The sequence below is a fragment of the Pipra filicauda genome, unplaced genomic scaffold (genome assembly GCF_003945595.2).
Source record: "Pipra filicauda isolate LSUMZ 115617 unplaced genomic scaffold, ASM394559v2 scaffold84_size4826128_pilon, whole genome shotgun sequence".
NCBI lineage: Eukaryota > Metazoa > Chordata > Aves > Passeriformes > Pipridae > Pipra > Pipra filicauda.
In genome coordinates this window covers 3,323,395-3,569,783 of record NW_024105031.1, presented here as the reverse complement: position 1 = coordinate 3,569,783, position 246,389 = coordinate 3,323,395, and the positions used below count along the sequence as shown (strand labels likewise).

Genomic DNA, 246,389 nt, shown 5'->3' with positions numbered 1-246,389 from the left:
TATCTAGTGAATTGTCCATGTTTCACTTGGCTAACTGATCACCTGACATCCAGCGTCCTCAGGGGCATATTGAGCATGGAGGTAAAAGGCCCCTGTCCCCTCCACACCTCAGTAGTGCCACCTGGTGCTGTGCCTGCTTCATCTCTTATGTCAGACCTACGGTGGCCATCACTGCTGCACCTGGGGCTGAGCTGCACCGCTGAGATTGGATCATTGCTGTTCCAGATTCACCATTCGAGGAAGTAAAAACACAGCAGACTTTCCTCTGCAAAACTGACTGCTAAGGCAGTAGGAAAATTCGTATTTACCTTTAATGGAAACCAATACTCTAATACACAGAAAAAAAAAATGGGTTTCAGCAGATTACACCAAATCCTTCCCTTCCCTTCAAAGGATTAAACAAGAGCACGATGGCTTATCTCACATGAGGCACTATTAGAGAGTAGTAAGACTCATTTGGAAGATGCTTCATGAGGCTGTGTTTGAGCTGATGTAACTTCCCTGCTGAGTCATTTCATCTTGAGTGGAACACAGTTCTGCACCTCTGGAAGCAGGTGAGATACCAGTGTCTGCCTGCAGCCAGGTGTTCAGCAGAAACCTTGTTCCGCTCCAGCTGTTGGAGAAGGCCTTTGATGAAGCAGCAGTCCCCTCCTGCAGCCATCCACTCCCAATTCCCATATGCCATTCAGCTAGCCCCATCTTCTGGTGTAATGGGTGCCACTCTGTGCCCCCTCACAGCTGCTGGGGTGAGACAACTTGCCTTCCATAAACCACCCACAATCAGTAAAACGTTAAATCAAGTCATGTTAATGGATTGTAAGGTGATAGCTTTCCAAAGTGCTGTGGAACAGTTACTGAGGAAGGAGAAGAACTTGAAGGGAAAAAAAGAGAAACAAAGTGTATATAAAAACTTTTTTTTAAAAAAATGAAGTTACAGAGGAGACAGAGCTTTGTGCTCAACTCTCCTCTCTGTGTCAGTTTAAGCTACAGAATGGTTTGAACAGAGCACAAAGCAGGGTGAATTGGTACCACATCCATTTTATTTCTAAAGAAGAGGTAAGACTACACTTTCCTCCACACTTAGCATTCTCAAAGCTCACACAACGTTTGAGCTTGATGGGGACAGTGCTGCAGCAGCACTTGGCCTAAGACTCTGGGAAGGAAGGTATCAGGTTTGGGATCTCTTTTGAAACAAGGTTTTTGAAAGGCCTAAGCTGTGTATTACTGTCAAATTCAGTACACAGGAAGGAGGAGCAATGGCGGGTGTGATATTAGGCTAAACTCTGGTCTTAGTGAGAGCTTGGAGAGGTGCCAGGAATGCCTGGGGTAATAATAGCTGGGCTTGAACCACAGAATCACAGAATCATAGAGTAGTTTGGGTTGGAAGATTATCTATTCCAACCTCCCTGCAATGATGAGGGACATCTTCAACTAGGTCAGGTTGCTCAGAGCCCTGTCCAACCTGACCTTGAACATTTCCAGGGATGGGGAGGCTTAAATCCCATTGTGAAGAGGCAAAAGTGAACATAGGTACTGAGAGTGGTTTGCAGAGCACGTGGAGCAACTGTGTCATTTATGATAAGCTCAAACACTGCACAGGACAGATCTGTGCAAATGATACACTGTGAAATGATTAACTGTGTTTGCACAAGGCCCTGCCCGGACTCACATGTCTGAAGGGAGAGCATTTTCCTAACCCAGCTAGGCTGCTGCTCTCTCCCCCTTCTTCCCACATGGAGATGTAGACAGTGACGACCTCTTCAGCTGCTGCCAGTATCATGCTCCCTCACACAGAGTACTGATCAGAGCCTGATCAGTGTTGGGCCTAGTTCTGTGTAATATCTTTATCGATGATTTAGATGAGGGGATTGAGTGTACCATTAACAAATTTGCAGATGACACTAAGTTGGGGGGGAGTGTTGATCTCCTGGAAGGCAGGAGGGCTCTGCAGAGGGAGCTGGACAGGCTGGAGAGTTGGGCTGATTCCAACGGGATAAGGTTCAACAAGGCCAAGTGCTGGGTCCTGCACTTTGGCCACAACAACCCCCTGCAGCGCTACAGGCTGTGAACAGAGTGGCTGGAGAGCAGCCAGGCAGAGAGGGGCCTCGGAGTTTGGATTGACAGGAAGCTGAACATGAGCCAGCAGTGTGCCCAGGTGGTCAAGAAGGCCAATGGCATCCTGGCCTGTATCAGGAACAGCCTGGCCAACAGGTCCAGGGAAGTGATTCTTTCCCTGTACTCAGCACTGGTGAGGCCACACCTGCAGTACTGTGTCCAGTTCTGGGCCCCTCAGTTCAGGAAGGACATTGAGCTGCTAGAGCACTTCCAGAGAAGAGCAACGAGGCTGGTGAAGGGACTCGAACACAAGTGCTATGAGGAGAGGCTGAGGGAGCTGGGGTTGTTCAGCTTGAAGAAGAGGAGGCTCAGGGGAAACCTCATCACTCACTACAACTCCCTGAAAGGAGGTCGTAGCCAGGTGGGGGTTGGTCTCTTCTCCCAGGCAGCTATCAGTAAGACAAGAGGGCATGGTCTTAAGCTGTGCCAGGGGAGGCTTAGGTTAGATATTAGGAAGAAATTCTTTACAGAGAGGGTATTAAGGCATTGGAATGGGCTGCCCAGGGAAGTGGTGGATTCTCCGTCCCTGGAGGTTTTTAAGATGAGACTGGATGTGGCACTTAGTGCCATGGTCTAGTAACCACGGTGGTAGTGGATCAAGGGTTGGACTTGATGATCTCAGAGGTCCCTTCCAACCCGGCTGATTCTATGATTCTATGAAGAGGCTGGAGAGGGCAGAAAAAGAGATGGGGCTGGGAGGAAGGGTCCACAAGTGGGCACTTCTCTAGCTGTTCAAGTTCCTCAAACTGGCAGAAGCTGGAGAGACTATGACATTTTGCCTCAATGCTGCACTATCCCCAAACCTTGCTCAAAGGCACAAACTGCAGGAGCCTGTCTGGACACCTTCTTATTTCTTTATTGACTAGTAGAGAGTCAAAGTCTACAGTGAAGGGAGGAAGAAGATTCCAGTGCCAACAGACCCCCTGCCCATACCAGGGACCAAAACCAGGAAAACTCAGAGTAGGAAGGTAATTCACAAACACACAAGAATGCCATCTAACTGGATCTTCAAAGGAGAATTATATTGCTATGTCCCCTACAGCTATCTAAAGGGAATGGAGAGACTCTAGGGCTCATGGAGATAAGAGTGAGAGCATAAAGACCCTTCATATTCTTTAGCTGTAGTGATTAATTCCTTGATTAAAGATAATGGTTCAGACTCAGAAATCTGAACCTTAGGGAACTATGATTATTGCTGAATGCTCTAGGGCTTGCAGATTCAGGACATCAATGGGGGCCATACTTTACATTATCTTTCTCTGAAGGCATGGTATTCCTGATATAATTATGCTGATGCTACAGCTAGAGCCAGGACTGGGAGTTCAAAGCCTGAAGGACATAGATTATTGCAGGATGTTGTAAGGACTGCAGTTAGGAAGGCGGCTTGTATCAGTCAGAGGAAGCGTTTTGTAAGCTACAGTAGAAGTGAACAGCTTATTATAAGTAGAGAAACTGTCAGGGTTCAGTTTGCAGTGGACCTAGGGATGGCACAAACCAAGCTTGCCACTGGAAGCTGCCTTCATTGCAGGGCTCTGCAGGGCCTGACAAAGCGGAGGAGTCAAAGTATTCTCTTTTCTTGAAAGTGTGAGCCATTTATTACCACTAAAATGAAGGCTAGAATGAGGAGTAGGGTTAGCCATATGGTTTGGAACTGTAGATCTTGAAGAACATGAATTGCTGCCAGCCATATTTGAAGATACTTTATTTTCTGTTCTACTATAGGGCACATATGGGTTCCATATTATTCACCACATGCTGCTGCCCAAGAACTTTAGGAGTCTGGAGTCCATAAGTATTCATAATAAGGTAACACTTAGGGCTGAGTTAGGAATCCAAATGTCGAGGAACTGGTACTGTTACTGCTTGCTGCACAGCCCTCAGTATTAGGAATAGGGAGGATGTCAATAAGAGACTGTTATTCATGGTAGGGTTTTTTAATATACATGAGTCTCAGAGTTGCAATTGAAGTAGGAATTAGGGACAGACTTTGGAAATCCAAAGCCTGAACAAGTGAGTTGTTACTGAAGTTGCAAAAACTGGAGCATGTTGTGTCAACCAACTCTGTCTTTCTATTGACTGTTTGGATTTTCTGGTTAAGAATAGGGATATTGGATGAACAGATTTTTTTGCAATGCCTGCAGAGCTAGGAAGGGTACTGGTGCCAAGAGTCACAAATATCTGTATTTTTATGTTCTGACATAGGAACAGGACCTTGGTTTTATCTCCAGGTACCCAGTTGATTCAAGCATGGTGTTAATAATGACAAGGCTGTGGGTTCGATCCTGTATGGGCCATTCATTTAACAGCTGGACTTGATGATCCTTGTGGTCCCTTCCAGCTCAGAATATTGTGTGATTCCACGATTCTGTGAAGACAAGTTTTAGAGTTTGGGATTCAAAGAATCAGACTGAGTTTGCTGCTGGATATACTAACGTAAGGAAAGGACTGGTGTCAGAGGTCCATACTCTTCTGTTTGCTTCTGTTGTGGGGACTAATTCATGGGATAAAAGGAAGGGCTGGCAGCTGGCTGGGAACTGAAAGTTTGAGGAGCTGTGTTTACAGTCTGTTTTGATAAAGTTTTGGGCCTTCCTTATAGTTATGGAGTTTTTAGGTAAAGTTTCAGAATCTGTTGTGTTCTGAGACAGATTTATTCGTGCAGCTGAACTTCCCACTGAATGAGGATGAGCACTAGCACTACAGGAATGCAATGTCTTGCATTCCACTACAGGACTAGTTTCCTTCATAGATCTACTGTTAGGGCTCATGTAAGTAAGGATATTGCCTGCACTAGTGATGGAGGTAAGATCTGAAAATTTAAGACTACATCTCTGTCAGTCAGTAACATGGAGTCAAGGCAGCCTTGCCCTGCCCATGTTACATTGTACTTAACTGAGGTCCTCTTAGAGGCCCACCTGTGACCTTTGGGAGTAATTATTTTTTTCCTAGAGGCACTGATTCAAAAATTCTGCAAGGGCTGTGTTTCAGCCCATCCAACTGGTGTTTTCATACTCAGAGGCTGAGATGGGGCAATGCATGACTGTTATATGAGGAGTGGTTGTGTACTGAAGTGTTTGAGAGTGCAAAGCCTGTTGCAATAAAGCTGGACAACTATGGAGAAGAACAAACTTGTGTAGTTTCATCCATTCTGCCCAAGGGAAATAATCCTTTGCTCTCGCTGCCTTGAAACCATGCCTGACCAGTGAACATGCACTGACAGCGGCCAAAATTCAAAATTGTGCCAGTGAGTCACCACTAATAGGCTAAATTCACCAAGTGCAGGGTTCAAACTTATGTCCTGGCTTGGTTGGTTTTGGGGTTTTTTTGGCAGGACAGACACAGCCTGGGAATGGATACTGCAGTTCGACAGTCTTAAGCAGCAGCCTGGTATCAACAGGAAAAATGTTCTTCCCCATTATAAAATGGTTGGAGTCCTTCCTGTGGTTATTCAAGTAAAAGCTAAGATTTGAGATGCTGCTACTACTTGAAAATCTAAATCTAGAAGAACTGATGTTACTGCTGGTTTCTTCTGAGTAGACAGCCTGATGCAGATGGGAACCAATTCTTTGTTTGGTCTTTTCCTGTACACAGAGGTCCCTTGGTTTAAACTGACATGACATTTAGGCTCTGAGCTCTAAGAGTTCCAAGACCTCCTGAATGCTAAAGGGCCAACTTGTGGCAGCAGGTAGCAGTGTTGCAATTTTCTATGAGCCAATTGCTTAGTTTTATGTCAGGGCAGGGTTAAGAGTTTAAGAATTGAATCTTGAAGAGCCAAACGTTGAATATTGCTGGGAATATGGACGTAAGCAGAGGTTTGTTCCTTATAGGTGCCAGTGCAATATGCTCTTTTCTATATTTGGCTTGAACTTGTCCTTGACATTTGAGAAGCCCAAGTTTCAAACACCCAGTGTACTAGTTGGGTGGTCTGGGGTTTGAGGGTAAATAAGTGATCTGAGAGCAATATTCATTAGCACACTTGATGCTTCAGAGGGCACCATTGGGGTTCCTCGGTATAATTATAACTGCATTTAGTATCAGAGTTTTGGAAACCAAAAGGTTCCACAGCGTTGGGAAGGCTGATGCCTGAAGTGGACAGTGCCTCTCTTCTCCTGCAAGTAGAGATGGGTCCCCTCAACACAGTTAGGTAAGAGTGTGGTTTGGCAATCTAATTCCAGAGCCCAGTTTCAACTAGAGCACAGTAGGGTCTGCAAAGTTTGGAAAAAGGACAGTGGGAACTGCAATAAGCACTATTTTTTTTCTTTCACTGCAGTAATAATTAGGGTTGTAAGTAAGATTAGTTTGAGAGCTGGCATTAAAGTTAGTCTTTGAGAATCTAAATCTTGAAAATACCAGGGTATTTCTGAATGGTCCAATTGTACACAAAAGAATCATGTTACAATATGGAGGAAAGGCCCTACAGTTTTATTTTGCAGTGTACTGGGTCATCTTCCAGAATCCTGGACATCCATCCTATCTGGGACTACAAAACTCTACTACTTTTTATCCCAGCCTCCTGCAAAGACAGGCAGAATTATTAAATAAATATACTGTCTAACTTCCATGCATTGAAAGAGGCAATAGGGTATTTTACTTTTCCTTTTAAATCAATGTTGTAAATATAAGCATACTGAAGGAATGCAACAAGTACTGTTGCAGCAAGAAAGGGAGAGCGCATACATTTTCACTTTCAGAATTGTTTTTATATAAACATGAACCTTAGTGACAATCTGGTGGAACAGCATGTTGTGGCTTTCAAAAGCAGAGCAGGTTTTGCTGTCCTCCTGCACCACCACATACACATACAGGCATCACCCTCCCACTCACACATCTCTTACAAAGCTTTCCAACCTGCCTCTCTCTTTTCAGTAGACCCTGCTTTCAGCACAGTGTCAAAAAGGGCAAAACTCTTCCTTCGGATGATTCTTTGAAATGGGTTTAACTGAAAAAAACACACTGATTTGAAGTAAGTTTGGCATTTTGTGAGCCCTTTTGTGAAAAGGGCTTTTACAAATAAAAACTATCTTTATTTCAACATAAATTCCCTTTTTCCCAGGCACTTCCCTGGGACACAAGATGAGCAGACATGCTGGTGTTCTCTTTCCCTACAAGTGAGTAGCAAAGCAGTAAGTCATATTCACATGGAGAAACTTTACTCTGTGGTCTGTTGCTGTCCTTGGCCCAAAAAAGCCTGATGCCCTGGTGCTATGCATCTCAGAAAATGTTAGTTGCTTACTTGTTAGGAGGGAATGTAAAGGCCATATTTTGTTACTGTTTTATTCCATAGGAGAAAGGTTTTGCTGCTGATAGTAGTTAGTATGATAGACAGTTTGGAGTACTTCAAGTGTGTGCACATATGCTTTCCTATCCAAAAGCCTTTGGATTTGTAGATCCCAATCTACAGAGTAAAGTGCATGCCCTAGGCTCCTCTCCCTCAGTAACCTGCATTGACCAATTTCCATACTTATCTTTATGGGTTTTTCAGGGAAGCTTCAAGTAGTAGAAGTTGATCTGCAAGAGAAGATGAAGCTGAAATATGATGCTTTCATGAACTCCTCCACACCATCACAGTCAACTTTGAGTAACCGTGTAGCCGATGGGAAGAGTACTATGGATCAAATGCATATTACATGGCATAGTTCTCCAAAGAACAAATCACTACTTTTAACACATGGTGTGGCACAAGCAAATCTTTTTTCTCCTTTCTGGATGAATAAAAACAGGTAAAGCTGTATGGCCATATATCCATTATCACAAAGAAATTCAGAGTCCCGATACTAAACCAGTTCAAATACAAATATCAGACTGCACAGTCTGACCTACAGCTCCGTTCATTTTTAAAGATGGGCAGTTAAATACAATTCTATTTTCTTCAAGGCTATCCACCCACGCACATCCATCACGTGCACAAACAAAAAGTAGTGATATTTTGTTTCAGCCATGCACACTGGCAACACCGCGGCCGTCCACGCTTGGCAGCCCTGGATTTCATTACGCGCTCACAGTGCTGCCTCACCTGCGCTGAGGGGTCCACCTCCTTCTCCTTTTCCTCTTCTCCCCTGACTCTCCACTCCGGCAGGGTACACCGACCTTTCCCCGCCCCACGGAGCCGAGCCCGGCTCCTCCTCGGCGGCCACTCCCCGCCCCGCACGGCGGGAGCCGGGCAGGTGAGCGGGAGCCGCCCCCCGCCCCGCCCACGGGGTCGAGCCGCGGGGCCGGCCGGCACCTGCCGCCGCACCGCACTGTGTACCGCTTCGCTCCTTCCCTCCTCCCCGGCGGCGGCGGCGGCGGCGGCGGTGGAGGCGGCTGCGCTTCCCAGTAGGGCAGGAGAGCGCTCCCGCAGCGGCGGGCGGGCGCCGCAGGTCAGTGTCACCTCCCGCACCTGCTGCGCCGGCAGCCAGCGGGGCGGCGGGAGGAGGGAGGGAGGGAGGGAGCGGCGCCTCATCGCAGGAGCCTCAGGACGCGCCGGGCTCCCGGCCCCCCGGCCCCGTCCCGCGGGGCGGCAGCAGCCCCAAGGTACCGGACTTTGGGTCAACTTCTGGGGACGGGGTTGGCGGGTCCAGGCAGCGGGTCTGGCCGCTCGGCTCCCGTCGCTCTGCCGGCTGCGCACGGGGGCGGGCGGCGCTCCGGAGCCACTCTCCGGGGCGCAGAACGCTCTCTCCGCGCCCGCCCCGCTGCCCCCGCAGGTCCCGTCCGTCCCTCCCCGCGGGGCCGCTCCCGGGGTGCCGGGCGGGCAGCGCTGCTGGAGAAGAGGGGTCCCGGCGCCGCCCGAGCTGGGTGGCAGTGCCCGGCTGCCAACCCGCCCTCGCCTGCTTCCTCCCCGCAGGAGCCCGAGATGGCGGACAGCGCCGCGGCCACCGCCGCTCCCCGCGCCGCCGTGAAGGGCGGCTCGGCGGCGCCCTGGTGGAAATCGCTGACCAGCAAGAAGAAGCACAAGGAAGCGGCGGCAGCCCCGCCGCCCCCCGCCGCCAGCGAGACCTCCGCCGACCCCCCCAGCCCCGACGGCCGGGAGGAGCAGCCTCCCCCCTTCGGCAGCGGCGACGCCGCGGGGACGGGCGGCGGGAGCCGGCGGAGCCTCCGGGTGTCCCACTCGGGCCGCTTCAAGGAGCGGCGGAAGGTGCGCACCTCGCTGCTCGGCGACGGCCCCGAGGTCTTCGACGGCGGCGGCGCCCCAGGCCATGCCGCCCAAGGGGACGAGTAGCCCAGCAGGACCTTGCCGAGGAGCTGCCACTGGACGGGTGGCCGGAGGACTGGCTGGACAGGTAGCCGGAGTCAGTGACTGCCCCACAGCTGGGCATGGTCCCATGAGTGACATGGGGGCGTCTGGCCGCGGCCTCCCCAACCCCGACGAGACGCTGCGGGGAATCCGGCGTCTCCGCCAGATGAGGGAATCGTGTGCTGTGTTACATGAACACCGCCAAGACCAAACCCCTAGATGACGGGACGATGTGATTGTCTTAAAAAAAAATAACACAAATAAATACCCCACTCCCTCTACTGTGGTGAGCGGACTCAAGGTGCTATCCCAGGGCCGACACTGGGGGTTTCTGAACCTTCCCCCAGCCCTTGCCAGGAGCCAACAAGGCCTGACTTCTCAGGCCTATGACCCAGCTCCTTTTGGCTCTCAAGCCGAGGAGGTGCTTTGCTGCTTTCATCTCACACACTGTCTTATCGAAGGAGGGGGGGAACAAAGTGCTCTTATCTAGTTTCAGGGCCAAGGACCTCCGGCAGTGCCGTAAGTGCTCCTGCCCTGTGCTAGCTGACACGCAGTGAACCCACCCTCCTTCCCCTGTGGGGGTCAAAAGAGAGGTATTGCAAAGGGCCGGCTCCTGAATTCGCCCATGCCCCACATCACATCGCATTTAAATATGCAAAAGGCAGGACCATGCTGGTTTTCTCCCTTTTCTTACTGTGTAATGATAAGCAGGTTTTTCACAGGCTGGTCTCTCAGTTCTGTTACAGAGGGAGGCCTGTGTTGTGTAGGAATTTGCACTATTTACCCAGGGGATACATGATTTTTGCATAATTGGTGATAACTGGCATAATGAAGTTCCAATGAAGAAATTGTGTAATGAAATGTAAACACCGTTTTGGGAGATGAGACCAGCCCTGGAGAGCACAAGCAGGGTTGTACTCCTAATGTGGAATAGGCTTGGGCACCGCTGAAAATGTTCTTTGCTATTACCATCTCCAAGGCTTGTGAAGTAAGGTTGTGTCCCAGGATTTCTTCTGATAGCAAGATCATGTGCTTTAACTCAAGAAGCTCCCTCTAACAGTTCCTATATTTTTGGACAAAGTAAATATAAACCAGATTTGTACTGGTGGTGTGCCTTACAGAGCAAATGCAGCTAAAAGTTCTTAGCAATTTCCCATTTCTTGATAGTAGGTGATGTAGCAACAGATGATTTATTTATTTTAAATGCATTCACAATATACTTTATATTGTTAAAATGGTTTTAGACGTTTTCTGAATGTGAGATATTACATAGTGGTAGGGACTGAAAATTATTTCCTAGCAGTCAGATATTACACAGTTATGATTTTGTTTGGTTGTAACTAATCATATAAGGTCAATTAAAAATAAAAAGAGACTGGAAAGGAAACAAGAGCTGAGATCCAAGTGAATATATGGATTAAACCAGTCACTGACAATCACTGAAATGGTATACTAGATGCTGGGCAAGTGCCCCGTGGTTCAATGTGTGTAATAATACTTCGAAAGCTCCTGTGCAATAAACTCAGACAACATAGCTGCAGAGGTGCTCACTGGTGCTTCACTCAACTAGTCCTTCAAACTCTGGAACTCAAGGATGAAGGGACTGTAGCATCAAATCTATTTCCATAAAAGCTTTTTTCCCACCCAATGTTTAGCTATATGCTTTTTTTTATTTCATTTAGTAAAACTACAAGGTTCTGGGTTTGGACTGCCTTTTTATGTTGCTGGCTACATGCTGACCAAGCGGAGAGCCGGGGAGTTGTGGGGCAAGCTCTGAAAAGTTTCTCCTCAAAGTTGCTTTTCTTAAGTGAGGCCTCTTCAGTCAAGGGGCATCTGAAATCCTTCTCTAGAGAAGAAGCAATTGGAGCAAACCTAGCCTTGGAAAAAGGGTGTGAGAGAGAAGGAGGAAAGTTTAAAAGCTGGGAGTGGAGAGAGAGATGAACTGTATTTCAGCTCCAGTTAGCCTGGAGTGGGGGGAAAGGAGGCCGAAAGGGGTGGCTTTTCTGCCAGAGTTGTCATACTACCTTTAGAAGGCAACATGTTCATGTTTATTACAGGCTAAAATAGTTGGTCTGTATATATGTATTCTAGGGTCCAAAGAAACTTTTTTGTATTTGTATGTCCAAAATGGAAGAACGAGTAAGCAGATACTGCAGTGATGAGTTTCTTAACTCCTATGTCTGGTTTAGTCTGAATTCTGTGAGGGTCAGATCCTCAGAACTATCCAGAGGCTGGAGAATGAATGCAGACTAGTGTTTTATACATCTCATGTGGATGCTTTTCTGCATTTTGAATCCTTACACTGTTGCGAAAATACAATTCCCTCCTCTCTTCTTTACCTCGAAGCTGACTTGTTCTGCAGTGAACCTCCATTTGCTCTTTGGAAACATCTCAAGTTTATTAGTTGCAAGTGTTTACCTAGACACAAGAAATCTCCAATTTGGGTTTTATTTGAGAAGTCTGGTATGCTATTCAGATGGCTGCTGCTAAGATTCAATATCAATGCTGGTTAATATGTGACTAAATATTAGCCATGTCTTAATCCATGTGTACGGTACTTTCAGCTTGGAAATTTAGTCAGAATACAAAGTCAATAAATGCACATAAAATGCCTCACAGCCCTCCTCCATCTTTATCCTGACCTTGAGCTGTGGGAAGGAGACGTAATTCTATCTTCCTGCTCAGTCAAATCCTTGCTTCAATGAATTTGATAGCAGCCACTGAAAAACTAGATCCATGAGAAAACAGGGTGACTGCCTCGTCTCACTTTCCCCACCCTCTGCACACGGGCCACACAGCAATATCTTCAGGTTGGTGCTGACCTGTGTACCATAGTGAGGAGGGAGAAGTCCTGTGGCCCTAACCAACCTGTAGCACAGAAATGGTCCTCTTGTTTCTCTGCCTGAGCATCAGATAAAGCTTAAGTAATCTATACGCATGTAAATGAATTAAGCTGATACAGAAAAAAAACCAGCATTTTATGGAGCACCTGAATATTTTTTTTAATCCTTGAAGTGGAGAAAGTTCAGCCTTTCTTATGTATGGGAGAATGCTTGCTCTGTTACAAGGATAGTGTATTTCTGTGCAAGGATAGTGGATTCTGTGCATTCTTAGTATAGGCATTTTTCTCCTTTCTGATCATGCATCAGAAATTAAGTTTAGAAAATAGGGTGACTGAGAAAGTACTTGCTGTTTATTTTTAAAAGCAAACAGTGACATATTGACAAAATAAATGGAAATAAGCAGATGAGGTGAACGACAGCTGAGTCAGTTGTAGTGAAATTTTCTTAATATTATTCCCAGATACTAAGGATGCAGATTTGGGGCCAAAAAATAAATATTTAGCAAATAGAGTGAACTTTTCAAATAACTTTGCAAAGTATATGCTTGTTTATTCCTGCTTTTGCCAAAACTAAAAATAAATCTTGGAGTACTTGCCTGGTGAATCATTCCCTGCTTTTGTAGGCTGGTCAGTCTGGACCTCAACAAAGATTATAGGGAGCACCTGCAGAAAATGATCCTGAATTGGAAACACTGGAATGAATGCCTTGTAAGCCTCAAGACTTCTAACCTTAGATGTTATGTCAGAGTATGACTTTAATTGAACTGAACGAATGGAGAGGGAGCCTTACTGTTTAGGAGAGGAAATGGATCTTCACTGTTAGGTTTTTTGCATTGTGTTTTTTGTTTGTTTTTTTATTATTATTTGGGGGGAGGTTAGTTCTCTCTTCCCTGTAGTGTTACCAATGATAATTTTATATTTGAAATAACATCCACTGGTCAGACTGTGTGACTAACACGTCTGTTCTAGAACAAGCAGCAGTCACAAGTATTGAGGCCATGTTACTGAGAACACAGCTGTGCTGGACAGGGCACATCTCCAGGATGAAGGACCACCGCCTCCCTAAGATCTTGCTTTATGGTGAACTTGCCACCAGCTGCTGCATGAGGGGAGCCCTGAAGAGAAGATACAAGGACTCCCTGAAACAACATCTCAGCCTTGGCCATATTGATCAACATAACTGGTCTACTCTGGCCTCAAATTGGGAGGTCTGGAGACACACCTGCTGATGCTTTTGAGAAAGCACGCAGGGTCACTCTCGAGGAGAAAAGACAACGCAGAAGGATTCATGTCTTGCAAAATATGCCACCTAAGGAGTCTTTCTGTTGTGCCTTTTGCAACCGGACGTGCCTGTCCCGTATTGGCCTTTTTAGCCGCCAACACGCTTGTAACAAACGTGGGTAGAGCCCTTCCCAAATCTTTGTTTGCGAAGCCCAGCCATGATGATTCGAAATATCAAGTCTGTTGTCCGTAGGCAAGATAACCTCGTATGAAGGCTAAAATCTGAAGGATAGAACTCCCAGCCTTGGCCTGGCCAGTGCAGCTGGATGCTCCACTTAAAGCCCATGTTTAATTTGGCTCATTTAAACAGCTGATATCTAGTTGGAAGACAAGCTGTTTCAAGTGCGGGTACAAACTGGAAGCTCATTTTGCTGCCTTTTGGGATCCTATCTGGTATGGCAAAACAACCCCAAACCCGATATTTTTTAAGATGTCTTTTAAAAGCTGGGGCGAGAGACATTTGGTTATAGAATGATATTTGAGACCATATAATTACACCCTTTTGAAAAACAAACCTTTCCCCTTCATCACTAATTTATTGTAAATAAGACAGGAGGCCTGCCGACTGAGATTTTTTATTTCAGAATAAAACAAGAGGTAAAGTTGCTCAATTTTATAGACATCAGAAGTAGTGAAGTAGTTTATCAGTTTTATTCTTAATGACACATCTGAAATTCACAAATAGCTCTAAGAATCAGTACGTGGATGTACTCTTCAACTAAAGCATATTGATTAGCAGCTGCAGCATACAAATTTGATTTACTACCACTTTATCTAGATAAAGCAATATAACATCAGATAATACATGTTTTGAGGATAGCAAATAGCTTTCCTTGATAGCTGTAAGGCATGATTTTAAATGAAAAATTTACTCCGGTGAATAATCCTCATCAGATCTAAACATCATGTTTCATGTGAGTAAAGTGAGTTAGAATGTTTTTTCAGGGTATTAGTTGCCAGATTATCAGATGTTTTGGGATGTGTAAAATAGGCTTGATTCTCAGACATAAGCCTGTGTGTACTGTGAATCTTCTGCTGCCTGTTTGCAATGCCTCAGGTCTTTCCCCTGATCAGAAGTTACTGTTCATCATGTTAGTTCCTTTTACACTAAGGAGGTAAAAAGCATGACTCTTCTTGTTACTGGAAATAAGAACCATACCTTTGTATGCCTGTTGAAGTGAAAATAAGAGGTACTGTGCACTTGAACTTTGGTGACTCACTTGGTTTTTTTCACTGCTGACTTAAGTACATTTTACTTTCCAGGTCTTTGTTTTATCCTCAGTCTGTAAATGTTTGAGCAGAGAAACCATCCGCTGATCTCACAAGAACCTGCCCAGTGACAGGAGTGGGCAGCACTTCAGTGGCCAAAGGAAAATGAAAGATCTGTTGCCGGACTCATTCCCACTCAATTTTATGAACAGGAGCAGAACTGAGCCTTAGTCTAGATGCTGGAACTATGACTACTTGTGAAAGAGAAGGAGATTCATAGTCTGTGCATTCTGGGCTGTGTTTATCTTGGCATGTGCTTTCAGTGACAGAAGTTTCTAAAAATCAGGGTTGGTTTACCAGTCCTGTTTAACATCGTTGGGTTCAGGTCTAGAAGCATGGTGTAAACTTCAGAGAGAAACCCTGCCAACCATGCTACCTCAAAATGCTGTAGCTCAGACCTCTCTGCAAGGAGGAGGAGAAAAAAACCCATATTTTATGACTTCTTTATTCTTGGGTTCTTTTCTTCGTATACTAGTGCTATAACAATCTCCTTGCTGGACCCTGAAACAGCTAGAGAAGTAGAATTTATGAAATAGGCAGATGTACAGAATATACATTTTGCACTGCCATACATTTGAGGTAGAGATGAACCAGCAACTAGATATTACACTGGGTATTTAAAGGTAGTTTATTTCTTCCTGCAAGGCTAGGAAGCTATGGTTTGTTCCTGGCTCAGTTCTCAACTGGCTAACAGTAGATATGAAAATGCCTCCAGGTAATATATTAGCTATCACAGGTGTTAATTAACATCTACTGAATTGCATCTGAAATGGAAAACAGTGGGAAAGTGAGGAATCACATTAGAACAGCAAACATTGCTGACCATGATTGAAATCACATAAGATCTGAAAGCTGAGGCCCCATTTTAAATGACCGGTTGAAGCACATAAAATATTACCTGTTTTTGTTGATCACAGCTATTTTTCCTTAATCCATATGTTTTTATTTTTCCTCTGTAATAATTTGCAGTAAGTTACCTTTTTAATGAGTATTCATATGCACTATACATTACCTCTCTAGTTTTATTTATTGGTTTTCACTCTTTCATGCTGGAACAGAAATTAGGCTGAGCTTGTCCCCTGCAAACCCTTTCCACAAAATTTGAAGATACACCTATGTCTTATGCCTAAACCTAAACTCAAATTCATAACAATACGTTGCAATTGTGGAGAGCTCTGGAGTAGTGAGTTCACCTGAAGAGTGATCCTTTCATCTTCTTAAAAAAAAATGTGCCGTGCCTACTTTATAGAAAGGAAATTCAAGATATAGGACTAAAGTAAAGCTCATAAGTACCTGAACAAAGTTATGCATATAGGTGGAGACCAGAAATCAGGCTATGCCGAAACTACCTAATAAAACTAAGGTATAATAAGAGATGGTAAGAGGTTCAAATGGGCTTTCTAAAGTTTTAGATCCATGAGAGGAACTTTTGGATATGTGGGAGTTTTAGCATGACTTAAACTTTATACATCGTTGTGCAGTGACTTCCAGTACAGTTACTGATACTGTGCATTGTAATCTGCGGCTGGGACTTCAACAAGAACCACAGAAACAGGCAGAAGTGGAGTTGCATTTGTGGCATTGGCATCCCACTTGCACATATAGGAAAAACAATTTAGTTATATCCTAAGGTGTGTATTTAAACCAGTGTGATTGTGTGGCTATGTATCTCTCCTTGTGCAGCTGCAGATTTCCAATGTGGTCAAAGGGTCACATTGACAAAAGCATTGAGGTGTCTGATTCCATTTACCTTAGTGGTGTCTCAGTACCCTCACGGATCTAAGCTTCAGTAAAATCTCACAAGAGAGGGAGTGTAGTTATACAAAACTATCAAAACTGTACTAAGGTGAGAAAGTTAAAAAGGAAAATTTCTGGTTTATTTACCAATGCAAATGGAGTTAACAATGCAAAAGAGCTGCCTGGTAACACATGTATTTTTTATTCTGTATTTTCATCTGTTTGAGCCAAAGGAGTGTAGCTCCTTTCTCCCCTTCTCCCTGGTATATTCTTGCTTTCCAGCTGCTATTTGATCTTTCTCAGTCTTGACTTGAAATTATTCCTCAGGCCCGTGTAGCATTTCGGCAGAGCTATTGTCCTTTTGTCTGGTGCCTGTAGATCAGCTTTTAATGCTAAACAGCTTCTTTATAAACCCCAATGAAACCTTCTCTCTTGCTTTTTGTTTGTGTTGAGAACAATACCAAAGGTTGAAGAGCGTTTTAAGTCCTGAGGTGTGCAGAGCCCCCCCCATCCCGCCCTGTGTTTCAGTGTTAGTTACAGCTTTGGCCTTGACCTGTTTTGCTTTGCCAGCCAGAATAGGGCACACCCTCACACAGCACAATACAAAACCATTTAATTAAGAGCTATTCAAGCTCTTTTTTTAAATATTTGCATCAAAAAATGCCCAAGAAGCAGCCATACGACACCTTTTGAAACTCTGCAATCCAGAGCAGAAACCAGCAGTACAATTTTAACCTGCTTTTGGGTCTGAACCATCAGTGTAAAGAGTCTCAGCTTGTTCCCAAGGCTGGAGAAAGGTCAGTTGCCAAGGCTTTGCTGGTCCTTTATGGCATGTGTATGCTCCGTAACAGTTTTTACAAGTGATACCAAAAAGTGTCTGCTGTTTGGGGAGAGGCAAAAATGGCAGCACAAATATGGCTTTTTGAGATTGGTAACTTCTGCGTGCAAATACCCAGTGTGCATAGCAAGTGGGATATTTTCAGGATGTATGTCACACCTAGCCTTTGGTATTTTCAGATAAGATTCCACCTGTGTACATGTGAAGGATTTGCTTTTAGACGTGGACCTGTGCAAATCAGCATGCAGGAAGCATTTTGAAATTGTTGTCCTTCCTGTCTTGCTTGGGAATTGTAGCATTGGCTGGAGCACCCCTGCACACCCCATGTGACTCTTCAGTGGCACCAAACCTGAGGAGGCTCTGAGTCTTCCACACCTCTCTTAGAGCACCTTTAGTCCCTTTAGTCCCTTTAGAGGAAAGGAGGCTTGCTCAACCAGCAAAATGAAAACTGAAAGCTACTACTGGCAGACTTAATGATACAGAGATCCTGGAGAAGCTCATCTTAATCATCTTTGCCAAATCAAAGCTACTTGTGGGAACTGTGTTGCTGCTGCCTATTGCTCTAACAACTCTATCACCTGCTTTCATCTGCCTTTAAGTATCATGGTAATATCATTTGGATATATTTGACAGATTTGAGAAGCAGCGTGGTTTGCTGAAAGCTTGACTAAGGAAAGAATCTTCAGAAAAGTCATTTTTATGTGGTAAAGCAGCTAATTTTTGGGGGAGGGATGCCCCTGTCTAAGGTCCATATCTGTTGATGAACACAACCATGGAATTCTTACAAATGTGAGTGGCAGGATCTTATCTGAAGATGTAGCTGACTGTGGGGATGGGTCTAGGTGTCCTTACACTCCAGTAGGAAGAGGTGCATGCTCTGAAGCATTTTAAGCCTCAGGCTCGTCATCCTTTCTGATGGATGAGATCCCAACATGTAGAAAATGTGCAGACTTTTCACTCATATAATTGGTTTAAGAAAGGCACACTTACAGTCCTTTTTTTATGCTGATGGCAGTGTATCATCACTGTGCCATTTTAATCAGTCTTACAGCTGCTCTGTTACCCTACACTGTTAATCTTCACTCTGAACCTACCCAGAGGCTATTAAATATATGCCTGAAGATGAAGATGTCTTGAGGTATCAGGTAGTTAGAGAAACCTGCCCATCCAATAGACTGGGAAGATTTGTGGCCCCAAGTCTCTCTCCTGACAGATGTAGGTCTGAGTCCCCTCAGGCATGAGGGAAACAAAATTGTGGGAGCCACCTTCCTTGTAAGTGCTTTAAATGTCAGATTAGGTATCTCAGTGCTCTTGATGGGCCTCAAAAATGATTAAGCAAATTCCAGTGAGAAAAGTCCATGGAGAACTATTACCCAGAAATGGGATTATAACCCCCCAATGGATATTTCTCAGTCGGCATTGATCTCTTGTCACAAGTGGGAGAGCATAGCAGCAGAGTAATCCCATGTTCTTCCTGTTCAGGAGATGAGAAAAAAGCATATTTGCTATTAATTACTGTCACAGAGTGCTGGACTAGATGGATGTTTGGTCTGACCTGCTAAAAACCTGTCTCTTGTTAACAAAAAATAAAAGCAAGCCCTATGTGGCTTTGTGGAAGAAATTATGCTGGCTCTTGAGCTCTGCGAGGTATCCTAGGCTCTGGAGGTGACCTTGATGAAAGCATGTCCCAGCAGAAAGATAGGACACAAAATGCTCAGCACTTTCACCTGAACCCAGTATCTGAGCTTTGAGGAGTCCCAGCCTAGAGTGCAGTCGAAAAACTGAAGCTCCTTAGTGAACCTGGCTTTGCTGTCATGTCAAAAATAATTTGCACCTGAGCAGTGACACTTTACAAAAAAAGTACAGTAAAGACTAAATTTGTCAGTGCTGGTTTCTCTGTGATTCAAACCTAACAGGAACCTTTTGCAATTGCTACAGCAAGCTATAACCGCTATATTTTATCTAATTGTGGCTGTACTTTTGCACACCATGTACTCATTTATAGGCAGATAGTATTCGCTAAATGCTTTTGAATTCCTCTGCATGGGAGCTTCGTGAACAGAAGGGATGGCTTTCTGCTCCTAGGGGTGAATGAGTACTTGGCAGGAGTTCCTGTGCGTGCACTAAAACATGATGTATCTTTAAAATGCCTTGTCATATTCAGCATTAAAAAAAACCCCAAAAACCAACAAACACAAAAGGCAGCTCCAGGCATGTGCAGGATGACACGACATGCTGGGTTTTATAGCAGTTAAACTGTCCAATGTTCAAACAATAAAATATTCACAATTACACAGTAATAGACAATGTCCTTCCTGTTACAGGGAGAGGCTAATCTGAAAAACTTTTCACCCACATCCTTTGCGAGGTACTCACCTCTTTCCCAGTGGAGACACCCAGACCCAACTCTGTCATCTCCAGGAGCTTTCCCTTTGCAGTAGATGACAGCTTTTACACTCACATACTCATTCTGGTGACTCCAGGTTTTAAACTTACCTACCAAGGAAAATATTTTTTAAATTAGTTATGTTGTAACCTTAAGATGACCTGGAGTGCCCTGGTAAAATCTGCAAGAAGAGTGAGAATTTTACCTGTACAACTCCAGCTGTGTGAGGCTGACCCTTTTGTCTGTACGTAAAATTGCTTAACATTGATCATTTCCTGAGCTGGCACATAGTAGCTTCTTACAGTTTATGTTCTTAGATTAGCTCAGTTGGCTCAAGCATGGTGCTAATAATGCCAAAGGTGTGGGTTTGATCCCCATCATATAGGCCATTCACTTAAGAGTTGGACTTAATGACCCTAGTGGGTCCCTTCCAAGCCAGGACATTCTATGATTTTGTGTGATTCCTCAGCAATAGCCTCAGTCTTATAGAGACTGGCTGTCTTTTTACACTGCTGTAGTAAGCCCAAGGAAAAAAAAATCACTAAAAATGTTTCTTTTGTCATAGGTACTTCACAAACTGTTTAAAAAAAAGAAAAAAAAAATCCAAGATTTTTTTCTAAGGGAACTAATTTCCTCTGTAGCAGGGACTGTTGCAAATTGTATCACCAAGTTGAGGCAGGGAAATCAGACATCTAACTTTTAGTAAATACTGAGATTTTAACCTATAGGAATTGTGACTCTCAGGAGCAATCTACTGCTCACACAAGTGTTTTCTCACCCTCCTGTGAGTTTGAAAATATGCGGTTTACAAGCTGTATTTGTTGGGCACTAACAATAGCTGCTGTTATTGCTTCTGATTCTCTGTCAGAAGCAATCCTTTTTGGAGGATTTAAGCTTTCCATAACACTTAAACCTTTTGCCCTTTGATGCATCAGTCTTAGCACTCACTTTTTTCTCTGAAGTCTCAAGAGGCATGCTGAAATTGCAGATTGGTACTTCAAGAGAAAACACAACCATGAGATTCCAAAAGGTTTTAATCAGACTTTTAATTATCCTAAATATATATAATATAATATAAATATCCTAAAGTTTCATTCATTAGGAACGGGGCTATAAATGTTAATTTTTGTGTTTGCAAGCCTTCCCCTAGACACTGATGACCCAGCTAAGAACACACCTTTCACAGGTTTTCTAAAGCTGTCTCCTATCCACAACTAATAACACACTGTAGGAATAGCTTAATTTGGCTTAAATTTAAGATTACTCTGTATAACTAAATCAGCAGTAAGACAGGCCTATAATTTTATTGGATTCCTTGGGGAGGAAGAGTTAATCTGTGTTCTTAACTCTTATGCAAAAGTATGTTTGAGTGCCTCAGGCATTACAAGGAATGAATGGTTCACTCTGCCAGAAGTGGTGGAGAGCTTTAAAAAATAGCACATAGCTCTCTCTCCAGTTCACTGTATCAACACTGTTTTGTCTTCAGCCTGGAGCAATCTCAGTGGGCACCAAAATAGTTTTTAATCTCTTCTCTGTCTCCTTCCTTAGTAACTCCATTCACATGGTGTGGTTGCTGCTGTCCTCAGCTCAGCTGTGTTTAGCTGCTAAGGCATAGGTGACAGGTTCTTCACTCTGAATTCTCTATTTAAGGCTTTTTAACTTCCCATCTGCATGTGCTAAGTAGCTCTGCTTTCTGCTGACTTAGAAAAGCTGATCAATGGATGTCTCCCACACTGCATTCACTCACACTGACAGCTCCACAGAAAGCCATGAGATGCTGCACAAGACCCATACTCGATCAACAATCTGCTTCTGAAAATATCCAAGAGGGAACCTAGAAGTGGGAGCCAGAAATCTACAGGGAAGTCTCTCCCCCACCCAGAGCATGAGGAACATAGTTCATTCTTCATGCTTTTGCCACGAGTGCTATAAATGCTGTTAGGTTTGAACTGTAAATTGTGCAAGGGCTGAAAGGTTAAAGGAGTAGGAAGACTAGCAGCTGAGGAGTAGGACATCATATGCTCTGTGTTGGTTACAGATACAGCAGGGTAACCTGCCAGAAAGGAACAAGGCATGACAGTATGTCTGCAGAAGTGACATCCATCATAGAACAGCTTTGGATGTAAATATTTATGTATGTTGTGTGCTCTTTGATGGGCAAGCACTCTGCTTTGGTACAGTCAGAAAAAGAGCCCACTAACGAACTGGGGACAGGGTTGACATTCATTCTGTCTTTTATTGTTATTTGCATTATGAGCATGACTCAATATCTATTAACAAATCCTATATTGGCATTTTAAGTAGTAATGTACTAAGTCTGATCCTGATCCGTGGCTGCTGGATGAAAGGACATTTAATTTCCCAATTGAGAAAAGCTGCTAAGGACAGAAAAGCTTTCCTATTATCCTGATTCACAGTGGAGTATACTAACAATTCCTGCTGGCCTCAGCCACAAGAGAACAGTTCTGAGTTTTTTCTGCTTTTATTGTCCGAGTTTTATATCTAGAAACATCTTTATTTCCTGCTGCTTTGGAAAACAAATAATTACTGCTGCATACATGGAGAGTTTTACTGGACCATAGGACTAAACAGCCAAATCAATGTTTTAACTTGAATGTGCAGCAACCACCATATGTATTGTAAGATGATACATATTTGACTGCAGGATCCAGAGCTGTTATGTATAAAGAAAGACATTTTCTTTTAATTCTTGAGTGTGAAGACTGAGGCTGTAAATATATAAAGGGCATGGATTTGAAAAGTTGTCTTCCACAACAATCAGCACCGAGTGGAACAATTCCCTTGTTCCTTGGGCAATAAATTATTTAATTGGATAAGAGAAATAGTCCTCTTATTAATCAATATAAGTTTAAAAGAAAAAGAAAAAACATTCAAAGGGTAATAAACATTCAAGTGCAGGAAGTGTCTCTTGGTGAAAAGGCAGTGGAGGGCAAGGGGACAAGACTATTGATTATTCAGAAAAGTCAGAGTTTAAACTACAATCTCAAGGTTTGACAAATAGAATGACAGACAAAAGTCAGTACAGTAATGGGTGCAGGGGAAATTATCCTTACAATGGTAAACTCTCTAGAAGTCATTCCTATTCAGTAAAGAGAGCTTGAAACTGTTGTGTCAGTTATTTCAGCAAGAACACCAGCTCAGTACCCTCTGGTAGTCCAGAAAGGTAGATCAAATGTTAAGATTTGTCAGTAAAGGAACAAACAGCAGACTTGAAAATTGCAAGTTCATGATGTGACCACAGCGTACTTATTTCAATGAAAATATGGTAGGGTTAGAAAAGGTGGAAACAAGGTTCAAGATGAGCTTGGACAGATTTGCTTGGGGAAAACATAGTGTAGTAGAGAAAGACATAACACAGTTATGCAAAATCACAAACAGCAAAGAAAGGTGAGCAGAACACCATTATTTTCTCTCTATGCAAAAGCTTGAGAAAGCTAGTTTAAAGCAATCAGGAAGTATTCTTCACAGCCAATGAATTAAGCTGTGCAACTCCTCGCCATAAGGTGTTGTGGAGACAAAAACTCTAAGTAGGTTGAAGAAAGTGTTATGAATAAATTTGCATATTAAAAAAAGCCATCAAAACTATTAAATACAAAGATATCCCTGTCTCAGGTGGTCCCCATCTAGATTGTTAAGATCTGTGAGGATGTACCAGGAGAAGTGTAATTGTGAACTTGCTTTTTTTCTTGCACTCTTTGCCTAAATATTTGCTACTGGCTGCCACAGAAGTCAGCTACTGGCTAGACAGACCTTTGCTCAGATCCATTGTGACTGAGCTTGGACACCATAAAACTGTTTGTTTGAGAGGCAAGTACTGAAATTAAGTTTATGCATCAAACCATGCTGGAAGATACACACTATCTTATGAGTCCCATAAAAAATATACAAGCCATCTATCATTCTCTTGTAAATATACGGCAGGGAGCTATTATAAAACAGCATGATGTGCTCGTTATCTATGCTCTGTCAGACTATTGGTACTAACTCAGTACTGTTATATTGCCACAGATTATGTTATTTTCATAACAGAGGTCATGGCAGAATCTTGGCGCCAGAACTTATGATAGTTTGAAAGGTTATTTCTCTGTTAAAGTCAAATGGTTGCTTTCAGATCAAGGTCTTGCTACCAATTGGCCTGGTTTAACAAATTCTTATATACAATCTTAAAAATTAGGATATGCCTAAACTGCAGGTCTAAGGTACATTAGAGTTCATAGTGTTAGATGAATCTCTGAAAGTAAAACATCACTTCAAAGAACTAAGAGTTTACCAAATATTGCAAACCTGACTGAATTAACAACCCTAACCCTTGTGTTAGAGAGGGCTGAGAAAAGGATTTTTTTTTCAATGTTAGAGAGAGATCCAGACTAAAGAGTGGTTTATCTTTAATGGAGATCAACCACATTTTCCCATTTATATAGTAACATTCATTAGCTGAGGAACTCAAAGTGCTTTACAAACATGAGTTAGTTAAGGGCTGTGAAGTAGACAGACACCAGAATAACTTCTTTTTTAGAATGAGAAGACTTCCCTGAAGAAAATTCACATGGTTTAAAAAATTTCCCCTGGCAAAAGGCACCAAAAAAGAGAATTTTGTGAGGACAGCTTTCTTTCATATCCATCTCTCTGCTGTGTTGTATTTTCACATTATTTTTATATGTTGCGCTTTGAATTAAGGGAAGACCAAATATTTACTAAAGGCTCAGGTGGCAGCCCAGTAGTTATTAAGAATAAACCACCTTCTGTTGTTGAGTTGAACTGAACTTCACTTTCTATAATCCTGTTCCTGTTGGCAAACTCCACTTCTGCAACTGAATTTCCCATGAGCTCATGACTCACAACAATGCACCTTCTGAAATCCTAAGCTCTGGCTTAGAAATCACTCCTTTCTCTGGCATATTCCCTGTAGGTTAAGTTCACATACTTGCAATAGCAAAGCCATTATTCACTGATCAACTTACATGCCCTTTTTGAAAGGGGAGAGAGAGAACCGGCATTTTGGAGAAGCTGGTAGCTGGCAATTCAGGTGGAGCAAAGCTGGTGTCTGCTGATGCCCTTTGCTATGAGCTACTGGAAATGGATGTTTTGGTTCAGTTGGAGGATCAGTAACTGGAGGTGTTTTAGCAAACAGACTTTGGGGTTGAAGACAATGAATCACTTCACTTTAAACAAATCAAAAAAAACCCACAGAACCAAACAAAATAACCCCATCACCAAACTATCAGTGGAAGCTGTCTGTGCCCCTGTGAAATGGCTTGTGGGTGTGAACAGTGAATGCAAAAGAAAGGCAAGAAGGGAAAGCTGGAGGAGAGCGTGGAGGTAAGGCTGGTCCTGGGCAGCCAGGTAACTTCACTTGTGATCTGCCAGGTTTTGAAAAATGGATGGGAAATGTGGCTTCCTAGTAAATGGATGGGATATTTCCAAGAGAAATTGAAAAGCAGGTAAAAACAATCCTGGAACTTAACATTGCCAAGCTCAGAGCTGGCAGCACTGGCTAAAATGCTAAATTCTGCCTCTCTGTTGTCAGTTCTTGTTTTCAGGAAAAGCCGAGCTCCTCCTTGAAAATCCTTTAAATTACTTTTTCAAGTTGAGTACCCAAACCATGAGTCACTGCTTCATGCACTAGTTAGTGATCAACTCATGTTCATATATCTGCTTAAATGCTATGGTGTTTTCTGTGGAATATTTTCCACAAAGTACCAAGATGTGTTTCAATGTCTTCTATTTTAAATTAAGAACATTTCAATGAAGAAAAGCAAAAGAAAAAGGGCTCTCTCAGAGCAAGACAGTACACAGCATGAAACTATCCCTCTTTAAAATCCTTTTCCTTTCATGGAGTGACTGCTGTATGCTCTCTGTAAAATGAAACATGGAATTACTCATGAAAGTAGGCAAAATGTTTAGAACTGAGTCATAGTATTTTCAGGGAGTTACAAACAGCACCTTTTAGGATTAAAAATCTTTGATTAATAACAATGGACTGTTTAGCTGAAAACCTTTCACATAATCCAGAGGCCAAGGGGTGCTTCACAACTGAACTTTACAGAATTCTTATTTAATTTTTTTTAAATGCCAATAGGTTTTAAACACCCAACTTCTACTGCCTTCTGGTGGGAAAAAAACATGAAGTTCCCCTAGCTGTTCTTGAAATGTCTCTTTTAGGTTCCAGCTGACCTCAGACAAAGCAGCCTGCTGATTTTAAGGAACTGAAGTAAGACAGGGAGGAGGTTAGCCATCATTTTAGAGTGAAATCGCCATCAAGAACCATGGGAATATGGCTGTTGGGAAGAACTTGGCTTTAGTATGGAATTTACCAGGAGAGTAGTGCAAAGACTGCATACAAAGGCAGGCTGTGGTAGCAAGAATAACTAGGGCAGCAAGAATTGCTGCAGCCTGGACGAGCTGCATCACAGAAGTAACTCAAAGAAATGAAGAATGACAGTAATTTACCAAAGAGTCTACATCCTTAATGAGTATAAGATCCCTATAATTTTACTGACAAGGCATTTGATGTACTGTTCTCCAGTTTATTGCAGTAACAGCAGGAAGTCTCTTTGAAAGCAAAACAAGAACATCAACAACAAAAAAACCCTGTAGAAAAGTAATGATTGTGTCATGTATCCAGGCTTCTGAGTCCTTTTCTTCCTGAAGTTGCATTCTGACCCCTGTGACCAGGAATGCCATACTGATACTGGAAGTCCCTTAAACATTGTGACTCATTTTTTACCCACCAGGGTAGCATGGCCTGGGAAGGAATGCTTCAAGTCTGTTCTGTGTTGATGTGATTGCAATTGGAGCATGCATCCAAGTTTGAATCCTTCAGGCATTAAGGAAGAGGGAGGGTAAGCAAAAAGAGTTTACGAGAGGTACTTAATATGCATGAGCAGAAGCCTGGAAAGCATGCTATGTGAGGACAGACAAGAGAAATTAGAGGGTTTTAATCTAGAAAGGAAAAGAAAGAGGAGGAAACATAATGGTTTCGAAACACCTATAAAATTGCTCTAAGAAAGAATAATCTGCTTCCTGTGTCCTTGGTAGCTAACACAAGGAGTAATAGGTCTGACTACAAAGAGTAAGTTTAGATTTGACATTTGAAAAAGCAAAGCTTGGAGGGCTTGCCTTCGCTATGCACAGCTTTAAGATAAGGGCCTCTCTGAAATATAGCTGACATTGCCTTGGGGCATGAGGCTGGAGCCAGAGATCTCTTCAGATTCCTTCCAGCCTTCCAAGCAGTTGGTTGTAAAGGGAGAAATAATGGCTGTCTGTCTCTGTTGTTTGTTTTATGGACATAGGAGGAACATTCTCATTGAGGAGAGAAATTTATACTAAGCCTGATCTTGTGTAAAACATTCGTTTGGTCCTCAGAAACATGCTGAATGATTGCAATTCCTGTATGGACCTAGGATAATTTTGACACCAGCAAAGACCATAACCACCTTCACAATAACTCTCATGTACTATGGGAAGGTAGATTTTAAAGAAAAGCCTCTTACTAGGGATGATGTATGATCTTTCTCAGCAGTAAGATTTGTAAGGGGTTGTAAATGCTAAAACTTGGCCCTTTCCAAAATGACTCAGGATTGCAGCCATCTGGCCTTGGAGAAGATGAAGCCATAAATGACTTCTGCAAAATGCTTGTTAAAAGGAACGACTAGCTCTGATGAAGAAGCAGGAGATAAAATCTCTGCAAGAACCAGTGAGCACAGGTGTTTCCAGGGTCCGGAGCACACCAGTGTGGGAGGATTCCAAGTTTCGTGTCAACGTGTGTGCTTTACTTTCCCAGCACTTCTCACACGGTGCCCACAAACGTTTACCTTTTCTGGCATGAGCTGGAGCCAATCATTTCCTAACCAAGCAAAATGTTGTTTAGGTAGTTTGGTCTGCATCTAAAGAACCCTAAAACAGGCATGAATCAACACAAGGGAATGTTTCATCTCAGCTCCTTGCAGCAGTCCCTGGATATTTCTTTAACACAGTGGGTGACAAAGTGCCCACCCTGGAGCTGCACAAATCCAAGGAGAGAGCAAATATTCACAATCCCATCTGTCAAAAGCAAGCACAGCCTTGGAGCAGTAAATCTGCCAACTTCGATTAGTGATTGGCAATAAAAATCCAGTTATTAAATAGCAGCAAAGGTCTTTGGCTGAGAAGTTTTAGACAATGGAGCAAGAACTGGCATTTGCTGGCCACCCATTCGGTTCAACAGGAGGTTTATCTGTTCACCTAATGTGGATGGGTTTCTTGACAGCAAGAAGAGGACAGGCTCTCACTGCTTCTTTGTAAACAGATTTCACAGACTTCTCAGGTTTTTTGTGGGAGAAGGAGAGCAGGTTAAAAGTTGTCTGGGTAAACCTATGCCAAAACTGTCAAGTGGGAGGTAGACTGCAGAAGAGCATGTCCCTGAAGTAGGGAGATCTGGGTACAGATGGGTGCTCCTTTGGGAGCACAACCTTTGCAAGAAGAGCCTAAACCCAGCTGCCCTCACTGATGCTGACTGGGAGCTGGTCTAGGTTCCTTCTAGGCAGAAGGACTTGGGCACTGTCCTGGTGCTCACTGATCTTATCTCCCTCTACTATTTTACAACTGCCTGAAATGAGGTTGTAGCCATGGGAGGGTCAGCCTCTTCTTCCAGGCAACTAGTGACAGAATGAGAGGACCAGGGGAGATTTAGGTTGGACATTAGGAAAAATTCTTCACAGAAAGGGTGATTAGACATTGGAATGGGCTGCCCAGGGAGGTGGTAGAATCACCATCCCTGGAGTGTTTAAGGAAAAACTGGTTGTGGCACTTAGTGCCATGGTCTAGTTGACATGGAGGTGTTCAGTCAAAGGTTGGACTCGATGATCTCAGAGGTCTTTTCCAACCTGACTGATTCTGTGATTCTGAGCTATACTCCTGCCTCACTTCTCCCTGCCCCTTGACAGGACAATGGAGATGGAAGTAGTCTCTCCCTTTCAAAGTCATTTAGATTTCAGTTTTAAACATGGATGGAGAAACTGCAAGCAAAAAAATATTGATTTTTAAATACCTTGACTATAAAGTATGGCCTGTAAGGTACAGAAACTGTTATGTGCAGAAATATTCATGGAAAGACATTAGTTATTTTATTAAGAGTCAAAAGAACAACAACAACAACAAAATACATAGTTTTAATAGTTGCTACTTGACAGGTCTAAAATCTCACTGTTTGTGGGAAATTATCATGATTGTGTTGCCAGTAAAATCTCACATGAATTGGCTCTTATTTTCATGTCATTTAAAATTTTTCATCAGCGACATGGAAGAAAAGAACAATTCCCAGTCTTAACAATTACTAAAGCTTGATCTGATGCAAAGATTGGAGATAGGGGGGTTAAAATTAAGAAGAGGTGTCATGGACAGAGGCCATAGGGCAATCAGACCATGAAGGGCGAGCTCTCTTTGCAAACTTCCAGTGGCCAAAGTATGTACTATAAACCTTGATGTGTGAGCAGGAGAATGGTGAGAATGAGTGGGGAAGGCATATTGCCTCCTACTGGTGTAGCCACCTAAAGGAACATCTAGTTCATTTATCTAGGAATGATTAGAGAGAAGACTGATCATATAAGATCATACAAGAATGATTAAAGCACTGGAAAATATCCTTCAGTGTTAGACAAGAAGAGTTCAATCTATTTAGCTTAACAAAGGAGCCACAGCATGACAAAACCTTGATCTCAGACTCCTTCATCTAGCAGACAAAGATATAACAAGATCTGGGACAGGATGGCAGCAAACCCAGATTATAAATAAGATGTAATTTTTATAAAATCACAGCAATTTTAAGTGAGTAATAGAATTATTTATAGAAAAGAGGCTTTAGTTCAAGCAAGAAAATGTTCATGAAAACCTCCTAATTCATGGTCTATGTGAAGTCAGATTCAATAACCAAAGTAATCCCTCAAGCCAGATAATCTATGGGTTACTAAGAAAATTTCCCATGACTACTGCATTATTATTTCATTATATGTTACAAGCATGTCAAGAGACTCCCAATAAACTCACATTTCTTTGTAGACAATACTGCACAGCTATGTCTCAGAGAGAAACTCTCTTCCCCAAACAGGTTCTAAAAGAAATTATTTTATACCCTATTTTGCAGATTAACTAATTTGATCAAAATCAGACTGGAAGGTTGTGGCAGAAAATAGATTTCAATCTACATAGTTCTTAGTGCTACCTTAACCAAAATGTCATCCACACCTCACTGGGACATCTGCCAATGTTACATACTTAGAGAGTGAGTGCCCTTCTTAAGGTCTCTTCAGTGCTGGTGAGCACTGTGCCACAAAATGGTGAAGGACAAGTGCAGAAGGAAAGGGCATTTTTACATATTTCATAGGGAAGGCAACTCGACTATCGCTGATGGGGCAATACTGATGGGATTTTTGGATCAGTGTTCCTTCTTTTTATTGGAACCTGCAGAGGACAATAAAGTAAGGCTCACATAATGTGAATTAGCTATTAACCTGTCAATGCCAGACACAGAGAGATAGAGTGCAGTGCATGGGGAATGTAGGCCCATGCTCCTGATGTGCACAAAGCTGAAAACACTTTTGGATTTGTACTGCTCTGAAAGCGTTTGAAATGCAGCCCAGCAGCTACATCTCAGCTCCCTATAACCAAAACTGCACTTTGCTCTTGGGAAGCCATGGCCTCTGACAGACTGTATCTAGGCTTTGGGTGTACATTGCAGGGTGCCTGTGGTCTTAGTCCCATTGTGTCCCCCAGCTCCCTCTGTGTGTTGTGTCCTGTGCACTGACAGCAACATAAGGGCATTTGGGGCAGAGGGGCTTGGTACAGAGGGAAGACTTGCACCAGCTTGCCCCCAGCCCATAACATCCAATACATTCCCAAGGTACAGTATTTGCAAGTGTCTTTAACCCATCCTGAGATTATAACTGCTCTAGGTCTGTCCTGTGTGTGTAGGAGGCCTGGCACTTGTTCACCTGCCTGAACAAGGAAGGCAGCAATACAGCAACAGGAAGAAATTTTTGTGGAAAATTAAGCATTCTTCAAGAGCTGAAGGAACTGGTTTTTGTTGACAGCTATGCCTAAAAATATTGAATGTCTTTAGGTTTGAATTAATTCCCTGTCTTCCTTTTGCTCATTTAGAGAAGAAGAGGTAATTACTCTTCTCTGTTTCTGTTTTAATTTTCTTTTTTCATCCTGCATTTTCAAACTGCATTTCTGAAGCTCAACATTTTGAGAGAAGTGTTTCTGAATAGGGGTGAAAGAAAAAACCCAGGATTTTCATTTGAAAAATGGAGGTCCATTGTCAGAGAGTCCTAGTATTGGAACATAAGTACATCTTTGGGGACATTAGGTCAGTAAGAATCACCCAGGCTCAGTGGCAATTCCTTTGGTGGAGATATCCATATGGTACCTGGCTGTGTGTCATGCAGAGTGGGACAGAGAAACCTTTTCCTGTTCTAGTGCCTCCAGGATGCACATGAACACACATACACATGCAATCAGACACTCTTTGCCTTTCCCTGCATCCAGAAGAGTCGGCTGGTTCTTTCAGGTGTTTATGAAACACTGTCATCAGTAGTTAATGCATTGGAAATGCTGAGCAGCAATTAAATAGCAATTAGTAAGCTGAATGCTTTATTGTGGTCATAATTCCTTTCTATTTTGCTCAATGACAGCAAGAATGTCTTGGCTCCAAGCCAAGTGATTGCTCAGAAGGGTGATTATGCATTTCTGTGGCACCCAGAGAGTTAAATTTTCTGAGGAAATAAAAAAAACATCAATAAAGAAGTAAGTCTGTGAGACACATGGCAGGAGTAATATTGTAATAACATCACATATGTTTAAACATTTTGGAATCAGTTCTTCAGCAGAGGAGCCAGACTCCTCCCATCTTGTAGCTATCCAAAGGGCTTTTTCTTCCCTTCTATGATGCCGCTTTTTTATTGTTTCGTACTTTGAACACTGTCTTACGAACTCCAAAAATTATGACGCTAATTTTCTCAGCTCATTAGGATAAGCAACAGATGAAAGGTTGTGGAGATCCAAAGACCCTTGTCCATTTGGTCCTGTTGATCTCTCCAGCATGCCCTGTGACTGCAAGAAGGCATATCTCAAGCTATTCAGCTGTAACTAAGCTGACTGAATGAAAAACGAGAGCTAAGGGTAGCCGGGTGTGGTGCCAACCTTTGCTCATGTGCTTTTGTTTGCAGTTGGCAGAGTCCAGGCTCAATTTATTTATTTTATTCCCTGAAAACCATATCTCTATATTTAATCATTGTCAAAAGGAAATGGGCATGTCTTGTGGCTCCTGACTGAGTTGGGAAAAGGCAGTGGTCAATTTATATTAAATCTAAATTCTTTGCTGCAGGGCTGCAGTGCTATCTAGCTTATTATCATTCGGTTTTTAAACAGTTGTTAAAAATTTTAACAGAAGTATAGCTATATATAAAAGACTTCTTCAATCATATCTCAACATTAATCAGAATTATCCTTAAACTACAAGTACCTTTTCAAACAGATGCAGTAAAATAATGCATTCATCCAAGAGGTATCACTTTTGTAAACCTTCCCAAACCTGAGAGATTTCTTGTCTGGGAATGCAAGACCAGCTGCTAGTTTTGTATCTAACCTATACCTAATTCTCATTTGGGAAACTTGCTGGCTTAACTAGTAAAAAGAAATTGGAGCATGCAGCAGGGGTTCTATGGAGACCGTGGCATTTTAAGGCTATGTGATAAATTCATTTAGAAATACTGTCTGTGGACAATTCATACCCTCGGTATATTGAAAAAGCTAATTTTTAGCCTCAAAAATGTTTCTCTACTTTTCTTTGTCCTGTTGCTCACATTGCCTCGTCCACTTTCACATCTGAGTGCAGGATAAGGGAATTAGTGTATCTCCAGAACTGCAGTTGGTAAGTAGGTCTTCATTGAAAGTAAAGCCTTCCTGGTGGCTTCCTAATCTGGACAATAATCAAAGACTGAGAAGGAATGTATTTTAAGGAGCTACTCCACTCTGACTGGTGAATGTAGAGAAGAATAATAAAGAACAAGTACAGCAGCATAACATGTACTGAAAGTATAATAAAAACCAGGAGGGCTTTGAATTTAGGCAGCAGCACTGTTTTGCAAGAGAAAACATTCACTCTCATTATTACAACATTTGCAAAACTCCTTAAAAGAAAATACAAATTCAAAGGTAGATTAGCTAATTTAACATTGTATTCCTAAAGAGCTATGTGTGTTTAAACATTTGTTAATTCTTATACTAAATAGGTATACATTTGGGACTTGCTGACATGACAAAGTCCCTTCAGGGTGCAAGCACAAAAGATTTACTTATGTGTAAATGTGTCAGGAACAACCAAATCCCAAACAATGATTGAAAAGCAACTACAATTCACTTTGAAATACAGGTCAGTCAGAGAGGATTTACACCTAAGATATTTCTTCAAAGACATCGCTTTCTACACCTGTAGAAAGCCCTTTGTTTCTTCTGAAAAGTCATAATAAACTCTGCAGCACTTGAATACTTTGGCACAAGGTGACATTTTAAAATGATGGTATTGTTTTCAGCGTAGCCAGATCTGCTTGGACATTTCATAGCTAGAAAGCAGACTTTAGGGTATTGTTTTCCTTTAGATAGACTTTATGACTGCTCTTCTGATATATTAAAGTCTTATTTCTGAGTTTTCCTTTACTTATACCGAAATGAAAAGAACGGGCAAGATACTTTTAACTTCCATAATTTTTAAGAGATCGCCACCAAGTGGTAGAAGGGAATTAATACCATTTTTCAGCTCCCGTAGGCAGCAGGTGTATGCACCATTTAGAAACGACGGTGCAGATCAAAATATCGCCATAATAACACATGCAAAGCAAATATTAAAGATCATGCAATCAAATGAAGTTCTTATTTTAGGGTGGATTAATCAAGGAAGTAAGCCATTTGAAATGTAGATCACATAGCTTTCACTACCATGCCCTACTGTGAAAGAAAGAGGCCTAAATAGGTTACTTTTTATTTGAACCACTGACACTGGTTATTACAAAGACAAGAACCGCCTGAACTGCACAACTCTGACACATCACCATTCAGAAAACTCACTAGAAATTATTGCATTAACACATCTACTTTTTGAGCTGGCTGGGTTTCAAGTAGCTAAGTCTCTTAAAAATTAGCATGTTATTATTAAGTCAGAATTTTTCTGGATTAATAATTGTTAGTTGTAAACTGTATAATTGCAGTGGAAACGGGGTTACTCTTCGGGGGTCCGGGACAATAAGCTGGACATGAGTCAGCAGTGTGCCCTTGTAGCAGGAGTCCAACAGTATCCTAGGCTGGAGCATATGAGAAAACGATGAGAGAGCCGTGACTGTTCAGCCAGGAGAAGAGAAGGCTTAGTGGGTGATTCTCATCAATGTGTAAAAATATCTGAACGAAGGGTATACAGAAGATGGATCTTTTTTCAGTAGTGTTCAGTGACGTGTCAATGGGCATAAACCGAAACACAGGAGGCTGTCTGAACATCAGGAAACACTTTTCATAGTATCATGGAATGGTTTGGATTGGAAGGGACTTTTAAAGTTTATCTAGTCCAGCCATCACTGTGAGAATGACCTGCACTGGCGCAGGTTGCCCAGAGAGGCTTTGGAGTTGCCATTTTTGGAGGCAATGAAAAGTCATCTAGGCATTAGTTCTGTTTCCATTCACCATATCAACTTTACCAAAAAGTATTGCTTAAAAGTGAAGTTCTTGATTCACAAAAGGAAACTGTCGACTTGAAAGTGCTAAAAGAAGGGAGAACAGGAACTTCATGTGCTACATCTATGTGGTGGTCGATGTGTTTAGTCCACTGAATATGACTTTGCAATTACTTTATCTATTCTTATTTGCTTTCCATTTCAAATGTATTTTCTGTATTCTATGACAGAAGTCAGAAAAACACACAAAATTACCATCATTGATTCTTCTGCAGAACTAAGACATTTTTACATCACTTTTAGATTTCCTAAATTCTAAGGACCACAACTAGCATTTTCATTAAAGTAAAGTCATCTTTAAATTGTATTTTCAGACCACTTTCATTCTGCGTTCCACAGTACCATTGGAGAGCTCTGTAATCATAAGGCCTTCTCTAGTCCCACATTATTTACCATTTATAAAATCCATCTGTGCAGAAGGAAAACATGGTCTTCAGGAAATTTGTGTTTAGCTGCAGCTACAGAATCTACCATTAGAGGTGGCCAGCTCCTGGCCCATGGTGTTCCTGGACTTTATGAGAAGTTATTTCATCCAGAATTTCTGTTCTACCACTAACAAAAGCAAGAGCATTTGGCATCCTGCCTTTTGGGAATTTCAGTGCTAACATAATAATTGATCCTCTCCTGTATATCCCAGTTTTTTAAAATGGCACTTACAAGGTAGGGGACAAGTCTTTAGTTTCACGTGATTTATTAAATTAAAAAAAATGCCAAAGAGTAACTTCTTTCTGGGCACTTAAACAAAGAAAGTCTTCTATGTCTCCAGTGATCCATGAACCTTATCATCATGAAATGTTCCTGCTGGTAATTTATTGCATTGTGACCAACCACATTCATCACCTAATGCAACCAGCTCCGAAGACAAATAAACATATGCATACACAAGACAACTTTTCACTTATTCTCTGGAATAAAGAGCCTTCTGCAACTGTATTATACTCTGTTTTGAGGCAGTGATTCAACAGAGACAACCTTGGCCTGGGAACCTTGGCTTGTGTTTCATCAAAGACCATTCTCCAAACCACTAACACCAACAGGTTCCCTGTTGAGCAGCATGAATGAAGTGCCTCTCAGCAGCAGACCCAAAGGCAGTTTTACATAAAGATTGCTGCTTAATCAAATAACTTTATCTTTCAAGACCAATTACACACTGAAGTCCAACTTCTGGCATTGAAAGTCAAACCTGAAAGCAAGCTACAGCTCCAGTCACTCCATGGGTATCAGAGGAGACTGTACTCAGGATGTGGCCACTTCCAGTGTCACAATCACACTGTTATAACATGTACAGTTCATGTCCTGAAAATACTGTGACAAAACTAAAATACCCAATGCTTTATCATGCATGTAGTTATGCAAACATTACTCATAGTTGAAATATGTTCATGAAACCATGTAGCTAGGTATGTGTTTGTTTAAAACATGGGAGGAATGCCAGACCTATGTTTTCCTGCTTCCTGTTGCTTAAAGGAACAAGGTGCAGTTGAAATTTGCTGTGTAGTGGGCAACATGCAGTCCTAAAGAGTGTGGGAAATGAAGGCTCCATCACTCATGAGTGCATACAAACCTGTGAGGATTATACTGGATTATGACAGTGGCCTTGGTGAAAATGAACACTGGTTGGGAATAAATTCTAAATTTAAGGGACTAGATCAGCCTTCTTTTAGAAGGATGATGTTTAGCATGCTAATTGTATTTGGTTTTAAGCTGATAGAGCTTAAACAGTACAAAAAGCAGAGTTTAACTGGGCAGCAGTCGGGAATAAAGATGAAAAACACTTCAATATCATGTATTATCTGTCCTCTATTCACATAGCTGTTGTTGGATTAAACTGCCTCATTTATGCACCGTGCAATAATTATGTCTACAGATTGATCACACAATTGCAATTCCTTGATTAGTATAAAGCTTTACTTGGTGAAGGTACCATTCAAAGTTGATACCCAAGTCTACTGCATGGACGACTTACACATGAAAAGGTGCTGATGCCAGCTGCCTGGGATGTGGTGTTGTCTAATCACATTTGCTAGGCCATCTTCTCAAAGGTCTCACATGCAATTTCTTTGTTGCAATGGAAGCTTATGTGCAGGCTGCTGCCTCGACTGATAGACTGAGGAATGAGCCACGGACCTTGGGGGAAACAAACCTTGAGGATCTACGTGCTGCTACAGTTTGAGCTGAAGAGTCACTGGCATCATGGCTGTGAGCTGTAACATGTCTCTGCGTATCACATACCACGAGGGGTTTGCACTTCAGTTCAGCTGAGTCTGGCTACCTCAAGCAGATGAAATTTGGTCAGGGGGCTAAACAATGAACTGATGTGTTTAAACTTCTACTGGATTAATGAATAAATAGCTACGAACACCACTATCAAAATGGTTTCTTAGGCTCCTTGCCTTTATTCAGTCCTATAGTTATTGCAATAGAAGCAGTGTCAGTTTGTGACTTGTAACCTCAGTGATGTGACAAGGTTATTAATCCTTTTGTCAGCTTAAGCCACATTGAGAGACCAAAGCAGAAAATGAGTATCAGCTTTCTTTACCAGCATCCTCCTGTGTTTGTGTGTGTGTATACTTTGCTACAGCAATGACAATTCTATTTATGTCAAGCCAAACTCTTTTTCTTTTCACATATTGATATTCATGTTTAGAATAGATTTTATTTCTCTGTGTAGGAAAGTTTGATGAAAATAGTCAAAATTTTGGCAACTATCTCAGACTATAGGGATCTGCTCACGGGTCTAAGGCAATGTTTGGTTGTTTCCATTTAATCTGTGAAACTCCCTTGATTATGGTGTCTATACAATTTCATTAACGTTAAAGTAACGAAGTAGTGAAGTAGGCCAACTGTCTTCTCTTCGCAGACACAACACTGCAATGAACGATCTGTCAAAGACATAAAAACTGTTATTAGAAGTAATCATCTGACTGCAGACATTCAGGGCAGATTTTGTAGGTGTCCTATGATTGCCCTAATCTCTTCTGAATATGTGGCAGCCTCCTGGTGACTTGGCAGGATGATTTTGCTGCGCCCAGTTCCATCAGCCAATGACAGGTGGTCTTGTTCTTCATTTTGGAGGAGGCTACTAAATAACTGTTGCATTTCATTACATAATTGATAAGGCAAGAATATTCCTGGAGTTATTAGCTGCAGAAAAGACCCTGAGATGAAAAAATTCAATCCACATTTAGTCTATATTTAGCTCATTTTCAGAAAGAAGGTTGAGCTTGGACACTAGTGAGGCTTGAATGTTGGGATTGCTTTATCATAGAATCATAGAATCAGCTGGGTTGGAAGGGACCGCTGAGATCATCAAGTCCAACCCTTGATCCACTATCGCTCTGGTTACTAGACCATGGCACTAAGTGCCACATCCAGTCTCATCTTAAAAACCTCCAGGGACGGAGAATCCACCACTTCCCTGGGCAGCCCATTCCAATGCCTTAATACCCTCTCTGTAAAGAATTTCTTCCTAATATCTAACCTAAGCCTCCTCTGGCAGAGCTTAAGACCATGCCCTTTTGTCTTACTGATAGCTGCCTGGGAGAAGAGACCAACCCCCACCTGGCTACAACCTCCTTTCAGGGAGTTGTAGAGAGAGGTCTCCCCTGAGCCTCCTCTTCTCCAGGCTAAACAACCCCAGCTCCCTCAGCCTCTCCTCTTTTAGTTCCACTTCTGTGTGTTAGGAGAGTAAGCCAAGGCCCCAAAGGCTGAAAATGTGCATAAGACAACATTTGTTCAAAACCAGTTCTGTTACTTGGTTTCAGACCTGTTATGTTTCATGACATGAGAACAGAGCACTTTCAGCTGAATTCTTCCCACAGATCCAGCCTGGACTGGCTGCTCCCCCAAGGTACACCTCACTCCAGCTCCTGGCTTCCAAGAGTGCAGCTGCTAAGCCACAATTGCCTGCTCCTAAATTGATTTCTAATCCTATTTTTCCCAGGAACGTAATTCACTCACAGCCTTGCTCAGCCACAGAGTTCAAGCTGACACCAGACTTATGACTAGCCTTACTCTATTAAGACAGGATAACAAACAGCAAATCAAGCAGTGGTCAGTTGTCCAGCTTCCCGAATCCCATAACCCTCAAGCTACAAGTGTCTTTTGTATACATTTATTTAGTTTCTTATATCTTGTAGCATACTGTTGGGTATTATCTTTTATCATTCCCTTCCTAAATGGTAACATATTTACCCCAACCCCTAGGGAGGCACACAGCCTCCAAGCCTTAGCAATGATGAGTGCTCACGCCAGATTGTTTCTTTTAATGCTGTAGCTGGGCTTGTCCCAATTTGCAGACACAATACCACAGGTATCATTCGTAGACCATTCTTAGTCCCTGGATGGACTACAGGCATTCTGGTCATTTGTCTGGTATCTGAGCCCTTAGCAGTCACACTCTCCTCTTTACTTCAGTTGCACAAATGTAATAATTAGACTTGCAGTTTTCCAGGCCCTTGCTGCATTGCATTAACCTCTGCCTCGCTGCAGTCTGCATCTCTAGCATTTGCAATACTAATGCACCTGACGAGTGGCCTGCAGTCCTGGCAGTGCCTGCCAGAGTTGCCCCATAACCAAAGAAGGACTGCAACAAGGTCACCCCCAAGCAGCAGATGCAGACCCCAGTCCCACATCTGCCCAGCTGCCTCATGCTCTTGGGTGCACTTTTTCCCTCTTCATCCATCATTTTTAATCAGACCTTTGGATTCTCGTGCATCAGCTGTCAGGTAAGAGGAGAGATCTGTTACAGCAGAATCCCTAGAGAAAGGGATTCTCTGCCTTCATGTGCAGACTTGCTTGCATTCACTCTTGTTCTTTCTCTCCTCCATACTGAAAACTTTCCTCTAACCAGCCTGTAATGTTTAGTGCAGCTTTCATGTAAAAGCAAAGTATGATAAGGTATCTGTAGCAAAAGCCAGTTAAAGTGAAGTAAAAAAGGAAACATTTTCAAGGTTAAATGTATAGCAGGAGGTGATTTAATTATTTGCAGGACAGGGGGATAAAGAGCCCAAACAGACAAATCAGTGCACCTGGAATAATGACACCCAACAGCCTCCCAGGAAAGTACAGAGGAAAGATAAGTCTGTCATGAAAGAGGCTTGAGATAACTCTCATTATATATTGCATTTGCTGTGGGCTAAGCCTGAACACAGGAGAGTTGCCGTGGCTTAGCTGATTGCAGTAACTTCTTAAGCTCTCGTACCTCAGTCACATGTGTGAGCCCTAAGGTTTCAGAAATACACACTAGATCAGATTGGCAGAGTTCCATAAAACACATGGAACTTAAAAAACTACAAAAAGAAAACAGAATTTGATTCAGGAACAGAGAGAAAACCACTTCCTTCTGGATTTTTGTTTTTTTGTAGATTCAGTTCAAATTTATGCAACAACTTGCAACACATAACACACAACTTGCAGTAGTGTGACATATAAGAAGGGAACTGCTACAAGAAGAGTCAATGATGTAAAAACGTTGTTGTTAAAATAATGTAAAACTAAACATAAATTTCAGTTGTGTGCTGAACTGAGTGAAAAGCAGAATGGGGAAATGGGTGTTTTGGTGAGAATTGAGAATAATTCCGTGCTTTGGAAACCAGAAACAACATCCAGGTTTAGTGCCAGAGCCATGGAAACAAGACTTTTTCTCAGAGTCTTATTTACAGTTGGGAGTTGTTCCTTCAAATGTTCTTTGGGTCACAGAGCAAGGAATGGTGCAAATCAAGGCACTTGTGTGTGGCTTCCAGGGCCAGCTCAGATGACCAGAGTTAAAGAAAGTGGACAGTTTGAAGAGCAGAAGTTCAAACACTCTCTGAGTCAATGACCAAGGTACTTTCCTACAATATCAGACCTAAATACAATTTCTTGTTTCAAATCAGGCAAGGAAGGGACCTGAACATTGTCTTATGTACCATAAGTGAAAGCTTAGGTCAACTATAAGAGCAGGGAGGATGACAAGAGTTATGAAGGCAGCAGACATCCATCATCCTGCTTCCCACTTTGTCAAAGCCAGAGCCTGAAAACCTAGTCAGGGCTGTTGGTTAGGGCAGGGAATGAGCCATTTCAGAATAAGCAGTTGTCATCCTCACCCATTCCTCTGGAAGCAACAAATCTGGCTCTTCTAAACTGTCCTCCCCACTTTCATCATAGCTCTGCCTTCCCCTCCCTCTCTTCCTCCCTTCCTGTACTAGAAAGAAAACAGACCTCTTCTCCAGGCAGCAAAATTCATTTTTGCTGATGCTGCTAAGATGTCTTATGCTGAATCTGGTGTAAGAATAACACTTTTGCCTAATAAATCTCCTTTTATTCCAAACTGTATATACTTGTTTAAAAACTCACAAAGAGATGTATCATCTTGCAAAAAGAAGCATTTTGTTTAATTCACAGGATATTTAGGAACTATAAATTAAAAAAGTAAAGTTTTCCAGTCCAATCAAAAGGATTTTTTACTGTCTTTTCCTCAAAAAAAAACAAACTAAAAACTTGAAAATTTTAGAAAGATGTGAAATAAATGAGCAATCTGTTATAAATCAGAATGAAAGAGATATAGATGACCTCAAAGATGAGTAGAGAAAAAAAGATCTGTGAAAGACAGATCACTAAGTACATTAAAAGCAGTAGCTGTGGTAGAAGCCACTTGGTGAGAAACCTCTGATTTCAGCAAATTCTACATCAAAATCCCTCCTTTTTCAGTGCACCCTCCAAAACTGCCAACCCCCCCCAACTGGATAAGAGAGTGGTATTCAATGCAATGGAGAGTACTAGAAAGCAAAGAAAAGGCAGAAATTTGCTCTTAAGACAAAGTGGCTGCCTGCTGGGTAAAAAGAAAATGGCATAACCCATGAAGACATTGTGACCTTGTTGCCTGGAGACATTTGAAGTGTGCTTTGTTAGTGACTTTCCAGTTGGCTGGGATAGCCCAGTACAACCCAGAGGTGTTGGCTGGTTGCTACCAATGTGCCAGCGGTTCGTTTTCTGTGGGGTCATTCTGCCCTTTGTATCAAGACTAATTCAGCTGGTGAAATGTTCTGCATGAGGTTTGCTGCTCCAGAGCACCTGCAGAGTTTGGCACCTGGCCTGCTGCAGAGTTTTCTAGAGGGAAAGGGAACTGTGGGTTACCTGGGCAGCTTTAGGGGAAGGCTTTCCCGTGCCACAGCCCTCTCATGCTTGAACACCAGAATAATCAGCCTGATTAGTGCTGAGCTGCTGCTCCTCTGTACACTTGCTAATCTTGGAAACTCAGAAATTATTTCATCTGGGCTTGTTCTGTTTATGCATTTAGCTTTTTGAGCTGAAGTGCTGCCATGCTTGTGAGATGAGATGATTGGGCACTTCTGGATGCTGCAACACTTTCTAAGTGAACAAATATTCTTATATCTTTTTACTGTTGCAATATCTTGGATCCTCAAACAGCCTGCTCTGATCCTACCATAAACAGCACACTCCAGCCTCAGAATAAAAATATGATCTCATAATTTTATGTCCCAGTATTTTCTAATAATTTGTTCAGCTTTACCTCATGCTAAGGTAAATTTTCTTCATTTATGAGAGTTTAGCTGAGGATGAACATAGTGACTTGATAAATATATGATCAAAACCAAATGACAAAGCACAATAATAGCATTAAATTAAAGGGAATTTGATCGCAAGTTTCTAATAGAGAAAGTGGAAAAAAGATCTTGCCCCAAATTCTGTTCATATGTTTTTCACTTGTGGGACTTCTGCACTTTTATAAATTGCCATCTCCTCTATAAAATATTATTAATCTTATTTTTCCTAAGGAGTGATGAAGTTTGTGGTGTTAATCTTGTTGCCTTCTACTGAGAAGCACCAATGCTTGTGGTTATGTGGGCTAGGTCACCACAGGTGGAGAAATCAGAGAATGAGAGCCGGGTTGGTTACTTTGTGTTTTTTCACCTCAAACCAGATGGTAGCAAATCTTGCAACAGCAGTTTGCGCTTGCCAAAGTGCACATGAATAAGAACTGTAGTGGGTCTCCCACAAAGTCACACAAACTCAAAGCAATCCTACTGCCTCAGTAAACACATTCCATTTGCCCTTTAATCCTTTAACATAATTTACTTCACGAGTGGACGAACCCCACAATTTTATTTTCAACTCACCATCTTGAACAGATGAGTTGGCAATTAAGCCTTTTCTATGCCCTACAGAGGAAGTAGATGAAATCAAGAAGATGAAAAAGAGTGTTTTTGACACACCACGCCTTTTGCAACACTTGCAGGACATTTACTGCAAGGCAATTGAACTATTTTGCTGGAGAGTTTTATTCCAGATACTTACACATCTGCCTTTTAATGCAGTATTCATTAGCACATTAATAGTTATAACTTTCCATAATAATGGAAAGTGCATTGAAATCCTGAAACAATACCAGTTGTTATTACGAAGTATAAACATTGAGTAAAAGAAGCAGCTCCTCAGTAGCACGTAACAGTTACAGCTCTTATTCCACAAATCACTTAAAGCCACTTATAACTACTATTATTAGCTATAAAAGCCCATTTGGGTTTTATGAATGCTGGAGAACTGAGACAAAAAGATTGCTTCAAACAGAACAGTGTCTTCATCATCATAAGTCTGTTGGCCCCTGCACAGACATGGTCATAAGAAAATGGAGATTCTACCAATCCAATTACATAGAAAAAATGCCTGAAGATTTAAATACAATGCATCTACAAAGATTTTATTTTAATTAGAACATAACAGAATAACAGCAGCGACTTGCAGTGATATCATCAAATCAAGGCTGTTTCTATGGGAACACCACCAACTCCCAGAAATTATCGTGTCAGTTTGCCATAAATAGAAAAAAAAAAAGAGAGAAAAGGAAAAAAATAATACAGAACAAAGAGAATGAAGAGGAGAATCCAGCGCTCTCCTTTTGATGCTTAGTGCCAATATGTTGTCAAGTTTTATTTTAAATAAAAGTAGTGAGATAAAACTGTCAGTTGCTCTGCTCCTGCCACACATTTGAGGCCCTGAACATTTTTTCTGAAGACTTTCTGAAGTGTTTCATGCAAAGAAAACACATGCAATGGAGTGCTCTGTACTGATCTCCCTACTTCCTGCATTTTCTACAGCATGAGTGAGCTCAAGGTTGATGTGGGAGAGACAAATGCCTTTGATCATATTTGATCATAGATATTTGCTATATAACCTCATTTCCATTTTTCTGCTAGCTCTGTAATTTGAAAGTCTGGTCTGAAAGGGATACAACTACAGAGAAAGAAAAGTAAGCAATGAACATCACAAACAGAAGTTATTATTTCCCTCCATCTTCTTATCTGATTGTCTCCCTTTCCCAGCAATCTTCTTCCCAATAGCTACCTCCATCCTGATGCCTTCATTAACCACATAAACAAAGGGAAACCACTCAAGTTCCTCCCAGGAATATCTGGAGATGTCCTATCCCTTTGAGACTCCAGTCCAGCAGCATTTCTGCACTCTGAGGCTCAACGGGCTTGTTTCGCCAGCTCTCTGCAACAGATTCCCTTCTGCAGTGGCAGTGCCTTTTTGATGACCTACCCAGGCCAGCTGGAATAGATTCCTGGCACTGTATTTCCAGCTGTGAAATTCTCTTGCTCATGGTTTGTGACTACTATTTTTTTCCACTTACAAGATGTGTGTTATATTCTCAATGATTCTCATTTATTTCTCCCTCTCCAGCCATTCCTCCTGAAATTATCCATTATAATCCTTTTGAGCCCTGCCCTATTGCAGTTAGTAATAGTTCCTGAATGGCACACCATAACCTGTATCATTTGCTTCATACGAGAAGAAATTCTCCACTTAGAAGTAGTCCATGATAATAAATTATTGTTGAATTTTATCTCATTGAATGACTGAAAATAATAATGTCACTTTGGGCAAAAAGAGACAGTGATAGTATCAGTAACTGCTGCTGAGAATATTGACAGTGAATTTGATGATAGTCCTTCAAGTGCATTCTTTCCCTACTAACAACTTGATTAAAACTCCTGTCTGCGTACAGCATAACAGGGCACTCCCTTCTTCAGATCCCTACGATGAGTTTAAAGTACTATAAATCCTCTCATAGACTGGGAGCAGTAGTAACTATATTACAAAGAGAAAAATGCTTTTAAACATACATTAAAAGGTTGATACCAGCACTTGTAAAGAATATGTGTGAACCTACTTGTTCCTACATGTATTATATGAGTATTTTTCATCTGCAGCAGACCGTAAAATTTCAGATTTTGTTGTTAAGTTCTGAAAAGCTAAACAGGCATTTACTAACTGTATACTTAAATCATAGAATCATAGAATGGCTTGGGTTGGAAGGACCCCAAAGATCATCCCTTTCTAACCCCATCATGAGCAGGAACACCTCTCACTAGACCAGGTTGCTCAGAGCCCCATCCAACATGGCCTTGAACACTGCCAGTGATGAGGCATCCACAGCTTCTCTGGGCAACCTGTTCCAGTGCTTTACCAACCTCATAGCAAAGAATTTCTTGGTTTCAAAAGAGAAATCTTAGTTTCAGATGAGGCTATACTTTTCCTTAGACACAAAGGGCCAAATTATTATTTCAAATAAAATCTGAAGGATTTTCAATAATGTATCCACATGCTAAAACTGAAAATTTACTTATGCAAACAATTGAGACCTGCTGTCTGTCTGTCTCCTACTACTCAACAATATAAACTGGCCCCTCTATATGAGCATGATTTTAAGGACTGCAGAGTTGAACAGTATTTCAGGTTTGACTAGATGAGAACTAGACAGAGAAGAGGAGCAGTCTAGAGGCAGAGTACAAGAAAGTACAATAATTTGCTGAGAACAGTCAGTTATGCCTGAGTTACCGTCAGGAGCAGTAGGGACTGCCTGGGCGCTTGTACTCAAGCTGGACAGATACGGACTCTCACCTCACTTTGACTGCATTAATACCTAAGCTCCTACATCCTGTGCCATGTTGTAGGAGAGTTTCATTTGCTGTTTAACATCCTGTTCTAGGTAAACTCTGAGCTAAATCTTGTACTTGACATCAATGCTCAAAAATAGAAGTGTTCAGAATAATAAGCCAGGATGTAGAAAAACACTCATGCTGCGTCTCTGCTACAATGTGACAGCTGAAGCAAAAGGAATTTAAGGTTGGGGGTGGAGGGGGGAATGGCTTGCAAAGATCACAAAGTACCTTTCTATTTCAAGAAAATGGCAAAGGAAACCACCCTCTTTAAACACACTGTTTGTGCCTATTAATTATTATCTTCAAGTACGCTCCCCCTGGTGGGGATGAAAAAAGTATGCTCTGAAAAGCAAGAGCCCAAAATGGTATTCTGATTCTTGCCCTATTTCACTTTTCACCCTAATTGCAGACTAGCACTAGGCATGCTTTCAGTTCATTATTCTCTACAGAGGCCTGCTAATGGTATTTCATCTACTGCCTAATTCTGCAGCTTTAACATGGAAAAATTTCTTTCAAATTCAATACTGATGGAGAAGAAGCAGTAGGTCTTGCCTGTCTGCTTTTTGTTTAGCTGTTCAGTAACTGGATAAACATTAACCAGCTGGATAGTGCAATTATAATTTTTTTTAAGGTACTGTAAATGCTTGCAACAGCATAGTATCTGGCAGCCTCACAAATATTAATGAATGCATTCTTGTTCCACTCACGCTATTAAAAGCGATTAAGTAGTTTCACAGAGGTCATGCAGAAAATGAATGGCAGAACCAAGCACCGAGGAAAATCCAAAGCTTTCTTACTAAGAGATACTTTTTCAGACATCCCACAGCACAAACAGAAATAAGCAGAAGAAATACAATTAGCGGAGGAATTGACATTGGGCACTAATTATTTACTATGAGCCTGAATGTACTTAGACACCATTTCCAATGGACTCAGCAAAGAGCTTGCTCAACAAGATCAGGAGTAAGGGTTTAGGATTTGGATTAAAAACATAAAAAAAAAGTAAACACTAATATCCCCCTCTAGGGAAATCATCTCTACTAATTATTTGTCTACAGCTTTCCTCAGTATTGCAGTCTAAACTGCATTTGCAAACATGGGTCCATTGTTCTGTAACAAACAACTCAGGCACTTTTAGGAATTCCTTGCTAAAATGTATTAGAGCAAATTAAAGTTTTGAGTTATTATTAACTCTCTACAGAAAGAACAGAATTTGTACTGATAATAAGGGAATTGCCAATATTTGGAGACAAATATATGGGAATGTCTCTGTTAACTGTATTAGCTCTAAAGTTAACAAAGTCATCAAACACAATGGCTGAGCCTCTTATTGTAACAGAATTTTCAAATGTTGAAAGCTATTCACAAGTATAATCAAATGGCACCCTGAAAGGAATAAACTTTTTTTTTTGTTATTTTTGCTCTTAAGCTTTTAAATCTCATGCACTTTTATGCAAAAACTATTTTTTACATTATTCACAAACGCGTTGACCTATAGGTATTTTTTTATTTCTTACAAATACATGCATAAATAATGACAAATACAAAACAATTCACAGTTTATGAAGATATAGTTAGCCCTGATCAAAATTTAAAGTATTCTTTTTTCTATTAAAGTTATGTAATTTTTGTTTGTGTACAGTGGTGACTAGAAAGCTTTACATGTGCTTCTTATTCAAAATACAAAGGTACAAACGCTGTAAGAAGATTCTCAGCATTATCTTGTATTGTGTGGAGGGGAAAAAAAGCATAAGTACTTACATAAGTATAAGCACCTTCTTTGGCAAGTATTTATGTTAACACATGCCAGTGAAGTCTCCCAGATTGTTCTACTCAAAATTAGTAACTATGCCAAATTGTTCTTGTTCTTCCTCTGATTGGGATACTTTTTATTTCCTCTTAAATGGTTTCATTTATTTCATAGATTTTTCATTTTCTTTTGTAGGATCTAGAGGAGTCTTAGGGATGACAGTGACATAAATACACTTTTTGTGTAGAGGGATATTTTTAAATAAGAAGTGGTCAATGGTATAGTTGCTAAGAATAATCATCATCTAGTATTGAACAAGTTATGAATAGGAGGAAACTCCTATGAAGAGGGATTTTGTTTTAATTTTCATTTATTTGTAGTAAAAACTGATGAATCAAAATCACATTTCTGTCAGTGCACACCAGATGCTGTGACGGGTCACCGCAGGCCATTCACATCTCTCCTGTCTTTAACAGCCATGGCTTCTTGGTATAGAGGACAGAGATTCTGCTTCCTCCTGTTTTAGGTTAGATTTATCATGCCTTTTTGTTCATACTCTTGTTAGACTACACATTTGTAATGTTTCAGAAATTATAGGCTCATAAGGAATTTGGCTTTCCACAAAAGGTCCAGGACCGGAAACGGAAGGGTGCAAAATTTCTCATTAAGGCTGTCAAGGCTTAAGATGCCTTCAGCTGGGGTTCAGCTGTGGAAGACATGGCAAAGGAAGGAAAGGTAGGAGAAAATGACAGATGTAGCAGTTGTCTGTTCTGGAATAAAAAGATGTCAGACCAGGGTTGTTATGTTTCTCAGCACAGCCACTCAGAAAGTACTCTCCAGATTGACCTGAGAGATATGTTCCCAATCTGTGACAAAACCCAAAAAAAAGCCTTGCAGTTGCTTGCAACTTGGTACCAAGGAACCACAGGGAACCAGCAGTCTGAGTCTAAGACTCATACAGAGATTCTCCTGTTCTGAAGAAAATTATGTATTGTTTGATCCGTGTTAAAATGTATTGGCCAAGAGTAAAAATATAATTGTGGTACACAACGTAAGTTTTAACAGTTATGCTGATGGAATGTATGGGAAATAAAATTACATTTATGGGTATGCATTGTGAAACATAGTTTTAGCTACAAATATGTTTGAGTCAAGTTTTCTGTATTTAAAGCATTTCAAATAATCTTAAATTGGTGTATAATGAAACACCAGAAAAGCACATTCTACATAATGATTTGGAGTCAGTTTTGTCCCTGCTGCATTGCCCTTTCTGCGATCTTGGATGCAGCTGGGAGGAGGAGGAGGATTTCATGTGAGGAACCAGAAGAAATGGGGGTTTCAGTGCACTGGCCTTCACAGAGCCCCTTGCAGTTTGTACAGGAGTCTTTGGCCTCTTCTACCACCATCTCCAGAAGTACCTTCATTCTGATTCAGCATTGGAAAGGGAGCACTTTCCTTTTCCCTTCTCATCTATGTCTCCCACAAACAAAACAGAAAGAGGAGACTTTTATCATTCCTAGGCATGCAATCCAGTAGGATTCTCTTAATGAGATCTAATGCACAACAGGTTTCTGTAACTAGCCAAGAGGCAAGTAATACCTACTGCAGTGTATTAAAACGTATGTGAACTGTGGACCACAGGTAAAGCTATTATTTCAGACTAGACCAGTGTGTAATTTTTGTACTAGGTCAGTTCAGCTCCATAGGTGGAAATGGTCACTACTGCACTGTACAAATTCTCCAGTCATTATGTAGACCTTGCAGGGAAGTGAAAGAAAGTAAGTGAAAGAAAAGTCATAGGGACAGCACATAACCAATTATTTTCTGCACTTTTGCAGCTTGTTCCCCTGAAGTTACTTTTTCAGCTAATCCAAAAGGTGGACAAAGTTCATTTCAGCATTAGCAATCTAAAATCAAATCTCAGCTGAGATTAATTTGCATGAATAATGAAACCTGTTTTCAAGTGTGGTATTATTTATATATATTTTAAAGTAAATGCTTACATTTTTATTTTTCTAGAGCACTACCTCTGACCCTCTTGGCTTTGTTTTGTGCTTTAACGTTCAAACTAGTGACCAGATGGAAATGGTTTTAGAGCTCCCTGACTGCTGTAGAAGCAACTGAGGCAGATACATAGGGCTGAGAATTATATAGTTTGACAAGCAATCAGGAGGATATTTTCAGAATAATAAATCAAACTCACACCCCTGGACAGACAGGACACGGAGATCTAGAGCAATCATCTGATTTTTGTGCCCCTGCCCTGATGAGCAGAGGTGCCACAGCCCATTACTGACTTTCCACCAACCTCAGGCTGACTGCCATCATTTGAATCCAAGTGACATTGATTTGTCTGGACTGCTTTATAATCGAGCAGGGCACTGAAAAACCCAGTTTTACATTTCTACAACAAAAAAGGTTTTCCAGAGAAATCGAGTGAAGATGGGCCTGTCTCTCAGCCACTGCAATAGACCATCAGTCTAGACGGGCAGACCAGAACCCACACTGGGATTTTTAAGTTATTCAGCATCATTCTCATTCCTGAGGCACTTGTGCATGACAAACTGGGGCTGCTCCATTCCTCCAGCTGTCCAGGAGCTCACTTCGCAGCAAGTCCCTCACCCTGACAGAAACATGGAAGGCTCACTAGGGCGAGGCCATAACATTCCCATCTGCAAACAGCATTGAATAAAGCCAGAAGAAAACAAGCTTTTTTTTTTCCCCCGGTTGTTTCTAGTGCACAACCTGGGGCACAAAAAAACAAGGGGACGCAGCCAGCTTCGAGCACAGGCCCTCTCGAGGCTGCTGGCCAGAAGCGGTTCTGCAGGTGGATGGGGTTTGACAAGGGGACAGGGTAGTGGCATCTTTTCTCCGTGCCACGGGGGGAGCATTTTGGTGTCCACGCAGACTTTTAAAAACAGCCTCGGCTCTGCCAAGGTACAAACACGTGGAAGGGTGTGCCAGGCTGCAGCTGGAACTTCACCCTCGCGCCAAAGCCGCCGCGCTCCCAAGGGTGGGGATAGAAGGTGGGGCCCGCGGGTGGGCAGTGTGTGTGTTAAATCACTACTTTTAAAAGAAGATATTTATTGTTATTCCCTCCTGAAGTCAGCGGCGGACTTTTTCCCCTCAAGATCTTAAGATTCCCCCCACCTCCCCCCGCCCCTTCCCCCCGCCCCCCAGCCAGGGGAGGCGGGAGGCCGCCGTACCTGGCGCCCTCTGCCTGGGGAGGAGCCCCGACGGCCGCGGCCGCCGAGCAGGTGGGCACGGGTGGGCAGCGCTGCTGCTGCCGAGGGTGGGAGTCCCCGGTGCCCCCGACTTGCCTCGCTGTCCGAGCGAGCCGGGAGCGCCAGGGTGGGGGCGCGGCGGCCGCCTCCTCTACCCTCCGATAGCGGGGGCCGGGGCTGGAGCTCCCCCCGCGCTGCGGGGGCCGGGAGGACTCAGCGGACAAACTTGGTGCCGCGGCTCGTCCCCGGCCCCGGGCAGCGCCCGGCCGAGGGGGAAGGGAGGGCACAGGGTGCCGGGGACACCCGCGCCCCTGAGATGTGGTTACTCACGGCGGCGGCGGAGGAAGCGAGGCTGCAGGTCAGGCACAGCCTGTGCGTGGTGCTGCTCTTCTGTTTTGTCAAGCAGAGGAAAAATGGGTTGTTTTCAGGCGGCAGTGGATGGGAAGAACTTTTTTTTCGTAGTTCTCGTCCTTGCAGTAGATGTGCTGGAATAGGTCACCTGAGAAAACGGGGCTGAGCGATTGTAAAAGCTACTGTGTATTAAATACTTAAGTACATATTGGAAGGGGAATGCTGGGGAATGCTGGAAAGAAGCTCTTAAAGGTGTAATAATAATTAACATGGATAAAATTGAGACTAAAATCTCGTCACTTTTGCATAAGCCTGTTGGCGCTAACGCAGAGCAGCAGGGAGCATGTTGGAAAAGATGTGAAGAGGGGGGTTTGTTATTACTCTTTAGATATGCTCGGAGTGTGCAAAGGCATAGCAGAAGTGGGTTATGTGACAGCTTCCGTCTCTGCGGTATGGAGGGAGGGTGGGTTTGTATCGCTCAAGAAGTTAATGAATTTCAGAATAGGAAGGACACATTAGACCAGCATGCCTTTGTGGTTTCTTTTGTTCTGAAAGTGGAATATTATTAAGTAAGGTTTCTGAAAGATAGCAAAATAAGTCTGATTTAGGAGATAAGACATTGATATGAGATAGAGGTTGATGATTTCAACACAGAACGGGTTTTTGACAGTCTGAATTGATGGGCTAAAGTCTGCAAGTACTCCTCCTGATTCAGACTGAATTTGTGATAACAGCGATACCTGTTTTTGCGCATGCTGCATGAATCAAATCGTTGAACTGCTTCCCGATACTATCAGTGTTTTCAGTTTCTCCATCTGTATATCCAGCACAAGTTCCTGTTTATTTAACAACGTGCGTTTGTTTCGTCACTTTTAACGTCTTCAGTTCGAGTACTTTGTACTGAAAGACAAGCCACAGGGCAGATGATCACGGAAATGAATATAACTTTATTCTGTGATGGCAGTCAGAGCTGGGACACTTGTTAGGTATGTGTGCGTGGGGATGGTTCCCGTTCAGTGCGCGAACCTGTGACCCAAAACAGTGTCCCGGCTGGAATGTGCAGGCGGTGCAGACGCTGCTGCCACCCACGGCTCGTACGGGACATTGCCCGGAGTGCAGTGGAAAGATTGAGTCTGCTTTTGCCATCAGGTACCGGCTTCCATGTGCAAGATAACATATGAGAGGCTCAGTGTGGGACTTATAAAGCAGATTGTGTAAGTTTGTTTTGCTAAACTGATGGGATACTTTGGCTGTTTTGCTGTAGATGACGGGGACAAAATCTGGGTTAGATTCATAACCAGAAAGAATTCTGTAGGAGTTGATGCTTTTCCTGTCGAAGATATAGGTTAGGGAATGGGGCTTAGCAGCCAACATCAACCACTCTTGATGCTATAGTGACATCATTATTAAACATTCTTAAGTGTTATTTACATCTTATTAATAGTGAGGCTCCAGTTGGCAAAGTGGCATACAAAATTGCACAAAAATGTAGATACCTGTACCAGCTTGTGATAAAGGATGAAACTTATTTTTCTCTATTAATCAAGGATAGATTTTTCTCTAAAGACTGGAGTGTATAAATAGTTTGATCAGCTTTGCATACAGGCTTTGGTTGCTTAGGGGCAGAAGCAATGCTTATTTCATTAGCTGCAGTTCTCAAGTTACTGCTGGTTTGGATCTATTCCTGAAAATGATTGAGAAGCACTTGAAATTCAGATTCTGTGATTGTACTGCATTAAAAAACGCAACATATTACTGTATTTATCAAGTCATGTAGTATAATACAAAGCAACTTGCTCTTTTTTTCTCTCTCTCCATCGGTACTTCCAAGAGGAAATATAATAAAGATACTGTAACATCTCAATTTCAGTTACTCCAGTAAGTAAGGGATACTTACTTCAGTTACTCCATCCCAGTAAGGGATGTACAATCAATGCTTGGACTCTGTAAATAATGACTACTAAGTCTGAATTTGCAGAAAGTTGTTTTTTAACAACAAATCAAAACATAGCAGTGTAACATCTCGGTAATCATACCATAAAAGTCAGCAGTGTTTGCTGAATGTCTTAACAGAACATAGCCAGATCCTCATAGATGCTCTTTATACTTAGTAATTTTGTTGCTTTATGAGATCAGTATTTTGGGAAACTCGTTGTCCTCTAAAAAGAAGACCTTGAATGGAAAACAGTGTCTTAGAAATAACAAATAGAAAAATATTTGCACATTTTAAGAGATAGATGTTAAGAGCTTCAAAGTAAAATAACATAATTTACTATTTTCTGTTATATTGAAAGTATATATTAACTGATGTCAAGTATTAAATAGTTTAATATTAATGTTTTAAAATATTTTACCTCCAAAGAGAAACAAATCAATGAAAAGATTGGTGTGAAATCTCTTTTTATGTTTGTTAGTCATCACTCATCTATAAGAATTACAATGATTTTCAGAAGCATCTGCTTTTGTGGAAGCTTTTCTTCTCTGTGCTCAGTGACTGGGACAAGTTCAGTTCAGTCTTCAAAAGTAGGTGAGACCGGACAGGCTCAGTTAGCTCTCTTACCCTTGATTTCCATAAGTTACTGATCCTGGATATGTGTGAGCATTTGCTGCGCTATTATGTGGGTATTTCATGCAGTTCATGTAAGGTCTAATAAATGAGATCACAGATGAAAAGTTGAAGCTCTGGGAAAAATGATACTAGGTTCTGCTGTGCCAGAATAAAGATTCCAATCTTCTTCAGACGATATGTAAAATTAGTGCCTTAATAAACACAATAATGAAGTATAATATCTAGTGAAGTCTTTTATCTAGAAGTCTTTGGTACTCACATTACACCGAGTTACTAGTGGTTGCAGTGCAGTTTTGAGATGCAGCTTTCTGTAATGCCTTTACCACTGTTCTTATAGATCTTCCTCAATTAGTTTGTGTTCTTACACAAAGTAGTTACTGTCTTTGAAAGGCTGAAGCTTTCTGAAAAATGACTTATAGTAGCAAAACCTTAATGGTACTTCACAGTTGCATTTTCATCTGTGGTCATTTTGCATCAAGTTTGTCCAGTGGCTTTGTAGTCAGGGTGAACAGAGGTATAAACAGTGCAAACAGAAAAAATGTCCTTGGGGCTTCCAGACTGGAGAGAAAGTGGCTGTATTTTTAGACAAAATCGTATTTTTTTTAATATGCCCACCTTAATTTGATTTCTGAGATCATCAAGTGGGTTTATTCAGTATTACATACATGCCAGCTGCCTTTGGATTGCTTCAAAACTATGTGAAACAGCTAAAGGATTTTCATAAGGTGTGAAAAGCGTGTTTTCATGCCATGGTAATTGAGATAACAGCTGAAATGGATTTCACTACCAGAAATGCCTCTCTCTCAAATAAGATCACACATGGAGAGCCTGATTCTTCTTTTCATTGACTCAGTGTCATCTTTCACTGCTGTTACAACCCTCTGTGATTGAATGGTGTCATTTTGTAGCCAGTCCAGGCAGAGGAGAGCAACATAACAGCTATACTATAGATATAGTATATGTGATAAAGTGAAAAGCAGAGGAAAACTGGACCAAAGGTCCCTGAAAGATTAAGTTCACTAAACATAAGAACAGAAAATTCAGCATGAAAGTACTTGCTCAGTCTTGACCCTGCTCTTACAAGTGTCTAAGAAAACTAAAACTGTGTGTCTGCTCTGCAGCTTCTATGTAATGGATATGCTATATACTTCATTTACACTGTTGGCAACTAGAATATCTGCCTTGATAAATGGAAGTGTTGGCTAGAAATTGCATTGCTTCTGCTTGATTCATAAGAGAGGGGTAAAATGAACAAAGTGAATGAACAGGTTGAGAGATAATAACCCCTTTGTGTTGGTCTCTTTCACAAGCTATACACAGGTCTGTAAATGACTGTTGTACCATTGAACTTTTTCCACTGGCTATATCATGTTTTCCTTTCTTCATTATATGTAACCAAAAAGGAAAAAAGAGGAGAGCAGAATATGGTACTGGATCACAAGGGAAGTCTTGGGGTCTTTTGTTTCTCTTTCGTATCCTCTTGTTTGAAAGGTATAATGTTATTGCTTTCCGAACTGTCACAGTTTTGTGCAAGGAAAAATGTATATATGTGAGTGCTACTGACTGTATACAAAATAGTCCTGACAGGTTTTGGGCTTTTGTCCAAGTCAGTTACGCTTTTTTGCTAAAGAAGAAAAGAAATAACACCATATCTGTTTAAAATCTATAGATCTGCTGGGTTTGTTGAATAGACACATAAAGAAAATCAGAAGCTGCATAAAAGGCAAGCCAGGCTTACCTATCAAGAAAATGAACTGGGTTTTTAGCAACTTATTTTCAGAGGAAATGTTTGCTCCTCTTGGGGATGCGTGAATTGCTGCAAAAATATCTGTCAAATTCTGCCCAGGATTTGAACAGAAAATTGATTTAAGGGGTCAGTTGTGTGAGTGTGAACAGCTCGTCACAAGTTAGTAATGTTATTTCTCTTGCTGCAGCTTGTATTTCCTTGAGTATTTTCAGAATTAAACCCTAAAGAATTGACCTCACTTCTACTGAAGATAAAGGAAAATTTAGCATAAAAAAATAATAAGAGATGAATTAGTCCCTAAATTAGTAGATTGGCAGAGAGGGTGGAGAGTATCTCTGTAGTGTACCATGTGAGTGATGGATGTGGGGCCTAACAGGGCATTTAATGCAGAATGAAAGCCTTAATTAGCCTTGAAACTACTAAGTAGCAAGGAAATTATGCAAAAGCAGATTGTACAAAATATTCTTGGATCAAGTGATCATGAGTTTACATTGACTTAACAGTAGGACAAATGATGTAGTGCCATGTGGGGGTACTTGAGCTTGCTCTGAACAAGCTGTACCAGGAGCTGTAAAGGCCTGGTGTAGCTGCAGAATGAGTATGCTGTGGTCGCTTTGCTCCTTTCCTCTGCCCAGACTGTTTTACCTGGTTGTTTTTTCTAATACTTCAGTCTTTTATCCAATCCATCAGGTGGAGCTTTGCATACTGGCCTTAATACTTACCAGCTCTAGTCAGGATATACCTCCTGATACCTCCTAGAATCACATTTCCTGTTGTTTTCAGAGCTGGATCAGCCTAGTTCTGCATTTCTTCTCTTTGTTCTCAGTACTAGCAACCTGTGCTGAGCCTCTACTATCATGCAGAATTAGGTACTTTTGTACCATGTGCCGTGTTTCTTTCACCAGAGCAGATGACTCTACATTTTAAATGAAATGGCTTCTTTTGCCTTGCCTTGCATTGGCAGCAGGTGACATGTGAGGTGAATGGTGAGAAGGACAAAGACGAATGTGGAGAGGAGGAATGAAGAGACTGGTAAACCACTAGAAAAGAGGAGAAATATTCACAGTGAAATATAGAGGAAGGGCCAGATCCAGACTGAGCAAAGTGAAAGCTGGAGTCCAAAACCAGCATAAAACTTGACACCAGAATTAGTGGAAATGAGTGAATCCCTGTCTTTACCCTGCTTGGTCTGATGGTAGCAGATACTGGCTGCACTAGAAGAATCCTTGGGAGTGGATTCTGATCTACCTGTTCAAAGAAGGAAAACTTTGGTCCTTTGTGTCTATGACAGATGCAAATGCAAAAAATACTCCACTGACGTTAATCCCTAGAATTATTTTCCTTCTTCCAAGTTAGTTGAGTATTTTTGGATTTCTGGTGTTCATTGCTTATGCTGTGTGTAAAGGTAGGTATCAATCTCAATTTTCTCTCTGAGTAAAATGACTTTCACAAAGAGTTACAGCTGAAGTCCTTTAATAAGTCAAAGGGATGAATCTTCAATTTGGTAAAACTCGTTGTTTTTTTCTGAGAACTTTGTTTTATTAGCTATTCAGAACTAGGCCTACAAATCAAAACATCTTTCATCAGGGATTTTTTTGTTGTTGCTGCAGTGGCGACTGCAATTTGTTGTTCATTGCACAAAGTGAAATTATTGTCCTGAGTAAACGGATATAAGTCTGGAAGTAGATATTTTGTGCATTGCCTTTAAAAACAGCTAACAATTTTCTGTACAAGAAGGCATATTTACACCTTCATGCACATAGGAAATTGACATTAGCTTTGACATTTAAGGAACTGTGAGAACACTTCGCATTTTATTTTTTTCAGAAGAATGAATTAGTTAAAATACAAAAAAAGCAGTATTATGGTAGTGTAGCAAGCCTTCCTCAATAGCATAGGGGATTATGTACATTTTACTTATAAGTATTGAAGCCTTACCCTGGTGTAAAGAACATCTAAGATGAAGATATCAACTATGTCATTGAAATGGAATAGTGGTTTCAAGAGGATTGACAGATAAGGGCATCTAAGTGAGAATGTATAAGCATGTTCAGAAGTTATAGGTTAATTTCTTAGACCATTAGGGTTAACATTTTTAACACTGGAAATTGATTTTGAAGGGGAATTAAGTAATCACAACTTTGCTGAAAACCAGGTTAAAAGCTTCCCATTCTTTCTTTGAGATGAGGATTTCCCCAGCAACTTATTCCTGCAGGTGACCAGATCTTCATGTTTTACATCTCTTGTGAAAGACAAATTTCCTTATCACATACAGTGACCCTGTGCTGGGGCCTGATATTCATACTGTACTTAAAGGAAGAATGACTCATGTTGAATTTCAAGATTCATTTTCCTTGCATTGCTGGTATTAGACTGTTCCTTAATCTGATAGGTATCAACCTGGCACGGCACACGTACAGGTTTCTACAAATTATTTTTTTCAAGATGGAAAGATGTGAAAACAGGATCTCTGATAAAACATCATATGGTTGAAAGGGAAAATTTTAGAATTATTTCAGACATGGATTTTTAAAGTCCTGTAGTCTTCTAATACCCACGTTTGCAAATTCTTTTCACTTGACTGGCATTTGAAAACAGTTGTTGAATTGTCTACAGCAAATATAGAAAAGCAAGATGCTTAATACTGCCTTGTTTGCATTTTCCATTTTGACACTAGCTACTTAATTGGAAAGCAGAACTTTCTTCTGTTGAGGGAATTGGTTAAAAAACATGAGGATATCTTTTGGTGAAAACCATTCTGTGTGTACAGGTATACTTTTCAAATAATTCTATATTGTACAAATTATAGTGAATTAATTTATGAATACCTATAAAGAAATGTATCATTAATAATTATGTGAAAACATACTATTTACTTGGCAGAGGATGAAAAATTTGCAAGTGTTAACCTGGAACATCACATTGCCCTTACTGAGAGAGCTCAAGTGCTGTGGACACTGAAACTCTTGAGGAGTATAATAATAAACAGTTGCCTTCAGAATGTGGCAGTGACCTTGAACTTCCACTGAGCTTCACTTTCTTTAGCTTAGGCTAATGATTAACTTTGCTAATGACTGTATATCAAATTCACCATTGTTTGTATAACTGGCAGTGAAACAGGCCATGTCTGCTTTTGCATGGATGATACGGTATTAATTTCAAGGAAACCCTTTGTATAAATTGTTTCCTTTGCAAAGTTATGTCTTTGTGCAAGTCCTAATTGCTTCTGATTTACCTCATTTGTCTTTGGACTCTCCAATTTCAGGTTAATGCTACAGTAGGCGCAATATATTTCTTCTTTGTGTGTGCTGTTCTTTTCTCTTACTCCTTATTTAAAGGAGGGTGACGAATTCTCTTATTCTGCTCCCTTACAGCAATCAATCTTCTATGACAGATCCCCATGGAGCAGAGGAAGCTACACCCTGAAATAGTCATTATAGGGATGTGAAGTCATCTGCGCAGCTTTGCCTCTGAAGGGAGGTTTGTCAAGGCACAGCGCTTTAATTTCTGGTCTCAGCACCATAGGGAACCCAGCAGAGATCTGCCCACAGCACACATGGAAGCCAAGTGTCCCCAAATTCCTGTAATCTCTGCTGCGGCAACCCCAGACAGTTTGTTGCAGTGTTATCAGGCTCCTGAGAGAATAAGAGTCATGCTGGGTTTTTTTTAGGCAGAAAGGAGGTGCAGCCCTTAACTACATTAAGCCTGGTGGAAATAGTCCAAGATGAGATGAACTTACAGTCCTTGGCTTAAATTCAGGATACTGCTACGTGCTGTGAGACAATCCTACAGACTCTGTGTAGACAAATGCTGCTTAAGAGTGTTTCATCAGGTATTTAATGGAGGAAGAACCCTCAAGGTTTGTACATTTCTGAAAAAGCCAGATCCTGCCTTTAGTTGCAGTGGCGTAAATGGTGACTGAGAGCAGAAATTTCTCTCAAGTTGTATACAATTCAGGTACTGTCTACTAAGAGATGGTGAAAGGCTGGACTTTTCTTAGTCAGCCATAGGAATAAACATGTGAAAGTTTAAATATATATATAGTAAGATAGGTATGTATATGAGTATTTGCCTTTCTTCTCTAAAAGAAGGTTCTAACAGTTTGACACTTCTGCACTGCTCTTGAATGTCTCAAATACAGCAGAGACTATCGAGGTTTTTGTGAATGGGGTTATCTTTGCAGGGCAGAAAAGAGACAGGATATTCAGAGGTATTGATTCTTCCTTGTTAAGTTCTCTACACACAAAAAGTCGTTCACACTAAAAAGAAGAAATAAATGCAGCATCCAATGCTTAAAAATTAAATGGTTTGATTCTGTTATAATTACAGTCTAAACCAGCTCGTTCCAAACAGAAGCTTTATCCAAGTCATTTCCAGTTGTGTGATATGACAGCAGGATAATTGATCTGTGTAACACACATCTATTGTTCTGGGCTTTTTCTCTTCTCTGTATCAGGTGTTGTACTGTCTTTAAAAGATCTGTGGTGTGCTCATACCAGTGATTTCAACTTTTACTCAGTGACATTTCACAGGAGCAAACAGGGACACAGTCAGGCTAGCTGTCTACTTTTCAAGTCATGAAAGTGAAGCAGATGCTTATTGATGCTGTTTTTTCACATGTAATTTTGAAATTATTTCAGTTTTCTGTTAAAATGCAAGGACTTAAAAGCTATATCTCTGAACAGTACTGTTAATGAGGAAATCATATTTGTTTATATAAAAGCTGGTTAAAAGATAAAGCCAGAGTTTGTGGTCTACTGTTTACCTTCGGTTTTTAATCAAGAAAATAAGACCAATAGATAAGCTTTCCTGCACACCTTTGAAATATCTACACCAGCCTTCACTTTAAAGGGAGAAAGTCTGTACATTTCCCCAAAGCTGTAGTACCTACCTCAGGGTGTGCAGCTGCAGTGATTGCAAATCCAGTAATAATGAATCAATTATTTTACAGTCCTTTCTCTAAATTGATTAAAAGGGTCCCATTTTCAGTTCCAACTGCGTGTTGTTTTGTGCTACTGACTATACCACCTAGAGACCTAAAGACTTTACTAATTTAAAAAATGCTACTAGTTAATTTTGTGTATAAATGCATTTTGGTGTTTAATTTTTGTGTATAATTGGGTTTTAGTTTTTTTCCTCTGTCTTTTCCCCATCTATACATTGTGATAAATTGAAGATACAGCTGTTTCATGCCTTCACTTTCCACGACGGGTAAAGGTATTTTAGAATAGTTTTTGCAGGCAGACCTATGGTGGTTCTGCTGAGTGTCACTGTGGCAGGAGACATGTGAGCTGCTGTCCAAAAACCAGTGTTTCTTAGTGTGGCTCTGTGCTCGCAGCAGGACTTTGTCTTAGTGTGAGCCCAGGTCTGGGGTTGTGGCAGTGATACTTCAGGAGGAGACCTTTGGGAAGTGCTTGGATCAGAGCTTATGTACATCTGGTAGCTGGGTAAAACGAGACCAAATCTACAGAAAAGCTTAGAAAGAGGTTTTGTGTTTCCCACAGGTAAATCCAGCACAAGACTTGAGAGCAGTCCATGAAGAAAGATCTACACCTCCTATGTCTTGTCTGACCCTTCAAAATTATAGTCTGGGTGGAGACTTTATTTGGGCCTATAGAAATCAGGCCCTTGGGTTCTACATTGAGGACTGCGCTGCGTTTCTTAAACCCAGCTGTTATTCAAGCAAGGACTGTGTGAACATGCAAGAAACGATCTGTGATGCCTGAAATTACCAGTTTTAGAATTATCCTTACCAAAAGAAGACCAGCTGTTTTGAGATGAGAGAATAGTAGGAATATTTGCTGACTGATGAGAAGTTCACTGACTTGTGAGAACTAAAACATCTCAAAAACTATAACAAGTCCTTGTAAATGTATTTCTGAATTACAGTTCTTATATTCCACAAAGCTGATGCTGAGGAGTAGGGGAAACCATTTTGCTTAGAACAATGTAGAATCATCTGCAGTGGAGTGCAAATGGGATCAAACTGAGAGAAGAAGAAATTAGGCTGTGTGTCAGGCATTATGAACTAAGAGTTATTTGACTGTGAAAGAGCTTCCCAAGGGAAATAATACAAGCCACATTATTTGGGACACCTAAAATTAGACTTCAGAAAGCACTAAAAAAAAGTGTACAACCTTGCTTTTGTAGGGAGGTGGACTAGAAAAGGCAGGGTTTGGGATTTTCTTCTTTTTTTTTTGCAATAAATTCTGCAATTGTTGGGCCTGATTCTGTTCTATGGTGTTTAAGTCAAGCTAAGATTTACATTGCTTCTTCTCTTAGCAAACTGAGGCTAAACACATAGGTTTCTCCCTTCCACCTATTGCCAACTTTTGAAACTATATCTTTTTATTTCTGTCCCTCAGGGATAGTTCAGATCCTGCTCTTCCAATCATAAATATGTATGTTTAGAGCAGTGGAGAAAGAGCACATTGCCTTAAGGATCTTTTTTGACATTTCCCTCTTGTCTGGCTCTTATCAGACGTTAGAACTGATCAATATGATATTCCTTTATTTTTTTTAATTCAGAATTTATTTAGCTTATAATGTGCAAATCCATAACCTCAGCATGTTCTAAAGTTATTGTGTGAAATTGCCAACAGAATGAGGGGAGAGGCAAATGAAATACGGCCTTTAACCAAGGAACAAAGGCCTCCAAGTAATGTGTGTTGATATACTGAAAGTGTTGCAGTCTTCTCCATAATTTTCTTTCAATACAAACCACTTGAGATAGCTGCAGTAATACAAAAGAGGTTCTCACAACAAATCCTACATATTAAAAATTGTAGATCATGCAGTTATGACTAAATCCTAAGAGCCAGTTGTTTTTTCTTGTAAGTTAGCTTGAAGATGCCTGCCTTTATTGACATACAGTGTCTACTTCTGAGAGTGGCAGCACTCCTTTCAAAGCCCACTTGAACAAAGAGAGCCCTTATGTGGAAAATGGTTCTTCACTGTGTAGGCAATACCCTGTAACAGTTGTGGTATAAAAAGCATGACTTTGCCTGTGTGCACAAAAGCATGCCAAGGTCAGGACATCAAGCCTCTGAATTTGTGGTAAGAGACGAAGGCACATATGCAGAATTTTCTGAAAGATGGTTCATTTGTAGAGGATTTGAAACAGCATGGGAGGAAATCTCTATGGTGTCTAGAGCATTTCATTCGAGGCCTGCTTTTTACTGCTCCCTGAAATGCATTTTTTCTTGCTGTCACTGGACAGGAGGATTCAGGATATGGGAGTGGGATACACGGTGAACACTTCCTCTGCACTGAATAGATGGTCACACAGTTTCTAGTCCTGCAATTTAGGCTGCATGGTTTGGAGGAACGGGTGCTGGGGCAAGGACTGGTGGAGAGGCAGCTAGAAAAGTCACCTGATGGCATTTCAGATTGTGACTTCTAAATACCAAGATCTGATTCCCATTTCCTTTCTCTCACTGCTGCTTGCCTCCAGTGTGCTTTACCTCCTGCTGCCATGCATGTGGTCTGCCACAGAAGCGTGGGTTGTATTTTTTTTTCTAATTTGACTAGGAGCATATTTCCCATTCTAAATCCTTAATGAAGACAAAAGGCCTGTATTGCAGGGTAGGAAGATACTAACCCGAAACATATTATTAGCTGGGAAGACTCATTCTCCTTATGTCTGTTTTTGAATGGCTTAACTGAGGAAAAGAGATATCTTCTGTTAATGGATTTTTGAATAGGGCAACAATGATGGTAGAATGGTGGAGACACTGTGATGCCAGCTTTCTTGGAATGTTTCCTTAAGCAGTTATTAAAGTGATTGTAACCAATTCTGTTAAAGATCAGGGTGCTTTGATATGTTGCTTGCATAGCAATCTCTCAAGGGAGGAAGCGAGTGTTTCATAGACTCCACGTTTCATCTCCCACAAAGTATTTTACAAGATACAGCAGAAGAAAAATACTCAGGTATTATCTGGATATTGTTCACATACACTAAGTAGGAAGTGAACATTTTAGCTTCATTGCCTCTTCCAAACTATCCCTCTAACAAAACTCTCCAAACTATCCCTCTAACATTCTCCTAAAGACTGCAACTTGCCTCATTTCTATGTTGTCTTCTCTGCTGAACTTTTCTTGATTTAACTTTTGTACCTCCTCCTTATACTGGTGATTCTGGATAAGCATGAAGTGCATGCTTTAAAAAATGAAGGGAGAAATGAGGGGAATAGGGCCTGGGAATTGTGGTCCTTTCAACTTAACATCAATTTCTAGTAAAACATCAAAATGAGAAAAATGTTTTGAAATCCTTGGAGAAGACAGGAAAATGAATTCTCATCTACGGAGATGTGTAAAGAGCAAATCTGTCAAACCAATGTAATTTCTTGCTAAAATAAAGCCCTGCAGAAAGGAAAGATATAGCAGATGTCATATTTTGCATTATTGTAGGGCTTTTGACACTGTTTCACATGACATTATGAAGAGTCTCAGAAGATAGTCATGACACAATGGATGTAAAACTATACGTAAAACCATATTCAAAGAGTCCAAGAGTCACTAGCAAAAGAATTTACCAAGTATGGCTTGCAGAAAGCTCTCTTTGGCACTGCCTAGGACTTTCACTTGCAACTTTACTGATGAAATACAGGAGTTGCTTGTTAACTTTACAGATGACTAAGAGGGGATGCAGTCATGCCGAGGGCTGGGTTAGAGATGAAAATCAGTGAGTGATGCGCTGTCATTCTGCAGGAGATTTAAAACAAAAAAAAGCATATAGCTTTTTTATGAATATATGTGTCTGTTTTGTCAGTGTACTAAAGAAATGTGAAAAGTTAGCATCTAAAATGGCAAGAAAAACATGGGTGATTTTAAGATTTGAAATGTCTGGTCCTTACATGCTATAATTTGGTAATGGAAGCTTTCATTTGTAGAATAATTTCTTCATTTATTATTCAATCATTGGGGGGAGTCCCTCTTTTTTTTTTTTTTTTCTTTAAACACTGAGCAAGTCCACTGAACCTTACAAATTTCCTTACTCTGTTGTTAGAGCCACAAACCTCTGGCATAAAAGTCAACAGAGTTTTTGTCCCTGCAGGAGTGTCTACATGTGGTCGGCTGTGATTTGTTCTCTGCGGAATTGCGTTTCAGGGCCATGGGCTAGATTAAGGCAAGACATAATAGTTAAAGTTGGACAGGCTGGCATCTATGTGTTTGGTACTCATGGCACTTGTCCAGATCTATGAGCTTGCTCTTTAGATGAATGTTGTCATCAGATAACTGTAATGAGGCTGTTCGTACTGTATTTTTGGAAGCAGTGCAGTATAAAAGTCTTCAGTCTGCCGAGAGCTAGATATTTGGCCAATCTTCAGCTTGCAGTGTATAAACACATTCCTCTTTGTTTTTTCTTTTTATTCTTCCCACTTTTCTTTCTCCTCCCTTCCTTCTCCTCAAGGACATAGACTTTGGCTATATTTTTCATAGTTGTGTGAAGCTAGAAATCTGAACGGATGCCTGTGCCGCCACCACCACCTCCTCCTCCACCACCTCTACCACCCTCTGGAGGGCCTCCTCCACCACCACCTTCTGGAGGGCCCCCTCCACCACCACCTTCTGGAGGGCCCCCTCCACCACCACCACTGGTAAGATTGACTTTTTATTTCTATTAGGAAAAGCTTAGCTATAGTAGCCAGCTCGGAGCCCACAGGATTTTGGCATGGATATTCACACCAAATACCTGGGGCAGATGCTTGTTTTGCTGCCATTTGTTCTTCTGTTCACTACAGCAGTGGTCTCCAAAGTGATGTGTGTGAGATGACTCATTAATGTGCAGGAAGAAAACACTAGAACTTCTGTCATGCTCGTGTATGATTTAAAAATAAATAAACATATGTATACTGGGGTGCATGCTCAAAATTTCTCTTACTGTTGGGGTGCAGGATCAAAACGTTTGGAAACTATTGCATTATGTGAAAATATGGTGAGAATTTAACATTTATGAATACTTCTCCTGCCACAGGGAATTCATTTTTGTACTGGTAATGTGCAGGGTGGAAAGTATTAATTTCTTCATCCTCTTTCTTACAGTTCCTATTAAGACTCAGAGTGTTCAGCTGTAGGTTTTGCTCTTTCTAGCACATGCTGTCTTCCTGGGGACAGAGCACAATATGCTTTTGTACATGTGCAGGAACAATTACCGCTTGTAACAGATCATTACTGTGTGTGTCATGAAGTAGAACATGTGCCTTGCCAGCATGTTTGCAATAAGACGAGGATTCTCTGGACTTTCAGAGTACATTTTCATACCTTCACAATCAATTATTGTACCTACGGTAAAACACGTTTAAGTACTTTATTTTATTCTGCAATCAATTGGGCATAGCCTGTTTCTGCTTTGAAACTCTCAAGACTGTTTTTGAAACAGTAAAACCTGGCATAGTTGTGTTCAAGTCATAAAATCTTTTCCAACATTTTTCATATATTTTTCTGTCACTGCTGTACTTATTTGCAGGGTATGTTAGTTCCTGTAGTAAAACAGTACATGGTACTTCAGCTGTAATTCTATCTTTTTTTTTTTTTTTTAAAACTTCATTTCTCTGTTGCATTTCCTGGCATCTCTGCCTGTTTTGTTCCCAGGAAGGTCTGTTGATTTTGTTTGATAATGTTCATAATGCTCTCATGTCATCTTTCTTTCCAGAAGGAGGTTTACTTGCATGTTGCTCTCTACTACTTTATAGGCTGAACCATTCTGAAAAACTCTCCATGAGTTGTGGAGATGAAGAAGAGGAATATAAAGACAGCAAATGAAATAAGCAGTGTTTGATTCTTTCTAGCATTCAGTTTTAACTTTGGCACCATGAGCACTGTTTTCAATTAGCAATTCTTCTGGGCTGGTACACAGCCTATAGCTAAATGCTGAAATAAGTGGGCTGCATATTGTGAACAGCTTAATGTTCACAGCTGCAATTAAAGTCAACAGAAGCTGCAAATGTTCTTATCCTAAAAAACTGAACTTCTTAAAGTATCTAGAGACATTTTTAGACTGCTCTAACATATGCCAATTCTGAATGACTTGGGAAAGCTAAGAGGACCACTGTGAACAAGTTTGGGGTTGTTTGTTTCTCCTCCTTTTCTGATGACTAAAACCACTACCATGGTAGGATTTTGGTACAAGAAGGCTTACTTTCATATGTTAGTTAGATCATTCTGTTTCAAGTGGGGTGATCTGTGCATAAAATATAGAGAATTTAGAGTCAGTTTTATCTTGGTGATACGATACAAACTAAACATATTTCTAAATAATGTCTGATATTAAAATAATCTAAATAAATCTAGATAATGTCTGATATTTTAGTAAGTGTTAATACTAAAAAGAGCACATGAGCCAACATAAATAATTAGTAAAGTAATATGGCAGAACATTGTTTTTTCTGTAACAGTAAAATGACCTTTCTCTGTCAAAACTGAATGAGGGACAGGATCTGAAATCTGCCTGGTGAGTTCAGCAAAAGCACAGTGTGTCAGCTCTCCAGCTGGGGCCAAGTTACAGAGTAAAATCTTACAGTTGGGGAGTCCACAAACACTTGCTACAGACCCTATTTTCTTTTACTAGAAAGCTCTTTTCTAGAAATTGGCATCTGTATTTTACAGTTGCTAAGCTGCCCAGCTGTTGTTACAGCTGTTAAATTTACCATTGGGGGATGAAAGAAGGAAAAATTTTAACAGGCATGTAGCTTTAAGGAAAACCTTCAAACCAAGTAAGTATTGTTTAGCCAGCAGCTGGAAAAGTTCCAAAGTAAACAGCACTGTGATTTTTATTATACTGGTATAATTAAAGCAGAGTAACATTTACACGTTAGCAATTAAAAGTTAGGTTTTAATTTCACTTCTGATATGCAGGTGAGCCACTAGTTTAACTTACTTGATTTATGTTAAAAGAAAAATGTCTGTGTGTAGGGTGGAGTTTTAGAATCCTGTCATTTTGCATGGTGCCCTTGCAGGAGTACCATAGACTTGTCTTGCTTTTCTAGTTATGGATAATAACCATACTTTCCTCTTGCTTTCATTATCAAGAGATTTTTAGAAGATGTAGTTCCCACATTATGTTTTTCTCTGCACGTTTTCTTTGTGAATACTGTGTGCCACGATCCCAAATAATTTTGCAGTCTTTGCTTTGTGGAAATTCTAAGCACTGTTGGCACTTAACTTTTTTTTTCTGTTAACTCCTTCTTAAGGCAGAATAAAGTTAGGTTCTTTCCTACTGTTTTCTAAGAGTTTTTGGACTTGCTGATGTTCTGTAAGTACTTGTACTGAATTCTGCTCACAAAAGTTGTTGCAAGGCAATACTAAAGTGAATTGGAGATGGTATTTAAGACATGCTAGGAGCCACCTGTGCCCAACAGCTGAAAAGCTACAGGCTGTTAGAGCAAACTTAGAAGAAAATAAAGTGGATTTCACAGGAGGGAATACTGGGGTATCTGCCATAGCAGATGTAGGTGGCTGAGTCAAAATGTAAATATAGCTAATTGGATTAATTGAGCATGTCTTCAAATGCCTGCCTTCAGGGGGTCATAGATAAAGATGAGAGAGATCAGTAGGCAGAATAAAACTGTGCCCCAGTGTGTTTTCTGGCAGTGGCTTACAGAATTCAGATCTGTTCTTGTTCGCTTTTCCCCTCTCCCTTAATAAAGGAAACTTGGAAATGAGGCATTTATGTGTTTGTTCAAAAGCTGTTTCAATTTATGGGCATGTGTGTGTCATGTAAGGTGAGTTTTTTAATAGAGTTTTTTAGTTGTTCTGGGGGAAGAGGGTGGTGTGGTTAGAGTTTTTTAAAGCTTTCTGCTAATGAAAAACTTCTTTTTATTCCCCCTCTGTTTCTTTTAACACTCTTGTCTTTTAGTTTGGCATATGGCATCCTGGTTAGTTTTGGTTTGTCATACTTTCTGGAGGAGGTGCCACCACTGAGACTGATTAAAAATTTTCTTTGCCTAATTTCCCAAGAAAAGCATCAAGAGAGAATTTTGCTTTGATAAACCATGTTCACTTTTCATGTGCAGTGAAGGCTGTTCACTGCCATGTAGCCTGCATATGTATGAATTCCTAATGCTAAGACCAGTCATCACCTATTAAAATGTTAATGTTGAAGGAAGCGTGGATGTGTAGCAGCCCTGCTGGGTTGTGCCTTATTCAGAGAAGATGTTTGTTTAATGATTCATATGTTTGTGGAGTTTAGGAAAATACTTCTGTTCTCTGTAGAATTGTTATTATTAAAGTCTTAGCATAGAAATTAACCCCCAAAATCACAATGGATCAGATGGTTAAAGCCAATAAAGTGGCACCAGGTGTTTATTTGCTGCCTTATGGCATATTGAAAACTAGTAGAGCAGGAGAAGAAAGGAATATGCTTACTTTGGTGATAGAAATGTGAAACTCGAAATAATGATGAATGCTAGACTGGCATGTAGATTATTCTTAATGATTACCTCATTCTTATTTAGTTAAAATTAAAAAAAAAATTGAATTACTGTTGTCAGTGTTTGCGAAGTTTGTTATTCTGATCTTATTTTCTACTCTTGTAATAAGAAATTCAGAAAAGCAATTCATCATGATATAACACTGTGATAAATGCCTAATTTACACAGAGGAAGGATTTCCAAGGCTCAGAAAAACATCACCAGATAGTGTTCCTTTTGCGGGGGGGGGGGGGGGGTGAGGGTTGTTTTTTTTTCTCCTTCATGCAGCTGTTAGAATGCAAACCTTGCTGAGCTGTTTCCTTCAATCTTCCCAAGAAATTCAGAGAGCTACAGTGTTTTTCTGAAGTTGTGTGGGAGTTGGTTTTGCTCCTATGACATTTAGCACTACTGTTCTGTGGAAAGAGAACAAACAACATATGTAAAACATCCCGGCTGAAGATAATGATGATTTATGGTATTTTGATTTGGTCTTACCAAATATAGTATGAGAGAATGTGTGCATACGCATAAATGTTTGGGCATACTTGCTAATTATTTATTGTAAAAATTAAGGTAATTTCTCAGGTTTTCATTCAGAACCCTAGACATGCAAGTGTAACACTGAAAGAACAGAATCATGCATGGTGCCAATTACAAAATATGTAGAAATGTGTTTACTAAAATTTTATGCAAGCCGTGAGTAAGATGATATTTATTACTTTGTCATGGAGTTCCTAGGCCAGGAGGTACTAAATCATAATGTTTATTGCTGATAGGTAAAACAGACTGGAGTGAGAGGGAGTGCAGCTTAGTAATCTTGTTGATAACTGACGGTCATACAGACTGTGCTAAGTGCTGGGCAAAGCATGGCTGAAATTTTTGAGAGTGTTTTGTTCCAGCCAAAATAAAGGAAACTGATTTATAGTATTTTAATATATCATATCTCACACCAGTCTGCTTTCAGAAAAAGCAAGAGGCAATTATGTAGAAAAAAATGCTTTGTCTTTGTGTAGTTTATTTGACTTAATTTTCAGCAATTGGAAAATGGGGAACTGCATAGCTATGTCATCTCAAAGTGTTGCTGCTGTAACCTTCTACTCCTGTAGTCAACAAACACAGAAAGGGCAAGCAGGAACTGTGAAGATGTAAAGAAAACATAAATACTAGGTTGGCATTGCTCTGTTTCATCTGGAGACAGGTACAGGGGCATGTACTGCTAAATGTCATAGGAGCACATAGGTGCTAATCTTGAATGCTTTACTGAGATCTGTTAGGTCACCACTTTTAATGTATTTAGGTGGTGAGTTCTGTTTTGCAGGTTTCTTCATAATGTCATGTGTTCTATATGTCTGAATGGAATGGAAAGCATTTAAAGAGCATTCTTTCTCTTTATTTTTAATCTGTGTAATTTCACACACACAGGTATGGAAATTGCAGCATGTCGTAGAGTTACCAGCTGTAACTGGTACCTGTAACCAGGCCCAGGTACTAGAAGCAGCCTAGCTGCAGAGAGCTAATAGGTTAATTTACCATTCTAATCACAAGGTAATAATGCCCTAAAAAATCAGTGCCCCATCTGTAGTGTATGCAATGGCTACATATTAAATTCCATCTGTCAATTAATATTATGCTTGTAGCCTTTTAATTAAAAGAGAACTCAGAAGTATAGCAATACTTGAGTAAGACTTCTCTGCGTGGCCGAAAGGTGACAGTGCAAGAAATGCTAGTTTCTTGTTATTCTCCTCTCTGAGGCTGACCATAATTTTGTCTGGATGCTAAAAGGCATTTCAGAATGGTCAGTAGCTTCTGCACATGTAACTGGGTAGGAGAAATGGCCTACTGTTCTTAGAACAGAGAGAGATTAAACTGTGATGTGTGTTAGCAGTCACATGTTGAATTTTTTGTTGTTACTGCTCATGGTATTCCTTATCAGTCTGGGGACCCTTTTATGACAGACAGAGAGAATAAACAGCGGTAGTGTCACCAGCTCCCATGGTGGTGTTTTCAGCCTTGTGCTGTTTGACATTTTCATTGCAATGCCAGGGTCTCAGGATTTCTTGTTCACCTAAGAGTTTTCACTTCTCTTTTCATTGATGCAGAGAAAATCAGAGGAATTTGAATCCCAAAAATTTAGAAATCAAAAGATGAAGTTCAAACTTATTTTTGAAGCCAGCCTTGAGGTATTTCTGGTATTTGACTTGCAATCTTTCTGGACTGGTGTAAAACACTTTTAGAGTAGTTTAAATTTTATACTGCCTCCATTCTAGCAGCTTCTGTTACTGTGTATTTTTTTAAATGAAAAAATAGCCAGAATTTACATTTCAAATGTGGGTGTCAGAAAGTTAAACACCAAAAGAAAAGCTCAATGGCTCAGCAGGTATAAATCATCATACTGATTCTGTTGCATTTTTGTATTCAGGTACAGAAATTTAGCAACCCACATTGGAAAACTTTTAAGTATGCCCTTGTTAATAAGTCCGCTGCTCCATTTGAGGCAGGAGCAAGAGAACATTTCAGTATACAAAATTTTATATTTCTGACAGAACAGTGCTAACATAGAATGCGGAGGGTTTTATTGGGTGCAGTGTCATTGATTACTGGTAGTCTTTGAAATGGGCACTAGGAATATAGATGTGAAAGAAAGTAACTCCTGCTATGCTATTTTTTTATGTTCTGTTCCCTGCCATTGTGTGTGCTGGTAACTTCAAGCAGGTAGATGCAAATTGCAGAGCAGGCACCAGGCTTTGCTAATACTGAAACGCCTCTTTATTTGGGACTAATGCCAGGACTAGGCGGTGGCTGTAACACTGGGAAGAGATCTGTAACAACTTTTGCACAGTACTTCCCTTGCTAGAAGTTGAGCAACAAGGTCTGTGTAGACACAGCCTATCTAAGTACACACATTGCTCGATGACCTTTTCAACCCAGCAGGTTCAGATTGTAGAACTTTGGGCGATGGTGGCCAAGATCATGGTTAATCAGTATTGAGCTGGGTGTAGATGGAATTGTCAAATGCTACTCCTGTCATTCTCTTGAAACAATAATTTCATTAGCTGCCAGGAAGCTATTTGGCAGGTCCCCTCTTGTGGATTCTCTCAGAAAAGTTGGCTGGAGAGTGACCCCTCACCTGGGAAGCATTTGAAGCTCAGCTTGCTAGGAGACTGAGAGATTGCCGTGTTTAACCAGGTAGACCAAGTGCCAAGAATTAATTAGTTTCATCCTATGCTATGCAGCAGAAACACAAGAAGAGGCTCTGATCTTGAGATTGACTGTGCAGGTGGAATCTTGCACTATGGTAAAGTTTTCCATAATTAAAGACCTTTAAGTCACAGGTCAGGGCTCCCTTGTGAATAGAACCAAAACTCGCACGTACCAATCTCACAAGCTTCTTTAGAAACAAACAGTTAAAAACATTTAAAATAAAAGAAGTCATCTGCTTTGTTGTTGAGTCTTGTTGGATTTTCCTTAAGGTGGAAGGGAGGGATTGTTTTGATTATTTTATTTTGCATTTGACAGTGCATGAATGAAACTACACCTGATGCATATGTAACATAAATGCAAGAAGGATGATAATGCTGGAAACTGTTTTATTATTTTATAAGCTACTTGTTTTTGTTGCTATTGCTTTTCTTGGCACATTCCTCGTGGAGACTTTAGCTGCTGGTTTGAGAATTCTTTGTAGAAGTACCACTCTTGCCTACTGGGCAAACTGCTTCTGCTGCAAATATAAAATCATGAATTCTTGGCACAATTCTAAACTAGTAATAGTGGATTGATCTTGGGAAAACAAGTTCTTCTGGGGTTTCAGATTTCATGTTGAGCTAAAAATGCATAGATGACTTTTATGATCCTGTGCTTTGTCAAGGAAGACATGCTGGTCAGCTTCCATGTTTTACTTTGTTCCAAAACAACATCATTCTTTCAATATAAAGTTATGACATTGTAGTTTGTTAGAATGTTCTGGAACCTTACTGTCAATATTATTTTGTTTCTGTTAGTTCTGGTTTTGAGAAGGATGAAGTCTTTTAAAGGCTAAATTTATTTAAATACATTAGTCCTGATGGTTACAGGGGTCTCCTTATGGAACACTTGTGGTCAGCAGCTTCTGGTTAAGTGGAAGGAAGTTATGAACTGAGTCGATCACAAGCAGGTCTTCCTGTTCTAAGTCCATTCTTTTTCATCATCAGTGTTCCCTGAAGGGTATTTTAGCAGATTGTTGCCCCTCGAGGCCCCTTACTCAAGGTCTGTGCCCTTCAAGACTGTTGTGAGCACCAACCCCATGCCTGGCTTTCCTTCAAAGGAATAGGAGCTTTGTGGCTGGGTGGGGGGACCCAGTCATAATCTCTCCCTTTATGTTCTCCTACTTGGAGAATCTTGTGGTGCCATATGGGCAGTGAGAACACTCATCATCTTTCCTCAGATGATTTACCAACTCCAAACAAGTTGTGTTTTCCTCTCAATATTCTCAGCCATCTCTGACATGACGCACATAGCCTTACACAGCTTGCTTCACCTTATTTGTCCTCTTTCCTGAAAATCTGTATTTGTCTACACCAGAATTTCAGTTATTGTTAATATAGGAATAATATTTGGGGGATTTTATTATACTTCCAGTGGCCCATGCTCTTCCTTGATGCTTTGTAGGTCCCTGATTTAAGGTTTAAATGTTTTAGTTGTCTCTTACTATTGATGCACAGTTTCTTTGGCCAGACTTAGCACTCTCACATTACTGACTACATTGCCTATGCAGCTATTGCTGGTTTTGCCCTGTCTGCTGTTTTACATGCTCGTTTTAATTGTCCATTGTCATGTTTGTAGACTTTTTCTTTTGCATTTCTTAGTTTAAGTTGGGTCTCTGAATTGTGTCAGGTTGGATGCCAAAGAAGGCTAGAACTGGCCCAAGAACTCCTGTTTTCGTGAATATGTGCTCTCTGTTACCAAATATTCCTCATCCTAGAGCTTTCTGTTCATCCTTTATCTTGCTGCACTATCTTTGCCTTCCTTAAAAGCCAAACCTGAGGTGTTGCATGCTGCATTGGTGAAGATCACTTGCCTCAGCCCATGCCTGGTTTGGCTGAGGACGGGAGAGAAAAATAAGAAAGCAAAGGTTTGTTAAGGGGTGTCCTCAAACTCTTCTATTACTAAAATATATGCTGCTTATGCCTTCTACCAGTATCTGTGCTTGATCTCTGCACTGAATTTTTTTATTGTTGTTGTCATGTTGGGGAGAAAAATTGGTGACTGGAGAAAGGAAGGGTGATTGCCATGAGATTCATAGAAATAATTAAAATCATCAGCAAAAGAGAGAGCTCTCTTTCTGCCCATAATAAAATACTGATGTCAAATTGATAGGTTTTTAATTTTTTCATTATATATCTCATCAAATAGATAGTTAGGGATAAGCTAAATGTATTTTGACTTATTTTGTTTTAGTTTTTCTTACCTAGTTCAGATAAAAAAATAAGTTATTAGCAGTATAAATATTCAGTATTATTCAGTTCTCTGAGTAAAAGAGTATGTAATGCCTTTGGATGGAATCATGCTTTATTTTCTTATTTATGGTTCCTCCTACGTTAGAGCTAGAGTACTGGATCCTCTTCTCCCATCAGCTTATAGGATTATTCTGAAACAAAGACCCATATTTCCTTGGCTATTGGATTGTCCAGAAGGCTAGAGGTACATTTTTGCTGCAGTTATCATGTTTATGAAGATCTACACTGCCTTAAAGTGTTCTACAAATTCATTAAAGATCATATTTAAAAATCAGAGTAAATAAAACTCATTTATGGGACAGCGTAGGTATCCATTGCAATCTGAACTACCTGCCCAGAGTCCAGAGCATTTCCCCTTTACTGTGTGCAGAGGTACTCTTTAAAATCTGAAGACAATACTTAGTGCTAGTATAAATTTTTCCAAATGGCTGGTGTCTCCTGCATTTACAGCATTTTAGTATCTGAGCACCTATACTTTTTGAATATTTTAAGTATCGTAGAAGCCCAAAGGGTAGGTCAGTGCTCCCATCTGTCTTGCAAGATGCAAAGTGACATTCTGAATGTGACACAAATATCACAGCAGAGTGTACCTAGAAATGGAGCTCATTGCCATGGATTTCAATCAATTTTCTTTAAAAAAGTCTCTCAGTTCTTAATTTGTCTGATACAACCCAATTTAGGGTGTTAAGACTGATTATTCAGGGGCAAACCTTGAGTGGTCCATACAGTGTAAAAATACAGAGTTGTTTTCTTAAACAAAATGATCCATTTTCACAGAACTCCTAACTGGAAGAAGCAGTTACAAACCACTGGCTGGGGTGATTCCCACCCCTCCACCCCCACTGCAGGGTACTGCATGTCAGCAACACCTGTACAGGGCCCAGCGGCTTGTGCTACACAAAAAGCATTTCTGCCAGAGAGGGTCCAGCCTTGATCTGAAAATCGGGAGATCTATATTCTGCTGCCATTTGCAGCTTGTCTGGTTGCATCTTGCATTAATTCACCAAATACCTGCCTCTGCTGACTGAGTCCTCACCACCATCTCCCTGTACAAGTTGTGTTGTGCAGGCGGACCACTCCTCAGATAGACTTCAGGGCTGATAAAATCGGAGCTGCTGCCTCCAGGGTTTTGAATACCGCTTTAGGTCTTTCTTGTGCATCTCCAGGATTTCACAATGTAATTTTAAAGATCTGTAGACCAGAACTGAACTTTTAATTCCATTTTTGCTCACGCTGCTTTTTCTGAAAGGACGAGATATATTGGAGGAGTGCGTTACCCCTCCTTGCCACACTTGCTCAAGCAGGCTCACTGCTGGAGCCTCCTGCCAGGTTCAGGCTTGTGGCACTCCGGATGCAGGCTGTCATTTCAGAGATGTGGCTAGAACCTGTCATCCAGGGGTTTTTCAGTTTTACATTTGACATTTGTATATTGTGTTATTGTGCAACTTCTTTTTTATTTCTTTTCTTCCCCACCTGCCCCGCTCACGCCGTCCCAGCAGTGGAGGAGCATGTTTTGGTTTGTTGTTCCTTTCAAATGGCCTCAAGCTGGAGTGATTTGGATTTCTCTGTATAATCGTCCTGTCCTGATTCATATCTCTGCCAGTCTAAGTTATCTGCTCCAAATTTTGAAATGTGTATTTCCATCATTGGAATGATGGAAAAACCATTGGGATTTACACTCTGAAACATCACTCTAAATATTGTGATTTGATGCTATTTTCCTGTTTGCAGGTACTTTGGAGACCTGACAGATAGCCTAAGCATTGATCCTATACTTTACTGAATGGCATAGCTGAGTGTGTAAGTTAGGCCACTGAAGACAAAATGTAGTGGAGTTGGGTGAGACGAAAAGGAAGTAGTTCTCTTATGTTCAGGCAATTTACATGCGTGGTTTGTTCAGTTCTGTTTCTAAGTACGTATTGAACATGACGTTCTTTATGTCTGAAATAGTAGCAGAATAACCTAGTGGTTGCTAAGGTAATGAGAACCCACCGTTCCCTTACCAATTCATGTAAGTAAAGTATGGAATTTAATTTCAGTCTGTGTTACCTGAGGCAGCTCTGGCATCTGATAAAAAAATGATCTTCACATTCTTATCCTCTTCCTTTCTGAATTTCATTGAAATACTGAGATGTTTCTCTTTTTGTAAATAAATGAGGCTGCCCTGTAGATGGTGGGGTAGAAAGTAGACTAAGAATTACATCTTTTGTCTTACAGCTGTTTTTACTCTCAAAGTATATTTGTCTTCCTGCTGAAACACTTCTATTGCTTGTGATAGGGACTGAAGATTTGACTGCCATAAGAGTTCTTCTTTCTGTTTTTCTCTTGATGAAGAACTTACATGTTTATTGTCTGTTCTGGTGCTGTGGTTTGAAAGCACAGCATGAGCATGAATCCTAGATTTATTTCTTCATCAAAGGAAGGAAGGTTCCTTTCTGATTGTGTATCAAAAAGCAACATGGTAAAAACAGAAATTTGCAAACACAGGCCACGATTAGGTGAATGACTGAGATGCTTACCTGGTGAAATGATTTTTGACAAGGATTGTCACTGCTTTGGGAGTGCAGGCAGCAAACAAGAAATCTGAAGGGGCTCTGACCAGTGTGCAGCCAGGCAATGCTGCACCCCAGGCCACTTTGACTTCGTAATGGAAAAAGAGAATCTGTATTGAGCTACTCAGCAGCTGATCAATCACCTGAGTCCACCAGGCTGGCCTTGCAAGGTTCTATCTCTTACCTTCATGAAGAGCAAGAAGAAACAGCTGAGGCATAGGATGGAGTTACGCTTGGAGTAAGGGGATCTATTGTAAGAGAAAGGCAGCTTGTTATGCTGCATTATGCACCAGCAGAATAGTATTCCTGCTTTTTTATGCTACAAATTGTGAAACAATGAATGTCTTAACCATGTCAAATTGATACCGAGTCATGGGTCACTTGCAAATGTAAGTTGCCACAAGTGGGCTATTTTAGCCTAGTAACTGTTTGGATGTCAAGACTTTATATTCCAATAGTCTGTTTGCTCAGAGAAGTGGATCAGGGAGGTGAAGTGGACAGCTGGCATAATATATGGACACTTGAACCTGGAAACGAAAAGACAGCTGCTGGATCTAATTTTAAACATAGGTCTTGGTCAGATCGCTCTAGACCCTGCGTGTCCTGCTGCAGCAAAGTCGTTAATAGTAGTAGAGAGGCGTGAAGTTGAAGATACTGACAAAGAACTTTAGTGAGGAAGGGAATCACCCTTGTTCCAGTCATGGTATTTCCATTTTTCACAGTAAGTATTGTTAGCTTCCAGAGAATGGGAGTGGAAATGGTTTCTGGCTGGTACATGGTCTAATGCTGCTGACACGGGCAGCTTTTCTGGGGCGTCTTAATGGGCAGTGGGACTCGCTGTCCTGAAAGTACAAGGGCAGCCAGCGCTGTTTCAAACGAGGAAACTATGTAACAGAGTGGGGATTTTCCTAATATTTTAAAATAACACATAGTTACATGTCAGTCAGGTTATAATTCCGAGTTTTTACATCACGGCTCGGGAATGCGGCGGCGTTAGCGGCGGTCTGCAGCCCCATCTAGCGGGGCGCGGCAAATCCTGCTTGCTCGGGTTTGGATTCGGTCGGGGGGGTTTTGGGGTTTTTTTGTTGGTTTGTGTTTTTTTTTAGCAAGTACAAAAAATAACCACGAACAATATCGTACCGATAGAATACTTCATTCGGGATTAGCCAGTTAGACACTTCATTAATTCAGCAGCTGGTTAAGTGTTTTCCAGTTTCTGTTTTGCTTTCAGAATGCCATTACCAAGCTGGGGGGGGGGGTGTTTATTTGTTTGTTTTAAAGTGTGTTAGTATTGTTCTGCTTTATTAGGACTACGATGCTAAAATTAAGGGCTATGGAAACATTTCTGGTATTTGCTCTCTTTAGGAAGTTAGCTAACCTCTGGGAATTTTGGAACCAAGCAGCATATCACTCGTCTGAGGTGAAGATTCCCCTCTGCTAGACCACTCTGTCAACCACAATAGGTTTAGAAGTAACAGCTTTGCTGGTTAATATCTGCTTCAAGAAAGTGAAACGTCCAATTTTTTTAAATATCTGATTTATTTCCTTTTTAGTAACAAGAAACTTGATGAAATAAGAATAAAGAATAAACATAATTTGTGGTTTTATTACAAAACTTTAAACTGCAACTTGAATTTACATCTGTGGAGCTTGGTTAGGGCAGAAAATATAATTATATTTTTCTAAAGGCAGTCTAAGATGGTGTGAATCTCCAATACAGAGAGACAGTCTAAATTAATTAATGATCACATTCAAATAAAAAAGCAGTATGCATTTATCTGTCTTTTTTCCTAAGGCTATCCTAAGTGGATAAAATATATTTATTCTAATGTGGCATATAAAATCTCCATTTAAACCATTGTAAATAGCATGAAAAGAGCTGAGAGCTGGAGTTGTAGGACAGAGGCCATAAATGGCCAAGTAGGAGGTCACATTTCATTTTAAGCGAGGCCCCTAATATCAACAGTATTAGCCCAGCTAGTATTAGATTTGTGTTATATTTAAACCTTCAGCTTTTCTGCCTCCTGCACAAGTGAATGCTGTTCTTGTTGACTGAACTCAAAGGCTTTGAAGTGCCAGCTGCCAAGAGTGGTTTATTTCGAATCTTCTATCCCATGTTTGCCTATGCATCCTTTCTAAGCGTGAATTTTTGTCTGCACCTCCTATTTAATGCTCTTACTGTCAACAGGCTAGTTCAGAAGTACCGAAATTGCGGAAGGAAGATCAGAAAGCACGAAACGCACTCTTGGCTGATATCCAGCAGGGAACTCGCTTAAGAAAAGTGACTCAAATCAATGACCGCAGTGCACCACAGATTGAAAGTAAGTGTGTGCTCCTCAGCAAGGCCTGAGTGAGCTTCACTGAAGCCTCAGGTGTGGGTGGAGATCAGCTGGACAGTTTCACACTGAAGGTTTGAAGTTCAGCACAGGTCTGTATCTTCATATGGCTTTAGGATGCAGAGAGGGGACACTGTCTAAGCTTGCATCCTGCTCTGAGATCAGTAACTATTAACATTTCATGATAAGTCTGTAGCTGGATATCTCCTTAACAGGCATTCCTTGTAAAAAAAAATAAAAAATCATGAATGATTAAATCCTTGAGAGTTTCTCAATAAAAGAATTAAGCAAGAATTGTTGGCTCTTGCAGAAAAATTGTTCTTTACTAGATTAAAAGAACAAAAAATGCCAAAAAATCTTGGAAACATAAATTTAATGTTAGGCCTAACACAACTTCTTCTTCTTCTTGGTGTTATGATTAATGTGAGATTAAAGAGCACCAGAGGGTGCTGTGCTCCAAATTACAGGTCCAAGAGTGATGGCAGTTATGGAATAACAGTAGAGGTAAAAGTCTGGCCTTGGCCGTTTGTTGGTGCCAAGCCTTAGCAGTCTCAGGGCAAGGATGAAATGATTTTCTGATATACCCTGTGTTTTGGTTCTTTTTAACAGAACCCAAAGGAGCTAACAGAGATGGAGTTAATCCAGCTGTCAATAAAGGTGGCTCTCAGCAGCCTCTGGGAGGTTTATTTGCTGGTGGCTTTCCTGTTCTCAGACCAGCAGGCCAGAGGGACATGACAGGTAAGGACTTTATTTGTATGAAAGCATAGCTGAGGGGAGCAGTGATTTTGGATAAAAACACTTTGGGGTTAGCTTTAGTGACTGATTTTTATTGGGGTTTTTTCCTGAATCTTTAGTTCATCATGTGACCATGGAGGGCTCAACTAGTAACATGCTTGAAGCCATCTTTCTAGATCTCAGGTGCCTTATTTGTTAAAGTGTAAATAAAAGGCTTTTTCCACACTGGGTAGGAAAGAGATTGAATAGATGTCTTTAACCGAGCTTTTTACATTATTTTAATGAAAACTTCTAATTGTGCCTCAGAGTGTTGAAATTTGAGCTTATCATTTCAGCACAAATGGCAAAGTCATATTTCCTTCCCTCTATTAGCATATATTTCTGTGGTATTACAGTCTTGGTTGTTACTTTAAAGATTCGTATTAAAGATTTTTGCCCTCTGGACTTTACAAAGTATAGTTTTGATCCAGCAAGGCTATTTATTGACCTGAAAAAGTGTTTTGTTGCTTCACAATGACAGGAGGAAGGCAAATGTGGGAGCCCTACTGTTCCTTTCCCCTCAAGAAGTGCCAGCATCAATGAGGGGTGACTGTTAAGAGTCACAGTGATGACCTCTGGTGCTGTTGGGCAGCTGGTGCCTGATCAGGCAGCACAGAGCAAAGCAGGCTTTTGCAGGGAAAGACTTTGATTCTGCCTGCAGGGTTTTTTCTCTTGGGAGGCAAGCCCAAGATGCACAGCACTGCATGTGATAGGGCTTCCCCACAAAGCTTCAGCTGCAGCAGCTACTTTGAGTTGTTTTTAAAATTGTGGCCATGCCTATCAGACTGTGTGAGTATAGAATGAGATGCCTTTTTTGACATCTTGCTTTGTGATAAATCCTTGACATTTACTCAGGAAAATACATTTTGTAGAGTCGACAGTCTTTGGGCATTTGCTGTTGAAAATATTTGAACCCGTGCCTCCTGGAAAGCCTTTGAGGCATTGCTTTTAAGAGCTTGGCTTTTGTTCATGGGGCTGAGATTTATGTAAAGTTTATGTGAATTTTTTAATCCTAAGCAATTGCTTAATTTCAAGGATGCAATATGATGTGTGTCAAAATACCTTTTCACCAGGACTCAGCGATGCTCAGCTGGCTGTACTAGACAGATGAGGCTGGTGTGAAGGACCCCAGATCTCTGCAGAGAAGCCCCTTTTCCTTAAACTGTTTCATTTTGCAGAAACTGAAGAAGAGGGAGGGGGCTAGGGTGTCTCAGCAGTTCGTCATATAACTAAGCAGAATCCCTTGTGTCTTTGTGCCCATTGGAGTACGTCACATCCTAAGCCCCATTACACCATGAGCAACCTGTTGGATACCAGATGTTTTGGAAGAATTAGTTTAACCCCTTAGAGTATCCACCGGGGAGGGGAAGACGAAGACCTTGCTCTTTGCGCTATTTAGTCTGACGAGTGGGAACGCGGTCCTGCAGGATAACGTGTGACATCCTGTTTTCAGCAGGGAGGCCTGGGCAGGTTTCCGGAATCCGAGCAGCGGCCCCCAAACACTCCACCCCAGCGAACAGCGGCGCTGCCAAGCCGAGCAGTAACCCCTCGCACCCAGCCGAAGGTCCAAGGGCAGCTGTGCCACCAGAGCCTCCCAGCACCTCCCGAGCCGGAGCGGGAGCCGGAGCCGGCCCCGGACGACCCAGCCTGCCCGCCCCCCCTCCACCGCCTCCCGCTTCCAGCAAACCTTCCCTCACTTTCCCTCCTCCTCCCCCTCTCCCTCCTCCGGCCGATCGCCCTCCCAAGGGGGTGACGCCCGGCGCGGCTCCTCCGCCCCCGCTCCCTCCTCCCCAGGCTGACAAACTCGCCAAGTCTCCAGCAGGCGCTCCACACCCGCCCCAACCGCCCCCTCCTCCTCCTCCTCCCCCTCCCCTGCCCCTCGTCCCCCCCTGCGGGCTGCCGGCCAGGACTGCCGATGTCCCTGCGGCTACCGCCCCTCCAGCCGAGGGGAGGGACTGTCCCCCTCCCACGCCGCCTCCCCCCCCTCCGCCGCCGCCCCACGCCCACCCGGTCCCAGCGAACAGGCTCTCCTTTCCCCCCTCCCCAGCCTTTAGCGGTGCTGACGTGCCCCCTCCGCTGCCCCCCAAGTCTCCCCACTTGCTGTCACAGTTCCATAAGCCAAGCAGCATCCAGTCGCTGCCGCTCCCACCCACCCCCGGCCACCCTCAGCCCGCAGCCGGGACAGAGACCAGGAAGAAGAGACCCGGCCGAGGCGCAGGTGAGAGCAGCACGTCGGGAGGAGGGAGGCTTTTTGCTCCCTTTGGCAAAACTGGGAGAAATCATAGAATGGTTCGTGTTGGAAGGGGACCTTGAGGATGATCTAGTTCTTCAAGGTCCCCTTCCAACCCAAACCATTCTATTGCACTGGTGACTGGATGGCTCGGTGGGGTGGGAGTGAAGGGCACTCATGGGAGGAATACCTGTAGGTTACACGGCATGTCATGAACACCCAAAACATCAGGCTTTTTGAGCTGTCAGGTTGTTCTTAGCACGGGGCACACACGTCTTATAATTCAGTCTGCAATTCTTGGAAGCGACATACTGATCCAGAGTTTTAGGACCACTGAGTTGCTTCTTGCTTTTGGTGTGTCTCCAGCTGCACGAGTGGTATCCTGACAAGTTCAGGTAGGGCAGTAGAGTACACACCATGGTGTGTGCCAGGATTGTGGCTGCTTGTGTGTCAGCTAACCCAGGACATTCCTCTACAGCTGTACCCATGCAGGAGCAATATTGGCAACGGCTGGGAAGATTCATAAGAGATAATTAAACAAATATGGGGCAGCTACAGCCATAGATGAGCAAAAGCAAATCAGTATGCAGCCCTGCTGTTCAGCAAACAGGAACAGCCAGTGCCTCTCATGATCAAGGTGAAAGGGCCAAAGGTTTCTCTGACTACTTGGGAACTGGGGTATTAGCCAGTGTTTCCTTGAGCGGATGGTAGAAGGAACTTTTATCGTATTTCTCTGATGTCATGAAGATGATAAAAGAGATGAGCCTAGATCTGTGTGGGTTTGAGAAATGGAGACAGCTACTTAATAAGGAACATTTGAAGAGAATGTTCTGTACCCTCTATTTTAGCAGCCACGTGTCAGAAGAAAGATTACTGGTTCCATTGAGAGCCATGGGAAAGGCCGTGTAAGTAGAGCAGATGAGGTGCTCCGTGATGGTGATTAATGCTGTTCAGAACTGCCTGATGAACTGTTACTTCATCAAGACACCCATTTCTCATGGTGGTTCAACTTTTGCAGTTTCCATAAAATTGTCCTGCCTTTCCCTTGCTTATCTAGAAGGAGAAGCAGTTTTGAGAGGCCTTGGGCTCCCTCCCTCTTACACAATTCTGGTTGTAGGTTGACTCGATGTAAACTTCGACAGCACGTGCAACTCCTCAGTGAAATGCACAAGCCTAATGGTACTTCCACTGCATAAGTGCCAAAGTGTCAGGAAATTATTTTCTTTTAGACATATCATCTAGTTTGGTTGTTTTGTTGATTTTCTTTTCTTAAAGAAACTGCTTGTTCTTGTGTCCTTTCCAGACTGGGACAAAACCACACTTCAGAATGTCACACTTTCCCTAGAACTAGAAATGGAAAGCCCGAGCCAACTCCAATATTGACTTAAATTTAATACTTAATGCTATAAATCCATTTGCAGGCTTGACAAACAGCAGCCATGAAGCTGGGTGTGTTCGTCCCAAATATTGCATTCCTTCTATACTCCCTCCATTTTTTGCAAAGTTTACTGTCAGGTGTAGGTCATGATGATGTTTATGTGCTGGTTTCCTGCTTCTTTTTAAGGAACCGGTGCTGGGAAGCTGGTCACACCTCCACAACCACCAGCAAGATCCCCAACAACTGAACTTACAAGCAAGTCTGGAGTCTCAGCCTGGGCTACAGCTCATGACCCCTACCCACCACTCAAAAATGGAAATATGCACATCATTGGTAATATCATCTAAATTAGATCTCTTAGCCTTAGTTAATAATTTTAGTACAAAGGCCTGTGTGTGTCTCACACCTCAAAAACTCACTTGAGACTTTCTCCTAGCAATAGCAGGGTTGTGTAATAGAAACATTTTTGTACAACCTTATACAATGATAAAAAATTAAGGTTTTTTTCACAAAGGGTTTGAATCAGTCAGTAGAAAAGAAAAGCACATAGCACCTGCAAAATTATTTAAGAATATGAAAAGTTCTCGCAATGTGCTTATATTACCATTCTTAAAACCGGGTCATGGACCTACAGAACAAAGACCAGTAAGAATTATTTTTGTGGTCTAATGAATTGGCCATTCATTCTTGTTTATAGCTAAGTGGCTTAAAACCCACCAAGGAATACCTCTATTGCCACAATACCATCAATGCACAAAACTGGAAGAAGAAGAAGCTTCACTTCAGTCTTAGTAGCAGGCAGTAATTTCAATAAAGGCAGAAAATTTGGATGGCTCACAGAAGTACTCATCAAGATGGTTTGTATGGAATGAACCACTATCAGTTCCAGGAGAAAACAAGTCAGCATTTTTAATTGAAATTACTTGCAGCAACACTGTAGGGTTTTGGTTGGTTTTTTTTTAAAGTTTCTCTCTAACAGCAACTAATGTTTACTTCCCTGAAACTTCCCAGATGACTTTGAATCTAAATTTACTTTCCATTCTGTGGAAGATTTTCCCCCACCTGATGAATTCAAGCCATTTCAGAAAATATATCCCAGCAAGATAGCTAGAGGTAAGTGTGTAAACATGAAAAGATCTGATAATTATCAAGAGGATTAAAAATGGGGAGGGAAAATAAAGAACAGAACTAGCATTAAGGTAACTGGGCTGCTAGCGTAGGCACAGAGAGAAATGGGATTTGTCACAGTGGCAACAGAGACCAAAGATATAATGAAAAGCACTTAATTAATTACTTTAAAGACTTAGCGGCTAAAAATAAAATGTGGCTGGACAGGCAGCCTCTATTTTTTAGACTGCTGAATTTGCAAAGCCTTTGATGTTAAAAACAGTGATGCCGTAAAACAGACTTGGCCATCTACTGAGTTGGGTTTTTTGTTCATTAACTTGTGAAATCACAAAAAGAAAGTGACTCGGTCCATTTCTTCCATCGTGTGTTTTGATTTAAATCCTATGCATGGTAGTAACAAAGGGACTTAGTACCTGAACCTTGTCAGGAAAGTGATAAATGGCTGAACCTTGCTTTTTACTTCTCCCCCTGTAACTTAGAAACATAGCACCAGGTCACTGTTGTAAGAGCAGAAGTTCACCTATCCAGCTTTGACAGTGGGTAGTTGAAGGTGCCAAAAGATCTCATGCCCATATTCTGCTTTTTATAAAACCCATATTCTGTATTATTAGATCAACTATTTATCTCCAACTTTTAATTAACCTGTTTGTTTGTTTCCGTGCTAAGGTATTTTGCATGACTTGACAGCCTCAGTCAGTCTGAATTGTCTGATGTATGATCTGATCTGATCAAAGACTTGTTACTGAAGGGCTACAGAACATGAGCAATATGTTTGTGTCTGTCTGTATATATATATCTATATATCTATATATCTATATATATATATCACATGAGAGGTAGCAGATAAATGCAGCATCCCTGATGTATAACTGCATCCAAAATACCTATAAAAAAAAAAAATATCTCCTCTTATTAAATCTGTCCTATCTATTTACAGATCCTTCTAAAAATCCTCCATTAAGAACACATGTGAGATGAGAAGAGTCTGCTGATGCTCTCTGGAAGAGTATTAAAAAAGAACATCGAGATAATATATAAAATAGAAGTGGTCCCCATTGCAGTGATAGTGATTGTATTTGAGTCACAAGTACTGCAATGTAAACATTTCTATGAACTGGAAAAATGGTGTAAATGATACCTTTTTAGCTGCCTACATACTACAGGAATGTTAGTACAGGCTTTTAAATTATTGTAAATAGGTGGATATTTTTTAAGCAAAGCAGCACAAAATTTAAGTTATTTGTAGTGTTGAAACAATTCTCATTCTTATAATGCTGACAATGTTATCTCAGAATGTTTTGCATTACATGCCTGTATTTCTTTTTTCCCCTTTCATCATAATTTTTAAGTATTTTGGAGATTCTCCAGTTATTATTCAGACATTTTTTCAATGAACTGTCAAACTACTGTACTACCTTTAGTCTGTTTTTATGTTCCTTCGCTTCTATTCTGCCTATCCTCAGATTGCAGCAGGATGCCACTTTCATGAAGGGACAGGTCCACAATCCTTCTCTCATCAAGCATGAAGAGGAGATGACAAGGAGCTGTGGCTGCTGTTGAGCCTGTCTCCTACTGATTACAGATCCTTATAGGATAGTATCTGAAGAAGACCAGCCTGGGTAGGGTGGTCATGGATTTGACAAAGATGACAGAACTTCTCCAAAGTAGAGGAAAAGAAAGTTGCTATATTGTAAGCAAAAAAAAAAGGTGTGTGTGAATACATATACCACAATGTATGTATGTAAGGGCACATGTCCTGTCTTTTCCTGCTGGCAAAGTGGATATTTACTGTCACATATCTGTGAGAGTTTGCCTTTACTCAGCAATTACGAGGCCATTGGATGAGAGGTCCAAACCCCACATTTTAAACAGGCAACTAGAACTACTGTTGTTCACCTGCAATGAGGATTCATTGTCCAAAACACACCACATGGAAGAAGCAGTCCCCAAAGTGGTTGTCTTGGAGAAAGTTGGTCGGGAAAAGTAACAACCTAGCAGCAGACAAAACTGAAGTTCTGCTTTTAATATTCAGCTAGGGGTAAGGTCCTTGGATCACAGATGTTCAGATCTGGTCCTAAGATGTCTATTTCTCACAAGGATTACACTTACTCCTGTGCATTTCCCTGCATTAGGAGGAGTGGTGCCAGATTGAGGGAGGTGATCCTTCCCCTCTACTCAGCACTGGTGAGGCCACACCTGGAGTGTTGTGTCCAGCTTCTGGGCTCCCCAGTGCAAGGGAGACATGGCCATACTAGTGAGAGTCCTACAAAGGTGATGAAAGGACTGGAGCATCTCTCCTATGAGGAAAGGCTCAGAAAACTGGGGCTGTTCAGCCTAGAAAAGAGAAGGCTCAGGGGGGACCTCTTCAATGTGTATAAATACCTGAAGGGATGGTATAAAGATGGAGCCAGTCTCTTTTCAGTGATGCCCAGTGACAGGACCAGAGGCAATGGGCACCAGCTGCAACAGAGGTAGCTCTGGCTGAACATCAGGAAACATTTTTTAATTGTGAAGGTGACTGAGCACTGGCACAGGTTGCCCAGTGACATTGTAGAGCCTCACTCCTAAAGATACTCAAAAACTATCTGCACTTGGTCCTGGGCAACTGGCGCTAGCTGACCTGCTAGAACAAGGAGGCTGGACTAGATGAACTCCAGCCATCCCTTTCAACCTCAAACACTCTGATTCCCCCTTTTACAGCTTTTCTGAGTTCCTACACCTGGGTCACAATAACCCCTGCAGTGCTACAGGCTTGGAGCAGAGTGGCTGGAAAGCTGCCTGGCACAGAAGGACCAGGGGGTGCTCATGGAGAACTGGCTGAACATGAGCCAGCAGTCCAGGTGCCCAAGAAGGCCAAGAGCATCCTGACTTGAGGCTCAGGGAAGACCTTATTGCTATAATCTGAAAGGAGGCTGTAGTGATGTTGGGGGTCAGTCACATCTCTCAAGTAACAAGCCACAGGACAAGAGGAAATGGCCTCAAGCTGTGCCAAGGAAGGTTTAGATTAGATATTAGGAAAAACTTCAAAGGGTGGTCAGGCATTGGAACAGGCTTCCCAAGGAAGTGGTGGAGTCACCACTTAAATATGGGGAGGTATTTAAAAGATGTGTAGAGGTATTTAAAAGATGCACTTGGGGACATGGTTTAGTGGTGGACTTGGTAGTGCTGAGTTAACAGTTGAACTCGATGATCTCAAATTTTTTTTCCAACCTAAATGATTCCATGACTCACCAACTTGAGAAAGGACACTGCTGTTCCAGGGTGAGTCTGGTGCCAACAGCAAGGCTATTTACAGTTACGGCAATAATTTATATAATTGCCACCAATTCCCCTCAGTTACAGCTGTAATAATGTTATAGATCACAGGTGATCTTTCCCTATGGTGTTGCCTTTGAACAAAACTATTTGGAAAAGACAAGTAACTGCAGCTTTATATATCTCTGCTTTTCTTTTGTAGCAGCTCAGTTGTGCTGTAACTTTATTTCCACACATAGTGTGAGATGGTGTTAAGAGTAAAAAGCACTTCACCTGTAGGACTATAAGAAAGCAGCATTAGTCTTTTTCTAGCCTATTATGATACCTTGCTGTATATCATGGGAAAAGAAAAAAAAATTGGTGATGCTTTGACCAATACTCTCACTGTCATTATTGTAGTTACTTGATAAATATGCATGAATACAGTAATAAGCAGGGGTCTGCATATACATTGCTTCTCAAACAACTGGAAAAGTTTAATAGTGCTTTAAAGACTATTTTGTTATAGTACTATTAAAGGTGATGTTTTGTTGGTTCTCACTTGTTCTGAAACTTGTGTACTGCTCTGTAATGAGTAACTTCATAGGGATTTTAAAACTATTTAATGCTAGACTATCTGCCAGAAGTTATTTGAAGAAGAAAAAAATTCATTTTTGTTATGCTTCAGGCATTTTAGAAGCAAGCAACATCTTTCAGGGATTAAATTAGAAATCCTGTGCATATTTGCAAGCATTGGTGAAATGGTATTTCCATATTTGTATCATTCAAGATCCATTGAAGCTTCTGGAGTTGCTGTTACCTGGAGATACAAAGAATCACAACTGACTGTCACCCTACAGCAATTGTCCCACAAGTCCTATTGAGCCACAGCTGTGCTCAAGACCACTGAAATTGTTAAGACCATGGGGTTGCTCTGGTTTCTAATGATTGCACCCAACTATGTTGCTGTAACACAGTATATGTTTTTTAAAAAGCTCTACACTACTGAAGCAAAAGCAACACAGTATTAGAAAATTACTACCTGGATCTCTGTGCTCAAAACAATTTATTAGTTCTGTCATATAAGCACTTCCAAGGACATAAACTCCCACAACAACGTAAGTGCAAATGTCAGTTTCTTCTGTCTTAAAAAAACAGGCAAATAAGATATATTATGTTTTTAGCAGGAACACCTTTCATCTTGCCTCCCTCCCAACTCTCAAACGTCAGAAATCCAAGTTGTGCAAAATAGCTGTGTGAAGTGACCCTCTGACTGGGGCAGTCATTTTATCCCTGTTCTCTCCTTGTTCACAATATCCACCAACAGCTGGATGCAACAACTTACAGAAGCAGAAGCAGCTTTAAAATTCACCATGGTGTGTGTTAAGTGTACTCTGATTAGGAGTATTTTTATTCAAAGTACCCTCTCATTCCAGAAGTGATTCCATGGGAAATCCATTCACTTTACTTACAGGCAGCTGGCAAAAGCACACTTCTCTTTCAGAGGGTTTCATCCAGCACAATACCCTCTGAAATGAAGTGTGCTCCTTGTAGTCAGTCCCTATCCTGGCTATGGTAGAGAGCAGCTAAGTTTCAGGGTTTACTTGTGAATTTTCTCCTTCCCTTGTCTCCACTTTCAGAATACCTAGGCACAGGAGTTGGTCCTGTAAAAGAGAGCATGGGAGGAGTGTATTGTGAAAGAGAGATTAGTAGGTAGGACTTAAGAAAAAATATCTTCATGCTTGTTTTCTGTAAGCAAAAAGGCCCAATGTCTTCTTGTCCAATTGCCAGTTGTCATATAAGGCAATATCAAAGTAATGAGTCTGAATAGAACAATTTCATTTAGAAAATCCTGAGAATGCAGTGCACCAATATGGCAATGACTATTTCCCTGATGCACAACTCTTACAGTTTCAAGTTGAGGTGTTGCTGCCTTCTAAGGAGCTTTTGCTTCCTCAATACAGAAGTCCATGGTTCTTCAGCATCCACTTTCCTGAACAGTGAAGGATTTTAATTCCACGTGCTAACTTCCACTTATTAAAGACATGGACTTGTCTGAACCTCCTGTTTAAACAAAAACCCAAACATCTTCATCAGACACAGGAAGCAGTGTTTACTGGTTTAATTCTCAAAGTGCTTGCCCTATTTCACTTCCACAAGAAGAAAATACATGAAAAGCAGGTCTGCCTGTAGGACTGTCGGGGAAGGGAAGCATGCTGCAGAACTGCACTTAATGTAAGGAAGCATAACACAGCCATTTCTAAGCCTAACCAGTTGGACTGCCACACCCACCAGTAACTCACTGGTACTGAGTGGATTCATCAGCCATGTATCTCACCACAGAGATGACTAGGAACTGTTCAGCAGTACAAAGGGAGAAAGATGGAGAACAGCCAGGTATTGATCAATGTCCATCCAGCATTCCTTCAAAAAATTCCAAATTTGTAGCTTGCATATAAATTCAACACCTCATTAATTGCATCTTAGGAGCCAACAGATTATGTGTAGACGTCTTGGCATCCAGGCTGGCTCTGCATTTCAGTACTTGGTACTAGCACAGCAGCCAGGTGCCCTAAGCTAAGCGAAGGCAAAACTTAACCTGGGAGACTTGGTTCTGATCATTTGTGCAGGCATTATGTCAGGTGCTGAATTGCTGTAATCAGATATGCCCATTTGAGGCCAGCACAAGGTCGAGAACCAGGACTTACCCTCCTGCCTGCCTGCAAAACCGGGATTTGAACTCCACCATTCTCTGTATGAATTAGCAAGAAGAGAAAAATGCAAGTCAGCTTTGCTGCAAGTCCTGAGCAAAGGAGGGAAAACCAGATTGCTTTCAAAAACAATATGGAAGTTAGCCTGATGAAGTTAATCTTTGCTTTAATTGGTTGCCCAACATACACGTTTAAACATTCTGTACTAAATTAGCCAGCATGCACACAGTAATTGGACCAGTCAGTGACTTTCTCCTTTCACTATATACATACACAGAAACACCACAAGATTGGACAAAGGAAAGCAATTTGTTAACCGGATACAGCTAGCAAGTAACATTTTTTCCTCTAGAAATGTTTTTTCCTGCAAATTCACAAGTGTGAAGACTTTCTTTCAAGGCTTGAAGAACATTGCAGTCTTCCAGTGAAAAGGCTAACAATAGCCACCACAGCTGAAATGAGATAAAATTCGTTGAAAATCCATTCCAAGCAAGAGTGAAATTGAAAAAACAGTTGTCTGCAATGCAGCATAGGGAAAAGGGACTTTAGAGATCATTTGAGCAGGTAGAAAGGTGGCTTTGGACCCGATTCTGAACACCCTTAGCTTAACGCAAAAGAGGAGGAGATGCAGAATCGGATCCAATATTTCACTGGTACCAAAAACTCAGTATCTAAAGAATTAAAGTGTTTGCTTACTTTATTTGAAGAACTTTAGTTCTGTGTCAACACAGTCATAGAAAAGATCCACTACTTCAGCAGGATCCAGAATCTCTGTACGAGAAAGGATATCTTCCATTGCTTCTAAACCTTGTTTTTCAAGGTCTAACATAATCCTCATCAGTTTCTGACCTTTATCCTAAAGGCATGAAACAACCAAACTCAATTAACCAGCAAACAGGCTCATTAAAGCATTTTATTGCTCTCTTCTGTTACAGAGATAGTTTCAAATATTTTTAAATATTAGAAAGCCCTTTTAAGTACAAACTATTTCTATTATTGGTTTTTTGGATGCCCAAAGACTAAAAGGAACAGTACTGAACACTTTGTGCATTAAGAAAAATAACAAAGAAGGAGTTGCTAAGTTGAAAGCAAAGGAGGAAGATGGTGAAAGATGGATAGAGGAAAATGGTACAATGCTTGTACATATGACAAAGAGGTAAAGCAAATTCTTAAGCCTGTAAGCCCACAAACAGAACTATATGAGAAGTCTAGAAGCCTTAGGAATTGTACAGATGGTGGTATTTATATGTGTATCCCTGAAATCAACACCTGCACCATGATGAATAGATCTGAAATGATGTGTCATGTAACAGTACCAAGACTCCACATCCTGGGGAAGGCTTTGTGTACCATTCTGATGTACTGCTCTCCATGTTTCTAGAAAATTCATGTTTCAAGAAAATTCACTCCTGGAAGAGGTATCATTTTGTTTTATCCAGATATTATTTAAACTCTACCTTTTTCTCTTTTTTTAATGGAGAAGTGCTGTTTGTTTTGCTTGCAGCTGTCAAAATTGAATTCCAGGAAAAAAAAGTAATTCTAAATGAGTGATAGTTCTGAGCTTTCCAAGATTTATACCAGCACTTTGTCCAGAAAGAGCAGAGCACCTCAGCTAAGGTTTAGACTCTCACGTAGGCAGCTTTTTTAGCATGAAGCCTGACTAAAACTACATTTCCTTCTCTACCACAACTACTGGTGTCATGCTATGGGGACTTTAATAAGTTCACAAGATGCTAAGATGCCTCTTCTAGGTCTTCCCTAAATCAGCATCTTGCCCCAGACAACAAAGCCTCACCCGTACAGGATCTTAACTCCTGAGAAGCTGAGAGTAGATGTTGGCAAGTGACTGGGGAAACTGCCTTCTTTCCCTTTAGATATAGAACAAAAAAGTACCCTGCATTCTTACGAGAGTCAGCTGCACATTGAGTCAGTGTTACCACAGAGGCCATAGATTTTAAATTACACCATTCCAAGAGATTAAAAATGGCATCTCGCCAAAAACGCATTTAAATAAAGTTTGTACTAGCAAAGGTAATCATAGTTTCCTTAATCAATCATGGATAAGTATGAATGCTGTTATTATCTTAGCAAGACTGAGCCATGCAAACACATACAGAGGAAAATTGCAGAAAGCAAGTCCTCTGTGGAAGTTTAACACAACTATATGAGGGTCTTCCACAAATTGCCTGAGATACCAACAAAAGCATGACTGGCATGTCCTGGTGATATCTCCCTCTGTTTCACTTTCTCATAACCACTTATCCAGTTTACTGCTGTAGTTGTAATTCCAAATGTCAAAGAAGTTATTGAACTACCTGCCCAATGACATCAAAAGTGGTATCTCAACCAACTGGAAAAGCTATACAGAACAATCCCCTTCCTGCCTTTATTTATTCCAAAATCTATTTCTGTAAGAGATCTTCAACACTCTAGGCTTTAGAATGGAACGTTTTCAGCCCTCAGGTACTTATTGCATGACATTGGAATGTGTTGTTTCTTCTCACATGGCATTTTCAGTTAATTCTTAAAAATTACAGAAATGCATTAAATTGCAAAATGTGCAAAACTGCAAGACTTGCAAAACTGTCATGTACAAATTATTCCTTCAAGAAAAACATCTTTCTAAACTATGTAGTTCTTAATCCAGCATATAATTTATATTACAACACTTCTGCCATCATCCTAATTTTGATACCATGTTGCACTAGCATCCAGTGTCCTAATCACTAAAAAGACTATACGCACAGTGGGGATTGAACAAGCTAATCAGCTTGTCAGTTTGACTTTTCATTTTGTAAAAATAATGGAGCAGAACAACACTCACTGGATAACAAAAAAAACTATGCAGAATAGTTTGTCCTTCAGAGGGTGTCATTGTTCAAGTTAAACTTGCAGGGATTATAAGAATATTCAGAGAATGTTTTTTAGTGAGTGACTTAGATTTAAATTATGGAGTTAAGAATCTACATTTACTTCAATTCTTTAAGTCCGGGTCCCACAGCTCTTACCTGATCATTCTCCAGGAGAGATCGGGCCCATTCATGTGCCTTGTACAATTCATGCCTACGATCAGGTTTCTCCTGGAATCGAGGTATCTTTTTAGCAGGATCATCATTGCCAAAAGAAGGAGACTGTACTTTTGGTACTAATTTTACATCATCAACAAAAATAAAGGGTTTAAATATGGACCTGAAAGAAATGAGAATTACTGCTTGCAGTAATAAGAGAGATTTCACATATGTTATTGAAATACTTACCAGGCTATTTTAAAACAACACATACAGAACAGCATAGATAATTAATCTACACTAGGCATGGACGAGGTTAGAGAGTTGGTACTGGTGACAAGCAAAATATATCTATGTGCTTTAAAAGAACTAGGTTTGCCAATTATTGTAAAACCTTACCACTTTTTTTTACCTATGGGCTTCCCTAGTGTCCTCCATGCCAGTTCTGCCACTTCTTTAGAAGAGTAGCACTGCTTTTCCTCTCCAACTTTTTTAAAAAAAATCTCAACATTCAGCCTCACATCAGTTATCTGTTCATATTGCCATCTCTCCTTCTCATTCCAGATTTAATTTTTATTAAAATCACAAATACACACTTGTGTGGAGCGGGGAAGATTACATATCTTGCTCAGAGGATTTGGCAGCACTTTGGAATTTTATTTCAAGAGGTGGAGAGAGACATGGAGACCAATATTATGACGCTTCTCAAACAACTTCAACACTGAGTTTGGACCTAAACTCCATATATAGAGAGGGACAGACAACAAAGCCCCACCCATACAGGATCTTAATTCCTGAGAAGCTAAGAGTAGATGTTGGCAAGTGCCTGGAGAAACTGCCTTCCTTCCCTTTAGACATAGAACAAAAAATACCCTGCATTCTGCAGTGAAGAACCTGCCAGAAGTGCAAGACTTCTGCAACACAAGATTAATAACCACTGCCTGCCTACAGTCAGCAGGTTCACTGCTGCTTACCCTTCCATCACTGTCACAAAGCCTTGCTGACTAAGAGTTTATGTGACTCACTAGCTGCATTTAAAATAATGCTTTTTTAATTCATTTAGAGTGTAAAAAAGAGCAAGAAAGGAGTCTAAACAAGACTTTTAAGCTAGGATCTCCACATTTAAAGAGACAGAAATCCCACCAAAACAATTTGAAGCCTTGTTCCTTTTTATCACAAAGGATTTACATCAAGTCAAAGAAAAGTTTCGGTAAGCAAGCTCAAACTTCACGCTTAATCCTCAGTGTTTGAGTTGCACAATGCAAAGTGAGTGAAAAGTCCCTTTGGCATGGATGACTTTAGTTTAATTTCTGTGAATCCCAGGTGAATACTGTTTAAAGCACAAGATAAATAATTATTTCTTTGATGATCTGACCCATGAGTTCCCTTGTCTCCTCTACTGCTTTCAGCTAGAGAGGACACTATGTAAACCATCTGGGAATTGTCCCTCCAATAAAAATGCTTGGGATACCAGGAACTTACAGATGTTTTGCTGTGTTAACATTTTGATGTCATAAGAGGCTACCTAGAATACACAACCCCTCTTTCCTGGTTAAGACACTTTGTTTCAGTCTTGCACCCACCTCTCAAGAGAAGTGACTAAAATGATCCACAATCTCATCATTTTAACAACCTTCCTACTGGAAAGCAACTACACTGAAATAGTATGTAATTCCTGGGTCCTCCCTAAACTGCATTTACCCTAGAAGTTCTGAATTCAGACAAAGTTCTAGATCCAGTCATTCAAGCCAGTGGTATCCATTTAGAATTGCAGCAAGATGCAGTTCAGTAACGCAGGACTGTCAGATTGCACACCAATAACTATTGACTGCATTTCTGGTTAGAACATGCTCTTGAAACATGTTCCCATTTAGGTAGCAGCATTTGTTTATTATCTTTCAACCCATCATCTGCTCTGCACCCCAGGGACCCAAATGCTGTGGCTTACCTTGAAGGGTCTGGCGTGCCAGTGAAGTAATGAATACAGGGAAAACTAGGGTCCTGAGGCAGAACAGACACTATGCTAGCTGTAGTAAGGAAAGATTCAGAGTCCACACAGACACCACTGTCCTTGTCACGCAGGACATCAATCATAGCTTGTGCAGAAACGTCACCTATATGAGGGGGGGAAAAAATTCCTGAGTGTTCAATGGCTTGGACCCCAGGTAAGGATTTCAGCCTGAATGGGCTTTGGCCTCCTATGGCCACTGATGCTTGACATGGGCTTGTCAAAAATCCCAGTTAACAGTTTCTACTTAAACAGTGTACATGCAGAACGGGCTTGCCTAGCTAGTAAAAGACAACAGTAAGAAGAGAACATTAGGCATTACAATTGCTAGGTAGGGAGAAATGTCATTTAAAAAGGTATTTTTTCAGGAAGCAGGCCATCATGTCCAAAATACTGCTTTAGCAGTAACTATGAACAGACTACTTACATAAAACACCCATTTTCCTCTACCCAAGCCCGGGCAGAATGGGAGCACCCTGATCTCCCACTTCTCATCTATTTACACTATTTCTCACTCAAAATTTTGAAATATCATCCTGCATTCACAGAATGTTACAGCAGCAGACCTAGACAACCGAGATTTTTCTCCAAACCACTATCTACAAGAATCCCCTGTTCTCATTCTATTACCCCTTTGGCAGGTAGGGCTTCCTCCCCAGTAACTCCTCAAACCCTGCACTGACTCAGATGCACAGGTGCCTCAATGCACTAGAAGACATGGAATGAATCAGCAGCCTGCAAGATCTGCAGCCATAGCCATCTGCCTGTAGGAACCCTAAAGGGTTTTAATGCTATAATTCAGGTTTAGTAATATCTTTTACCTATAGTCCTTCAGAGTTACTGTGTCTGCCTTAGACACAAAACATGCTACCTGTAATTCTACAGCCTTAGCAGGAATTCTGCATTACAATAAATATCTCACCTCTGCGCTCTTCTTGATGTTTGCCAACATGCAAAGATGCCAACAATCTAGTAAATTCACATCTGTAGTAAAGGGTTTTTTAGAAAATGATAATTTGTGCTATTTTTCACACATGAAAGAACAGATATATGTCAGCCATGCACTGCAGCAGGGTGGTTATTTCAGAGGTATTCTGGCCAGCTGCAGTGAACTGAGGTCAGTAATAAATCTGGGTCTGGAAATAAACCCTTCCTTTGATTGCAGGGAATTGGCACACTGTCAGTCCTAGTAACTTTGTTCAGCTCAAGAATGAAAAAGGGACTTCAGTTTGCAACTGACTAGCATTGCTCTTCCTTAAACTATGATCTGAATCCTTTCCCAAAAGGCTAAGCTAACCTCCCAAAATGTAGGTTCCACTGAGCTCAGTCTTTCATATGTAAAACCATTTTTTTAATACCATAATTTTAGTATTAGGTAGGCCACTATAATTAGAGCAAAGCACAAATGCAGCAGCACACCATGCACACCAGAACAACAGTGAAGAAAGATATTCTATAATTGCAATGCTGTTTTGAAACCTTGAGGGGGACTTCATCCTAAATCGTGGCAAGTTTAGGGACAACCTTCAGTTCTGAATTTCTCTTCTACATGGTTTACATGTAGAGGTATTCTCAGTCACATGCAGTTCTGGACAGAATTCCTGAAAAGGAGGCAATAGTGACTAAAAATCCCACTGTCCACACAGAAAGATGGTTCAACACTTACCACCTTGCTTTTCTAGGCTCTCCCTGCCAGAACAACAAGCTATATGGTCATCATCAAGAGAGAACACTTCAGAAAAATTGAAGTCTGAGTCTTCATTCCACCAGCCTTGACTTTTCACATAATTCCTTAGTTCAGGATGCTCAGCATCAATTTTTGTAGTTAATGAAAGCTGATTGCAAATGCATTTCACCCCCTCTGTAGAAAGGCCACATATTAAAAAGGAGCATTAATGCAGTTTTTCTGTGAGAAGCTGGAGGGAAAATGTCTTTTCAATTATGAAGCAAATTAAACCATTGGTCAGGATGTACGTTTGGCATGACTGCATAACTACACAACTACACATACACAGAACTACCAGTCACTGCAGGTTGCAGAGCTCAATTCTCTGTTCCCTACTGAGACACTGACAGTGCCTTGTTACTAATAGTAGGATTTAGTTAGAATGCCAGTTTCACAATCCGTACCTCACATGTTCTGACCATGAAGTAATAATGATATCTAAATGCCAAAGGCACCTGCCTAACCTTTTTTCCAAGGGTGTATTCCACAGCCACAACAAGGCTTAAGGTCTGACTTGATTTCAAAATATATTTCAGCAGAGCTGCATTTACTGAACCTGCCTTGCCCTTCAAAACTGAGAATTTGGAAAATGCTTACCAACTTGCTTCAAGCTTCCCAGTAGAAAAACAGTTTTATCGTAAATTAAAATTTTTTTATATTGAATTTTAAAATGGCATGAAGTAAAAAGGAAGTAGAAGTAGCCTTTAAAGAACATTAAAGGTTTTTTTAACTTCCTTTTCTCAAAAACACTGCAGTGCTAATATCCATACATCCACAGCATGAGTAACAGTGGTTGCTGCAGGTACTCCTCAGAGAGAATAAAGAAAATGCATTGGAAGCCAGAGAAAGAGCTGATAAAGTAAATCTGTAAAGTAAAAACAGATTCTGGAATTTGGCACAAACCTTTTCTTAAACAGAAACAAAACCAGTAGTTGTGAAAGTTTCTAATAAAATGCCTTCCATAAAAGTAAGCTTGCTTTTGTAATGCCTCATGCATGCAATTTAAATAATGGGTAATAACTTCAGGAAGCTATGTGCATCAGTCTGCAGAAAAGTCCCTGTCATTCAGTTCTGACTTATAATAGGGTCACTGGCAGCTTGTTCTGATGCACACTTTCAAACAGCATACTTTTCAAGGAATTTTCTTGGCTTGACTGATAAGAATATTTGTGTTTGTATCCAGCTAGACAAGCCGCTATTTAAGAGCTCTTTAAAATATTTAATAACTCATGTAAAATAGTATTTCATGGGTTTGATCCCCTCAAAAAAAAGAAAATTTATCAATCAAATAAATTTTTTCACTCAGACTAAAGAACAGTAATAGAGAGGATTTTGAAGTGTTTATTCTTAAATTAATGTCAAAGAGTTGCTTGATAAATACTTACTATAAGCTTTACAGTACTGCAGCAGTACCATCTGAGGACAATCAGGGAAAAAAATGCCTTCACACTGGGGAATGACACATTTTCCCCATTTTAATAGCACTTGTGCATTCATTGGAAAGCTTAAGAGGCACATTTATGGTTGCAAAAAAGAACTCCCTGAACAAAGTACAAAATATAGAGTTCTTACATAGCCAGCAGCTTTTCCTCCTGGCAACCTCGGCAGGCTGCAGGAGATGGAAACTACTTATCTGTGGCTCACAGGGACCTCCTGAAGAGAAATGTGCTCGTAAAAAGCAGAACAGAGGCTGCAGTATCATTTCAAAAAGCTGCAAGCAGCAGATGAAGGCAACAGTTTATAAGCTAGGAAGAAGGACGTGAAGGTTATGTATTGCTGATGCAGATAAAACTGCTAAGTAAAACCCACTGTTCTTCAAATATTGGTCAGGTAGGTCAAGAGAAGGCAGCAGGCTGTCCTGCATAATCACAGGAACCTCAGGAGCCAGCTGTGTTCCAGAACTGGGATTTTATCAAGACAGCATTATCAGTCTTCCCTCCTCTATGTTTGGTATCTGTTCAGGCCAGAAGACTTCCTCCGTCTTGTAGATATCCTTAAAATGCAAGCTTTGCTTGGGAAAACACTCTCTGCTAAGGTAAGCTGATTCATATTTGATGACATGAACTGACAACAGGCCATCACACAACATTGTACAGTCTGGTGTTACTTCTTTGCTCCTCTCCATATCTGCTACCTTCTACCTTCCAGTGAAGGGGAAATGAAGAGAGAATTGAATGGATCTGTTACAGCTCAAATCATGGATGACAAGAGTCCTCTTAAAGTATCTGAATTCTTAACTCATTCAAAAGTGAGTAAATTTTAAAAAGCTCTACTCTTATGAAAATAAAAATCCCATCAAAATTAAAACCAGCAACTGGGAATAAATTAAATATAGGCCTTAGACAATCACATTACCTTCAGGCAGCCCATATTTGGTGGAAAAGTTTCAGATAAGTTCAACCACTAAGCCAGTGAAATCTAGAAGTTAGTTTGGCAGTTCTGGCTTCACACATACAAAAAAAGAAACCATTTACAAGCTTAAAGAGCAGCAAAGTATTGTTTTGCATTATCAGTTAAGAAATGGGGATATGAGGGGACTATATCTATTGCAGTAAAGCAACCTGTATCAGTGCATTCAATTTGCCACCTAACACAAGCCCTTTTCTGAAAACAATCGATGTTTATCCTTCCTTCATAATATTTTAGATTTGTAAGTAATAATTTGGGCATAAACTCCTCAAAAAGATACTTAACAGGTTTCAAACAGTAAATAAATCTGGGAAAATATACCTATCAAATATAAAAATTTAAGCATGATGATTTATACATAGTTTATGTATAAAGACAACAATCTCCAGCTTCACAGAAAATGCTAAGTTACATCAGCTAATGCAAATCAACATACTAAAAAATCAAGAGTAGTACAAATAAAGAAGATTCAAATTGGCAATTTAATCAAACACTTGCATTCATTATTCACTGATTTAAAATCAGTGAATTTAAGACGAATCCTTCCAAGACAACTCTTTACACCTATTTATAGTAAGAGAGGTTTGATGGGAGTGATAAACTGACCTGTGATTTTTTCTGCTGCCCAGTACTTCCCAGAAGTCTCCAGTATCCAGGCTTCATTTCTGTCCACAATCAAAAATGCACTTTGGAAAGTATGGCATGAACTCCCATCTTCATAATAATTTCCACCTTGTCCATGCTCTTCCAACAGAGCAACTATTACATCCAATGCTTCTTTAGCTGTTGCACCTCTTTCTAGGCCAAGTCTATAAGAAAAGGGTAAAACAGATATTCTGAGAGAAATGTAACAGCAAGGTCTCATTATTACTTCTAAACATCAGCACTGATCCTGTTTTAAAATACCAAAGCATCAAGTATGCCTGGTGTAAGAATTCTGGCTTTAACGAGTTACTAGAATTAAAGGATAAAATACTGAGTTATTTATTTCTAGTCTATATTTTCTACAGTGGTTCTTTATTCCCAAGTCTATCATAGCTGGCTTTTAGTGTTTACTAACCAGTGGTCTTATCTGCACTGTAAACATGCAATGCCCTATTTATCCCCACCTCAGGCAGAAAAATTTGAAGGACAATTTCCAAACGTCTTTTTAAAGTAACAACTATATCAAGTTTACTTTTCTGTAGAAAAGTAGGAAATTCTAAATTACTATTACCAGTAAATTAATATTACCAGAGACCAAAAAAGGGAAGGAGTATTACAACCCCTTTACAACCTTTCTTTCCCAATACTCCAGCATTAAATTGCCCATGGAAACTAGATGTTAAGCTTTTATGCATACTGCATACTGTAGACAGAAGTATTTGTGCACAGTCATACTCCAGTGTTCCTGTAGAGGCTTCCTCAAAACACCATTTAAATACCAGATACACCTTTTGTCTGAAGTAAAAGTTACCATATGTCTAAAAGAACAATTTTAAAAGGAAGTTTGAGCAAAGTAAGGGCACTTTAAGGAAAACGAAATTGAGGTATGATAATAGGTTTTACAAACCCATAGGGAATGACTGTATCCTGCCTTGAATAAATGGGATTATATAATCCCTTAAGATAATTTACAGCCCTAACTGAGTCAACAATAAAAGCAGTAACCAGAAAAATGTCCAAATCAAACCTGCAAACAATTCCACTACTTCCAAAATGCAGTAATGGTAATGAGGAAATGTAGTATTTCAAAGAACAGCATATCCATACCTCCATTTTTTGGAGAGTTACCTAGATCAGCCCAAAATTTCTCTGTTGGTTATGTTACCTTAATATTTTCCTCTGAGTTTGTCTTTCACTAATAACTCTATGGACAAAGTAATCTTGACTGATGGATAATTCCAAAAAATTCACCTTTTTAAACGTAAGTACTGTGCTAGCTCTTTCCATTTCCCTGGAAATGACGAGAGGAAAACATTACTCTGTTTCTTTCCTAAAAACTATAGTACACAAATGAGGTCCCAATAACTTGAATACAGATTTGTTGATCTCAGCACTTTTCAAACTGATCTCTGCACTAGGTCTGCTTTGTTAAATAGTGGCTACCATTAGCCTTGTTTTAGGTTGAATTACTAAAAGCAGTGTTTTCATTTCTCTCAGCAGCATGTATTTATCACTTAGTGACAAAGAAGAACCAAGAGTCAATTAGAATTTTAAGGCCTAACTTACAGTGACAACTTTTGTCGCCTTGTTTCTCGTTAGCTGAAACTTGGTTTGTGTTGTTGACTTCATTTTTAGTCCCCATGCATTTATGTTATTCCTTTATCACTGGTGCAATTGCTTTTTCAGACCAATGCTGATATGCCAGTCTTCACACATACCACAGATATAATTTAAGAGCCAGTCCAAAAGCATGTCTTATTTCCTAAGAACAATTCCAGGAGCTGTCACAGCCACAGTTACATGAATGGACTGAAAACTACCTTGGTGATCATATATATAGTCACTAGATTCAGTGATAACCTGCTCTCTCCTTTCCAGTTAATGACCAAAACCAATAGGTTATAATCAGATCAAAACCTGCCAAGAGACATAACATCACACTTTAACTTTTAATAATGTCTCCCTGAAATTTCCATTTGAGATGGTTATAGTCTAGCTTTCTCTGTCAAAACCCAGCAGAGATTCAGGATAAAGAAGTTTCTCTTAGATTTTTTTTTTTTTATAAATGGCTCCAATGCTACATTTATTTCTATTTAACAAAGGTCTAGGCTCTGCTTTTGTTTGGCTGCTCCTATCTGTCAGTCACAAAGGATAGCAAAAAAACCAAGAAAGCAAAAAAACCAAGAAAACAAAGAACCACATCCTACACAACAACCACACAACTCATCTTCACAAAACTGTAAGTCTTGCCAGTTATCTCAGCATCAGTGTCCTGGGCAACTGCAGCATAACCCTCCCACTAACACATTTCAGAGTGCCTTTTAAGGTGAGCTGGAAGCAAAGTTTGAAGTAATTTCACCCCCAGATGAGAGCTTGAATTAGTCATGAATAAAATTTCAGTGACTTAGTACAAGCCACTGCCTCAGTACCTACAATATGCTATCACATTGTCAAAACAACATTATCTTAAGCTTTTCAACTTCACCTATTAATTATATATGCAGGCTTTCCAAATTAAGTAGCTAACATACTTGATGACATTTTACTAAATTCAGTTTTGATGTCTCTAAGGAAAGAAATTGGTAAACAAATTAATACCATTTTAAAGAGCATTCTTGACTCCCTGCCAAGATTGGCATCTCTGTGTGGCTCTGAAAAAGTTATTGCACCTGTGATGAAAAGAACAAATAAATAATACAAACACATAGGGATTAAAATTAAGACAAAAATGCAAAAATAAGGATGTATTTTACAGGTTTCTTCATATATACCTTTTGTATGATAATCCTGTCCTATTCTAACTGTATAAGCACAAGCAAAATACAAATTCTTCATATGAATGTATTTCCTTAAGTAAACAGATGCTTTATAGAGGCAACTGTGCCTTAAAAAAAGCCCAAAACTACAGCCACACTAGGAAGAATATCTGAAGAATACCCTCATAAGCTAACCAATGCAGAAATAGTGGTACAGCTTTCAAAGACCAGCTTTTGATTAAATCCCTAGAAAATAAAGGTTCCTTAGGAATTTGTGCTGAAACATGTTTTCTCTCATTTTTTTCTGTCAGTTGTGACTAGGTTCACGTTCTCCATTTAGATTAACTGGGATGGGGATCAGCCTGCATGGAATAGGACCAATTTCTAACCCTGAAGTCAATCATACAAACTTTATTAATTTCTTAAGAATCATTCAAGTGTTCTGACACTCTGTGATACTCTATCAAGCTACAACTCTGTAAAAATCAGTCTTAATCTTCAGATACAGCAGGATACTAGGTAACACAGAGTTTTCAGTCACTAAGCCAGCAGCCAGTTGGTAAACAAGCTAAAACCCTTGTGAAGCACATCTTTACTCATGTCCATTGTGATCCTTATTGAAAAAAATCCTTTGTCTATAAGGTTACAGGATTAATTTTCAATTTCCTATTTCAACAACAAAATGTGCTGACTTCAGAATTGTACTACCCTGTACTACCTCTGGCCTGTTTAACACCATGTTCTGTCACCACACTCACCTACAGCCTTTGCCCATGTTGGCTGGATTTTAAATCCAACTGAAAAGTGGCAATTTCAGATGAGTTCAGAGAGACAGGAATTCTCTCCTATGGAAAAAGAATAATCCCTCCAAGAGAATGTAGAAGCAAATTCTTAGGGGAGCCTGAGCATTCAAGCAAACTTTGATTCTACTACCTGAATGACATTCCTGTGTTGACAACTCTTATGTGTGCTCTAAAGAACATCTTTCAGAGTATGAAACTTTTAGTTTCTTTTGCAAGCAGCCAGTCCTATGCAGACACAGAATGTCAATCTTCATGCTTCAGCTAAGATCTGACAGAGATGCACAAGTCCAACATATACATAGGTGTGAGAAAAAAAACTGTCCAGCAGATATGTGCATTTCTTAATTAGGCTTCAAATGCCCGTATATTTTTATTCCAAGAAACCCAGTGCAATAGAATTAGTCTGTTCTGCAGGTGAGTAAAAAGAAGCAGAACTGGTGCCAGCTGCTTCACTGCAGCCTACTTGAGACTGATTTTGTACTTGATGGCTCTCTATTTGATGAGGTGACATGAAATAGATAACCTTAATGCAACTGGCCAAGTCTTCACGGTAAGAAAAAGAGTCACTTTAGCGGAAACAAGCACCAGACAGTAGCCTGCAACACATCTCTACTTCTCCTTGCCTGAAGGACACTCCCTCTGCATTTGAGCTACAGAGAATTTCTTCTGCAGGTAAGAAGAAAGAGAGGGAGGGTAATATCTACAGGAGTGTAATATCTACAGGTGATGATTACTTATTGTTTATTACCAGTGCCTCCTTATTTTGATATCTCCTGATTTGCTAGTGGGTAAATCTAGAGCTGCTGGATAACATATATGTGAATGTTAAACAGTAATTTGAGACTGAAATAACCGACAAAAATAAGCAGAACTCTACATTTAAACTAATGGTTTGTCAAAAGTTTCAAAAGCATGGTAGTAGAAGAGAAAAAAATAAAGGTGGAGCTTGGAAAGCCACCTAATATATCCCTTTCCTTGACAAAAGCTTGCCTTAAAAGAGTATTCAAGTCTATTCAGTCTCCCTTGATGCAATCAAATTCACTAATCTGCCCAGGTACGGCTTCTCCACAGATTCCTTCAGTAATAGACCTCAGAGAAAATACCAAAGTAAAACATAACAAATTCCCTCATTATTTTCTCATTGGTCAGATTCTATAAATGTCTGATAATGTTTTCCATTTCCACTGCATTCTCTACAACTGGCTCATACTCCTCTTGATTTATGGTAGTTGGAACCACACGTATTTCTGCAGAGACATCATTACAGAACATTTACAGTTGAAGTTTCAAGCAGCTATACACCTAACAACAATCTTCTAACTCATGATTCCCAGCTTGCTTATGAGAATAACTTCTAAGTTTTTAATGTCCTCTTAAAAGTCAAGGTATTTCCTGTCCTTTATCAATAAAATCTGTTAACTCACTGCAGGAATAAAGTAGAATGGTATGACAAGGTTTTTCTTGACTACCAGTTATTACTGTGCATTTATCAACTCCTTGATATTTAAGTGAGTTTTTTCCCCTTCAGGAACTAAGGTTAAGCTGGGCTATAACAACTCTTAAACCATGTGAAGTATAGCCACAGCATTTAACTTTTTCCAGTCATCCAGAACCTCTCCCATTTTTCACTAGTTGTCAAGAAAAACGAGAAGTCACCTGAAATTGTTTCACCCTGCTCATTAAGTACCCTAGGGCAAATTCCAGCAGGATCAGTGGGTCTAACATTAATTCACTTAAATATGCAGCTGTAGTCACGTCTTTAACTAAACTGAGTCCATTTGTTTCTTTTCTCTTTGTAATAAGTTCCCACCATACTCTCTCTTCTTTCATTTTCAGCTTTGTTCCCCCACCCAAGTCTCCTTTAAATTCTCTTCACTACAAGATCAGCATGCAGGCTGAGCCTTACAGTGCAGAACAAGCCTTTAGGGCAGACAGCCTTCAATGAACAAACTCACAGGAGTTTGTTTGCCAGCATTTAAATAAGGGCAATGGTTTGCATTGGAATGCATGGGCTGAAGTAAGGCATAGTAGTTTGTTTATGCCTACAGTTGGCTATAAGCCCAGAATAAGCTTTTTAGGTCAGAGTAGGCTGTTGTAATGTGGGAGAAAATGAAGGGCACACCAGCAATCTGATATTACAAATTGGTTAGTAGTTCCTTACTAACAATGTAATCAAATCTCTTATCCTGTCAGAATAGCCACTGCTAGACTGTAGGGTACGTAGACAAGGTAGAGTGAGTGAACCCACAATAGACTGGTACATCCTTGGTAGCTAAATTCAGATTGCAGGTGTTTTAAGTGTTAATTCAACTGTGTCTGCAGCTCTGCCTAGACAGGTCTCCTCCTATACTGTTTTAAAATCTCCTCGTGCCAACACCACAAAGCTGTTACCTGGTACCATCATCGTCTAAACCTTTGGCGTTTGAAAGGCTGGTCACAGCTTGACGGGCCACCCACCTTACAAGATCCATGCCAAGCAAGGCTTCGGATTCGGAAGCTGGTTCTCTGGTCACAACGGCTTCATTAGCTACACAGACTCCGTGCTCGTTAGCTCCCATTTCTGCCCCCCAAAGCCAGGAGGGCCTGCTCAGCACAACAGCATGAGTCTTCGGCACCTGCTCAATCTCAATATATGTGCACTGCAGGGACAGCAGGAAAAGAAGAGGTCAAACAATTGCAAGGACTTTATCTAGTGTTGTGACTGAAATAACACAAGACTTCGATGTACAGACAGGACACACGTTATTTAAAAAGTTCACGTTTTGTGAATGAACAAGGAACTTTTTTAAACAACATTTAAGTGTCATGTTTGAGCCTTTACATCCTTATGTTGCATAAGCCTGGAAAAATACATCTGTCTCGATGCTTGCAGGTTGCAAAGAATCAAGCAGAACCCAAGTGCTAGAATCATTGGAAGGCAGGAGGAGACTTTACTGCTACATTAATGAAACACAGATCATGTTTGTACATAGTAACAACAACAAACCATTCTACCATTTCACCTGAGCGCAATCTCCAGTATTTAATTAAATACATAGTTTAACAATGGTAACTGGACAAAATACATTAGGAGGCTTCCCCTTCTCCCTTGCTGCCTCCCCCGCAGCTGCCCCCAAGACAGAGACAACTGCAGAAAGAGAGGAGAAGAAAAGTCTTGAAAAGATTCAGTGGTATGCTTTGATAAACAGTCATAGAAATAAAACACAGGCATTGTTGTTGCTTAAGATCATGTTTGTGCTATTTTAAATGGTCCACTGTAATCAGATGTTTGTGGATGTACTCTGACAAGTCAAAACTAAAAAGGAAAGCTGCAGAGAAGTCAATGAAACTGCAAGGAAGGAATTATATGTTATCTTTCAAATACATTTACTTTTCCCTTGCCCTAGGACTTCAAATCAAGCACTGTTTTACCAAACAGCATGGATTAGAGCTTGAGCCATCATTACATCATTGGCATGTGCAAACCAACGGAATGGGCTTTACATTTTACTACGGAGTTCACATCAAGTTTTTCAAAGATCAAACTCCACAGAATTTTCTTGTGAGGAAAGTGAAGTTGTCTGAGGTATTTATGAGACAGCTCTTAGTGTCCAGTACTCCTGTTGTAACATCTTCCATGCAGGAAGTAATCTGCAACATTTTTCCAGAAGAATATCTCATCAGAAATATTAAAGTAAGCAGGATCATCAGAATGGACTTGTGGACTAAAATTTGTTAGTCTTGTTTCCCTTGCTGGGTCTATGTTAATACCTAAAGCCAAAGAAATCAGTCCAAAATGATTAGCAGTGAGAAGCTATAGTTTTTCTCCTAGCCTGTCTTTCCCCCTTTAAGGATTACACAGCATGAGCATCTTCATTCTCCAGTTTGAGCAATGATTTTTACAGTAATAGTTAGTCTAGTATGCAATTAAAATGCATAGCAGACCGTCTTTGATCAGAAATGGCATTTTCAGAGTCCTTCACTATGACTATGCAAGAGGGACACAAGAAATGAGCTTGCCACCTTCATTAGGAAATGCATGCAAATAGTCAAACTGTCACCTTGCTATAAAACCAGGCAAATTATATGTGAAATAAGAGAATGATTTCTCATAGAAAATATACGTAATGATTAAAAAAAAAAAAAAAAAAAGAAGGAGCAGAAAACTCTTTCCTCTTTCATTATAAGGAATAAAAAGAGTATAGGGACATGTTCCCTTTTCTGCTGTGTGCTTAATTTTAATTTATGGCTTAGGCAATAAGATCCTGTCAGGAACAAACTTACTGTATTTGTTAGAGAAAATCCTTAATACAGAGGCCAGGAGCTAAAATTTGACTAATGAAAACACTTTTTACAGTTCACCCTTTGCCTTATTGTGTAATCAAGACATGCCAGAACAGACATTCCTTACCAAAACTCTCCCTTCTCCATTTGAGCTGTCAGCAAACAAATCTCATTTTTTACATTCTGTGCAATTTTATTTCAGTGCTTCAGGTCAGTGCTGTTTGGATAAGCACTTAATCCATGTGGGTGAACAGAGAATAACTGTATTTTCTGGATGTGCAAAGGAGGAGCTGCAGCAGCCACAAAAGATTACATGTGAAAACATGACCAGGGCAGCTGTCAGGTGACAGGTCTGCAGCCAAAGCAGACACCAACCCCTGTACAGTGCAAGCCTTGGCCCCCACATCTCAAGGGTGGTCAGCCAGCTGGAGCCATTCTGCAGAGCCATCCAGGACATCAACCTTCTCATCTCCACAGCAGAAATCAAAAACTGTGACAGTGTGGAGGAGACTTCAGTACTCCATAAACCCACACTTGCATAGCATTCTCTGGCTGAATAACTCCATTATACAAGCTTGCTTACACCAACTCTTTGATTTTCTAGAAGAAAAAATTATGATAGCACTCTGAAAAGTGATAGTTAGGCTAAAAAAAGTGCTGAATGCCTTTCCTCTGCAAAACATATTCTGGCTATCCTTGCAACCAAACACTTATTACTTGGCACCTCATTCAAAGCAGCATTTCCAAAGCTGCTATTCATTGCAAAGATTTTATTGTCAGTGGTAGCAGTTGAGAAAAGGGAAAGAAGAAATTGTTTGTTCCTACTTGATGAATCTAGAGCATTCTGAAAAAAATGTGGTTTTGCTATGTAACTATGTAATCAGAGCCCAGGAAACACCTCTACACAACTCAGAATATAGCTGTCACCTTCTATATTGCTTCATTACGTCCCTTAACCCAAAAAAAAAAGCAAGCATGGACCATATTTTCACACTATATTCAGTTTCCACACAATAACTCAGGTACATAGTGTTCAAGCCTTATTTATATAAATTGTCTCAGAAGATCTAAATAACAGAAAAAATGTATTCCAACCTGCCAGCAGCTGACAAGTCTTATGAAACTACTGATTCTTATTTGTTTGCCATGGTTATTGACATTGCTGAATAAGCCTTGATGAGATGTCACCTTCCCATTAGAATTATTTACTCCAGTAAGTATAAAAGTAGGCACTCAATAGGACTGATGTATTAAGGCAGTCATTTGGTTCATATTTGTTAATAATAGGTATGAACTTCTAAAAAAAAAAACAGGGTCCAGATTATAAACAGGGTCCAGAAAATAGATTATTAATTTTAAGCATAAACCTCTCACTTTGTAATTTCACCATCCCCTCTTAAAAAAACATCAGAAAACTCTCTTCCAGGACCCAAGAGGAACGGGGCTATCCACTTATAGCCAAGACACATCAGTAATAAAGGTAGGTCAACCAGAGCCAGACACTCAGTTTGCAGCACAGCAAACCACTGCTACTTGTTCCACAGAAATCAGAACATACCCTTAAACCAGCTCAGGCACAAAAGGGAACAGGGGGGAAAGACAACACTAACCACCAAAAAAACCCTCACTGACCACTAGATCTCTAGAAACAGGAGCTCAGAGGATGACAGGATTTCAAAAGGGAGCACAAACTCCAACCTCCCTGTCTCCTCTCCTGCACCCCACAGATCTGGCAAATCCCTCCACAGCACAAGAGCAAAAGCAGCCTGTTCTATTGAGATCTGTGCCAAAGTAGGCAATGACAAATGAAACAGACATAAGGTACTGCTGTGATCCTGCTTGCCACTAACCCTGTCTTTAAAATTCCTGAAGTGTCCAGCTTCACCATTTCCTAACACTAACATTTTTCTTTGAGTATGAATGCTAAAAACAGAATACTGACAAATTTGGTGGCAAAGGCTGTGAGTGAATGGTGTCAGGCTCCACTGATTTTCTAGAACTCCAGTCCTGAAAGCAGCATAACTGGCATCATGCCCTGTGACAGTAAATTCCCATTAGGAAATATAAAAGTAAAGAACAGAGACTTCACATACAAGAGATGAAGCCAACAACTTTAAAGAAAATTGAGCAGGCTGGAAACTAATGATATTTATTTCATTTACAGTATCAAGAAGAGAATCTTATCAAGGCAGTTCTAAGAATAGCACAAGGCACAAATGTATCTGGCACCCTTGCTTGGGCATGTAGATAGGTTGGAGGTATTCCAAAAACAGACACGACAGTCATAAGCACAAGAGATTTCTTCTTTCATTAATGAAAAGAAGCTATTGTGCAGTTTCTACTGTACTCAGGCTGCAGAAGCCCAATTCCTAGCACTGTCAGTCAGGTCATTATGAAATATCAATGAAATCACATAGGCTTCAGCCCTGGATAACAAAGGCAATAGTCAGGGAATGCTTTAGAAAGAAATGATCTTTTCCTGAAAAAGGGCCTTAAGATTCCAGATTACAGAAGAGATCCCACCCCGCCCCCTCCCCCGCCATCAAATCCAGGCTCTAAATTGGCATTAACTCTTTGCTTAACTACTTCCAGCACTGCTGTACCATAGCACATATTTGAAAATAGGCAAAATATCTGTACCATTGTAGCAACTCAGTAAACTGCATCATGGTTGCTTTTAACCCCTTCCAAAAGAGGGATGGAAAAAACGTGATGAGGCAGTCTCACAGCCTGCTGCCTCCCTGGCTATCAAGACATTGAGACAGACAGTCTGGTTGGAACTGTCTAGAGAGGTGATTCCACAGGTAACATGGGCTACCTGGGCTCTCCCATCACAGTGAAATGGAAACCTGGAAAGGTAAAACATGGTTGTTCATAAAAGCACTTTGGACCATCTTGTGTGGACGTGCCTGGCAATGCACTTTACTGACAATTCTTTTGCTGCTTATTTACAGGAACAAATTTAGTAGAGCTCAAAGGAATGGTAATAACTGTTCTCTGGAAAGGGAAATATGCAAGCAGTAGAACACACAACAAAAGATGTGGTTAGCCAATGCTGTTACCACTGCTTGCTTAGGCTCAAAGCAGAACTAAGTATAAAGTCATCCATATGTCTTCCACTCTACAACACCAATTAAACATGGCCATGACATCTTCTGCGAGCAGTGAAACTTGTGCCACCATGGAGGGGACAGCCATACACCAGGATAAATCCAGCCTGAGTACATCTCAAGCAGCCAGCCCTAGTTCTAGCATACATGTAAGTCAAACCAGAATGATGAATATAAGTCTCTCCAGCATCAGGATGAATCCTCAGGTATTCATCTTTCCGAAACACACACTAATACTTGTATCCTCATGTTGTAGCCAGATATAAACAGTATTAACTAACTGTAAAAATACAGAAAAAAGCCAATTTCTGACACAATGCCTCTTTCTTCTTCATATTAAGAAGAGTTTTTCCCTAGTGCACTTTACATACACTTTGTACTTGCATATTGTTCCTAGATGTTTGTATTCACTGTAACCAATAACTGTAAAATTTGAATCTGTGTGCCTCTGATCCATAGCAGTGTGTAGGGTAGACAGATTTTATTCTGGAAAACAAAAATAATTAGAGAAGTTGGAAAAAGCCAAACAGTTCCCCTGTCAAAAAGCAGAACTACCTGCACCCTCTGACCTACTCTGATCTACTCTATAAAGCTATCAGGGAGCCTCAGGCATATAGACCACAGTATGGAAACATGCTCAGCAAAATGAAATATAAAAATCTCCAAACAAATCAAACACCACAAAATGCAGCAAGGCACCCAAGGCTGAGAACACTCTGGTGACACTATATGTCAGAGCTGATTTAGCAGTCAAGAATTTACCTCTTGTTTTTTAAGATACAAATCTAGCAGTCTCCTGGGTGATGAGCAAAAGTAAAACTGAAATAGAGATGAAGCTTATTAATTTAATGTTTTAAAACAGTTAGAAACAGATTTCAAACAAGCCACAAAAAGCCTATCACAGAGATATCCTTGGAACTCTCAGATATCCTAGGCATTTGAACTACCTGCTCACACATCTGTTTTGACACAGGTAAATGGTTTGGGTCAAAATGGGAGAGTTGGTAGTTTTTGCCCCACACAGTTCTAGCACTCTCACTCCTTTTCCTCTCTGCTACAATAGAAAAAATATTAAAGAGATTAAGAACAAAAAAAAACATAGTTCAAGCTAACCAGTTTTGCTCTGGTAGCAGAAGAGAGCAAATAAGCAGCACTCCAACAGTAAAAACAGGCTTTGAGAGGGCAGGAACATCCAAGAGATTATTACTTCTATCTCTGAAATGCCGCCAGCTTGCGCTTGTGTTACAAAGCAAAGTCAAACACATTAGTTTAAAGGCCAGTGGCCTGCAATGGAGCAGAAGAGAGAAAAAGCTCACATTAGCCAAGCAGTAGACTGCTGAAGGCAGCAACCAGTTTCTCTTAGTAGTTGCTGTCTGCCAGCATAGTGCATCTCTTCTATCTCTGTACAAAGTCTAAGGGTTAGCTTAAACAACGTGGCTTGAGGTAAGCCATCTGTCTGCATGTGCATGAGCTAGGCTGTCTACCAGCTAGTCATCAGGTCTCAGCTGAGAGGCAAGAAATGCAGCTTCCTAAACCACCTCTGAAATGTAGCCTTTAGAATACAATCCTTTTTTTAATCTAAATACAGTAAACCAAAATTTTCATCATAGGCACAAACACTGCTGTGCTTCATCAAGGTTTCCTGCCAGTCAGCACTTACCCGTGGAAGTATCACTGGGGGTGGAGGTGCCTGGGTTCCAGTTCACATGTGCAGCAACATGACTATAAGTTTGGCACTGCTAGTATAACTTGGAGGCTCCCTAAAGAGCAAATTCTCAGTAAATTCAGCTGCTGTTTGGCTTCTGTTACCAGATTCTGAACACCTTACCCCATGATATAATGCAGATATACCCAGAACTAGACTGCAGCACTGGCATGATGCCTGGTGATTATGTTACAAACACCACAATTAAGATACCTCCAGGTAACACAAAGCCAACTTTAATACAGTCAAAGTCTGCTTTCCAAGCTTTATACCTATCTTACAACACCAGAGATCCCTCAGTTACCTTCAGGTGAGTTTCTATGTGTGCAGTCCTCAGACCAATGTACAGCAAAAAATCTTACTGCTCCTCTGAAAACTCAGAGCAAGGGGACCTGGGATGGTATTTGTAAAAAAAACCAACCAAACAAAAAACAAACAAACAAACAAACAAAAACAACGAGAGAAAACAAAAGAACTGAGTATGCCATGAACTTTTAGAGAACACAAAATTCCTCCCACCTCACAAAAGGTTGGCTTTAAGCCCAGAAGACTGTTTAATACCAACATATTAGAAAAATTTTGCACATTCCACGGTTTTACAGACTTTTTGTAGACTACCTTATTTTCCCCCTTTCACTCCTCCATAAGAAGTTGCATACCGTTAAGATAAAAGAGCTTTTACAGCTCTGTAGTGAAGCAAGAAAGTATGACTATTTTCAAATCATGAATATAAGATCAAGTTAGAAGAAAAACAGGTGGACCTAAAAGGAAAAAAAAAATCCACGTGGAAAATTCATCTATTAAAAGGTCATCCAGCCAAGACTTCTTCCAAGAAAGAAAACCTCAGCAAGGAGAAGGTTACTAGAGAACAAGAGAAATCTAGTCAGTAAAGTCTACCCCAAAAATAAGACAGAGGGACTTGCATCTTAAAACTAATACAACACAAATTCTTACTAATGCATGATAAATTCTTAAAATCCACACCTGGGAAAAAAAAAAAAAAAGAGCGCACTCTTTCAAAAAAGGACCATATTTATGTTTAAGAGAACAATATTTCACCTGCACATACAAATTCACTAGACTGATCACTACAGCAAGGAAGAGGGCTGATCAGCATCTGCCACTGCAAAATTACAATGCAAGACAAGAACAAACTTTTGAGAAAGTTGACACACACATGCACAGAACAGACCTTCATGAAAAGCCTCATTGTTCGGGGTCTTGGGAACCTGCTGACATGGAGGGAAGGAATTATGCTGATGAGGTAGCTGCAGGGGTACTTGTCTGGTAGATTGAGCTCAAAGATCAAGCTGAAAATTACTTGCAGTATTCACTGAATTCCCTTGCGGCCCTGCCACAAACTAGTTGATAGTTGTATAGCACAGCCCGCCTGGTTCCTTTATGGCAACAATCTCATTGAATTACTGTGCCATTTTTGGTTACATTGTGCATTTTCACATTTGCAAACGTGAGCAGCACAGAGATAAATAGGATACAGACTTCCTGAGAGAGTCTTATAGAACAACCCATATTGTCAACCACCTCTGAAGTGACAGCCACAGACAAGTAATCAAAATTTGATACACACTGCAAAGAATAGAATATAATGAAAAGTAAGTCCACCATCACTGTCCAGTGAAGGTTAAGAAACCAATGCAAATCTACAATATGGAATGGAGAGAAAAGCTGTTCATTTGGAAAAAATATGCTAGGATGGACGAGAGAAAAAATTTAGCGAGAGGCCCAAGGGATTACTGACTTTGAAAAACCACAGCATTGAAATGGATAAACCATGTTTTTCCACTGGCAAAATATCATACATTTGGTTTCTCAGACCTGTTTAATTATTTTTATAAAATGCAAGGGAAGAAAAGCTGCAGCAAAAAACCCCTCCACCCAATGATAACTGAACTGTTGGCAGTTTTCAGTGTTTTAATGAACAAAGTAATATTCCTGAATATGTCATGTAGAAGCTCTGACACTCCTCTCCACACTCCCTAACAGCTAATTACCTCTGACAATTTGCTTCAAAGGTGGATAGTGTTGCATGCCTGCTACTTAAAAAACATGAAGCAGCTGAATTCAAGCCATTCCTTAATGCTTTTCTTAACTTTCAGAGGTAGCACTCACTACCAGTAGACAAGGACTGTGCAAAGCTACCAGACAGCCTTTAAACCCAATAAAACAATTAAAATCAGTACTGTGTTTTAACCAGCTTATTCTACTCAAAGTATGCATGAGTAAAAAAAATACATTAACAATACTTAGTGCTGAGTGTGATGAATATGTAGTGATAAGCGATTGCTTGCACTACTCTCAGAGCAAATGATGATGTTTTTATTCTGTGTTGAGAGGAAACAGGAAGCATTTTGGTAAACATCTGGAGCCTGTATGTTTCTGTACACGATTGTACTGGCAAAACCTCAGGCTAGCTAATGAAGAATTATGCATTAGCATAGAGACTAGCCGAGGCCAAAGTATCCATTAATTAGGACTTGAGCCACTACTTTAAAAAATAAATAAATAAATAAAAATCAGCCCACTCCAGTTCCTCATCTAAAAGTGCATCTACACCACACTGCAACAAACTTTACCTTCATTTAAAAAAAAACAATATTTCACTATTTAAGGAAAATGCTTGCAGATACCGGTTCTACAAACCGTGGTGTACTAGGAAAAGGAATTACACTCTGCGCTTCTAAAAAGTTGGCAAAAAAGTTGAGTTTCTGCCTGAATTCTCTCTTGGACATGGGAAGCGGATTTCTTTATATCCAAAATTAAGCCATTTAATAATCCATGAGTTGTACTAGATGTTGGTAGCAACAAGAATCAAGAGAATATTAACTGTTAGAAAGAGGAGCACCATACCCTCTGAAGTTCGAAAGTCATCCCAATTGAAAAACAGAATTAAAACTGGCACTGGTCTTAGGATATCTTCTGGGGAAGCAGCAACTAGATCCATAAAGGACCTGTTCGGATGAGACACCAGCCTGGCACAGAACACCCCATGTCCTCAGCCTTCTGCACAGCCACAGAGACAGGAGGAAGCTTAATGCAGCACACATCACAGCTCCTGCTTTCCCAGTTGCCTGCCAAAGCAAGAACTTGTGGACTCTAGAAGCTCCTGACAGTGCAGATAAGGCTCTGTGTCCTCTGCTAAAATGACCACCCACACAGATCCTTGCTTTCCTTCTGGTGCCTCGGTCTCTTCATTCCACCTTCACTTCACACTTTTTCCTCTTCCTGTCCTCTTGTTTCATTTGTTCCCTTGCTTCACTCTTCCACATCTGCTTATCCCTTCATTTCTCCTGTCATTAAAGTGAGGCTGCAGTAACAGACTATAATTAAAATTACTTCCAGCAGGGTCCCTTTCAACCTGCACCCAGCATCAGCATCCAGCTTCAGGACTCCACATCCAGCCTGGATTCAGAGAGAAGCCACAGCACTGAAAACTGACCATGATGCAGGTGCCTCAGCTGCAGAACATGTCATCAAAGCCAACTGCACAAGATTACAGACCTTATGCTTTTGTTTTCTCCTCTCACACTCCCTTATTAGAGTGCAAGCTCTTTGAGGCAGAGATTTTCGGCTACACGTTTAGCAGCATGTCTAGGGTAGCCAAACCCCATCACAACTGTCAAACAACAACCATGAATGAGAATGATTCTTATGGTAAGTGACAAACTTTGAAAATTGGCTTCTAGATCCACTTAGCCAGGATATTTTTCCTTTAAAAGGAAAAAGTAATCAGTAGACTACTTGGGGCAGGAATCTGAGATTTGAACAATTTCTCCTGTCTGCTGGAGAAAGTACAGATCATAGATTTTCTGCAATTAAACAAAAAAGTTACATTCTGAATTTCATTTTCAGGACTTTTAAAAAATCTTGTCTCTTTTCTATTCTAGAGGTTTGAGTGAAGTGAGCAAGGACTCCACAGTCCGACAAGAAAACAAGACAACATTCATTTCTTCCAAAAGAAGTCCTTTCTCACAGTTCGAATGTAACAATTCACCCTTACCTCAACTTTGCTTCCTGGCTCATGATCTGCGGCAGCAAAATAGACCACCTCCTGTACTTCATCCCTAGGCCGTGCAGAATTCTTTCCAAATACCACCAGCCCATCTTTAGAACATGGGGGGAAGGCTACAAAACAGTAACTTGGAGGAGCTGCAGCCATCCTGAAAAGGAAAGAAAGCATAAACAAACAAAACTAGTGTTTTTTTAATTCGTAATTGTATACATTGAAGAATCACTCAGTCTACTGCTACTAATTGTAACTAAGAAGGAATGCATTCCCTCTATCTATCAGTTGATTGTCCAATGATAATGGAAGAACAGGTCAGCTCAGAGGAAGTTTATCTGAATTTAATTTAAAAAAATATAATAATTTTCATCATTTTTCACCCAAGTCTTTTGAAGGCATAAAGAATAGGAAGAAAGGCAAGATAACTGTACCTTAATGCGTCTACTTAGTCCCCACAGAAAGAAGATACTCTGCATCAGAGCTGTTCAGGAACATATGACCTAGATGTATTCTGCTGACTCAGACAAGTGCAGAGACACAGAATAATTTTAAATAATTTACTTTCTCTGCTCCCATGCACTTCAATGTTTTAAAAAAGGAAAGAGAAAATATGTTTGAGGGATTCCTGAGAGAGGACAGTAATGTAACTGGAAACAGAAAAAAGATATAGCACAATTCAAAAACTGTCTGAAAATTAGTCTGCTCAGATCAGAGAGACTGAAGCAGTAATTGTACTTTATTTTCTCTGTGGTTTGTCTGCATTGCTGCTCTTACTCAAAGCTAGTTGATTGCAGTTTATTTGTTTATGCAGGCTAATGTGAAATGTTTATATGATAATTTTAAGTGTTTGCAATGACAACATATTAATAAAAAATGTAAACTGTTTCAGGACTATGGCAATACTGTAGCTGGTCTTGTGTACATTGGCATATCTGACATTTTTTCCACCATTCAGGGAAACTTCTGGCACATATGCCTACAAAAGGAAAAGGTGAGGTGTTTATCATTTGTTAAAATAGCACTCAACACAGATGTCTTAAATTTCTTCATAGTTCTTATCACTGCAATAAAAACTCAGCCCCAAACCAAATAATTTTATTCCTCCACAATAACTTGAATAAGTAAAAATACTTGCACACATTCAGACTCCTTAGAAACTTCCCCCCCAAAGCTGCTTTTTTACCATTAACTTGCACATGCTCCAAAGCATTCAAATCGAGGTTTTGGGGTTTTTTTCCAAAGCAGTGCCATTTGAGCACATACTTCTCACAGAATAGTAGGTTGCTGATATTAAACCAGAGAAAGAATACCTTTTGAATAAAACCTATAATTCATAAAGTGGTAGTTGTTTGCCTGTAGACTATGAACAGGTCACACAGATGCTCAATCTTGGAAAAAAAGGTCAAGAAGATAAATGTTAACAGTGTCCTCTACCAACACAAGGTGAGGTAATGAATTGTCTAGGGAACTCACATCACCTTTCAATTTAGGTAAGATTATATACAAGAATAATCATCCAGCTGAGCTGAAAATGCATTAGGAAACAAACAAATCCCTTTTTACAAAGCAGAGTTTTGACTGGTAGGACAGGACAAGCTACTGGGAGCTGGAATGACTTCAGCTGATAAAATAGATCTGTCAGAGGACACTGACCTGCAGACGTGCATTGTGCCACTAGGCACATTATTGGTTCAAGAGGTCTTGCACACAGACATGATGGAAAGCCCCAGCTTAGTTGCCACGCATCACCTGCGAGTCATCAGAGCATTTCTGATTAAACTGAAATGCAATATGTAGAGCGTTGCCCAACCTTTGTCACTAATGAAACCATTTAGTATTTTGCTATGAGTTATTCCAAGTATGTACATTTATTTTGCTGTGTTGGTGATGTCAATGTAACTGCTTTCCTGCACTCTAAGAGTCCACATCTACCTTCAGGTAAGTAATCATTTAGTGTTCCAAATTTGTCTTCTGATGCATTGCCAGACCAGTTGAAATCTTGAATAACTTGCAGACTTATTGTGGATCTCACTATTCAGACTTACTGTGGATCTCACTATTCAAAAGAAATATTTCCTTTATTCTAAACACAAGCTAAATGGATTTATTTGAAATATATGAGACAGCTGAAAGACATTAAACACCCAAGAGCCTAGAAAAAAAGGTTAAAATTATATACAGTACTCATTTTAATTAATGAATACACAAACATATTGGCAGATAGCCTTAAAAAGATGTGAAGAAATGTTTCAACACTATGTGACTGAATATGAAGGTATGCAAGGCAGATATTTACATACCTACAGTCTGAGTAGGTAGGGAAAAGAATTAAAAGCTTGCAGGAATCTAATGCTCTACAGAGTTCTGAAACCTTCCCTGAAATAAAGAGACTCACTAGTACGCATTTGTGAGATTGTACTTTTTTTTCCCCTTAAATATACCAACAGTTACTGAATCAAAAACAAATTGCCATTTTGGTAATGCTTTATAAGTACGAAAGCATGAGTAAGCTCCTCTATAACTAGAGTTCACTTCAATACACAGTGTATTTTGTAAGTATGAGTAAGCTCCTCTATACGTAGAGTCCCTTCAACACACAGTATATTTCATACAGGGGAATATAGAACAGTTAAACACCAACTTGAATGTTACAACCTTATACTGAAAATGTGATTGTCATAAGAGAAGTTGGCACTGGGGTCTTACATTACATTTCTAAAGAAGGAAGCCACCTAGCAGCCTATTACAGTTAAATCTACGCAGTTTGCTGGGTAGCACTTTTTCCTAGAACCTCATTTGGTTCATTTTAAATATGATAAAGATGGCCATTTCTCAGATACAACTACAAGCTGTATTTGTTCAGAACACTTCTGTACTTCATCTTCCTCCATCACGTAACTAAAACAGTCTGCTGGCAGCCACCTATCTAAGCAGGACATTTCTACTTGGTACTTCATTTTATGTTTTTCCTTTGTTCAACCTGAGATTGTCCTCGTTCTCATTTTCAGACATTTGCCCTCTTACAAGGCACCATACTGACTCAATATCAAACAAACATTTTTCATCCACAGAAGGAGCAGAACACTCCTCCTTCACAGTACCTCTGATAAATCAGCCTGACTTACAAATCCACCTACTGTTATAATTCCTACACTTTTTTCACACAGTATTTGCTCCTCCAATGAAAGGCATTCCTGAAAACCTTAGAAAACACAGGGAATGACTGCAAACAGATCTCAAAGGACACCTTGTTGACCATTCACAAAGTTCTTTACCACAGAGCATCTTTGCATACAGGCCTGATTCTCCCAACAAACCATATCTGTAGCCTGCATTCTGGTGTAGACAGAGGGAAACATACACCACGTCTTGATTGCAAACCATTGTACTCAGAGATGGGCCACTTGAAAGTTAAGAGAAACAGGCACCATACAGACCACTATAGGCTATATCCAAAATCATTCCACATATGGAAGCCCTAGAAATAGACAAAGAGCTGTACATTATGCTATTCCACTACATAACTGCTGCAGTTTCAGGGAGTTAACAGGCATCCCGCTTGGTTGACCTAGAATCACTGCAGGCACAGAGGCTGAAAAAAGAGGTGTGAGCAACAGTCACAAGGTAATACACTCCACTTGCTATCCTTTTATTTGACAAAATATACTACAGCATGTGGTCATATTTTTTTCCAGAGTGTCCTGTGTTCTGACACTATGAAGAGGTTTTATTTAACAAGTTCCTTTATTAAGATCTTCTCTCATTGTGAGAAATCACATTTAACAACTGACAAGCCAAATTAATTTTATGAACATATCACCACTGTTGTCAATGGTAAAACAGCTGAGTTCATAGGTACTTTGATGCAGAAAGAAAGAAGTAACATTCACCAGGCAATCATAGAATCAAAAAGCTTGGAAAATACCTCCATGATCAGAGTCCAACCCTTGTGTGAACACCACCACGTCAACTAAGCTATTGCACTAAGTTCTGTGTCCAGTCATTTCTTGAACACTTCCAGGAACGGTGACTCCACCACCTCCCTGGGCAGTCTGCTTCAATGCTTAACCACCCTTGCAGTGATGAAATTCTTTCTGATATCCAACTTGAACCTCCCCCGGTGCAGCCTGACGCCATTTCCTCGTGTCCTATCACTGGTTGCCTGGAAAAAGAGGCCAACTCCCACCTTGCTATAACCTCCTTTCAGGTAGTTGTAGAGAGTAATCAGGTCTCCCCTGAGCCTCCTTTTCTCCAGGCTGAACACCCCCAGTTCCCTCAGCTGCTTCTCATATGACTTACTCTCTAGACCCTCCACAAGCTTCATTGCCCTTCTCTGGACAAATATCTGGCTCCAAACATCACAATGTGAAACAATGGGGATGACAATTATCAGGGCATTATAAATATGTCTGAACAACACTATACTCCTAAAATACGGTGAACATGGATGTGTTGTTGCCTAGCACCACCTCAGGAAAACTAACTCATACATTCTTGATAAAAATACAATACTAATCTTCAGGTTGAAAATATTAAGACATGAAAAATACTCTCGGTCACAGTATGAGGACCTTAAAATTGCTGACATGTATTAAGAAGGCTCATAACTTCTAATTAGAACAATTTTTACTGTTAGAGTCAAAATTTACCCACACTCAGACTTTTAGAGTGGTCAACAAGGAATAAAATTATTATTGTTTAAGTCTGTACGTACAGGTTGTGACATAGTCTAATGAAAGTTTCACTTAGATGTCATTTTTTACTTATTTAAAAAAAGGAACAAACAAATAATGCTGTTATAGCAACACATATGGAGGAGGAGAGATTGCAGTACTCTATCCTCCCCTCATGAACATGAGTGTCAGAGGCTGAAGCCATGCTCTTAGGAGAATATAGACAGGCACAAAATAATTCAGTGTGTTTTAGAGCCTTCCCCCCAATCCAGGAAAACTTAAATAGCTATGTATCCACAACAAAGCACTCTGAGCTTAGCATGAGAGTCCAAACTAAAGAAAGGAAGATTTTCTTATTAACTTACTCTAGACTTCTTGTGGTTTGGGTATTCTTTCCAGAATAACACTGTGTACTTCTTCTCTGAAAGCTGTAATTTGGTACTGAAATAATCTTTTATAAAGCTCAAGAATCTGACTGCTACAATAAAATTACTTCTCAGAAAAATAACTTTATCCTCCCATATCAAATAGATATCAACTCTTTTCAAGCCAATTAATTTTCCTTGTTTGCCAAAATACCCTGAAGACACTAAGCACAAAGTAATTACTAGTTTTACAAAGTTACAAATTATATGAAAACTGGCTTGCTGACAGTAGCTTTCACAGTTGCTGTCTTATCTATTGAGAAAAAAAATTACCAAAAATAAAGATACAGTATTATGAACTATTACGATCTCGAAGCTCTTCTAATAACTTATTGTTCAAACTTATTGTTCAATTCTAAAACTTATTTCTATAACAGTAAAACTGCTCCTGCTCTTTTCTCTCTTTTCTTTCAACTGAAAAACAAAACAATAGGTTTATAATGGAAGCTCAGCACTCACTAGAAAGCAGTGGGCGACATGAGACAAAAAGGTCAAAGGGTCTGTCTTGAAATTTCACTCATGTTTATTGAACTGAACCATTATTTGCTTTTTAATTGCTGCTCACTTAATGCCCTGCAACTTTTTCTCAAGAAAAGCTAAAGATGCCCCTAGCACCACATATAAAAACCCTTTGGCTTTAATGTAAGTTTTTGAAATGTTAATTAGTATTTATTGTTAATCTTAATTAAGATTTACACCAAATGAAAAATTCTGAAGCAGCTATTCCTGTGCAGAGCTAGTCTTTTCCTAGCAACACACCATTTAAGATATTTTCAGTGATGGACATGTACAAACAGTTCTGTCCTTAACACACTATGCAGAAGTTTTGTTTTCTACACCAATATAGTCTCTTGCCCAAAAATTTAATAATATCCAGTCACTGTCATGTAGAACAATGTAATGTTACAATACCTGTAAAAGATATTACATGAGAAGTCAGCTACCACCATTACAGCTCCTCTTCACAAGAAATCAAAGCAATGCTCAAGTAGACAGTAAGGATGAAAGCTTCAGTGAGACCAAGCAGTCAGCACTGACAACAAAGAAGCATTCGTGTTGGGATGAGTAGCATTCAACTGTAAAATTTGCAACACAGGTGTCCACAAAAACAAGGGTGGGAGGGTTAAGACTAAGGTTTCATCTCAGACCTCCACAGCTGTTTGGTCAGAACACCAGTGTTATTGATCATATACCCTAACCTTTCCACCCTCACTTCTATAGTTTCTTCAAATTAAAGATGATCTTTAACAGATGTTTTAGGTACCAGAAATAGAGAGGCTGCTAAACTCCTTTCCGCTAAGTTCTGAGTGCATTTTGGTTGATGACCACATTTTCTCTAACAAAATCTTACAAACGAGATTTGAGCTGCTTTTAAAGTCCAGAGAACACATTAAGCCCTTTACGAAGACATATAATGTGTTTGTGTGTATTAAAGGATGATTTTTCCTCACTATATTTTGAGTTTTTATAAAACAGAACCCCAGCTGTGCTAACGTTGCTGAGCTATTTCAGTAATATTTAAAGATTTCAATAAAGCTGTTTTCATAGTGACCAGAAAGGGTGACATAACCTGCAAGAAACATTTACAATAAAAAACTGAAAGGCAGCATCTGAACCAGGGTCCTCAGATTTGGATCAAGGCTGTCTCATCATGAAAGGAAGAATATATTCTATGGGCCATGCATGATTTATTCTCAACTCTCCCATATTTTTAATGGGGTGGCAAAAGAAAGGTCAGTGACAATTCTGAAAACTTTGTTCAGGGTTAAGTTATCTGTTTTGAACCTCTCTTATAACTTTCAAATTAAGATGTTTCTTGTGCCTGAGACAAGCTTGTATTTTCCTTTACAAATCAAGCCTAGTGTCTTAGGCACATAAGAGACATGTGATCTCTGCACCCTGCAGAAAAGCAATGCTTCCAGAAACAGAAATGAAAAGCAAAATTCATTCAGCTGCAAGCACAGAACAAAGACAGCAAACTGAAAGACACAATAATAATACTGTTCCCATCTTAGGAGAAACACTGAAAGGTTACTTTTTTTATTGACAATTTGGACAGTTCTAATGCATGACTTATCAGGAGAGAGAAAGGTTGCACGTATTAAGAGATTGTTTCTGAATATAAAGCACAAAAGCATGCCAGATCCCTGTGTCCTTATGGTCTGGACATTTCGTTATCAGACCTTACTCAAATTGTTTGACTCTTTCCTTACTGTCAATGGATGATGACACCAACTTACCACTTAAAGGTGCCACATTCAACTTTGATTGTCTTTGTCCCTCTAAGCTGTGCCTGACAAGATATCCAAGAAGAGTTTATAAGCAGCTGAAATTCAGCGAGCCTGCTCAACTTTTTTTTTTTTTTTTTTTACATTAACTACATTGAAATTTTATCAATGATTTCCTCAAAATGGGCAGCATCTCAAACCTTCAGTCAGAGATTTGGGATGGCCGTTTTCTCCAATAAATTTCTTTTATTTTTCAATTACAGGAAGTAGCAATTCCCTACATGGGCATAAAACCAAGTTGCACTTCAAAGGTTTCCTAAGTTGTATGCTCCTTTTAGTCATTTACCTTAATAAATGCATAATAGGCCTGGAAGGAATACAAAAAATTTCTCTTGCTGTATGTGGGAAAATAAGGAATATTCCTGGCAAGAACAGCCAGATTGCTTAAAACCGTCTAAAAACAGATAGTAGCCACCAAATGAGCATGCTAAAACTCTTCAGCATTTAAAGTCCTAACAAATGGTAAGACTTCAGCAGTTACAAAAGTTTACAGTCCCTTGACCAACCATTTTAATTCTAAAATACACCCTCGTCCAAGCTTTCAAAGTATGCATCTTTCAAAGTAAGACAGGATCTTATTTTTTGCCCCAAATAATCTGAATTATGCTAATGAAAACATAGTTCTATTTAAAAACAAATCAGGGTCAGTCATCCAGAAGACAACAGGTTTCAGATTCATTTCCATCACAGGCTGTGCATACAGGGAAAATTCATTATTTATACAGACTTTTCACTGAGTGGCTGTCAATGCTTTTAATTAAGTCTCCAAGCAGTCACAGAACTCTATCCCTTTTGTAGCTGATATTCCAGCCCGCAGTCTAAGGTCATATTTGTAACACTCTCCATTTTGTAAAGCAGCAACTGTTTTCCTGCTTCTGCCACTGGGGCAGAGACCCCTCTTAGGAGCTGCTGGCATCCAAAGCATCTTTGTGCAGCACACAACTTCATAACGAGAAGTTGCTAACTGCTGCATAATACTTGGGCATGTAGCTTTCGCTTTTTGTAAAGAGGCAGCACAATCCCGTTTTGTGGTTCAGTCGGGTCTTGATCGCTGCACAAGAGAGGCTGTCCACCTCCACACACAGCTGGCTAATGCACACTGACTGACAGTCATTTCGAATTAGCAACATTGTTATGTTAAAAAGGGGCAAAATAAAAAGCATCAAAGTAGCTTGTTGGAAGGTTCCCTTTAGTTTTAAATACACCCTAAAACAACAGCAATGAGACTTTGCAAATGGGAGGATGTAACACAGCACATTGTGTCAGAAACCAGCCATTTGGGTACAACACAGAGAAGCAGGTCTAGGTAACAATTCTGTTTCTCAATCTGCTGAATATACAGAAAGAGAAAGCCAATACATTACAGAGATAATGTCCATAATAAAGCAAGAAATTCTTACTGGAAGATCCTGGCATAAACTAGCACACTTTTCCACACTCAAGCCGTGCAAAGCACCCATAGTTGCTGACTTCTGAAGGAGAGGATGAAGAGCCAAATTCAGCACCCTTTACCATACATAACTGAACTCAGCAAGCGTAAATAAACTGAGCTTATGCCTTACTTTGCCAGGAAAAAAGTTACAAATGTCTTCCAAAATGGGAAGTTGCCATAAAATCTCAAACTCTAAGCATCAGAAATACTTTCCTGGGGAGCAAAAAACTGACTGATACTAATAAAGGATTTCCATCCACCACATTTACCTCAATATAACACCTGTCTTTTTAGACAGTCTGTGTAATCTCCGGGACATAAGCTGCTTGGAAAAGTCCACAGCACTATGAATGGTTTAAGTTAACTTCAGTCTTGGTTTATCTCAAATCACTGGAAGTCCTATGTTCACAGAGATCAACTTCCTAAATATATATGATTGACGATTTGTTTCAAGATTTCTTTTTGTTTGGTTGGAAAATTTGGAGTGCATGAACAAACCAGTGTGCTTGGAGGTGCCTTAAATCCCTAATTCTAAAGCAGCTTTGAGAGCAATAGCTGACACAGTAATAGCCTATAACCAAATGAGTCAGTCACTTCTCACAAGTTCATGCATTTATTATCTTCTAAACTACTGAGTATATTTAGCATTAGACAGTTCACATCACAGAATTTACCAAGTGTATTGCAGCACAACGGCATCTCTGAGATTATTAAAGTTTCATATCTTACAGGCATGGATGGCTTTCAGAGGGTTAGATTTATGCATAAGTGCACTCATAGGATCAAGGCCCTAACAAAGCTGTCTTCTGTTTGAGATTTTGATTTCAGTATGATTTATTTCCTCTTTGCTTATCAGTACTGGAGAAAATAGGGGTTTATTTTTTTGTTTTTTTGCTTTTTAAGGTAGGTTAATTGCGGCCTCTAGAATTATTATAGCAGCATAAACAGAAATGCCAGTTTTGCAGGCTCTTGCAGGAAGATATGTCTGTCCATCAGCCCGCTTTAGTGACTGAAACCATCACAGACCTACCTGAGCGTAACATTATGCTTAGAAAGGCACATAAAGGCATCTAGGTTTCAAGGTGACCATATGAAAAGGCACCTTCAAGAAAAAGAACGGGGGAACGACCCACGCCTGGCCCTTAAATTGCTGAAGGGAAGGCAGCAGCGAGTAGAGAGGGCAGCCAGGGAAAGACGAGAGATCGGAGAGCCTTGCTTCAGACGGGAGTGCGAAGGACAGCCGGGGACGGTGTTTGCCAACACCAGCCCCAGTCACCGAGTCCTCCCCTTGCCGCGGACCCCCCACCCGCACTGCCAGGCCGGGGGAGGCGGCGGCGCAGCCCCGTTACGCGGTGCCCGCGGCCCCCGCCCAGGGGTGCAGGTGCGGGGAGGCGCCAGGGGACATCGCCGCTGTGGGACACCGCCTTGGGGACACCGCCGCTGGCGGATATCGCCGCCGGCGGACATCGCCCGCACCAACCATGGGAAACCGGCTCTGCGCCATCCTCTCACGCCATCTCCGCCGGCCCTCTCGCTCTTTCCCTCCCTGCCTTCCTCCCTGCCCACCGCCGCCGCCCGGCGCTGGCGGGGCGAGCCCCGCAGAGAAGGTCGCTGCTCGCAGACCCCGCCACTTTCCCCCGCGCCGAGCAGTAACACACCAGCCCTGGGGCGCCGCTCCGAGGAGGAAAGTGACGGGGAGATGCCGAGGAGATGCCGCCGAGATGCCGGGCTGATGCCGCGGAGATGCCCGGGCTGATGCCGCGGAGATGCCCGGGCTGATGCCGCGGAGATGCCCGGGCTGATGCCGCGGAGATGCCCGGGCTGATGCCGCGGAGATGTCCCGGTGATGCCGCGGTGATGCCGCGGTGATGCCGCGCAGATGCCGCCCTGCCCCGCGGCGTTCCCGCACCGCTCCCGTACCTGAGCGCCTCCCGCTCCTGCCGCTCCGCTCCCCCGGCGGCGCCGGCCCCCGCCCCCTGCGCGCGCAGCCGAACCGCTCCGCGCAGAGTCCCGGCCGGGCGGCGGCGGAGGGAGCGGCCGTGTCCGTGCTGCCAACCCGAACCCCCGGGGAACGCCCAAATAGGGTGGGGATTCTCCCTCGATGGAGGTATTCAAGAACCGTCCGGATGCAATCCTGTGCAATATGCTCTAGGATGACCCTGCTTGAGCAGGGAGGTTGGACCAGATGACCCACTGTGGTCCCTTCCACCCTCACCCATCCTGTGATTCTGTGAGGAGGCATCCACGTTTCGCGTGTCGTCCCTCAGCCTGTCTCGGGGACCAAGAGCAAGCACGAATGCACCCTTCCCGTGGAAAAGAAGGGACTTTTTTATTCATATAATTGAAGGGTTAACTTCTACTCCTCTGTCTCACACAGAGGATAAGTCTAGAAAGTAAAGCAGGTGATTTAAAATACAGCTGCTACCTCATTAACCAGTCAAACCGCTGCATAGAAACTACACCAAACTTAGCAAAGCTGAAGGGATGACCTCATCAGGAGTAATTTCTTCACAGAAAGGGTTGTTAAGCACCAGAACAGGCTGCCCAGGGAGGTAGTGGAGTCACCATCCCTGTCATCATGGCTAGGCTTCACGAATGAAGATTTGGGAAGGACTGTACCCACATTTGCTACAAGCGTACTGGTGGCTAAAGAGGCCAATGTGAGATAGACAAGATTGGTTGCAAAAGGCACAGCAGAAAGACTCCTTGGATGGTGTTGGCGGGATACAATTCTTTCTGCGTTGTCTTTTCTCTTCGATGGTGATCCTGCGTGCGTTCTCAAAGGAAGCAGCAGTGTTATAGATGGTGTGTCTCCAGACCTCCCAATTGGAGGCCAGGGTAGACCAGCGATGAAGATCAAGGTGGCCAAGGTTGAGATGTTGCTTCAGGGAGTCCTTGTATCTTTTCTTCGGGGCTCCTCTCTTGTGGCAGCCAGTGGCAAGTTCATCATAGAGCACGATCTTGGGGAGGCGATGGTTCATCCTGGAAACGTGCCCTGCCCAGCGCAGCTGTGTTCTCAGCAACATGGCCTCAATACTTGTGACTGCTGCCTGTTCTAGAACAGACATGTTAGTTACATAATCTGACCAGTGGATGTTTAGGATTGTACGGAGACAGCATTAATGGAAGCGTTCTAGGAGTCACAGGTGGTGGCGGTAAATGACCCATGATTCAGACCCATATAAGAGAGTAGACAGCACAATGGCACCATCCCTGTAGGTGTTTGAGAAATGACTGGATTGGCAAGGTGAGGTTCAGTCAAAGGTCGGACTCGATGATCTCAGAGGTCTTTTCCAACCTAAATGATTCTGTGATTCATGACTGGGGACTTCTCTGCATGTGAAGTGTCACAGTGGGCTTCTGCCCCAGCAGCTGAACCCTGTGGACCTCTCAGCGGTTTGGGTGCAGCAGCTCCACCACCACACCAAAAGCATGATGGAACTGACTGTCCCTCTGAGGTCCCATTCAGAGCATAGCAAGCCTTGGTCCTGTCACGTGGAGCCAGTGGCCTGCTCTGCTTGCCAAACCCACCCAACAGGGGCTGTCCTGTGTGCTCCATCCTCAGCATACAACCTGTGCCTCCATATAGAAGTGAAAATAGTTTCACTGCTAGGCATCATCATGCAGGTCCCTGGATAAATGGTTAAACTGCTAAACATAATCTGCTGGTGATAAGGCAGCACCTTTACATTTCTATCTCTGTCTTCAAGGAGAGGAACCTTGCTGCACACTTCACCAATTCCTGCCTCAGACCAGACACTTAGTGTGGAAAAGAGACTGCCGAGTATGTTTGATGAGAAGATAGGAAGCTGGGGAAGAGGTCAGAGACGCAAGGATGAGCCAGCAGGCAGAATAAAGAGCATTAAAAAACAGAGTATTTCTGCATAAGAGCAACAAGAAGGAAGTATGTTAGGTTGGTACAGCAACGTGGAACTTGGGGATGGCTCAGAAAATATAGAAATCTGTAAAAGAGCTTTGTACCTGGGTTCAAGAAGTTTATTCTCAGCTATTGCCTCATTTCACAGATTTTCTTTTTTGCCAGTAGAACCAATTACCTGAAAGTACTCCATCAGCATGCCCTCTGTAGTGCTGCACAACTTGATGGCCAGAGTTGAGTTCCTCAGGATATTTGCTTTTCCTGGTATCATAGAATGGTTTGGGTTGGAAAGGACCTTAAAGATCATCTAGTTTCCTGCCATAGGCAGGGACACCTTCAACTAGACCAGGTTGCTCAAAGCCCCAGCCAACCTGGTCTTGAACAGTTCCAGGAATGAGACATCCACAACTTCTCTGGGCAAACTGTTCCTGTACCTCATCACCTTCCACAGTAAAGAATTTTTTCCTAATATCTAAACTATCCTATATTAGTTTAAAGACATGGGTCTGTATGTGTTCAGAAATTATGGATAAGCTTTGGACACTGTTGCTGTCAAACTTAAATGCAGATCAGAAGTTGCAGCTTCATTATATAACTAAATAAAAAAATAATTTTCTGCTCCCAGTTTCAGTGAATGTGAAATACTGTGGCATCTGCACCTTTTGGGGGTATGTCAGTAACCTGAATAGGGACTAAGAAGTCAGTACTTAGGCTTAATGATTTTGATTAAAAAGCAGGGCTGATAATTAGCAACACTGAGCCCTTCATACTACTACCATTATATATTTTAATCAAGACCTTTGCTTTTCTCTGCTATCAGTTTTGCTGTCACCAGAATTACATTTCAATGTGTTCTGCAACAGAAAAAGAAAAGACTGTATACCTCCTGCTTAAAATATATAACTGAAAGGTAATGTGAATCACTGAAAAGCTGAGGACTTTATACCAATTTAATTGTAACAACTTCAGTTGAACATAACAACCCAAATTCTTTGCTCTAGAGTTACATCAAGGATGAGCTGCGTCACAGGCAGCTTGCTTCTTAGAATCAGAAAGATAGCCGATGAAAAGAGCAGGTGCAATTTTAAAAAGGATTTAAATTATATCTTGTAACACACCACTTATATTGCCCATATTATGCTCACTTAGATGACTAAGTCTATTTTCTAATTACACTGGAGATGATTATGGCTAAGTATAATCTACCTAAGAATTATTAGACTGTCTACAGAATGATTACACACTGGTGACACAGAAATCTTTGATGCTTCCTTTCTGTATAAGCTGTCGTGAACTGTGTAAAGCAGCAAGGATGAGTGGTTAGAGCACAGTCCTGGGAATCAAGAGAGCCTGGGGTGTATGTTGTTCTGCCATAAGCTTGCTACTTGGCTTTGGATAAATCTTGTAGCCCCACAGTAATTAAATTACCTCACACAAGAAACAGGGAGAGCATTTACTCAGAGCTGCATCTTTAAAATCTTTGAATGGAGATTGCTGTGTAAACAGAAAACACAAAATTATAATAATTAGGACAAAGCCACAATGCTTATCTATTGATTATTTCCTCTTTGTCTTCAATAACATAACAGCAGAATTTATGGATTTTAAATGATATTTTTTTCTCCTGTAAAAGATTGGTTTCCAATGGGTTCCAAAATCAAGGAAGGAAAGCGGGAAGGACACATCTTTAGAGAAGAGAATTTCAAAGAGCCTTTGTTCCATGTTTTATCTGTGAAAGGAAGAGAACAAAAGGCAAACACTGCAACATATAGCTTAAGTTACAGTGGTTTTTCGTTCTTCTTTATACACCTCCTTAGTTGGAGATCAAAGCTTATTCAGGAGAACTAGTACCCCAAAATCCTCAAGACACTGCAGCACTAGTCTTTGATTCATTATTTCCAAAATACTTTCCTCTGCAAGTTCAAGACAGCAGCCGTGCAACTGATGGAACTAGTTTTCTCAGTAAACTGTGTTTAAAAGAAGAGAAGCTGGCTTAATGTAGGTTGGTAGAAAAGACCATCTAAGTGTTGAAATTATATTAAAAAAAGTAATATGATAGATTTTGGTGAAAGGGTAGTGCAGCCAAGAAAACCCTTTTGTTGGTATTTATTTTTGCTATTTCAAGCCACCGTCTTAGTCCTGTTCTCTCTAGTGGAGCACTGATTTGGGGTACTTAAAAAACAGATAAACTGGGGTTGTTCAGAACAAATGTGCCTGGTTGCTTCTAAGTCAGAATTCTAAGCCTATACCCATAAAAGCACCCCACTAAAATTATTCCTCTTGCAGTGAGTTATAGGAACAAAAGCTTTTTATATACAGAAGAGTTAGTAACATTGAAAACACCTGTGAGATCCTTGTTAATAGTTACACCATAGGCCAGTAAAAGCAACAGATGTCATAGAATGAATCTAAAGAGCGGGAAGCATCAATGGCACTTGTGTGTTTTGGGGGTTTTTTTCTATATAGTCAGGAGACTGGACCAGAGAACTGAGAGTATTTCTCCCACACTGAAGCCACTAAAGGTGGCTGCATACCTGCTTCAGTATTATGTTCTATATTAATGTGTCCTGTCCAAATAATTTATGTGTAATTTATGAAGCCACTAAAGGTGGCTTCATCCATAAAAAAGAAAGAGGGTGGCAGGTGCAGTACTATGATGTGAGATAAACATGTCACCTGCTGAGCTCTGTGGATGTTCAAAATGAAAAAGATAGGAGAAATCCTGGCTGCAGCCTCTTTATCCAATTATACCATTGAAGATTAATCTATGGAAATGGCTGCAGCTGTAGTTAAGATGTTATTTGTAGGCACAATGTCAGGCTTAGATGCTGAGCTCTTACTCATGCACCAGAGAAGGTAATTCATATTTCCATTACATAAGTGACATAACAGAACACAACTCCTCAATGTGACAGGGACAGAAGACAGCATGCTGCAGTTACCCTCAGTGTCTAGAAAGCTATTAGGCACAGCACTGAACCACACAACCAACCTGCTACATTGCCCAGTCAAAAAGGTTGCCTTCTTCTGGAGTGATGATTTACCAATATAACATCAGTCTTTTGCTTTTTTTTTCATAAATTTTGGCATTTTCCTGGTTTTAATTTACAGAAATCTGTGACAGCATATTTATTTTCAGAATTCTAAAAGGTATAACAAGACACATTTATTATTATTATTGGCTTTTTTGATGTGTTAGAACAGCACCTGTAACAATGAGGCTAAAACACTTGACAATAGCTTAAGACTCATAATAATATAGAGTCAAGGCAGGTGGAAGAAGGAAATCTGTCAACCTGAGAGGATAAGCCAGTAATGACAACAAAGCAGCAGAAAATAGAGACAACAGCATTAAATCCTTATGCAATGATCCTATTTAATCTTCATGTATGCTTCATTGTTGTGATGCTGCCTGTACAGAAATGCTTGCAGCAGACGGATGAGCTGCAAAAGGTATCTCACTTCCCTCTGCAATAAATGTGCTACAGTAACTACGTTATTAGTATTATATTAAAAATCAAGCATATTTTTCCTCAGCTTAGCATTATTCATCAAATTGCAACAACTTGAACATCAATACATAAGACAAAAAATCATTTCTGGTGTTATGCAAGTGATACCGGAGTTTGTGAAAGTGACTGCATACCTGCTTCAGCATTATGTTTTATATTAATGTGTCCTGTCCAAATAATTTATGTGTAAATTGCTGCAAATTAAGTCACAGCACTTAGAAAAAAGATTGGACAGTAATACAAGGGACAGAAAATTCTACTATGTGATTTATCAGCCATCTGGTGTGGTGCAAATAGCACGCATTCAAGAGAGGTTCTGATTAGTAACCACAGCAACAGGTCTGCTGAGTACTCATAAAAACTTATGCATGTGTCAGCAACCTTTCCTCTCCTCCCATGCACATCATACACTGGGGGCTGTGAGCAGTGACATGTCCTTCCTGGGCTACAGATATTTCTGCAGCAGCATTTTCCAGTATTCTGCTTTTAAGGAGATTTAAAACTTGGGCAGCCTTTTTTTGCTTAATTTTTTGTTTGGGGGTTTTAAATTTTTTTTTAATTGTAAATATGGCTTTAAAGAGTCCTGTCTCTAAAAAGCCCTCTAGATGAAGAAGTCATTTTCCTTATTCATGGAAGTGGTAGATATCTGCAGATGGGAAGGGATCACTGATAACAGAAATACTACAAATTAAAATAAAAGAAGTCCTTTTGTCTCCTGTACTTCCAAAAGGATTGGAAAAATGTATTTTTAAAAGTGTCCACAATTGAGTACCTCTGTGACAAAAGAGGCTATGTTTACATATATGGCCTTATCCGAAATGTACAGCTGGAAAACAGTAGTTAATAAGAGATGGGAAAAATTACAAAGCTGACACTGTATTGCACGTTTCATGCTGGTTGTGTGTTATTCTTATGTACATATTTTAACAGAGAAATGTGAAGAATAAATTACCCAGCAGGTTTTAAACTTCCTTGTATTTGCTGTGGATATCAGTCAAAACTGCATGGTACTGAGAGATATTCCTCTGCTTATTTTCTCTGCTATTCTCTCCCCAGTGCAAGGGCAGGGCCTGATGTTTTCTTCAAGCCTGCCTTTAACTTTACACCCGAGCAGTGGTGTGACAGCGTGAGCCTGGCTGGTGCCACTCCAGTCTGTCCTGAGGTACTGACACATCCCATAGCTGCCTGCTCAGGAAACAAAGTGCGAAGGTCCAAAGCCAGCAGGGGTCTGGCAGAGCATATTAACTGATGTCCTAGAGCCCACCCCACCAGCTGTCTCCACATAACCCCACCACTGTGTGAATGGCAGGTTGTGGCTGTTCCCAAGGGTGCCGTGGTGAGCTGGGCTTGGCTCAGGTTAGCAGTGACAGAATCTGGTACCCAATGCAGAGGAGCGTCAGCCAGTTCTGCTCCATACGAGCTCCCACTGCAGTTTGTGCTCGTTGCCAGCTGTGAGATGAACACCACGTGTCTAGGAGCTTTGCTTCAGCCTGAGTTTTGCAGAGGTGGAGCATTGAATTATGTCAGAATGCATGTGCACATCATGATATCCATGTGACCATGTTAAGTCTAGCTTTTAACCCAACTACTGGTAGTGACAATAGCAGTGAAGACATGATGGCACATACGGGCTGAAATACTGGATGCAAATGTAAATCCTTACCTTCTGTTGAAAGGAAGGAACATCACCAGTCATACCTCTCTTAAGTATTGTGGTCAGTGTTCCTAAGAGTAAAATCCAGCAAGTCATAATTTTCTACAAGCTACAATTAGTCCATTAGCTATAGATGTAAAGAATCCATACCCAGAGATGGACACAGGGTCACCAGAAACATTTTGCGTTGTATTTGTGGAATGAAAACCTATTCTCTAAAGACATATCCCAGCAGATTAGAGAGACTAGAGCTAAGCTCTGCTATTTACTCACAGAAAAAAAGCAGGCCAAGCACACAAAAGAAATAGTATTACCTAGTTCACTATTCAGGGAAAGAGGCAGAAGAGGAAACATAGCTGCTTCAAAGAAATTTCAATCGCAATAACATAAAAGGGGACAGGATTGATTTAATACTTTCAGTCTGACTCCCAGATGAGGAATCAATTATCCTGCATCATTTAATCTCCTTATGCAGGTCATGACACAAACTAGAAATTAGAAGCATCATGTCTAAAATGAAGAGCAGCTCTTAATGGTAGTTAGCATCAGTCTCTGATTTTTTAGAAGAAAATATAACTGGGATTTGGGGCACTCTGAAGAGTCAGGTCCACTGGATTTCTACAGTCAGACCCAAATATTTTAAAAGTGGGTTTGTCCTTGTTTACCTAAGAGAAATGCAGAGCAGTTATAAGAAAAGAAAAATAAAAGGGAAAAAAAAAAAAAATACTAACCCTTTGGATAAACTCCAGCCCTCCACCAGGAACACGACCTTCAGAATATTTGCACAAAATTACTTACCTGCCATGTTTCAAACTATCCTCTCTTCACAGCAACCTTCTCACTAAACCAAGCTCCTACATTTTTTACATCATTCAAGAGAACAGAACTACCACACTACTTCAAAGTGCAACCCCTTGCTAAACCAGCCTTCTTTTTGAACAGAAATGGTTAGGATGAAGAAATGTGATGCAGGAGGGGGCTCCATCTGAATTCCCTCCAGGCTGGAAGAGATGATAACAAAGGTCCTTGTCCCTATATAGCCTCCTACTGAGCTTCTCAATCACACTTCTTGTGTGGAACTGTTGACATAATCAACCACAGGCACCGAAACAGAAGCAGTGCAGCTAAAGAAAGATCCTGATTTTGTCAGAGAGTTGTTTTTCCTATGAACCAGGAGAAAACTAGGATACAATGTAAGCATTATGATTAACTTTCAGGAGAAGCTAAAATTATCCAGGATTATACAAATAGAAGTGCGTTTAGTTTATTTCCTGTTGCCAAAACCAATTCAGCATTGAAGATAAATTAAAGGGTTTGAGGGTGATGGGGTTTGTGCTGTGTTTTGGGGATTTTTGCAAAAACTCTATGACGAGGCCAATGTATTTTCAAGAAGTAAGCTCAACATACCTCTTATAAATATTCTTTAATAGATCTTGGAAGTGTGAATTTAAATTTTGTCACAAAACTCCCTATAGAAACTGTCTGAAACAGCGGTTTCCAATGAGTCAGATCAGGAACTAGCCTTGTTATTTGCAGTCCCTACATCACTGACTGCAGTGTTCGTTCTTCCAAGTAAGCAGATGCCAAAGGATCTAGGAAGCAAAATCTTTTGCATTTCTCAGATTAATCTGCATAATTCCACTCTCTCTGATCACGTTTTCCCTAGCCTTGCATCTTTTCCCAGAATTCCCCAAAACAATTAGCTTTCCCAATCCTGCTGGTATTCACCTGCCATCTGAAACTAGGATTTCTGGATCAAGGGAGAGACCACCTTGTATCTAACAGTAGAAACAATGGGATGTGGGGAGCATGTATGAGAAAGATAATTGTAATCTAAGGGCTGACCTGTACAACCTATTTTTACACTGAAGTATTCAGGAAACAAACTATGTATCATTTTCCTTTTAAATATGAAGATGAAACCATGGCAGCAGTTTGTTCAATATGTACTTAACACTGCAATTTTATGACCCTGTAACATACAGGGTCACCAAAACACCTCTGTACTGGGGATGTTCCTTGCAGCACAAGGACATGCTCTACAGAGGGATCTGGGCAGGCTGGATCGAGAGGCTGAGTCCAAATGTATGAGGTTCAACAATACCAAGTTCCAGGTCCTGTACTTGGGTCACAACCCCAAGCAGCACTACAGGCTTGGGGCAGTGACTGGAAAGCTGTCCAGCTGCAAAGGACCTTGGGGTGCTGGTCGACAGTGGCTGCACACGAGCCAGCAGTGTGCCCAGGTGGCCAAGAAGGCCCACGGCACCTGACCTTGTATCAGCAATAGTGTGGCCAGCAGGCCCAAGGCAGTGATTGTCCCCCTGTACTCAGCACTGGCGAGGCTGCACCTTGAATCCTGTATTCAGTTTTGGGCCTCTCACTAGAAGAGATTTATGTGCTAGAGTGTGTCCAGAGAAGGGAACGAAGCTGGTAAAGAATCTATAGCATAAGTCTGATGAGAAGTGGCTGAGGGAGCTAGTGGTGTTTACCCTGGAAAAAAGGAGGTTGAGAGGGAAAACCTTATCATTCTCTACAACTACCTGACAAGAGGCTGTAGTGAGGTGCAAGTCAGCCTTTTCTCCCAAGTAACAAGGAGGAAACATCCACAAGTTGTGCCAGGGGAGGTTCAGATTGGGTGTTAAGAAAAATTTCTTCACGAAAAGGGTTGTCAAGCACTGGAACAGGCTGCCCAGGGAAGTGGTGGAGTCATCACTTAAATACCTGGAGGTATTTAAAAGACGTGTAGATGTGGCACCTGGGGACATGGTTTAGTGGTGGAGTTGGCAGTACTGGATTAGTGGTTGGACTCAATGATCTTTAAAATATTTTCCAACATAAATGATTCTATGGTTCTATGACATAAGATACTGAAAAGACTTAAGACCAAACAAAGTGATTCCTTCATTTTCAACACTGTTTGCCTTGCCAGTTGATCTCAAAAGAGAAAGCTTTAAAAAACATTTCAGACTATAAGCACCATTTCTGAAGCTTTGCCAAAAGCTTTCTTGTGTAATTGCATTGCATATCAAGAATTCTCAAATAAAATGTGCTCTGAAGGCTGCTTCTGTACCTAGAGAAGGCAGCAACTCCCACTGTAATTGCTAGGTAGTGGCTGTGAATGACAGACTTCAGTTCTAAAAACCATTGCTATATGTTCTCCTGAATAACTACAAAACAATAAATGTGTGAAGAAGGCTATAAGATGCAGGAGGAAAGTGCTCTGTTTTGAACTCCACTTTTTCAATGCTATGTTTTACAGACATGCAGTGAGGGTTTGTTTCTTCGGGGGAAACACTTGCACTTCACACACAAGCCAGCCAAAATGTCGCTGAGTGCCTCTGAAGTTCCAATATTCCTCCCCTCCTTGAGGGACAGGCAGCTGTCTGCCTCTGGTCTCCTGCAGGTTGTTGTCTGACTCCTGCTGGCACTAGAGCGGTTTGCCCTGCGGATTAACAAGCAGATGCAACTGAGGTTAAGACAGGGAGCGCTATTTCTACCTAGGAAATCCCTTCATCTTCACAGGAGGACTTGAACGATAGCAAATGGTAATAAAGTTGAAATGACTTCTCAAATCTGCTGCTGATTCTGCAGTCTTGAAAAAACATTTTCAGTTCAATTTTGGAAGTTTAACACAGCTCTCAAAACAATGACTAAGAACAAAACCCATCCTCTCATTTGGCATAAACCTACACAAAACACCAAATAAAGCATCTTGGTCCTGCAGCTTCAATACGCAGCTGGCATTAACAAATAACTGTATCTTCAATGACAGTTATTTTTATGAAATGCTTTAAAAATCCAAGGAGAATGTACATTTCACAACGTTCGCTTACTCCATACTCCTATTTAATACAAAAGAAACAACTGGTCCTTACTGAAGTCACATACTGGCATCCCATTAGTTAAGCTTAACTTTTTATATATTTGGTCAGTAACATGTGCCAAGTTTTATTTCATGCTTTTATGCTTTCACTCCCCAGCTGTATGTTCTAAGAACATGCTAAACACTGCAAATGACAATGTAAAACACTGACAGACCCAAAGTATGTATCAGTTTTGCTATTCCTGGAAGCACACACACAGACTATTTCCCCTCTGGTTGTTTGGGTACCTGCCAATTCCCACATTCTAGGCAAAACTGCCTTAAGGATCAACTTCATATCCTATTAGCCCTCCTTGGCCTAGGTTCCCACGTAGTCAATGGAGAGAGACTGGAAACTCTATTTGCTAAGGCATCTATCCCAATAAAACACACATGACATGAGCTGCCCCCAGGTGCCTAATACTCTCCTGACTGCAGGGGAAATCAAGACACTCAGCACAGAACACATAAGCAACCTTGGGCAAGCTGAAGTCAGGCAAGCTTGATTTTCTTAAGTGATGAGAAAAAAAATATCATTATGCAAAACCATGCATGGTAAGAAGAGCTAAATAGGTAATGATTATTCATTATTTCCTCACAATAAAAGAATCAGGGTAGGCAATGAGCCTAAAACTGAAGGGAAATATCTTCCTACACTATTCTACTGTGAAACTCACTGCCACAGAAGCAAAAGTATAAAAGGGTGTGAGAAAACTAGACGGTATCATTGAGGAAAAATACCATAAGATTACTGAAAACAAAATACATTGCTACAATTCCTTGTCATTTAGAACAACAGCCACAAAATGTCAGATGCTGAAAGAAAAACAAAACAAAACAGCCCACCACTGCATACCTTCAGTGACACTTTTTTCCCCCAGAAAACAAGCCACTACTGACAGCAATCTGTAATGTCCATAAATTGAACTCTGTTTAATGAAGCAGTCTTCTAATACTTAGTTGCAACACTAGGTGGCAGGGAAACATCTAACTCACCTACAGCATTGAGAACCTTGAATGCAGAGTCTCACTTGGCAGTAGTCAAGGATTAGTGCAATGCAGCAATCTCAGGATCATATAGCTGGATTTGCTTCATGTCCTTACATAGCTCTGGGCAACATTTTCCAAGTACAATGCTGTGTTCATAGACCCATAGGTTAGTGGTATCAGAATACAGGCTATTCTTTCCCTGAGATGCCTTGCCCTCTCATTTAAGAAATCATGGATGATTGCAAAACATTTCTTCCTCTCAAAAACCAGTTCAAACAATTCCATTTTGTGTTTGAAATCCTCATGATCACCATCTCTGTAAAGACACAGCACCACAACATTTACTTCATGCCCCTGTTTTTCTAAAAATTCACTTTATTATTTAAAATTCACATCGCTTGTGTGCTACTTGTGAAAAATACTGCAAAGGGGCAATGAAACAAGTTCTGCAACTCATGCAGCTGCAAAGCAGGCAAGCCCATGGAAATTGTTCTTCAGGCCATACTGATCCTCCTGTCAATACACTTTTCCTCTTGTAAGATCTCCCTCCAACTGTGAGGAGAAAGGTGTGATCTTTTTCAATGAATGCAAACTCTGAGTTTCAAAACAAATGTGTGTACATTTAAAGGACACCACCTACCTCTGCACTGCAGCATAATTTGCTGTTTTCCAAATTACAGGCATTTCTTAGAATGTTGCTGGCAGTAGAAGTAAAAGTCTGACATTTAACTCTTGCCTTGTTCACATAATTTAACAAAAAATGCAGACAATTATTGGCATGGGTGGTAACACTCTCCCTTCAGAAGGGCAAAATCAGCACAGGATAATCATTCTTCTCATTCAGCTTTGTACCATTTCCTCAGCTGTATAAAGAGATGCCAATGCCTTCCAGTACATCCTTTTAAAATCTGCAGGAAAAACCCCCGAGGTCAGCACTGCTTTTTAAGCAGTGACACACAAGAAGGAAGGTCAAGTATTTAAGACACAGACTAGAAGTTATACATAAAGTAGTTGCTGAAAGTGATCTTGGCACACAAACAAATCACAGAAAGTCACTGAACTGGATTTTGATTTTCACAATGTTTGATAACTAGAAAGTTTGTTTCAGTTCTGAAAAATAAGTTAATACAAAATTTAAAAAATACTGATGTGCAAGTCTTTGCTGTATAAAAGGAGGTACATTTTCATACTTTAAAATAGTTTAAAACAGTTTAAAACAGTCATACATAATGAACAGAAATTCTCTTTTATATAAACAAAGTGTTTCTTAGCCAACAGCAATCATCAACTCCAAAACACAGAATTAAGATGACAGGAGAACCAGACAGTCTAAGTCACTGCTATTTGTGTCCAAAAAAATTATGCCACCCTTTTCTACAGCTCATCATGCTTGTATGTAAATTCCCTTGCAGATATAAACCCATCACTGTCTTCATCTTCTTTATCAAAGATGTCTTCAACCAAAGCATCATGCTGTGTGTCATTTACCACTGCTCCATGCTTTTCAAATTCTTTCTTCAAGTAAATTTTCACCTATCAGACAAAAGGTGAGAGATAACACTTTTAGGCTTATGCAAGAATTGATGACTGTAGTGTAAGAGAGGGCCACCATGTTCAGGATGGTAGTATTAGATAACAGATACCTTCTCTCCTGTGCCACTGCCAGAATAATACTTGTCTGACTGATTCTGCAGCTCCTATCAGTGATGAGAGTCTTTAGTAATAGAAGTGACAGTAAACTAGCAAATCTGCTGCCATAGCTTTATGGTACCTGACTGAAAAATGAGCCAGGACAGCTTGTCATCTGATGTCTATACAGTAAATTATAAATAGCTAGGCAGAAGTTATTAGCTGCCAATTGGTCAGAGACCAAAACAACTTTTCCATATCCTAGCACTTTGACAAACCAGAAGATGTAAACAGCTGCCCCAAATACATAAAGAAATCTGTCACAACCTCAGTGTTTGCTGCTCTAATGGGAACTATGTTAAATGATTTGTAGACATCTCAAAATTTTGAATGACAAAGAGTCAAGGTAGCTTTTAAACAGACTTCTGGAACAGTTACTTACACTAAGCTAATTACTAATGGTAAGCAGTGTTTTGAACAAAATCAGATTATTTTTACTCAGTTTCTACAGTTTAACTGTTGAGATTCCAACTGTTCTGAATTGCAGAGCCTTCTATAAGAATAACAATACCAACATACCCACCTGTGAAACAGATACCACTTGTATGAGAATTGTAACAGTGGACTGTTAGCAGCCGGATAAATGGGCCATGTTTCAGGGCTGTTTTATTAATTTCACACTGTGGTATTTGTTAGGTTTATTGCTTACATTTCCAATACACAGCTATTAGGCACCCTGACACGTCTGATGCATAGTACAAATGATTAGCCTTCTGGGTCTAGTAAACTGTACCAGGCTCAAAAAGAACTCAGTTGTTTATACTAGGTTCTCATGGATCAATTTTGCACATTGGGAAAGCAGAAGACTGAAAATAAGAGGCAAACAGAAGGTGAATAATGCTGAGTACATGTCCTTCATAGAGTGAATGCAGTGAAACAGGACTGCCCTACAGCAGCAGAACTTCTAATTCCAGTTTATTAATAAATCAGCAATTAACTCCAAAAAGCCCTGAAGTCTGGCTTTATTCTGATGATGCTTTCTTTCACTCAAGTCTCCCATAAGCACCCATGGGTCATGTGCCTATGCTCCAGCTTACCAAGGCTCCTTTTGAAGCCCTTTGGAGTCCAGAATTTTCACTAGGATGCAAGGCTCAGAGTAGTGGCAGCACAGATGCGCACCCTTGGCTTAGTTTTACTGAAAAAGTCTACTGTTAAGGTACAAATAAGTATGTGAGCTGAAGCCAATCAAGAAAGGCAAACCACAGACAGGAGCTAGCTAATTGTTGAGCAAGGAATGGCATTTAGTAAGAAAGGCACCAACATGAAAATGCCAAAAGCATGAAAGGCAAAAAAACAAAGCTGAGAATTGTAGGGCAAGCAACAAAGAAAGTCATCTCCAGAGAAGAACAGAGGCTCACCCTTCCCCACATGACTAATCACCACCTGGCCACCAAGGGCCTTTTGAGTGTCTTACCATTAATGGTATCAGTTCAGCATTAATGGTATCAGCTAACAACTCATTCGTTACCTCAACTGTCCATCACCCAATAAATAATTCCCTTAAGTACTAAGTAGTATGCATTCTGCTTGTTAAGTTGCTCTGTGCACAGCAGTAACTAAAATCTAACTCGTGTATAGATACTTCTCTAGCAGGATCAAGTTAAGCCTATCTTTTCTTTTTCACTGTCCCATTCTGTTAGATTTGCTCACAAGAGAAGAGTAACCCACTCACCTCTTGCTTGGACAGTTTCCAGTCATCATTAAGATCCATCTCTTGGAATGACTCATGAGACCGTGGCCCATTTCTAATTTCTAGAAGGTCAATGTTGAAAATCAATGTGCTCTCAGGTGGAATTTTTCCTGCCCAAAATGGAGAAAAGTTAAAAACAACTACATATTCAGTGCCATACAAAAGCCACATGCATCAGAGCAATGTTCCAGTAATCCTACTTATTTCAAAGCATCCTGCAATTTGAATTAACATGGATAAGCATCTGTAACAGTGATAACAGTAACCACTTCAGACGGTGGCCTGGACTCTGAGCAGCCCTTACAGCATATACACAACTTTAAATGCAACTACTTTTGCTGGAGACCACCAGGTGTTGATGTGAGCTCTTATTCAGCAATTGTCATCACAAGTTTCTTAAATAACATTCTTGAATAATTTTTTCATGGCCAGAGCCAGTTGAAGAGGTAAACAGTAAAGGAGACTGTACAACCCGGGAGGCTACAGCCAAGACTAATGGACAGGGCAGCAAGAACAGAGAATTCAGTCCTCCCAATACACCATTACCCTGCCAGGCTCCAAATTCCTCTCCACTGCCAACTGACACCCTGTATCTGCTATTCTGCCACTGCAAAAAAACTCATTTGCAGAGAAAGACAGAAAGGCAGCAATGATGCCAGTATCCCACAGCTATCTCTGGACTGCTGCACAAGGCACTGAGCTATTTCCAAACACACAGCAGAAACTAAGTACATAAACCTGACCAAAAGGCAAGTGTTGTCACAATGTCATTTTTGATGCAGGTGAGAAGACCAGTAACTTCCTAATAGTGCCACAGACACCCCCCCCAACTGCCACCACCCTTCAAGGATTTCAGTTCATTAGGCATTGGCTTTTACAGGGGTGTGATATGCCCTCATGCTGATGGCTGAAAGTATTGTCAAAGACCTTTTAGCACATCACTTTGCCATTTTATATAGAGAGGGATTGAATAGGACCAAGTATATTTCTATATTGGATGGCAGCACCCCAAAAAATATTCCTATCCCTTGAGAATATAGGGAAAAAACTAATCCACAGCATCTACTTTGGAGCTATGCTGTTAAATATACTCTGAGCTGCAGCAACAAACAAGCTTGTAGATTTCTGAGATGAATAAACGCGCAGAAACTTCTGGAAATACAGGGTACAGTGCCCTGATCAGATTTTGGGACACAGGTCATTTTTCTGAGTGTTACAGAAAAAGGCATCTGACTTGAATGATGAGTCAGAAAGCAAGCAAGGTGGGAGGCTAGTGAAATTATTTGCATTTGGAGTAAAGCATGAAGAAAATGAAATAATTGTCTTCAAGGGCATAATTGAAAATAGCAACATAATTATGCTCAAATATTTCAAAGTCTTCCTAAAGTAAGTAGTTTCTTACAGCAGTTAGCACCGTTTACTTGTTTAACCTTCTTGCATTACACACAGAGGTGAGGCTCGCAAGTCTTTGAAGAATAATTGTAGTGCTTTACATATGAATCAGAGCAATTAGGCCTGTGATGACTATGTGAGCACTGCAGTATTTCATATCTTTTTGTAGAAAAATTTACAGCTGAGCCCTGCATACAGGCAACGAGCTGACCACCACAAGTTTCCTGTTCTCTACTAGAAACATGATTATTGCTTCTAATACTTTGTCCTGAATCCCAAACCAAGGCTTCTAGAAAAATATTTTTTAAAGGGTATTTCAAGAAAGCAGGGTATGGAGTATGCTGTATGTATGGAATATTACTTAGCATGATGTAATATGGAGGACTACTTAGCCTGCATTCAGCCCTACTTGTCAGAAGATACAGACACGCAAACACTCCTCACACCTATAACAGTCCCATGTTAATCGGAGACAACATTAGCAGGATGGACTATATGATCCTAGACATTTATCCTTCCTGCGTTGAAACCCTGCATTACCACAGGTCCTTTGTGGCAACTCTTGTCGTGACAAAAATAGTTATAATATTTGCTCGAAAAAAGTTAACTAAAACAGACCCTGTAAGGCAGAAGCAGAGCCTTCCCGCATCATTCAAGATGCCACTTGCTTAACTGTACCTTCCAAATCTGCCCTCCCATTAAAACAGGAATCTGGAAACACTGAAAGGAAAACTCCCAAACACCATCAGTAGTAGCCAGGTTGAGAAAACCCTACAAGAAACGCTTTTACCTGTCTGCACACCATTCAGCACATTTTCAGCAGGTGGCAACGTGATTGCTCATGCATCTGCACATCTTACTATGGTTAACAGGGACCACTGCCCACACTGAAAACAGCTATAAGAGGTAAAGAATTAATGTCCCTATATGGATAAATAAATAGTGACTTTTCACTGTATCAGCTAAAAACTGGTTGGGCAGCAGTACAGGGAGTTTCTTAGGGTTTTAAAAGAAACCTGCAAGCAAGAATGAGGCTTGCACATGCACATTCAAGAAGTATTACCACAAAAACAGATGCAACAGCCAAAAAGCCAAGTGTTACCTAGTAAACCACCTCCACTTGATTGAAAAAAAAAAAAGGGAAAAAAAGCAAAGGAAAAAAAAGAAAAAGCAGAGCACTATTGAGGACAGCACTAACAGAAAAGACACTTGGAACATACAGCACAGCAGCTACCATCAATTTCTTGTGGGGGGTTTTTTCTCTGCATTCACCACATAATGACTTACTGGTTATTTCTGCTGAAAATAAATTTGAGAGAAAGAACACCTGACTCCATCAATTTTTCTTACTTAATGGAATCTGCCTGGAAAGCTAGAAAGCTTGCTACCCTTTTAGGCCAAGAACAACAGTAAAATACAGAGATTAAAAGCAACTGAAGTATGGGAAAGGCTTCAGGTGTTTTACCTTTCCCTTCTTTTCCATAGGCAAGGGCTGGTGGAATAGTTAGCTTCCGCTTCTCTCCCACACACATGTCCTTCAAACCTCTGTCCCAGCCTTTGATAGCTTCCCTTATGCCAAGTGTAAACCACATAGGTTGACCATTGTTATGCTTGTGACTAGAAAAGAAAGGAATAAAACACTTATTATTTAAACATCTAGTCCTATAAAAGGCACATGGAGCAAATGGAATATGCTTATAACATAGATATATAATCAAAACCACACCACTGCTCGGCACCCTGACATTTCTGTAACACCTAGACTTTCAAAGTCTTTAAAATTATACTTTGCATAATTGCAAGGTTCCTTGAGAAGCAGAAAGAAATAAAATAACATCTACACGGTGTGTTTATGACAACACTGAGCAATCTGGATCCCCATCTTCACTTCCCTGCTCACCTATTTCCACTTGGAAACTGATCAGACTAGAAGGACATTTCTACTTAAAAATCTACAATCAAGGCCATGTATACTCTTCGGTACATTGCAAACCAAGACCCAGCCTGGTCATGATTACAATATACCTTTCAACATGCTTAGAAGTACCAGCCTCGCCTCTTCGAAAAAACCTGTTAGAAAAAACTCAAACGGTAAAATAACTACACAACAGATAGTCTAGAAAAAACAGAAACAAATGCATGCAAAATAGTCAAGTTTTAATTAGGGAGACCCAATTTAACCAGATGGTACAACCCGGACTACTTTCACTCTACTGACAGACAGAGAATTTAAAAGCTCTACTTACTAGTCATGCAGGAAAGGTGCTTAACAAGAAAACAGAGCACTTACAGAGATTAGTCAGCAGCAAAAACTTAAGAGTGTCACTGGAAGTTCTTTTAGAGGCAGGTTAACTACAAGAGAAAATTAGTGAGATTTTAGTTGAGTTGTCTACAAGAGCATAAACATGCAAAACTGTCTTTTTTTTTTTTTAATATGTTCCATAAACAGCCTTCAGGCACAGCCTGCAGAGACGTGAGCATTTTGCTGTCTCCCACGATTAACACTTCGTTGATGTTTTACAGGACATCCAGCATTAGCAAGTCGTTGCAGACTCTTTAGCAGACTCCCTCGAATTTGTGGCTCTTCCTCCTATTTGCATTACTGTGGTTCTCTTATGTTGACTTGTCTGGTCGGGAGTAGGTGAAAAATACCCTTTCGGTAATGAAAAGCTGTTATTGTGCTGCCCGTAGTGGAAGGCCACGTATAACTTTTTTTTTTTTACCTAGAAGTTTGCTTTAGAAACCAGAAAATTTGTGCATAGAACAAGACCTATTAAACCGCTGAGATCACATAGCAAAACTCGCACTTAAATCACAGAATCATAGAATGGCTTGGGCCAGAAGGGGCCCTAAAGATCATCTAGTTCCAATTCCCTTGCCATGGGCAGCAGGGACACCTTCCACTAGACCAGGCTGCTCAGAGCCTCATACAACCTGGCCTCGAACAGTTCCAATGATGAGACATTCACAACTTCTCTTGGCAACCTGTCCCAGTGCCTCGCCACCCTCACAGAATTTCTTTCTAATATGTAACCTAAACCTACTCTCTTTCAGCTTGAAGCCATCCCCCCTTCTCCTGTCACTACATGCCCCTGTATTTTAAATAGTCTCTCTCCATCTTTCCTGTAGGCTCCCTTCAGGTACTGGAAGGCTGCAATTTGGTCACCCCAAAGCCTTCTCTTTTCCATCCCTGAAACTGTTCAAGGCCAGCTTGGATGGGGCTCTGAGCAACCCGGTCTAGTGAAAGGTGTCCCTACCCATGGCAGGGATTGAAATTAGATCATCTTTACGGTCCTTTCCAACCCAAGCCATTCTATGATTCAATGATTTGGGATGGGATATGGGATGGCCCATCCCTGGAAGTGTTCAAGGCCAGGTTGGAAGGGGCTCTAAGCAACCTGGTCGAGCGGAAGTCTCAAGGGAACTTAAAAGTTCTTTCAAACCCAAGCCATTCTATGATTCCATTTTACACACGCACACACACATATATATTTTTATATATATATATACACACATATATATGTATATATATATATGTATATATATATATATGTGTATATATATATATATATATATATATAGGCAAGCTCGCTCACCAGCTCGCCCGGAGACGCACCGCACTTACGTGGAGTGAAACATGGAGCCGTCCCTCTCCAGGTAGCCCTCGTAGTGAACCAGCATCATGTCCCCCCACTTTGTCTTCCTGTGGCAGATGAACGGCTTGTGCAGCACCTCCACCTTCACGTCGGCGGGGGGGATCAGCGCCGCGCCCGCGCAGCCCAGCGCGGCGCACAGCAGGGCAGACCGCAGCAGCGCCGCCGCCATCGCCGCCATCGCCGCCATCGCCGCCACCTCCCCTCGGCTCACCGGGCCGCCATCCCGCAACCGCAGCCGTAGTCGCAGCCCAAGTCCCTCGGTCGGTCCGACGTGGCAGCGGCGTTCAGCGCTCCCGGCGGTCCGGCTCCCCCGGCGCGCCCTCTGATTGGCTCGCATCAGGGCGACCCCGGGAGAACCCACCGCCCATTGGGGCGCGCCTCTATCCGTCCCCCAGCTCGCCCAATCGGCAGGCTCGGCTGAGCGGAGGGGTGGGCGGGCCCGTGCGGTCCGGGCAGTCCCAGCGCCGGCGAGCGGGGGAGCCCTGCAGAGCGCTCGCACAATAGAGCCGGCCGCTGCCGGCCGCTCATTGGGCGGTGCCCGCGCGGAGGGCGCGTTCCGATTGGCTGCGGGCGGCCACCTGCTCTGGGCGTTCCGCGCCTGTTCCGTCCCCCCGCGCTCCCCGTTCCCGCCGGTCACGCGGGCCGCGATTCACAGAGCGGTTTGCGCAGACGTAGCGCCGCGGGGCCGCTCGGGGGCTGCGCGGCTGTGGCGCGCGCTGCGCCGGGAGCGTGGCGTCGGCAGGGGGCGGGCGCGCCGCGGGCCGGGCGGGGCGGGCGCCCCCCCGCGATGGCGCTGGGCGGTGGCGGGGAAGGCGCGGCGGGGCGCGGGCGGCGGCGGCGGCGGCGGGCGGCGTGACCCCGCCGGGGGGCGGCCGCGCTGCATGGGGCCGGGGGCCGGCCGGCATGGAGGGGGTGCTGTACAAGTGGACGAACTACCTGAGCGGTGAGTTGCTGCCGGTGCTCAGCCACGGCGGGACGGGGGCCATCTTCTCCTGTATATATATTTATACAACTACATATGTCTCTGTTCGTCTATGTTGGCTGGGTGTGGGTCAGCGCTGCCCCCTGACCTCGCCGTACACGGGAGCAGCCCCGGCGCACCCCGGTTTTCCAGCCGCGCCGCCACATGGTCCCCGCCCGGTTTTTATCCCGGTGCCAGCGCCCGCCCGGGGCGCCCCGCGCCCTCCCCGGATCGTGGGTTGGGGTTTGGGGTTGTTTCGGGTGCGCCGGGTCACGCTCGAGCAGTGTACTTCCCCGTCGTACACACACCCCCGTGGAACTTCTGTTGAGGCGAGCCGGGGTTTCGGGGGAATCCCGGAGCTGGGATTCGGATGAAAATGCTTGGGGAAAAAAAAAAAAAAAAAAAGAAAATAAAAAAGGGGGCTATCCTGCTAGCTCTAGGCCCAGATTTTAGTTTTTTGGGTGTTCCCGTGCCAAGGAAGGCTTGACTTCCATGGCAGAGCGGCAGCAGCCGTGTGTGGGCAGGCTGTGCTCGGCGGAGGTGAAAGGTGGTGGGGTCAGGAGCACCGCAGAGGCGGAGAGGATCTGGTGCCACCCGTGTTCTGTGGAATGTCCACCGCCAGGATGTTCACATGGAATCGGGAGAGGCAGAGTCATGTGACTTGGGGTCGTGGATGGGAGTCTTGCCCAGTGCAAACCTCTATCGGAACAGTTTGGAAACTTGGTGGTCAGAGAAAAGCAACCACGACCACCCTGCGCTGCCAGGTCCGTAGTGTGTGTACGTGGGTTGCCGTCTTGCTTCGGTTTTTCTCCAGAGAGGCTGGAACAGCTGCACCTCTCTGGTTTGCTGGGAAAGTGTAGGAAATCAAAATTAAACAAAGAGAAAGCTGAAGCACAAGCGAGTGTTGAATTAATGTGGCAGGGGGATGGGAAGGAGTAGTGTGAGAGCCTGGATTTATTTGTGTGCTGGAAGATTGCTGAGACTTTTCCCCTTTAGGCAGTAGATGTTCTGGATGGGGAATCAAAATTTGTCAGGTCTCAGTGGATAGACATGGATTTTTGTTGTTGTTGTTAATTATTTGTGAATGCTCTTGATTTATGAAGTCTGTGGCAGTAGGAGCAGCCATGCTTGGCTTTTTCATTTCAATTGCAAAACGCTGGCGGTGATACTAGTCTATACTATACTAGACATACTAAAAATGTCTATGGTTCAGTTGATCTCAAGTTTTATGTGTTTTTCTTTGCATTGCTGACATGCTGGGGTGTATTTGTAAGCCTTGCAATTGCTTTCTTGCCATGAGATTTGGAGAATGTGTGTCTGTGGGAAGCAGTGCATGTTGCAGTAACTGACTGGCATTTGACGTTTTAGTATTAGTGCCCGAGTGTTCATGTGGTTGGCTCAGCTGGATTTGTCTTCTGTTTTGATGGTAAAATGAAGACTTAAGAAATATTAAGTTTCCATCAAAATTAAATTTGTTTTTGTTAGCCACAGTGATAAGAGCTTCCAACCGAATGACCCTTCATGAAGAAGGGTAACACTTTGCAAACCTCAGCCGTAGGTGAATGCATACAGAGGGAAGCTCTTTTCCTTGGATATGTGAGATTTGCACTGTCCTAAAACTAGAAGAGGTTTCGTTCTCAACAGAGAGAAAAATCTGTGGTGGAGGATTGAGGCATCTTTCTGACTTCTCATCAAAACTTGACTCTGCTAGCAAGTGTGGTGGTCAAGGTCTCTCTATGCCTTTTCTTAGGTTGTAGAAGGTCTATGGTATGTTTGAGAACAATAAATTTGCTGTTCTGCAAGTGAACTGTGCCTACATGTGCTTTCTTTTGGCGTAAAATGAAGACTTCCTGCCCTGAAGCCATTGTATTATAAACTTATGCAGGGATTAAAAAAAAATAACCGTCATTCTGGAATGTGGTTGTTTATTGTAGCAATAGCAAAGAGCTGTAGAGTGAGAGACAGGAAAGCCTCCTTTCAGGGATTAAGGGAAGTAAGAAGGTTCAACAGGTCATCCAGAACAGTATTTCTGCCAGTATTCTGCCCCCAATATGCTTTTCCTGTTGCTCAAGGTCAACTAATCTGGTGCTGCATAGTGTGAATGATGCACACAAAAAGCAAGGAAAGTGTGTGCCATCTCTGTATATCACTGTGTGCCTGTGCTACTAACACAATGCTGATGTAAACATGAACAGCAGGTACTTTTCTTCTCAGAATGAGGAACACACTTCAGAGTCAGAGAAGAGATAGGACATTCACCAAAGAACAAGCTTAAAACTGTAGAAAAGGAGAACTGCTTTTCCTTGTTGCTGTGAGAGAGGAGCTGATAGTCTGTTGGTAATTGAGTCTTTTCTGGGAATTTTGGTTTTGTAATGTCTTATGTCATCACCATCATGAGAGGTCAAGTCCACATCAACCTGTTTCCCCCCAGCTCTTGGGCCGGGAGCTAGATCTGTTTTGCAAATTACATGGTTTTTGACAGCAAGAACATTTCAGAAGTGGGAAACAAGTTTGGTTTTCCATGGGCAAAGGACAAAGAAAGCACGGCATGATTGCCAGCAACTGAAAGACAGATTAGTTTGCCTTACTGCTTAAAGAAGTTATCTTGTTTGTAATAAATGCACTTGTTTGTTTTATATAGATTAGGATAAATTAAATCAGTACTACCTGGCAGCCACTTGGAGATAAGGTTTTTCTTCCGGTGTTGATTCTGCACTCACATTGTACTTTCTATATGCAGGGTTTCCAGTGCTGCCTCTGAAATCTCTGAGTTTAGAGAACTGAGATTTGAGTTTTTCTCTGCGCTAATGCAATGGCCACCAGATAGTGATTTCTTAATGCGTTACTTTTGTTTAAGTTCAAGTGAAGCATGCCAGCTTTGTATCAGATATACATGCACACAGGTCTAGCCTATGAAAATGATTTGGGAGATTGTAATAAATGTGTCCCGTGATTGCTCTTGTCTATGCTTCACCCACTAAATTGGTTTAAAACCGGAAGGGAGTAGGGAACTTTGGAAGCAGAATTATCATTGTCATACAAAGGGTGACAGCACTTTTTCTCTTGGGCAAATATATAATACATCTGCAGACTTCAGATTATTAATCCTTAAAATCCCGAGCTGGGTGACTTAAATCATGCAGGTGTGTTATTTGGTCTCAGCTGAGCCTACAGTCAAAGTGTGTAACATGATTTTTAAAAATTCCTGGATTTCATCCTTTGCCTATTGTCTCTATCTGTTAGCGTTGTTCGGTGAAGTTTGTGGAGGCTGGGGATGGACTTATCGCTTGGGTGTATAACTGTTGTTTCAGTACTACTTATTGTAGTAAGCAGTTGGGGTGATAAACGTGTCACCCTCTGCCTTCCCTGTTGCTCCTCGGTCTGTTTTGCTGCTGCTGCCTGTAGTCTTGGCTGAGCATAAAGCATTCTGGTGCGGACAGCATCAAAGCCAGATCCTCGCTGCAGTGTCGTAGAGTGACTGGTCTCAAACTGCTTGCAGGATAGAGAAAGGAGAGAGCGGAGCTGAATTGCACGTGTAGGGTGTTCTTTGCTGTTTGAACTCTCCAACTGAACTCAAATCTGCAATTCATGCTCTTTGTTAAGCATACCTTCTTATTCATAAAATAAATTGATTTAGTCTTTGGAGATTGCCTTGTAAAAGTCATCTATGATTTTGATTTCTCAACAGGTTTATAGAATGAGTAAGCTATTGCTGGGAAGCAGAGCATGGAGTTGGGGAATAAGTCCCTTCAGTGGTATTTGAGAGCTTGGCACTTTCAAGTTGATTTTTTTCCTTTCTGCTGAAATTCAGTTTAGTTTACATATTCAGTGTAGGCACACACCTTACCTGGGATTGCTGACCACAGGCAGGATTGCTACTAACTCTGGAGAAGGTGATATGTATCAGCTCTTGGCTTGGATATCAAAGACAGCTTCGTCATTAGAAAGAAAAATGATGACTACTTCCACTGGCTTGCCTGGTATTTGTTACATGCTCCACAAAATGCCTTTGATCGCTTTTCCTTACAAAGCTAAGCTTTTCCCGATATTTAAATATTCACTTTCTTATTTGCGCTGAGTAACTCTAACCCTAATTTGTCTTCCTCAAGGCATGATACACTCGCATTCATGCCGTCACCAGTGATGCTGCATCACACCACATACTGTAGTTAGCTCTCCCCATCTTCCTGTATGTAATCATCCCCTCTCAGTTTATTGTTGTGCTTTGAATTCTTTTCAGTTTATCCTAAGATGCCAAGAGCCAGCACCAAGCAGTAAATTTCAGCTTTCACATGAAACTTTGAACTACTCTTGTCTCTAATGATTCAGAATTCCTTAATAAACTTGGGGGGAGGGTTCAAGAAAATGCGAAAAAGCGTTAGTTCTTCTATCTTGAATCTGGATGCACATGATATTGCTTAAACTGAGTCTTTGTTTTGGGAGTTTAACAAATCTGGCCTTTTAGGGTGGGGGACACGTACACTTCAGTTGCTAGCAAGCTGTGGAAATAAGGTCCTCTGTTTCCAGAGATGGAGGAAGTAATCAAAAACTTCACACTTAGATAAACATTTGGTTCTAAAAGGTTTTTTGTTATTTCCCCTTCATTTTAGCCTCTGGTTGTAGTCCAAGTCCTGATTGTATAAAATTAGAAGTCTGGCTTTTATGGAGGTGGACCTAGACAGCTGAGGTTTCTGTTGCCTTTAGGGCAATAGTCTGCCTTCTATTACTGGCTCTAGCTGCTTTCAGAGACCAAGTGTTGGTTTAGGTGGATACCTGAGTCTCACCCAGTTCTGGCTACACTTTTCACACAGAATGCATCAGGGTCTGGTTAGTTAATTCTCTTTGGACTTTTCTTAATTGTGTTTTTGTGGTTTGACCTTCTTTCTCATGGCTTTCTTCTCTTCCCCCTGTTTTTCCTCATGCAGCAATCTTGCTGTTGTCCAGCCTATTTGGAATTGAGTAATGTGCTTGCAGTAGAAAAGTTTGATGAGGCTGCAGGAATAGAAATCGGTGTCCCCTCTCTCCTCTGTAAGTGTTACAGCAGTGCTGCAGAGCCTACATGGTGCAGCGTTCCCTGGTGCAGGTATGCTGCAGTACCAGTGCCTCTGCATTCAGTCCTTCTGCACTGAAGTGAGTAAGTGATCACGGGGAACGGCTGGGTAGGACAGAAGCAAAAGGTGTGGTAGACTGATGTTGAAGAGATATTGCCATGTGGTATCTGTATGTGCTTACATAAATTCACTGTGTGGGCTCAGTCTGGCCTGATAAGAACCCCAGGGGTCAGAGACAGGAGCAGTTGTTTGCTGGGGCTGGGAAGTATAGAGAGAGGAGAAAAAGTCCTGGGAGCTTTGTATGACTTAAATTAGTGCATCTGAGCAGTGGCCTGCATTATTGAACTTTTGCCTCCATCGCTCACCACAATCTCCTCTCTGCCCTTCATCCTTTCACTGAGTCCCCTTCAAAAATGCCTCATGACTGGTACATTGTGCCCTCTGTGCCTTGGCCAGTCACTGGCATAAAATCGTTTGCAAAGAAACCCAGTTGCCCTGTGGTGGCAGGATGATTTTTGAATGCTGCTAGCATTGCCCTAACACTTGTGATGGAAGCAAAGGTGGACTTTATGGAACTCCTATGAGAAAAATCATTTGGGAGAAGGTCATTGTGTTACAGCTGGTTCCAGCTGTTGCTTCATTCACTTGAACCTCTAATGTTCCTCAAACAAGTGCTTTTAAAAGTGATACTATTGTTAAAGTGCTAAGTCTGTTAACTTCATTACCTTTATGGGCTTTTGGTATTGATTCCTGCTGTTAATATGCACGTAATCAGAGTAAAATTGCAATATTTTATTTGCAATAAATATTTTATTTAGCTGTTTCCTAGGTGAGAGGATAATAGAGAATAGGCATGGATTGTCACACGCTCCTGTCTGCCTTTCTGGTGTCCCTTATGGATACAGATGGGATTTTTATGGCGTTAAATTGTTTTGTTGTTGAATTAAGGCTGCAAAAATGTGTTCCAGCACCCGGGAAAATACTGTGTAGCCTTAGGAGGCTGTATAGAAAAAGTAGGCAGCGGTTCTGGGTGTAGATTGCTTGTGTCAAGATAACCAACTGTATTACTTCTGTTTCTTGAATCCAAATAAAGGTAAAAAGTTTCAAGTTAGAACTCTGTGATATACTTTTTTGCTAAACGCCTTTCCTGACTAAAAACCTTGTGGTGACTGCCAGCATGAAACGTGTTACGACCCGCCCCAGGAAAAGGGGAGAGGGGGGTAACTCAGGTTCCATCAAAAATTCCTTTGGGGTGGATTACAGCGAAACAACACTAAATAATCGGTGTATGAAAACATATATGGATAAGATTTATTTTAACAATTTTGAATCAGTAGGTAAGTTAACATTTTCGGGTGCTGTAACCTTTCTAGGGAGGAGAAAAATGCATAGGGGAGAGAAAGACAGGGTGAGAGTAAGGGAGAGCAAGAAAAAAAAGAAGATGAGATAATCACCGCCCACTGGATCCAGCGATGTCTTGATCCGCAGGCGGTGGGGGGAGAAGGAAAAGCAAAAACCCCCGCCAAAACCCCAAAGTCACCAGTCAAAATTCACATACTTAGCACCTCCCCCAGGGCGGGGAGCCGTCCCCATAGGTTGGCGTCCCCCTTTTTTGGCGCGGAGTCCACGAGGAGGGCGTGGCAAACTCAGCTCTTCCCGCCTTTTCGGGTCTTGACATCTTCTGCACTGAAGGAGGGGGGGGGGATGGGCCCAGTTGCCCACCAGAAAGTCAAAAGCCTGTAGAAGTCTCCCAGAATGCATAAATCATTAACTGTTTCAGTCTCTGACACCACCCCGTGATTTATGCATTCAATGATTTTTTTTTCTTCTCTGTGAATCTTCTTTGTGGGCGGTGCTTCTCGTAACAGGAAGACAGAAGAGTAAAGGAAAGGAAGAGATAGCCCCAATGCACTGCAATTCTCCTCTCTCAAAAAAACAACTTTATAATAAAATAGTAAGCTAATTTGTATTAGCTACTCTCTCTCCACCCCGTGAGTGATCAGGGTGAGTAATAGGCTACAATCAAATTTCTTAACATTAATAAGGTTACAAACATATATACATACTTGAAATTATACATCAAAAACATTGAGTTACTTGGGAGCTGGTAAAAGGCTTTCTTATGTTCTCTTTGGGCCTAAATTTAGTTCTATTTGTTAAATTTAACCAAATATGAAATTCAATGCCTCTCAAGGCAGAGGGCTAACGTATATAATACATATTTGTATGATTTCAAATATGCATGAATACTTGTACTAACTCCCAGGTTATATTTGGTTGAGTTTAGATATTTAAAAAGACAAAATAAACTTGGCAATAATTAAACTAACAATACATCTCAGGAAAACTACACAAACAAGTTAACAATCCTTAATACAAGTAATTTTGGGAGTAGGGGAACACAAACACAATGTTTGTGGTAGGTTCAAAACTATTAGGATCATGACATTTTTAAGATAAAACACATGCAAACAACCAATGTGGTAAAAAAAACAGTATAACTCTTCAGTTCTGTTGTCATTTCATGTTGTCATAGGATAATGAGAACTAATGATAACAGCAGCAGAAGGCTTTATCGGTATCATGTGGTGTGATCTCTTCTGCTGGTAGGTTTCTGCAAAAAGAACAAATCTGGCCCATTGCGGACCAATTGTTAAAAAGAAGGAAGAATCCATCGAGTGTTTATTCGATGGTCCTTCTCGTGAGCATCTGTGGCTACCCATGTATGAGGGTTAACCAGGGTTTTCAGAGTGAGTGGCACTTGTCCCACAGAGGGTAGATTTACTAATACGGGTTGGCCTGGATAATGGAGTGGTTTTACAGGATCTTTACTTTTGTTTTCCCTCAGTAAAATAGTGGGGGGTTCGGGGCAGAATGCTGTAATTCGAGGGCAACCGTTTATTCCCCATCGGCTATTGATTTTGGTTACTGCATCAGAAACTCTGGAGGCCCATTCAGGGTTATGAGGTTTTATGGCTCGCTTTAGGAGCCCATTGGTACGTTCCACAATACCATTTGCTTGTGGATAATATGGAGTGTGGAAGGTCCATTGAATTCCCTCTTCTCGGGCCCATTCTTGTACCACCCCGGCAGTGAAATGGCTCCCATTGTCTGATTGGATAGACTTTGGTTTGGGTAGATAACTGAACCATAGCTTTAGAGTTTTCACAGTATTCTCTCCCGTGGCTCGTCGCACAGCTTCAGCCAGGGTTAATCCTGATATTATCTCTACCCCAACCAGGATGTATTGTTTTCCATAAGAAATTCTGAAAGGACCAATGTAGTCTACCTGCCAGGTATCCCACAATCCCTTATTATCCCTCAGGTGCAGGGGTGGATCTTTCAGTGGATCATGATCTTTCAACCTGGTGCGGCATAGACTACAGGCAGAGATCACTGTGTTGCACAGCTCCCTGGTAACTGGCCACCCTCTACTGATTGCTTCTTTAAACAGATCTCTGTTTCCTGAGTGGTCTCTTTTTACATGTAACCATTCTAACAGACGTTCCCAATTTTGTCCCTCTCCCTCTATTGTTATCTTAGCTAACCGTGTCAGTGAGTCTACTTGATTGTTTAACAGATGAGCGGGGTTGTTATCTGTTTGGTGTGCAGCAACCCATCCCACAAGGAATGTTTTTTGTTTAGCTATGTTTAGGATCTCTTTCCATTTTTCTTGTTGCCACACTGATATTTGATTCACTTCCCATTGATTTTGTTCCCAAAAAGGGAGCCATTCTGTACATCCTTTGAATACTGCATAGGAATCTGTGTAAATGTATGTGTCTCCTTCAGTGTCTGCTTCTCTGGTAAATACATTCCATACTGCTACTAACTCCCCGACCTGAGCACTCCCTTCTCCTTCTGTCACTACCCTGTCCCCTGAATCAACATGTAGGGCCACGGCTCGATATTTCCACACTTTTCCTTCTCGTCTGGCAGAAGCATCTGTAAACCAAACATTTTTTAAGTGAGGTTCAAAAGCGGGAGCAGGTTTTATACAGGAAGGAGGAGGGTTTGAATCAGGTAGCTTACAAGATTGTTCTTGTATTTGGAGTATTTTTGGAGCTCCTTCAGTTATTTGACGAGAGTGATAGTAATGATCAATTTGTGCATACCATCTCCGGACTGTTTCTCTCTGAGCTACCCCTGCAGGAGGGGGGGTTCCAGATATCACTGGCTTTAAAACCTTAAAAGGCCCTCGCAGGATGATTGATTGGTGTTGAATTGTCTTTTCTGCTTCCTGCAGGGCTAAACAGACCACAAACAGGCCTTTTTCCCAAGCAGAGTATCGTTTTTCAGCATCTTTTAGGCTGCGAGAAAGAAAACCAATGGGGCGAGTGGGACCTTCAGGTCCCCGCTGCCACATATGTATGGACAGACTGTGGATTGCAAATCCCCATTCAATTTGGAGTGGATCTGTGGGATGTATGGGCCCCAGAGTTTGGTATACATTAGCTTCAAAGATTAGTAATTTCAGGGCTTCTTCATGCATGGGGGTCCACTCCCATGTTGTTTTTTTTCGTGTCAGGTCATACAGGGGACGAGCAATAATGGAGAAATCTGGCACATGTTTCCTCCAAAAAACCAGCAAACCTAAAACATGCTGGAGCTCTCTTTTACTCTCTGGCATCTTTACTTGCTCTAGGGTGTTTAAGGTTTCAGGAGGGATGCACACTGCTCCTCCTTTCCACCATATACCTAGGAATTTTACTTCGGAGGAGGCAAGCTGTACCTTTTCTGTGGGAATTTGGAGCCCCAGACTTTCTAGGTGAGTGATAATATTTTTCTGGGTCTGGTTCACTGGTATAACATCGGAGCCACCAATTAATATGCCATCAATATACTGATATACCTTAGTTCCTTCTTCAGGAGTAATTTGAGCCAGCTCCTGTGCGAGTGCATGATGGGCCAGGGTAGGGGAGTGTCGGTATCCCTGAGGTAGGCGAGTAAAGGTATACTGATTACCCTCCCAGGTAAAAGCAAAACGATCTTGGTCTGCCTCCTGTAAGGGAACCATAAAAAACATATCTTTGACATCAATAGTTGCAAGAATTGGATGGGCCTGCTCCTGAATTGTAGCAATCAGCTCAGCTATGTTTGGTACTGCAGCTGTCAGGGGGCCACTGTTAGAGTTGAGCCGTCGATAATCTACTGTGAGCCTCCAATTTCCGTTAGGTTTACGAACAGGCCATACCGGCGAATTGTATGGTGAGTGTGTAGGGACAACCACTCCTTGCTCCTGCAGTTCTGCAATTACTGGAGCAATTCCTTCACGTGCCCCTAAAGGGAGTGGGTAGGGTTTTACGTTTGTTATTTTGGAAGGAGGCAGACTTGGAGCGGTTTGTAACAGACGGACAGAGAGGGATGGGAGACCAAACACCCATTCTCTCCCTCTGGCATCTGTCCAGGCTCGACCCTTTAATAAATCTAACCCCAGGATGTTAGCTGGTAGTGGCCCCACAATCATGGTAGTTTCTGTGGCTGTCTCATCTCCCGGTAACCAGCATTTTACTCGAGCAGTGTATTGGGGTTGGGATTTGCCAAAGGCATCGGTTACCCATATTTTTTTTTTGTCTGGCTTAATGCCACACTGGGTAGCAGCTTCAGTTTGGAGTGCTGAGACCTGTGCACCCGTGTCCACCAGGAATGTAACCAAAGATTTAAAAGGGCCGAGAGGAAAAGTGATCACCATATCTCCCTGGTTGTTTTCTGTGAGCCTTCTCATATAAACCCACTGACCGCTCCCCGGCTCACTTAATGGGAGCGGCGAGTCCCGTTTCCCAGCTCGGGATTGGTTAAACTGATTTCTGATGGAGCTGAGGGAACCACAGTGTTGGATTCCTGGAGAGGGTTGCCCCCAGGGGGTGACTCACGCTCTTTGATCTTATCCCACTGCTTTATCAAGTGTTCCAAATTAGCTGTGGGTAGTTTATCCATCACTTCTCGAGGAATTCCTTTCTCGATACCCTCCACCCACAAACTGTACCTTGTTCGCTCACTGGGTGTTGCACTTTGCTGACGATTACCTGGCAAAGGTGATTTTCGGATCTCTCCTACCCTCCTGATATCTGTTTTTTGCTTAACACTACTTGTATCAGAGACCCCCAACTGTCGACCAGTAGTTACCAATTCTTGGGCTACCTCTAACCAGGTCATCCCCAGTGGAGCACCCCTTCTTCTGGGGGTTGTCATTATGCGCTCTTGTAGTTGTTTAGCATGAGTTTTTAGTGCATCAGGCAGGCCTCTTATCAGGGCAGGAAATCTTTGTGGATCCGCTTCGAGTTCCATAGGGGAATGCCGCTGCGAGTCCAACAATCTTGTATGGATTAATTGGAGGCATGCAGCTTTTTGTACGCTTTCGACAATGTGGCCAATTGTGGGGGTTTTAATTGTGTGAGGATCTCCCCTTTCGATAGGGTCTAACCCGCCTGCCCAGTAGGCAGCTCTCTGGGTCAGCGGCCACGGGGCTCGGTTATCATTTGTGGCCAGGAAGACCCCTGGGCCCCAAAATCCTCTGGCCTCATCCTCACTTAACAAAATCCGATCCCCTCCTGTAAGGGACACTCTCCACACATATTCAGTCTCTGATTCACTGGCTTTACGACTGTATTTTTCCTGAATTTTGGCCAGTGCTTCCCCCGTGTACGGGGTAATTCGTGTGGTAGTTTGCCGATCTGCCCCCTGGCCAGTGGTTTCAGTTTTAATGAGGGGACGCATATGTATTGCCTCGTCCTCCGGGTAACTTTGCTTCAACTCTTCTAATTCCCCAGAGGGGTACAGGGATTTGCTAACATCTACCGGTTTAGGGTATTTTGAACTAATGTCTCGCAATTCACAATTTTTCATTTCCAGTATCTTCTTAAGCCTTTCATTTTGTTCCTCCTCATCTTGCAGAGCTGATCGAAGCAATGAGTTAATCTCTCTCTCCTTCTCCAGTGCCTGTCGTTCAGCAGTTAACTGCTGGCGTTCTTTTCCTAATTGCTCCTGTAATGCCTTCATTGTCTCTTGAAGAGACCTTATCACCTCACCGGTAGATTTTTGAATAGCCTCTTTTTCTAGCTGGTCCTGCAAAGATCTCATTGACTCTTGGAAAGATTTTATCACTTCACTTACAGATTTCTGAATAGCTGATTTTTGCTTTTGCACTGCTCTAAGGAACACGCCTAAGACAGCACCCACAAAAAACAATTCTAAACCAAGGATAGCTATCAGGAGGGAATAATCCCCATATAACTCAACCTGGGGTGTCATCCCCTTTGCCTCAGTCATTAACCCAGCTTAGGTTAATGTCTTTCTCCCCCTTAACCCTCTGAGGGCTGGTTTGACTCTCTCCTGGAAAACCTTTCAACAGGTCCAGGTACCAGAGAACCTTTCAACAGGTCCAGGCCACACCAGGAAACCTTTCAACAGGTCTGATGTGCCCGGGTCACACCGAGAGGAGAAAAATTCTCACTATAATTTTACAGCGAGGGGACGGTCACCATTTGACTCGCCCTCGGTATCAGTTTTAGAATACACCGATTACTCCACCACATCCAAAGGATCCTGCCGACTACGCCAAAAATGTTACGACCCGCCCCAGGAAAAGGGGAGAGGGGGGTAACTCAGGTTCCATCAAAAATTCCTTTGGGGTGGATTACAGCGAAACAACACTAAATAATCGGTGTATGAAAACATATATGGATAAGATTTATTTTAACAATTTTGAATCAGTAGGTAAGTTAACATTTTCGGGTGCTGTAACCTTTCTAGGGAGGAGAAAAATGCATAGGGGAGAGAAAGACAGGGTGAGAGTAAGGGAGAGCAAGAAAAAAAAGAAGATGAGATAATCACCGCCCACTGGATCCAGCGATGTCTTGATCCGCAGGCGGTGGGGGGAGAAGGAAAAGCAAAAACCCCCGCCAAAACCCCAAAGTCACCAGTCAAAATTCACATACTTAGCACCTCCCCCAGGGCGGGGAGCCGTCCCCATAGGTTGGCGTCCCCCTTTTTTGGCGCGGAGTCCACGAGGAGGGCGTGGCAAACTCAGCTCTTCCCGCCTTTTCGGGTCTTGACATCTTCTGCACTGAAGGAGGGGGGGGGGATGGGCCCAGTTGCCCACCAGAAAGTCAAAAGCCTGTAGAAGTCTCCCAGAATGCATAAATCATTAACTGTTTCAGTCTCTGACAAAACGTGTGGCCACATGAACTAAACTTAGGCAATCAGCTGTCACAAACTGGATTGTAAGATTTGGTGTGGGTGCCCAGTAGTCAAGATTGCAAGCATGCTGAGATCGTGGAAACAAGTGTTTCATCCATTTGTGATATGGAGATTTCCATAGCCTTAATTCCCCTGGGAAATCCCTGTCTGTTGGACGTTAGCACATTAAGACCAGAAGTGGTCCTTCCGGGCTTCTTGCGAGACACCGGCACTGTCTTGGTCCTATTAGAGCTGAGTTTTCAGCAGCTCCCATCCAGCTGTCATTGGCTGACACAGTGCTGTGCAGAAGCTGCGATCCTTCTGTCCTTGGGCACTGGGAGATAAAGCAGTAGGTGGTGGTACGATGAACACATGGCACAGTTTACGTTTTCTCAGGGTGGGGTGAAACGACAGGTATTGCCTGCTCTTGCTGTGTGATGTCTCTGACCATCAGGGCACCTGCTCTAGTACTCTTGTGACCTGCAGAGAAAAACAGGGATCCACCCCCCTCTGCCATTGGCAGCTAAGTCTTGGATCTTGCCCGTGATATTAGCAGTAGGAATGTGATGAGGGTTTTAGCTCCTCCTATTAGACGGATGATGTTGTAACGTGCAAAGTTCATAATTATCTCCTATCCAACTTAAAGTCTGAATTAGGATCAAAGAAATCCAAGGGCTATCTATTGCTGAGTTTTTATATAAACCTATGCTGACGCTCAAGAAATTAATAAGCATAAAGTGTTACATAATTCTAGTGGAAAGAAAGCAATAATGAAAACCTGAGTGTCTGGCCTTTATGCCTTTAGAAATGCAACTGGAACTGGCGTGTCTTAATTGCAGCTTGTTTTCCAGGTCATCAGTTTGACTTCTTGAGTATGTAATTATCCCAGATGGTTTGGCTTTGTGGATGTCTGACATGATCTACGTGTCTTCAAATGTTGGGTTTTTTTCTTCACTTTGGAAGGAATGCTGTCTGGAGTCTGAGTTGTGTAACATTAAAGTTTGAATTATGTCCAAATTTCAACTGTGTTATCAAGAAATGTCAAGTTTGCTCAGTGATAGCTATATCCAGACTTCCTGAAGTGTAATGGTGGAAGTAGGCAGATCTTTTAGTCTGTGGAAACTTCTGGAGAAATAGTGAATCTTTAGCAGGCACAGACTGTTTAAGTATCTGTTTTTGTAGTGGACAGTATCAGATCTTCCAGGTACTACAGGCAGTAACTGTAAGTTTCACACGGGAGTGCGAGATGTGCCTTAATCAGTGTCTGTAAAGTTGTCTGGGATCTCTTCACTCTCTTCTGTGGCTGAGATCTTAAGCTACTAATCACTTTTATTGTGCATTGCATTTTATTGTCTTTTTTTACACATACCTTTCCTCAGCAAAGTCAATTTTTACTGTTAATGGCACTGATCCTCTAAAACGAGCTCTGGGAAGTATGAGCTGTATTTTTTCCTGCCTGTGCACCACCAGTATAAACGGACTTAGTAGACTCTTCTTCAAAGTTGTATTAGTGCTGGCACCTGTAAGACCTTTAAAGGTTCAGCTTTACCTTTCTGTATGAGGTGAAGTCTGAATGCACAGTTCCAAAAATTGCAATATTCCTATGACAGTTTATGGGGACAAAATAACAGTGAATAAACCCAAGACTTGTGTTTGTGGAAGGTGTCTTTTTTCTGCTTTGTTTTTTGTTATGAGCGTTTTTTCCTCTGCTCCTTGTTTGTCTGCAAAGGTGAAGCTCTTGTAATTAGAGATTGTATCCCTGTTGCAGTGCCCATGATTTGTCAACCACGTGCTATTTTTAGCTAGTTGTTTAGGATAACCTTCCCATGGCTGCTGACTTAGTGTAAGTGAGTACCAGGTGGTTAGTGCATCTTCTGACAGAACCTTGCTGTGATTCTTTTTTTTAAATTCACTTCCTTTTATGAAAATGTATTTTTGTTAGTGTAACAATTCTGTTCTGAAAATATATGCTGTCCTAGGTAGCAATTATCTGTCATAGTCTTTTTTTAATACATCTCTAATAATTAAAGAATAGTTGGATTCTGCAAAAGAAGACAGGCAGTTGCTGTGTCCCCCTCAACAAAACAAGACCCAGAAAGAAAAAACCCAACCAAATGAAAACCTCAATAGAATATATTGACTCATAACATATTTTTAACCAGGCTCCAAAGCAATGGAGGCAGAGTGCAGAGTGCTTCGTATGTTGGCTAATTGATTGCACAGCCTTTGATTGATGGGATGCAATTTGTTTGAGCATCAGCTGCAATTGTAAGCTGTAGGACCACGGCTGAAATGATTCATGCGCAGCAGCAGGATCTTCAGACTGAATTAGAGGCTTGTATTGACTGTGGCGCTGTGCATTATTTAAAGGATTGGTTCTGTGCCACTGAGTGTCTGAAGCAATTAACTGCTTCTCTCTGCTGAACAATCACTTCCTTTTTTTGTGAGTTTCTACATATCAATGGTGACTTTTAGGATAGTTTCTTTATTTTGGAGGCAAGACAAATAAAAATCAGTCCTTTTTTTTTAATTCGCATTCTTGTGATTTTTTTCCTCTTCATATAAAGTAAAAGAGCATTGAGAATACATTGGCTTTTTAATGTCTTTATATTCTTCTAGGAAATAATGGAAGAGCTCTGGAAGGGTGTGAAAAAAATACTTACATTTAACTTATTTTCCAACCACTCCATAAGGTTCAGCAATCTACAGACCAGGTCGGCCTGGATGCAGTGGTATTGCTTGCTTAAAAATAAAAAACAAACCCAAACCCTACTCTTACTGAGCTTAGGGCTTTAGGGTTTTCTGACCTTGAGGCTTTAGGGCTTTCTGACCTTAAACTGAGTTGTGCTTGGTTTCAGCAACAGCCCAAAGGAATCAGTCTCTAGCTGGTAGGGAGCTGTCATTCCTCCAGTGTGGTATCAGTCCAAGCCCAGCCTGGACTCCTGCGGTGCTGTGCTGGTTGGCAGAGCCCTGGTGTAGGGGACAGCAGAAATGATGCCCCTCTGCAAAAACACCTAGGAGCCACATGGCCCACATGGTCTTGTCCAAGTGTTTTTCCCAGAGATGGTTTGCTGGCACAGTGTGGGAGCTTCAGAATCTCGCTCCATTGGTCCAGGCCAGGGAAGCTTGTTGCACCCCAGTAATGAAAGCTGCTTTCCTCCAGTGACATTGCTACCTCATTTCTTCTAAAGTTAATGAGCTCATAGTTTTAATTAGACATAAATGGCATCTGTCATATCTGGTTTGTTTTTTAACTTTTTGTACTGCTGTAGTACTTCCAAAAATAGAGAACCAAAAGGGTAATTTACTTCTGAAGCTGGGCAGCGGGGTGGGCAAAAGTGTACCCAGAACTAGTAATGCGGGTCTATCCTTGTGTTTTGGTTATTCTCTGGAAAGGTATCCAGAAGTCCAAGTCAGTAATTCAAGACTACTTTTTATGTGGGGAGCATGAGAGTTTCAAGAGCTGTTGAAAACTGCTTCATTGAAAGATGGTGTTCAGAAATCAACACATCCGCCTCTGTTCCCTCCTTCTGTTGATTTTTAGGAGTTTCTTACCCGTTGTTTTTTCAAGATAACTTGGCTAGCCCTTTCTGCAAGGGAAGATGACTTGGGAGGCAAGACAGCTGGGGTGGCTTTTGTGAAGAGTGAAGAGGTGGGTTGAGGAGTGATGGAAGGAATTGAGGGGTGAACTTGGAAGAGAGAATGAGTCAGTAATGCCATGTTACCAAAACTGCTGAAAATGACATATGGCATCTCAGACACATACAGCCATGGTCCAGCTGCCTGCAGAAAGGACATGCAGGTGCCAGGAAGCAGGGGTTATGGGGTACAAGATCCAGGCCTGTCCACAAGTCTTGCTGCTACGAAGGGGTTAATTTTCCAGGGGGACTGAGAATCTTTGGGGCCTTATTTTGCAGTGTGTCCTGAGTGAGAGAGGTGGTGGAGTTGCAGGGAGAGAACTGAGAAATGTAGTTTTGTTTTTCAGGCTGGCAGCCTCGATGGTTTCTCCTCTGTGGTGGCATCCTGTCCTATTATGACTCTCAGGAAGATGCCTGGAAGGGTTGTAAGGGAAGCATCCAAATGGCCGTTTGTGAAATTCAAGGTAACTAATATACAGTAACACTTAGCTGCATGAAATTTGTCTAATAATGTTGCATTCAGGATGAGATTTCAGGTGACAAGAGCTATTGGGCAGCTTGATTTCTTCGGTATATATTTGTGAGAACTCAGTAACTTGATCTATATGCCAGTTTTTATTCCATGGTATTTTGAAAGTGTTGAGAGAGCTGCAAGCCTCAAATATCATGGGTATTCTATCATGCAGGTGGGTCACTGTTTTTCTTGAGCTGCGGTGGAACATCGCACAGCTTCAAATGACTCCCCATAAGCACAAGGCTGAAGCTAGAAATGTGAATAATAAACTTCAGTACTAGGTCTGCTCATTCATATTGGATTATTTGCCACATCTTTGAGGTTCAGTTACAGACTGGAAGCCTGAAAGAGAGGCTTGACAGAAGAGGATGCCCTTTCCATAAAAACTTCCAGATGATACTGATCACAAAACTGCCTTTCATAGCCTTTTGTCACACAGCTGTACACGTGTGTCCTGTCCATTCCCTTACTCTGAAGAGAAGTCATACAATGGTAGCAGGAGAAGTTGGAGCTGTAGGTTCCTCCTCTTTCACTACCGTTTGACCTGCCACGTAACATATCTGCTGAGATATTTCGTTGGGCTGGGAAGGGCCGAGGGTCTGAAATCTATGTTGCTTTCAGTTCATCCTGCAGATAACACACGAATGGACCTGATTATCCCAGGGGAACAATACTTCTATCTGAAGGCAAGAAATGCAGTTGAAAGGCAAAAGTGGCTGGTTGCACTAGGAACTGCCAAAGCCTGTCTGACTGACAGCAGGACACAGAAGGAAAAAGGCAAGAACACCCTTTTGCTGGCACATGCTGTTTGCTTTATATTTCCTCATCCTTGCCCTAGTATATGTACACAGAAATGTATTAATGGGAACATTAGCTAGAAATCTCAGGTGTTAACTCCCAGGACAGGAATTTGCAAACTTTGGCTTTTTCTTAAAATGTACTATGTATAAATCATGTAAAAACTGTGTGCTGGTGGATTCTGTAAGTACAATGAGTAAGTAGCTTCTGACTATGGATCACTGGATGCAAAGTGTACAAGAATGTAAAATCCCCACCTTCTTCAGCTGTCTGAATATAATGACCCAGCCTCTCATACCAGTGTCTCTTGAGCTTTGAAGTTCCTCAGACCCTTTCCTTCCACGTTCTAGCTGGGCTGTCTTATGCACTTCAAGAACCCCTTGGCAATTAGGAAAAAGTTTGCACTTGGTTCCAAATGTGCGTACTTGTATTCAGAAACTTAAATCTGACCATGGTGAGACTGTGAAAATTAATTCACTTATCTCTTTGCTTTCACCAACAATCTCACTTTCACCCCAGTGAAAACCCCTGTTGCTTACAAGCATGGCATGGTCGGTGTGAGACCTCATACCTTAACCTTGTGTAACCTCAGCACAATGACTATGCAGAAGATGGGAAAACAGGAAATTATTGTTAATGTCCTGAGCAAATGCAGGGGGTGGTGAGCACTTCATTCCCTTGAGGTGAGGAACTGCTTCTCCTCTTAGCCTTATGTGCGTCTTCACCAGGCTTTGCATCTGCTGGTTCAAACTGAATCAGAACTGAGTAAAAGATGCTACTGTAGGGTCCTACACAAAGTGGAGATCTGATGCACAGTGCCTAGAAGCGTTAAAAAGTTGTATCCATAAGCTGACATACAGTAGCACATGGTATAAAGCTACTGATGTATTTGCATAGCTAAACCACGTTAATCTTATTAACAGACAATTTATTTTGTAGTTCTGGGACTCTGATGTCAAAAAAAAAACCTTCTGAAAAATCTCAGATTGACCATTAGTCTTATCTGGATTAGTCGGCTCAGTTCTGTGTTCTCCAGTGCAGGAAACATATGGGTATACTGGAGTGAGTCCAGCAAAGGGCCACTAAGATGATTAAAGGCATATCTGGATGGGAGAGGATAAAAAAGATGGAGCCAGTCTCTTCTCAGTGAATGAACAAGAGGATAGATTTTAATACAAGCGACTCCATTGAGACATAAGCAAAAATGCTTATATTATGAGGATGAGGGAGCACTGAAAGGTTGCACAGAGAGGTCGTGGAATCTCCATCCTTGGCAATGTTCTAAACCTGACTAGGCATGGCCCTGAGTAACTTGCTCTGGCTGACTGCTTCGAACAGGGGAGAAGGAATAGCTGGTCTCCAGAGGTCTCTTCCAGCTTCATCCATTCTATGATTCAAGTGTGCGTATATATATCTATATTAAAGTAATCCTTTTGTGTTGGACAGGATGCATCTTTTACATCCAGTGTTTTCTACCTACAACCCTATCTAAACAGTGCTATTGCTTGGACCTTAAACTACTTTGTGAAAACAAAAGTAATATGTAGGGAGTTTGTGCTGTTTAAAAGGCCCACTACAGTCAAATGTTTTGTACTTGCTTGGCATCAAATACAATAAATTTAACTCTTCCTTTGTTTCACTTTTAGAGTTCACTGAAAACACAGAAGCCTTGAAGACTAAAATGTCTGAACTTAGACTGTACTGTAACCTCCTTGTTCAGCAAGTGCATAAAACGAAGGAAGCTAGCATTTCTGGTGTATCAGAACCAGAGGTACAGCTCTTTTTTGGTGCAGACCACATCTGTAAAGTCTTGAGCATTGTGAACTTTTCTGGTTAGCCAGTGTAGTATTCACTCACAGTTACTTAATGTTGCAACCTCTTTCTGCAGAGATCCTGTGGGAAATAATGTGCTCACACAACAGTTCTTGTTTAAATGGAGTAATACTCCATTGTTGCAAATAACTTGCCCAGAGCTGGGCTAGCGAGTAGTGAGATGAGATCTGGTATCTATGATCTAGACAATAACATCTCTGTAGGTGATCATGTGTATAATGGATCAAAAAAAAAGATCTTTTATAAAAAGATAACTTGCAAGAAGTGCACATTTTTCTGCCCCTGAGTCTAATATCCTGCTCAGCAAAACACAACCAAAACCATTAGAAGGTCAAGAGATGATGCAGACCTCAAAAGAAACAAAATTGGTGTAAAGAACTGCCTAGTTACCCTCACTTAAGTTAAGGTTTCAAACCTTTCAAATCTTCCTGACCAAAGAAGCCTCATTTAAGAAGGATCTTCTAGTGACAGCAATCTGCCCCTTGCTTTGAGAGAGAAATGCGTGAAGAGGGATGCACTTCACTTGCTAGAGAAGTTGGTGTGGAGTTCCAGGATGCCTCTCACTGGACAGATGGGTCCTCGGGTGCAGAACAGGCAAGGAAAACACCTGAAAGTTAATCATTTGTATGTCCAAACAATCTCTGCAAAGATACTTGATAAACTGTTTCTGGTGAATTAAAAGACAGTCCAGAAGCATGATGTAGTTTACAAATGACTAAGAGGCACTGTTAGAACTTGCAGCTCACAGGTGTTGACCTGTAATGTAGTGTTTATCCAGCTTGTATTTCATGCATCTGGGGGAAACCCGTCTTTCCTACTGACATTTAACTGGAAAGATTTATTGCTAAAAGCATTTCAGCATCAATAACTGCACTTCACAGAGATGAAGAGTATTGTGGTGATGTGATATTTCATTCTGCCCTTTTTTCAATTGCCATAAATTTTTGTTCTTGGGATTTTTGAAATTATTATCTGCAGATCATCCTGTATCTATTTAATTTGTTTAGTTTTCATTTCTCCTGTCAGTGGTGTTTCTTGGAATGCCGTTGTTGAATGCATACAGGCTTAGTATTTCATACACTTCTAACACCAACAAGATAAGTAACTAATAGGCATTGCTTTTAAAACACAAACATACTGAGCTTGTTGTACGAGAGGCTGACAAGTGGTAGTGCTGCGAGGAGACATAGCCCCAGTAATATGTGATACCAGTTCTCTAAGCAGCTGACATAACATGAATTAAAATTCAATAACTAGAAATCGTGACTGTAGCAGCTGTGGGCTTTGTAGACATTAGTTGCTCCAAACTGATCTTATGTGGTAAGTCCATTCCTTCCAATTGATTTCTTCCCACAGAATGAGATTGATATGGGAGCTCTGTTAAAATCAACCTGTGACACCTTCCTGAAGACTCTTGAAGAATGTATGCAGATTGCAAATACTGCCTTCACTTCTGAGTTACTGCATCAGACCCCACCTGGATCCCCAAATTTAGCAGTTCTCAGAACAAGCAAGGTAATGGCCAGTATCTTCTTCCCTCAGCCTTGACAGGGATGCTAAGGCATCCTTTTCTAAAGTAGCATTTGTAGAAGTAGGGAGTGTGTTAGGGAATGTGATAGCTAGTAGTCCTACACTGGACATACTCTGCCATTTCTTATGGTTTTCAAGCAACGTAGGGCCATTTTTAATAAGCAGTGACTGATCTCTTAACCTTTAACGATAGGTGAAAGTTATTAACTTTCAGGGCCTGCAGTTCCAGGTGCAGGCAGTGATGTTTCAAAGTACCTTGGCTCTATGGCAAGTTCATGCATTGTGGAAGCTCACAGCAATTATAACTCTGCTAAGCTACGGCAGCATCAGATCTGTGGTAATACGCCAATGGGAGCTGATGAGCTTATCTCTTTAATGACAAGGGCACTTTCTTGAATCCTGGATCCATAAGTACAGGCACAAAACTGGAGCATCTCTGGCAAACCGGAGGTTAAGGTGTATGTAGGAAGGTAGATGCATGACTGCATCTGAGAAATGATTACTTCACCATATCTGGTGTCTTGGCCTCATGTTTTTCTGGTTTCTCATAATTTTTTTTTTAAGTAAGGAAAACATTGCAAAGGAAACTCACTGCTTTGTTTCCTTTCCATGTGCTGTATGGTGTCTCACTTGACACTTCCTAGCTAGGTTCTGAAAGAAATCTTTCGATTTTCTTTCTTTTCCTTTTTCTTTTTTTCTTTGCAATATTGCAATGGTATAATAATATAGCACCTTTTTCACTTTTGTCTGTATACAGTCTCCAGGTCAGAGAATTAGTGAGGGTTTTTTTTCTGACTCCAGCTTGTGTTTGATAAAATGTGAAGTTTGAGATGCATGATACAGTCTTCTTTCTGTAAAGAATATTCTTCCCCCTCCATATCTTTCAGGTAAAGCACTCTGTCTTGTCCAGTCACACCTCAACAGAAAGGTATAATAAAAGTCTTTACTGTCAATCTCTTTCTAATCTGTTTTTGGTAGTGTCCTTTCCTTTTTTTGCTCTGCTCTTACTAGTACTGGACGCAGGCAGAACTGTATCACTCTGAAATGCATACTTGGAAGCAGATGCAACAAAAGGGATTTGGCTCACCCACTTCATGTCTCTTCCATATCAGCCCTTTCCCTTTTATTTTTCTCGGCAATCCACTTGGTTGACTCACAGGTCAATCACTGTCCAGCTCTCTCCCGCTTCAGTGCTCATTCCTGCATTTGAGGTTCCACTCCATAAGTTCATAAAATCCTTGATGGTGAGCAGACTATGATATGTGGAGTAGATGGCAAGGATATATATCTTTAATTACTAATGAGGAGATATTCTATTAGTTACAGTACCTGCCTGTGATTTTCATTTTTGTAATTGTATTTTTTTGATTATGTATCTTTTTAATAAAGATCACTGTAAACATATTTGAACTCTGCAAGCTGAGACTGAGTTGCTGCAAAGAGCTGCGTGGTTCTTTTTATTATTTTAGACAAGTCCTTTTGCTCACAGCAGCCTGTGGCAGCCTATAATTTCTGTCAGCTATTTTTCTCTTATTGTTATTTGCTTGTATTTACAGGAAGAAGCTTACCAAGCAATGCTTTATACACTAAATGTTATTCTTTCCCTTCCTTCAGGCAGATGGAATTGAACCCCTGTGAAAATGGCTATGTGAAAGCAGAAATTAACCATCAAGAGCAAACGCTTATTAAAAGTCTGGAATGTTTAAACTTGGAAACAAGTGAGGGGAGCAGTGATGTTTCTGTTGAAGATCACATAGCAGAGGATTTGGCAGGTAATTATATGCACTGTCTCTTATCCAGGATCATTGCTCTGTAAGTGTGAATGAAGGGATGTGTAGGCTGCCTGTGAGAATACCAATCCCTTGCTTCCCCAGAGAAGGAATATCAGTCTGTTTCAAACTGGTATCTGCTCTCTGTGAGTCTTCTGAGCATAGCTCCTGCTGCCCTTTTTGATGGTTTACTTGAGACTGAATGGGGAAGGAAATTAAAAATTCTTTTTTGGACAGGCTGAGGCCCTCCAGATGCTGATTGACCTATGAAACAATACAGCCTGGCAGAGCTTGGGCTCTTCTTGCATTGTGGACAGACACATTATGCCCAGAGGCTCTCCTCTGGGAATCCTGACACCTCTGCTAGTATGTAGAGCTGTAGTGTCAGAAGGAGGACATTGAGGCTTTGTGTGCCTGTCTGGGAGGGCTTGAACTTGTAGTCACTCTCGATTGCTTTGACAAATCTTTACAGGAAATTAACCCTTTTTCTGCAACTGAGAATGTACTAGGAAGCATCTTATTTTTTCCATTACCTTAGCAATAGCATGAAACTTGAATTTGTGCATGACTTCAGTAAAATACTGTTGAACTAATTCAGTAATCTGGATAAGTCTATTTAAGTAACATGATTTCTGCTCAGCCTGTTGAATGGACTGTACCATTCTTGAGCAGTAGCTTTCTCTACCTGGCTGTTATTCCAAAACATACATATGCAGTCAGTGAATCAGCTGAAGTTTTTAAGCCCAAGTTAATGATCATACTGATTTTGCTCTTACATGAGTTCTCTTTGGAGCTTTTCCCGTTTCCATGGCTGGTATCATGTAGTGTGGCAGGTCCTTGCAGAATAACATACGTGTGTTACCATTTAGCATAATACCTCAAGAAAGCAGCGCTAAAGCAAGATCAAACTAATTCAAGTCAGATTGTTGGTGTCATTTTAGCTACTGTGATTCCTGTGCAGAAAAGAGAAAAAACTACCTCCTCTTGCGTACACACATGTGAGTTGCAGAGGTTTGCTGGCAATACAGGGTGGAGTTAGGATGTGCAGTGCCATCCGTATGGGGTGGGCTTACCCAGCCAGCCCAAGGGCTTTTTCTCCACAGTGGCTGTATCTTGGTGCTCCTGGGCTCACCAGCTCTGCCCTGTCTCAGATGCTTTTCCCTCTCTCTCCCTTTTACTAAGAGCAGTCAGTCTTTAAAAATACTCAAGCACTTAAGTCCTGTAATAAATTTCTGTATGTCATTTAGGGCTTACAGTGTTTGAGTTTGAAATTTTGGAGGATGCCAGGCTTTTTGCATAGCACTCCTGTGGAGTCACTGCGGACTTGGGCTGTTTCTCTACTCACCAGCCTGTGTGTCTTGGTGAAGGACACATCAGTGTCATCACTCAAATTCTAGTTCCTTAGGAGAGACACTTGGATTGTTAATGTCAGTGACATCTGAGGCCACTTTTATTCTGCCCTGAGGAGAATGGCTCAAGTTTCATTGCTGCTACTGGTGTGAGTGGTTCTTTTTTCATGCAGCACCAGGCTTATTCAGTGGTTCTGCAAGTGTGCTTTCAGATGTCACTTGAAGGAAGAGAGTTCCTTGCAGCTTGATCCCTTCAGCCAGAAGCTCAGTTCTGCTTCAGGTTTCTCTCTAAACCTCACTGACACTTGAAAATATTTCTTTCCTGGAGAGACACATTCCCTGTGAAATCTTGGATCCTAGTTGACAGTCTTCCAGCAAGATGTGCTGTAGCCATAGCTTGTATGCTGCAGATGCTGTGAATGTATTGTTTTTGCTTCTTGAATTGTTCTAGAAGTTCTCCATGAGGTCAGAAGATCTTACCACCTATGGGATGTATAAGGAAGATTTTGTCTTCCTTCAGAAGTACTTGTGTAGTGCTGTATGTATTTGAAACAGATGTACTTGACCCCAAAGAAGAAATAAAATAGATTACAGCAGGGAAGAGGCACATGGATCTTTTTCTGGGAAACTTTAAAGATATTCGTGGAAATGGGGGAGAACATAGCAGTCTTTGATATCATACCGGTGTCTGTCTAAGCAGCCAGTTTGCTAACTTATCAGAAGGAGCAAGCAAGTCACTGTTATTTTTTTGCTTTTGAAAATGCACTGTGCCACTTTAACAGTACTGGGAAAGTTACAGCCACATGAGAAGTAATCTTCCTTTCAAGGAGATGAGTCTGCTCCCTGCTGTACCCAATCGCTTCTTCAAAGCTCTTCTCTCATAAGGCTGTCCTTGCTGAGGATATGTGGGCTCACCTGCATTGGTGCCTGGTGCTTGGTCTGTCTGATTAAAAGAAATGAGGAGGGAAATGTTTGAAATGTTGACTGAGCACCTAGTAGACCTGTAGTGAGAGTCATGGTGCTGGCAGGGAAGCTTTTAAACTGAATGATGCAGATATTCAAGTGCCTTCCTTCAAATAGGAGGGCATCTTGAAGAACAGGAATAACAATATGGGTATGTAACTGGGTTTTTTGTCTGTTTTTCTTCTGTTTCCTGTAAATGTTAGGCATTAAAGAAGACGGAGAGGACAAGCTGCAAGCTGTAGAAAGCTATGCTGCCAACAAGTTGTTGCAGTCGGAAACAAATTCTTTAAGTAGATTGACTCCGTGTGAGGAAGACAGAACTGAAAATGATTCTCCAACCTTCTTCAGTGTCATGAGCAATAGGTAGCACAGATTTCGATTAAAAGGATTATTGAAACTTTGTTAAGTCTTTAATTTACTTATTTTTAAGACTTTTCTGTCTGTAAAGATGTATTTACTGAGATTATTTAACAAGACTGCTTACAGCACAGTAATTAGAAGATGATACCTTTTGTAAAATTAACTGTTCAGGATGAAGTGGGAGGTTTTTCCTTGTTTCTAATTGCAGGTCTTGCATGCACACCACCAAATGTGTATTTTCTGCGGTCAGTTACTTTAACATAGTGAAACAAAAGCTGTGTTGGTGGTTTCATGTCTGTAAATTTTACCTCTATGCAAATGACATGGACAGGAAATGTAATTTTGGCATTAGAAGTTATGCAAAAGGAATTGTTAAGGTGACAATCTTTTCTGCTTGTCCTTGGCACCAGATTCAGTGATATTGAACTTCGGGAGGAGGAGGGCATACCCACAGAGGAGTTTCTGGAATCATGTTATGCAATTGTGCCTGTTCTGGGTAAGCAGCTTCTTTTCTCCTTTTGACTGCTGCCAGCTGCGAGAAAAGGTGGAGCTGTTAGTTTAGAAAATTTGTTTCTTCACTGAAGTGATATAGTAGAAACAGTATCAGCAGAGTCAATTTGATTGGTACCAGAACATGTTTCTTACTCCTTGGCTTTAAAGAGAATCCTCTCTCATTCAGATGGGACCCGTGTATAAACAGCTTGGAAACCCGTGGTCTGTCTGGAACAGCAATTTCTTCCCCTCAAAAGAGCAGCAGATACCTTACACATCCAGTACAGCTGCCAGCACACCATCAGCTGTAATCTGTTTGATTTTTCCAACAACTTCTGTCACCAGCTAGTGCAGCCCCCTGCCTGCATCTAACAGTGGATGTGAGGTCCCTGTGAGCATGCACCCTTTTGAAGACTTCCAGATTGTAGGTCAGAGTGTTTTAATGCTGGTACTGACTGAGGTGGACTGGTTGTACACCAAAGAAAAATTGCGTTTGCATCATTCATTTAGTATTCCCCCACCATTTAAAGCATTGTTAAGAGAGTAAATTAAATTAATTGTTACTAAAACATGAGGACTGGAAAAAGACACAATTTTAAAATATGGCCTTTTTTTTTTTTTCCTAGACAAGCTGGGACCAACTGTTTTTGCTCCTGTTAAAATGGATTTTGTAGGCAACATCAAGGTAACAGCTTGTTTCTAGCACTGGTTTTTGGTTTTTAAGCAAAATATCTATTTTAGGCACTAAAGCTCAAAAATATGTGGTAGGAGTCAATAGTGGTAGGCTATTTAATATTTGATAATGTTACCATCTGTCAGATCAGAGCACTGAAATGCCCCTAATTCTGTTCTTACAGTACATGCTGTATTTAATAAATCCAGTTGTGTCCAAACTTACAAAAATACTTGATTGACTGCCAAGTAAAACATCTGTTACACCTAATGAATATGACTTTGATTCTGAGCTGAACAGGTTTGTGATGTTAGCAATATTGACTTTAAGCTGTAAAACAAATGGAGGGGGAAAAAAACCCCTTCGCTAAGCCAAGCAGGAGGAAGTTAATGCATTAAGAAGCAGTTTCTCAGCAGGTTGGGGCAGACCCTGCAGTCTTGGTTCTTGTTCTGGAAGTTCTTCCAGCTTCAAGAACCTTCTGCAAAGGTTTGAAATACTGGTTATGAGACAAAATGCATTCATAGTGAGAGTTTTCATAGCTTTTCTTTCAAGTAAAAAAAAAAAAAAAAAGAAAAAGAAAAAGATATCTTCTGAGTGTATGATCAGGAACATTATATATAATCAGATTTGTTTAGCACCAAGTAAGAAAGGTATTTGGTTATCTTCGAGAAGGTAGCCACTGAAAGACTGAAAATAGAAGAGAGAAGAATCATATTTAAAAACTAAACATTGAATATTTATTGTGAAGTGATAGACAGCTGCTCCTTTAATGTAGAAGACAAGTCTATTTATCTACCCCTTATATAATGTTTCTTTTGTTTTTGTGAGGAATTGTGTATAAAAACTTAGAAATAAATTGAAAACATAAGCGTACCATTGACTGCTAAGTGTAATTGAAAATTTGCAGCTTAGCAGTTGTCAGAAGGTAATCTTGCTGGTAGTTGAAGTTCAGGACAAATGGAACTTTGCTTGGAGAGCATATTGAGTTAACTCCTTTCCACCAGTGTGGAGGATGTCATGTGAACCTGAAGGATTTTGTTGGACAGAAATGGTAGGTGCCATGTAAATTTTTGACCGAGGTGCTTTATTTTGCTTGTGTTAGCCAGATGGCTGACCAGATGTGTCTGGAGTGGTGCCCTGGACCGTCATGCCCACCTTGGCAGCGCAGCCATGCCATGGGGAGTATGTGACATGCTTGTGAATCTGCAGTATCTCTTAGCAGGAAGGAGTCCTGGTTAATGGGTGGTATTTATAGGACAGGTCCCTGTTTGGTCTTAAAAGCCTGAATGAAGCTTTATCTGTTGTATTTTCTCCAGAAAATAAACCAGAAATTTATTACCAACAAAGAAGAGTTTGATACCCTTCAGAAGATTGTGCTCCATGAAGTGAACGCAGGTGTAGCACAAGTTAGAAACTCTGCTACAGAGGCTCTCCTGTGGCTGAAAAGGTAATGACCTCATATCTGCATACATTATGAACTGCTAGGGTGCAATGAGAGGTCTTTCACCACTGCAAGCTTGTGTACATGGAGCAAACTGATTACTTTCCACAGGCTTCATCAATCCAAACTGGCCAGGTTCAAGATTAATGTGTTGTCTGTGGTTGTATCACTGCAACTTTGCCAAAAGGCCTGAAAAAGCAATTCCAGAACACTGGGTTTTTTTCCCCATGCAAGTGAAGTTACAGTGAATGACTAATCCTTCTGGGCCTGAGCATCAGGCAGATGATTTCAAGATGCAGCAGAAATGTTTAGCAAAGTTTTTTTCCCTTGGGCTGGGAAAGAAGCTGGAGGAGGTGGCTGCATTTTTTTGTTCAGAATGAATATGACTCCTTAATTCTGAGTTTTATTGCTCTTCTGAGTTGTATTGCAACTTTGGGGGCTTTGTTAGACTTTGGGTTACTTTGTTATAAACGTGGTTTCTTTTTATTTCATGGGTTCATCCTGACAGAGGCTTAAAGTTCTTGAAAGGGTTTTTGACAGAAGTGAAGAATGGGGAAAAGAATATCCAAACAGCTCTGAGTAAGTGCCAGTTGCTTTATTCTTCATGTCCTTCTGAATTTACATACTTGGCTACTTTCCTCCTCATTTAGAACCTGTATTTTCTTTTCGTCAGTGACAAGTGATGCAAGTAGTCTCTAAGACCTAACATTTTTGAAAGCACAGTTTTTTTAAATGGTTGCCTTGGGATGGGTTACTAGATAAGTGGTCAATGTTGATTTATTAGCAGATAAAGATTTCTGTAACTGGCATACTTTTGACAGAGGAGACAGTCATGTCTTAGGGAACCAAGAGCTTTGTCTCATTCCACTTTCTCTACTAGTTTGCAGTAAGAGTGCTCCCAAATTTGTAATTGCTGTTTTGTTAGTTTGTTAGTTCCATGTGAGATTGGCCATCACTCTTTGAAATCACCTCTTTGCCAGTATGGCTGTGAATTACCTGCATCCTTTTAGAAGGGAGTTTGTAACAGAGAAGAAGGATTTTTTTCAAGTGCAGAACTTCTGACACTTACCAAAGCAGGCTAGTACAAAGGCACAGCAAGTACAAAACAAAATATAAACCCCTCTTAGACTTGATTTGGTTATTCCTGAGTAAGGCCCTCTCTGTATGCATGAAGCCTAATGTTATAATAATCCTTTAAAACAGCTTTGAAACAGCTTTTTTTAGAGCTTTTTATTTTACCTTCTTTTAAACAGCTAAGCAGTCACCCTATAGGATTAATAAAATGAACTACTACAATGAAGTATGTAGCAGCTCTAGGAAGTGGGATTGTAAATACACTGCTACCATATGTGGGTGTTAAACACTATGGAAAGTCAAGGCATTTATTTGACCTTCTGAGTCTGAAGGCTTCAGCACTGAATTACTCCTTGAATGGCTCAGTGCCTGCAGCAGAGCCATGCTGCTGTTTTTTTCCCACTTTTTCATTCCCTTAAATATTCATTTTTAATCTCTGCGATCTCTTTGTGGTGAAGACTTAAAACTGCCATACATCTATGTCTTGATTTATGATTTTTTTTCTTTAAGACAATGCTTATGGAAAGACATTACGGCAGCACCATGGTTGGGTTGTCCGAGGGGTCTTTGCGGTAAGTATTTACCTCGGTCGCTGATAGAGCTGGGGGTCTTATTCGTGTGATCATATGTTGTGTAATTAATAAACTGTATTAAAATTATTAGATTCCTTTGCCAGAACCTTATTTTCAAGGTGAGGATTGTGGTTATCACTGTTTGGTCTTAGGCTTTAAGGGTGGAACCTGCTTTCTGGAGATGAAACAGGCAGATTGCACTTGCATGCACACTTTTTTATTATGTGTTTTTAAGCACAGTCTTGCAGGGCTATTAAAGAAAGAAATGAAGTTTTGAAGTTTCTTTTTTTAAGATTGATCTGTCTTTGAATATGAGCATTCAAGAAGGGTTAGTGCAGAATGTCTGGAGAGTTGAAGAAGAATATATTGGCTAGAGAAAATTTTTCATCCAGTCTGGCAGCTCCCCCTTGTGTTTGTCCCTGGAAAATTATCACTGAAATTACAAAAGGAAAAAGGAAAGCCTTGTCCAGGCAATAGTGACTTTGACTGGGAGAAACAGAAATGCTGGGGAAAGCTTTCTAAAAACCATTTTGAGAACTCAGTGCTGAAGTGTGTGACACTGGATTGGGACTTCCCTTAACAAACTGTACTTTATTTGGAGTTTGCACTTAATACATTTCTAATGTATGCTACTTATTTGTACAAAATATGATACGCAGACACTTCATAAAAATCAGGCCTCTCTGAAGATGTCTTAAACTGGGGATCTACACAAAAATAATAACAAATAAAAATAAAATAGCTTCCCTCGTAGTTAAAATTCCTAACATATGCACGTACACATAATTAAATTAAAGCTATGCAGTCTGAGTGCAAGGAGGGAGGTCTTAGAAGTTTTTTGTGGCTTTGGTTGTGTTTTTTTTCCTGTTCTATTTTGCAAATATAAAAGCTTTGGTTCCTCTCCCAGTTGGCTTTAAGGGCAGCTCCAACGTATGAAGATTTTGTGGCAGCTCTGTCTGTAGAGGAGTGTGATCCTCAGGAAGAAACATTTTACAAAGGAATGCAGAGGGACCTCAACATTTACTTACCAGCCATGGAAAAGCAGCTAAATATCTTGGACACTCTCTATGAAGTACATGGTTTGGAATCAGATGAGGTGGTATGACTACAGCAAGACCACATCTTAAAAATTCAGGGACTGTGTCTGTTAACAAAGATTTCTTCCATTTTGGTTCTTTTTGGGCATCATTTCTGTTCATTGTATCTTTTCAGGTAGGAAGGGTGTTGTGATTGTTTTGGGGGAAGATTGTGTGATTTTAATTTTTTTTGTTATGCTTGTTTTGCATTTAGATGCAGAGGTACTGTTTCTCTTTGGGTCATAACTCTGTCTGTGATGAATGTTTCTGACTGTTTCTCTTCTACCTGTGCACTTCCTCTTCTCTTCACCTCATAAAAGTAACAGAGCAGAATTTGGCCTTTGCTCCTGTACCTTAGGAGAGACCTGCATGTGCAGCAGAGCTATTGTGTGTTGTCAGCACCCAGGCAGGCGCTGCTGGTTCTTCCTCTCCCACTCCCTGTGCCCGCTCCCTGCCATGGTGTAGGAGGGCAGGGGTAGTGAGCGTTATAGTTACCGTGGTAGCAGAAGAGAAGAGCAGCTGAACACCAGCTTCCAATGCAGTGAGTTTGTCCCTTAATTTGGGTTGAGGCTTTTTAATGCAAATACTTAAATATTTGCATTAAATAAATATTTATTAAAGCAAATAAATATTTTAATCCAAATGTTACAGACATCTTCACCACAGATGTGTGTGACTGGTTGTCTGAGCAGTCCCAGAAACCAGCCTTTAAAACAAGGTGTTGTGTTCCTTGACCAGCTCCCAGTGTGTGCCATGGTTTTCCTGTCAGCTCCTGCCAGTGGACCACAAGAAATTTGCTGCCACAGACTGACAGAGCCCAGCTAATTTCAACAGTGCTTTACATAAGCATTTGAAGATCATGTCCATCATCCTGGCTTATTAAGGTTTTGGTGGGATTTTCTGTTTTGGGTTTTAGGGGTGTCTTAAATCAAAATCACACAAAACCAGAATATTTGCTTTTAAATTGAATACAGCTAGCAGTTCAAAAAGCAGATATCATTAGAATCCTACCTAGGCTACCAGTATGGGCAGAAACTTCATGAAAGTGGATGTGAAATGAAGAAAGTGTAGGGAAGCTAGACTTTGTGATGGAGCTACTATTACACATTGGACCAATTACAAATCTTGACTTTTGAAATTATTTAGAAGTGACTGAAAATTAAGAAAGTAAGGTTTCCCCTTTTTCCCATTTTGCCGATATTGATAAAAATGTGCTCCTTAGCATTGCTGCTATTAAGAATAATAAAGAAGTCCTTTTAGCTAGTGATATGGTTAAGGACTGTGCTAATGAGGTACTTAGAATTAGTAAGTCTTCGTAAATACAGAAGTCAGTGTTGCCATGTCAGTGTTGCCATACTCACAGAAGTAATACTGGCTTTTGCTATGCTAAAAACCATGTTGTCAGTAAAATGAATGTATCGCAGACCTGCTGCCCTGCATTGCTCTGTGACAGGAGCCTCTCTCCACACTGAATACTTGATCTTTTCTAAAGAGCCTAGCATTGTGAGCTTTAAGAAAAGCATATGATACTTGAAGAAAAGGCCAACATCACACTTGTATAAAGAAAGATACCAGGACTCTAATTAGGCATCTTATAGAATCATACAATATGCTGAGTTGGAAGGGACGCATCAGGATCACCAAGTCCAACTCCTGGCCCTGCACAGGACACCCCAAGAATCACACCATGTGCCTGAGAGGGTTGTCCAAATGCTTCTTGAACTCAGACAGGCTTGGTGCTGTGACCACTTCCCTGGGGAGCCTGTTCCAGTGCTCAACCACCCTTTGGGTGAAAAACTTTTTCATGATATCTAACCTAAACTTCCCCCAACTCAGCTTCATGCCATTTCTTCGGGTCCTGTCACTGGTCACAAAAGTAAAGAGATCAGTGCCTGCCCCTCCACTTACCCTCGTGAGGATGTTGAAGTTCGAGAACAGGTCTCCCTCCAGTCTCCTCCAGGCTGAACACACCACGTGACCTCAGCCACTCCTCATACAGCTTCCCCTTCAGACCCTTCACCATCCTCATTGCCCTCCTTAGGACACACTCTAATAGCTCAATATCTTGGATGTGAGGGCGATCTGGCTGCGACATCTGTCACCCCATTGATCGCCAGGGTTGATTCGGCTGATCTGGCTGGCTAGGCGGGTGTCCCCTTCCTCCCTCAGCGCTCCATGTGCGTCCCTCCCGAAGCTGCGCGCTCGGTCGAAGAGGACGGCCTCCCCGATAGAGACGGTACCGTTCATCGGTCAAGGGTATACGGTAGCTGCGCTCCCCTGCTAGAACCTTCAAACAAGCTCAAGGTCCATTTGTAGGAGAACGTAGGGTAGTCAAGCTTCCAAGACTGCAGACACATCCAAGTGAGGCGCTGCATGGGGCAGTTTGCCATTGTTTTTTTGTTTTTTTTTTTTGCAGTGCTACAGGCTGGGCACAGAGTGGCTGGAAAGCAGCCAGGCAGAAAGGGACCTGGGGGTACTAATTGACAGGAAGCTCAACATGAGCCAACAGTGTGCCCAGGTGGCCAAGAAGGCCAGTGGGATCTTGTCCTGTATCAAAAATAGCGTGGCCAGCAGGAGCAGGGAAGCGATCCTTCCCCTGTACTCTGCGTTGGTGAGGCCACACCTTGAGTATTGTGTTCAGTTCTGGGCCCCTCAGTTCAGAAAGGATATTGAGGTGCTGGAGCGGGTCCAGAGAAGAGCAACAAGGCTGGTGAAGGGACTGGAGCATAAGTCCTATGGGGAGAGGCTGAGGGAGCTGGGGTTGTTTAGCCTGGAGAAGAGGAGGCTCAGAGGTGACCTCATCACCGTCTAGAACTACCTGAAGGGAAGTTCTAGCCAGGTGGGGGTTGGTCTCTTCTCTCAGGCACTCAGCAATAGGACAAGGGGGCACGGGCTTAAGCTCCGCCAGGGGAAATTAAAGTTGGATATCAGGAGAAAATTCTTTACAGAGAGAGTAATCAGGCATTGGAATGGGCTGCCCAGAGAGGTGGTGGATTCACCATCCCTGGAGATTTTTAAACGCAGATTGGACGTGGCACTGAGCGCCATGATCTAGTAAATGGACTGGATTTGGACCAAGGGTTGGACTCAATGATCTCGGAGGTCTTTTCCAACCCAATCGATTCTATGATTCTATGATTCTTTCTTATATTGTGGTGCCCAAAACTGCACACAATGTTCAAGGTGAGGCTGCCCCAGTGCAGAGCAGAGTGGGACAGTCCCCTCCCTGGACCGGCTGGTGATGCTGTGCCTGATGCCCCCCAGGACACAGCTGGCCCTCCTGGCTGCCAGGGCACTGCTGACTATTAGTCAACTTGCCATAGACCAGGACCCCCCGTTCCCTTTCCTCAGTGCTTCCATTCACCCTCTCATTGCCTAGTCTGTACACACACCAGGGTTGCCCCATCCCAGGTGCATTATCCGGCACTTGCCCTTGCTAAACTTCATAGAGTTGTCATTGCCCATCTTTCTAATTTGTTGAGGTCTCTCTGCAGGGTCTCTCTGCCCTTGAGGGAATTGACAGCTCCTCCTGATTTAGTGTTGTTGGCAAACCTAGTATACCTTCGAGTCCTGTGTCCACGTCATTAATGAAGATATTGAAAAGAAGTGGGCTGAGGATGGAGCCTTGTGGAACCCACTAGTGACCAGATGCCAGTCTGATGTTACCCCATTCACTATTACCCTCTGTGCTGGACCCATGAACGAGTTGCTCACCCATCATGTTACATGGTTATCTAGTTATGTGCTGGGCATTTTGTCCAGAAGGATACTGTGAGTGAGTATCAAAAGCTTTGCTAGAGTCCAAAAAGATTACATCTCCTGGCTTTCCTAGATCAGCTGGGTGGGTTACCCTGTCATAGAAGGAAGTCAGGTTCAACAAGCGGGATTTTCCCTCATGAAATCATGCTGGCTGTGACCAATGACTGCATTGTCCTCCAAATGTTTTTCAATACCTCCCAGAATAATCTTTTCCATAATTTTACCAGGCACTCAAGTGATGCTGACAAACCTGTAGTTCCCAGGGTCTTCTTTCTTCCCCTTCTTGAAAATCAGGAAAATGTTTGCCAGCTTCCAGTCAGCTAGGACCTTTCTGGATTCCCAAGACAGCTCAAAAATCATCAAGGCTATTTAAAGAGTGTGGCTTCCTTGTTCTGTCATTTTCTCTGAGTTGTATCTATGTGTAGTCCCTACATAATCCAAGAGGGATCAGCAGGAATCAGGTTTTAGTTTTTTGAATTCTTTTAAATTAGGTAGTACATGTTTTGAGTACAAAGTCAAAACTTTTAACCAAAGCTCTATTCAATTATTTCACTACGCCCAGTGCTAAAAATGAAGCAGAGGGCTTTTGGTATTCAGCTGTCTGCTTCTTCTAAGAATGAATACAAAGAAAACACCCCTGCAGTAAAACAACCAACTCTCTACCCTCTGTGGTTTCCTCAAGGTTTTCAACTGTCTGTGAGAAACTTTGCCCTAACAGTTTTTAACTTAATGCTCTGGAAAGGTAATGGAGACCACATTTCCACAAAATATCAACTGGGTTAAGGGGAGACCAGGAAGAGATCCCTCTTCTCTAGAAATTAACTGTCAGATCATGATGAAAATTGACTTCCCTTTTTGCTCTTAAATTTTTCCAGTAGCAGGAAAGCGTATTCAGCACTTAAAATATTTGGAGGTATTTTTGAGTTTTTTGTTGGGTTGGTTTGGTTTGGTTCTTAACTATCAGGAGAACCACTAGTTTTTTAAGTGTGCTTCAGACCTGTTGTTTGTTGCAAAAAAATCAGGAGGCTATATTTCATAGGTAAAGAACTTAACCGCTAGCTTCAGCAATTACTAATTTCTTACTCTCTTCCATCTTCTAAGAGAGAGCTTTCTACAGTGCGTATCTTCTAGTCAGCGTGGCATCCTGCCTCAGAGCAGGCTTTCCTGTCTTGCCCTTCTGTGTAAAATTGGTCTTTCTGAACTCTGGAGTTGGTGCTTAAGAAAATTCTTAGGAGACCATGGCTTCAGGAAACCCCTGTGTACTTGTTGTTAAATGGGGGACTTTCAGAGAAGGAATTGAGCAAGGTCTCCTTGCCTTCAAAACTTGCACTTCACCATGCACTGCTCTTGCAGGGCGTTAAGCACTTCAAGACTTATGAATGCTATCTTTGCAGTCAGACAACCACTGAGAAAGAAACCCATGCAGTGTGTTGCAGAGCTGAACTCCAGGTTGTACCTTCTAAGGATGCAATAGATCAGATGGCCAAGTGGAAGCCAATGCACTGCTAGACAATGCACCTTCTTTTCCTGTGGTGTCAGTTTGGCAAGCAGAGTGGATGGCTTTGGATTTTAATAATTGTAGAGAACAAGCAACTAGTTTTTGGCCTTCAAATTTAGAATTGGAGAGAAGGTCAGTGTTTCCTGTTTGATTTGTTTGGTTTGTTCATTAGTGAGGGTTGTTTTCTTTGTTGTATTTGTTTTGGTTTTTTTTTTAAAGGCTGACATTTATGAACAACTGACTTGCATACTGGTAAAGATCCATATGACTTAGATAACAGCACCCTTGCTCTGTATACTTTACATGAACTGCTTTGGTTTCTTAAATTGTGCTAAAGTTTTGCATCCCTTTCCTTTAGAAATGCTTTTGGCTGTTTCCTGCAATGTCTAACAGTTGCATATTCTCAGGGATTTTACTTATCCGTGGTGAAATAAGAGTAATCACAGCCTTACCATAGGGGGAGTAAGGCTGCTTTTTGTGAAGTTAGTGTAGCCGAGTGTAGAACTCTGATACAGCATATGACATGGGCAGTGTCTGTCCAGTGCACATCCTTGCTGAGACATGGTAAATCCCAAAGCAATCTGATAAAAGTGCTATCTAGTACTGAATAATGACAGCATATTTGAATAGAGGTTATGAACCCATCTTTGTTACATAGCATCATTGGCATTAGAGCAGAGCTCTCAAGTAGTTCCAAGTTCTGTTAGCAATGGGATGCTTTTATTTATTTTATTTATTTTATTGTTAATTTTTTAAAACAAACTGTGTTTTGGAGCCCCCTCTGCTATTTTAAGACACCATACTCAGTTCCATACTGAAGTTCTGTGATGTTATAATTCTAGAATATGAACTGCGTACTCAAGTGCTTTGGTGTAAACTTAAGCACATCTTGACACTGTTATACCGTGGGTCTCCCTTTAACAGATGCACTGAAAGTTAAGGGCCATATACCTTCACTTACAAGCTTTTTGTAAAGCATCATCAGGATATAGGCTGCAGCTGTTTGCTTTTAAAATGTCTCATGGTTTGAAAAGTGTCACTTGGTTGACTGGATGTATAAAAAGTATGCCCAAAATATGCTCCAGTTGTTTGCAGCGTGCTTTGGCAAAGGGGTGTGAACCATTATAGAAAACAGTGTTGCATATGTCTCTATGCTCTATTTCTTTTCGTTATCACTTCAGCTTTTGTGAAAAGCTTTAAAGAACCTTAAACTGCCTTTCAGACACCTGGAAAGATCATTAGCATGTTCCTACCCAGCTGTCTTTCCCTCTTCCTCAGCCTAGTATTTTCTTTCCATGCACTGTCCTCTGCCTTACTATCAGAGCTGTTGCTGTGGAAGCATCTCTCTATAAGAATGCAAAGCAGGAAGTTTTGTAAGGGATACAAATATAAACTTGGAAACTCAGAGCTGAATTCTTTGGCAGGCAATGAGACATACAGATGGAGAATGTGCTACTTTTCTCTGAAGTTTCACCCTGAGTTGACATTTTTTACCGGGAAAACCACACTACTTTAAATTTGATTTCATTAATGAAATTTAAATTGGGGCACTTCAGATTTGGAAGTTCTGCCTCATAGAAGTGAAAGCACAGGGGTTTTGGTTTTGCTGTTTTATTTTTTTTATTATTTAATTAATTTCTTTTTCTCTGGCCTGCATAGTGCAGATAACATAACAAAAAATAAACAGGGTGGGGGTGGGGATAACAGAATTCAAGCCTTGCTTGCACCTTCTGTAGCCTCTTGGTGAATGAAACCTGCAAACTACTGAATGCTCTAGGCAATATAAAATCACCCTTGTGCATAAGAGGTATCATAGCATATTTTGGCTCTGAGTAAACCCAGGCTGTAGCTGATACTGCTCACAGCTTATCAAAGCTGCTCAAAGCACTTGCTTTGAAGTTACAACATGTCCATAGTATGCTTCACTTAAACACACGTTCACTTAAACACACGTGCACCATCCCACTGGCATGCAGTTTTTCAAAATGTAGTCTTTGATTGTCATTGTTAATATCCCTTCCTTGGTATAGGATTTCTCCCCCCACACACTCCAGATGTGTTAAAGGTTTCATACTTTTGCATATGAAACATCCTTGTTTTCGTTTCCTGATTTCTGTTTAACACTAAGTGTGTTAACTTTCTTTTGCTTTGCAGCATTCGAGGGGTCCAAAATTTGATTCCTTTATTTAAAGCAATTTTGAAAGTTTGAGATTTACATCTACTTGAAACTAAACAAGTAAATTGCATTCCAGAATACAGGAATCAAACTGAAAACCGAGGCGGCTTGCTTTTATGGTTTCCTGTTTTCTTTTTTCAAGCTAATTTTGGGCATACGTTTTATCAATGTCAAGCTGAGCTTACTGCAAGTCTTACTTTACTTACTAAAATGCATTATATACATACTGAAATACATAGAAAGATGAAGAGAAGGTATATTGCCTCACACTTTAAATTTACTGAATTCTAAGGGCTTGTTTATGCCCCCAAAATCACCTCTCTGTATAAGCATGACACAAACTGTGCTGTCATAAGCAGTTCAGTCTGAAATACTCTGAAGTTTCCAGTCTACATCATCTCTCAAATCATACAGCATCTGTCTCTTCTTTTGGAGCATTGTTAAGACTTTTGTCAGACTTTTATATTATTTCATTATAATAAACTTATTTTAAATAAGCATGTTTTAAAATCTTGTTTTCTCCTTGCATGGATTTTGTTTCTTTTATTACAATATAGGGCCTATGGTGCTCTTAAAGAGGACTGCATCTGTTCTGGTTACTGTGTGGACAGTCAAAAACAGTATGTTTCTGGTTCACAGAAACTACCTATAGGTATCTTTGTATGAAGAATGTTGACACACATGGAGGCTGTTCAGATTACGAGAATAAAAGCTGTGTCTGGCATATGATTGTGGGTCCCTGGCCAGTGTAAATATGTGAAGATTGTAGTTACAAAACCTAGCCTGGCAGTGTGACAGGAACTTCTGTTTTCATGTATTATTCGTCTTTCTTTTGCATGGTCTTGAATCTCTTCCATAGAGATTTCAAAGACTTCAGAAACTCCTGCGTGGTTGTCTTTAGATGCAGATGAAGACTAGTGTTCTTTAATGTGGGTGTAACATCTCCCTTTCTTCCCTTTTCTTTCTTTCTCTCCGTATAACCAAGCGTGGACCTTACAGCAGATCTGTGATACCCAATCATGTCTCTCTAGCAAGAGCAAGTACCTCTTTTAAATGGCAACAACGAGTTGGAGGTCTGGGACCCAGCAGAGGCATTTTCTCAGCTGCAGAAGAGCAGATGAGACTAAGTCCCTGCCTGTGTCTGACCAGCCATGTGGCAGGGGAAGGATGCATGTATCCTGTTGCAGCAGCACTGCTCAGCTACAGGTGGCTGTCTCCCATGGGATACAAGAAACTTATCCCTTCTAATTGCAGTAGGCCCCAGAGCATCGTCCTGCAAAGGCCGAGAGTTGCTCAGCAAGGACTGAGCTCTGGCAGGAGCCTCAAACGCATCATCACTGTATCTCAACTGCTGGGGCTGAGCTGGCGGGTAGCTGGGCACCTCAGCGAGGAACTAATAGTTCAGGAAACCTTCCAGGGCAGAGGTCACATTCCTCTTTTACCACTGCAGGGTTTCATTCATCTTCTCCTTCCTAAGGAAATGAGCAGGTTATCAGTCATGAGACCCTGTCAGTTCCAGCTAAATAACAACAGTTGTGTTACTGATGCATTTAGAGGTTTCTCTGAGACCTGTCTTGGCCCTGTTCCATGGGCATGTGGAAATTACTTGTCATGTTCATTGCAGCTATGGCACAGATTGCTTTGGTGGCTCTCCTGAAGCATCAGCTGTGCCACAATCAGAGTCCATTTCACTTTCTGACCTGGCAGCTCCTCTGAAGCCACGCTTTTACATGTCACAGTTAGATGGTAGAGCTCTGTCCTACACAAAGTCAGCACTTCTGGTGTTGGTATCCACGCTGTCTTACACTGCAGTAGACAACTGTAGCTTTTCACACCAAAACAAAGAGGGTGTACATAGAGCCACTGAAAGAGGTAGAGTCCATCAAAACTTCCCTCACATGCAGTGTTAAAATGAACTGTTTCTTTTTCTCACTAGAGATCACAGGATGATGTTCTAGCAGAAAGACGAGGTTTTAGCTTTCCATACAGACATGCAAGAGACAAATTGAACAAATGTCTCTTTTCACCAGAAAAGCAGTGATTTGCAACTTGCTGCAGCCATGCAGACAACTTCTTTCCATTGACATTTCTGGACTGGAAGAGGAGGAGGGATATGTTTGGGTGCCATCATGTATCACAGTATCCAGAGACCTGCCCCTTGGCTGTCAGTACTTTGAGAAAAACCACAAGCTAATGCCTCAAAGCCCAGCTTCTCCCTGTGAGCTGCAATACTGATTTGCCAACCAGCACTGTAGTGCTCTATTTTACAGCTGAAATGTGTCCATGAGCAGAGGGAGCAGGATATGTTGGCTGTGGCAAGGAGGTCTGCAGCTGTGCGGAGGGACTGTGAGCACAGTTGTTGGTCTCCTCTGCAAAATACCTGTTCTAAACAGCCTAACACAGACCAGCAGCACTTCACAGACGTGTTCTAATAGAAATCCCATACACAAAAAGATACCTCCCAGGGAAGTGTCACCTCACTACAACTTCCACTGATTAAGAAAAGCAAATCTGTTGCCATTACAGGATCCCAAATGAATATCTTCCCAGGGAAAAACCCCAGCTTTGACAGTTTGCCATGTTAGTTAGTAAAGGTCAGGAACTGTGAGAGTAGCTGCTAAATTCCCGTCCCTCCAGAAATCTAGATCCATGGTTCAAAATTAAAAATGCCGTGCTGAGTGTGTAGGGTTCATAGGAACATATAGGTGCTGCTGTTAAAATAGAAAGGTCAAAGAGGATACATTAGATTCAATAATGATCAAAATATTCATTAATATTGGTTTCTTAGGGTTCTCCTGTATGGATAAAACCTATGTTTTCTAAATTTAAGAGGAAAAGGTAATGCAAGCTCACAGCACTAAAGCTATGATCAATGCAATGAGGCAGAGTGAAACCATTACTGGGTTGGTTTCTCTTTAGCCCATCTGAAAACCCTGCTATGCTGGGGGCAGTGTGGGGCTGGCGTGCAGTTTTGCTGCCCTATGGGAAATACAGTGCTATTGAAATGCAGAATATGGGCCCATAGTTCAGTGCTACAGCAAAACATGGAGTATAGGTTTTAAACTCCAGTTTTATGTGTTTGTACAAAGTTGTTCCCTGAATTGTAGCCATGACGAGAAAAGTTTTCTTTATCATTTGAGGACTGGTGGAATATGTGTCAAGCACAAGTACGAGGACTAAGAAAAGGAGTTGCAGGAGATACTGCAGTATGTCAGACACTTCTAGACATTGGTGCAGCCAAACTAGGTGTCTGTCCATCTGGAATATTTCTTCCAAAATATTACCATGTGTTTTTCAATATATTGACCCAAATATTTGTGTTAATTAACAGATATTTATTCTTCTCCTTTTGTGTCTAACACAGGTTTTAGATTTGTTTCTTGTGTGTTACCCTTAAAAAAAAAATAAATCAGTCTTAGAAAGCTTCCCTGCCCTACCAGAAGCTGCACTGATGGTAGTGCAGGCTCAACCCCCAGTTTTGGGGATTAGGATAATAGGCTTTTCCAAGTTTTGTTGTGTTCTTGCATTCCCCTAACCTTCACCTTATACCAGCCTATATTACTTTGCTGGTGTTCTGATAAAATCTCTCCAGGGTCTTCCATTGTTTATCCACTGCTTTAGCAAGATGTCACCATTAGTGCAGGAGTTCTGCAGGCAGCAGGAGAAGCTGAAATTGGTGATACTCGTTTCCTTCCAGAGCTGTCAGCCAAGGAGTCACTAAGATGCTGCTTCCCTGAATGGGTCCTGGTGCCAACCAGCAGCATTTGGCCACTTTCCAAGCGTGTATCTAACTGCTTTCAGCAAGATACACTGGTGTGTGGCCTGTGCAAAGTCCTGCAGTGATGCCAAAGAGAAAACAGCTCACTATTTTCTCAAAATCAAACAGATCTGAGACTTCAGAATGCATTTTGCATCAATTTGTTTTTACCAGGGCTCCTGCTCCGGCTATGGCATTCTGCCAAAATAATTTCCAATCAGTTTAGCATCTGTTTCCAGTGTTGGTATCACCAGCTCATCTGTAGTCTTCAGAGACCAGACGTGCCTCACATAGTTTCCTTTCCTATAGGTCATAGTTTTCCACTTGCTTTCTTGCTTAGCAGCTGGTACCCAACCTCCTTCCTGCAGGCAGGAGGAAGCTGGTACCGTTCAGCCTGCGCAGCCTCTGCTGTGCTGCCTCCCCTCGCCCACCCTGCTTGCTCCCCAACATGACATTTGAGCCGTGGTCTCAGGTATTCGACACTCACTGAGCCCGACACTCCATGTCCCACACACTGAGCAACAACCAGCTTTCAATAGGCAGCTTTTTGGGGTGTTTGCAGTGGGGTGCTATGGGTGTCTCTGTGAAACCTGTGCCCCTCTGAGTGCTAGTGTGACTGGGAGAGCTTTCTTGCCAAAAACACGGTGGGAGACCCTTGTCAAGAGAAAGAGGCCCACTCTCCTGCACAGAGCTTCATTCTGTCCCCCTGGCCGTGGTATGAGGCACTGACAGCCCTGCCTCAGCAGATGTGCCAGCCAGGCACAGGAACCTTCTTGTACATGCTTTTCCCCTTGTCAGGAACACACTGAATGTTCCAGTCACTCATTGGATCCTGCCAGGACATTTATTTTTTTCAATCCAGCTTACTGAATTCCTTTTCCCCACTAGTCTGTTAAGGATCTATATTCTCTCACCTTTAAATTACAGTGCACTCTCAGTATATAAATAGTCGTTACTTATACTGCCTCACGCTTCATCAGTCACCTTGAGCAGGCTTCTCTCCCGTGGGGCTCAAACCAGCCCCTGGACAGAATCCGGGGAAAACCCCAGACTATTTCAAAGCATTTGCTTCTTATCAACCAGCCCAAAAGTTTCTTCATATAGCACTTTGTTTTCTTATATCAGTCTTTTACTTGTGTGGAGAGTTCATACATCCAGGCTATGCTTCTTCTGAAATAGAACTCTCTCTTGTCCAAGCTCTTCCGCTTTGGATAAAGTAATTAAATATTAATTTACATTTTCTTAACCCTATATTAGGCAATGTTCACAGCCTGTATGTACCTGTTATCCATACAAGGAATGGATTTATCTGTCCACATTTGTATTTTTTTTCGTCCACTGACCATCTCAAATGGAGCTCTGCTTTCTGCTCTATTGATAGAGATGCCTAAAAACACATAAAAGCAGGATATTCCTGCACAAATAGAACTTTTAAAACCAGCTATTTGTTATCACCCTTTTTATTAAAACAGAAAGAAACAACAAAATAATCTGCTGAGAGAGTCCTGCCTTAAAGAACTTTTCTTACAGGCTTCAAAGTTTGGAGAAACCAAGGGAGGGTCTGGAAAGTTGCCTTGCTTTATATCCCTAAATAAATAGACATGTACGGCCATCTTGGTAAATCACAGCTGTCAAGCATGTGTCTCTCAGCCTCAGTGACAACCTTCAGTTGAGCCACAAACGGTGAGGGTGTGGAGGAGAACTGCTTCCACTCCCAAATCCCGGTGCAATGCATCTGCCATGGATACAGCAGTGAAACTTGGACATGAATGTTGCAAGGAAGGAGAGAAACCTGAGCCACCTGGCATCACCCTGCAGTGCTGCAGATGCCCCATTGCTGAGACATCGCTCAGGGCCTTTTGGGGGGTTTTGCATGTCAAGGGAAGCTTTATCTCTCTTTACCCTGCAGCTAGAGTCTCACCATCCTCAGGGCTGCAAAATACAGGGGCAGTACTGGTAAAGAGAGGATGGGTTTCCTCTTCCAAATGGCCTAAGAGACTGCTGAGTGCAGAAGGAATAATCCCATTATTTGCATGTCCTTAGGGCTTGGTTCTTCCTTGCCTGTACCCAGTACAAACTCCATAATGTCAAGCTATTTGCCCCATGGGCCAGTCACAGCAATTCAGTCCTCCCTGCCATGTGGTTACTCCCTGACAAACCTACAGGACATTATTGCTTATCAGATAATGTGGTAGTGTGGAGAGAACAAATATTTGACATGTTTAAATTAGCATGACAGCTTGGTCTCAGCTTAACACAGAGCTTGCTTACTCAAGGCAGCAACAGGTACAACTCTCCAGGCTTTATTTAGAAGCTGTAATCCTGCAGCATTTCACACTAGATAATGTCTTGCTAAAAAAGTCCTGGCACAGAGCAAGCCTCTTTGCCCCTCACTGCACCCACCAAGACCAGTGAGATGGCCAGCATTACCCCACTGGTCCCACGCCTCTGCTTTGGGGTTGCTGCTGGGTTTGACAACTAATCTCTGGTCAAATGACGGCGAAACAGTGATGTGTCCCTACGGTCACCAGATGGTTTATGATGGTTTATCTGAATGTAGTGGAGCATGAAAGCTTAAATCCATCTTTTTATTGTACTTTACAACCAGCCTCCCTGTGGGTCTTGACCCATAATATACACATTTCAACAGACCACTTCTGGACAATTCAGTTGCCTGAACTATTCCTTGTTTCTTGCCTCTAATCAGTCATTCTCCCCTTTAAATCTGCTAACAACTCAAAACCTAAGCAATCCTCAATATTCTCTTTCTTTGCACACCCTGTCTTCAGAGCAGTAGTGCCAGGTAGGTAAGATGTCAAACCCATCAGAAACTTATAGAAGAAATTATATTGCTATAAACTGTCAGCTTGCCAGTTTCCTCTGCATTCCATTTGCCAATCAAATAACCTTCAAGGGGAAGGCATCGGAAAGACCAAACATAACGTGCCCCAAATGTCTGGCTGGCTCAGGGCAGCCTCTCCCAGCTTATACATGGTAAGTTTCATTGGGGAACACGGCTAATTGAAATGAGAAGAGCAGCAAACAACGGGAGCTCTTTTCTTCCAAACAAAATAAATCACTAAAAAGTTTCTGGACCCCCATGATGGGATTGGGGAACACCTGGGGTCCCCAGGGTATTCTCCGCTTGTTCCACCAACTTGGAGATGCTCTGCTTAAGAGAGCAAAGGAAAATAAATGTTACATGCCTGCATTTCCAAGTCTTAAACCAGCATTCAGTAGTGGTTCGGTGGAAAATACCATTGGGTGCCGCTTCCTCCTGGAAGGGTGACAGTGAATAACTGTCAACCCCTCCTTCTCCAGCCCCTCACCTTTACCCTACACAGAGGATGCTGCAGACCCTGACAGGACTCTGACTACTCTCCAAGATGGATCTTGAAAGCTTCCTCCATACCTGGCACAAAGGTCAAAGACATCTTGCTATGGGCTTGAATTTAATGCTGATGTCAGTTTGTTCGCTTATTAAATGGTGACACTTTAGACTGGCTAAGAGAGGATCATCAGTTGCTGAGTTTCTAAATATACTAAACATGCTGCTGTGTGTGTAGGTTAATGTTACCTTCTCTTCCTCCTGGCTGATTTATTGTACCATTAGCTCAGATTCCTGCTCTGTCAAGCCTCTGTGTTTGTGTTGTTGCACACCAGCCAGGCAGGCTCTCAGCTGCACCTGCAAAACAGCTCAGGGAGTGCTTTGTCCTTTCCTGTCCTTTGTCCTGCAGGATATACCACCAGTACTATTAGCCCTTGGAACTGCCCAGCAGACAGCTTTTCCTGAAGAAGATGAGATGCTCTGATGCACATGTGGCGGCATGAGGCCCCTTCCCACTCTGACCACAATGGCCAGAGTGGCTCCTGCTCCGTGCAGTGCCCTGCTGCACCTCTTGGCTTTGCTATCAGAGGCTTTAATGGTTTCAGCTCCTTTTCCCTCCTTTCCAAAGAAAATCCTGAGCAGTAGTCCATGCAGAGAGGGCTGCTTGTTCAGCAGTGCATGGAAAGACAGTAGCAAAATACAGCTGTTTAAACCCTATTCTCTCTCAAGAAGATTATGCATCCAAACTGGACCCTCCATCAGATGCTCAGGAAACTGTCAGAGTGAATTAAGAGCCCTAAAAGGCCAGGGCTGTAACTCAGTGCCTTTTAAGTGCCAAGATTTTGTTGGGAGTGGAGGGAGGGAAGTAGTCACTAATGTAATTTCCAGCAAGAATACACTCCTCTAATATAATTTGGCCTGGCCACCCTTTCAAATACAGCCTTTCCTCAGCTGGCCTGGTTCAGGGCCATCCTCTTAAATGCCCCAGTAATTACTGATGCAATGAAAACATGTGCCCAGGCTTTGCTCTGGCCTTTTCAGCCCTGGAGTGACACCAGCTTTCAGCATAGAGCACATTGCTGGGTGTGTAACTGGACACATAAATACTGGGAGGGGGTTTGGGGGGTGTTCGCTGACTATGTTCAATAAAGACACAAACGGTCCTTTGCTCAGGCTTTGTTCCTTTTTAGTCTTTTGTTAAGGTTTGGCCGTGCTCTGATGGTCTGCAAGTTGCATGGTCCCTTACCAGATTAATAAGCATCAGTTACTCTGATCCAAATTCCTGATCCAAATTTTAATTTCACCAGTTGCCTGCTTTAGTTGTCTTTTTGCCAGCACCTTATGCTGCTGGTAGCAGAGTTTGTTAGCCCATTACTCTATGCTTTCCTTGAAAGGGAATGGTTTCCAGGGAAGAGACACTTGCCCTGCCATATCCACCTCCTTAGGCAAAAACTATCAGAGGAAGAAATTGAAAGTATGTCAGAAAGTGGTCTCTGTTGCCTCACCCTTTGTGAATTAAAACATGATTTTTTCAACAGCTCTTCAAAGATCTCCTTGCAGCATTGTGCATGATACACTCGAATATCACCAAAGAATCACAGAACAGCACTGGTTTACTTCTCTTGGGTTAATTTTGGTCATCTTTATTTAATACATCTCCTGATTGTATGTGGCAGCCAAGTGTCAAAGCTGTTGAACTGTCCCCAAAAGCAGTTAGCTGGGGACTTATTACTATTATTCCTCATAAACAGCTGGTGCTCAAGGACAGTGACTATTCTGGGGGACTCCCACTTTAAAAGGATAACCACCAATTCCCTCTCCCTTTGTCCAAATCAGTGGGACTGAAGTATTTGCACCATGCAATTTTTAGAAGGTAAGAACTGTGAACAAGGGGCTTTGCTGCGACATTTACAGGGCTGTAACAAGCAGAAGATGTTAGAAAAGGGATGAAGTGAGAGACTGAAAGAGAAGGTGACGAAACCCAGAGCCTGTAGAGCAGCAAGGGCATTGCAGAGTTTTGGAGAAGCTACAAAGGATATGAACTTTGGTGCCATTAAAGGAAACCATAAGAAGAAAGAAAGGAGGAGATGAGGTGCATGGTCAGATTTAAGGGCAAGGATAGCATTGACAGTTACAATTTTGAATTATTTGAAGTGAAGAAAGAAATGACATGGGCATTTGGGAAGCCAGAGAGGTGAGTGTCATGGAAGCCAAGCTTTTAGAAAGGACAGGCAGAAAATATACCACTCCAAAGGCTCATTCATTCTCTGTCTGTCAATACACTTCCATTTCCCCTGGGGAAAGGCAGCACTGCCCTTTTCTAGGATGCCCTGTTATACAAAAAAGCCTTGGTCCAACAGATTTGCAAGCTGCTACAGCAAGGCAGTACCCTCTTCCCGAAGCCTGGGTGCCAGCTGCTGCAAGTGTCTGAACCCTAAGTGCCAACATCAGCATTCCCATTGTCCATCAGCATACTGTGCTGTTGCTTTCTGATTTGCAACTATCAACTCAGCCTCTGGTAGGAGTTACAAAGCAGCCAGTACATTATCGGGTAGCAGGAGGAGATAATCCCCCAAACTACAGCCCAAAGCCTTATTAAAAACCAGTACATTACGGATTCCAATCAGAAATCAGTGAAAGGGGAGCTGTTCTGCTCATGGCGTGTTGCATGGGTCAGTTTGGGGCTGAGGCAGCAGCAAGCCCAGGAGCAGGAATGCACACGCTCCCAGACTGTGATGCACATCAGTGTGCCTGCACAGAGCTGGATCCAACAGCAGGCAGGGAGAGGCAGCTGGCATGGAAAAGGAGTATTGGGTTTTTTCCCTCCCCAGCATCTTAAACTAGATAATTATATTTAAAACCTGTGGTTTTAAACCCAAAATTAAATAAGTGAAAGTAAGGAGATAGGGGAACTAAGGTAGCATGATTTATTGACATGAGCTGCTAGTATACACAGTAGGTAATTACATATGTTTAATTAAATATTAAGTGCAAGCTGGATTTTTGGTATACATTAATACAGTGCATGACATAAGATCCTAATGGTTTTGTACTTGCTTAGAGTTGCATACTAATCATTAGAAAACTCTCCCACAAGCAATTTGCTGCTACACAAGGCCTTGGAACTGAAATATCCCAATTAACTTTTGAACCTGTCTTGGCACAATGTGTAAAGAAACTCAGAGAAGGAGGGAAGACAACTCACAGCAGATCAGGGCACCACCCAGCTGAAGAATCCCAATTAATGATAAATCAGGTATGTCAGAAATAAGGATGAAGGATTTCTTTTGCAGCCTTTTAAATCATATATACTTAACACCATCCCAGGTGTCTTTTTCGTGCTTTATCATCTGAGGGGAATAAGGCAGTAACATAGTATGAAGCGGGTTTTTTTGTTTCCTTACATTTTACATTGCTTTCTTTCTGTTAAGATACCAAATTGTTTGTGTTGTATTAATAAAGTCCATTTAAAATCCATACCTTACAAATGTTCTCAGACTGACCAGACTAATAGGCCCTTTCCTGAGCATGTGCATCACAGTACAGTTTTACCTAGGCAATCACATCTCCTGTTTACATATTCTACAATCTTAACTCTGTTACTTTAATGCCCTTTGGAGGTAGGGAGCTTTTAATTAAAAATGATTGAACTTGAAACTGAAAGGCCAGTGGGATTACCAAATTTCTCAGAGACTCCAGCCTTCTGGGGAGTAGAGATGAACTCCTTGGAGAAGGTGAGGAGTTCAGATGAAGTGTCTCCAAGCCCAGGATGGTAACACCTAGCAGATCCCTGGGGGCTGGCCAGCAATCAAGGGAACCTCTCAGCGTATGCTCGAGTGTGGCAGGATGTTGCTGGAACCCGCTGCTTCCACAAGCACAAGAAATTAAAAGGCAGCTGTGCTAGTGCCCAGATTTTCAGAGTTTGTGGCAAGTTTCTTGCCCCAGTGGTTCCTTGACCTTTTATTAAGACCTCAGTTAAAAAAAAAAAAAAATTTGAGCTATTGAACTGGGCTACAAATGCTGGTGGCTTGGCTTCATAGTGACACAAATAGCCCAGGTAAGTGATAGTTATGAAGAGTATACTAATTTTCTTTCTTTTTTTTACCAATGATTGGTGGTTTTCAGTATAATTTTGGAAATCCGTAGCTAAAGTCCTTAAGGTAGGTGGTAGAAGTTGCATGCATTTCCTGATTACATTAATGCATTATTATTATAAAGCAACATCCACATTTACTTAACCTTTATGGAAGTGCCAGTGTAAGTGCAGCTGTTGCAGTGCTTTCACTAGTACAGATAAGTCACACATTTCACAGAGTCCTGAGCAAGATTTACCACAAAGCAGAAAAGGGTGGCTTGTATGAAAATAATGCCTAGATTTAAGGCTTTTAGTCCTGAATTCTGCACATCCTTTGTTTCATTTGCTGTTATAGACACTTTTTCACGTAACATTTAATAGGCTTCCCCATGTGAAATATGCTCTTTAATACTTGCTAGTAAATAAGTATCTAATTACCCTGATTTCTATCAGAGCTAATATAATTGAGTGAACTTTCTGGAAAAAAACAAAAAACAAAAAACAAAAAACATGTACATTGCACAACATGAATGAGCATCCATAAACACGCTACTCCAAGATTTGATTTACGGCAATACAAAAGTGAGCACGTACACTGGGAGTATCCCAGACACAATAGTGAAAACAGCGAGTGGAGAAGGGAGAGGACAGTGTATAACTGGTAGTTGAATGATGATGGTCAGGTGGACAAGGGGATAAAAATGAAGAGACCCTCCAGTGTAGACACCAGAGTGAAAGTAATGTGCATATGGTCATGCTGTGATTTCAGGCAGGTCACCAATGCTGTCGCAGCCCCTTGGGGTCAGGCAGTGCCCAGCCAGCTCCGCACAGAGGTAAAACATACGGAAATAGGTTCCTTCTTTATCTTCCCTCCTTGTCTGATTTTATCCTGGGAGAGAACTTCTTGGCTATTTCACAGTTTATTTGTGCAGTTTGTCCTTTGTTGTGGTCTGCAGGCCTCCATGCATGCACACGAGACACATACCGACAAATGTCTTCGCCTGAAGGTGAAGTTAACCAGCTTTTTTGGCTGATTTGTTGATTCTGAAATCACTTACTGAAGGGCCTCTACTCCCTTCACCCTTGAAAGGAGTATTGTTAAGCTGCTAAAGTCATTGGTGATACAACATTTGCAAAGTTCACATTGTAATAAAAGAGAAAGTCCCTATAAACACCACATTCAAGATATGCTTCGTGTTTATGCTGGGAAGGGTTAAAGACAAAACCTCTGAAGAGCCTATATCTGGGTTTAACAGTGCTGACTAGAGGTAATTGTTACACAATATTCCTGGTTGATGAAACTCAGTTTCCAGTAGCTAAATGTTGCTTTGTGATGGAGAGCAAGTTACCATCCACAGCTGCATAAAAGTCTTACTGGCACACACTGTTTGACATTTTTCTATTAAGACAGGATGCAGTGGTCCTATTTTTTCCCAATCTGAAGATTTTTAAAAAAGAAGAATATCTCCAAATGGCCATCAGCAGCATGACGTCTATTTGTTTTCACACAGAGGTGGGTGGGGTGTTTTTTAGTCCCAGTCCTTCTCGGTTAGATGATAGTGTAGCACCTACCACCCTGCTACAAGTGGGATGCTACCCACCTCCGCTCCTTCATGTGAAGTATCGACACTGTGTGGAGTCAATGTAGCAATAAGAAGTGCATCGCAATTTTCCATAAGACCTAAAATAAAAGAGAATATCTCAGTTTCAAAATATGCTACAGTTCACATTATATGGCTTCTGGATGTAACTATCTGTAGGAGTGAAGAATATCAGAACATGTCATATGCAGCAACATATGGGAATCAAAAAAGGAGGGTAATTTCTATCATGCTCCACTGTGTTCTCCTTTGTCAGCAAAATAAGAGTCCAGGAGAAACTGTGAGTGAAGGCTTAACTTCCAGTAATGTCAATTAAAAAAATAAAATCCCCATTGACAGCAGGACTTGAACATTACGTGGGAGTGGATGCAGAAGGCCTTGGTGCCCACGGGAACTATGTAATGAAATATCCGAGGCTCTGAGATAAGTGTTTTTCCAGTTACTACCAATAGCTTCAGCAGGTGTTACTGTGCCTGTCCTTTCACTTATTTTTCATGTGCTTGAGATAATAAGAGTGACACATTCCCACCTTTGAAATAAAATAAAATAAAAAAGTAAATGGAGGGGTCCTTGCAAAATAAGGAAAACCAGAGATTTTTGTTTCTGTACTGACTTAAATTGAACTGCAGTTCAGACTACCCACTGAAGACCTGACCAGAGACGTTAATAAACATTTTAATGAGTTTTTATTGCTGACATATGTCTAAGTGAATAACCCATCCACGGCACCAAGACGTGGACTAAGCAGCCTTAAAACTATGTCCTTGGATAACCCATATTCTCAGACCAACGTAAAATATAAAGTGAAGATGTGTGAAAGAGGAGGAGGAGTTTGTGGGCTGGAAAGAGTAGAAAATGGAAAAATCTGTTGCGGCAGAGTTCTTGGAGGAAAGGTTGCTTTGGGATGAAACTCCCATGTGAGTGCCATGCTCATATACTCAGCCCACTTTACTCATGATTCACAGCTTTTTCTTTAGTTTGGCAGATAATTTTCAGACTACACACACAAAAAATAAAGAACCTCAGTTGCTCTTCACAAGTTGGATATATGCAAAGTGAAATTTATAAAATTTTCTCAAGCTTTTGTGGTGCTATCTTTTCCACCAAACTTCAGACTTTTAGAAGGGAAGGTTTTTGCAGTAGAAAACAGCTCCACACCGTCTGAAGATGATATCTCTGTAAAATGTTTCAGGTCTGTAGGTCTATTCGTCTGGATTTTAGTAATCTTTTACGCCCGGGAGTGCTCCAACAATTACAATGGAAGGATTAGCACAGCACTTGATTTACAAAGACATCCTGTGGTTTCTTATTCCTGTCAATTAGCACATCATTGTTCCCTGAGTGATGAGGGCTCTGTTCATAATTTAATTTGCAAATGAATTGTTTCCTGTTAGCCAGTAACAATACCTGACAGTTAAATAGAGGTGCTGCTGTTGGAGGAAAAAACCTGACCAGAGGAAGCTGCTTAAACAAAGGCAGAGAAGGCAAGTCAACAATAAGCAGATGTTTTAAATGAAGGACTTTGCTAAGCAGATGCACGGCTTTGCATCTGTCGGCAGTGAATTTCCTGCTCTTTGGAAAAGCTGACAGATGCCCAGTGGATTCAGAAGCAAAGATACCCCTAGAGCACTAATTAACGAAAAAGGCAGCGGGAGGTCCGTTGGAGCAGGTGGGTTTGGGTCTTTTTTTTCTTTCACTGTGATTATCTCCTCCTCATGGTTTTTCCTATTCTTGCTATGTCATCGGTGGTCGTTAATGCAATGATGATGTGACCAAATCAGGAAATCTTGGCAAGAAATGGGCATATATATGTCTATGTGATCTTCATTCATTTTGTACAGTAAGAAGCATATGCTTATTACTGAGAAATGAGATTTAGCCCTCAAAGTCAATGATATGCAGAAATAATTTGATAGACTCTTTCTTCTCCCCCTGCCTGTAGTGGTCCCAGTAGAACAAGGTTTAAGTGGATGATACTACTCTGTTTTAAAGCTAGCAAAGAGAAAAAAGAAAGAAAACACACACACGCAAAAAACAAACCAAAAACCAAACACAAAAAAACCCCAACTAACCAACCAACTAACCAAGAAAAACCCCAAATCAAAGCTAAGACCCTCTCATACATACCCAGGGAGATATGTTCTACATGTCAAATATCCAAAATCCTTCCCATCACAGTCTTCAACCCCCTCATGCCTGTAGCCATCTCCACAGTAAGCACGGCGGCATCCTAGTGAAAAACAAAGAAAGAAACACCTTCAAGGCTCTTCATATGTAAAAGGAACAGATAAAGTAAGTGGAACTAGATTTTTAAGAGTTAAGTATTAAACAAGTCCTGTAAGGACTGTCTTAGGAGAAGCAATATTCTTCACTACAAAGAATGAGCTTTTTTTAGCCTAGTTTCAATGACCAAGAGAAAGAATGAATAAATACTAAAAATAATTACTACAGAATCACCAATTACAACAGCTTTTTTTAAAAAACTTATTATTGCCTTAGATAATTACTATCAAAACAAGTTAAGGGAAACATCAAATACAGTTAACATAAATGACCTGGAGGGGGTCCCAATCTCAAAAAAAAAAATACTCTGAGGTCATTAAGTGGTTTGAAAATCCCATCCCAGACCTTTCCCCAATATTGCACAATATCTATATATGTCTACTGTGAGTTCCCACTGTGAACAGAATTATGCAGACCTATTGCCTGTCTCTATATAAAAAAAAAAAAGTATGTAATGATCAGTAAAAATGTGGTTTTCCCTCTGTTGACTCCTACTGAACATGAGTCAGACTTGTGACATTTTTTCATGGTGACTGACATGTAGGCTGAACTAATTTTTGGGAATTTTTGCCATTTTAGCAATAGGGCTTTGCTTTTGATGTCTTTGGCATATTGAGAATGACTTTATAACTTGAACAAACTCATTTAGTTAAAATGCCTTTGGCATCTTCTGGGAAAATCCATCGCTATTAAGCAAAGGATTGAAAGGACACTCAGGAATAGGGAATTTATGAGAGTTAAAGTGGGTTATTTACAAATAGAAATGATTAATTATTTGCACCAAGGATGTGTTTGTTAGAAATTAATGCTTCTAAGACCGATGAGCCTATTTTACAATTAAATGCCCTTAACATTTGGTTAGCCTTTGTCTTTTGGTTTAGTCCCAAGAGAAGAATGATGACAATGTGCTCATTTCCAAGTGACTTAATGATTACTCTTTGGGTCACATCAGTGTCAGAAACCTATGTATTGCAAGGCCTCAATTGCCCAGCACGTAGCACAGAGAACACGATGTGCTCTCAGACACACAATATGCAATTTTGCAGGCACTAGAACTAATGAGCACCATTTTCCCACATGGTTGTTCCCCACAGTTGACTGCAAATTCTAATTGAATCATTTTCTCATATCTGGAGACTGGACAGATCCTGCTCTCCCTCTCTCTGTATTACTCTGCAGTCAGGCAAACTTAGAGGAGCTTTTATTTATATGTCTCCCTATGCCTGTTGTGACTGAACTGCATTTGAAATCTCACTCCTGTTGTCACTGAGAAGTTGGCTGGGATTCTTGAGTTATAAGGGGGAGGGTGGTGATGGACAGGTGGATGGAGAAACTCACACAGAGCATGGCTGCATACACTCCGTTTTCAAAGTCAGGCTAAAAAATGGAGGGATATATAAATAAAAAATAGCGTCTTTCAATGTTGGCTGATACTGTTCTGACATGTGAAGAAGCACCCCTTTGCTAGAATCAGAAGAGTACCAAACCTGCTATGTGGGGAAGGTGTAGTGCTGAGCTCTGGGGAAGGATTCAAGCCATAAAAGTAACTGAGGGGGAGAAGGTTACCACAGCTGCTTGAATGCTTATATGCTCTTTGCTATCCAAAACCAGCAAAATAGAAGGAAGACTGAGTAGACAAGAATTAAATGTTGTATAAACCTAATGGTGAAGATAGCGGGCTAACATGTTCCCCATGCAAGTGAAAAACAAAATCCAAAGCAGTGTTTCCAGACCCAGGATCTAGTTTACTATAAGACACAGCCAGCTTCAGTGTCTATCCCAAGGGTTGTGGTGCACTGCAAAGGTATGCTGCATCTTTTAGACAGAGAGCTGGCAGTCCCTGGGGAAAGTGTGTATGTAAACCAGCTGCTGAATTCGGCCCCTGAAATGCAGTGGTTTCGCTCTGACTGCAGATACCTCTGCTCAGTAAGGTACACAGTCCTCTGTGAGGATGTGTGAGAAGTACCTGTTGCCATCTCTGTCTTGTGCTGGTGTGTCCCATCCACACACATGAAAGACCTCAGTTTTCACACTGTGGCCATTGTGCCCCCCTTTCCCTGTGCCAGTGCTTGATTCACAAACCACACAAGCTCTCCTGAGTGAAATGCTTGTGTAATTTACACAGAACCCTGTAAGAACAACTAATGCACCTTCCCTGGTAGAAAGAACTACCAGGGAAGAACTACCTCTTGACGCACTATAACTTACTTATACAGTCATCGGTCACAACTGCATTGCCGTCGTCACACTCTTCCCCGTCCTGCACGATCCCGTCTCCACAGGTACCACTCTCTTCAAAGCGGTAATCCACAGGATAGAAAGGGGTGAGCTGACCAAACAAACACACAGTGGTTACTGAATCAGACCAGGAGCAGCCTGGCTAGCAAGCAGAGTTGAAGGGCTATGGGAGGCAGATCCCACAACTGGGTTTTCATATCCTGCTAGTTGGTGGTTCACAGAGTTTATACAGAATCTGATTCAAAGTCCAGTGGATACAGGAAGGATCCTGCTGCTGATTTCAGTGGGACTTAGCTTAGCTCCTTGAAGCAATAAGGAAATATGTGGGTTTGGTTTGCAGGGTTTATGTTCTTTGTACCCTAGTGAATTTTGCCTTATTTTGGTCTTTACTACCTTAATTCCCCAAACTCTGCCCCAGTTTGTTCACCAGTGGAACCTGGTTCAAAGAGAGGTCAGCAAAACTTGCAAGAGTGCTGAGTTAATGCCTCAGTATTTAAGACTCCTGTGAACAAAATTCACAGAATTATGTACATTTGTGGCACTGCTGAAAAATGAGCTTTCTCTCAATTTCTTTAATTGATTTTGTATGACACCTTAAGTACAGAAGTATGTTCTGTTTTTCAAAATGAAATATACACTCACGAGTTTTCTGAGACCATATTTTCACCTGGACTGGGAGCCATCCAAAGGTATCCTTGAAATACAAAGATCTCTGATCTCTTCTAAAAGCTAAGGCATTTTCAGTGTTTAACCGGTCCAATTCTTCTTGATTATTCACCACAAAAATCTGGGGCACAGAAAAAGAGGTGATTGGTAACCCTCTCAAGAAGTTTTTTTGATTGTCACAGAACTGAGTTTTGTCAACTGGCATATGAATCTGCAAATAGGTAAATAATTACACAGAAAAATGGTTTGATTGTCTTCTGAAACAGGATGATGTGAGAACTTACACCCATGGACTGCCAGACCACAACAGGCTCCTGGTAAGAAGAGATCCAAGTTTCCAAAGGAGAATGGTCTTCTCTGAGCACCCAGCTATGACTCCGATGGCCCCAATTTCATAATGAATATCCACAGATAAGGATCATTCAAATACCTGTGCACAGTCATTGCTGAGAAGAACTGTCAGGTGCTCAAATGGTTTGATGCTGGAACAGTTGCAAAATCCATATGGGCACAAGTGCTTTTTGTGGGTTTATCTACAACTATTTAAGACATGCTCACTACAAATTAAATGATACATGGCTCAAGACAACCTTCACTTATATTTTGCTACTTTGTTTAGATTTAATTTGCATTAAAATGCATGTTTCTTTATAGCATATATTTTTTCTAGAGTGAAGTCTTCAATTAAACCAAAAAAATCAGTTCAAAATGGAAAAATCAGGACAAGCTGCTCTCTACCCATTTTTTAATGTCTCATGTGAAATTGGATGTAAGAGGCATTAGAACACAGTCTCTTCCTTAGAGAAGGAAGCTGCTTCTCTTCCAAAGCAGCTTAATCAATTTAATTTTTGCAAGATTCAAACCATTTTTAAATTAAGAAAAAGCAAGAATGCTTCTGAGCAAAATGGATTTAGGGTTGAGTCTGACTCCCACCAGCATAAACAGAACTGACTCTTTTAAAAACAAATTACTCTGAAATTTTTACATAACAGAATAATTCCATAGCTCTGGACAAAGGCCAATTTCATTAAATAAGCATTGAATAAAAATGCCTTCAGCTTGAATGAAAGAAAGCAAAGAAATAGGAAGTCAGCAAAGAAATGATTCTGTAATTGCATTCAGGGGCTCACGGCCCAGCCCCAGAGCTTCCATTTCTCTTGAAATCAATAGCAGATCTGTGCTCTCTGAAACTCTCTATTACAGTTACTGGCCTTTGAAATTGCAAAAGATTTAAAAAACAGAATGAACCTTAGCCAGTGACGGAAAAACAGCACTGTGTTTCTCAGTCTCTGTGCTCCTCTGGCAGTGCTGGCATTGGAGGAGCTGGCGGGTGCGTGGGTGATGGCACCGAGGATGTGCTGCAGCTGGATGCTGCTTTGGCAAACTCTGGGACACAGGGATTGGGGCACAGAGCACCATCTCTGTGTCTTTTTCATGTTCAGCTATGGAAATCCTGACAATACCACTTGACAATAGTTTTCAAGTGGTACAAGACAGGCTTCAAAGCTGCTACGTGGGGATCTGAACAGAATAAACAATAGTGATGTTTAAGTTCCTACTCTTTACACTCGAGGAAGTAAAACAAATAGGGTGGGCAGGAGAAGAGGGAACACTGCTCTGCAAGTGCTCCACTTCCAGAGCTAGGCCTTGCTTCTTTGCCATCCCACATTCCTGAGAACAAAATGGCATTCAATCATCATCATATGAGGGCTCATAGCAGTAGCTTATGGTACTTTTATTTTAGGTAGTTACACTCTCTTTACTATCTTTTAAGATCTAGTATGAAACCGTGCCTGAAGGAGAAGGAGGGTAGTAAGACCTACAAATAATATTGTGAGCCTTATACCTTTTCCTATGAGTTCTACAGGCTGCGAAGTACAACAGTTTTTCTGCAAGAGCATGCAGTGTGATGTCATATGCACCTTTATTTCAGCACTTTCCTCACAGTTTTGTAATGCAACACTGCCAAGGGTGGGAGCAGCTTGCAAGACTTGCAATGCAGTCATGCAAAGGCTGACTTCAATGACCCAGTTTAATGGACAGTGTTGTTAGTATGTCCCTTTCACACACTGCAACAGCTTTCTGATAACGTGAATGGAGATGTTAACTAAGCTAACTGCTGCTTATTGACATTCATAGACAACCAGACACTGCACAATTTCCACTTGCATGAGTGGAGTGGCTGGGCTATGCTGATACACAGCAGCAAGGTAACATCTTCGTTGCTGTCTAAGTGCTACAATGCACAGAATAATAAGGCAGGGCCTAGATGAAGGAAAAATACGTAAATAGTATATACAAAGCCCAGAAAAATCAGAGATTTCACTTTTCACCAATGCCTTGTTCTTTAAAGTATTTTGTCCAACTTGCTCATAAAAGTGTTTTCATGGCTAGAGATGGAAATTAGCTACATAAAGTGTATGTCTACAGACAGGAGTTCAGAAATCTGATTCCCATGGTTTGTGGAAATTCCTTTTGTTTCAAGGTAGACGGTCTATACTTTGGTAGAAAGTTCTATTGTATATGCTCACTACTTGACCCCAATATTCAATTCTGAAATCACCTTCTTTGTAGAAGAAGATATTAAAACAAACAAACTAATAAACAAGAAACTGATCAATCTTGAATTTTCGATTTAATGAAATAAAAATAAAATTAAAAAATTAATGAAGTAAAAATAGCAGATTATATATGTACAGTACTAGATGAAAGAGAGAATCCTCAGGCTTGAAAGGGATTTCTAAACATGTGCTACCTTACTGATGGTTTGAAACAGCTGCATTTCAGCACATGAATCATACAACCCTCAGACCAGTTATGAGACCAAAGTCTTTTGCACCAGCTGGATCTCAGAGCTTTTGTATACCAGAAATCACACATTTCCCACATACAGACATCTTCCATGTTAAACCAAAGATGTTAGTGAGTACATGACCTCTTACAATAAAAGCACTTAAGGACCACTCACATCCCCTCCCAGAAAATCTGCTTACCGCAGGAACTTTTGGATAGCTGTATCCAAACACAGATTCCTCATATGACGGGTTACTCATATGTTGTGGGTTTCTGCAGAGGCATCTCCCTGGGGGCCCTGGAAGTCCTCTTTCCCCCTTTGGTCCTATTGCGAATTGCCCTAGGAAGCAAAGTACCAGGTTGTCTTGTTATGAAGTTAATACACAAAACACAAACACAGCCTTAATGGGAAAAGTACAGGTCAGGTGGATTTATAAAATTACCAGGTTTTCATATATGCACATGCCCCACCAAATCCAGTGGGAACTGAGGGGAGGGATTACCAGAACCACTAATTCCAGTACTTCAGGAAAAAGATCCCAGTTTGTACCACAGTCATTTTATTTCAGATTATCTCAGCCTTTTAAATTTTTCTACCAGTTTTAGAGAAGAAGAGAGAGAACATTTGTCAAGAATAAATGTCAACCTGTTTGAAACTACAGAAATTCGGGACCGGATGAAGACACAGATTACAGTGTCTGTGCACCAGGTTTTGTAGAGTCAGTCTCTGTATACATCTACAACCCTTTGGACTTGTGTATTTGTACAACCACTTAAGCAATGCTGTTACAGAGGTTTCTGTACAGGAAAAACCATCTAGAAATACAGAAGTTCTACAATTAAACATTAAAAATTGTTTTTTGACTTTCAAACTTTGGCAAGGATGCACTGTTCTGCAAAATTAGACTAAGAGCCAATATATTCATACTGCAGACAGTGACATCATTACAGAAATGTCTTTTAGTATCAGAATTTATATTCTAGAGGAAAAAGATTAACAAGCCTGACACATAAACTTTCTGTAGATTGAATAAAGTCTTTAAAAGTAATCTCAAGGTCCTGGCTGCCTTCCCATCAACATGGTGAAAACTCCCAGCTAATTTACTCAAGCAAAGATGTTTCATAGTGGGAGACACGAGATATGAAGACTCTGAAGCTGCTCCCAGCTTTGTGGAATTACCATTTCCACACCACCACAAGAAACATCCTGTCCACTGATGAAAGCAAGGGAATGAAAAGGGAAAAAAGCAAAATGGAAGGGAACATTGAACAGATCAGCTGCACTACAAACAGCTGTTGTACATTTGAAGCAACAGTAGTTTCCAACTGGGTTTGCTTTTCTTTTCAGATATTTTAGTGTATATCTGGGGTGAAAATATACCTGAGGGGTCACTGTCACTATACACTGTGGGTCATGGATTGTCCTTCATGCCTGCGCGTGGTCTCACAACATGCCCAGAGTTCATGTGCATGCACAGCTTTAGTCTGTGCTATTATCAGTTACACAGTTTTTCTCATGATTTCTACAACATGCACAATTGCAGTGAACATAGACCTCCAGCATTTAATTAAAGACAGAGTTTTTTCCCATTGTCCTTTTTTCCTCTTTGACTCCTATCCCTTTCTCTTCTCTTTTCTTCTTTCCTTAATGCCACTGTGACTTGGGTCTTATCTGTTTTCCTTTTACAGAGCTGCACAGGGTGAGTATATCCTGGCTCATCAGAAGTCACGACCTTTCACTGTAAGCTAGGATATCTGGAGAAGGAGCAGACCTTTTATGATGGAGATTACCTAGTCTCTCCAAGGCTGCCTCCTCATCTACCAAAGTCCCACAAGAGCCACATAGTCTTTAATTTTTGTTTTATTTGAAACATCAGAAGCCATAAAGTAAGCTTTAAAATAAGGTATAGACTCATTATAATGGACAAGACCTTCAGGAGAAATCCTCTCCTTGCCATTGATGGAGAAGCCAGTCAAGCCCTGCAGCACTTTTTGCAGAGGGGCCTATGTGTATGTGATGTGTCAGGAGGGGCTGATGTGCCAGGGACACCCTTTAGGAGATCACCTCATCTTCTGCTTACCTAATCCTGAAGGTCCAGGAGGGCCTGGCTGGCCAATAGGACCCGGCCTTCCAGGTGGACCCATGACACCTGCAGGTCCAATGTCTCCCTTTAATCCCTAGAAGAGAGGAGACATCCATTTATTTGCTAAAGTATTAGTAACACACAACCTCTTCCAGCATTGTCTTCCCTTTCAAGAAAGCCAAGACATTTGCCAACAGAAGCATGCAGCATGAGCGTCTGGGAAGATGTGCTCTACCCTCCTACATGGAGGCAGAAAGGCACACCCAGGCAGGATTCCTGCTCCTAAATATGAATGGTCACAGGGATCCATTCTGTGACGAGTCAGGAATCTCCCTGATCTGAATTCAACCCTTTGATAGCACTTCTTTAAGGATGTCTTTTTACCCCTGGTAGCTCTCTAGGAATCAGTGCAGCTGAGAAAGAAAGAGGAAAATCGCTAAGGAGTTGTCAGGTTGCCACAGTGACATTTCCCAGTCTCAGGATGCAGTCTTTCAGAAGCACAGTAATGACTTTGAAGCCCACACTATTTTCAGAAGTACTTTAGACGCCTGGATTCCTATATTTCCTTGACTTTCACTATGGGTATAGCTGTGTTAAGGAATCATCAGAAGGCAAGCAAGGGATTGACTTTATAATGTGCAAGATAGAGTGTAGCAACACCATACTGACAAATGGTGTCCCCCTGGTACCCTTTCAAGCAGTCAAAATACTGTAAAATTACCTATGGTAGAAGTGTTTATACACAGTTACCATGCAATAGTTAATATTCTGTGAAATCAGCCCTGATCTGCCTCATGGGAGTTTATTTGTGCAATCATACCCTTAGGCATTTGGAAGTTTCACCATAGAACTGTTCAGCACCTTCCTATTTTTTGCTCCTGAATTTAATACGGTGACATTTATTAAAAATAACTACATTTATCTTCCTGCTATATACTCCCAAAGGCTTGGATTTCTCATTCCAGAAATGTATTACATTGTTTGAAGTTAAAATATCTGAGTTGATTTTTATGTAACAGCATACATTATTTAGCATAATAAAATAATGTGTAATGTGTAATCTTTCTTTTAGTGACAAAGGATATTATTTCCTTGAAGATGGTGCCATTCCAGGTTAATGTGCATTCAGAGGCAGAGCAGTTGTATGTTTAATTTAAGAGTAACAAAGCATATATGGTAATATATAATATGTATATATATATCCCATGTATACGTTTGAATGTCACTTGCACCATTTCAGCAGGGGAAGGCTAATTTTGCCATGGCCCATAAAGAACTAATTGAATATTTGCTTTGTTTAATCCTATTAGGTAAGCTCTGTGCCATCAAAATATTCCAGGATTTATGCGAATGTCAGCGATGCTGATCTCTAATTACTTCTTACATTACACAACACAGAACTAGCAGACCAGGGTTTTGTAGCCCCAAAGAAGACTGTGGGAAATCTCTTTCCCCCACACAACAGCAATTTGGCAGAGGCCAGCCAGCGCCAGTCGGATGTGTGCTGCCTGAAAATGAGCTGTTTTCTAGGTCTCCAGCTTTGGAGGAATGATTGCTTAATGCTTTCCTGCTTAGCACAGACAGATTAAATAATAATGGCAGAGGTTCATATTAAATGCTTTTGCCTTGGTTTTTTTTTTTCAAATGTGCCCATGGCTTTCAGACAAGCTTTTCCCATTGACAATATTTATATTCCTCTCTTTTCTTTCAAAGTAACATTATCTAAAGCCCTAAGTCATTCCTCCTTATCAAGACTGAAACCCTAAACTTGGTCCTTAGGGTGAATTCCCAAGCTACAAAGCTTTGGGTGTTATGTCTCAGTTAGCAGCAGTGAGGCTGTGACTTATGACTCCCACTTCCTGGACACGTTTTAGGAAGAGCCTGGCCCACAGGCAGGGAGGAGTTGAAGAAGTCAGTGAGCTAATCAAGAAGTATCTCAAAATGGAAGTGGAAGTGACACCTTCCTAATTTAGCTGCTTTCATCTAGCCATGTTAGCGGGATCAAGAGACAGGAAATGATCCCATGTTGATGGAAACTCTCCTCTCAGCTGTACAAACAACTACAGCACTTAAACGTGGCAGCCAGACTCATAGAGCCTTAAAGTACCACTCTCTATTTTTTTTCAAAGGATTAGAAAAGAAGAAAGGAAATCGCTTGCTCACTGATTTATCCAGAGGGAAAACTGCTTTTCATGCAGAAGATCAATGCTGAAATTGCTTTTGGGGCACCAGAAAGGGATTTGTGTACTGAGCCTTGGGACAGAAAATGCCAGTTTGGGGACAGACTAGACTTCTTTTAGTCACACTGATAGTTTCCTTAAATTATGACACACCTTATGTCACCACTTTTTGATTAAGGCACTGTGTAAAGTGACAAAATATCTAAGGTCAAGTAAGGAGTGCACTGTGTTCAAGTTGATCTGGAGGCACTGCATCTTCCCTTAGCCTCATGCTGTGGAAAGATATTATGTGCATAGTACTTTAGCGGAACAGATGAACAGAGCTAACAAAAAAAAAAAAAAAGGCAGAAACCAAAAAATTCCAGCAAAGGTCACACATCAACTTTTAAAGCATGACAAATCTAGGACAAAAAAAATATTTCTTGTGGGTCATCTAGCAGTCTTACACAATACATGCCTTCCTTACTTGGGAACCTGTTATTCCCTCTTTAACACCCAACTTTTATTTTTTCCCCCAACTGACTATTCTACGACTTCAGATACTACCTCATGGAATCAGAGCAACAGTGAAGGAGGTATGTACCTCTCTTTGCAGTGTTGGGCCTAACCAGACTGCAATGTTGGCCATAATCAGACTGCAAATAAAATACTTTCAGTTAAGCTCATTGGCAACCACATCTACAGGTTCCTGTATCTGAGCAGTTGTACGCTGACACCCACATCGGTGTAACAAGGACAGGTTCCCTTCCCTGTTGGCAGAAAGAAACAGGCTCTGCAGGTGACAATTCAGAGCACCAGGAACTGGTCCTTTTTGTTCCCCCAATATCACTGCTTAAAATAAATACAAAAGGTGAGGTGCACTCAGAGAGGCCCATTTGGTGACTTGAACAGGTAACTACACCAATATTGTTACCTGCTTCTTGGAAAATGCTATAATGGAGGAATCAATATCCAATATACACACGATTCCTACTCTTTACAATTCGTCTGAAAGTCTGAAAATGTAGCTCTATCAGCATAATTTTGAGCTCTTTAGCCATCAGATGGGTATGGGACCACAGCTTCATGTTGCTTAGTATTCAAAGGAAGGGTTCAAGGTCTGCTCAAATTGTATTAAATGAGTGTGTTACCAAGCCAGGATAAATAAAACATTTCCCATGCTGCGTGGCCAGGGAATAGGTAAGGTTCTAGCCCTAAGGCTCTTGTGTAGCCTGTGTTTGCATGTGAGGTGTTTTAGAGCTTCTGTCCGCTCTCCGTGTGATACAGTGCATGGTAAAAGAACATAAACCACACAGTCATAGTCACGATCACACAGATGCCATGAGTCACAGGAAGAGGAAACACCATGGTCCTACTTGTTTGCCTCGTTTTCCAGGTCTTCCTATAGGTCCTCTGTGTCCCGGTACTCCAGATTGTCCCTTTGGGCCCATCTCTCCCTTGATGGGTATGGAGGGAAGGAAGCAAGATGTAAGTAAATGATTATACCTGCCTTATACAAGACAACAGGTGGACATTGCTCTCATTCACACAATTCCTCTAGATAATCAGATGCCTTCTTTCTTAAAAATCAAAAATGATAATACAGTATTTTAAACCAAACATGAAGTAAAAAATATCTCTTACAATTTACCCACATATCCCTGAAAAATCCTTTCATAAAGAGGAGACCAAATGGAGAGATCAGAAACATGCTCAGATACTTGGGAAAGTCAAGGCTAGCAAAACTGTCAGATCCCTTGGTAAAATCTTGCTTTGCTGTTAAGATGCATGTGTTATAAAGACACTCAGGGAAAGGGAGGTGAATTCACTCATAACCTCCTCAGGAGCATTTACTATCTTTTTATCTTAATTTCAGATATATCATGTGATTATGTAAAAAAATATCCTCCTTTAGGTTTTCCATAAGCCAACATCTTAATTTTGTTTGTTTTTCAAGAACAGAAAAACAGTGACATAAGAACTTATCAGGGCCATCACTGCTATTTATAGTAGAGCCACTTCAATTCAGAGTATCAAGAAGGAAATATTTTACTAGCTTCAAGTGAATAAAACCCAAACAATTAGAGCAGTTATGAATCTATAATCAAGTATTTGGATATGTTAAACAGGAGGAAGATTATAACTGAACAAATTATCTGGGAGAAAAAAGAGAAAAACCAACAAACAGCTAAATCTGAGAGTTTTCTTCTAAGCTAGAAAACCTAAAGAATTTGATCAAGTCCAAACAGTGTTGGTCATTGAGTCAAGCAAGACCTTTCCAGGAAGTCCCTGAAGTCAGTAATTGACCTCATGTTAGCATTTAACACAACTCCCCAACACATCACACCCACTTACTTTTTGTCCCAGCATTCCAGGGAAGCCTATATCTCCCTACGAAGTCAAAGGAGAAAAATAATGAGAAAATGTGTAATGGTCTTTGACAAAGCAGCACCTTCCTTGGAAGGAAGAAAAACAAGTGTCATGTATGGATATCAGTTAAAAAACCCCGCATTGACTCAGCACTGCAGGTGATTCAGCAGGTGGAGAATTATAAGCAAAATTTTATAATAAAGCCCTTTGTATGGTAATGCTACTCCTCTGTCTGATTCTCTGCTTTTCTGCTTCCTCTTCTACGGCAAAAATATCCCAATTATGCTTTTGTTTACAGGCAGCCCTGTTACCTGGACAACTCTCAGAGCCTGCCTTTGGGAATGACATTCCTCCATTTGCATCAAAAGCAGCTTACTTTTCCTTTCTTAGTTGCAAGAACCACCAAAACATGAATCTCTCCCCTTTCTTCCTCTCCCGGTATTATCATATCATCAGCTAAAAGCATTTTGGTATGCTGCCAGTTCTGAACTGCCCAGGCCAGGAGAAACTGAGGTTACCTCCAGGGAAATCCCCCTCTGCCTCACCAACTTCCCCCCCTGCCATTGGGGCTGGGGGACACATAGACATGGAGTCTGTCCCACCACCTTCACATCAGATGGGACCACTGCCTTCCCTCACCACTCCTGCCCTCCCAGGAGGATGCTTCTGTGCTCCATTCCTCCATGCCACTTCTGGTTTTTGCTGTCAGAAGTACATGGCTCTTCACACGCACATTCAGTTAAAGATGACAGCGACCTGGAAAAGAAAATTACCTGGTCTCCTTTGACTCCTTTGTCACCCCTGTCACCTCTGGATCCCTGGAAAGACATAACAGGGGGACAACAGCTTCATTACTACTATTCCATTAAGAAGCAAAAAATATCTCTCAAATAACAATGTCTTATTTGAAGTCAGCAGAATATAGTAAGGTCTTCAGAGTAAGGTATATAGTTCATTATTGATATTATAACAGAATTAAGAGCAAGGCCCGTAGAAAAAGGGATTCATTCTTCCAAGATAATTCTTTGAATACATGCTTTCCTGGACATAATACTTCCAAACTTGATTTTTTCCTCCAATTGGCTTCATTCCCCAGTTCAGGTCCCACAGTAATGTCTTACAGTAAAAACTGTCTCCATGCCAAAACATGTATCACTAACTAAACCAGATCAAAAATTAAAGATTACTATACCCATTCTACAAACAAGGAATCTGTAGTGAGGTTCACTGTACAACTCGCCCACAAGAAGACAGGGTGTAAAACTCACTTCTTCAACATCCCAGCCCAAGCCACAAGACTGTGCTTCTTGTCTATACTTGTTTTTCATTTCTCAGTGGGACCTTCAGACTTCATCAAAATTCAATCTCATTTCTACAGTTACTTTTTTTAACATAACTGTTTCCCAATATTAAATGATACATTATTTTATTGTCACACTGACCTTTTCTCCTCTAGTTCCAGGAAAACCCTAAAGGGAATGATAGATATTTTAATGCTTCTTGCTTTCGAGATCACCCAAGAAGCCGGACTTTCAAACTTTGAAGTGAAGAAAAAGAACGAAGCACAAATAATTAATTGCATCAACTTGTAAATGCAAATGAATATTTATAGCTCCTAAAATTGGCACTGAAACAGAACTGTGAAATATGAGTTAAAGGCACAACAACTCAGCCCAAAAGCCAATGTGAAAAAGCCAGGTAAAGCCAGCAGATTTGATATTGCTTTAAAATTGAAACAAGTGAAATAAAATGTAACTGAGAATGAATAAAGCATTGGATGCCACAATTAATAATCTAAAATCATTTTAGCAATAATATTCCTCTTCTGTTTTGTTTGTTTGTGTTTTATTGGTTTCTTTCCTCCATGGAATATCTTTTAGTAATACTTCAGTAATCTAATGTGATCATTAATATAAAACTGATCTTTCTCTTAAAGAAACATACAGCAAATAATGGTGTTCAGTTCTTTTTTCTAGTCCTTTATTTGAATAAACTGATAACTTAATTTTTTTGAAGTACCATAAAATGTTGTGGTTTAAATTTTTAAAGGCAGGGTCTATGATATAGACAATGATGTGCAGATACTGGAACATCCAGACCAAGTTGTGCTTCTATCCTACTGTCAGTACATATGCATAGTTTCAGTAGAGGGCCAAAATGATCTCCACAGTCTATGAGGTGGGTAGAAAACACTGCAGACATGATTTAATGCTGCAGATATATTTAAGAACTTCATTTTTCAAGTGTGATACAATTATGTGTGAATATGCTTTAAAAATAAGTTACAATAATTTATACCAAAACATTTTTAGGAAAAGCTAAAAACACAGCCAAGCCCAACAACACAACATAACCTTGCTTGACGCAGAACATATCTTTTTAGCTGTATTAGAAAAGATATATATCGATAAATGTTTTCCAGCAAATTCATGAGGGAAGCAGCTGTCAGCAGAGTGTTAGAAACCAATGTCTGAAAACACAGCACTTGGTTAACAAACCTTGGAGCCCATTGGTCCTCTTGTACCTGGCAATCCCATCACACCCAATTCTCCCTTTTCACCCTAAAGGGGTCAATAAAGAGAGTTATTGATTGTGGCTCTCTGATGACACCATGTTTGAATGTCTGACAGTTTAGTGGTTCGGGTTTTATGTCAAATAGTTGAGATAAGCCTGACCTTAGTGTAGATCTCTGGTAGACAGAGGTCTATATTGCAATTGTATTCTGCCTGAGTCCCCACATGTTATCTTACTCTTCTATTTACACTTTCTTGTGTGCACAACTTGTGCTCCAGTTTTGCCAGATGTTATTAAAGGACATGCAAGCAAATCACCATCACCTTTTCTGCATGAAGGTGCATTGTCTCTACCCGGTACCATTTCCACTTCCACTAGGCTGAAGATAAGAAAGGTGTTTTGTTGCATGCCTTATGGCTTGGGGAGGCATAGCGAATACTTTTAATGAAGTTCTGAGACATCACGTGCTGTACAGTCATTTGGAGCCAGTAAATCATGAAAAAAATTTACGACAACTTCTCTGGCTACTGTCAGCTAATTATATATAGCATGAAATAATGGAGTAGACGGCCAGACATGCAGCAGCACTACCAGCAGAATACATTTGCCTCTCATTCTCCTTCAGCTTTCACTGTCCTAGAAATGGAGGGGATTTTTACATTGGCTGCTGCCCCTGGAGACTTGAAAGAAAACAAACTACAGAAAAGACTTGAAGAAACAAAGTAGGAGAAATAAGGATCGAACTAAGGCTGTGTCAAAGAAAGAAAAGACAAGGAAGGAGACCCAGCTGAAGAAATAGCAAATATCCACAGAGGTGGATATGTGGAAATAAAGCCAAACAGCAGCACACTGGAGATTTACAGCAAGAAGAGGATGCAGCAAATGTTTATGGTGAAGATGAGTGTCAGAACTTTGAGAAGATCAGAGATGGGGAAAAAGGAAAAAGAGACACAACCAATTACACAAGCAATTGATATGAGCCCAGAGATCTGTTGGACTGTATTCAGCTGGAACCTTCGTTGACAGGCAGGAAACTAAAATTTATAAAGACCAGAAGAAGTGAAGCTGTGAACTTTTCTAAAGAACAGAGGAGACCAGTATCAGACAAGACAATAAAAGCAGAAGTGAAATCAAACAGCAAGTAAGAACTGCAGCTAAAGTATAGAAAAAAGTATTTCTACTGAACATGAGGGATGCTTTTAGGAATGTGATGAAAAAGCATAGTAGTAGACAGAGGAGATTAAATCAAAATTAGAAAGACTGCATAAATAAAGCTAAAGCCTATATAAGGAAAAGACTAAGTGAACAAGTTTTCTGTCTGCTTTGCTCTCTTCTTTCACTAAGACTATGAAGTTAGCTGAACCTTCCCTCTGCCCTCACTGTTCCCACTGTGGGAAATCATAACACTAAATTTGGGGGGGGCACCATTTCCCATCTCACAGTTCATTGATTTCTTTTAAGTACATACTCTCTTGTTGCTTGTCTACATTCCCACATACTACAATGTGATGTTATTCATCTAAAATAGCTGTAAAGGTTTTGACGGTCTGCTTCCAGATGCAGCTTGAATTAGAAGTCATCTACTATTATTCTGGCAGTATCAAGAGCTACTGCATCACGTTCTCTGAGGTGAGGGCATCAACCTTCATAGAGCAAATGAAGAATCAAAGATTTAATGGAAAATGCAGCTTCAAACTAAGGACTATGTGCAGTCCTTTTCCCTAATGCATACTGGATTGAAGAAAAGCAAGTTATCTCTAAAGTCCCACTAGAAACTCCATAAACTGAAACTCCTGCGAAGAACTGTATACCTTGGGCATAAGATAGTACTCATTAAAGGACTGTCTTGAAGCATTTTTTATAATAAATGCAGATGAAACAGCTACTCTGCAGTAGCAAAGTGTGTCCTGTCGTTTCTTCTGCTGTTGGTTAATAAAAATAACAGGAATGAATTTTTATTTGTGAATTTTTATTTGTGAATATTCATTTGTGAATTTTCATTTGTGGGAATGAACTTCAAAGGTGTGATAAGCAATCCTCATGGTTCGTAGTCTCTTTCACCTGATACCAGTCTGGTGTTTTCCCTCTGATCACACAGGCTCACAGTATACCTTCAGGTAAAAGTGTCATCATAAAGAATAGTCATAAAGTGATGATCAGTTTAGAAACACTGATTCGTGTGATTGTGAGACATCAGTGCCTACCAATAAGTCTTTATTAGGTTGATTTTTGATTTCCCTTTGACATGTTTAATCAACATAAGGAGTGCTACAGGGGTTGGGTTGAAGGTGGAGTAACCTAATCCTAGACCGGGCATACCAGTGTAAGAAATGGGACAAGCACAGAGTGTTCTTGCACTGTTACATCTTCCCAGCCTCTGGCACGTAGTTATTTAGAGACTTCCTAAGACAACTATTTTGTCTTCATGATGCCGAACGGGTTGTTCCATGTGAATTTTAGTCTTACCTTCGGTCCCACAGGTCCAGGCCATCCTATTGGTCCTGGCATCCCAGGGACACCCGGGGGACCCAGTCTACCCTTGAACGAAAAACATTGATTACAATGATTCATAAAACATCATTCCTACACACTCTACTGCAGACAGGAGATAAAAAGACTTGCATGTAATTATATCCATGTGAATCCAATTTATGATAAGAGCAGAACCAAATCTTCAACTAACTATTCTTATTACAATTGTTCTTATTCTAAACATTCCTATATTACTAGCTATAACTGCTCTTTATTAGCTACTACATGACTAGCAATAACTGCATACATACAGTTATTTATCTGTTTTGATTACTTCCCGTAAATCACTCTTTGAATATCTCCTAAAATGCTGCAGTTTAATGCTATTCCACCGCATTACACCACTTGACAATATGATATTTGAAATATCATCATGACTTTTGGGGCCAAGAGCAAACTCCCAAGGGCCAGACAGCTTTTAGCGAGAGTTATACTGTTTTATTTCCATCCTGAGCGACTTCTCTTTTGGAACCTACTAGGTTTTGTCAGAAGAGAAAGTACCAATGTACTGTGCTTAAGGTTTGCACCTTCTTGTACATTGGTGGGTTACTTTCTCCAAGACATTACTGTTCTGAACCCTTGAATTTATATAAATAATATTTTCATTTACTGTAATTTTTTGTTTTCTGTAATCTATTTGCAAATAGATGAAAGAAAATGGCCTCTTCTGTTTATGTGTTTTATATGTATTTGAATTACTGATTGGTAGGTGGTGTATATTATTAGAAAGGTGTTAAAATCCTTGGTATATTATTAGAAGAGTACTTCTTTTCCTGGTTAATGACTACCCTCAGTATATCTCTGATTTCATTCTGCATTTCTGTCTTCTTTTAAAGTTAATTACATTAAATGGATGTACTTAGTGACTGAGATAACGTATTCTGTTTCATCACATGTAGGGGCACATATTTTTGATGATATATCACGGCTCATATGTCACCAAGTAAGCCTGGGATTGTACTCAGCATATTGCATTGTTGCCAAATCTCTGGAATTATAATCATTAATGGTTATTTCTCCTTCAGGGCTATCTGGCTGAGACTTGTTTAGACTTTGGAAGAGTAAAAACTTTGATTTTGCTTTGGGCTTTCTTTTGATGCACCTTTTATGATAGCTCCCATACCCTGCTTCCTCTGTCTCAAGAGACATAATTCAGGTAATTTCCCTCTCTGTTTGACTAGTCTCCATGCTTTTACTGAGGGAATTTGTTGAATTCAAACCAGCTGGGGCAGCTCTCCAGCCCTGCACCTGGAGTTCCCTGCCATCCACTCTGGGTACCAGTCAGAGCAGCACAAACAGATTAAACTTCAACATAAGCTAATTATTTTCAGCTGTTGTCTGCACCCCTCTTTGGCAGCTGCTATGTGTCAAGTATTCAACGGATTTCTGAGACAGCACCTTTGTTCATACCTTTCTTCCTGGCCTGCCAATCTCCCCCTGCCAGAGAAAGGAATATGTTAGTCTTGTAGCCACCACATGAAGCACAGTGGTCCATAAGTCAATGCATTGGGGTATTTATATTAAAAACAAACACTGGGAATATCTTTGTGCTCAAGACTCAGAGGTAAAATGAGAAGAATTACTTTGTCAGAGCTCCTCGGTCTTTGTTCTCAGCCCTAAATCTATAGTCATCACCTTGTATATGTCATGTCACGGCTAGGCTTCGCGAACGAAGATTTACATCACCTTGTATAACAAACCATGTAACTACATGCCCAGCTCCAGGTACAAAGTTCTTTAGGCATCATTATGGAACAAATGTTTTGCATATCTGAAAACATAACTTAACATATAGGCCAGTTTTAATACTTGAGCTGCCCCATACAATTCACACTACACGGGAGAGCTCTGCTTCTCACACCCTCCCAGAGGGACAGGGAGCTCAAAGGCTTTTGGATCAGTAACATTGCTGACTTGTGCACCTGAGCTGCTTTCTTACTGCATACCCTAAACAGAGGTACCTATCACGAGAAGCCGTAAAAATATTTCAAGATCAAAAATGAACACTGAAAGATTAAGTTTTAAATTATATCTTCAAAACAATTTATAGTTTTGTATTCCATTTAAAGCAAATCCCCCCATTCATAAGACTCATTGTTCACTTAACAGACAAGGAAAAAATTTAACATCCTCCCCTCCTTCTTTGCCCCTCAAAAACTTATCAAACTCCAAAACAAAAGACACTTACTTTCTCCCCTTTTGGTCCCATTATACCAGGAATTCCTTGTGGACCCTAGGAAAAAAAGTGAATGCTATTATTAAATTGCATTAGTGAGGAGGCACTGATGGTTGTCTTCCCTCAACCCTTGACCCTATGGGTGTTTCCTGGGAACAGTGTGAACCTGTAAGTCTGAAGTGCTGATTGACATGTTTGAATGTGGCCTCTAAATACCAAGTCTGTGCCACTGCTAAACAGGAGGCTGGAGAGTTGGACTGACATGGGAAGTGCAGGAGCATCTCATAGATGAAGAGGACCAAAAAAGAAAAACAAGCCTGGGGCAAATGAAAGATGAGGCGTTATCAGAGTCCTGAAGAATTAGCAACAACAAGGACATGGAGACACCCCATTGGCTGGGAAAGGAGGTCAGCCAAAGGAATCGTAAGGGAAGTAGCACAAAACATGTGGGATGGGCTCTGCAGGGTGGGATAGACACGGAGGATTGCCACCGCTTCTGAATCCTGAATATATTTCTCTCTCTCAAATCAGACTGATTCTCCTTTCAGGAGACTTCTTAATCCAGGGAGACCTTGAACTCCATCTCAGAAAAAAAAATCAGAAAAAAAGTTTTGCTTGTAGAATGCTTCAATTCACAGCCCACCTTTTATTTTTGAGTGACTAAGGAAAAAAATCCTATGATCCTGCGTCAGAGCAGCATTAGATTCACAATCACTCATTCCAGGTTTGAATCCTGGCTGCCTTATACTGTCCAAAATGTTATGTAAATTGTACATGAATAGGAGTAAAATGTACTCCAACTATTTTAGTCAGTATAGTTATTTTAGATTTTCAGTAGTGTAAATCAGAATGCACCTTATTAGAGTCAGAGACAAAATTTACCTTATTTCTTTCATGAGAAGGTTACACATGGGAGGAATTATAGTCCGAGTTATGCCACTACAAATCTAATTCTCCTTCTTATGAAAAAGTGTTAAAATTCAGCTATGATTCAACAGTATGAGCTTTTGCAACTCCGTTGAAAGCCATGCAGGCTACAGCAGAAAAGAATTCATAAGTAGTTAGTAGATCTCTTTTTGTAATGGTAGTATTCCTTTCAGACTGCCATTGTCACAAAAGTATTGCCCAGGGGACTGCTGGTTCTGACATTGTCCCTTTACAAGACACAGTCCTGTAATTTATAATTAAAAATTCCAAAGCCATGTTTACTCACTCTACTGTCTGCTGTTGTGATAAAATCTGCCAGCCTGCTCTATTTAAAAATGTTCTTGGAGGTATCATAGGTCATTTGGTTGAAAGATGAATATTATTTATAGCAATGGACTTTGTAGAACAATAGAATTAACATTACTGTTCTTCCAATGTAAGCCAGGGACAGTATTAAGAGATTTTTTTTTCTTAAAAGAAAAACAGTCTAGTGAAGACTGAAATAACAACTGCCTCTTTCACAAGTATGGCATCTCTGGATCATGGCCAACCATACTGCAGGGCTGTTTCATAATGCAGAGGCTTTTCTCAATACAGGACTGGAGAAACAACTCCCATCTCTTCTCACCACTACTCATCATTCTCATGCAAAATGAAACTGCCTCATCCTGCAACTCAGCAAAGACAAAATGGCAGGACGATAAACACAAGGTTCATGAGGGAGTTGGAACTAGGTGACCTTTAAGGTGTCTTCCAACACAAACCATTCTATGATTCTATAAAAAGAAAACTTTGTGGCTTTCACATTGCAGCTTCTAGACTACTTACAAATACCTTCTGAAATACTGACTTCTAAATAATTGAAGTTAAGCTTTTTGCCACATAACTGAACCTTTATTTTGATGTACAGTCCATACTTTTTAAATAGTGTTTGGGTGCTTGTTAACTTCTCAGGCTGCCAAAGCCTCAGTCACAGCTTTCCTGCAGCAAAGGCCCACTGCCATCTCTGCTATTAGCTATATTGTAATAAACTGGCATCCAGGGGCCTTGAGGAACATCACTGTTCCAAAGAACCAGGCACAACACATCAATTAGGACTTCCTGTGCTCCAGGAGAAACTGGAAGTACCTCACCAGTCTCACTATTCTTTGGAGGGAACAAACTGGAATGGAAAGGCAAATCGATGATCTTCTCCACATTACAGAGATGTCCATAACACACTTCCCTCTAGAGGTGGTCTGTTTCCTCAGAAGAAGGTGGTCAGGTTGGATGAGAGCCTGAGCAACCTGACCTAGTTGAAGATGTCCCTGTTTGTTGTAGGGGGAGGTTATACTAGTTGACCTTAAGAGGTTCCTTCCAACTCAAACTGTTCTGTGATTCTAAGATTTCTGACCTTCTGAAGATTTCTGGAAGCGTAAATTGCCAAAAATGAGGTGTGAGGTCAAAAAGACTCATCCAAGGCTATCCAGCAAGTCAGAGGCAGAAGATGTTGCAGAACAGTCTAGGAGATCACCCACCTCCTGAATCCCACCCCATTACCCTGCTGAAGCCCCTCCTTTTCTCTGGTGTCTGCTGTAGGTGTTTGCCTTCCCAGGGATGTACTCTGCTAACATTCCAGTCCATTGCATCTCTTGTGCATCCACTCCACAGGTTTTTGTCCTCAAATAAAAGGACAACAGAGTCTAAAGCAAAGAAAAACCTGATAAAGAACCTCTGAGAGAAGTGATGATGCCTCTGGGATTTTTGATGTGTGCTACCCCCTGTAGAACTCCACAAAAATGGAGGGTGAGCTTGAAGTAGACTGGAGTATTCAAGGCAGGGATGAGAACATAGGGTAAAAAGCCTACATGATTTATGCAAACTCATATCAAAATGAAATTAAGCAGGGCTTGGTATGTTTATTAAGTTGTAAAAAGCATTTTCAGATGTTTCACAGCATTATAAGGACCTTGGAGCAAGTGAGAGAATAATGTGATTTATCACGAATGCATCACTCACCTGGGGGCCAGGAGGCCCGGAAGGACAGTGTGATTCAAGCAGAGAAGAAGCTTGTATTATCTGGAGCTCATGACACAACTCTTCTATATCCACATCAAGCAGCTTCTACCAAACATAAGACATATGAGTGAACATGTAACCTGCTGGAGAAATGCATAAAAATCCAGCCACCACACACTACAGTCTCAAGAGAGTTTATTCACACTCTTAGGAAGAAGCCTAGGATTTGTCAGAAGGTTCTCTTCATGGATGTTTGAACATTAGCTCTTCAGCATAGCATCCTGCCTCAAGCTTCCTCCTCCTCCTTCTCCTCCTCTTCTTCCTCCTCTTCTTCCTCCTCCTCCTCCTCCTCCTCCTCCTTCTCCTCTCACAGAGGCACATCACAGCCAGGCTGCTGTGTGTGTCTCCAAGCCAGAGTGGGACCCTGGCCTATTCTTAGACGTGACCCTGCTCTCCCTGTCCCACTTTGCAAGTAGCAGCTCCTCTCCTAGAATAGTGTCTTTGTTCTAATAATAGATACTACACTCAGGGAGGGCATAGGCAGCATGAACTTCGCTCCAGAAGATACTAACCCACAGACATTCATTCACTGCAGATCAGAGACGATGCCGTAAATGATCGATGGATGTCTGATCTTTTGACTTCAAAATTAAGCTTTCGTGAGTAAAATGCCTTATTATGTCCTGTGACAAAGGTGATCTCCCCTGGAAACACAGATGAACACTGAGCCAGAAACACTGGATTAACACAACTGATCTTCAGCTCCCACATGAAAGGCCGCTTTCCAGAAAAGCTCTGACTACAGACTCCAAAGCAAAAACTGCTCGTAGTGAATTCACGTGGCTTCCACCCTATTCATAACTACTTATTTTATTTCATGTTTTTATTGGGGAGGTGGTGTGAGGGATGATTTTATGCTCGGGTTACTCTCTGGGTTGCTTACAGGAATCTCAGGAACCCTAGTCCCAACTTCATCCTCACTGAAGGAGTACACCACATTCCTTGAGAGGTTTTGTCTCTGAGTGTACTTTCTGTGGAAATCAAGGCACAGACAGTGGAAGTGATGAGGAAAGTAGGGGCAACTAAATTTTTGATCTGGAGAGAATAGCACCCTGAGTTCAATCTTGATCTCTCTCAAGGCAATGGAGGATTTTACACTGTACTTTTTCTTGGGTTAGTTCTTGTTTGACATCTTACTAATCATTATTTACATAACACTAGTAATAATTGCAGTATTTGTATATGGTAAATGGATAGTAGAATTAAGAATAGGAATTACTGAGTGGGTATAAAAATTCTTAAAAATTTGGATGAAAGATATATTGGAGTTAACAGACCCTATCAGTAAGAGTAATTGAGCAAAGTGCTATATCATGTACCCATTGTGTTCTGTATGTTGCATTTGTTAACGTATGTGCATGGATACATGTCGTGTACAGCAGGTTTGTGCACAGGTGGGTAAGTGAAAACTGCATACCAGCAACTCAAACTTGTCTGTCTTCCTGCAAAATGAAATGCTGGGAATAGATTCCATAGGAGGATTTCAGGACCTTCATTTCACCCACCGGGTAAGGCAAATGTGATGTAAAACAGGAAATATACATAATCTACACCCTGAAATCATTGGGCAGAATGGAACAGTGCCTTTCTGTCTTTACTGGATTCATTGCAGTGACATTTCCTTTAGTTCAGGATTGCCTTACTCCAAAAGTCCCCAAATAGAGTAAGGAGAATATGTTAAGTTAATTTAATTAACTGCCTGAACAAACTCAGCCTTATTTAATTCCTTGATCTATTTGGGATTTACTTCAAGTCCCAGTCTGGGATGTTGAGAGATTGTCCTAACAGAACCATATCAACACAGCCAGGAGCGTTTGCTGAGTGACACCACAAAGCAATGCTTGAGAGGATGCTTCATCTTTGTCACACATTAAAAGTCATGTAAAAGCAGAGAGAGGCTTTCAGGCCAGACTTACAGTGCTCCAGCTGTGTCTGAAGTATGGTGGTGGGAACAGGGGTGGTGGAGGAGGGCCAAGGAGGCAGCACGCTCTGCAGTTGAGCTGTTTCTTCTGTTCCAAACAGGGGAGATCTGTTCAATAAAAACACTCATCTGTTGTCTTGAACAGCACAAACATTTCTCACAGAATAAGAGAAGTTTCCATTCTCAGGATTTTCCTCCATCCTGTGTGCATTGATCGCAACACCATAATCCATGTGGGGGTTTAAGAAACTGGGTGGGCCCTTAAGGCTGTAAGTTCTTTCTTGTGCTGAAGGCTATGCAGAGTTTTAAGCTCTTAATGTGGCTCTGACATAGGCTGATTTTGGAAAATTTCAGATAGGCAACATTAGAAAACAAATCAAATATTTATGATTTTCTCCCCTCTCTGTTCCAAAAGTGTATTACAAATTGCTTCTTCTGGTCCCTGCTACAGCCTGTGTGCTGTAACAGAGAAGCACTTGTGCTGTTGCCCATAACCTTCCCCATGAACCAAACCGCTCTAGGCATTGCTGTGATAAATGGGAAGTGGGAAACTGTTTCACAGCATATTTGCTTGCATTTCCCCTGGGACTGCAACCAGGTTGCTTTATTTCTGATTTGTGCATCATTCCTAAGAATAAACACCCTGAACCCCAGACTTAGCTGATGGTTTTGTCACTGACTGATTGGCAAGACAGGATCTCAGTTCTGTTTGACAATGTCTTTAACTTTTTCTAAGAGGTAAACTTACATCAACAGTGTAAGAAGCTGTGGCCAAAGATTCACAGAGGAAGGGTATTAATATGGTGGATTTATACAGTGTAGGTTTTTTCCTGAATCTATTTACTCCTAGGGAAATACATTTCGGATCAGAGCAGAGGCCTTCTTCAAAGGTTTTGTCAAGGACAGCAAATATTTATTTATGCCTGTTGGCTTCTTCCTCTAGCTAGTGGCAGCTGGAATGGGTGTCTGTGAGCTGCAGGGTGGCAGGAAGCCAAATACAGTAGGAAGAAAAGCCTATGGTGAAGTACCTGGTATTAATAGAAAATCTCTAAATTAAGTTTCTGGGAACACAAACCTGACAAAATTGCTAGATTGTTTGCAAATCAATTGCAGGCTGGATATTAGTCACGTCCCAAGGCAAGGGAAATTTTCTAAAGGACAGAGATACTTCTAGTTTTTCAAATGTCTCAGAAAATGTATTATATCAGTTTCACCATCCCACATTAATGGGGATGGCATTTTCTCAGTCCTGATGCGCAGAAAAGAGTTGTCCAGAGGAGTGTGATTGAGCAACATTCAGGGGGAGTTCATGTCATACAGATTTTTTTTTCTCTATCAAAACACTATTTGTGATAATGTCTTTGAGAATGAGTCAATTAAAGTCTGAAGGGGTTTGTAATGAAGACTCTTTCTCAGCTTTTCCTCACAAGTTTGAAACTCAGCCAAAAACTTCAATTTAAGAGAAAGGCAGAAGATTTGTTGAAAAAAAATCATATATATTGTTTCATTTAAAGCTTTAAATACACACTGAAAATGCCAGTGACCTTTAAAAAGCAGCAAAAGTTTGAGTTGCCTGTCTCCAGCTCTCACAAGGAATAAAATACGAAGATATGAAGAGTTAACCTTATGCAGCCATAAGTCAAGTTCACTCTTATGCAGCCATAATCAAGTTCTTCAATTTTTGGCACATGTACTTCTGTGGTTGTCTGAATATCAGGATTGTATTCGAACATATTGTATTGGGACTAAATAGCATCTTATTAAAGCAATGGACAGCTTGTAATTTAACAGGGTATAAAGTGTGATTATTATTTTATTTTAGGCCACATTCCAATATAATCTTTCTTAGTACTACCTTATTGATGATCTAACTATATTTCAATAGGATTACTGACATTCAACAAGAATAAGATTATCAAAACCAGCCTGATGTGGCTTAGTTGCTAAGAGATCACTACCAGGCACTGTAAAAAAAGGGTTCATTACTGCAGTTGTACTGCTACCTAAAAAAAAAAATTAAGTGCTGCTTTTTAAACATTTTTCAAAGATAAGATTAAATATAGATGTATATCTATAGTACTCATATGATATTTATCATGTCCTCATGAGTGAAGTCCAGGCCTGGGTTATAAAATATTTGGATTTTCCTTTTTTAGCAGAAAAGCCTACAAATCTGTGGAATAGTCTTTATTGAGAAAAACGATATAGCTAATGAAGCTGATAAAAAAAACAGCCACTGATTTCAGTCCTTATAGCCTTATACCAATACTACTGTAACACAAGTTAGGTTGAAACTCAGTTTAGGTTTGCAGGTATAAAAAGTGATAATATGTACTGATCTCAGTGTGGAAGCAAGCAAAATCTAGTTAACAGCAATAGTAACAGATACTATTACTATAGATACTAGGTAGATACTAAATATTAATAGATACTATTATTATATACTACTATACAACCACCGGAAAGGAGGTTGTAGCAAGGTGGGCTACAACCCAGGCAACCAGCAGTAGGACAAGAGGGCACAATCTTAAGCTGTGCCAGGGGAGGTTTAGGTTGAATATTAGGAAAAAATTCTTTACAGAGACAGTAATCAGACATTGCAATGGGCTGCCCACAGAGGTGGTGGATTCACTGTCCCTGGAGGTTTTTAAGATGAGACTGGATGTGGCACTTAGTGCCATGGTCTAGTAACCATGGCGGTGTTGGATCAAGGGTTGGACTTGATGACCTCGGAGGTCTTTTCCAACCCAGCTGATTCTATGATTTTAATAGATGTTATTATTATATACTAAGTAATTAGATTCCATTAACAGTATAGATAGAACTATATGGGACAGATATAATCTATATAATGATGTGGGTAGTTAATATTTCAGGGGCTCCATCAGTAACCATGGCTACATCCTGGAAGGTGTATTTGTCAAGCCAGCATTTAAGAAAAGGGTGGCCTGGACCCAAGGACCTCCCACAGTCATGTATTACAGGTAATATGGTAGCAGAGAGAGAAAACAATGAGCGATTCACAAAGTGACTACAGGTACGACTGTTATAATCTGATCTTCCAATAAGGACCACATTTCATTGGTATGGATTTTGTAAGTAACTGCAATAGCCCCAAGATGTACAACCATTATAGTATTGCCTTGATTTACATCACAAAAGGGTTACCTTGGCAGGCTCACAGACTCTCTGCAAATGCCATGCATATTTTTAGGCTCCAGGTTAGCTTTGTTTGCTAAACAACAGCTTCAAAATACTCCAATCCCCACCAGTGGAAAAAATCTCATCCCAAGAATAGGACCATCATAGTTTTCTGTGAAATATGAAGACCCTGCCTACACAGAGCATGCGTTTACATATCTCATATGGAAACTGCTCTTTCAACAACTTCAATGTCAAGAATATGTCAACATATTCAATAAGAGAAACAAGATAAAATGAAACACTTCTAGGACATGACTAAGAGACAGTTGTTTTCAGAGAACATAAAAATTATAATATCTTTAAAATAGAAAGTATTTACCATTTTCAAATTATTTTTATGGTCCAGACTATAAATTAATCCAATTTAAGAAAGTGACTATATACATCTATGGGTATACTGCCAATGGTTGCTTCAGAGAACAACATATTTTAGACAAGCTTTTGCAATGTTTCATTTTGTTTCTGTAGACTGCTTATGACCACAGCTGGAACAACTCTTATTTGAGATGGTCCAAAGCAGAGCCAGAGAGAAGCCTTCACCCAATCTGAGTCCCCTGGAGTGGGGCTCATATGAGGTCTATCAGGCCTCCCAGAGCTGATTCTGGAGCTGACCTTTGGCCCTATGAACCCCCACAGCTGCACCACAGGTACCAGAGAAGTCCTGCCCTGGGTTCGAGTCAGATATACAGGATTTCATTGAAAAGAATCATCAATAAACCACAAAAATTACTTTTATCCTAAAATCACAAAGCTGTAGGCCAAATGCCAGGAGGAAAGGACAAGAAAAGAAAAGGATACTTAATATGTGTTTCCCTTCCTATTTATGACCACACTGATCCAGCAAGCCCTGACGGGAAGCCGAGCTGTTATCCAAAGGTTTCTCACCCTGACAGCAATGCTGGTGGCTTGCCCAGCTTGTGACAGGCAAGCCTCTGCTAGATGGAGACCTCTGATAGCTGACACCCCATCACAGGTGCTTCTCCTACTTGGATGGCTCTTAGAATTAATAATAAACAAGCTGGGCAGACTAGTCAATTAATGAATGTGGGCTTGTCCAGCTGAAACTGAGACTTTCATCTGCTTTGTTGTTATTCATTCAGGCACCTCTGAACCTCCTTGCAAGGACAGCAGCGTGCCATGGGCTGCAGCCACTCAGTGCCATTCTGTACATCTACTGCAAGGTGAATAAGGCACTTTTCCTTTTTAAGTTGCGAAAGTGTAAGAGCTTGTTAAAAGTGTCCTTTGAAAGCCATAAAGGTCAAACCCCTTTATTTATAGAGCAGATGCAGGTATTAAACTCTCCTTCAAAACCCTGAAGATATGTGTCAGCATTAACAATACATGTTTCTTTAAAGTGTGTTTTATGAAGCTTTGTGACACAAAGAGTGCCTTAAAGGCATATAAGCAGATATGGCAACGCAGCTTATGTCAGGAGCTGGGTTGAACAGTCAGGTTAGCAAATAGTCTGCAAGTCTCAGTACCTTTTTGAATTTAGACCTTATAGTTGATGGTCTAAATATGTCTTTCCCTATAAACCAGATTAAGTATACCAGAGAAATATATCAAGCTTAGGTAATGGTGTCTGCTTGGAGGAGGTGGTTACCCGTGAAGTCCCCATGGGAGTTACAGGATAAGATATGGAACTGCAGCTCTCCTCTGCTTTTAGTTTCATCTTGCTTAAAATGGAGCTTCAGAGTCTTTGAGGAACAGAGTAAAATGGATCAGAAATTAAGTCAATTAACTTCAGAAAATTAAGAAATCCAGACAAAACCTTGCAAGTTTCTTTTCATAGAATTGTAGAATTCTTTAGGTTGGAAAAGACCTCTAAGGTCATCAAGTTCAACTGCTAACCTACCACAGTCAAGAAAATCTCATAAAAATTTGAAAATGCTCTACTTTTAATCCCCACAGTGACTACAGACTGTGGCAGCAGTAATGTGTATTTTACCAGCTGGTGACTCACAACAGACTCAGAAGCTGCCATAATAAATAAATAAATAAATAAATAAATAAATAAATAAACAAATAAACAAATAAATAAATAAAGTATTTAAAAATCAGTCGACATTCAAAAAGCTGGACAACAGCCTGAATCCTGGCACACTGCCTGGACAGTGGATCTGGATATTAACCTGGCCAGAGGAGCAAGGACACTCTATCCTCCATCCCTACCTAATATTTAACCCACGTCCCTCAGCATCTCTGAGCAGCCCAGCTGGTGAGTGACAGGCGGCTGCATCTTTGCAGGTCAGCCTTAGAAAACACTGCAGACACAGCAAGACAGGAAAACAAAGGAGTCTGAGATTTTTAAGTGAAGGAAAGGTCTTTTACTCCCTGTATGCAAACATTTCAGACATGTATGTGTGCATATATAAGGACAATGTGTGTGCCAGAAAATTATATACTATTCTCTCAGACTGATTGCAGAAGGAAAATTCTGAGAGCAGATATATATATGGAGAGAAAGATTTGCTTGTGTTGGCTCTGTATTCCAGTTTCACAGAACAGTGAAAAAATCCCAGTAAAATCTGATGGCTGGACACTTCAGTGGGTTATAATACGAGTTTATAAAATAAACCCATGTGTTATATAAATTCTGATAACCACAACAGGGCTGTTCTGTGCAATTTGCTTTCTATTGCCTTCCATTTACAGAGGTCCAGAGCATTTAGACACTGCTAAACAATGTTGACATCTCTATGTGTTCCTCTTCAGTGCATGAGAAACTGAGGCACAGAGAAGTTGAGCAAGTCCCCCAAATCTGTGGATAACTCAATTACAATACCAGAAACAAAATTCCAATCTGGTGAATAACAATGTCTCATCTCAATCATTTTATGAACCAGATCATAAAACTCAGCCGCTTGTCACACAAGCAATATTAAAAATACTCTGAGTATTAAAGCCTAAGAACCTACTATGATCTGCAGAAGAGCCTGAAACCCTAAAGATTAATGCAAGATGGCTGCTGCATCAGCCCCGAAAGACTTCTACATGGCATTCACTACCACACAGTCCTCTCCCACTTTATCTGTGAGATCAGTAGCAACAAAGCTGAGAGACACCAGTGCCACTCTTCTGCAACTGAAAGATCATAATCTGTTAGTGCTGACATAGATCAAACATGTAGTTGACTTTGATGTTGCTCCACCACATGCTCAGACAGTCCCAGACAATCCCTATGAGACTGTAGGTGTTGCTGTGTGCTCAGTAAGACTTCAGAGAAAAGCCTCCAAAGTCCTCTTTGAAAGTTTATTGCCATGATCTAGATTAATTCCTCATGACTCCCTTGCTCCAACAGATTCCCCGCCTAGCTGACTTTAATCTTTTGCCTTTCAGAAAAAAAACCAACCCTGTATTGACTTGGTATTGTAAAAAATCATTAACTTTGTAGTTTCAAGAAGCTAAAAAAAAATAAATTGACACTTCCCTAGGTAGAAGAAATCTGAAATTGTAGCACTGCCTGCTTTAGATGAAGCATCTCCCTTAACTTGTGTGCATTCCCCAGGTGCCTGCATTTATCCATACACACTTGTTAGTTTCTGAGAAAAATGATTAACAGCCTCTTTTTCCCCTCAATGTTTCAGCCCTCCTCAGCATTCTTCTCTTCCACCTTCTCTTCCCAAGTGTCCTTGCACCCTTACAGTGGTGTGACTACAGAAAGCATGCCCCCAGTTTCCTTTCCATTAAAAGGGTGATTCCTTGGAGACAAAGGAAGAAATAGAACATCTAGGTTGGGTCTGTTAATTCCTGTGAGGTTTTTTCTCTCTCATTTATATCTGAACTTCCTCAAACAATTCCCCCTAGATTTGAAGGGCTTTCCCTGTTCTCTTCTACCTACTAATCTGCAGCATGAGACTGATCTCCTGGCCGTGTCCTGGCTGAGCCCTATGCTGCCTTACAGCTGAATGTGCTCCCTGTTTCTGCAATCGTACACCATCCTAGCACCAAGAGTTAAAGAGGGATAAAGGATCTATCATGACAACAAACTTCCTTCTATCTAAACACAAATGATATTTTCTATAGTTCTAACTAGATTAGCAGTTTCTTTTGCTGCAATCATGCTGCTGTTCCTCCTTTACCCATGCAGCCCACCGATGGGAAGCCCCAGCGTCTGATAGGAAAAAGACTGTAAAAAACAAGGATGCTAAAATATGAAGCCAAAGAATGTTCCCTTCCTGTGCAGGGGTTTAGTAATATTGACAAAATGACAAATGACTGTTTATCCTAGAGGCAGAGGTCTACAAGCACTGTCTGACTACAAGTACATAGGGACTAAGCTGATTTTACAGGACTTTGAATTGCTTGTCAGTGGAGCTTCCATTCTTTCACTGAAAACACCTGATTTTGAATTAGTTTCCTTTGCTATGCTGGAATTCAAGCCTCCACCTTCCAGTCTGGTCACAACAAAAATCTGATGTTCACCAGGATGTCCAATACCTGTGGGCTACAAATGCTATGTTCATTCATGGCAATGATACTGAATGGGCAAGCTTACTCAGGCCAGTGGGGATCTCCATGCCAGCTGCAGCATTGCTTTCTGCTGAGGTTCCCTTTTGGACTGGTTGCTGCCTGTCAGAAACTTCATAGGTTACAGAAAACCTTCAGATCAGTTACTGCTTCCTTTGCTGGAAAGACAAGCAAGCACTGCCTCAGCTCCTGTACTGACCTCTGTCCCTGGCAGCCGAACTTCTTCACCACAAGCTACCACCCAAAAAATACTGGTTTTGTTTGGTCGTGTCTCTAGAGGAGCTTCCACAGTCTCAAGCCAGGCAGCTGCCTTACTTGTAACACAAATGTGCCCCAGAAAAAAAAAAAATTAACTGATCACTACTGTAGTCTCATCTTCCAGTACTTCAGAAGTCCGGGTATCAAATCTGGTTTCTCTGTTTCTGGATGCCTCTGTCCTCATCAGTTCACCACATAAAGCCAACAAAGTCAACCTTTATTATGAAACCAAGGGTAGCAGTGGAACACAGGGGCCTGCATGGTTCTTTTTCATGCATTTTCTTGAACAAATGAATGTTTGTGACACTCACCTTAAGCAGTGTTTCACTGAACCCTTTCCCTTCATATGCATTATCACTGAACCTTTTTTGACAAGCCAAGCACCCTGTCATCCAGTATTGACATAAGCAGGACAGAAGCTTCTTTCCCCTCCTGCATAGAAGACCAGAGCTTGTTTCAACCAGCTTCCAGCTTCCTTACTAGTGGCTGTCTCCTCTTCTGATTTTTATTTACTGCTGCAAGACAAATGCCACAACCTCCTGAGCTCCCTCTGATGTCCTTTCCTTGTCCCTCACCCACAGGACCAAGTGGGCTTCCACTCAATGGTCTACTGCTAATTTCACAGGATCTCCTGGGACTCCCTTGCTACTGTGGATTACATCAGTCTTCCCTTTGCCCTTCCCGATATGAAGGTGGATGTGGGCCTGAGTCACAGACAGGCTGTGCACGAGTGTGGTAGCTCTGCTCTCACCTTACTCAGGACAGGTGTTGCAGTGTATGAGACCAGAGAAGAGTCTGTGAATCTTAAGGTAATTTTTTCCCTGAGTATCATATGAATTGGTCTGAGCAGAAAACTCAATTTGGGATTTTCACAGGTCATATCTACCAGGGGAGAATATACAGACAAAGTCAAATCAGTGTTTCTTTTAACTGTATTTATTTTAAAGATCCATTTACTTAAAGCAACATACTAGACTGTTATTTTGCTACCAGTCCAAGCCTTTCCACAGAGGCTGCTCAGCAACTGCCTTCTTTATCAGCTTAGATGGGTACCCATTAAAAAACCCTTCTTATGGTTTATCTTTCCAGCCACCCATCTGGGCTATCAAGCTCAAATTGCCAATCCCAAGGTAATATTTTTCTCTCAAACTGAACAGAGATTCTACTGAAAGAATCTTTTGACTCCCTTTCAGGTTTCTATGAGTCACAGATGAGCCTGCCCCAAGACCTTTGGCTAGCCAGATTCACAGCCAGGTGGCTGCCCTCTCTTATGGCCAGTGATACTTCGCATTCCTTCTCCTAATGAAGTTGTAGCCTCTACCAGTGGCTGATTTCCCTCAGGAATTTTAATCTAACCACAGCTTTCCTGCTTACTTATGTTCAGTGAGAAACCCACTGACCAATGGTATCAGGATGCTGGGCACTTCCTGGGCCCATGTTGACTTTCAGAGCAGAGCCAGGCTTCCTTCCCTGCGCTGATATTTTTGCCCCTCACAGATTCACCTCTGATTGCTAGTCACCCTTTGGACTGCTTTTCCAGTAGGCTCTGGCTGCTGCCTTTGGAAAGTCTTCAACATTTACTTTTGGTCTTATTTGAAATTCCTTCTGCATCTTTCTTTCTCCAGCAGACACTTTGATAATTTTTTCTGTTGTGATTTTACATAAATAAATATTTACGATTACTCTCCTTAGAAACAAAAAACCCACCCACCTGACATCTCTGCTGTCCATTTTGACATTATTTAGGGTTTCTGCATGTTGTTCCATTAGAGGAAAAAAACCCCAAACCCTGATGATGGGGTCAGATATCCGTTTTAGAGAATGACAGCTGGGATCCCAACTCCCTCCATATCAGGAACACTTGCTTTTGTGTTCTCTCTCACCACTAATTCTCTCACAAATGTACAATACTTTCTCTCAACACCACAGCACCACAGTGGCTACCAGAGTCCCTTCCCCATATGGCCCAGCCAAGGCTGTCATCCCTCACAGCTCCTCTTCCCAACCCACCCTGCCCATCACCATGGCTCCAACAGTTTTGGTCCACAAGAAAACTAAACTGTTTTCTGCAGCTCTGCCACACGAGGTCTGGTTATGAATATGACACCTTCCTGACTCAAAGAAGCTAAGTCTCCTGCCTAGTGACACATGATGTTCCTTTTCTTCAGGAAAATAATAGGAAAAAAGGCAAAGAAAATGTGAGAAATATTGGTCTCGTATTACCATCCCATTGAGTTCTTTTAAATTTTTCAGCCATATTCTGTCCATGGGACTATGTATCAAAATTGATTGTGGGAGAAGATTGAATCAAGGGATGCATATGTGGCATGCAGAAAAGGCAGTTTGGGTCAGAAGCACTGAGATGCAGTTCTTTTACTTTGGTTGCTGCTGGTAATTTAAATACTGTCCCATCTCTCTGCAAAACCTCAGAAACTTTGGGTCTGGATGAGCAGAATAGCAGAGCAGGAATGAGGCAGAGAGAAGAGAGTCTTTCTACTACCTGAATTTGAAAGGTGACTTCCTTCAAGCTGGTTCTTACGAGGTGCAGACTGATTCATGTAGCCCTACTAAAAATGACGATAGAACTCATGCCTAGATTTCATCATGTGAGTGCAACAGTGCAGGAACCTCAGTAGAGCAGAGCTATGAAAAAAAGTTGTAAATGACAATACAAACACAGTAGTTTAAGAGTGGAATACGATAGGTATTTTCAGGTTACCCTGAAAAGAAACCCGGAAAAACCCTGAAAGGTTATTGCTGCCACACGGAACCACAGCCACATGCTTAAGCATGTTGTAATATTATTCCCTGAAGCATTTTCTCCAAAAATGATGTTTCAGCAGTAGACTCAACTCTTTGGAGCTGACACGACATTCAAAATACTTTCAGAAACAAGGATGCACTGTTGCTTGAGGCTGATGGGACTATAAGGTGGAGATAGCAGCAAAACAAAGGTCCAGATTATTCTTCTGTACCCTATTATTCTATAAACACTTTCCAATTCTACTGGTTGTTTACCTCTGCTTTCTAATCACTGCTTTGTGACTCATAGAACTCTTTATTTGTGACCTGTTGCTATGCAAAGATGTGTGAGAAAAGAAATAAAAGTATTTCTAGCCCAGAAGTTTTCAGACATACCTGGAAAATTCCCAAATGCGTTTTCCCGACTATAGGAAAGACAAGCCATTGCTTAAAAACATCCTCACTGTTAAATGTGATTAGTTTCAGAATTTGCAAGTGCAGTGCTGAAATCCATTCTTTAAATGTGAAATTACATCCTGGTGCCAGATACAAATAATTGACTCAGCTGACAGTAAGGGAACATTTGAGAAACCACTGAAATAACTGAGAATGTAAATGGAATTAATTCACCTTCTGTACTCACTGTGAGATTTCTACCAGAAAATACAGAACTTATTGCTATTCTCTTAGAAGTTTTTTAAAATGCAGATGTAACCAAAGCACTAAATGAACTATTATGTCATTTTTCATACCAAATAGCCCTGATTAACAAACACCAATGGCATACAGGTATGTAACAGCTCCCCAAAGTACATCTCTTAATCCAGTCCTGTGGTTGCAGGATTATGATTGAATCATCTGCCATCTGTTATTTTTTCCACATATTATCAAATAAACATTGAAAATACATTTGTAGCAGAAACCCCACTAAGAGCTTGTTGGGTATAAAGGTGATTTTTGGTGTCTTGACCAGAAGAGCACAGCATGGAGCTTTGCCATGGAGCAGAGCTTGGGGTGGCAATTTGCCCAAACAACTACATCGGGAACCAGATCTCCTGGTCAGGTTCACACCTTCCCTGAGCCTGAAACCAGAAGTTGTTGTTGGCCTGTGGGGATGGAGGAGGAAAGGGGCATTCATGGCTGCAGTCTCTGCCTGGGGAGCCCTGGGGTCTCTCACAAACAAGTCTCCAGGGCTGTGCTATGGAAAATACTCTATTGCAAAGAGCAGAGTCTGGCATTTTCCTTCGTGTTTGTCTCTTCTACTATGGTTTCAGCAGAAATGATAAGTTTCTCCTCTTTTAAGGTTCAGGTTATTCATTGAATGCTTATTTTTTAAGAGGACAGTTCAAATGTGTATGCCACAGGAGAAGGCAATGAAAACATCCAATTCTTGTTTGTCTGGGTGACATCTACAAGTGTCAGATAAATATAAAGTTCTTCAAAACAAGTTTTGAGGTCTAATGACTTACATGTTTTTGCAAAGCAACTTGGAGTATATCAGAGAACATAAATGTTGATGATTTCTGTACCTCAGCGTTTACAAATCTCAACACAATGGAAAAAGCATATCCCATTGAAAAGAAATGATAACAAATGGAAATGCTTTTTAGCATCCTACAGAGCTTAGTGGAAAAAATTGTTAGTTCCTAAAGATTAAAAAAAATGGATCGAATTGTTATCAAAGTATGTACTTCTTTGAACTTCAGGCTTTTCTAGATGATATCTTACAAGATATCTGAAATAGTTACAGAACTGTAATGGCTACATTATTTAATGCTACAGGGCTTTTACCAAGGGATTATTCTTGTGGCCCTCAGAATCTTAATATTTGAATATCTTCAAATGAATGGACTGTTCAAACCATTGGGAGTGAACAGTGTAGTAATTCTGCACATTTTAAAATATTTGTTAAAAACCCCTAGAAGAGATCATGCATAGTGTTAGTGCTACTTAGTGCAGACACCCAGCCTCTCACAGAAGCTTCCCTCCGGATCGCCCTTTCCTCATAAATGCCTCAAATGTAAACCATCTGACTCTGTGAGCACACCAGAGAGGTTAGAGAACAAGAAAGGCTGTGTGCCTCTAGATTCATGTCTAAGGTTGATTTTACGTACAGACAAAATATGCACACCTTTGGTCACTGTGAAAGAAGGATCTGTAGGTACAGCTGGCCCTGACCTACAAATCTTGGTTGAAACATCTCAAATCTGACACCACAGGAATCCAGGACATTAGTTAGAAGCATCTCTATTGACAGATACAGAACAGCAGACAGAAAGTGGGAGACAGCGATTTGCCATAAATTGGCGGAAGTTCCTCAAAGAAGAGATGGAGTCTTCCCCGTCCTTCACACGGAACATGACTGAAGGAAAGTCTTGCTGCTGAAACTGTAAAATCTATTAAGAGGGATTTCCAGTGCCCTGCCTCAGCTGACAACTAATTTGTTTTGTCTTTGCCTAGCAGGGATTTTCCATGCAGTGGACTCTTGTTTGCTATGTAAGTCATCTGAGTATTTGTTAGTGTCATAGCCAGAGCCAGATGATGTTTATTCTGATAACACCCAGCTGGACTCCAGCACCACTCATTGAGGTCAGGGCTTTATTTATAGAAGCAGATATACATTGAGATTTATTTTCTTTCCCTTGCTGTAATCTACCTGAACCAATCCAAAATAGAAAGAAACATGTAGACGTGCAAGTAATACACTAATTGGGCCAGATATATGAATTAGCACAGTACCACAGAAGCCAATGGAAAAAAAGCATTTTAGAGCGGCTGAGGATCTTGTCTATTATTTCTCATGGGGAAGGGAGGGGTTTAAAACTAGAAATTATAAAGCAAAAAGCAAAACCAGGCAAGCAACAAAATGTGGCAGAACAGGTCTGCAGTGCAAAACCCCTCCAGCAAGATCTGCAATTTGAAGTATTTATTTTTTTTCCTGTGTTCCCAATCACTGGAAAGTGCAAGAATCAGAGTGCAGAGTGCTCCAAGCAAGGAAAAGTAACGAGACTTAAAGCAATTTACCTGCTGAAATTGAGAAGACATTGTCAGCGTACGCAGTCTGAGATAAAGCAAAGCAGAAGAGAAGCGGCAGGTAAGATCCCCAGACAAGCAGGCTGAGAACCAACATGCTGGCTGTGCTCTGGCAGATTCCAGCTCAGAGGCGCAGGGCTGCTTTGGGGCTGGCTCTCTTGCTACCCTCACTGCCTCTCTGCCTTGCCTGCTCTCTGCCTCTTCCCTCGCTGTGGGATGCGTGTGTCTGTCAGTGTGTGTACGTCTCTCTCTTTCTCTCCCCCCTCCCTCCCCGTGCCTTTAGGAAGAAGGAATGCCAACCATTTCCCATTAAATCTTCTCCTTACACTAGACACAGTTATATTTAACTCCTGTGCTGGATCAGTTGCCCCTATTGTGGACATTAGCTGCTAAAACTGGGGCATGGGGGATTCTGGTTTTGCTAACAGAAGCAAAAAGGCATTTTGGATAATAATAATGATGAGCAGGAATGGGAGAAATTAAGAACTGGACTAAAAACAGCATCCTTCAGTGCAGGCAACCAGACACCGGCATCAAGATGGATAAAATCCCTGATTGATCATCTTCTACAGGTCACTAATTGCCTTAATGAGAAAGATGAGCAGTGACCTAACATCTGCTTATCCCTGATAGCTATGAGTACTGCATTCATGTACAGAGTGCAGCTCGGGGTGAGGGATGTCACAAAGGCTTCACAAACTGATAAACACATTATTATTTAAGATTTAAGTGAAAATGACAGTATCACTGGTAGTGCCAGAAATTGTAGGACTGCACAGAGTTTATTGATGGGGTGCAACAGGTGGAGGAAACAATACATGTGCATAATGGGGTGAGTGAAACGCTATCGGCTCTGCGGGTGGCGACAGTGAACACACTACACCGCACGGTGCGAGGAAAACAAACCTCCCACTCTCTGAAAAGCAGCAGGTGCCCTTGCTACCTGTACAAAAGTTTGGTGTTTCTGTGCCTTTTTGCAACTGACAGGGCTTTGCAAATTAATTTGCACTCTCTGAGTAACTAGCAGAGAGATCCTCTGCTCTTCCTGGAATCTGACAGTGGTTTCCAGGAAAATCAGAGGTACATCCTTTACTGTGAAAAACATCATTACTCTCTCCCAGATGGAGATGGTTTTCTTTGCCCACTGTTTTTTGCTCCCCCCCAAGACAAACACAGAAATATTGTGGATTAATTACAGAATTTATTTTTTTTCTTTAGAGAAAAGTACTCATTAAGAGAGATGATGACATGTGTCCCTGGGCACTGACTCCACTGAAGAGCAAAGTGACGTATTTCCACAATTCCGGATAAACGGTCTTGGCTGTTACTTCCAAGACACTGCAAATATTGACAAAATCTTTGTAAATGTAATGGCTAGATAGGAACAATCACATCTGCCTGATATATTTTTATCCTTAAAGGACATGCTTAATATAACCATAATGCTTTTTAAAATCTCCAGTACTGCGACATCCTGCAACACTTTGGATAATAGAATTTCTTTTTGAACTTAATCAACTTTATTCCACTGCTTGTTACTTTTTAGTAGTTGGCTTTTTTTGGTGAAGATAGTTGTTTGGCCTCTTTCTTTGACCAAGATGACCATGGATTAAGGATGTGCCTTTATTTCTCTTGGCATTCTGCATCTCAGAGGGAAAGGAATAGCTCTTGGAAAGTTCATCATGACAAGCTCTAATCACATAAGAGACCTCTTCTTCATGATGTAGCAGTAGTTCCTCAATTCGGATTTTTTTGGAGAGTTCTCAGGGCAGCAACCCAGGCCATGTCAAAGTGTTTTGCTTCCTCTAATTTTAAGGTGTTGGCCTTACCGGCTGAGACTGCTGGCAAGGCTGCTAATGGTTTCATCAGGAGAAGAGTAAAGTCCGTTGGGAATAAAAAGGACAACAGCTGTGGGATTATTGCTTTTGACTTAGTCAGGTGACAGCACATCAAACTGACACTTGCCGTGCTAACTGGCATCCATGCTGGATGAGAAGGACATACACCTGGTTACACAGCTTGTTTCTGACCTCCGTGGCATTGGTGCATGTGATAGAGAGAATCCTGAGGAGAGGAAGTGTCATGTAGCAGAGTGAGTCTGGCATGAGAGACTTGACAAACGTGTGCTTTCCAGGCCCTGAACTATCTGCCATCTGTGAACTTGCTCAGTCAGGCAGTGCATTCCTCCAGCTACTCCCATGGGCTCACAAAGCTGATGCAAGGCTTCTGGTCCCTTCAGAGAGCTCTGCACCAGGTAGTTAAGGCCAGTTCTGTGAGATGAGAGATATGTCCTTGTCTCTATCCTCCAAACAGCAATCAACAACAAAGGATTTTTTTTCTTTCTTGTGTATTCTCTGCTGCTACTGGTGTAGTGAAAACCCACACTAATACAACTTCGTGATGCAACCACTGGGAAAGATCCCATAAACATTTTGGAATAAAAATACTTAAAATATTTTGGGAAATAATCTTAAAAAATCTTAAAATTTTAGATGAAATTATGCATTTGCTAGAAAGTGAAGTAATATATACTGCATAGCTCTTACTCTTGTCTCACCTACAATTGCTTTTCAGAATTCAGGAGTGAATGGAAATATAAATATACGATACATATATATAAACCATAGAATGGAAATACAATGGCTTTGGCAGTAATTCTATTTTAGATCGCATTAGCTGAAGAAAGAAACACAGCAAAGTTTTCACAATGCAGTTTCTGAGTCTTATAAGATAACCCCATGGCCTACGTGAGAACACGAGGTTTTGAGAACTTCGCTTAAAAAAATATTTTCCATGGCGAAAACCCCAGAACACCAAATCTCACCTGCAGTTTAGTGTTCAAAGATAAAGACCCCACAGTTTTATCATAGGGTATCAACTGCAGTTTATAAAGAAATCCCAATTTGGGTAGATGCCATAGCAATTAAAAATGTCAAAAGCCAACAAAAACACACGAAGGTACAGTTTACCTACTCAAGTAGCAGGTGCTTGACCTTTTCAATCCAGACTTGAGCACTTTGAAGTGGGTGAAAGAATCTGCTGATGACCCTAACATGTAAATAGAATATATCAACCTTTCTTTACACAGGAATTAATGAATACTTGTTTAAAAGAGGGCTTCTTGCCAGCCCTATCCACTTTTGGTTGGCAGGTACTATACCAACAAGCGAAGGTAAAATGAATATAGTTAAAATATCATCGAATTCTTGTATGAACAAGTTCTAATTAGAAGGACAAAAATAATAATAATAGAATAGTTTGGGTCATCTAGTCCAACCCCCTGCAATAAGCTGGGACATTTCAATGAGACCAGGTTGCTCAGAGTCCCGTTCAACCTGATCTTGAATGTTTCCAGGGATCGAGTATCCACCACTTCTCTGGGCAAACTGTTCCAGTGTCTCACCGTCCTCATTGTAAAAATTTCTTTCCTTGTACCTAGTCTAAATCAATCCTCTTTTAGTTTAAAACCATTGCCCCTTGTTCTATCAAAATGGTCAATATATAACTGAGACTTTCTAGTCCAAAAGTCTGAAAGCTCTTTTGCTGAGTGGGGCAATGTTAATGCAATATTACAATAACAGCTCATGTCTACAAAGTAGTACAGAAGAATTCTGTTCATTAAATTACTGTGGAAGATGGAAAAGATTATTTGTAATTATGGTTTCCTTGTTAGATAGTTATTTAGCAATAATTGCTTTTCACAATAAAAATATCTGTTCAATTTTGCACACCTGAATCAGTTACACCTAGAATTTGGATTTAATACTATGACAATATAGCTAAAGTTACCTTGGAAGATGGTATTATGTGAAGTACAAGGGTAGCTGCTGAAATAAAAAAGATAATAAGTGCAGAAAAAGAATGAATGGCTTCATAATTTCCTTGATGGTGTATTTAAATTTAATTCAAAAGCCCACATAGGAACAGATGCAGTAACTGTGCAATGAAGTAAATTCAACCACACAATGAAGTTCTGTCTTACTCCACAGCTCCACTCATGCCAGTCACCCAGCTGGCTACCAGGACACAGGCAGGTGGCCAATCAAAGGCAAGCCAGGACTAGTCAGCCTTCAGAAAGCCACCCACTGGATGACCAGGGTGAAGGAGGACATTGAAGGCAGGACAGTGATGCCTTGCAACTTCCAAAAGCAACACCTTTTCGCAAATTAGCCCCTTAATGGATTTTATGCATTGCACAACAAGTAGTGGCCTTCTGGCCTCCTCTTTTCTCTATACTCTGCATCTGCAGAAACACAAAACTGGCTGGGGAAGCCAGTGATTTTACTCCCATGAGTAATCTCCATGCATAGATTTCTTTTTCTATTGATGACTACAGGACAAAAGAGTGAAGGACACGAATAAATGTTATGGGATAATTCAAAGTGACTTCCACCAAAGCTATCAGAAGAACCCCATGTGGCCTTATAACGTAGGAGGCCACAACGAAGTAGAACAATTTAAAACCAATAATTCAGCAGCTGAACTTTATAACAGTACTCTTCTTTGCCTTTCTCATTTCATCTCTCTTTTAGACCTCGCCTTTCAAACCGCAGGTTGTTTAGCATTTGCTGAGGGGTTGTATGAAGCTTTGTACAATGGCAGAGCTCCATCCACAGCTGAAATATGTCCAGATATGTAATGTGGGAGACATGTAGAAAGCCTGTGCTTCCTTTCAGTGCACGCACGTGCTGTAAAAATCTATACACACAAGAATCCCATGGACTTGCTAAATGCGTTGATCAAATGTGCAGAAAGTTTGATGGCTCCTCAAGATGCTCAGGTACTCCATGGTTATTTGGTGCATATAGAGTACACCAAACACACTCTCATTGTGCTGGATCTCCATGCAGATCATATGATGCTTCTTGGATGAGATGCACTCATCATACATGCTCATGCATTTGCACAGACAAGAGATATGTCCAGGATTGCCAGGTTTTGGAAATCCTGGACAAACATGCAAAATATCAAAATTATTCACAGAAAAATGTCCCATAGGAAAAAGATGATCATAGAAATCCTGTGGACAATGGCCTTGACAACTGGAGTCCTGGCCAACTGAGATCTGCAGTTATTAGTGTGGGCGTAGATAAATAGTCTTCAACGTCCTACAGTGGTGAATCACAAACAAGTTACAGCTATAACCCAGTCTGTTCTTGGTATTTACATCTAGGCTAGGTAGAAAGAGTGCTATTTTTTTAATCTTATTTTTACTTGGATTGTCTATGGCTGTTATTTACTTCTATTAGCAAAGGTCTGCAGAATTCCCTGCTTGCACTGGTATCACTGCAGTGCTGCTGGAGTTGCAGAACAGAGGAGTATCTGGCAGTAATTGGCTTTCACTAATTTAAGTGATTTATCATCTAGCTTGCCAAAGAGTCAAATCAACTAGACACCACAATCTTCTTTTTTATCTGTCAATATTTTTGAAGGAAAAAAAATTGACATTACTGTTTTAACGCTGACACTATTCTCAGGACTCTTCATTCCAGAAAGCTGCATACTTTCATACTGCACTGCAGCCCATTAGACCATTAAGATGCAAACAAGCATGGACCCAAACATCAGTGCACAAGCACATAGGAGAATGTCCCTTATAAAAGGCACAGCAC

General features: G+C 41.1%; 6 protein-coding genes across 17 annotated transcripts; 3 read left to right on the top strand and 3 right to left on the bottom strand.

Moving 5' to 3' along the window:
* Positions 1–8,268: 8,268 nt before the first annotated feature.
* Positions 8,269–14,878, top strand: PRR15 (proline rich 15). 2 transcript variants are annotated; one of them, XM_039390647.1, is made up of 2 exons: positions 8,269–8,471; positions 8,936–12,777. In XM_039390647.1, the coding sequence occupies exon 2, from the start codon at positions 8,945–8,947 to the stop codon at positions 9,308–9,310; it is 366 nt and encodes a 121-aa protein (XP_039246581.1). In that variant the 5' UTR covers positions 8,269–8,471; positions 8,936–8,944; the 3' UTR covers positions 9,311–12,777. The 2 variants fall into 2 exon arrangements, 1 of the variants encoding a protein (XP_039246581.1); XR_005567025.1 differs by lacking the exon at positions 8,269–8,471 and adding an exon at positions 14,712–14,878 and having other exon boundaries at positions 8,922–9,371.
* A 35,443-nt stretch (positions 14,879–50,321) lies between these two features.
* On the top strand, positions 50,322–86,767 carry WIPF3 (WAS/WASL interacting protein family member 3). 8 transcript variants are annotated; one of them, XM_027723801.2, is made up of 8 exons: positions 50,322–50,408; positions 64,455–64,641; positions 78,684–78,816; positions 79,441–79,569; positions 81,059–81,823; positions 83,400–83,546; positions 84,225–84,326; positions 85,279–86,767. In XM_027723801.2, exons 2-8 carry the CDS (start codon positions 64,510–64,512, stop codon positions 85,317–85,319), a joined length of 1,449 nt encoding a protein of 482 aa, XP_027579602.2. In that variant the 5' UTR covers positions 50,322–50,408; positions 64,455–64,509; the 3' UTR covers positions 85,320–86,767. The 8 variants fall into 8 exon arrangements, with proteins under 8 accessions (XP_027579602.2, XP_027579607.2, XP_039246561.1 ...); XM_027723806.2 differs by lacking the exon at positions 50,322–50,408 and adding an exon at positions 50,521–50,733; XM_039390627.1 differs by lacking the exon at positions 50,322–50,408 and adding an exon at positions 50,521–50,747.
* A 1,855-nt stretch (positions 86,768–88,622) lies between these two features.
* SCRN1 (secernin 1) lies at positions 88,623–127,520 on the bottom strand. 3 transcript variants are annotated; one of them, XR_005567007.1, is made up of 10 exons: positions 127,220–127,398; positions 116,738–116,897; positions 106,099–106,280; positions 100,044–100,246; positions 96,969–97,163; positions 95,243–95,408; positions 93,295–93,475; positions 90,983–91,142; positions 90,284–90,738; positions 88,623–89,639 (listed from the first exon to the last, which is right to left on the bottom strand). XR_005567007.1 is itself a non-coding variant. In XM_027723780.2 (9 exons), the coding sequence occupies exons 2-8, from the start codon at positions 116,894–116,896 to the stop codon at positions 90,984–90,986; spliced, it is 1,245 nt and encodes a 414-aa protein (XP_027579581.1). In that variant the 5' UTR covers position 116,897; positions 127,482–127,520; the 3' UTR covers positions 88,623–90,738; position 90,983. The 3 variants fall into 3 exon arrangements, 2 of the variants coding, with proteins under 2 accessions (XP_027579581.1, XP_027579582.1); XM_027723780.2 differs by lacking the exon at positions 127,220–127,398 and adding an exon at positions 127,482–127,520 and having other exon boundaries at positions 88,623–90,738; XM_027723781.2 differs by having other exon boundaries at positions 88,623–90,738.
* Positions 127,521–139,375: 11,855 nt separating this feature from the next.
* Positions 139,376–148,236, bottom strand: FKBP14 (FKBP prolyl isomerase 14). Its single transcript, XM_027723821.2, has 4 exons — positions 147,853–148,236; positions 145,693–145,844; positions 142,818–142,945; positions 139,376–140,989 (listed from the first exon to the last, which is right to left on the bottom strand). The coding sequence occupies exons 1-4, from the start codon at positions 148,218–148,220 to the stop codon at positions 140,831–140,833; spliced, it is 807 nt and encodes a 268-aa protein (XP_027579622.2). The 5' UTR covers positions 148,221–148,236; the 3' UTR covers positions 139,376–140,830.
* A 433-nt stretch (positions 148,237–148,669) lies between these two features.
* On the top strand, positions 148,670–181,824 carry PLEKHA8 (pleckstrin homology domain containing A8). The gene is made up of 14 exons (XM_027723785.2): positions 148,670–148,826; positions 166,059–166,175; positions 166,847–167,002; positions 168,670–168,794; positions 170,213–170,371; positions 171,274–171,314; positions 172,001–172,158; positions 174,671–174,830; positions 175,238–175,323; positions 175,946–176,004; positions 177,309–177,439; positions 177,942–178,012; positions 179,018–179,079; positions 179,987–181,824. Exons 1-14 carry the CDS (start codon positions 148,787–148,789, stop codon positions 180,182–180,184), a joined length of 1,563 nt encoding a protein of 520 aa, XP_027579586.1. The 5' UTR covers positions 148,670–148,786; the 3' UTR covers positions 180,185–181,824.
* A 15,753-nt stretch (positions 181,825–197,577) lies between these two features.
* On the bottom strand, positions 197,578–241,039 carry COLQ (collagen like tail subunit of asymmetric acetylcholinesterase). Of its 2 annotated transcripts, none has more exons than XM_027723834.2 (17): positions 240,769–241,039; positions 227,066–227,178; positions 225,090–225,191; positions 222,177–222,221; positions 221,399–221,425; positions 219,923–219,994; positions 217,441–217,503; positions 216,385–216,411; positions 215,716–215,760; positions 214,928–214,963; positions 213,949–214,029; positions 210,411–210,507; positions 208,530–208,669; positions 205,538–205,657; positions 204,841–204,961; positions 202,477–202,579; positions 197,578–200,429 (listed from the first exon to the last, which is right to left on the bottom strand). In XM_027723834.2, exons 1-17 carry the CDS (start codon positions 240,872–240,874, stop codon positions 200,360–200,362), a joined length of 1,368 nt encoding a protein of 455 aa, XP_027579635.1. In that variant the 5' UTR covers positions 240,875–241,039; the 3' UTR covers positions 197,578–200,359. The 2 variants fall into 2 exon arrangements, with proteins under 2 accessions (XP_027579635.1, XP_027579634.1); XM_027723833.2 differs by having other exon boundaries at positions 225,090–225,194; positions 240,769–241,036.
* Positions 241,040–246,389: the final 5,350 nt, after the last annotated feature.

Bases quoted from the DNA above. Each gene is read 5' to 3' on its own strand.
- PRR15 (XM_039390647.1), top strand. From the start codon at position 8,945: ATGGCGGACAGCGCCGCGGCCACCGCCGCTCCCCGCGCCGCCGTGAAG.
- WIPF3 (XM_027723801.2), top strand. From the start codon at position 64,510: ATGCCTGTGCCGCCACCACCACCTCCTCCTCCACCACCTCTACCACCC. The intron at 78,817-79,440 runs GTAAGTGTGTGC...TCTTTTTAACAG, and splicing joins CAGTGCACCACAGATTGAAA to AACCCAAAGGAGCTAACAGA. The intron at 84,327-85,278 runs GTAAGTGTGTAA...ATCTATTTACAG, and splicing joins TCCCAGCAAGATAGCTAGAG to ATCCTTCTAAAAATCCTCCA.
- SCRN1 (XM_027723780.2), bottom strand. From the start codon at position 116,896: ATGGCTGCAGCTCCTCCAAGTTACTGTTTTGTAGCCTTCCCCCCATGT. The intron at 95,409-96,968 runs GTAAGTGTTGAA...CCCCTCATATAG, and splicing joins GAGCCTAGAAAAGCAAGGTG to GTGACGTTTCTGCACAAGCT. The intron at 93,476-95,242 runs GTAAGCCACAGC...CATTTCTTTCAG, and splicing joins GGCACGCCAGACCCTTCAAG to GTCCATATTTAAACCCTTTA.
- FKBP14 (XM_027723821.2), bottom strand. From the start codon at position 148,220: ATGCGAGCCAATCAGAGGGCGCGCCGGGGGAGCCGGACCGCCGGGAGC. The intron at 145,845-147,852 runs GTAAGTGCGGTG...TTTCTTTTCTAG, and splicing joins GGCTCCATGTTTCACTCCAC to TCACAAGCATAACAATGGTC. The intron at 140,990-142,817 runs GTGAGTGGGTTA...TTTGTCTGATAG, and splicing joins GGAAACTGTCCAAGCAAGAG to GTGAAAATTTACTTGAAGAA.
- PLEKHA8 (XM_027723785.2), top strand. From the start codon at position 148,787: ATGGAGGGGGTGCTGTACAAGTGGACGAACTACCTGAGCG. The intron at 148,827-166,058 runs GTGAGTTGCTGC...TTTGTTTTTCAG, and splicing joins GTGGACGAACTACCTGAGCG to GCTGGCAGCCTCGATGGTTT. The intron at 178,013-179,017 runs GTAAGTGCCAGT...TTTTTCTTTAAG, and splicing joins GAATATCCAAACAGCTCTGA to ACAATGCTTATGGAAAGACA.
- COLQ (XM_027723833.2), bottom strand. From the start codon at position 240,874: ATGTTGGTTCTCAGCCTGCTTGTCTGGGGATCTTACCTGCCGCTTCTC. The intron at 208,670-210,410 runs GTAAGCAGAAGA...TTTGCTTCCTAG, and splicing joins TCCTGGACCTTCAGGATTAG to GGCAATTCGCAATAGGACCA. The intron at 200,430-202,476 runs GTATGTATGAGA...CTTTTATTTTAG, and splicing joins TGTAGAACATATCTCCCTGG to GTCTTATGGAAAATTGCGAT.